This window comes from Lagopus muta, chromosome Z (assembly GCF_023343835.1).
Source record: "Lagopus muta isolate bLagMut1 chromosome Z, bLagMut1 primary, whole genome shotgun sequence".
NCBI classification, from domain to species: domain Eukaryota; kingdom Metazoa; phylum Chordata; class Aves; order Galliformes; family Phasianidae; genus Lagopus; species Lagopus muta.
The window spans coordinates 62,191,066-62,479,423 of NC_064472.1; the positions used below are offsets into that span (position 1 = coordinate 62,191,066).

Genomic DNA, 288,358 nt, shown 5'->3' on the forward strand with positions numbered 1-288,358 from the left:
GCAGAACAAACCATGGGTGCTGATACCTGCGTTGCATGTATCTGCTTGACAAGCCTTGTTCCTTTCAATTCAATTCAATGTCTGTGAAACTGATGTGAAGCGGGCTGAGCGGAGCAAACAGGAAGAGAATGTTTTTACTTTCATTACTTTATGCAAAATTTTTGCTGGTGTTTTTCTTGTTTTTTTGTTTTTTTGTTTTTTCTTTTCATTTTTGAGGCAGGAGTAGAGTGAATTCCATCTCAATTCTTATCGTAAGTGGTAAAGTTGAGGAAATCTTTAAATTGTTAAGCTTTGTTTCATTCTTTTACAACCAATTGCAAAATGGTATGGATAATTAAAAAGCTAGTTTAAAAATGGTCTAAATGGTCTTTAGAACACAAAGTAGCAATAGGCTTTTCACTGCCTTTGTGTTCACAGCCACCTCAGCACAGTTCTTGTTGGAGTGTGTCAGCCATCCAGCCACAACAAGAGCTGTGGCAGGAAAAGCTATGGTGACGCTGATTCTTAAGACTGAAGATAATGTGTGTGAAATGAGCATACTGGAAACCAGCTCCATCATATAAATTGGAGAAATCTCACGGCTGTGCGGACTGTGGACCACGACAGACCTCAGGTCAAGGAAGAGAAAAAACATGAGAGAGGGGATGCTGGCAACTGAGAATGAACACATACATTAGCCAGCTAACCAACTCAGGCAGGATCAGGAGAAAAGGAGGGAAATATGACATATCTGTTGAAAGAGAAGAGGACATGAAAACTCAAAGATAGTAGTGTAATAGTCAACCATTCATAAAGCAGTTTTAGGAGCTTTGAAGGAACCTTTTATAGAATCATAGAGTCACTGGGTTTGGAAAAGATCTCTAAGATCACCTAGTCCATCTGTCCTCCTACCACCAATTTTGTTTTGTTACCCACAAAAACACGTCCCCTAGTACAACTTCTAAACATTTCTCAAACACTTCCAACAACAGTGATTCAACACCTCCCTGGGTAGTCCATTCTATCACCTCGTCACTCTTCTGGAGAAGAGAGCAATGAGGTCTCTTCTGAGCCTTCTCTTCTTCAGACTGAAAAATTCCATTTCCTTCAGCTGTTCCCTGTAGGACTTGTGCTCAAGTCCCCAGCTTCACTGCCCTTCTCTGGACATGATCCAGGGCCTCGATATTTTTCTTGTAGTGAGGGGCTTTCAAGGACCCATTGAAATCCTAAGTCCAAACTTCTGATTTTCCGTGGAATTAGTGGGATCCTTAAGGCTCAGTCTGTAATTTTCACTTGTGTTATATATATCCTCACAGCTCTAGTTTACCAGTATATTTTTACATTGTTATTATTTTTCATGACTACTATTTATTTTTAGATGTTATTATTAGACTAGCCCAAGTTTCAAAAAGAAGAAAATACTGGAAGTATCTTTGTCTCTTAATTAGATCCTATTTTTTTACAGGATAAGTTACATCCTAATCCTAAATCCTTAATTCCTAAATTCAGAAGGCTTCCATCAGTCTCACAGTGCTTTGTGCTCTGAGGTGCTCGGTAAAAACGTTGGTCAAAAGGAAGGGTTATCTCTGCTTTCACTTCTATAAAACAAATCCTGAAAGCACTAAGAAAGAGAAATGCTGTCTTTCTGAAAAGCATGCTTTTCAGGGTCAGTCTAAGCACAGTAGAAGACAGCTCAAAGACACGGTTTATCTATAATCCTCATAATTTCTTAGTGGTAGAGCTGGTTTTTGTAGTGGTAGAATGCACATACACACAGAGTTTTATGAATATGGAAAAATGTATTTTGAACAAAGGAGAAGGAAACACTAACATGAGCATAGCTTCAGCTGCTTAAGAGCACAGCCAAGGCTGATGGAGAATGCACGAAAATGATCCATTTTAGGCTGTGATTCTCAACCTGGGGCACTGAGAGATGCATCTGCCCCTGACGATAGTGCTCATCTCAAGGCTGCTCCAATCAAAGCCACCTCCGAGCTGAGATGCTACCACCAAAATGCACTGGCACCACAGCTCCCATATAGCATAAAGGACCCTTAGTTCAGCCACGTATCATGTGTCTTCATAAGGAATAGATATTAGAAGCTTTCTGCTCACATTTGCCCATATATTAACATTTCTACTGCCATGCAGCAAGTCACACAAGAATGTTTTTCATATTCCTAACTTGAAAAAGTGCCCCCACAGACAGCAATTTCATTGCTGGGTCCCAGATAGCAAATGAAAGCTCTCACTGAAAGGGACCTACACAATGACCTTTTCAGCTTAAATGCTGTACAGCCAGCCCTTTCTTAGAGCAGCTGGTGCTCTGCTAGCAGCCAGACAAACTGAAAAGAGTGTATATTTTAATATTGCAGCCATTTCTAGTTTGGTGTGGGGCATCATCCTACAAACCTTACTGATCAACCCCAAAGCCTTCTTAATTACACATTCCTGAGCTGCACCCTTACTGGTTTGAACAGATGACCAACTTCTAGTAAATAAATGTTCAATCTCTTTGTATTCCACCAATGTACAGGAGTCAGCATGATATAAAATATACCTTGCCACCCTAACACAAAATGTAAAAACTGCAGTGTCCATGCTTGCATACCTGCAAGCTCTAGGGTTGAAGTTTCTTGTCCTCCTTGTGCCACGTTTTTGTAATTAGCTCCACTCTGCTTATGCTCAGAGGTTGTGTTCTTGATGCTCGTATAGAATACCAATGTGATAAATAACACTGAGAGTTTGATACATGGGGCTCACAGAAATATTGTGGCTGTCCTTTTAACTTGTATCATTTTTCATTGATTTGCCATGAAAATGTAAGGCAAATGCTTTTATTGTATAATGTGACAGCACTTTGAGTCACTAAAAAGACATTTTAAAGTTCAAAATGTCAGAAGCATGGGGACTTCAGAAATGAGCATTTCAGTGTTGTCTTTTCTAACCTAGTTGCAGAGAAAATAAGTTCAGCAATCATAAATTTTCACTTTCTTTTATCGTTGTTAGAAATGCCTCTACCAACAACCCAGTCAAAAGCAATTCAGCTGTAATTCATGGTTTTAAAGCCTGAATTGTGACAAAAGAAGTCATAAATTGCAGGAATTATTTTACTTTAAAGATGATGGAGTATCTACTCTGACCAGAAGGCTTTTAATCTATTATATTTCTTAAATAAATATGCCTAAGCAACTAATCACTTGCTATTAGCAGTCTCCTATGATCACTTCAACTAGCATAACACTGTATCACTTAAATAAACTGGCAGAGTCCACAGGAGAGATTTATGGGACTTAATTTCTCAGCTCACAGTTGCATTCACAGCAAATCCTAGAATGTAGCTGGCGGCCGATGTTTGTTGGAGTTGTTTATTTCCTATTTTGAAAGAAACTAAATTGCTTGCCAGCTGGTTTTTCCTTATATATTCTGTATGATAAATTAAAAACTATAATAAGTAACAAAAAAAAAAAAAAAAGAAAAAGAATGGGATGACACCAAATGCCTTATGATGACACGACGGCATTGGAAAATGCTTCTTTTTTTAATCATGACACCATGATTATCTCCATTATCTCCAATGGGATAGCAGTGGTTAGGGCCAGCAAATGCTTTGTCACTCTGCTTGGAGTTACAGAAGTCCAACTGATGTACAGAGTGACTGTCCCAGGAGGGTCTGGGCTGCCCCAACTGGCTTGCCATCTGCAAGGTGCCCAAGCAGGTCATGTCAGAGCTTGTGTGATGAACACAGGCCATCCGCCTGCTGTGCTGGCCAACACAAGTGATGTACAGGAATGTTTTTTAAAGTTGTTCCAAGTATGAAGACAACAAAAGAAAAGTTGAGCTGACAGGGAAAGACGCAACTCTTAATGCAACCCTTTGCTGAAGGGTTCTCATCCTTCACCCTCCTCAAAAGCATATAGAAGTCCTCAGGGGCAGGAGAGACAGAGCGACTGGGGGACATAGGAAAAGGCCAAAGCATCCACCTTGCTTCATTCACAGAAGTCCTGGCAGCCCTACCGGTACCTCTTTCCTATTACCACCAGAGCTGAGGATGGAACAGACATTTTTTAAACACTAGTTGAAAACAAACTAAATAAAGGACAACAAGGGAGATCTTTATTTTGAGCTGATCCAATGTTAATTGCTTTCAGTCCACTGAAAAACTTATTTGGGATTAAGTGCATTTTCTCAGCCTTAAGAAATAATTTTTCTTTGATTTAGAATTTTAATTTAAAGAGATCAAGAACAAAAATCCAATCTAAATGGAAATCTGCCAGACAGGACTTCTATGTCTTTGCTGCTTCCAGCCTTTTTTGTGGGAAGCTATTGGGGGAGCTTTAAAAAACAAACAACTTGGCAAAAATTAAATCTGGTTTTGTACAGTCTTATGATATCACCACATCTGTATTTTTCATAGAAAATTTTGCAGCCAGATCTAACAAACAAAGCTAGTAGTCAGAAGAGGCATATGGCAACCACAGTAAACACAGCTCAGAAAAGTGATTATTTCCCATTATTAAACAGTACATCAGCTGGAAGTGAAAATATAAATAATTTCTATTTGTAGGACTTCAGTTTCTCCAAGCAGCATTTCTTTCTTCTTTAATCACTGCATCCAAGTTCTTTGCAGTGACAGAGATGCGATAAGGCACCACAAAGACACAAAGAGGCAGATGGAAAGCAAATGCAGCCTTTTCATGCCTTGAAGCAAGAGGATGCAAATGCTAGGGTGCCAGTGGCTGTCCCAGAAGCAGCTCAGACACCCAAATCCTTGGACAACGGGTCTTGCAACCCTGATGTGGTTGCAGAGACCAGAAGAGAGGCTCCCCACATGACCTAGGCTGAGAGAAGGATGGTGGTGGAGCCCAACAGTGATGGGGCCTGTGAGGGTCTGCATGGCATGGTGAAGCCCTGTATGCTGTGAACTCCAGCTGTTCGCTCATCACATCCTCTGGGAGCTTGCATGCCTTTATAGATGGCTGAAGGACAGCTTCCACGGTGGTTACTCACCATTCATATTCTTCAGAAGTGTCTTTAAAAAAACATGGCCTAGTGTGTCCAACCTCTTCTACTACGTCAGGCTCAGTGACTTGTATGTGGTTTCTGCAAGCGTTTTCTACTGGTCCATAAACTTCCATTAGCTTCCTTGGTGCTTGCAGGGAAACCACTTATTTGTGAGAGCTTGTGATATTCCCCACTCTAGATTTTCTTTAGGATCTTTAGCTCTTCACCTTGAATGAGTCAATCTGACCTTGGTAAGAAAGGTAGTTTGCAGTGATTGAGTAGTAGTCAAGCACAATGGCATCCATGCAAGAGTAAAATTTCTTGTAAGAATCAAGAGTGCTTTTGTGTGGTAGTATTTTAAAAGATGGATGGCCCAACATTAAAGGTTTTTGGTCTTGTTTCTGCTGTTGTTTTAGTAGGCCCAGACTTTCAGTCTTCATGTAAGCGCAGGTGATACCTGAAGAAATATTATGTAGAAGGCCAACGTTTCGTACTAAGACTTAAGTAAAAGGATGGCAAAAGGAATCTTAAGATAAGTGCCATTTCTTAACCTCTTATCCCAGCTAAGAATAGTGTTGGGTTTAGATTTAGGTAGCTTCTGTGGAGGAGACAGAGGATAATGGAGCATCAGTATTTATCTGCTGGCAAGTTACAGATCAGTTCCAAGTTCTTCTATTTTATCAGTGACTTAACTTTGCATATGCTGACTGCAGCTATTGCTAATTTATTTTGAACACTGCAAGTGAAGAAGAAGAAGAGAATTGACAAAGATAGCACACTTGTGTATCCTTATCCCTGTCCATCCACTCTGGGCTATTTCCAGTGCTATGGCCCTGACCCACATTCATTTTCATTTTTAAATATGGTTGAAGTGCTCCCACTCTGCATAGTTCTGGTCTTGATTCACTATGTCAGTATGAGATATTATCCTCCTCGATCCTTGTGCTCAGGCAGTAGTAAGCCAGGGCACCTTCTTTGGTCCCATTTGAGAGATACAAAAATGTAATATTGAAATGCACGGTAATTTAACCTGTAGGGACATGCCTTCTCCCTGCTCACATATTCTGTTCACATCACCCTTCAAAATTAATTGGCTAGGTTCTGTAGGAAGTAGTTTTCCAGAATCTAAATACTCCCTTTTATTTAGTTTGTGCTTGTTTTATGGAAAGCAACATGTTTTCAGGTCAGTGGTCAATGGAATTCTTTTTACAGCTGCCTCCTCCTGTTTATCTTTATCTGTCAGTAAAGTAAACTCTCTTCTAGTTGTTTAGAAATGAATGTATTCTGCACCACTGTATCTGGGCACAGCTCTGTTGAAGCAGAGCACGAGCCATCATTAATATTACAGGCAGTGTCAGAAAGCACTGCCCAACAAGAGGCACAAGCCTGCAGCAAGATAGGTATGGCACAAGGGCTCCTGCATCACTGGCTTTGCTTCTGAGTATCCAAAAACAACCTAGAGCCCCCACTTAAAGCCTCAGCCAGGGCTGGAACAGTCGTTCACTGAAAAGCATCACTGAAACACTGCGTGCCTCAAAGTGATAACCTTGTGTTTAGGAAGGAAAACAAACAGCCGACAACATGCCTATGCTCCACCCGGTTTGTACCTTTCCCTTTCCATGAGAAAGCATATCCAAGAGGCTGCATTTCTTCTTTTATTTGTCCACATGCTCTCATTGTAGTTATGTTCTTTTCATAACAACTCTATGCTAACCATACATTATTAGCCCCTGGAGACAGAAACTTCATTTTAACATTTTTCTGTAAGCACTGTGCAAACCGAGGGTATAACATTAATGTCTCTTTTTTTTTTCTCTCTTTTTCTCTTATATTTTTTAAATATAACTAAAAGGGAAGTCAGTTTTAAGAAAGAAATAAAAAACAATCAAAGGTGGAGCATCCAAATCTGAATTATATTCTGATAGCAAAGAGCATGCAGGTGGTAAAACATCTGTTCTCTCTCTGGGCTTTAGGTATCCAGAATGGGCTCATGCTTAGCAAGTCTTTCCTCTTCCATATGTGCTTCTTACAGAAAGTTTAACATTTACTTGCTGGAATCTCTGCAGCATTTTAAAATTCAATTTAGTCCTAGAAAAATGATGTAGGTGTTAAATCAGAACAACATTATTTTCCATAGTTTCTGCAATGAAGATTCCCCTCTAAGTTACAATAGCAAGCATTTTGCCCTGTGCAAAGTTTGGGAACTCTCCTAATAGAGATACCAGTGTCGACGCACTGGTCGCAGTGCTGTAATATCCTTAAGAAAAAAACCAAACATTTTCAGCCCTTGTTTCTGTGCTTTAGGGCAAGAAAGTTTGCACCAAGAGATCTCAGAAGATCCTGCAATGTCTTGAAAGTCACAAGATGAGGTCTGTCAGGATATAATTAACAGATGTAGACAGCCGCTATCTCAGCATGACTAAGCTAGTTTTATGCTGGATAAACCCAAATTGTATTTATTTTCATTTCACAACACATTCATAATTTTAATGAGCCAGTGTGGGATACAAACAGGAAAGCAAGGCACTGTGACCAATCCTCCACCCTGAACTGCTGGGCTTGGTATGTTAATGGACAAAACCAACACAGAAATTTCAATGAAACACAAATTGTCCTAAAAGATTGAGCAACGCAGCTGGTGGGGAGCCAGCCTCTATCATTACCCACTTCTGATCGGATCAAGCAGTTGCAGTAACAAGATCTTAAGAGTATGGTACTTCACTCCAAAGCACTCTGTGACAGATGCCAACTGCAGTAATTAGTCAGCAAAATGCATTTGTTGGGCTGAAATAGAAGAGGTCTCTTTTCATTGAGAGCAAAACTACACAAATATGTAGTAAAATACATGGAGACCAAGACATGCACATGGGAAATGGAGGAAAACACATAGGTGGACAAAGGGCTCCAAAGCAAGCTTGACCTGAACCATTTGCAGCCTTACAGTTTCTGCTCCTGAAGCTGAAAATGAATTTTCTCTACTGCTAGCCACTGTTGGGGAGCTCAAAGGTACTCCGTAGTTGCACTTGTCCACCAGAACTGTTTACTGACCCAGATAAGGCTTTTTTTTTTTTTTTTTTTTTTTTTCAGCAGTCACCAACTTACACATCTTATTTAAAAAATAATTGTGTGGTATCATCAGAACATCTCACTGAAAAATCTTGATACAAAATCTCACAACACTGGCTGAAGTCCAGCACACTTTTTGGCACCAAAACCGTGGCCACACCAAAACAACTACTTCACCTCTGAAGACTGAAGAAATGGTGGTTTAGTGCTGGACCACTCATGTCTGAGTTTGGATGGAAGGAGACAGTGATTGCATTTGTGTTGTGGAGTAGGAAGACCCACCTAACCTGTAGGAGAGGAGAGGGCAGTATGGAGCACTGAGAAGTTAATGATTGGCATTCCACAGAAATCTGCTCAGTGCTTGCAAACTAAGATTTCTTAGGTTGCTGTTCACCAGTTTATGTAGGGATTTCCCATTTGATCTTGCAACTGCTTTACAGATAGGCATACAACAGCCTGCTAATATGCTACACCCAAGGGAGCTGTCACAGCTGGCTTAAGCTACAGTTCTACTCTCTTCAGCACTTGTCTCCAGCACTGCTGAGTTGCATAGTGACAGGTAGGAATGAGGAAATAGGGTGGTGATGCCCCCAGCATTTGTGCAGGCTGCAGTTGCTGCCATCTCAGGGGACTTCCAGAGCCAGTGTATAGTGACCCTTTTCCATACTTCCCTTCCCATTCCTCTGGGAGCTGTGTTAGCCTTCAACATCCACAGTATCTTTCAGCAGGGAGCTCCAAAGGTCTACATCGCGTTACATGAAGAACCACTTCCTTTTATTTATTTTTGCTTGTTCTGTTTTTTGTTGGCTCTAGTTCAGCTACCTTTGAAGCTCCATTACTCATTCCCTCAGATATTCTCTGCAGCTTCTTGCTACTTTCCAAACCCTTTTTGCTCATATTGCAGTTGTGCATCCTCATACATATCCTCAGCACATGGCAGAAGCCAGAGGATACTGGAAGTTGACCCAGGATTTCTACTCAGGATTTTGAAAGGCCACAAACTGATCCATCGAAGATCTTACAGCGTGAGTGCATGGGCTTTTGGGTTTGTGTCAGTTCTAAATTCAATTGCTACACTCAATTACACTCACAAGTGTGAGAGTTTATATTCTGAAATTATACAAAACCTCAATCCTGTTTTATGGTGCAGCTGGACAGCTGAGAGCATCCCTCAACGGAGAGAGCAAGCAGAGAGAGATGACCTCTCAAGCTGCGCCCCTCACCAAAATGTACTGAAGACAAATGCAGGACCAGGACCACCAATGGTAACTCAATCTGCAGTCTAGACTCTTCCCTCTTGTGGGTCAAAAGTCAAGCTCACACTTTCCAAAATCTGGGCCAGAAACAACTCCACTCCTTCAAAGCACAGCTGGGGACGCCCCTTTCTGTGCGTTACCCAGATCATCTGCGCCCATCTGTGCACCATGTGATCTGCTGTCTATTCCATCTTCTCTGCTGTGCACTGCCCTACTGAAATGTGGCCATCTTTGTGGACCCTAAGGAGCATCCAGACCACATCCTTGCTATCCCAAAGTCTGCGTAACATTTGGGTTTCAGTGAGGTGAGGACTTGATTCATGGACACTCTTACCAAACTTGTCAAGTCATTACGTGCTACAAATTGAAAGCCATTCATTATAAAAGGGCCAAAATAAAAATCTAGCCAGACAAATGCAGAAAAAGCAGCAGTGCCACTAGAATTTATGGAGATAATTTTGAGGTTCTCAGTAGGATTTTCTTTCATGACAATTTTCTATTCAAATTATAATCACAGGACTGGGTGTGGAGTTAATTCTCCTTGGCAAGAGGCTCCTGGACTGAGGGAGTTTGGGCATGCTGCAGGGACAGCGAGAGGGACTGAGGCATGGGCATCCCCTGCAGCAGTGCTCTCTGGGTGTTACACATTAGAAGTTGCCTCCACTTTAGCCTGATTTTCACACTTCTCTCAAAATCACCAATATGCTGAGGAGAGGAGGAAAGGATATGAGAAACTTATTGTGAAACCTGCATATATCTTTTGTGAAATCAGAGACCATGTATTTCATTTTTGGCTGCTGTATCATTTTGTGTTAGTGAAGTTTCATTTCTCACTTTCTGGACTTAAGCCAAAATAATGAAACCAGCCGGGGTCATCTCCCACAGAGAAGTGCTAGTGGTTTTCATGCATAAAACTTTGGTTTCAGCTGTTTAATTTGGGGATTTTAACTTCAGAGATGTCTTCTAAGGAGGATTCTGAAGGTTCCACAGTTTCCAGACCCCTAGGAGGAACCTGACACATCACTTTTCCCTGAGCATTCTTGACAGACTTTGGGTGCCCACGTGTCACAGTAGCAATGCTGTGACAGCAAATGTTGCTGAGCTGGAGGACAGTACTAGGATTCCATCAGCTAACCACTGCAATGAAAGTCAGACCCCTCCAGAGCTGCCTGCATCTTTCTTTGGACTGTTCCCAGTCCATTTTCTGTGAACACCAATCCCCAACATATGCACTCATACTTCACATTCTAGGTAAAATTTAACAAAGTAAATGCATCCATTAAAATAAAATATGTGAAAAGATGACCTAAGTGGAGGTGGGCCATCAACTGAAATCTTTGATAGCATCAGGAGAGGTCCCCAGATCAGTTCTAGCTGGAGAAAGCTAGAGGCTGCAAAAACAGAAAATTGTGAGCTTTTTCTTTCACACGTGAAACTGAAAGAAAAATCACAATTTAAAAAAAAAAAAAAAAAAAAAAAAAGCAAAACAACAGCTTATTCTGGGCTTACTGCAGCTTATAACTGAGCAGTTGCAATAAATCACCACCCAACTTGGCTGCTCAGCTCGGCTCTTTTCTAGCAGCACAAAGTCGAGGGGGAAGATGTAGCATTCCTGGGATTTGTCATGAGGAGGTTTGTCACATCTTCCCAAAGCTTGCGTAAGGAGACAGGCTGCAGAAGGCCAAGTGTTAGGCAGAAATTATTTCACTTCCTCTGTGCTCTTGCAGCATGAAATATTTCTTGCCATAAATCAGCTCTGATTAGTTTATTGTGGATGTTTAGGTTAAACGTCTCAATTGCTCTTTTGTTCTTGGGAATCCAATCTTATTTTTATAGATATTTATTAGTACAGCTTCTAGACAGCTGATTTCATTTCCCATCTCATTCCCATATTTCTGGCTGCACTGTGGGAAGGACTGTGTCATAAAGCTGAAATTCCTGCAGACAGAAGCAGCAGGACACAGGCTGTCTCCATCGGCCATGCAGACGCAGGGCTGCGCGGTTAGCCAGGCTGTGTGGGCAGAACGTGAGGCCATGCAGAAACAACTCTCCTCTCCTCCTCTCTCCCACAGCCTTTGGGGGAAATGTGGTTAGCCAAGCACGGCTGCTGGGCAACTTCTAAGTTGCCCCGGGACAGGCAAGAATGCTGAAAAATCAGTGTGTAGAAATGTTTCTCTAATCCCTATGTAAGAAAGGTGCAGAGCATGGTACAATTTAGTCTCTGCATTTCCCCCGGTTTAAAATCACTGTGCCATAACCTCCTGGGAGATGAGTTGGGATGGTCTGATCTGAGAAGGCTGGTGCTCCAGGCCACTGAACCTCCTTTGCTTCCACACGAATGGCTCGGTGAGCCATGCTGCAGGACTGCTCATTACATAGCAACAGCTGTGGAGAGTAATTAAACAGCAGAGAGGCCATTGCAGAAGTACAGACATGCCAGATGTTGCTTGTTTCAGTTTTGAATCTTGCTTGCTCGATATCAGAGCCCTGCAACCCATGCTATGCACCTGAGTGCTCAGCTTCACAGCTCCTCTCCTGCAGATCGGTCGCACTGCTATGCTTGCTATGTCCACACCTCATATAACACTCACACTTGGCTTCCACTGCAGCTGCTGAAAAGAGGGTGGAGTGAACTTGACTTCAACATGTCTGGTAAAAGTTCCCTGCAGACAACGTCTAACAAGGTTTTGATTTTCCAAAGTAAACTTACAGCAGCTTGCATGAATGCAGAGCCCCTTCTGCTCCCATAGCATCCCTTGATGGAGTAGCTTGCACTGCCCATGGGCCAGCCCAGGAAGGAGAAAGTGGTATTTATATCAAAGTGCAATCCCAGTTGCCAAAAGCCTTTCCAGCAGGTTACAGGAAAGGATAAAGATTAGCTTCTTCCCTCTGCATGAAGGAAAAAGTAATCACGTGCTCCATGTGTGGAAATGGTACCAGAAAGTGTTACTAGCACTTCCTCTCCAAGAAGTCAGAAGTAGAAGTCACTTGGATGATGTGGGAAACTCATAAAATGTGCAGCTCACACTTCTCTCTGCATTACTCATCAAGAATCCCAAACCAAGTAATCTGTATCATAGATATGTTCATGCTTGACCATATTATTTCATAATTTGATATTACTTTTTTGACTGTTTAGCATACATATTCCTTTGATTTGTCTTCATTTCATGGTGTAAAAGCTCCTCTAGCATCTCTGTAAATAAAAATTTAAAGGTGGCCTCCTCTTCGAGCTAATTTTTTTTGTTATTGACTCATAAGGAGCAAACAGCATGATCATAGAAGCAGAACATGTTTTTCCCTGAGTGCTGCATGACACGACTTGGTCCAGGTATCAGTGCTAAGGAGAAACATCAGGGATGGCATTCAGACTGCTTGCAGATTAATGCTATGCCGTGACTTCTTTTGCCTTGAATGTGTCTGATAACTCTGGATGTCAAATTCCCTGAGTCACCTCTTTGCTCACAGGACCATGAAAGCCATACCAACGGTGCCTGCCTACTCCTTGGTGGTTATCCATCCAGATTCAAGCGGACACAAGCTTCAGTGTTTGCCATCCATGCTGCTTCCTTACTTATGCAGAAAGCAAGGGCTAGTACCGGAACTTAGCCATACTATCCTAAAATAGATACATTGAAGATCGCCATCCTTTTCTTGGTGTTGAAAGAATCTGGGTGACAATTTTAGGCTGAACATCTCAAGTCACATGTTTTAATCCAGGCCAGAGTTTTCTCCTTAGCTACATCCTTTTTGCACAGCAGCTGGTCACCACTAAAACCATTAACGTTGAACAAGACCTGTAACATCACCTAGTCCAATTGACCACCTACTACCAGTATTGCCCACTAAACTATGTGCCCACTAAACTATGCCCCTCAGTAAAACATATAAACATTTCTTGAACACCTCCGGGTTGGTGACTCCACCACCTTCCTGGGCAGCTGTCTGGGCACCTGTCCTGGGCAACTGTTCCAGCAGCTGTCTACTCTTTCAGAGAAGGAATTTTTCCTAACGTCCAACCTGAACATTTGGCACAACTTCAGGCATTCCCTCTTGTCCTATCACTAGTTATACAGGAGAAGAAGTCTTCCCTGAGCCTCCTCTTCTCCAGATTGAGCAATCCCAGCTCCCTCAGCCACTCTCCATCAGACTTGTGCTCCAGACCCCTCACAGCTTCATTGTCCTTCTCTGGACACGCTCCAGGGTCTCTTTCTTGCAGTGAGGGGATGCAGTGGCCAGGAAGCTCCAGCAGGCCCTACTTTCTCTTTCTTCCCAAACTCTATCCACAATTCACCTCTCAGACCTCTGTTGCAAGTCTTCTTGTTTTCACCACAGGTTTGGCACAAAATGGATGAGGTGGCTTGAAAGACAGGCCTTCCAAATGAGATTTAATGTGGTAGGTTAAAAAAGGACAGTGTGGTATCATTTAATTCACCCGGAGAATAATCGGTACTCAAAGCTGTTGCAATAGCTATGTGCTGAAGAGTGGATAACTACCTCTAAATTCACCTATCAGATATTCTTCTGTTATGTTTTCAAAAAAAGACAGCTCTGTGTATGATGATGTAGTTTTCAGCATAAAAACTAGAAGGACTCTACATAATTTTCTTGTAAAGGCTGTTCTAGCTAAAACTCATTCGTTTCAGTCTCAGCAGAGGTATAAAGCTAAGATCTAGAGGAAATTCTTTACAGCACTTAAGGTGCCTGTAAGAACTTTCATTGAAGACAGGGAGACACTGGAGTTAATCTTGTGACCGCAGAAAACTTTGAAATATCTCAGTAGAATGAATGGATGTCATTCAGAACTACTATTAAAGCATTTTGGAAGGTGCAGACAAAATGTATTCTCTGTTTATTATCCAACAATTGATGGGGCATAGTCTGAGAAACTCAGTTTGTTCAACCCTTCTCTGAGCACTGGACCAGGCAGTTTTCTCCTTCACTCTTTCTCTTTTCAGCTGTCCTGTGACTCCGTGGTATTGTAATTATGATGGTAAAATCTTCTTCAGACAAATATTTCTGCATGAGACAAATACAGCCATAAAACAAGTAAACAAACAAACAAACAAAAACAACAAAAAAGCAGAGCTATTCTTCCTTCTCAGGAAATACCCTGACAACAGTATGTTCATCCTTTTTCTCCAGGGCATTAACGAACAACTAATTCAGGAGGCTGTTATACCAGCTTGACAAGACCTGAGAATTCTGTCAAAAAAAGGCAATTTCTGGTGAGTGTTCATCCTTCCAACCATTTGCATGAGCAGGTAATGCAAGATCTGACAATGCTGCAATCCTGTTTCCCAAAGAGAATGAATTAAATAGGGTCAACTGTCTCTGCTCATTTCTCATTTCTCAGCCATAGTGGGACAAAAGTGCTTCCACTTTCACTTTTTTGTCATCTCTCACATGGTCACTGTTTCTTCCTTAGACTAATCCAGAGCTTTTCCCAAGCATGCCTTTATTTTTTCATGACTTTTTTTACTGCACTCTTTGTCATCTTTGTCTAAGCAAACAAATTGCCATGACACAACACCTACCAGGAACTACTAATCTTGCAATACCTTTTCATGCAACGCTGTTGGCTGTTATCACTTCAAAAACCAAGCAGGTATTTCTCATAAAGCTTCCCAGCAACAGATTTCATTGAATTGCTTTCTTTCTGTGTCAATGCCATTAAAGAAAATGATGAATGCGATTGGGATCAAGACTTGTATTTAGGTCCTCCACAAGTAATCTTCCTTCATCTTGGTATCTTCCTTTGCAGTTGTATCAGTTTTAAAAATAGACTTAGTTTCATTTTCCTTACACAAGCAGATTAACACCAATACACTTGATGAATTAAATTGACTTTGGAAAGGAATTATAATAGCTGGGAAATAATTTAATGATTGCAGAGAAGGATGAAAACTCATGTTGTCCAACATTATATGGAAAAGAAATGACAATGAGGATGGCAGATCACTAAAGGGAAATTTCAGAGAAAGATTTGATGAAAACTCAGACTTTGTGAAGGGAATTGGAATAAAATTAAGAGCAGAAAAATTGTTAGCAGAAAAGAGGAAATAACCTTTATGAGAGGTTTCGTGCACTACTGGAGACAAGTGGAAAAAGAAGAGTGTTTCCAGAAAATGAGGAGACTGTACTTGCTGCTCCTCCTTGAGTATGATAACTATCTCCTGGCAGGTTTTTCACAGTTCTACTCAGAAAATGTTCAAACACATTACCTTCGGTCTCCAGGCAGTCAGGACATGCATTTATTAACTTGTTTTCTTACCATTCTTACTTCACAGTTTCAACATTCTATTTTTCCCACAAAGAAAAACACACACACATGTATATGAGCATCTACCTTTGAGATGACAATTGAAAAAATGATTTGAATTGCCAAAATATTATCTCAAAATCAAAATGATATTTTCATCCCTACAGTACTTCCTCAAGAAAGCAGGCAGTTTATTTATTTATTTATTTTGATTTGTTTTGCTTTTTCTCTCTTTTGGAAAACAAAAATGTTGTAAACCTTTTTGAACTAAATGATTTACTGGATAAACCCAGACCTCAAATCACAGATTTTTATGTTTTTCACTATTTAAGTAATTACACTGAAAGTATAAAAGTCTGGATGAGTCTAAATCTTTAAAGAAAGGTGGCACGTTTTCCGTCCTGTAAAACAATTATGTATTTTATCTTTCCCTTAAGTAAGGTTTAAAATGCAGAAAACATTCACCTAGAAAATCATTTTCAGAGTAATATCAAAGTGAAGTACTAATTAGGGACAGCCTTTGAAGTCTGATCTGGATTTCTTAACTGTAGTTAATTTCCTGTCTTGAAAAACCATTTGTGGGCATGTTTCTCTATTCTGTCTTCCATCATCGATAAAATATTTTGTAAATAGGAGAAGAAATTGACATCTCATGTCAGACTGTCCCATGTGCATCCCTGGAAAAAAATTGGTCTTTCAAAAAGTGAATTAGAAAACCATGCTCACAAAGTAATTCTCAATTCAGTAACTACAGAAAAAAATGAATGGTATGGGGCTTAATATCATAAATCATAGAACCATAGAATGGTTTGGGTTGGAAGGGACCTTTAAGATCCAGTGATTCCAACCCTCCTGAATCATAGAATCATAGAATCTCAAGGTTGGACCTGCAAGATCATCTAGTTGAACTGTCCTCCCGTTACCATTGCTCCTACAAGCACTAAACCATATATCATAGCTCCTCATCCAGATGCCTCTTGAACATTGCCGGGGACAGTGACCACCACCTCTCTGGGCAGCCATTCCAGCACCTCACCATTCACTGAGAGAAAAGGTTTTTCTTATGTCTAATCTAAACCTCCGCTGGAACTTGTGGCCATTTCCTCAGGTCCTGTCTGTTGCCTGGGAGAAGAGGCCAAACTCCTCTTTACCACAGCCTCCCTTCAGGAAGTTGTAGAGTGCAGTGAGGTCTCCCCTGAGCCTCCTCTTCTCCACACTGAACAATCCCAGCTCTCTCAGCCGCTCCTCATAAGACTTGTGCTCCAGACCCCTCACCAGTTTCGTTGCCCTTCTCTGGACACGCTCCAGGTCCTCAATGTCTTTCTTGTAGTGAGGGGCCCAAAACTGAACACAGCACTCGAGGTGTGGCCTCACCAGTGCTGAGTGCAGGGGGATGATCACCTCCCTGCTCCTCTGGCCACGTTATTTCTAATGCAGGATGTCGTTGGCCCTCTTGGCCACGTGGGCACACTGCTAGCTCATGTTCAGCCGAGCCCTCAGGTCAACCAACACCCCCAGGTCCCTTTTCTCTTCACAGTCTTCCAGCCGCTTGTCCCAAGCCTATAACGCTGCATGGGGTTGTTGTGCCCAAAGTGCAGGACCCGACACTTGGCCTTGTTGAACCTCATCCCATTCACCTCAGCCCAGTGGTCCAGCTTATCCAGATCCCTCTGAAAGGCCTCCCTACCCTCAGGCAGATCGACACCACCTCCCAACTTGGTGTCATCTGCAAACTTAGTGAGGACCATATCAAAGGCTTTGCTGAAGTCTAGGCAGACTACGTCAACAGCCCTGCTATAGGCAGGGACTCTTCCCACTAGACCAGGTTGCTCATAGTCCCATCCAGCCCGGCTTTGAATGCCTCCAAGGAGGGGCATCCACAACCTCACTGGGCAACCTCTTCCAGTGTCTCGTCACCTCACAATAAAGAATTTCTTCCTGATATCTAGCCTAAATTAACTCTCTTCCAGTTTTAAGCCATTTTTGCTCATCCTATTGCTACATCCCTATATAAAAAGTCCCTCCCCAGCTTTCCGGTGAGCCCATTTGGGTACTGGAAGGCCATTATATGTTCACCACAGAGCTTACTCTTCTCCAGGCTGAAGAGCCCCAACTGTCTCAGCCTGTCACTGTGCGGGAGGTGCTCCAGTCCTCTGATCATGAAGATTCATGGCCATCCTCTGAACCCACTCCAACAGCTCAATGTCTTTCTTGTGTTGGGTGCCCCAGAATCGGATGCAGCACTCCAGACGGGATTTCATAAGAGCTGAGTCGAGGGGCACAATCACCTTCCTCGACCTGCTGGTCACACCTCTCTTGATGCAAACCAGGATACCACTGGCCTTCTGGGCTGGAGGAGGACATTGCCAGCTCAGGTTGAATCTTTAATTGACACTCCCAAACTCTTCGTCATAAATATTCAGTGTTTTCAGTAATGGTGTGCATATTAGCAATAGGGAGCTTACGACATGTCATTGGCTTACAGGCTGGTTCTGCCTAGTTCTATGACTAGGGGGGTGGAGGATTTTGCAAATCTGCACCTCTGGAAAAGGGAAACATGGGACCCAAAAATAATTAAAACAGCAGCAACAATCTGAAGAGAAACAAACTAATTTACTAAATACGGTATCAGAATGCAAGATAACATATATACATATACATATATATATATATATGTATATATATACATATATACAATATAGTATTGTAGAACCTGACAAAGAAGAGAGGTCACATGATCTATAAAGGCCTTATATCTGTTCCCCTTGAGCAGATAACAAAACAGCGAACAGTCTTCTGGGGAATGTAGTTCTTCTTCTCTTCTGGGACAGGTACCCAGAACTGGAGCATTAACACTTTAACTTCCAGTGCACTACATGATGTTATGATGTGGAATACCAATAACCAAAAATCACGACACTTCATTTGCTATGAGCAACCTGGCACCGAAGTACCAAAAAGTAACAAACTGAGAAAGAATAAGCATTCAAAATCATCTTGACAAACTAGAGAAATCAGCTCCAAAAATAAGGTGCAAGGCGGTAAGGTGAAATGTCATTTATAAAACACACTGGGAAATTGTCAACTACACAACCACAGAAAGGAAAAGCAATGACTATCTCATATCTCTGTACATAAGACCCTAAAAATTATGCTAGTTTGCAAGAGCATGTCATTGTGAAGAAGGTGAACATTATATTTGATTTAGAAAGAATAGTACCGTATATTGACTCACAGCGGAACCCTTCTGCTCTGTAAGCTTTGGAAATATCCCACAAGAGCTCCATGAGCATGGAGGAATTGCAGAGATTCCAGCTTTACACTGAGACTTCACCAAGAACGGCAGCATACCATAATACCTAGCAAAGAAGGCCACTGGGCCCATTTCAGTGCATTGGGATGAATGAGTTTGTGGATAAAGTGGATATCTCCACCACTTGCAGATAAATATGCATTGTAAAGAAGTTTCATTCTTCTTCTGTAGTTTTTGTAATACCACCTCTGTTCTCACAATTAATATGTGCTCATTTTGGCATTATAGTAAGAGGGTCTTTCCTAAAGACAACTGGAAAATGCTACATTCAGTTGGCAGATTTAATAATTCTGTCAGATTGTTTATTTGCCACCAGTACCCTGGGGAACATCAACTACTGAGTCCAGGTCTGGGGACCCAGCACAAGAAATACATGGAACTATTGGAGTGGGTCCAGAGGAGGGCCAAGAAGACAATCAGAGCACCTCTTCCATGAAGAAAATTTTGGGGAAAGTGGTATTGTTTAGCTCTGGGGAGAAGGCTCTGGGGAAGCCTCACTGTGGCCTTCCAGTACTTAAAGAAAACCTAAGAGAGAGATCGACTTTTTACATAGGTAGATAGAGATTGAACAAGGGGGAATGCCTTTAAACTAAAAGAGGGGAAATTTAGATCAGACATTTGGAGGAAATTATTTGCTCCAAGAGTGCTGAGGCACTGGCACAGCTGCCCTGAGAGTCATGGGTGCGCCATCCCCTGAGGCATCCAAGGTCAGACTGGATGGGGCCCCGGGCAGCCTGGTCTAGTGGGTGGCAACGTGCCCACAGCAGGAGGTTGGAAATGGGTGGACTTTGAGTTCCCTCCCAGCCATAGATATTCTAAGATTCTGTGGAACTTCACTGGCAAAAACGCTGCAGCTTCTTGCACAAATTCTTCAAAAAGGGGCGTTTCACTAACACAGTCTCACACAGTTGTGGAGACTGACAGGTTGCAAATGGTTTTTGATGGAGAGAAGGTGTTCTAGTGTATACAAACTGACTTAGCTGATGGGAAACTGGCTCTATATCATGGCTACTCTAACTAGATGGCATGTCTGTTTTCAGTCCAAGGTACGTCCACCATCATAATGTTTTCTACAGAATTACTGCTTTGATTCATGGCTCAGAGAAAAGATAAAGTAATAAGTATTCTAACAGGATTATTACACTGCTGATTGTAATATTTGCTATTTTTTAATTAACTCTTTACGATTAGAAAGCAACAGTTTCTTGAAAAGAAAATTTTGCAGGATGTTCAACTCTATTCACCTTCATTTTCCACTGCAGGCAAAATTAAACCCAGCTCTTCTATTTCAGGTTAAGTCATGGAAAATTTTCACCTTAAAATTGCAACTATATACAAGTTTTTGTTGAAAGCATTGTCAGATCAGCACTGGAAGATTTTAAATCAGGCAATACCTCTGAATGAGTGTATGAATAGGCCTTTTGTGGTCCTGTCATTTCTCAGGCACAAAGTCCATGTAGAAAGCAAAATATTTTGGCCATTCAAGTTTTCACTGTGTGATTTATAACATTCTCCCAAAGACGTCTGTGAATTTAAAATGCTATGACCATGCCTTTCAGAAAAGAATACTTAATTTTAATATTCCCAAATCCTCATTTAGGTTTTTAAATGAGTCCCTGATTCTGCAAATACTGACATGGGTGCTTTTTAGTTAAGTATAGGATTGAATTTTGACAGGATCAGGGCCTAAATAAACTGGTATTTTAAAAATATGAAGGGGTTTCAGGGTTCATTGCAAGCCATAGAACACAGAAGTGGAACTATATTGCACAGTCTTGGTGATTTCAATGGAATTATTCAAGTTTAAAACTCCTGTTTCTTTGACAGAAGAATAATAATTAATAAAAATTGATTCTAGCTTTTAAAATTGCAAGGCAGAAACCTGATGTACAAGCTTAGTTCTACACACTTGTTGTCAACCACTGAAAGTAAATACACATTACTAACTTCTTAAATCTAAATGAATGCATCAACACTAGTCAGGAAGAGGTTATGCATTACTTCATTTTGGTAAGTGGTGTGCCTTTCTCATAGATTGCCTAAGCAAATAAAACCAAAACCAAGGCCTTTTTAGAAAGCATTTTATTGTTTTAGAAAAATAATTAGGAAAAATCATGAAATATGAAAACATCAATTTTAAAGGCTACGAGTTTCTACAGAAGCTTAAAATAGATTCAGTCTTAAACTTTATTCCCAAATGCAAGAATGTACCTTGTAATGTACAATACTACAAAGAATCTTCAAATAAAATAAAAATGTAGCTTCTCTGGATACTTCATTTTTGAAAGATATATATCTCATTTAAAGTCAAGGATGAATTAGCTAGACCATGTCTAAGCTGAGCTCCTCAGGAAAGGGGTAGTATATAAGGTAAGTACAGTGGTATCCTTAAGTCTTCCTTTTGTCTGAATCACTGGGGACATCTGAAAAACAGTTGATCCTGGATACAGTCAGCAGCCAAAGACTGTCATGATGTAAAAATGTTGTGAGCGTGCTCTCTTTTCCCACATAAATGTGATAAAAGCTCTGCATAGAGGCTGAACTGATTTCAAGGCTGGCACAAACAAAGCCTTAGGAAACCAAGAGATCTGCAGCCGCATAGTGAAGGATGGGAATAAGGGCAGTGCAAGAGGATTAGAGCAATATGTCATCACATACCATAAAGATTTCAGCTGAGTGTATAACAAAGCCTTTTAGTTTTATAGCTCAACATGATGTGCAGCACCAGTCTCTCAGTTTCTCAGCCAACACATAGCTAGATGTCATCAAAGAGGTCCTCTGGCTCACAAGTGTTTTCCAGTGTTTCAAGAGACATCACATCCGGGGAGTGCTTTCCTGCTGTCTTATGTGAGGAGAGATCAGGTCTGGAAATATAAAGCAAAGAAACAGATCTGAAATAAATACAGATACAGATACAAACAAATCCAATGTACTCACTGTCAGGGTGCCCGTTTAACAGTGTGTTTTGAGATTTTTTGTTAGTGTTATGTGTAAGAGACCTAGATATGTGCTGAAATGGCAATGGCAAAACAAACAGATGAAATTCAGTTTATAAATATCAAGCTTTCCGTTATTTTCTTACAACTTTCAACACCCCGAGAATGATCATTTCAGCCACCAGATCAACACAGTGAGCAGGGGAGAACAAAACAAATGCAGAAAAAATCTTGAGGAACCTGTTCTGCTGTTTCTATACCAGATGTTGCTCAGCTAACTGCTTTTTATTTTTTACCCTGGCATTAAGCATGTGTCTGCTGTCCATCAGATTGGTAGAGGCATAGAAGATTCATACTGAGGTGTCTCAAAGCTCCATTGTGGTTGCAAGCCTGACACCAGACTGCAGAGCAGAAGAAAACAAAGGTGAGAAACCATACTGGCAAACACAGAAGATTATATCTGTGACAACTTCCAATCCCTACAAGAATTAATATGTGTAGACTGGATCCACAAAAAAATCTTTGAATCCTGCACAGACAAACTTGTTTTGCAGCTTTAAGAGGAGAATTACTAATTACTGGATTTCTCACTGATGTGACATTCCAGGGTGGTATCACTAGCAGCTTTGAAAATTGGAGCTAATCTCTTAAACCTTTTCACAGTAGACTGTAGGGAATTGGTATAGGAAGCAGGGAACAGACTTGACGTGCTTACACTTCAAGGTTTTATGCTGGTTGGAAATTCATGAGGATTGGTGGCATTGTGCCCAGGTATATTCCACTGGTGTAATTCTGACAGAAGTAAAAAAATCTTATATTACCAAGGCTAACACATGATCCACCAGGATGGGAAGAACTAGACATGATGGAAAGTGTTACACTGAAATGCTGCCATATGAGGGCTTAGTGCAATGAAGCATTCAAAAGCTATCTTAATTTCTAGACTAATTCAAACCTTCAACTACTCCACAGCTGCCAATATAGCTAAGTAAAATCAGGACTTTTGATTGCTGCTTTGTAATCTGGCTTTATAGAGATTCAGAACCAAGTTTTCCCAAATTCCCATTCTTACAGGAAAGCTCCAGGGAACAGAAAACTTAAAAAACACTGCAGTCTTCCAAATGTATTAATTTTCCCAAGACCTCAGCCACTACCTGATTCATAGCTTCTTACCTTTCAAGAGGTTTACTCCTTTACTGGAGGTTTATAGCTCTCACTACGTTTCCCACTGTGGACTTGGAGAATTATTTCCTTTTGGAGGTGAACCCTCTGTAGTCCTTGGGAATCAGTAAAAACTCACTAAACGCTGAGTCTGGGATGTCTTTCCTTCCTGCAAGCTCTCTAGTTCTTAGAAGAGTTTCCTCACCACTCTATCTGTCATTCTAGTTCTGCAAACTGTTTTAAGTTCAACATACCATTTTTTTAGGTTATGATCATTACTTTCTCTAGAAATCTAACTTGGTTCTTCCATGAACTCTTCAAAACTCCTTTGTTCATATCTGAATACATAGTTTAAAAGTATGCAGTGACATCAAGGGCGTGATATCAAAAGTCACTTATACTAAACACAAATAAATCCTGCCAGATTCAGACAATTTAGCCAGCAACCACTGGTCAGCATGATCAGATCGTTCTGTATTGTTCTCACTGCCATTGAGCAACTCATTTGTATCTTATTTTTTAAGTATAGATAGTATAACTCATGATCTGATGTTTGATTTAGCTAATGAAAGTGTGCATTTCTTTCACCTCTCTGGGTTGGTTTAAAGTGACACGCCTTCAGTGAGAACAAAGGCGAACTACATAGAGTGCAGCAGCACTCCTATCAATTAATTCAGAGTGATCTCACCAGCAAACAATTTAGGCCACGAAAGATCTCTATACCACCACAAATTTCAGATACTGGAGGTCATATTTAGAGTAGCTTAGAAATTTTTCACTGTCCATATGCCATAGCATTATGGTAAGAGTTCTGAAACCCCAGATTTGTTAACTTTCAGGTTTTGCCTATTGCAGAATTTTCTGACTGTGAAAAGTGGGCCTGAAAGTGTATAAGAACAATAATGTCAGTAACAATTCCATCCTCATTGGGGAAATTAACTGTTTTCAACACCAGACTTGAAAGCCCATCTGTAAGCCAAGTCGCTAGTGGGTTTTAACATTGCACAGCTAGAACTATTAAGCTTCTGTGTTCTTGTAACAACATGGTCCTCATTTGATTTCCAGAAGTTGTAATACCATGCTTATGAATAAACCTAACTGCACTTGCAAAGTGGAAGCATTAGACTCCTTGTATGAAGTTCATAAGCTACTTAATTTTGGCTTTAAGACTGGATGATTCATATTTGCATGGCAATTATTCACAACATGCCAACAGCTTGCTTTGTGCTGTGAAATTATTTTCAGCCATCCTCAGTTCTCATTGGAGCTTTATTTCCATACCCTGATGCGTAACATAGTTAATTTCTTTAAATTGCAGTGAATTGTATAGCCCTGTGTTGCCAAAAAGCCTGTAAGTAAGGCATTCTTCTTGAAAGTTTATTCTTCTGTTGGATCACTTTTTGAAGCCTTGCCTTCTGGTAAACTTAAACTCCATTAACACATCTGGAGAACTGCTGACTCTAAGAGATCATTTCATATTTCCTGACATTTAGTTCAAGCCCTTCATAAACTGAGACAGTAGACCAGATCCACAGCTGGTGTGAATCACTATAGCACTAATAATGTCAGTGGAGCTCTGCTGACTTACACCAGCTGAGATTCTGGCCCAAGATTTGGAAGAAAGTGGTTACATTACTTGATATTTCTTTCCACAGCTGAGTAAGAGCCATAAGAAACAGAAGACATGCAACACAGCACTTAACTAAGCAGTATAGTAACAGCATGATGGTTTTGCAAAGCTTGGGAGAAAAAGCAACACCTTTTTTTGCAGTTGGACGGATGGACCAATCCCATGTGTTACACGTGATGAATTGCTCCCGAGTCCACAAAGACCCCAGAGAAAATCAGCACATCAGTTCTGCTGCAATACACAGCCAATTCCACGTGGTAATGTTTTTGCAGGAGTTTGAAGGAGAAAATAATCTCTAATGTGACTGCTACAAATGACATGGTTAAAAAGAACTTCCTAGTAGTAAAAGGATCAAACAAGTTGTAGCTGCTCTGAAGCAAAACCAGGTCAGAGGCTGCAACATAGCAAAGTCGCTCATCTTGAGGTAATTCTTGCCGGAAGGATGAAAGGTTCTTGCTCAGAGATATGTTTGCCAATGTGCATACCTTGCTTGCCCTCAGTGCATCACACTGTGGTCATGCTTATGAAGATTTTGTTCTCAAGCAACAATCATGGGATTGGAAAAGAGCAACACTTTGATAAATTAACATAGGTACTTCGAAAGTTTCCTAAAAAAAAATTAAGCAATGTAAGAGCCATACTTGTATCCTTAACCCCCAACATTATCTTCCCCATATTTCTTGGTAATTCAAAGAACCCCTTCCAGTCAAAAGCTGACATTTTACTAAAATGAGATTTCAGCTCTCCCAGCTGTGCAGTTTTTTGTTGTTGTTTTAAGGAAAAGGCTGAAAGACTTGGTGTGTGTATGTCTCTCCTTTGTTAGGTTTAATGGTTCATTCCTGTCATTAATCTGAAAAAACACAAAGGCTTCTTGAGTGCATATTAACATGGGATATAATCTGATGTATACTTTCTTCAGTATCATAAAAATAGATGGCAGCAGTAGCACATAAACAGAAAATTGATAGTCATTATAGCACAAACTGTGAAACAAAGGTGATGCACATTAAATGCTAGTGAGCAGCAGCACTGGTTGACAGGACAAAAGCTGAGAACAACATTCTTGCTCTGGAGATGATTCGCCTAGCCCACCCCGAGAAAGGCTTGGATTTTTTGATTTATCAGCAGTCTGCTGTCTGGGTGAAGACAGCTCCGTCTACACAGAAAGTCTACAGAAGAAAGGTACTCATCAGCAGTCATTAATAAAGAAGGATTATAAAAGGAGCTTTGTGTATAGACCTGGGTGAAACCTCAAAGACCTTGTGGCCCTATGTAAAACCTTGGTCTTGAAAAACTGTTTTCCCAGGGGGTCATCACATGGGCTGCCTACAGCTATTGGTGGAAAAGAGGAAAATTGAGACATGAAAAGTAGAAGAAATGGTGTGAAGTGGAGGTGGAGAAAATGCCTCTTATATTTATAGATGCATCAAGAAAACTATGTGCAAACAAATCTTTTTAAACATGAATTTGAAAATATACTTTTTTCTGCTACTTTCAATCATCTGAAGAGATCAGGGGCCTCAGGCATCACCACAGCCCAAGCGGAAGCTGGCCCCAAAACAAATTAAGAGAGGACAGAGAAGCATGTTAAACAAAGAACATAGATCGAAAAAAATAAAGATTTCTTGCTTAAGGAATATAATCTCCATCCCTCTTAGAGAATTTTCCATGTGTGGCATTTTCACACATTCAGCATATTAAACAAAATGTCTAGACACAGTTGAAGTCAGCAGACAAACAATAATAACAGTAAGATTGTTCAATTATACTGTAAACGAAGAATATTTCCAATGCAGCTACTAGGAATTTAACTTTCAGCCAGGGAATCAATGTTCTTTAATAAGTTTCCTCTGGCTGCAAGCCAAGCTGCAGCTGCACCTGTGCTCATCATAACCATGCCGACTGAGCTACGTCTGTAATTCTTGCAAAGCACAACATATAAAGCATAACATTTGAAAGAAGGACAACTGCTAAACCCTATATTAAGCTCTTGTGAGTGCCCTTCTTTGTTCTCTAGAACTACAGACTAGAAAAAAGAGGACAATTTTGTTTTAAGTTACACGAGTTCTTTTCTTCAGGTGTCACTCTGGAGTCTTTCAAAAGGAGAAAAGCCAAATGAGAATCTCTAAACTATGGTAGAAACAGACACATTTACTGCAGCAAGAACAAGCTTGCAAACAGATCTGCTATGCTAAGAAAACCATCTCTCTCTTTTTGACATATTGATGACCAGCATGGATGAGTTCTCAAAATCATTTTCATTTTCTGCTCTATCATCCATTTAGTCCTGAAAATAAAAAATAATAATAATTCTAAAGATCGCAGAAAACCCCACGCAATGTCTAAAATGGCTGTGCAGACAACACATCATGTAAATGAACAACTCTGACAGCACTATTTTAGGAACTTCCGTTCTGTTTCAAAGTTCTAATTAACTTCAGTTGGCGTAGGTACAGCCCCTTCTTTGAAAAGAACATTCGAGTTTAGGAAGATAAATATAGCCCTGGATCTTTTTGTCTAATCAAACACACTTGCAGATGCTTACTAACAAAGATCTACTTAAAAATGCAATAATAGATGTCACTTGAAAGGAAAAGCCTAAACTATATTTGTTTTAGACAAGTGGCACACATTTCTGTGGCTCATTTCCACTTAAACTCCCTCTTGCTTAAATAAACTAGGCCGCATTCAGCTTGAGCAGCACGCTAGCACCACAGCCTTCACTGGCAAAAAATACAAATCTCTTAATCATAACTACAAGTTCATGCAGTAAAGGAAAACTTGGTTTGTTTAGGAATTTTGTCAAGGCCTTTCATAAATCCAGTACTTTGTGATTTTTTCTGGCAAATGTGAGAAGCCATTTCTCATAGTCATTAAGCACTATTTATCACATATACATTTATATAACACCAGCAATGGCTAAACTGTGTCATCACCCTTTTCCAGACTGTGAAGTCTCCGACACTGCCTTCTCTCTTTGCTCTTACTTATTGCCCTACGGTGATCATGAACAGTAATGAAAGGCCAAAGGGGGCAAATAAGAATCCCTGAATGAGCTTCTCACAAAGAAACACATGTCCTTGTTCTCCTCCACCTGCTGTTCCAAGCCTGCCTCCATTTCTGGGACCTATCCTTCCAGTCAAAGCATGGGCTGGCTCTTTGCTCTGGTTGTAATAATACCATGCTGATGATTTCCACTGTCATGACAGCCTGCAAAACTGTGTTGAATCTAATCACAAAAATAAGGCATTCAACCAAAGGAAACTCAGAAACAATGAAACCTAAATTGCACTTGAAATCTTTCATGTCCTCTCCGCTCCTTTCCGATATTAGGTTCTAAGTGGCTGTCTAAATCCCACTGACTTCATCAGCTTCTAAACACTTGCTTAAAGTTAAGCATGTGCTTAGAAACTCTCTTGAACCATGGTCTCAGCTTACAATTCCCCAGGGCCTACTCTTTACATTGACCACCACATAAGGAACCTTAACAATATCATAAACCAGTAGAATTCAATATGGTCATTCTTGCAGAGAAATGGGTTAGTCCAGCGTTCATACAATGAAAGGTCTTCTCTTCAACCTCAGACTTGGATAGTCTAATATCTTTATAAAATAGCTAGGTACAGCTAAAATGATCCAGCTATCTGAAGGGTGTAAGAGTACACAGATGTCATCTTAAAAACTGTATTTTAAACACTCCCATGTCTAAATTAAGTACCTTTTTTCTTCCCGCTAAACAATTCGTGCATATATACTTGGGTACTGGCAGAAGGAATTATTGCCTGGATTACCTATTATCTGCAGATCTGCACAGCAGGCTTTGAATCATTTATTTCAAGCGGTTTACTGTGGAAAACCAGTTTGAGCTAGATACAACCTATGACAAAATTAGCTCCTAGAAAGACAGAGCTGTAGTGAGTTCTCATTAAATATATGAGCAATGAATTAAACTAGGAGCAGGTTCCAATTTACGAGTTATAGCAGAGCAGACAAAGTATCAGGCTTTCCCCCTCCTCCAAAGGTTTCTAATAGGTCTCTACTGAACGTAAAATTATTTTCATAATGAGAATTGTCTTTTCCTTTCTCAGAACTCCCACTCAATCTGTCCTGTGTTCCTCCTGCTCTCTATCAGCCACAGATCTGGATTCATTCACAATTCTCTTAAAGAAGTTCAAACTTTTTATATTTAAGATCAAATCTCTGCCTATAGTGATGTCTTGTAACCTTTCCAGCTATACTGCACATCTATGAAAATGCCTATCTATTTGGTGGAGTAAAGAAGCCACTGTCAAAATATATCATCTATTACTATAAAAAAGCAGGAATCATCTGCAGCCCATGATGTGGTTGCTGTAAGACAGAGACAACAAACATGAACTCCGGTCTCTTCAAAAGTCAATTTTTCTCCTCTAAAACCCCAAATGGTCTCCATCCACTCTAACTCTTGGGGTCTGCCTTGGTGGTGATATCTGCACTAAGTACTTTACCAGGAACACTTAACAATGGAGCAAAAAGCCAAGTCATTACTTGATGGATAAATGCTGTGAAAGAGTCTAGACTACAAGATTTTAAAGAAGGGTTGTACCACCTCCAAAAACAACAAAATCCCACCTAACCAAGAGGACTTGCCTGGCCCTGTGTGCTTCCTTCACAAAAATTCTTATGTTAACTGGGTTTTTTCTTTATAACAAACCTCTTTACTTTCTTTTTCTTTTTTTCTTTTTCTCTTTCCTTTTCTTTTTCTTTTTCTTTTTCTTTTTCTTTTTCTTTTTCTTTTTCTTTTTCTTTTTCTTTTTCTTTTTCTTTTTCTTTTTCTTTTTCTTTTTCTTTTTCTTTCTTTTTCTTTTTTCTTTTTTTTCTTTTCCTTTTCCTCTTTTTTTTTTCTTTCTCTTTTCATTTTTCTTTTTCTTTCTCTTTCTCTTTCTCTTTTTTTTTTTTTTTTAACTGTTCAAAGTCACAAAAACCTTTTTTAGCCCTAATATTTCAAAGACTTCCTTTTCTGGAAGAACAATTTTCATGCATGTTGTAACAGAATTAAGGGACACTCACATTTCACTCATGCATGTCTGTGCATCCCTTATTGTTGCAGTGATAGAGCTGGAGACCTAACTGCTTCTAACTCCAAAGCACATCCTAATTGGCCATGACTGTGCTGGGCTTGCTAAGATCTGTCTACAGAGGTCAAATGGAGGGGATGCAAAATGGTGAACAGTCAAGATATGCTTCTGCTTTAGCAGGCCACCTATCCCAGTTATGAGAAAAGAACTGAGACAACCAGCAGAAGGCATGGATTAATGAGCACAGTGGACTGAAAGACAGTAGCCAGCCCTACATTTTGAGTGGAATTTTTCAGTTACTACTTTTCCATGAATATAGGTGCAGTTTCAGAGAGCCCATATTCCATCAGTCCATCTGCCAGATTTTTCTTCTCCAGCTCGAGGCGTTTAGAGATACTTAGTCAACCAGGAATTAGGAGCAGGGTCTCAGAAGGGCTGTAGGTTGCCTGAGACTCTCAGGCTCTTCAATACTACCAAACAAATACACAAATGCAATCCTGAGAGTATGCAGTGCTAGTGTCAGACAGCCAAGCCCCCATTGCCCAACACTGTGACTTGGGAGACCACCTTATATTTCCTACTCCAAGCCTGCCCAGCACCTGCCTAACTTGGCACTCAGTTTGGACACCTGCAATTTCTATTTCACACACATCATAGCAAAAAACATTCTGACATTTTGGTCACTGTGGCCTGAACTGGACTGAAATAAGTGCCTTCCTGGAATGAAGAAATAGGCCATGTCAGCCAATATGAAACAGATAATGAAAAAGATAATTTGCCAGACTGTTAGAAGGTAGGAACAGCTGCCCTAGGTCAATCCAAATTAGCCCAGAACCTTGTCTCCAACAATGGCTAAAAACAGACACTCTTTGAAGCATGCAAAGTGCTTTTTCAGTTGCCAACTGATTGTATCTCGGAGATTTCCTGAGTTATGGTGTGTTTCTATGGATTTGACAACATTCAGCATATGTCTCTGTCACAAACTGGCCCCACAGCTCACACGCATCTCTGACAGCAAAAACCTTCAAGGATTTCCACATGTAATACACAGAAATGTGAAAAACATGGCAGAAAACACAGAACGTGATAAACAGAGGAATGAAACGTGACAAAATAGATCTGAAACTAATATATTAGTCTAATTGTATTAGATTGATATTCTCCACAAAGTTGTTTCAGGTCAACAGCCTAAATCAGATTTTAACTTATCTCGTGATACATTACTGTACACCTGAAATAGCTCCAGCAACATTTTCTTGTATTGGTCTGGTTCAAACCAGCATTCAGACAACTTTATAAAGCTTTATAAGCTTTATAGAACTGTAGTCTGTAAAGGGCACTGATAATTGTGCTGATGCTGTGCTGCTGACAAATTTAGGTGGCTTGCCTTTTTGTCCTTTAAAGGACTTTTTATCTTACAAAGAAAAAAGGGAGCACTGAATGGGTGGGCAGCTGGGATTTTATTAGGAGAACGTGGATGCCAATCAAAAAGTAGATTAATCATGTTGTATGTGTGAAACAGATGCTGCTTGTGTAAATAAGCCAGTGTGCTACACAGATGAATCTCTGAAAATGCAATTCTAACTGTATCTTTTGTCATTGGTAATACACTTATTTGAAACCCATCTGGTATCGTCCACATTACAGTATCAGGAAACAAGAAATGAGTAATGCCCATTTTTCAGGTACGCTTTCTCACCTAACACCTCCATCCTTCTTTCCTGAAAAAAAAATACAGAATCTATAGCAGGTTTGTATTCCAGCATCATATGGAAATCACTGTCCTCTGCTAATTAAGATCTTGACAGTTTTTACATTTGGAAACTTGTTTTTTGCCTGAATTACACTGTCTTTATGAGAGAGAGAGAGAAAGGGGAGAAAAGAGAGTTCCCATCTAAAATACAGTGCATTACTTCCTCAGCCCTTACATAAATTCTCGTGATCAGAATGAACACTACAGATAATACAAATGGATGCAATTTAGAGGACCATACGATTTAAAAAGCTGTGTTTTTTTTTTTCCCCTAATTTTTTTTTTTAATAAATAAAAATGCCTGTTTGAAAAGCTTCCCAATAAATCTAGCAGGCAGAAAGCATTTCTGGTATCATTAAAACAAAAGAATTTTTCAGAAACTTGAATTTTCAGCTCAAAAATAACTTAGCTCTTCTTTTAATAAAATCTGCTTCGCACAGAGCAGAGCTGGGCTAACTAATTGGCATTTTTTAAAGGTTTGCACACTGAATTACCAATGCTCTGCTGCTCTGAGGACACATCAAAGGGCGACAATTTCCTCTCTGTTGTTGCTCCAGCAGCAGTGGAAGGTGTGCTGCTGCTCCCTCTGTGACACTGCTGGCACAAGGCCTTCCTAATCACCAGCAATTCCTCACAAGAGTTTTATCATCAGCAGTATGCAGCAGAGCAATTGACTGTATTGCATATACTCCTGCGTGCTAACAATTATAGATCTGGTCATAAAAGATGTGGTAATGATATAATAACTAAAACCCAATGGAATCTATGGGAGTTTCCCCATTGACTTTATTTTTCTTTGGACAACTTCTCTGTACACAACAAACCTGTATGAGTTCCAAAACAGCATGGGCTGGTAGACTGTTTTCATAGTCTGCATCCAAAATTTGCTTCTGCTTTGTTCTGTCAGGTACTGTCAGCATCCATTCAAATGTCTCTCTGAATGTAAAGTGTACAGGAGAATCAACAGAGGAATTAACAGATACTGAAAAATAGATTTTATTCACATTTTTGAATTGTGATAGCATATAAAAATTAATGAAATTATAAAATATTTGACAAAGATCCCTACAGAAGTCATGATGTAAAGTAGATACTTAGTACAAAGCAAACTGGAAAGCTTGTTTATTAGTGAGGTTGCTTAATCATCAACATGAACTTCAAAATGATTTATCAACCAGCTTTCTACCATCTGCTATATAAAGAGGAATCCCTTCTACCTTTTCATATTCAGTATTGGTAAATGCAGTGAGCTATTCAGGCAATGGTAATAAGAGCTCATTCTAAACTTGGTGAGAACTGATGAAAGTGATTATGGTGAAGGCCTGGTACTGTCAAACTGTCAAGTTTCGTACTTTATGTAATTCTTCAGAGTTTACGCCTTTCCTACTCATGAAGAAAAGGACTGCAAGCCAATTTCCATTGAGAATGCAATGAGACCAAGGAAACAGATAAACAGCAGAATGCTGAAAAAGTATACAACGAACCAATAAATTTTATCTTATTTCACAGAAATTTTTCAAGGAGGGAACCATCTTGCACTTCTGGATATTACTAGTGAAAAAAAAAAAAAAAATACAACAACCTTGAGATCCTTGCAAGAGATTGCTAGAAATTTCAAAGGTCTATTAAGAGCATTCATCTAAATTTTATCAACCATTTCTGTTTTCCTAGGCTGGAGAAATATTCCTTTGTGGAGGATACAATGAAATAATAATAATAAAAAAACAACAACAATGGGGAGTCATGAGGTTTATTCTGAATACTGCCCTTTCATTAGCAGAAAATATTCAGACTAGCCTGCAACACTAGCACTGATGCTAATACTCTATACACACACACTTACAAGTCACACAAGCTTTGTGATTATGAAAAACATCAAAGGAGATGCAGTCTATATCCTGTTCGTACGAACAATTCAAGTGTGATGCAGGTAGTGACACTGACAGCACAACTCTTCATGTGTGCTTCATCTAAACCCCGGAAGAGTTAGCTCCACAGAGCCAAGAGGCCTTTCATGAACAGCAAAGAGCGACTGGTCTGTACATCAGCTTTGCTTGGCTTATCAGCTAAAGTTCCTAGTGATGGTGAAAAACAGCTAATGATGACTGGATGCACGAGGAGGCTGAGTATTACATGTGATTGCTTCAAATATTCCATGAAATAACAGCGCACCTGATCTGCAGATGAACTTTTTGCGGAGCTTACAATAAGTAGACAGCAATCATAATGACCCATGAAGTTGGTGACACTGGAGGAAATATTCCACTGTTTTAATTCTATGCTGAGGGAATGAGATTTTGTTTTTTACAGTGGTGCCTGGTACATTAATTTTATACATACATTAATTTTTATATTTTATTATAATAATATTATATATTATATATATTATAATTTATTATAATAATATATAATTTTATTAATTTTTATAGGACAGCATGGGACAACAAATGGGATTGACCCAATGTGAAGGGGTCTGGTAGAGATACCAAACCTTGGCAGGCACAACTGTTTCACCCAGTTCCCACTCTGTGAGTGTCAAGGTGCCATCTATGCCTTTTATGTTGTTATCTGCTTTCCTCTGGCAAAGAGGAGGTGTAGCCAAACTATAAATAATGGTATATAAGTTTTCTTCATATACCATTATGTATAGTTTGGCCACACCTCCTGAAATCTTTATAGAACTAGTATTAATAACTAGTATTGGGTAGTGAAGGTCGCTACATTTTTTTTCTTTAAAACTTTCCTATAACAACAAGATAACAATAATAATGATAGCAACAAAAAAAAAAAAAAACCAAGAAAAGCAATGTGTTAAGTTTTCAGCCTAGGGAACTGTTTAGGGAATAAATTAAAACACGTATGTCCCTGGACATAAGGGGCAGAACACAGCAAATATAAAGCCACTGCTGGGCACAATATAATTTGCTGATCAAGGATGCTTAGAGCTACAGAAATGGATTCTGTTCCAGACTTAAAACACTTGTATTCTTTCCTGTACAAAAGCTTTACTAATACATTTAATTGATTCCTACCTCATGGAAGGAAGTGAACTAACAGACAGAAGAAAGATTTGGTAGACAAGACACAAAGAATAAAATACTTATTTGATTAATACAGCTGTTGCAAAAGCATGGAAGAAAAAAAATATTCATGCTTCCAGATACAATTTGTATTCTAAGATGTTATTTTGCTTGCTGCAGACATATTTCAGTGGTTGCTAGTATTATCAAAATGAGAAGATTCAGAAGACTTGGACTTGGATTGAAGGCTTATCAAAACTACCCGGACCTAAGGCCACAAGATCCAGTAGAAAGTAATATAAGAATATACTTCTAGTGAGATTTCTGTATTACTGCTTTCAGAAATATGAGAGGGGGAAAAAAGCAACACCCTTGCTACAGACTGGGATGAAAAATGGAATAACGTGAACTCTCAGGACAATTCTTTTGAAGTTTGAATCAAACTTGGATTGGGAGGTGTCATGGTTCTATGTTTCTTGTTTGTTTGTTTGTTTGAGGACAGAAAGTTTCTACTTGCACACACTGAGTCATTTATTTTCAGCATTTCTGTGTGTTTACAAAGTGTCAGTAATCACAAATTAGACAACAAAAGTGTGATAAAACTAGCCATTCCTTAAAACCACTCACAGAATATGCTTAACTCAAAGGTGCTGTTTTAAAATTTTAATTGCTGGCTGAAAATACAGAAACTCTATAGAAAATGTCTCTGTTGAATAGTTCAGATCAATGCAAGGAAAAGAGTTAGAATTTAATCAATAAGGGGGATAATGAAGTCAAAGACTATTTTCTTTAAAGAGAAAACCCTAAGTGATTCAAATTCCCTCAGAGATACTGCCCTGCCTGACTGACCTCCACAAAGTGTGAAACTGATGAACCACTGTGCTGATAGAATATGTTAAGGAAAAAGAAAAAGAAAATGATTTTGTCCAGTATTCCCTCACTATGGGAATGGCCTTTAGGGCTCTCCACTCTGTCCACCCCATGATCTGAAACCCTACTTCAATTCTAATACGGATGAAAGGTGAAAATTGATGTGTTACAAATCCAGGTGAGGGAAAGAAATGCATTTGTCTCCTGAGGATCACTTGGAGTAATGAGAGTTTGGACAAAAATTGCATTGGTGCCTGAAGGTGGCTGCTGGAGAGAGGAGAACAGACATCATTCTATGTAATAAAAGCAAGTTGTTATTGGCACAAGTTTAGAATAGCCACATTGCATATGTGCGTCTAAGCTGCAGTGCCTTATGCAGCTTGTCCCAAACAAGTGCCAAAAACACCTATTTTCCCACCAGACCTCTCCATGCCTTTCATTTATTGCTTCCACCCTCGTCTTCCAGCAGTCCAAATAGCAAAATCCAAGCACTGCCTCTGATGGCCTCTGATGGGAGCAGTAGCTGGCTGGCATAAACCCAGTGAGGGTCCAAATCAGAAGCTGGATTGCGGCCAGCTAGAGAATAGGCAGCTTTTGGTGACAGGAATAGGTTTTAAAGGTTATGTACACCACATTCTAGCAGAACATCCAATAGATGATGTATTGCTACCCTGTCCAAATGTGAACTCCCTTAATAAAGAAGCAAGTTCCAGAATCACTAGTTTGCTGAGGTAATGCACTAATATTACTTCTTTGAGTTATGGGAAAGAGAATCTTAAAAAACAAAACAAAAACAACACCACCACCAACACAAATCCCAAACCGAAACCAAACCGACAACCAGACAAATGTACAAAAAAAAACATCCAACCCTGAGAATGAAGAATGATTATGACAACCCTAACCTGAACATTTGTTGAGATTTCTACTGAGAAGAAAAACTGGGAAAAATCATACAGACAAGTGTTGGAAAGACTTTTATTACAAAAAAACAATCAAACAAATAAACAAAAACAAAAAAACAATAATAAGCAATGCATACTGCAGTAATGAATATTTTGCAAGGCCAAATTCCAACTTGATAATTCAAGAGAAAAATAATACAACCTTAAACATGAGATTGGGAAAGACTCTTCCAACACATCTTGAAGCCAGTTTGGTAAGAAACTGCCCAGTTATCCATACAGACTCTGGCCTCCAGCAGTCATCACATCTTGCAACATCCCATCTCTTAGAAGAACTCCAAGGAAAAAGCCACAATTCACAGACCTCCTGAACTTGACCCCTCTGGGACAGCTGTCCTTTGCAGCACAAGGGGAGTACCTCTAATTCTGAGCTACCTGAAATTGGAGGCTACTGAGTAAATTTCATAAGGAAATATTCTTGCTGATATTTCCTAGGAATAATCTACGTGTTTGAAGACAGTTACATCTGTTAACAGTTGGGAGATCTCTGGATGTTTTTCAACCAAATGCAAGATACATATTAGATACAGAACCAAAGAAATTTTAAGGAAAATTGGGAAACTAAGGCTTTGGGTTCTAATTATACTTGTCCACATACATCATTTTTCCTATTGGTGACACATGAAATGGCTAGCATGCTTTACAGTCCTTCCTGAAATTTGTTGTGCAATGTTCCTCTCATAAGAGGTACTCTGTTCTTCCTCATAAAGGACTGGTTTAGAGACTAAACCACATACATTGTCAAAAAAGTTGTCAGGCCTCCCGCAAATTTAAATACCTAATTTCTGAGAAGAGATATTAAAACAGGCTTACAAAATAAAATGGTATGTTACACTGTTCAGCACAAATCTTACATCCAGTATTGATGAATATCATAACATACTGCACCTCATCCTGATCTGCAGGAAACAGACAAGAAAACACATCTCATTGGATTATTTTATCAATTCTATGCATTTTGCTTGATGCAGCACTGAAGTTGCTACCATTACCTAGTATCAGTCTGTCAACCTCGTGTCATGCATGAGGTGAGGGTTACTGGAATGACTAAGAATTTCATCTGGAAAAATGCAACAGCAACGAGCCATTTCCAGTAACATAGAATCATAGAATCACAGAATGGTTTGGGTTGGAAGAGACCTTTAAGATCATGTAAGGTCATTCCAACCCCCCTGCTATAAACAGGGCCACCTTGCACTAGACTAGGTTGCTCAAAGCCCCATCCAGCCTTGAATGCTTTCAGGAGGGGCATCCACTGCACTGCTGGGCAATCTGTTCCAGTGTCTCACCACCCTCACAGTAAAGAATTTCTTATCTAGCCCAAATTTACTTTCTTCCAGTTTAAAGCCATTTTCCTTCATCCTGTCGCATGTTTACAGATGTTTACAAAAAGTGAAATGCAGATAATACCCTCCTTTGCATCTGAGCTTTTTAAAATGTTCTGCTTTTTATTCAAAGCCATTGCTGTTTCCCTTTAACATCACTGTACAGTGGAAGCTGTCTAATGTGTGAAGGCAAGAAACTCATTGATTTTATACGTTTGCTAGACAACAAATAGAAATGGTAAGTTAAATTTGTTTTTGAGTCCTCTTGTCACAGAAGTGAACAGATGAGTCATTCTACTTGTGATGGGACAGTCTTTATTTTCAGACTCTTCAGCTTCTCTCAAACATGCTGAACGTGCATTCCAGTGTTGGTAGAACACTAAAGAGAGTCTAGATGTAAACAATAAACTGATAATTATTTCCAATTTAGGAAATAGCCATTTCCAAAACAAGCTTTTACTTTCAGCCAGTCATTTCAGTACATTAGTCACCTGAACTTCTGCACTAATGAGAATAATGAGAATAATAATGCACACTATAGAAATAAAAAATCCAACATACCTTTCCTTATATACTCATATGTTAAAGTAGTATTTAAGAAATAGTAATTGGAACCAATACTCCAGCCTGGACAAACATAGCTTTAAAGTAAATGAAAATCTCCAACAGGACTATAGTTATTTCAACAAAAAATGTGTTGAAAATCTTTGCATGTGTTCATCCTACCAATTCATTCCCACATAATATTTTTCATCTCACGTGGTTCATTTTAGAACAGAAAGAACTGTACTTTGGTTTTAATCAAGATGAACACTGACAACACAGTGCACAAAAAATAATCCAAAATGAAAAAAAAGATTTTGGAAAATGACATTCGCTTGCTGAGCCAATGATGAGTTGTACTAGGTTGGGGTTTACTAGACTTGAACCACAAACTATTCCTTAACTTACAGCTCTATGCAATAATACTTCAATGTGACTGTGGCAGATTTCCCATACTAAAAATGTAATTATTTTCTTGGTCTAGTAAATAGTAGCTTGTTTTAATGATGACATTGTGAGAAATTCAGGCTCTTAATTAAGCATAGAGTAATGAAGACAGATCACCTTTTAAATTCAGTTGGATTAGTTGGCATTAATTGTCCATAAAAATATCACATTGGTTGCATTTCCTATGACTTGATTTTTTAGAGATGCATTTCACAGACTTATTAGGATCTCTGATTCAGACAGTACCACTGTTCTCCCTGTATACATTTTCCTTATGGCACTTGCAAGATTACAGACATCTCAGGCAGTAAATTGTAGAGACTCAAGTTCCATCATAATATGTTCAAGAACGAGGAATTTTGCCTCCTTCCTATCTGTGCTCTCCACACACAGCTGAAATTCATAGCCATCAGTCTGCACAAGCACTAATTTTTAGTATCTAGCATGAAACAATTGACCAAATTATTTTATAAGGATTCTGAGGAATGCACTGATTTCCTTCCCTATTTCTTCTAGTTTTGATCAAATACCTCTATTTGTGCTCTATGCTACAGTCAGTTACTGTTGATGCACAAACAGCTGAGCCAGGATTACAAACTCTGGCTTTGGGCTCTGCCAAGACTGTAAAAGCTCAGTATGAAGAAGCAGTTCAGTGATATGAAGTTCCTGTTGCCTAATCGGTCCTTTCACCCTTGCCAGGAGGCAGACATGCTTTTGCTGTGGTTTTGCAAAAAACATGAATTATACAGCAGTACAATGAACTATCAATTACTGACCCAATTTGCAATGCTGGGAATCAAATCCCAAAGAATTTAAATGATCAAAGAAGAACTGAAGGTTGCAAATTTTATTGCTATATTTTTACTGGAACACAGTTTACTCCTCTTAAAGTCATCCATATTAACACAATACTTGCATGGTCTGGAGCTGTTTAAACAAACCCTCTTTCTATAGCTCAAAGTTTCAAGGAAATTAGCCAAGTAATAAGACTAAACATTTTCTTAGGAGTATTAGGAAACATAGAAAAAGTTTTGAAAGTTTAACTTTTGACCCTGAAGACTTGAATTGGAATAATTTGGAAGTCAACCACACAGCATATCTTTTCCAGATAATGAATGGTATTTGCAATGGATTTTACAATTAGATGAATGAAAATTGCTATAGAGTCTGTTAGAAATTATCAAACAAGTGTAAAGAATTCACTACTACATAAAATCATTTATTTTCTTGTTAACATTTTAAACTGGGGAAAAAAAGCACACTAAGAAGATAAGGACTTAATTTAATGCAGAGAGCAAAATATGAAGGTAATAAATTAGTTTAGGGAATGCATGTAGCATATGCATATGCAGCAGTGCAAACAACTCTTTGTTTTCATTGTTCTCATCCGCTCTACATCCTGTTGCTGGGAAATCTGAATATGCATTGTTAAAATTACTGGAAGCAGACAAAACACAGACTTGCAGTCATGTTAGCATGAGCGAGACTTAAACGGACGAATGTGCTGAACTTCTTGATGCCACCATCCATGCTTTCATGGAAGGAGCTTTAGGAGATAAAGAATTTCTGGTAGCTTTCCAGTGAAGTTGAGTATCCAGGAGAAATTTAGGCAATATCAGACTGTAATCGCAAAAGAACATCCCTTGTGAATTCTAATAAGCTTCTTCCTCTGGTTATCTCACCAAGCAATGCCCTTACCCTCTGACAGGGGACAGAGTGTGAAAAAAGAACTCTTTTGGAGGAGACCAGAACAGTGTATCTCTGAGAGAACTTATTTCAAGCTGCCCCAGGGGCTTCATGCTCTTTTTCTATAATTCTGCATACTAGAATCTTGCATTTGAGAAAGAAAGAAGGAACTTTGGATGGAGCCTCATTCTGCTAGCCTTAGTCTGGCTACCATAATCCCACTGAAAACAGTGCTTCTGAAACCAAGATTCTGAGAAGACATTCTAAGAGACGAAACTCTCCTGAACATGCAGAAAACACACTTCTTTTCAGTTGAGGTAAATAGGGAGTATAATGGATTTAACTAATGATTTGAGAATATAAAAGGAATTGGAAAAAAAAAAGAAAAAAAAAAAAAGAAATTGAGTGAACAGATGCATGCATCAAGGTAGAGTAGTTGTGTAGGATCTCATAGGAGCACCAAGCAGGAAGTTCTACTGTATGTCAGGCATGTAGAGCAGATCAGTGGCTTAAGATAATTACACAGGAATCTGAACATAAGGACTAAGACACAGCTCCCATCTTTGGCCAGCTACCAGCACAAGACAGACTCACAAATACATACCTTTTCAGTCTGGAACCTCAGATGCTCTCAAATTGAACAGTATAAGCATATGTTCATAATATACTGTAAGAAAGCTGTACTGATCTTACAAAACATGCACACATGATATGAAATTCTTTCCTAAAAAACATTTAAAACTGAAAAGATTCCATAGCTCTTTTGTGTGCCACTGCCAAGAGAGACGGGATGATTCTCTTTACCGTAGTTCAAACAGTTGCAGAGCCCACCTGCATAGACTGGAAAGAGAAGCACCACAAAAGTCATGTTCTTTCCTTCTGCACATCTCAAGTAGGTTTACAGAGCAGTTCTGCATACAGGATCACCCTCCATGCACTTTCTGACTATGTTTCCAGGCTCACTAAAAGTAGCAGTGCTTTAGTTCCTGAGTCTCATTTTTCTAGTGTTTTCAGTGCCTCAGAAAACTGTATCCTTTGCTTACAAGAGAATGGTATTCTTTGCATACAATAAATCTGACACATGACGATTACTTGAGAATTTCAGGCTCAGACAGTAGAGGAGGCACATATTCTTATGCACTGAATATATGGTAAAGTTCTTTTTACAGCATCTGAAGATGATTTTTGAAATCAAATGAACTCATATCAGCAGAAACTACTCCTTAAAACAGATGTGGCCACCACACATCTAAATGAGCATCATTTGAACTGGTTGTCCTGCTAGCCTTAATGAAATCACAACTTACGATCCCATTCAGCTTAATAAACCCCAAAACAATGAGGGGTAATTGGAAGAATGACAGACAAAGAAAATGAGGTGACAATAATGGAGAGAACACTTTTTATCCATATAAGCTATTTCTAAGAAAACAAGATGCATGACAAGGAAGGAGGCAGGATGCCCTGGCAATTTAAAAATAATTCTGCCAGAGACCTCAGTGTCTGCATCGATCACCTCACACAGTGCTAGTCCTTCTACTGTTCCTCTTGCATGCTCACACTAATTCATTTCTCTAACTACATTGGTTTTCTGGAACACAGTACTAGAACAGTAGTGTTTATTTACCCATAATTCCTTACAAATAAACTCTGTGAAGTTAGCACTTGAGACAAATGCTTCTATTTTCTGCTACAGAAGAACTCTTCCTCATTACTTGTGTTCTTGCTCCACAGCTCTAAACGAAGTAAGAGATGCAGATTCTTTTTTCTTTGGAAATGTTATTTTGCAAGCTAATAGATATAACCGACAAATTCTTAATATATTGTTCAAAAGCTTTTTTACATTTCAACTCATCTTTCTTAATCCCTTTTCTCATATTAAATTCTCTGCTTCATTTTGATACCCTACAGATATTATCAAAAGTTTCTTTTATTGTCCACTAGCCAGTCTGTATGTACTTAGCACAAAATCATTCTTTAGAAGTCTTGACTCCAAATACCTTTCCCAAGTTCTTCTCTCCATCTCTCCAGATGTCAATATCTTACTGCTAACAAGACCTCTATATCATTCAGAATAGAATCAAATTGATCTTTATTGCTGTCAAATCAGCATGCTAAATTCAGGTGTAATTTGCTGTCAGCTATTACATTTAAGTTTCGTTTGACACAACTTTCTTCCAAGGTTTCTCTCATTCATAGGATCTATCTCTCAGGTCAATTTTTCCCTTAATAGTCCTGCACTAATTAACACATCTAAATTGATATTAAAATTGAAAGTATTGTATAAATATTAACTGTTCTTATCTATAATGAGGAACATGGTCCATTACTGAAACTTTGTATCAATACACTTTATACATATTTCTTGGTTATGGACACAACACTTTCCTAAAAAGCATTACCAACAGAACACATTAATGGGAAATACATGTAGGCTATGAATGCATAAAAGCTGGGGCAAATGTATGTGCTATGCACACAAAATATAACTCAAACAACTCTATCTGTTGTTTATGTATATATATATATTTCATATAAACAGAAATTTCGTCCAGTTTGCAATTTTGCATATGCATTTTACACTGATTTTTACTGTATAAACACTGTCCTACTGAATTATTGACTGCCTAACAGTGTTGTTGCAGGGAATTGTTCAGCACTGAATGAAATGACATTTGGTATGTTTAGGCATCTTAGGTACTAATTATGTTAAAAAAAAAAAAAAAAAAAAGCAAAGTCAAAACCTTTAAAAAAATCTGTACTTGTGCTTCTTTGCATTTCACAGATTTGAATGGAGTGTGTACAGTTTCAGAAAGAAATACAAAATATACGTCTGCACTTCAGCAGCCTTAAACCACAGGCAATTAGGAAGACTGCAAGCCTTGTTATTACAGATGATACGGTGTGGCACCTATTCTCAGCAAGGAGCCAGTGTCACACGGTGCCCCTGGGGACTCACAGTTCATGGCTTATGGGGACATCACAAAAACACATGTCTGAGGGGCCAATGAGCACAGGAGAGGCAAAGGAAGGAAACTGACCCAGATAATTTGTTAAAGTAGGCATTAAATAGATTAGCGAGGTTGCTCTTACTAAACGCTGCATACTTGGTCCTGCTCCAGTAACTCACTTACCATAGCAGTCAACTGAAGTATTCAGAGATGTGAAGGTTAAATGTGTGTTTACATATTCTTTTTGGTCAGGATCTGCACAGTCGGCATAGTTCAGGACTGCCCCACCATTTAGCAAGGTTGTTTTCTTTTTTGACCCTACGAGCTTGTGACTCAGAAAGGATCGTGACAGATTTTCTGCAAGTCTCACACTGACTGACCGGTGGATGGAATAGTTTCACTTATGTATTGTTTTCCAATAAATCTACTTAATTGAACATTTTTTGAGGCATTTTAACATATTTCGCCTTTTTCTGGAATAATGTCCATCTCCAAAACTCAGACCACAGAACAAAACCAGCACTTAATCTTTTGAAAGACTGCAAGAAAACCATTCAATTCAGCAGCCTATTGCCTTTGTATGATAGCTTATATTTGCTGAAGCACACCTTGTGATGACAACTTACTGTGTGATACCTGCGTGGTTGTGTGTAATGGCCACTATTCCTTTCCACAGGTGGTGGCTGATACACCTGTTTCATATTTGCTAAACCATAGATTCAGATAAAATGCCAGCAGATTGCTTATTTTGGAGATTTTTTAGCACACAGCCAACGTACCCGTCATGCCACCACCAGATCAAAAAAGCTGTGTTTGCCTCCCTTATAAAACACAGAAGGAGGCCCTAAACTCATATAAAATGTCTAGACTTTGGATAAACAGTCCCCAAAGCCAGAACTGCAGCTAGTTACTTAACTGCCATGAAGACAAAGCCGTACATCAGTTGTATCTCATTCAACATCAAGGATGAGAAGCAGATTTAAGATCATCTTTGTCCTCTACCTAAGTGTGGTTGATGAGAGGGCCTCCCTGCGACAGCAGTAGGTCTGGGCAATCAAAATCCATGATGTTCAAGCAGCTGAAGAAGCAGGTGGTCCTCAGCCCTGTCTGCTCATTGATTGAAGCACCTCTCATCTCCTGAGGCTCAGCAGGAGTACGAGAAGACATTCACGTGCTGTATCTCTTTTGCTATTTATAATTTTAAGCACTAGTCTCTTCTGTAACACAATAAAACAGCTAACTAGGTTTGCAAAGGACTCCCCTTCCTGCTAGATATACTCATAAAAATCATGTAGAATTATTATGAATTCAGGGTAATCTGCACAAGCACAAGGGAAATCTAAGGTGAATCAACAAAACATAAAGACAAAGGACATACTTCACTAGACACAAATAGTTTCTTTCAGTAGTATGGAGTACTTTGTTCTACATCAATCTTGTTAACTTAATCATGCAAGTTCAACCTGCTTTAGTATATACACACCTACACGGCACTTTAAGTTGAATATTTCTCTCCATGCATTTTGGTGTGTTAAAATTGCTTCATATTTTGCTTCTTGGAAGGAAATATTTAAACTATGACAAGGCAGCTTTGGAAAAAATTCCTGTATTCTCATGGTTACATAAACAAAAAACATCAAATTTTTATTTGTACTATTATTCATACTTAGAATTATATTCTCAGAAGATAACTACATAGAATTGTTCACAGAAGATAACTACTAAAATGATCATCATAAAAGGCTTGCATGGGATTTTTATAAAACATATAGTTGAGATGATTACAGCATCCACAGTAGAACTGTTGAAAAATTCAGACAGTTTAAGAAAGTGATAATGCTACATAAAACAAACATACATATCAGTAATGATTTTGTTTTACAAAAGCAGGAAATACAATCTACATGAGAAGTTAATGTTTGCCTTTGCCTTCAAATAACAAGTAAAGAATGCAAAAATTAAAAACCCTGCATGTGCTTCCAATTAGATATAAAACATCATCCATTTTCAACAGCTTAGCTTGCTCAGGAAAGAAGACAAGAACAGAGCTCAGCACAGAAGAGACAGAACACCTCCAGACAACAACCTTGCTTCCGTACCTGTAGAATCATAGAATCATGGAATCACAAGGTTGGAAATGACCTATAAGATCATCTAGTCCAACCGTCTCCTCATCACCATTGCTACCACAAGCACCAAACTCAGACCCCACTAGAAACGGTGTGCTTTTCTGAATTTCAGCTCTTGTGAGAAAAGGAGGCACAAATCTGGTAATTTTGAGAATTGATCCGAGAACAACTGTTCTGATTCTGACTTTATTGCAAATGCTCCTTCCTTAGCCTCCTTAGCAGAGACTGCAGGAGCTGCAGCAAGTTGGCTGTCTGCATCAGTGTGTTCCCTTCCTGTGTAATCTACTCCATATTGTTTGTCCTGCAAAGTACAAAAACCAACCCGATGGTGAGAAAAGCACCTGTTGCCGTCTCCACAAGCAGCAGTTTTAAAAGATCTAGAAATGGAGACAGACTGGAAAGAATTTTACAAGTTTTTATCCAGGAAGGCCTGTACTTCAGCAGGGAACCAGCTGGGCTCTGTGCTTCAAAATGTTTTTGCACTTCTTAATTGAATAGCCTGATGACAGTGGGAATATTTGGAAGACTGTAAGAAGTATATCTTATATATACTAAGAAATATAAGATATTTCTCATCCTTATCTGTAAGGATAAGAAAATCAGATCCATTTACATCAGTGACCTTGCAGCACCTTGAAACTGGATTTAGATATCAAAAGTGAACAAGTCCATTATTTTCTTCTGCTCATACTTCAAGCTACAGAAGCATAAACCGATAAATGTGGAACAAATGGAACAAAATTAGTTTTTTTTTATTGCATATTAAGCTCTTATGAGTAACCAATCTCTCCCACCACTCTGTTCTTCAAGAATAATTAGTTCATAGTCAATAGGCCTGTATGCCTAGTTTCACCTCAAAATAAACTTTTTTACAGCAAAGTTATAAATTTTTAAAAAGTGGGTTCTATGTACTGACATACACTTCACTATTACAAGGGCAGCAGGTGTCACTGTAACAAATGATGTAAAGTCTAGGTTAGACATCAGACCTATGGAAATACTTTGGAAATCGCCAAAGGTCACTAACATTTTATAGGAAAGAAAAAAAAAGAAAAAAAAACCCCAAACTTCCCTCCCTAACATTTCATTCTTTTTCCCCTACAAAGCAAAGAAAACGCAGAGCTGGATTCTTTGTAATTAACAGGATTGTGGTTTTAACCTAAACAAAGGACAAGAAATGAAAAGTTAACAAATCATCAGACATCATACACTGCACTGGAAGAGAACTCCAGCGATCTGCAAAATAGCTCAGGATACGCGAGCATGAGGTCAACTGTTTTCTGTAGATAACTGTGGGTATAAGCATCTTTACCTCATGGATAAGGCATGCAACATAACACAGGAATATTCTGGCATTTTCAAAACAACTATATTTGCTTTGCATGTTATTCTGACAAATACAGAAAATAAGGTCACTAATCAAAATTAAGATGTAAATATTACAGTTTTTTCTTTCTTCTCCATTCCACCTGTTTTTTCAGCATGCTATCACAGTTTCCATAGCTACACTGTTTACACCACAATGGCCTTGTCCCTCTCTTTGCTAAGACTTCTTGGTGTTCAAATGCACTTTAACACCTAGTTAGCTTTGAAACTAGGGGATTCCTATGAAAGCCGTGGTACTCTGAGGAGGTGCTTCACTCAGTGCAGGAACAAAAAGAGAATATACCATGTGACCTGAAGGAAAGGAGAAATGCAGCTGTCTGTTCACTCTGACAAAATCCTCCTTTTCCAAATGCCCCTCTGTTAAAGTGCTCAGCTTCCAACAGGTTTCACATGGTGATTCCAACTTCCCTTGAGCCAGTATCTGTTTAAGGTTGCACCTGCTAGCCTCCTCGTGCTAACAACGTTGTGGACTGATCAACACTTACTCTACACATTGCTGCCATCAACATTTTGGCTGAGTAACTTACAGCAAGTGCAATCTTTGCATTTAACCAAAGGCACCCTCTAAAGTTCTTAGAGACAGCATCAAGCAATGGATGTGAAAGCCTCTGACAGCTCCACAGCATGGCCCAAACCACACAGCTCTCCTCCATAATGGATACTGGACCAGTGCTGCAGAGCAATGTACATTAGAAATCTACCAGATGGAGGAGCTGTGCATCCTCATCTTCCCAAAGAGTTGTGGTCTGTGAGTGGACACGTTCATAACTGCCAATGTAATCTGTCAGACATCAAATTGTAACCTTCAAGTAATGTACACAAAGAGGGACAATACCTGACAACTTGTGTCCAAAGCCAACACAGCTGCAGGTAACAGAATACACTGTGAGCTGAGGGCAGCAAAGAAGAAGTCTTGGTGTCATCATGTGGACATCAGGTAGGTGTTGAGATGCCTTGGAAACGTGACACCATTCTTGATTCCCTCCAAGTCACTGTGAATGTGCCAACACACAGCAGTCAACAGTTCACTGGGTTTACCCTAAACTGAACATAATAGCATGTGTGTTCTTGAGTGTCCTCAATCTCAATTTATAAATTTGATCTCAAGCCACTTCAACTGTCATGTAACATGCATTATGGTTGTACAATGTCACACCTTTCCTCCATCAATAATCACCTCATATGGACCACCTGGCCTGTATTTGTTCCTGGCTACAAAGAATTTCTCCCCTTGAAAATTTGGCCATCTTCACTAACTGATTTTCTCAAGCCACCTACAGAGCTCTTTCCCAGTTCTGCTAAGTACCCTTTGCTCCATGCATCAGGAAACAATTACTTCATTGTCCCCAGCAGCTTCCTCCTCTACAGTTGTCATGGCTGCTTCTTGTGGCTTGTCCTCTCATTCACAGAACTACAGAGAATCACTTGGCCAAGCTGCAGATGCTGCTGAAATCATCAGCTCCATCAGTTTCTCCTAGGAAAAGCAAGCAGGCTGCAGGTTCCAACAGCCACGTACTCAGCAGCTGCCTGCTTCACCTGTGCCTGAAGCTAGCTGATATTTAAGCTCTTCCTCTTCTTGAAGTGAACATTTTAATCCAAGAAATATGAATATTATCTGTTAGACAGTTTCTGCAGCTTTTTGCTTTGTCATAACAACTCTGGCTGTGATTCAACAATGCACTTAAGCAGATGCTTAATTTTAAGTAGGTGAATAGGCCTGTTGAAAATATGCTACATTTAAGTATAAAATTGATAACGTACTTTGTTGTTTTGGATTAGGCATTAGTTGCAGAAAAAGTTTAAAGCCATATTGTATAACACTTAAACACTGACCCACAGGCAAGTTTATGCTTCCCTTAAAGCAGAAAGTTACTAGTGCTCCCTCCAAGAAGCAAAACATAGTTTTGAAGATCTTCAAGATGAAATTAATATTACCTAGAATTGTGAAAGATGGACTAGGAAAAAAAAAAAAAAAAAAAAAAGGATAAGTGATTTTTCAGCTAATCTTTCTTGTCATAGACAAAGGTCTTTTTTTCATCAATCTCTGTAAATTTTATTGTTTTGAAATATCAGCACAGTTAGGGTCTTTTTTTTTTTTTTGCTGACTTGCTCTGCATTCAAGTCCCAAATGTAGTAGTTCACATCATTCACAATTCCAGACCACACTTATGTCAGCACTTCTTACACAATTAACTGGGAAAATATAATGCTCTGTATCCCTATCTTCCTTATCCTACTTTTAATACAGAACAGCATGATAGCTTTATTGTGAAACATCCCAAACAAACTCTCTAAATGACAAATAAATAGCATAAGCAAGAACACTGAATATGTATTCTTTTTCTGCTTCCTTACTAAAAATGTTTCTTCTGTATACACTTAGGAAAAAAAAAAAAGAAAAACAAAAAAAAAGGAAAAAAAAAAAAAAGAGATTTGTTCCAGTCTGAGAAGTATCATCCTGTTTAATTTTAATGTTTAGGATGGTGAACTTCATTAATCATGGTGAAACGACAGTTGAAAGTCTTACAGAATTCTTAAGCCAAATCTAGAAATTGGAAGCACTTCAGCACATCAGTGATTTCTCAAGTAATGAGATGCGCAGAATTAAGATGCTTTTATGAGAAAAACTTTCTAGATATGATTATAACCTAAAATGTGGATTGGGGATAAAGATAGATTCAAATGACGAAGGATGAACTTCGGTTGTAAATGAACAAACAAATCAGTCATGAAGCACAAAGCATGTGACTGAAAACCAAGAACCAGAGGACTGTGAAGTTCCTAAATTAAGGAAAATGCTGGGTCTAATAGGAAAATGCAGCCCAGCCTTCAGCCTCTTCAAGTCTTCTTCAGTCACTTCTTTCTTAGCATAGATTACAATTGTACCTCTCATTTCTGATGAGGTCCTGAGCAAGGCATGGGATGACACATCAGCTGCACAAGTTACAGGAAAACATTTATGGAGTAGTTGATAGGAAAAGCACACAGCAAGAGGAAAGGATTAAAGAAGACCAGACGACATCTCTCCCTACAGTTGTCAGTAGGAGGCTGCACAGTGAAAAAAAAAACTCCAAGAAGTTTTAGCAGCACTTTATTCTCAAGAGGCACAGACACAATGATACCTATTCAGTAGTCTGAGCCTCAGAAAAACAGAGAATTATACTTCACTCTTTCTCTGTTCACATACACTGTCAAACAGCAAACAAGACAGAGTTTTTGTAATAAAAAAGAATTGTGTATTTTTGTACTCCCAACATATTAGAAATGCCAAACTTTTATTCACAGCATCTACGTGATAAGGCCTCTAAAAGATAAAGAAAAATATTTTACCAGCCTGAATCAATACTGACCTTTGTCATCAAACTGCAGTACTTAATTCCTACAGGGTTGTCTGAGATCTACTGTTTGAAACCACTGCTATCACATAACTCAGTTTTTGGTTTTTTTTTTTTAATAACAAAAATTCTCCTTGCAGTTTCAGTGGTAACAGTGTCCACATATTGATCTTTTAAAGTATTTCCAGTGCAGTCATGTATCTCTCCTCTGCTTCTACCTCTGCAAATTAAGTCCCTGCAAGTTATAAGAAAACACTGCTGCTGGTAGGCTGGGCCTCTAAACTATCTGACTTATCTCTCCTTCATTACAAAATACTTTTTAGTGATCTTTCAATGTGTGACATAAGCACTATTTTTTTTTTTTTTAATCAGTCTATTAGATGCTTCCAAACCAAGCAGGGCAGTACAAACACTTGTCAGGGCAGCATCTGGTAATCAGTGCTAAGGTATACTTAAAACACATGTCAAATAAAAAGTACTCGTATTAAGACTGCAAAATAACTCCATTCATTGATTATTTTAAAATTCAAAAATTTTCCTTTAAAAATCCAGGGAGATAAAAACAACCAGATTACTGGGACTAAAGATATTACAATATCTTTGGATATTTAGGTATCATTAGAAAAAAAAATCTCTATAGAATATTTCAAAACATTTTTACTTAACGATTTGTTTCTTTTTGGAACTGAACATGCTTTACATTAGATGTGACTGAACCAGTATCTTCTTTAGATTATGTCAAAATGACATAAGGACGTTGCAGAGAAGAAGGCACCCTGTTATTCTCAGTCCTGACGAGCAACAGAAAGTAGCATAGGTTTTGATATGTGTACATGGTTGGTTGACTTAGATTGAACCATGATCATATAAAAGAGTATCTCTGGCATGGCATAAGGTGCCACAGCACAACCCAGTCATTATAGAATGAGATCACTGTGATTGGATCTTTTTGCTTGACAGAGTATAAAATCAGAAAGTGGGATAAAGGGAAGCACAACAAATTAGAGTGGCACCATTACTCACAGTTTTGTATTTCATTAATGTGAAGGCTTGCACGCCTGAGTAATTTTCATGCATACAGGAAGGACTAGCATCCTAATATTCTTCTGAATTAAGTCATTATTGATTTATCTTGTATTTTTGTTTCTCCTCCATTCTCTTCAAACCAGAAGGGAGCTTGTAGAGGGGAAATCTAGCTTCAATAATACTTGGACGACAGGGTGCTGAACATTGTTTTCTCTGATTTAGGTTGATCAAAGTAACAGTATCAGGGAGTATAATTCTCTTAAGAGAAGACTTAGTCTGCTGTGTGACTTAACTGTCATTACTTAGAAGACATTTAAAATTTCTCCTCATCACTCTATGTCCAATGGTACTGACATGGGAGAGTAATCGCTGGCAATGGATGAGAATTTTGAAAATGTTACTTTAATGATTAAATCATTATCAACAAATTGTTTTCATCTTTGCAAAAAAAAAAAAAAAACTCTTAAATTGTACTAATGATATGAATTCTATGCAAAAATAGGTTTTTAATTTTTAGATGTGATAGTGATTTCAAAATTTCAAAGCAATATGGCTTTTGGGTGCTGAAGCAACTTGTATCTCTCTTCAACAGCTTTTTTCTAGATAAGCTAAATAATACAATAAATAAATAAATAAATAAATCAGCGATTTTATTTATTTATTTATTTATTTATTTATTTATTTATTTTGCTACACAGCTCAAGTAAGCATTCAGAATAGTCTAATTCACTTTTTCCTTTGGCAATATCTGAAACAAGTCAGTGCTACAGATTCGATAGATTAATGCCTTAAATTCACAGCTTTTTTATGAAGCTACAATTCAGTGGTATACAGTAATGAGTTTATTATATTGCAGTGCTAATAAATTGCACTGAATACACAAAGGTTACTGACAACCTTCTCTTAGGTGGACTCTTCTTTTGTTTTACCTAATTTGCCATGGACTTAAAAATTGCATGAGCTCCACTGTGTGTCCAGTCAAAATCTCTTTACAGTATTGCCATTTTTATCTGGTTGATTTACAAACTAAAAGTGGATTACATCAAATCAGATTAAAAAATTATTTTTTACTTGGCAACAATATTGTGCTGCCATTCTCATCTTGATGTCCACAGACATAAAGTTAGAATTACAGAATTGTTTGATTTAGAGGGAACCTTTTAAAGGTCATCTCGTCCAACTCCCCTGCAATGAACAGGGACACCTACAGCTTGATCATGTTGGTCAGAACCCCATCCAGCCTGACCTTGAATGTCTTCAGAGACAGGGTAACAATCACCTCTCTTGGCAACCTGTGCTCTCAGCTCTCTCAGCCTGTCCTTGTAGGAGAGGCATTCCACCCCATGGGTCATTTCGGTGGCCCTCCTCTGGATGTGCTCCAAAAGGTCCATGTCTCTCCTGTACTGAGAACTGGACACAGTACTCCAGCTGAGGTCTCGTCAGCACAGAACAGAGAAGCAAGATCACCTTTGTCTATCTGGCCACGCTACCTTTGATGCAGCACAGCATACAGTTGGCTTTCCAGGCTGCAGTGGCACACTGCTCAAGCTACAAAGGGCAATGAAACTGTTGAAGTGTCTGAAGCACTTTTTATGAGAAGCATGTAAGGAAACTGCAATTGTTTGGTTTGAAGAAGAGGAGGTTCAGGAAACACCTTATTTTTCACAACAACTCCCTGAAAGGAGATTGTAGTAGGGTGGGGGTCAGCCTCTTATCTCTTAGGCAACAGCGGTAGAAGGAAAGGTAATGGCCCCAAGCTGCACCAGGGGAGGTTCAGTTTGGAAATTAGGAAAAGTTATTCTCCAGAAGACTGGTAAAGCATTGGAAGGGTCTGTCTGGGGAAATAAAGTCTTTCTGGAGGTGTTCAAAAAACGTGTAGATGTGGCACTGAGAGATGTGGTTTACTGGACACTGCAGGGATGGGTTGGTGATTGGACTGGATGATCTTAGAGATCTTTTCTGACCTTTATGATTTCCAAGATTCTATGAGTATGTGGTGTTAAACAAGTTCACACTCTCTACACTATAATGTCTTCACATACAAATTTATTACAGTGGTATCTTAATGTACAACAAAATAGACAAAAAAAAAAAAAAAACCAAAAAAACCTGTGATTTTCTTACTAGCATGAAGAAAATGCAAATTTTCCTATTTTTTGATTCAATGAGTAGAAAAAACAGTAGGAAGATACTTCTAAATTTGTTTTATAATATTGTAAAAGTAATAATAAGGTAACAGATTTATTTTTTTTTTATTTTTTTTATTTTTTTATTTTTTTATTTTTTTTTCCCCAAGAACGTGAATAACTATGAAATTTACATGGACTTAATGTGATGTCTTTCTGTAATGTGACCTGGCAGTATGGGTCTTAAAATACAGTGTAATTCCAAAAGGCATTGTTCTGTCTGTGACATTAAATAACAAAACAGCAAACTCTCTTATTAATGTTTACTGGCCAATGGTTTACAGGCCAGTTTGGTCCAGTTCCGTGACTAATGGGTTGGGGAGACTCAAAGACCCACACCCCAGAAAAGGTGAAAGGGAAAAAGGCAAAGGTGAGGACATGGGCCTGAATACAAAACAGTGGCAACGAGTTAATGATAGCAGACTGTGGGATAACACAATATAATACAATATAGGTGGAATTTAAGATAATAAATTAAATAAAATGATAGAGTGAGCATCCAAAACCGAAGGCCTTAGTCTAATGCTGAAGGTGAGCTGGCTAGGGAACACACATCATGGAGATGAGAAGAAAAAGAAGGGACAGAAGAACTGTATCTCACTCTCATCTGTGTCTCCTGTGTTGCAGTTTGTATCTATTTGTATGCATCTTAATCCAAGACCAACCTTTTGCAAATGTTTATTTGCAGGTGCAATTACTACCAACCCAAGGAGTCCCATTGAAGCCTGGGAAAACAATAGAAGAACGCATCCCAGGAGACCAGTTTAGTCTGAAGAATGTTGACAGGGTGTTTGGAGAGTACTGCACAGTGAATACTAGAACAGTCTGATATTTACATAACTTTTGTAGTCTTTTTTAGCGGAAGAGACTCTTCAAACAAAGTAGTAAAATGAAAGTTAGTTCAGGGTATGTCATCCTGCTTCAGAAATCTCAGCTCTGAGCAAAATACAAATGACTTGCTGTTCCCACACTTAGGAACACACTCATATGTACAGATTTGCAAAAAAGAAAACATCATTAGACTTTTCTTTCAAATAAATGTTAGGCTTTTGAAGCCTCTATTTTTACTAATACAAAATAAAGGTGAATATTTGCAGAGAATTAAACTACAAAGACTGTGAGCAACCAGTTTTGAGCTATCTTGCAGAATACACTTCAGATGGTTAGGTGAGAGAACATGTTTCTTGTCAGATGCCTACCCTCTCTATGAACCCACTTTAAAAACAACAGCAAAAAAAAATAACAACAGAAATTCTCTCAGCACTCATCAATACACTCAGGTGGGGCAAGTGGGCTTTCAGAAGATCTCTGTCATGGTTCTCTGCCATGCGAGTTGCTTCTTTTGACATCAAGTGTGAGACAAACCACGAAATACACGTTTGGTTGCATATGCTGAAATTTTAACACAGCTAGCTATGGTTCTTTACTGCAGAGATTTATATCAGCAGCATGTTTTCCATTACATTTGGCATTCTGTGATACTTGAGAAACTAACGGCAGAATGGAAACACATTTTAAATGGAGATGAGACTGAAACAAAGAACCACCTCATAGGCTGGCTGGAAGTGACATGATGGTGGAGGAATACCACCAAATTGGTAGTCGACACAGCAGTGGTATGGTGGGTGCAAATAGGCAGCCAAGAGCTTCCCATACAAACACTGTCTTTCTTCCACTTCATAAACCAACATTGTGCCTCCTGGAGTGAAAGAACAGCCTACACAAGGTCCAAACACGTGTTACACCCACACCAAATGAGTGAGTGGAGTGAAGTACTCACATTGTATAAAATACATTTAACCAAGTGACCAAGGATAAGTAGGTGAACAAAGTTTCTCTTTACTTAATATCTTGTAGGAAAAACAAGCAAATGAGTCACAAAAGGAAAAAAAGAAGTTCTAGAATTCAGATGGGGAACAATTATTTGCTTCAAAATAATGAGAAAAGAACCTTCCGCTAGGAAGGGTGGTTTTCGTGGTTTTGTTTTTTGATTTTTTCCTTTTTTTTTTTTTTTCTTGTTGCTTGTTTGTTTCCCCTGGAAATAGACTATGGCTGATATCCCTTCTACCTTTTGCATTAGTTATTTTAAGAGCTAAAGATGATTCTGCTGCAAAACAAAAAGAAAATCATGAGTATCCTACACAGTGCATCAGAAAAGACAGCTTGAAAATGTAGTCTTTGTATCCTACAAATATTACTCAAATCAAGCAATTCATGTTTTTTTAGCCTTCTAAACAGGTTTCCAACACCTCCAAATTTTATGAGCTGTCACTCATTTCAGTCCCAAAGGTACCACAATAAACATGAACTTAATGATCCTGGAAAGTATGACTGAAAATTCCTACTGTACGAAAAAGTAAATTTAAAACACATCAATAATAGAAAATAAAGAAAACAAGAATGAACAAACAGAAAAACCCTAACAATTTCTATGAAATAATATTTTTATGCCTTTGGATGCCAGCATATAGTGAAAAATCACAATTTGGTCTTTGCAGGATGAAAAGGATTCTCAAAGACAGTAAGTGACACTACCTTAAGCCAATAAAGATAACAGAATAGCTGGGTTGTTTTATTTCCACTTTAGTCCTTTACAATATATCATCTTTCCATTTCACTGTATTCAAATTTTTATGACAAACAAGGAAAAATTCTGTTAGCAATCAAGCTTTACACAGTGGCCTATACAGGACTTCTAAAAACCCATCCTAACGCAGACTTAGCATTTAAGCACTTTACATTAAAGATTGGGATAATCCACACAATCTGTGCACTTGAAATTCAATGCGCTTCATTGAGAGAAAGCCAGCACTAAGAAGTCAAGTAAAATCACAGACATCGTCTCTTTCTCAGGTATTTTTTTTCCCATTTTTTTTCAAGGGGCTCACAAAGTGGAGAAATTAAATATTAATAATGCTTTCTAGGGCAGTGATCAAAGGAATCTAACACTTCAGCAGAGAAAGAGAGAGAACAAATAGCTACATCTACTGTGTTAGTATGCCTGCCTGCCTGCATAAAACCGACTGAGTACTTTATATGTAATACTATGAAGAACTTATGTCTCCATTTGCTTATATGCTATCATGAGAAGAAGTGGAACTGTTAGAAATAAGTTAAAATCTGCTGGAAAATGTGTTGTCAATTTTCCTTGCCTCTTTGTTCTTGCCGTTTTCTAAAGAACATTTGGGAGATTTCAGGTCAAAGAATTCAGCTGATACGAATTAACACACTTCTCAGCATCACTGTAAGCCACTGATTTACAGAAGCCTAGAGTATCAGATCAAACCAGAAAGCATAAATAAAACAAGGAGATTTACCCTATATTTATCAAAATGTTCTGTGTTACCAAGATGACAACTTTAAAAATCAAATCAACTACTCAGTCTGACCCAAATGTTGTAACAGTTGTATTTCTGTTTCTCAGGTACTCAAGACTACTTTTAATTTGATGAATAAATACAAAAATGAATAGTCAGTGTCATAGTACTGCTCTTTGCTTTATAGGATAAAACCAAGGTATTTTAAATTCACTTAAGCTTGTTAAAAATCAATTTATTATTACAAAATTGAGAAGTAATATGCTTTTGCATAAGTTTCAACAAATAAAACCTATTAGGCAAAATGAGAAGAAGGTTGCCACCACTGATGACAAAACTAGTAACCCAGCAGCTGACGTGATCGCTAATGTTGATGCACATAATATTAAACCTGATAAGTGGAAGTGCTAGAACTACAAAGAGTTCCTGCTTAGCATAAAAAGAATAAAACATTTCATATGAAAACTTTTTAGTAATAGAAAGTACTGGCAAAGGACCTTATTTTCACCAAAAAATCAACATTCAGATTTTTGATAGCAACCTCAAATTCTTCCTAGCTGAATGGGAGTAAAAGATGCTTTGTGGTCGTCTTCTACAGATCTGACAGCCCTAGATCCAGACAAATGTGGTGGGTATGGACAACGTGGTCACTACTGCAACTGGTGCTTCACATGTTCTTTGACAGGTTCAGCAGAGTACAGTGTAGAACTGAATGAGTAGGACAAGATATAAACAAGACAGCCTTGTGTCCACTTCTGCTCAACAGAAACTATGATCTCAACCTTCAGATCTACCAGTTGGTATCTCCATGAGTGCTTGTTCATTTTCTCTGAGGAAAACTGCCTTTAAACGGTAGGATGAGTTATGTTTGCCTTTCAACAAAAACCAGTAAGTGCCTATCTGATCAGACATACTGTCACTATACAAACTGGCTAGCTGTTTGTACAGTAGCTAGAAGAACAGGGAAACAGTTGATAATATCATATCCTTGCTTATGCCAGTGTATAGAAAGTGTCCTTAATTTCTAGAAAATTATGTAACAACAAAATTAATGAGCAAAGAGCCTAGCCTCCAATACCACCACCAAATTACTATAAGAGTAATTGCTTTTTTTTATGTTCTTGGGTTGGTTTCACTAAATCCTATTCATTTTCAGAAGTGTTAATTTTATCCTTTACTGTTTGGCTCTTCTTATATCATTCTTTCTCTCCAACCTAAAATAGAGTTCTGTAAAGCTTGGGAAGAATGTGAAATATGGCATAAAATAATAATGGTCATAAAAAAGAGTGGCTCAGATTTTGTGTGCTGCTTTTGCAACCTTACTGTGGACTTTCAGACAACATGAATCGAATGGGTACAGGCTTCACCCACAGTGACGGCACTTGCTGTGACTTCTCAGCCTTCTTATCTTGATTCAAAAAGAAAGCAAAAATATCTAGGTTCTATTTTATTCTTTTAATGTTTTTGTAAGTGTTGAATATGGAGCACAGCTCCAAGGACTGACCAGCTAATATTTAAAATAAAAGTACTTACAATCTACGGAGAAATTCTGTGGAGATCACACTAATATCGCCACAAAGAAGAACAACACCTGTGAGTAAGCACATGGCTTGTCACTGCCTGTTTGCAACAAAATGTTGCTTCTCAAATTCTAAATTTGTCTAAACGTATCACTAAATTCTCAGACAGATAAACACAAAAATTGTCCTTTTCTTGAAAGCACTCAACCTGTAACAGAACAATATCAAAACCGCACCAAGTTTTTCTAAAATCAGAAAACGTATTTAAATAGGACCTCCAAGACCATCGATTACATCAAAACGCTCCAGTCTCCTTGCCAACGTTTTGAGTTTTGAAAATCTGCAGTTGATTAATTCTAAAGCAGTGATCTCTGCAAGCTGAAGCTGCAGTGTGAAAAACAAACAGATGTGAGGGAAGTGGATGGACAGGGTGCAGTATTTCAACCGCTCATACTCTCAAAATCAGGTTAATATTTGTGCCAACAGTGGAAAATAAAGCATGCCAGCTTTCATTCCATCAGAAGCTTAAGGACGGTGATGTGATCCGTGATATCCAATTTGGCCTTCTTTTCCATGCAACTTGCTTCCAGACCATCTATGTCATAAATATTGACTTTAAATAAAAACACCACCACCAAACCAACAATTTTCCTCCCCAAAATTGAAACCTAAGGACTGTTCTGTATAATACGCAAGGACAGTGAAACAAATGCTATTTATAACATCCAGTAGTAACCCAATATCATCAGGTATTCAAATGCATGCCTTCAGCTGCAACATTTCCCTAAAGCATTCAATCTTTTTAAAGACTCAGGTTTTTTTTTGCAGCAGAAGTTAAAAAAACGTTTCTTTTACCTGATTAAGAGAGCTATTTAACTCCCTAAAGGTATTAGATGCTACATGTCAGGAATAAAGAATTGAGCCTTGTTTCACAGAAGAAATATTAAAAACACTAGACAAAATCAGTGTCACTGCAATACGTTGATGAAATACAGTGTTTGGGAAAGAGCTTTGGTTAAAAGCTGCTGGCTAGGACCTAATCCAGGAAACAGCAAAACCAACACATACACATACAAAAAAGAAAAAAAAAAAAGAAGAAAAAAATCAGCAAGCTGCTTGGAAAAGCTTTTAAAACTTGATAAAGGCTATCAGCAAAGGTTTGTGCTCTCATAGTGAGAGAAGCAGGCAGACTGGAAGTCAGTATGTCTAACCTCTCTACACAGAAAGCTTCAGTGTTAAGTGTCAACACAAAGCGAGGGTGGTAGCAGGAGGGACCTTCTGTACAGACTGAGGGAAGAAACAAATCTGCTTACAAATATTAGTTTTATGAGACAAGTAATTTTACGCCTGATAAATAATTTAAAAAAATAGAAGAAACAAAAGATGAATTCTGTCTCTCGTGTGCTGTAGGTCTGGGGTTGCTGAGGGGGTGCAGGATGAGTCAGACCGTGACTCAAAGAGCACAGCATGGCAGGGACGGAGAGCCACCTTCTGTATTACTCTCAAAGTGGGTGATCTGGGCTCAGCAGTGCTGTACTATTAGTCATTTGACTGTATTAAATTTGTGAGACTTTAGAGACTATTCACCATAAACAAGAAAGGCCATAGAAGTAGAGAAAGGATAAAAGAGCAAAGAGGGAGTAACCATGTGGATGCTCTTTTATAACACAGACCTTTTCAAATTCTGGGTGGCTGCAGACTCAAAAAAGCGTGGATAGGAATCACCTCGAAAGCAACTCACAGCCTTTAAACCATACAGGGATTAAAATTCAGTCTGGGTTAGGGTACAATATAGTTCTATGTGAGTTTTATACCTTGCATGTGTTATATGTGAATTACATAACCTCACACGCAATGAGCAGTCTACAGTTCTCTTAATGAGCATGGATCTTTATACTGGTTTCAGTAGAACACGTCAGGTGTTGGGTGTAATTCTTATAATTCCAGCATCGGCCTTCATTAACTTCAAAAACAAAATTTCTTCTGTGACTTAATGTTTCCAAGTAAGGTAAGAGTTGCTGAAGGGTGAGGAAACTATATTCCTCCTGCTCAAATGAAGGAAGTTCAGAGACTTTAAAAGTATGGTCAGAAACTCAGACATTCATAAGAACAAGACTAGAGAAATGGAACACTATTACCAAATGCCCTGTTCCAGCCTGAGGGCTTGTCTGCTGTGAACAATTCCTGAATTTTGGCAGGAATATATGCTAGCTTAATTTGCTTCTGCAAAACACTGTTTACTTGCAGTTCTTTCTTACTAATCCACAAGCTGTTCTGAGCTACCACTCCCACCATTATTAAAACATATGCACAAACCTGAAAAGCATTTAGCTCATGGCTGCTTCGTGGTTTTCTTCCTGAGGGCATATACAAACCAGAGGATTCACAGATTTTAATACATTCAATATGATTGAGAGCTGTCTGTCTTAAAAATGACCAGGATAACAATGAAATTAATTAGAAGCTTTGAATTTTATTTGAGGCAAATAACCCTCATGTTAGGATTAAATCAATCTAAGTTGCATGGAATTAAATTTTTGCTGGTGACAAAGACTTCAGCAGAACAGTGTCTGAATTGTCAGAAATTATGGAATAATCTCTTAAAATTAAAAAAAAAACAAAGTCTGGAATTGATATTTAAATGTGGCAGTCTGATAGGATTGTAAACAAACATACAGAGAGCTACCGAACAAATTTAATTATTCATCATTGCAAAAGATGGGTTTTGTTGGTTTTAGGAATAAAAAATCATCGGTAAAGGAAAAGAAAAAAAAATTAAACTTCCCAGAACATTTTTTGCGTAGAGAAAAACAACCAGTTGTAACTTCCTTTTCTTCATCCTTTGCTTGTCTATGAATTAATGTGGTAAGATACACAGGGACATTCTAATATTTTCTAGCTAGGTAAAAAACATTCCATAATAGAACAAAATGAAATAACTTAATTTTCCATCCAGGATGTGGAAGATGTAAAAGGGACTGTGAGACAAGCACTCTAATTTACTCCTTTTTAAAAAGGTAGCCTTTGTCTCCTTAAGGCACAAAACCTCAAAAAATTAATCACCTGGAAAAAAAAAAGACTAAGTATTTCTGCTGCCCACAGTATGAGATGAAACTCTACTGAGGGTGCTTAACTAGCAGAAGGAAAGGAAGGGCAATGCAAGAACCGGACAAAAAGGAAATAGTGTGTTATCAAAGGGCTATTAATTGCTCCCAAAGTAAGTGCAAGTGATGATCTTCTTCCTTTATTTACTTGGACATTCGGTTGTTGAATCAAAGAAATGTTGTCTTGGTTGTGCTGAAAGAAAACTGTACCTTTTGTTTCAGTTATTGCCCACTAGACCTTAAGGGCTTTCATTTGATTGCTTTTATAGCTCACTACTGCACTTTAGAGAAAACGAAGAACAGCAGAGGCTCCCAACATCAGCTTATATGGTCAGTAAACAGGAAAAGAATTACAGAGCAGCAGTTAGTGATGTTTTGTGGCTTTCATTACTCAGTTGGTCGTTCCTCTAAAGCTGACATTTGAAGTTTTAGTGACTTTACTACATTTGGAAATCTGACTTTCTAATTATAATTGGTTTTAATATTCAAGCCAATGGATCAAAAAAATTAAAAACAAATCCCTTTCTCTTTCCACAGGGAAGGTTTAGATCAGTGACACAGAGTTGTTTTGGCTACCTGCATTTTTGGCAAGTATTACAGTGCTTGCAGATAGCCTCTGACAGAGGAAACTTACAGAAAATGGTTTCTTACTGCTCCACAAACCTCGGTGTATCAGATTCTTTACTTCAACTCTAAGAGCAGAAAGAAGAAAATATGGAAATGCCCCTATTCCTTTTGTCTTCCACTCTCTCCATTCCCCTGATAACATCCACTCACCAAAGAGGACCAAAGGCCTGAAAGTATTAAAGCACTGCAGATATTATAGAACTAATACTATTTTTTTTTAGATACTGACTGCGTACGGTAAACTTTTGCTGGGAATTTGAAAACCAAAGCACACACAAAAATAGTAAACTTCTATCTGCATCCATAGGAACACAGACATCATTAGAACAGCCAATCTTCAGGATATGATTAAGCTCTTGTTTTACCCAGGCCTAGACACAAGCTTGACATCTTGGTGAAGCAAATGCACAAAAAGGCAGTCTCAGAAAAATCTTGCAACAGAACAGCAGAACAGCATCAGCTACAGGTCAAACCCTTACTTTTTCCTTCCTGCCCCTCTTCCCGCTTTGCCCCGTCTGAAGAAATGAGCAATGAGATGAAAGAGGAGTAATCAAGTGCACTAAAAGTGCTTAACTAGCGGAGATGGGGAAGGAACATTTGCTGAAGCTATAGCAGGAAGCAACAACACAAGGTCATTGTGTCCCAAACCTGCCCAGACAAAGGCAAGTCTGTCACTCTATTTACTTTCCCAGTTTGTCTTGCTTTGTGCCTTTAATAAACTGTCAGAATTAGTTCCTCTAAGGACTGTATTCCCCAAAAAACATTCTCTGCCGGCCTCACATATGGTACAGCTTCTTGCACTTCAGAAGCCACTTATGAGAGTTCTCACAAGAACACTTCATGTTTTCCACAATAATTTTTCATACTTTTTGCATTATTTCCCCAGCTGTGCTGTGCATGGACTGAGCAATACTACAAATCTTTCCCTATAACATTGCTTACTCATAGCTAGTGCTGCAGTCTTATGTGCCAAGTAACAGGCATATAAAAGAAACAAAGATTAGCTAGCAGAGTGAAAATATAGTGTCAGTGTATGCAAAAATATTATCCAGGCACTGAAAATAGTAATTCAGATCAGTTCACTTGGCTGTAAAGAAGCTGAATGCTCAGCTTTCTCAGCTCCAGAGACATTTTTCAAAAGCTGATTGAGCAGAACTACCTCTGAGAAACTCAAGCTCATAAAACATCTATTTGATAACAATTTTTGAAGATCTTAAAAGAGCCAAAGCTTTTCTATTTCTGAAATATGCTGGAAGAGCAATTGCAGATCAATTTCTCATATGGAGCTTCTGGAGCAATGTGCCTGCCTTGTTGGTGCCAAGCTTTGTATCCCTCAGAGCTGGAGAAAGCTGAAGTACAAGAAGTGACAGCTGTGGAGTAGGAGTGTCATTCAGAGACTTGCGCAATATCACTGCTCTTTAAATTCACTTATTAAATTAATAGCTTGTTTAGCAATAATTTATCTACGTAATCAGCTTATAGCAAGGCCCAAAATACAAGAACTGTTAATACCAGGATGACTAAGCTGTCCAGTTGCAAAAGCCAAGGAGAGAAACAGGATAAAATGCATGTTTGAAATGTTCCACAAGGAGAGTACAGAGTGGCCTTTTTCTGAAGAGTGGTGTGTGCTCAGCAGCTGTCACCAACCTCATTACACTCTGCTGAAATTAAACTTCCTTTTCTGATGCTTTCCTAGCAGCATAGAGGAAGAGGATTTTCAACTTGCAAGTCATGGTTGCTTAAACATCTTCCTTCCGCTGGTAGTCACAAGGACTCAGATACTGAAACAGCACTTGGTGCTCTGCAAAACACTATGCCTAGGAAAGCAGCTTTCTGGTAAGCAGTTTTCACTTCCAATAATTTCACCTGCCCGTTTTCACTCACCACCCCCTCTGGGTTTCAACAACTACAGTTCAGAACGAGAGATCACCTCTGGCAAACCTGAAACAGATTAGTGATAAATTGCTTCTCCACCTGCTAAGCTGTTTTTCAGCACATTATTCTGGTCAATTCACTGGGTGATCCTTCTGGCTGTGAAAGCACAGATACTTGACTGAATGAGGATGAAAGCTTTTTTCCCACAGATAACCATGGTACATTTTTGATTCATTAAAGGACCTCATCTAACTTATTAAACAAAAAGTAGACTGTATACACTGCTCTTTAAATGACAACTGTAGTTGATTATCAGCAAATACAAATTCAAACATCATCTATATTTGAGAACTTGCCCATGGCTGCATGTAAGTATTGCTTGCCTGTCATCAGAATTTTTGAGCATTTTTTGTTGTATCCGTAAGCTTTCATTAACCTAAATTAGCAGTGTAAATATCTGTGTCATGTACAGTTCAAACTGATGGCTTCAGTGGGACAACATGCACCAACCTGAAATATCATCTTCCCATACCCTGCTCTTGATGTCACTGAAACTGTTGCAAGTTAGGCACCAAAAGCATAGCCTACATTTTAATACTTGGCTGTAAAACACTTTCTTCATAAAGGAGCTGCCATCCCAGTCAGCAGTGGCTTCTTGAGAATCTGGGAGTTCTCAGAAGTTCAGTCTCTGGAGACACTCTGCAGGACAACTATACACCTTAGCATTCTCATTTCACACTGTCACTAGACTCCTGCAGTCTTTCAGGGAGAAACAAGATACAGTGGCTTTCTATTTTCCCTTGTTGACATCATCCTGAATAGAGGTCGTGGGTTGATGTTATGCTTTTGTAGACCGCATCTTTATAACTTTGTCGTCTGACAAAAGTTTTAGTGGGAATGTGAAGAAAGGGAACAGTGATTACATTTTCCTTTATTACTCTTTCACTTTGGAGAATAAATTCCTTTCCATTTCCCAGTCAAAAAACTTCATGCCATATTAAAGAAACACAGATGAAATTTGGCCTAAATCTGAAAAAGAGGAATCCAGCTGTTCAGCAAAGTCCTGCAGACTATCTAAAATGATAAAGCTTACAGTTTGGTTCTATCTTTTCTGAGACAGCAAGATCATCAATCATCTATTTAAACAATTTCTGGAGAACACAAAATAGGAAATTGAAACTGCAGTGCACATAAATAAAAAACTGTTTATTCCAGCTCCCTGTGATTGTGGCATTGTCCAAACAAGAACCACATCCTGAAATAATAAGAGAATTCCAGCCATGAATTAATATTTTTCTGCTTGTCTTCATTCTGAATAAAAATCTCAGTGTGACTACAAAAACAAGAAACCAGAGGACTGATGAAAGCATTCCATAGAGTAAGCTCAGTATGTAATGATAGAGGTGCATGCAAATGTACCATTCAAAGGCTAAAAGCAGGCCAACTTCCCAGTGATTTTCATAACTGATGAGACTAGGAGAACAGGCTGAATCCATAATAGAAATGATATTTATTTCAGATTTGGTAACTCATCCATTTAATTATACTGTATTGATCACGTGTTTGCTACAGAATTGATTTTTCCCTAATCTCAGTGAACTGCTTTCTATAGGCTCACTCTCTTATGCTTACTACTGTTAACTACATATATTTTTCAAACTTTGAATGGACAAATGCTAGAAGAAAAAATGGATGCATATGAAAATCTTCAGGCACTGTATAGTTAGGTCTGCAATGTATCTTCTGTGCAGCAGTTTTGCAGCCTAACAAAAACATCACAATAACCTGAATAATTGCGTACTGTACAAGAATACAAAGTTACAATAAAATTAGTCTTATTTACCTTTGTTGTATTCAAAGAGAAAATATTATTCACTCTCAATATTTTCCAAATGTGAAGAAATAACTGTAAATTGCAAACAGTAAACATTCTGTGTTGAATAACTCTAGGGACCACTTGTCATGTATGCAAAATTTATTACTTTGTTCTTTTTTTCAGAGGCAGGTGAGCAAAATACAAGAAACACTACAGCAGTCATCAGATAAGGTTTGGGTGATTATCTTAAAGATGACTGTTTGGATAGAAAAAGGAATATAAATAAAAAGCACACAATAGATTTCATTGATACATACTCTGAGTATGTAACTCATCAAGGTGTTTAAGAACATTTAGATGTGTTGTTTGAATAGCAATCCATGTCTGTCAGTGCTTTGAATTTTAAATTCTTGCATTAGCTTCAGGGAATAGCAGTGGGTGTACTCAGTTGTATGAGGAAGAAAAGATAAGGAACATCAATATATAAAAAGCAAGAAAAATTGTCTTTTTCAAAGTGTTAATTATTAGGTTATGAACCAAAAAGGAAATGAGGTTACATGATTGAGACATCAAGAAGAGACTTCTAGGTCTGACACAGTCAGAAAACTACAATCTATCTTCTACTCATTCAAGTTGGTTTACAGGAGGCTTTAGAAAGGAAACTACAAAATGTTAAAAGAGTAAACTTTACATCTCTTGGAAGGATGCTGAAAAGATCAAGAATGCAAGTAGTGTTCGTTGTCCTCCCATTTGGAAGCTGGCAGCCAGGAAGAAAAAGGAGAGATGAATCAGGTGAATGAATCAGTTGAAAGATTGGCTTTGTGGATGGTGCCATGCACAGGGCTTTGAGTTCTATAATCTTGGACAGGCCTTTGAGATATCAGACATTTGACATCATGTGGGATGCAACTGACCAGGAGGGGCAAGAATGTTTTGGACAGCAAACTGATTAGCAGAACTTTAAACTAGATTTGATAAAGGAAGGGGATGGACTTCTGGGTGACAGAGAAAAGCCAGGGAATGCCGTCACTAGAAATTAGCAGGAATAAACTCGGATTTATCCCCAAAGAACTGAGAATGGCTTCTCAAGGGGGGTAACACTGCTGATAGCCACTTTCTATCACATTTGAAAAGTCACGGCTGTCAGGCAGAAACCACAGTGACTGGAAAAAGGGAAACATCACTCCCATTTTTAAGAAAGGGACAAAGGACAACGCAAGGAACTACAGGCTGGTGAGCCTCTGTGTCTGCTAAGATCCTTCAGGAAGCTAAGTCAAAGCATATGTGAGATGAGGAGGTGAGCCAAGACAGCCATTGAAGTTCAACCAAGGGTGGATTGAGCCTGATTAGTGTGATGATGTTTTACAATGTAGTGACAGCATTGGTGGACAAAGGAAGGGCAACAAATGGCAACAGATGTTACCTACCTGGCCTTCTGTAAGGCCTTTGGCACAGTCCAACACCACATCCTTATCTCTAGAGAGGAGAGAGAGATTTTCAGATATTTATAAGTACTGATATAATCCCTCTCAGTCTTCTCTTCTCCAGGCTGAACAGTCCCAGAACTCTCAGCCTTTCTTCATAAAGGAGATTCTCCAGATCCCTCATCATCTTTGTGACCTTTGCCAGACAGTCTCTCGAAATTCCTTCTCTCTCTTGAATTGAGGAGCCCAGAACTGGACATAGTACTCCTGACATGTTCTCACCAGTGCAGAGTAGAGAGGGAGAAAATCCTCCGTGCTGGCCACACTCTTTTTTAGAGCATCCCAAGACTCTAAACAGATGAATATTTTCTTTTTTGTCTCCCAATTATATCTGTGCATTGCTTATGCCTAATTATGTTTTCCTCGTAAGTGCTTTCCAATAAAATTGAAGCCTTCTGCTTAAGCTCTTGTCACACATCTGTGTCATACTTGTGATGTCAGTTCAGTTATAATTAATCACCAGAGAGCTTTATGATCTGTCAGTCAACACTTATCTAGCGGATTTTCCTATTTATCCAATTGAATAGGTATGCACTATTAAACACTGCATGTATTATTTTCTTATTTGTATATTTGCCTGGTATTGAAGCACTGTACAACTTAAATTAGTATGTATATACTAAAAACAGGAGAAAAGTACTTCTGAAATCAGGTAGTATTATATATATTATAAAAAAAGGATCTTCCAGCTGGTCCTATCAATGTATTTTCATGTAAGCTCCATACATAAATGAAGTATCGAATTGTTATTACAAATTTTAATGTGGATTGTGCCTCGAGTTCCTTTTTGAGTTAGTATAAATTTTACTATAATTTCCCCGCAAGCCTGGCAGGAAAACTCATTTTGATGAAAGATGAAGAGCAAGGAGATAAAAGTTGCGCCATATTGGAAAGAATGCAGTGTAAACAATGACCGTGTAACAGTTTGAACGTAAATCTTCCTCTCCCTGAGGAAAAGAAAAAAAAAAAGACAAAAACCCTGGGACACGTCTGGCTTAAACATTCACAGTAAAATTTGGATTTGCTGATTATATCCCAGCAATATCTTGTCTTGCACAAATTTCTGTCCAACTAAGAATTAATTTTAGATACTCTACAATAGGCTTCTAAAATTAAAAACAATAATAAACAACAAGAACCTTAGAGAAGACTTACAAATTCTTCTCTGCCAGCAGATCCTGAGAATGCAGGTGTAGAAACTGGTATGTCAATAACACCTGTAAGAGCTTACAAAAGATGAAGGACGTTGATTATGTCCTGTCACTCTGATGATTTTCTTTAATTTATTTTACATCACAGAGTCCAAGTATGAAGAATTTCCAAGAATACAGATATTGTCATCAAAGTTTATTAATCCTCTTGAATACATGTGTATTTCAGAAGTTTTCAGTTAAAATGTGACTTCACACTACCAACATGATTCAGTATATTTGGTTACATATAAGTTAATACTGGAAATTTTTTAAATCTCTGAATGATATTGCTCCACCAAGAAGAAATGAAATCATTCACTTAACAATTGAAATGGCTATTTGGTATAAATATTTTCGAGTAATGTCCAACTTCACAAGCATCTGAAATCATTAAGCATGCGCAATGTGGCCTTGCATAGAGCTCTCATATAATCTAGAATTAGCAGCTAAGCTCCATGTCTCTATCCAGAGAAATTTCTAGAAAAGAGGCTCAGAAACTCTGATGAAGCTCAAATCAAGATAGTTATAAGCTCAACATAAGTCACGTAGTGAAGAAACCATTTTCTTACAAATGTAGATGAAAAGACTTGCCTATTGGATGTTCAGGATGTTAAATTATACACAACCTGAGAGGGTGTACTATGACTTTTTTCCAAATTGATCAGATTTCAAATATTCATGTGGAACTGAGGAACTATGTGGCGTCTCATGCTGAATCTTTACTAGATGAATCAGATTGTTCATTGCATTTCTTCAAAGCTACCTACTTTTGTTGATCAATCTCACAGAAATTTAAGCAGGCATGTTAATCAAACAGGGCTTACCTTCCCTAGGACCAAATTTAAACTCAGGTGAAATAGTTGGTCAATTTGACAGCATTTATGGGGCAGAGTGGACTTCAAAAGCTAGTCTAAGATGCTAATTACATGGTTAGCTACTGCATCCAAAAAAAAAAAAAAAAAAGCAGCTGTGGATATTCTGGATATTCTGTTTGTGTTTTTACCTTGTTCATCTAAATATTTAATTGAAATTACTCAGAAAGACAATCTGTCTCCTCTTACTTCCCAGCTCTTTTGTACATTTTATGGATGTCACATTTTTTTCTGGCAGACAACAGAAATCTTGTTACAGGAGGCAACATAGTTTTGTAAGAACATACCATTGAATAATAATATTTGGAGAAGTTAGGTGACTGCAAGTTAGCCTACACACAAGTGCACGTTTATGTAGACAGTGGTAGGCTCCATATCTCCAGACGATTTTCTCAATTCCACATCAAATTGACGAGGTCTAACAACTGTGGAGTTTTTAATATGAAAAGCACTTGTCAACGTGACTCAGTCAAGGAACATATTTAAAAACACAGAACTCAATTACACTTAGGATGTTGGTGTCTTGCTAAGGGCAGCAATTTCAGGTGTGGCAGAAAATTGAATGCTAATGATTTAGAAGTCCTAACTAAGACTCAGCTTTTTAATGAGAGGAAACAGCATTCAAATAAGTACCGCTGAATGTTTTAAAACTAAATGCCGTGCTTAATCATTGATCAGGACAGGAATGTCTAGCAAAGATGTGAAGATGTGAAATAAAAAAGTGAAGAGCTAGCTTAGATTCAGAAGGATTCAAGTCATTTGAAAGGCTTGCATTGAATATTCAAACTTAAACAGACAATAAAATTTAGGCCTGCTTATTCTCCACAAAAAAAAAAACCCAGATACTTAACGTTACTAACACATGTATCCCTTAAATCTGCACTTCCTTTCGCTCACATATTTCTATACTGAATAAAGATATGTCTTTAGGTTGGTATGTTGTGAAGCTTAAAAGGGTTTTGGTAAATTCTTCCCAAGAACTCATTGTGGCTCAACTTCATTCTTAAGGGAGATTTATCACTGATTTCTTCTAGGCTTGCTTCCAAAGTGTTTGAAAAGTATTTTCAGTGTTCTCATTTTGAAGTCTCTTATTGTAATGTTAGCTGTAAAAACTCCAACAAGTCAAATGCTAGCACAGGAAGATTCACATGCTGATACAACAAATATTATTGTATTCATTACAAACTGTCTATAAATTAGTAGGTTTTCCAGAGAGATCTCAGCAATAGAAAGGTTAGAATTATTGAAGAAATAAAATTAGGTGTTTTTTTTTTTTTTTTTTTTTTTTTTTTTTAAATCTTGGCAAAAGGAGAATATGAAGGGCACAGGACTCATTGCAGAACTGGGAGTGGTGCTCAAGAAACCATGAAAAAGTGCCTGGCTAACATCATCTCAGACGAAACATTGACTTTCTTCTAAGTGTAGTCTAAGAAAGGTTACAACAGCATCAGAAAAATCTCAGCTTCACAGATCATGTCGTTAGAGACATTGTGAACTTAGGATTGTGGTCTCTGGCAACATCCCACATCAAGTCACACTGAATACACAGTCTAACACACATTCCCACTTCTTCCTTGAGGGTGATGTCTGACTTGGTATTACAGCACAAATAGTGCAGATGCATATCAAACATGCACATACACACCTCTGAAGTGCTGTGCCGAACAGGAGAGAGCATGAATACAAATAGAAGACTGAGAGGTCTGACACAGAAGAATGAATAAAGTGTTACAAGGCTGTTAGGCATTGCTGAACTTTACTCCATTACTCCATCACTCCATTATCATGATAATCCTCTTTACAATTTTTCTCAGTACCTTGAGATCTCCTTCAGTTTTCCAAGACATCAGCTAGCATTCAATTAAACGTACTGAGTCTAAGAGCTGGACAACATAATGTTGTGTGAACATAGGTGTGTCATCAGAGCCACGGGTGAACTGTGTGTTTCACTAATCATTCAGCGACTGTTCGTCAAGGGATAAATAGGACACTATTCCTCTGTGGCTTGTTGGCCCAATTAACCAGCACCATTCCCAGCTTTGGGAAGTACAATGTGTATAAATTTATAAATAAATATTATTTAGATATTTGCCAAAATTACTTATACATATCAAAAGGGAGATGGGAGGTGGATGAGGCTAGGCTGTTTTCAGTGGTGCGCAGCAAAAGGACAAGGAGTAATGGCCTACAACTTGAACATAGGTATATCTGTACTAATATGAGGAAGAACTTCTTCATGCTAAGGGTCTTGGAGCACTGGAACAGGTTGCCCAGACAGGTTGTGGAGGTATTCAAGTCCAGGCTGAATGCCTACCTGTGTAACCTATTGTAGGGTACCTGCTTTAGCAGGGGAGTTGGACTCAACGATCTCTTGAGGTCTCCTCCAGCGCCTGCAATTCTGTGATCCTGCATAATGATAGTAAGTAGTGCAAAATGGATATATACTGTAGCATGGATGTTTTGCTTCTTTCTGCTCCTCCCTTGCTTCTCTCCCACACCATTAGCACTGGTTATAGAGATACTGGTTTGAAAATTATCCTTATACTAGTCCTTACATTTCTCTGACTTGCATCAATAAAAGCTTGGTGCTTTTGGTAGTTTTTGTAACATTGAATCTGGGGCTCATAATGTACTTTGAATTCTTTTAAGGTGTCAGAAGGGAACTCATGTTGATATTTTATTTACATTTGGAGATCTTCAGGCATTACTGTAGCTAAAGAGATGCATAAATAATGGGTACTCTTTGTATAATAACAGAACCTTCTCTAATCTGAAGCTTGAGTACATCTTGCCAATGACAGAATCTGAGCAGAAAAATAATTCTACATACTCATGACTGCCAGGAAATTAAATAAGTATATTCCTTGCAGAAAAAAAAAAAAAAAAATTTAGTGGTATACTTTATCCTAAAGACTTGAGAAGTTTATTTACATAAATACATATTTTTTAGCACATATTATAATTAAAGTAGAATATGTCCAGGTAGGCTAATAGTTATCCAGGCAGCAAGCCGAGAGAGACAAAAACACAGTCTGGCTGTTTCACAACACTACAAGAAAATTATTGACATGATTTATCATCACTTTATCTCAGTTTTACACTTCTGGAACTTCAAGGCTCAGGGAGCTGCAGTGGAACATTGAAGTGATAAATCAAGTACCATATTCCACTCAGTGTGAAAAATAATCACTATGAAAATATTCTGAAGTGTTCCATAGGAATCTGAGGAGCAGACGGGGGAGCAATTTGAGTGGGGACATTTTAATGTAAATCAAGCGTTGATAAATGCTTTCTTCCTGTAGACAAATAATAATCCAGAAGCAAAATGATCACAAACTTTAACAAAAAAGTTACCAACATTTTCAACAACTTTCCCACAAATAATTTTCCTAGGTAAAGCATCTTTACTCTGCGTTATCTAGAAAAACTCAAAATAATAGGTATCATTTTAAAATGTAAAAGAAAGATCGGTCACCTTCAAGTGAAATTCACATATTAGAACTCTCATCTATTTCTATAATGGAATTATCCTCAATAAAAAAATAGCATTTACATACACGTTTGAACTTTTTTCTGTTTTAACTGTTATTACTGTAATTATGCTAAACATACAGAATGAAATATTTGTTTCAATGGCTAGACTATTGTTGGATTTTAATTCATCCTAGTATTTGATGTCTTTTGAATTATTATTTTAGCGAACTTCTGCTATTTAATATGCATTATAATGTTGACTATTTTGGCTCATCTTTTATGAACACTGAACATTTTCCCTCAGTTTGATTCCAAATCAGTATTCACACTTACAATAGTTGCTAATTAATAATAGCTAGTCAATAATTGCTCATTAATAGTTGCTAGTTAATGATATGAACAAAGTATAAGCATGTAATTAATTCCATAAATGTATTTTTATTTTCAAAACACTGTACAAGCTGGAATGATGTAATAGCTACATGAAAATTATTATGAATAGTTTGACAGCTGAATAAAGTAAGGGATTTATTTAAGTGCTATTAGTTAAGAAAGTCTTCTAGTGGTATCTTTGTAAACAAGGATATTATTAATCCAATGCTGTACATCCTGCAGCTTTTAAAAAGGTCTTGTTTTTTGGTTATCTTTAAGGTAATTGAAACGGCGGTAAATTTTTTTATACAGCTATGAGGTTAATTTGACCAATGCTTTCTCTTTTTAGATGTGCTACATACCTTCTCATAGATGGCAGAACTTATCAAAAAGATACCGGTTAATGTCGTGCTGAATCCTGATGCAAGTTGACAGAAACAGATGAGCTCTGTCAATGGACCATGAAAGTGCATTTGCTCATACCATATGTATTAGTCACAGTGTATAAATTCACGAGTATTTATCCGTAAAGACCAGATTTGGAAATGTTCTAAACATTATTGAAAATCCCCTGCCATGGATTTTAGATATTAATGTACTGCTTTGCAGAAATACATATACATGTGTAATAAAAAAGTAAATGCACAGTGTCCCCCACCATGCTCCCTCTCGTCTACCTGCTCATTCCTAGTGTCATTGCTCAATCTTTTCTACACTACTCTACAGACTTTTTCTTGCTCCTTCTCCAAGTCATTTTGAAAGACCAACCTCTTCCGTGAGGCAGAGGATACAGGATTAAAACAAAACTCATCATAAGTCCTTTTATTCAGTCCTTTTCCCTTTGGCTTTTCAATATTTTTGCGCTATATTTCAAGCATTTTGGAAAATAAAATCATTTGATGTCTGTATCTTATTCAATTTCAATAGCATATTTGGCAAATATGAAACAGTAAATCTTATGAACCTCACATAAAAGGAGGTGGACAGAAAGCCATAATTACTGAGTCTTCTTGATATTATACACTATATACTGAAGATCCAGCAGATTACTTAGTCTCTGTAATATTTCTTACTGGCTGGATTTAGTTGTTTATCATTAAGAGTAATCTGTGAAATTGAATAGATAAAAACAAGTAGGCCATTTACACATGGCCTTCATAGTTTGAGAAGCAAAGTCGCTATTTGACAGGTAAACTGCATGGATTTAATCCTGCGGTTTTCATACATAGGAGCAAGCACTTATTTTAACATAAAGAAACAGAAAACTGTTGCTACTCTAACTGGTAGCCTTGCAGTTTTGCATTACTAAGATGGGACTCTTTGGAGGATGAAAGCAAGGAAGAAAATATAATTCTTTATTAAAAAGCTACATACAGAGAAAGGACATCAAAAAGATGAATAGCTTCATGCTCTGAATCCCACTTCTGAAAAGTCAGCACAAACTGAGCAGAAGCTGAGCAATTGCCTCAATGGAACGGGAGAATTTGCAAGTATTTATGAAATCATTTCCCAAATCCTACTTTTTAAAGTACTTTTCTGTATAAGATTTTCTCCAGAATGTTTTCTGCAATCCATAATGAGTTAAAACAATATTTATCTTCACAGACAGTTATTCTTTTGCTTCTCACATTAGAAAACAGACAGGAATTATTTAATAACATTAAAAAAGGAGATATTTAAAAGAAATAATCTATGGTGCTAAGATATATAAAAAAACCAGCATACCTAAAAGAGATTTCAAATATAAAATGTAATGCAAACATCATTATGTTGTAAAAACAATAATAGAAAGGCAAGAGAACAAACACTGTAGGTTTACCAGGTTTACCAGAAAGGTAGTAGGAGAGCATACCATTTCCATTCTTCAAGTCATCCTCTTATAATCTCACAGCTACCAGTTTCATTAAAATACATTGTAGATTAATCGTTTGAGACATATATGTCACCAGATTTGGCACAGCAGTAAAATGCTGCTCTAAAGAACGTGCCCTGGGAAAACACAGGGTACGATCCTGTCAGCTGCACAGAGTAATAACTTATCCATCAACAGTCAATTATTAGACTATTACTAGAGAGAAAATTTGGTGAGATGTGCTACAAACTACAGAGATGAGTGGCTTTGCTCAGGAGAAATTGCAACCTCAAAGGTCAGCAGATAATGCTTGTTTTTCTCTGCCTCAGGCTTTCAGCCTTCATATTTTCCTATCTTTCCCTTGGGAACAGGGTGAAACGACAACGTGGATATCAATTCCTTGCACTTTTGATGGAAATAAATCACCCCTTCCCACATGGATTGTGGAAGAGTTTCTAATTATCTACCATTCGATTAAAACAAAGACAGAAATAACGGGGAGGGAAAACAAAAACTGAATACAGTGTCACCTAGGAGAAAGCAAAGGTAACAGTTCTATGGTGCATTTATTTCTGCCTTGTTCATTCCAGACAGGTATAGAATTACGTTAGATGTTTTGCTAATGCTTCTTTTTTTCTTTTTTCACAGACATTGCTATGTGTTTTAATCAATGATTCCATTCTTTTGCCTCTGACTACACCCCATTTTTGTACTGCCACAAGACATACAACACAGGTAATGAACACAGCCCTTCTCTTCACTCAAATGTTATGCAAGATTAAATATTTACAGAAAACTGTTCAGAAGATTAGTATCACTTCTCAGAGCTCCCATGGGGCCACACAAAGTTACAGTACAATCTTTAATATTCATGTGGGGTAGTCAAAACAGTCTATATGGTAGGACTGGTGATCTACTGCTCCTTCCAGTGGCAAGGCAAAAAAAGGAAGGAAAGAAAACACCCAAAACTTAGTGAAATCAACTCCCTTTTCCCTCAGGAAAGGCTGAGAGATCTGGGTCAGTTCAGCCTTAAGAAAAGAAGGCTGAGGGATCAGAGTGTATAAATATCCGAAGAGTGAGTGTCAACAGGATGGGGGCCAGGTTCCTTTAGAGTTGATTAGCAACAGAACAAGGGGCAACAGGCACAAACTGGAACAAGGGAAGTCCTGTCTGAACCTGCAGAAAAACTGCACTGTAAGGGTGGCACGGCACTGGCACAGGTTGCCCGGAGTGGTTGTGGAATCTCCTTCTCTGGAGATGTTCAAGACCTGCCCAGTCACTTTCCTGCGTCATTTACTGTAGTGAACCTGCTTGAGCAAGATAGTTGGAATAGATAAACTCCAGAGGTCCTTTCTAATCCCTACAATTCTGTGATTCTCCACAGAAATTATTCCTGTTCTTCTATAAGGAAATACTAAACATGAGTGAAACCCATAAAGGACTTAATTCAGCTACTTGAAATATTTCTCATTTAATTGACACATTTGATTCTTAAATGAACTTGACTGTTGTCTTCTGAAATATCTCTTAACCTCTTTATATTGCAACCTAAACGATTTAATTATCAAAAGCTTTCTAAACACTGCATTTCATAAATTTATGATGATAGCAAAGAGCTCATCACTCCAGAGGCACTACAGTAATGCACGTGTGCTTACACTGGTGATTACAGTCCTCTGTCTCACCATGCAAAGCTCTGCCAGTTCTTTCCAATTGTATCAAATAAATACACTTACTGTATGAAAAAGTGGCAGGTCAACATGTACTATCAGAAAGGTCTTTCTTTACCCTTGGCAACTCTGGTGTTAACTTTATACTCCCCTTGGACCATGGGAGGTTATGGTATCGCTTTCGGTGGGAACTAAATTTCACTTGGTTAAACCTTTACTGGAAAGAATTACTTCACATGTGAGACAGTAATACTGATGTCTATCTGTAACCCTCTGGGAAACCCAAATTCCACGACAAATCTATGTTTTTGCTACCTGAATCATAGGTGGTGGCAAACCACATTTTAAATAAACTGTATGTTAGAGCTTAAAAATGTGACCCTCAAACAATAACTCACACAAACGCAGACAGGATCTCATGGGGATTCCTGGCAAACCACAGGCTCTGAGTGCTTTTAGAGGGGAAGGGGGTTATCAAAAGAAAGACAAATCTAACTTCTTTCAGTGCTATAATATAAAGCTGAAAGTTTTGTTGGTGGTGTTTTTGCTTTTTTTTTTTCCAAATAAATTATAGAATGGAGACTACAAAATCTTTCAAAAATGCAGAAAGAGACAGGAGCATGAAAAGAAAAAAAAAAAACTTGTTTATCATTAACAGGTAAAAACTATGCAGCTGATCCTACACACAATTACATGCGTGACTAACTTTAATAGACCCTGAAGTCAAGCACAAACCCTGAACGTGAAGACCATAACAATCTTATTTAAAAACTCAAAGTAAAAATGTCATTCTCACTTTGGCCTCCCCCAGTGTAGCAGCTGATGGCAATTCAGGTGGCACAAAATATCCTCAGCAGCTCAAGGCACTTCCAAGCACCCCGCCAGCATTCTGTCCTGCATCTGAAGTTATCTTTACTTTCTTGACTCACTTTGTGGTGAAGGTACATAATTCCTTCTGTTACCCACTTGCAAAATCTGATTATGATGTTTTCTTTCACAAAGATCTTTCTGAGAACTTATAAATATATGGTGATCACTTCAAGCTCTCTGAAAATACTTAATTTAATACTTAAAATATTTACATACAAATACTTCTGTATTTGTATGTAAAAGAAGAAAGACTTGCAGTACTGGTGACAACAGCCTTCTCAAATTCAGTGGGTTAATGGCTACAACAAAATATTTCAGAAAAATCAAAAAAACTGAAGGTAAGGGAATGTGCCTCTTTTCTTTGATGTAAATGTAGGCCTGACTGCAGTAGTTATTCAGTGTTGTCAACCAAAGCAAGAAGAACTATACCAGCAGCAATCAAATTTAAATACATTTGGAAGAACACAATAAAAAAATAAGAAATTTTCTGTCTCATCCAGTAAAAGTTTCCCTCTAGGACAAACCTATGTATGAATGAGGACTATATATCTTAGATCCTTCAGTAGTAAAAAATAACATGAAAAAGTTTTCCTTATTTCTGATTTATTTTTGTTTCATACTACAGACTCAGGCACTGAGTCTGAGTGCCTGAGTTCCACTGCACTCTATTAGCTCAGATAAGACAAATTTTAAAAAGCATTCTCTATCTAATGACTAAGCTTAATTTATAAAATGTCATAACTTTTTTTTTGTCATCATCTTCAGTAGGTATTACGTTTTCACAAATAGGCTTCAACATTTCTGAGCAAAATTATTTTAGGAGTAATCAGCTATAGACAGGATTCAAGCTGTATACTTAAGCCTTTATATTACATGGATATTCTGGAGAGCTAGTTGTGTTATTCATATGCAGTCCCCTGAGAGATTTGGGTAATGCATCAATAAGCGTAACTTCTAAATGTGAATTGGGATTGCTTTTATTAATTTTTCTCCTCCAAGTATAAAATGCAAATCATGAAAAGTAGAATTTGCATCTTAACTTGCCTTACATATTATCTCTGCTTAGCACCTTAGGAAATTGCCAGATATTAAGTGACAGTCAAAGCTTCACAAATACCATCACAATTAACTGGAATAAGCATAATTTCATTTTACTTCCTGACTCAATCACACTATGAACTGTAAGACTCATCCTTTGTTGCATTTTAAAAATGCATAAATTGTGAGCTATAGTTTGACTTCTATCAACTATAAGTAATGTCTGTCTGCCTAAAGATGCATTTGCTTTCATAATATCTCAGATTGGAAAGCAACCCACTATAAAGACAGATAAATCGGCATCTCAGAGGTTCAGTGGCCGACTATTTATGCTGCATTTATACTTCAACCTGAAGACATAATTATCTCAGCAAATAATTTAACAGTTAATTTAGCAAATCTTGTGGCACAAATCCTAGCTCAGTTGTCTGCTGATCTCGTGGCTACACTACTTTCACTAATCTTCATATTATCCAAGTTTTCTTAAACATTTTATTTAAGCCTTGAATAAACTGTCAAAGTAATAATAGATGTCTATATAGACAAACACAATTCAACTCCTCTTTCTGCCACTGTACCCACACACAAAGCGTGAGAGAGACAGTGCTCCTTTTGCCCTAATTCCTGCGTTAAACAATTTTTATTTGCATTCTTTTCAGAGTTCTTGGTCATATCTAAGTATATATTTTCATTCCATAAGACTAAATAATTGCCACGTACCTAGCCTCAGAATCCATATATCTAAAATATTTGTGGAAACAGAATCCCTTCATTTGTCATGACTTTGTGTTTACTTAAGATGCTTTTAACTTTAAGCATAAATGGTACTTTCTTAGCAGACTTAACAATCCTAGAAGGAATAAATAAAATTTAAGTTATAATTCCTGTTATGCGATTCCATGATGACTGTGTTGAAAAACACCACAATTAAAAAAATAAATAAATAAATAAATTCAAGAAATAGTGAACCCTCAGGTCCTCATATTCAGTTTGGAAAGACAAAAAGAATATAAGACAATCTAGTTCTGCAAAGAGGTATTTTTTTCTTTTCATTTAGGGTCTTGTATCAACTGAGTTATGCTCTAATAATATAAGGGCAACATTATGCACTTAACATTTGCTTTGTAATTGCTCTTTCATTGCCTAGCAAATATGAAGCAAGCACTGGTGATGTCAGAAAAACTTGCACAGAAATCACAACTAAATAAGCTTTAGTTTGTTAAAGTTTGAACTGTGGGATATGACTTTATCAGATAGCACCTTAAAGTATTTACATCACAGGTAAAGAATCAAATCCTTCTGCAGGTCTGTGCAGGAGAGTTCAGAAACATGGACTCAGTCGTGCATTTGTGAAGGTGATTACAATCTGTCATTTGATCCTTCTGCCAAACAGAATTGCATGTCGTGCTTCCAAGATTTGTGCATCTTTCATGTTTGTGATGGAACATTTCCAAAGGTGAAGGAGTTAACTTTTCCCCTTCAAAACAGACTGAAGTGGTCTGCTTAGATTCATAATTTTTCGCTAAGTGACACAATACTAGAAAACATTTAGGGCAAGACCTCAATGTACCACAGCTTGAGATAAAACCTTTCATGTCATGAAAGATTTAGCCATCTGTGAGTAAAAATTACGGAAGAAGCTTCATAAAAGTAGACATCTGTACTTACAAACTGGATTACAACACTAATTCTACATTTCCCTACTACTGACAGGCTGAAGAGAAGTAAGAGGAGTTATTAGACAAATAAATTGGTTGAATGCTTGATTAGCAGCCAACAAGAGACATAAGATGAAGTTCAAAAACCAAGAACTGAACATAGAGAAAAATAATCAGCTTACTTTTGTCCTGGTAAACAAAGGAGATCCAATAATTTCTACCTCTGTATTTTTAATTAAATGAAAGATTCAAAAATGTATTTTAGTACTGAGTGATATAACATTTGATTTCCAAGTTTCTGAGGGATCAGACAGAAGCATATGGATTTTTATCATTGGAAAAACCTTTGTAAAAGGTATGTCACAAGCCAAAACTGAAACCTGGAGTGTAAAGCGGTTATTTACAATATGTGTGAAATGTAAAGCAGGGACAGAGACCTGGTAGAACGAATGTCTTTTTTTACTAAACCCTACAAGATGACTAATTGTGTGGTAGCCAGGAAGAACCACTCTTCAGATTCAGCTTTGACTTGATTTTCTTGATTTTGCAACCATATTAGAAATGCTCTACACAGAATAAAAAAATCTAATGCTGCTCTATTTCTCTAAAATTTGCCTAACTTAAAGGAATTAAAACAAAAACATATCATGTCAGTCCTTCCCCAGGGCACAGGACTCAGAAGATTGCTCAGCCCAAGGCATTTTTGTTCTCCTTTGTGATCATTTGCCTCTGTATGTTTTCCCTTCACAATCGATACTAAAAAGAGTGAAATTGTATTTCAGGCAAAGACAGCCAGAGTCTCAAAATCAAACTGTCTGACTGCATGCAATTGGCAAAGAGTGTAGCTCCTTGAAATATTCAAGATTCTAACAGTATAGAAGTCTAGAATTTGATATTTTTCTAAACCATTCTAAAAACTAATATTCTTTTACTAATAAAACAGAACTGTAACTTTAAATATTCATTGCCAGCATCAAGTTACATTCTTTTAAGTCAAAATAAGATAATTCTCTTGCTGATTTAAACAGAAATCTTTGCTAATCATGGGAAATGTGTTTACAGTCTATCTGTGTCTATGTCTGTTTAAAGAGTTCATTACACATTGCATGTTATAGATAAAAGGGTTAAATAATAATTTTCAAAACTAATTTACCATAGATTTTAAAAATTATCCATTTTTGAGGAAAATACCACCAATCAAAGAGTGGCTCTGAGGTAATTCTATGCATAAACCCCACTCAGGTCATGTAAAAGTATCTCCACATGTTAAAAGTGACACAGAAACAAAAATATTTTTATCAAGTGTATAAAATCTGACCCACTGTGTTGAAGAGTGATTTTTTTTTTTAATCCCAAATGATGTTACTTTTGAAAGAAGTCTATATGGATCTTTAGAGATAGTACTGTGAATTTATTTCCTCAGAAATTATAGACAATATTACAGGATCACTGAGGTTGGATGGGATCTCTGAGGATTCTTCAACCCAATCTCATTTCTCAGGGCAACCTCAACCAGAACCGGTTGCCCAGTATGATATCTGGCTGGGTTTGGATTCCTTCCACAGACAGAGACTTCAGAACCACTCTGAGAAACCTATTCCTCTGTTTGATCATCTTCAATGTGAAGCAAGACAATCCTAATTCCCACAAGACAACTTAGCTCAAGATCCCCAGCCTAGTCTGATGCACTAAGTGAATTTTTCTGTGACTGTAGGGTTACGTGGTAATCCACAAAATATCACTTTAGTAGGCACCAATCTATTTGCTTAAAATTATATAAGTCACTTAAATGTATCTTATAATCATCACTTCAGAGACGTTCTAAATGGAATAACTCCTTGGGCCTGACTACATTTAATCATTCACACCTATTCAAAGCTGAATAGATGGATTTGTGTAAATAACTACAAAAAAAAATGCCACGAAACAATAATTAGGTACCCTGAATATTGTGAAACTGCACAAGAAAACACAAAAAGAACAAGTATTTATAGATGTAGTAGCACCTCAGTTTGTTTTGAAAATGACTTACTTTTCCTTTGCCAGCTTTTCTGTCTCATAAGTTGCTATCTTAGCTTCTGTCCCAGCAGGATTTATTGTTCTTTGTCTTCTCTTTCGTCTTGGAGCAGTACTGATGACATCGGGACTACCCAGTAGGGAATCTCTTCGTTCTGGTGCTGCTAAAAAGAAAAAGGACAAAGTTGACCAAAGTCCTGAAGATAAAATACTAAAGGAGAATTCTTAAGCTATTTTTTTAGAATTACTAAAATCACTATATTGCTAAAATGGACTCCAATTGGATAGCAGTTGCTGTCAAAACAAAGTGATTATATCAATGAAAATTCATAAAGACCAAATTCAAATTAGAAAGATGAGCTTCCTTTGATACCTTTGTGTAATCAACGTAAGATGAGCAAGTTCGGACTACAAGCATACTGCTAGTCTCCTGATGCCTCCTTTTAGATTCTCAGGTGTCCCACAGAGATATTGTATAGATCTCAGTTTCACCAACTTGAAGTTAGTCTTTGCAATCTACAAATTAATTGAGTACATGCATATAGAATGGGAAGAAAGGAGACTGGATGTTTTACTTACTGTATGGTTTTGTTCAGAATCCCAGATCTGGACAGTGCACAATCAGAATGGAAGAGCATCACAGAATTGTTGATATCCATTAGATTAAGTCCTTGAAAGAAGCTTACCTTTGTAGTCAACTACTGTGTTTTGCTATATAATAGCCATTCAGCTACCACAGACCACAAACCCATAAATCTTTAGGGGTTCTGCTTTTCCATCCTGTAGACAGAGTGGACAGCCTGCTGTATGTACACAGAGGCAAGAAATCACCCAGCTGGAGCAAACCACTACATAAAAGTACTGGTAAATAATTTTTATTCCAGTCAACACTTGCTAAAGTGCTTTTATTTGGTATGCTTGCTTTAAAAATAAAATCTTTAGTTACTTTGAAATTTAAAGATAATGACATCCAGAGAAGCACGCATTTCAACTGAAATATATCACACAATAATGTAGTGACTGAGACTGATGCTATTATGGTAACTTTTATGATTATTACTTTCTGTGTGTTTTGGGAAGATTTAATCTTCACATGGGTGAAAGTCACCATAATTTGAGATTCTGTATTGAAGTCTTTTACCGAAAGTAAATAGTAGTTTCTAATTTTCATTCCTTTAACATTTGTTGTTCAGCAATACTGAAACTAAAAGAGGCAGAAAATATTCAATAAATATTTTTTGCATTTCTCAAAAAATGGTGCTTCTACGAATATTGCTAAATGGAACATGCAGAAGCTCCCTAGAGCCAATGAAAGTATTGCTTACTGCTAAGCATATGCTTAGGCATCTGAAACTCCTTGCTTTTGCCAGTAGGAACTATATTTATGCTATACAGACTTACAGATCGTTGTAGAGTGACAACAAGCATAAGGTGACATATTTCCAAAGTACAAGATAATTAATGAGTTTCAAAGTCCAATACATACAAGGCATGCTGCCTATAATAAATGTTGAAAAATGTTAAATTACAACCTAATCCTTTCCACTAATCTTTTACTAGCTATGCATACTTTTCCAGTGCTAACTGTTAAAAACATGTTCATGGCTGTTAGTTACTATGTAGTTGCTAGTTATTTACAGCATGCTCAGGGTTGTATACCAAATACTTATACTAATACTATCACATATATTGCAATTTCAGTTCCTAAAGTCAGCCTCTTCTTAATTAAGATACATAAAATAGTTTACAGGAAAGAATCGTGCATATATCAACAAATTCAATTAGTTATCACAGCTCATATCCTTGCTTGTTGCTGTTCTCCTCTCAGTCTCTGTTTTGTTAAAAAGTAGATAAAAAAATTAACTGCATATGCAAAACTAACACAATACTGATGCTAAATAACGCCTTTGTACTTCTAATTGTGTAATAGATAATGGTGCTTTGTAGACAGGTACTCATGCTCAGGATTGCCTAATGTTTTCTTCAACTGTCCCACTGATGTTCATGTAAAGAAGATGAAAGAAAAATGTCAGTCTTTGCTGTAAAATGCATTTATTTCCCAACTTCATGTTGGGAATGCAATCTCACGAATAGAAGAAGACTGGCTCATGCATAAGCATTCACCACCACAGTCTTTTTTGTCTTTTTGCTGTATTTTGTTTTTTTTTAAGCCAAGCTACCTCTATGGTCAGAACCACTAATAGAAAGATGACATGCACTTGAAGCTTAAAGTATCACACATTATCATAAGACTTTAAAAACATACCCACTAGCACAGCCTGGAAGTGAATGCCATTAAGGGATTCATTTATACTACTTGACTAAAGGCCAAAGAAAGCTTCAGGAAAATGTTATTTACTACTTGACACAAAAGCATTTGGAATAAAGAGATACATCTTGAATATAAACCTAGTTTTTCATTCTGAAATCTTCTTTCTGTCTAAATTTCAACACCATTTTAAAGAAGTAAATATCCTTTTCTTCTCACTAAATTAGATTTCTTATTTCGAAATTATACAGTTGAGTATGAATTATTATTATACTCTTGAGAAAACCTGTATCAATTTCTACATAGGAACAAGTGCTGTATGATGAAAGTCAGTTAATAAATGCTATAAAACAACAAATGTTGACCAAGAAAAGGAAATGTTCCAAATATAGCATACCTCTTGAAGGTGAATAGTCGAAAGAAGACAGATTGACATGATAGTACTAGGGAAATACTGCTTAAGCATTAAAAGAATATCTATGCAAAGGTTTAAGATTTCAAATAAAAAAGTTTTCTATATTCTTTGACAGACTGAGGGAATTTTTAAAAAAAGCCAAAAAACTGAAAACAGAAAACACATCTTCTGCGATGCAGGAAAAATGCCAGTACTCGCTCCAAAGGGTCAAGAGGCTTGGTTCTCAGAATTGTGCACCCATACACAACTGTTCCGGCCAGCCCACACTCCATGCTGTAAACGTGGCTCTACGTGCAAAACTGCTTGCCTCAGCCAGCACAGAGCAAAATCCTTGCAGCAGTGAACCTGCTAGCAACTAGATGGGGCAGACAACTCTGTTAGCTGCCAGGACAGAGGGCATGTCTGAAAACCTACAGAGAGGAACAACTTTCTACATTTTCCCACTAGTTAAAATAACTAGAAGTAAGCTTCATGTACTATTTTCACATTATTGGGAAACTATCAGAAAAGGATAAGCATCTCATATCAGAATTAGATCTCTATAGATACAATATAATTATTACTATATACTATATAATTAGATCACTATAAATACTACAAATAGTTTTGGACTGCTGTCATCTCTGGTTCAATAAGGGAGACCAAGCTTGCATTTTTTTCCTGTAAAAGAGATGTTTAAAATAGCTGAGAGAAGCTCAGTCCAGGTCTGTAATGTCATAACAAAAACCTCACAGAAAAACAAAAATGGTAACTTTATCTAGACACATACTTTGGAGGAAAAGTAAATGAGTTGCCAACGACTCTTGAAAACCAAAGGCATTTAGACATGAAAATGTGTAGTTCAGTTAAAGGTACACAGTCCAGTTGTATTTTAAGATATTTATTATCTCTCAGGCTCTTGCATTTCTTTATATTGCTATGCAAAAGTGATCTGTCAAAACAAAAACAAAAAAACTTCCAATCTATTACATTTACCTATTAACTCAGAAAAAAAGCACCAACTCACCTTCATTCTTTGTACATCATCACCTGTAATGAAAATTCTACAGCTCAGATATGTCTACTTGCTCACAACAGTACTGAATGGACGTAAGAAAGTAGAATTCAGCCCTTCTTTGATTACGAGTTCTAATCTAATTAAAGGACTAAAAATAATACTGAAAGCTTGGTATACATGGGAAAAGGTAGAGCAGAATTGAGCAGAATTTCAGCAGAAACATTTTACATTTGAGTAATCTGTTTGCCTATAATGATTTAGCTTCACATATGCAGAAAATACATTCTCAACACCTGAGTTGCTCCAAGAAAGTAAAAAGTTGTTGTTTATAAGAATTTACACATAAGAAACACAGCCATGGACATAACTTTCGTGCACATAACTTCCTATCAGTTCATTCTGTTAGATTATATTTAAGATGTAAGAATGGATCCCCAAACTTTAAGATTTCATTTAATTCATTCATGTTACCCAAAATGTGTTTGCACTGCTATGCATGCTTAGCTGAACTCCTCGTAGCTTCAGATTAATACCATTCTAATTGAACTTGAAAATCATCTATTGCTGACTTTTAATGCAACACAGGTGAAAGCAGAATCTGGATCTTTCTATTTACTGTTGAAGATGACATCAGTGTTCTCATTTAGTATTTCACCTCTTTTATTGTCTTTTTGCTTCAAAAACGCTATGGTTTTGACGATCTTAAATACTGTTTTTTTTTTTCACTTGGTAAAATTGTTTTTTCTCTTAATGTTTGTACCCCCCAGCCTGCTGAATTACATTAGAATGGGAAATGTCTTTTGCAAACAGAGCCCTACAGTCATAAAACCTCACAGAATTAGTTCCCAGGCTTATAGAACTGGACTGATTTTAAGTTAACCAGTCACTCCAGAAACAGGGAACACTGAATAGTAAAATGTACAGCCTACTGCCATCAGCTTTATGTTATTGAATTATCAGGACAGATGACCATAATTCCAAAACCAATTAACAGTGTCAAATGAGTTCAAAGAAAATATGCATTTCTGGCACAGCCCACTAAATAAAACTTATTTAGTACACTAACTTGCTTTGCTAACAATAATTGATGTGAAGTTAGAAAAAAACTTTTCTATCTGGATTGGAATGGACAGGAAGAATTAGCAAAGGATATGGACACTTCATCTTCAAGAAAAGAATGATCTTTTATTTAAATCATACAGATGTTATACACAGCAATACAAATGTTATACAAAGCAATACAAAAGTCTGCCAGTTTTAAATTCTCTTACGAATGAAAATTTACCCAATTCATTTTCCTTCAGAATAATAAAGACTCATTCCTTCAGGGTACTAAGGACTTACAAGCAGTTATTAAAATTTCTTCACATTACCAGACATTAATGCTATAGGTCTCTAAGTTCTTCTCAGAGTCCTCCTGTTAATAGAACAGAATTTCCTGCTTGAATTCCACCTAAATGCAGGTAGCTGATCAACCAGATCAGCTGATGTGCTGATCAACTGGACTTTCAAACCCTGCTGTCTCTCTTCAACACAGCAGATGAAATTACTCAAAACCAGTCCCTTGATCGAGGATCCTGGTATTTTCTTTATGGCATTTTTTTTTTAGAAAGCCACCTACAACAATTAATGCTTCTTCTCCTTCTGCCCTAGCACATTATTGGCAGCAGATAAACTGGCCTGAAAGCAGAATTCTCACAAAACAGCCACTGAAAGTATGCTAGGTCTGTGTGTGACAGCTGCTACCCAAGCCACCAAATTAAAAAAAAAAAAAAAAAAAAGGCAGAAGGGGAGCAAAACTCATCACTTTAATCCTTGACTACAGTGTAATTATGTGGTTTCTCAATCTCAGCTTAATTCCCAAAGGATCACCATAGCTGATAATAATTAGCATCTCTTTGACATTCTCAGCAGAGAGTCTCCTAAATGAATGGGTATTGAAATGAATGTGTCTGACTGATGTAGGCAATTCCTATAAAGTAGGATTAAGTCATTTCTGACAGACAATTTAGGAAATACTACTTCTACCTATGCTAAAATTATCCTTTATGACACATACATTTTGGACATAATTTTCACAAGGAATAGATCATACAGGTTACACAAAGATCCCAAATTACAGACTGATATTTATGGTTTGTACATATGCTTCAGTGAAAGTAACAGGAACATGTCACTATTTCAATTTTATGAAAGTAGAAAGAATCATTCTCCAGCCTTTTTTTTGCTCTACTTTATATTTCATTCTTTGTATAAATTGGCTATACTGCACCGTAATCCTCTGGGGCCTAAAGGCTGTTAAGCCTGCAGTTCTATAAATTCTCTGTCAGTCAGTTATTAACATTTATTTTTACAAAGAATATCTCCATGGGAAGTGTTTATGAAGACACATTTTAAAACAACTTCAGCAAAAAGTTTAGATCCAGCTATACAAAATTTATAAATTGTATCCAACTCAGTACGGAAGTTTACATTTCACCCTGCTAGACTGTATTACCAGTGACAACATATACCACGTCCTCTGCAAAGCATGTACTCTTGCTCATGTCACCGTCTCTCAAAATCTTTTTTTCTCTTACAGTTTAAATGTCTGTTTAATTAAAAAATATTATTTCAAGCCTTTAGGGAAACTTCTCATGTTTTAATAAAAATCTGGTTGAATATGGTTTACTTCTTATTATTTATCCGAGACTGCTCAACCATTACTAGCTCACATTGTCTTGAAACTAGATGGCAAAAAAATCAGGCTAAATTTTACAAGCAAATAAAAATTTTGGCCAGGATGAGAGAGTCTTTTTCATATATCAGAACATGAGAGGGCAAAATAGGAATGAGCTTTCACCAATACCGAAGAATCTGAAATAGCTCATTAACTTTAATAATCAAAATCACGATCCCTAATAGAAAGTTTTCTTTTAAGAACACTTTGATACGGGATACTTTAATGGATCACACGTGCTTTAATAGAAGAGAGATTCATTTTCAATTATCCTGAAAAATATATGTTGCTACAAATACTGTAGTAAAGTCAAAATTCTAAGAAAGTCACTTGTTTTCAACACTGTCAAAAGTTATGATCTATCAGTGATGTAGAGTTCTTGAAAGTCCTTATACATAGCCTATGAAGATGTCTCCAGCTCCTACATAGCAGTACTTCATTTACAATGTAACGGTGAAAGCTTTATAATATCTTTAAAAATCCTCTGAAATGAGTCACAGGTAGATGCTTAATTAAGAAGTTGTGAAAGCTAAGAGATTGCTCTTGCAATATCTGAAGCCTACTAACGATTAAGTTGCTTTCCCTGCTTTATTTTTTCTGGGTGCTTGAGAAAATCAATGGCACTGCTGGTGACTCAGATGCTGTTGTGGTTTCTGACTGGCCAAAGGCAGTTTGGTAAAGAGTAAGGCTGCTCAGCAACAGCATGCTCCAGCCTTTCAGTATTCCTCTGGCACTCCAGATTTATTATGTGCAGTTTTAGAAATGTTTTTCCATCTCTTGCCCTCAAATCATTTTGAAAACTGTACTGATGCTGCCTGGTGAAGCTCATTTCTGTTCACCATGCTTGGATATACAGTCATCTAGCATGCCAGCGCATCCCAGCTCAGGCAAGAGCATTAAAAAAGTCTTCATGTGTAAAGGCTTTGATGAGCTCACTGTCCCGGGTGTGTCTATTCACTGCAGTCATTCTCTGGAGTCCCTGGATGTCCTATTTGGATCATCTGTACCACCCAGGGTGGAGGTAGGAGGCTTCTGAATAGCATTCCCAGGAGATATTAAAAAACAAGCAGGTCAACTAAATGAAACAACAAGTCAGATAGATGGAAGAATTAAAAACAAGAAGCTAAGAAAAGCTTTGGAAAAAATGTCTGAGCTGTGATTCTTCAGTTCAATGTGATGTAATTGGAGCCCAGTGTAATTTCTCACTATGCACGTAAAACATACACCTCTTGACTGAAATTCCACCCAACACTGGCATCACTGCTGCTCTACTGAATGTTTCTGTTGTCTACAGCTAATATTGCCAACTTCACCCAGATGAACCTAGCCCTGGTTGACAGCGTTGAGCTTCCAAACATCACCTCTGAGGTTATCCCGTAAGTCAGATAGTATGTCTTACTGTGCCAAACCCCTAGCTGTATGCAGTCCGACATTTGAAAGCTGGTCCAACAGAAGAGTTTGAATTACAGGTCGTTCTATTTCTTGTTTACCAACTTTAGATCAGTAACAGATTTCTTTGTTAAGAGATCACCCTACTAACCGTTCTGCGGAATGGTAAATTGTAATGCTATTTAGGATACATGTATAAAATACAGCTGGCTTAGAAGATCATCATCTTTACACACTGTTCTTTATTCACAGAGGAATGTGAATAATAATGCTAGGGATATCTATCTACTGGGTACTGAAGACAGTCTTGGAAAAACAGAAGTGCAAACTAAGGTCATAACCTCTATAATGACCTGAAGTGGTACCACAGTGCTTTGAAATAGTTGGAGCTTAGAATTCCATGCCATGGGAATGCTTTCTTTTGCCATTAAACAATTTTTGAGGAAATCAATACTTCTCAAGGGAAGCTACAAGCTGTAATAACTCCAGAAAATTTATGTTTTCATGGTGCTGGCATTTTGCATTGAATAAATTACTAACCTCTACCAATAACTGTATTGTGTAGTATCTTCTAGTCTACCCTCAGATTTTTTTCAATTATATTATAAATTCCATAATTGGACAGTACAGGTATTTTTGCTTCAGGTTCACTAATAGTGGAAAAATCTAAAATAAGAATCTGTATTTAAACATGAAATTTAACTCCACATAGCTTACTACAGGTTAGTAGTGAAGTACAGTAAAATCTACACAAAGACTATATTCAGTTCAGAAGCTATTTTGCCACTTATGGTATACAGAGCATTACCTAGCAACATAAATAATGCGTGGTTCTATCTGTTCTTTTTGAGAGACGAGATGGATTTCAACCTTCAAAGGCATTTACTCTAAGAGTTTATACCAAAAGTGACACAAGCACTATGTCACTTCATAAAGATATGCATTTAATCTTGGGACCCCAAAACAGCGACAGCAGAAGTGTTCCTACATGCAAACATACATAATTAATGATTGGAGAAAGCAAAATGATTCAAAATTTCATCTTCAGAGGAATGACACTGAGAAAGCATTAGAGGAATAAAAAGGAAACAAAGCATCTCCTGCAGTTTACACAGTGGTTCTGTATCACTAGGTACTGGAAGTAGCCAAAGATGTTTATATGCTTGATGGCACTTGAGGGCGGGAACGCTGGAAGCTGAGTCCTTTGTGGAAGAACTGGTGAGTTCTGGAGCAGGAAGGCATGACAATCTGGCCAGTTTGGTGAAAACGCATTCAGTCATGAATAAACTTTGGATCTAATGGCCTGGTGAGCTGCTCCAATGGCCATAAAGATTCTCCAGCATGAAAAAATGTTGTAATAATCTACCTATCAATGACAACAGAAAGGAGTTGAAAGAATAAAGTCTAACTAACATAAATCAAACAGTACTGCTGACAGGATTAAAGGTCATGCCAGTACTACAAACAGTGAAATTGAAAGAAGAAAAAAAAAAAACAACTTCATGAAGATGAAACTGTCTGAAGTACTCAGTGTCTTGAATAATGAACTGAAATGTTGGGAATGCTTTGCTTTAGCATACTCTTCAGTGATGACTACTGAAAATTTTCAGTGAAGCCTGTAAGATTTGGTATTGCTTTCTTTTCTATCTTTTCACCTTTCCTTTTTCTCACTTCAGTACATTCTGAGAGACAGAAAGAGTATACTGAGGTGAATGACAAAAGGTCCCAAGCCCAGAAAGTGACTACACAAGGCTCCTGGCAGAATTACAGCAAGACTCCAGATCCCTGTCTTCTGAAAGATTGTTTCACGAGAAGTCGGTGCTTTTTCTAAAAATCTTATTGCAAAAGTGATTTCTAGAATATTTATAGCATGCAATTTTGTATAAATATACCTTTTGTCTAAATTTAGTAAACTTATTTTTATTGTATATATATTTTCTTGTTGTACAATCAGCAGATACACCTCCAAGCTCTGGCACAAATTTTTTAATGTTTGCTATGAAACAAGAAACTGACCTGAGATGCCAAATGTCATTCACCAAGAAAAAAGTTCTATTTACAACACTCTTCCTCGAAACATTTATTTCTATTGGAATAAACAGAAAACCCCCACTAAATCAAAGAAATACCAAGAATATTACCTAGAAATTGCTGTTAGTTAGCAGCTTTTTTCATACACTGTTCCTAAAAGGCTTTTCATGCTGTGAATTCAAAGACGGCATTTAAGATGTCATTATGGCATGTCTTTATATACAGCTGCCATTAAGGTTTTATAATGGATTCAGAAATGATGAACATAGAAGGTGCATGTGTCTCAGTCAGACATGACATTAACATTTTTATGCAGATGCACTGGTACAATTTCAATCAACATCACAAGATAATTTTGCCATGGAAAATGCTACCGATAATTTTGGCTACTCTAAGAGGTTCTGAGAATATATTTAAACAAATTTAAAGATCTCAATCAGTACCTTGAGTGCAGTAATACGTTAATATCTATTATAACACTGAGCAGTGCTTTTGGAATCTGATAAATATGTTTAAAAACATTAATATATAGCTAACAAACATTAATCAATTAACATGTTTTAATCAGAATCAAATAGGCTGGTTTAACTCATCACAACTTCTATTTTTATTTAGAAGCTTTCAAACACTTAAAACACAGTCTCTAAGACACACACATGGCACAACTTTAAATTTGATTCATCATTTATTTTTCACTATGAACGGACTATAATACTTATTATTGGACTCAGGACTGGCATTTACGTTCTGACCCAGGATGTTTTTTTTTTATCTATTCTTTGGACACTGGCAAAGATTTACTGATTTGGCTGAGCTGCGCATGAATGCAAAGGTCACCATAACGGATCCACAGCTGAAGACGTAGTCAAAAAAGAGCGCATCTTCACACTTCATGAAATTGTTGATCAAATGCATTCTTCTTGGCAAGAGGAAAGATATTCATGGAAACTGTAAAGGGCAATGATGGTGGAAGACGATGGCAAATAGCTTGGCCCCACGTTGGTCAGACAATTCAGATACATGGTCAGGATGCAAGGCAAAGTAATTGTGTGATAATAATTGTGTAAATCACAGCCAGACTCACTATAGCAAACTGGCTTTTGCTCCCTGTTATTGACTAACTCCAAGATGGTCTTTAAATATGGCAAAAACTCCATGCTAAAGTAAGAAATAGGATCCTGCCCTGAGCTCTGTTAGAGTTACATGTATCCTTCCCTAGTAGTCAGCAGGGCTAAGAGTGAATATGCAAATTCTTTATTAAAATGGGAATGGTAGATTGTTGATTACCTTGTACACTAAACCCAGTTGATAATACAAAACTGCGTTCAAGTCTAGGATACAAGCAATTTTCTCCTGATGAAGAATCCTTCTGCTAAATCTATCTGATACTCGCACCAGCCTTTTGCAGCCTGCAGCAACAAGAGAAATTATTCAATCACAGCTTGCACTGGCAAAGCTCAAGTCAATTCCCTTACTATTCCCACAGTAAGCAGTGATTCTACAAAAAATAGAGTATCTATATATAGGGAAAACATATCATTGCTTAGTATTTTAGGAAAGCTCAAAAAGCCTGCAGAGAAAAAGATTCTTCTATATTAAATACATTTTGAAATTGAATTATACTGAGAAATTCTTGTGCTTCCTTGCCACCAAAAATTAATTTAAATTTTTAAAATCCTGTGTAGATTTGAACACTTCCTGACATTGCTCCTAGCAGCCACTCTAATGATAAGGAGGTTTCATTATGAAAAGTAATACAGTCTCTCTGTAACTAAAGAGAGCTTGGAGAAAACATGATTTACATAAGTGATCCTTTCCCCACTGAAATACTGAGATTATCAGAAGAGCAAAACAGACGATCAGTGAAGGATAGGAACCAAATAAATCTCCATTATATAAAGAAAAAAATGGATGCATGTAAATCTTTCAGACTAAATGCAAAAACAACAACAACAACAACAACAAACAAACAAAAAAAAAAGGAGATTTTTTCCTTTAAGAGGAAAATTACCTTTGATCACCTGTGAAACAAAAGAGGAGAGGAAAGGGCAGTATGGCAGAATCTACCTTATGAGATAGCTGAAAAGGCATCCAAAAATTAATTCAGAAGTAGCAATGCAGATAACCATAGGTTCTAAAATCTCCTTCTGAAGACACAGGAATAAATAACACACATAAACCATCAGATTAAGGAAAAAAAATAATCAGAATGCTAGAAATAGTGGACAATTTACACTGACAAACCGATCTAGGCTAAGGAGTTTTTTTCCCTTTGACAACCTGCTACATAGAGAACAAAGAGGCAAATCACCATGTTATAAGCTAGATATATATAACCTATAGCAATTAAATACCACAAGAGTTGCTGTTTTCAAATAAGGAATGCTGGTGGGTAATTTCTAGCAAAATTTACTTACAGTATTAGAAACCATACATGAATTTATAATGACATTTTCTGAAGTAAAAAGAAAAAAAGAAAAACATGTTTTGGGCTACAAAGATTTATAAAATTAGGTTCGCGAACACTTGTATCAGAATGAGGTCACTATTTTAAGTGGCTGATATGTAGGATGACAGGAAGCCATAGAAAGATTCTTTAAGCAGAAAATTACTATTCTAATTTCTTCCCAAAGGAAAAAAAAAAAAAGGAAACAAAAAAAAAAAAAAAGAAGGAAACTTAAAACAGAGAAGAATCATGGAAATCATATTTTCTCACATTACAGACTATAGCTTGTGATTATTACAGCCATCGTGAGAACTATATCATCTGACAGTATGATTCTTGGAAATGATAGCATTGATATTATTTAATGTTAGATTTCTTGCCTTTAATTAATGTTATTTTCAACCATCTTAATACTTGTCTAAGTGTTGTTTAAGAACCTAGATTTTCTTTGAATGCAATAGATTAATCATTATTTGATTGGTACACTTCACTTGAAGAAAGAAATCACCAATTCCAAATCAGACATTTAGAAGTGTTTTCTTTCCCCGTGTGCTCACATTTAACCAATTAAGTCTTCACAGTACTGCCTTCAGTCCAACACTCACTGATTCTGGCTGTTATTTTGGCAGCAATCTTCCCAGATAACCAGCTCTGATTAGACTCATGGAGCAGAATACTATGCATAAGAGCAAATACATCAGAATAAAGTCCAAAAGCACAGGAAGATTCATATAATCCCTGCCCATGCATACCCTGTTCTGAACAAGACTCTCTTTGTTGATCAAGAAAAAACACATTAAAACATCCAGGACTGAGTATAAAATACTAATGTGAATAACAGCTGTTAAGATGACTAACACTTTTATTACATATTCAGAATTGAACATTCTGGCCAGAAACTAAGCCAGAAGAAACCAGAATAGCCCCTCTGGAAGTTAATGGATCTATAATGAATTACACCAATTGAGAATTCAGTGTATTATTCCAAGATGGTTTGCTGGGGAAATACACAAAACAAATAAATAAAACAAGGCTAATTGTCTGTGCCATGCATGAGCATAGGATTTTAAATTTTATATCCTGAAAAGACAGATGAATAACAATTATCTACAGTAGTCATTTTAAAAGAAAAAGGTATACTAAAAGGTTTACAGTAAATTCCTCTTTTTCCCCCAAAATATCCAAATTAATAAGGAAAAAATCCTATACCATCAGACACCGAGTTTTAACTTATTAGCACAGCACACCTACCCCAGACCTGAAGTTCACTTTCTCATGGTAAGGCTTCCTGTTGCAGTACGCGCCCGTTCCGATTCCCCAGGAGACCTTGTACAAGTCAAAATGAGCTGTATGGCCATACCCACCCACACAGGACATTCCCAGTGGCTGCTGAGGTCTCAGCTCATGCAGTGAGCCACTCTCCTGCATGGTTGTGTCTCAAGGCAGCCATTTCATGAAAACCGTATTATTACATATATTACACAGAATCACAGAATCACAGAATCACCCGGGTTGGAAGGGACCCCAAGGATCATGTAGTTCCAACCCCCCTGCCTAGCAGGGCCACCAAACATACACATTCAGATCAGGTTGCCCAGGACCCCGTCCAACCTGGCCTTAAACACGTCCAAGGACAGGGCATCCACAACCTCCCTGGGCAGCCCGTTCCAGGGCCTAACCACTCTCCTAGTAAAGAACTTCCCCCTAACATCCAACCTAAATCTTCCCTCCTTCAACTTAAAACCATTTCCCCTAGTCCTGCTGTTGTCAGCCCTTTTGAAGAGTTTACTCCCCTCCTGGGTGTAGGTTCCCTTCAGGTATTGATAGGCTGCAATGAGGTCACCCCGCAGCCTTCTCTTCTCCAGGCTGAACAAGCCCAACTCCCTCAGCCTGTCCTCATAGGGGAGGTGCTCCAGCCCCCTGATCATCTTAGTCGCCCTCCTCTGGACCCTTTCCAAAATCTCAATGTCTTTCTTGTACTGAGGGCTCCACACCTGGACACAGTACTCCAGATGGGCCTCACAAGAGCCGAGTAGAGAGGGACAATCACCTCCCTGTCCCTGCTGGCCACCCCTCTCCTGATGGAGCCCAGGATCCCATTTGCCTTTCGAGCTGCCAGAGCGCACTGCTGGCTCATGTTCAGTCTCTTGTCCATCAGGACCCCCAGGTCCTTCTCTGCCGAGCTGCTCTCAAGGACCACTCCTCCCAGCCTGTACAGGTGCCTGGGGTTCCTCCGGCCCAAATGCAAAACCTTGCACTTTGCACTTATATTGTTGATCTACTCCCAGTAGCCTTTACTGGGAAAGTGGGACCAAAAAAAAAATTGGTATTTTCTCTAGAACTATTTTTTTACAAATAATAAAAACTGCTGATCTCATTATCCACGGATATCTACAGAAAATATAGCTGTTCTGCCTTTACCAGAAACTGTACTCAGGCTGTTCCTTACCACAGATCACCACATGAGCTCAGCAGTTCAATATGCTGCTTTTTCAGTCAGGAATTTTAAAGTTTGTTGGGTTTGAGCGCAACAAGGGCATGACTTCCTCTGAAACAGTGCCACAGATTTAAGTAGCTGTAAGCTGCCATTTCTGAATGGCGGGGCAACAAAACCAAGTCAGCCTGACAGCAACACACCCCACCACCAGCATGAAGGGCCTGTGTTTTGTTTTGCCTTCTGGTTTCCTATCGCAGACATTGGGTACAGCTATATGACACAGGTCAGGCTTAAAACATTCTCACAGAGAAACAGTGTCAAGAATGACTGAAACACTGGCTACTATCAGTAAACGAGATTGCACTTTTCTTCAGCTCTACAGAATTATGGCACGTCACACTAAAGAAATGGGATGAAGCAGGAAATAGCTTATAGGGGTGCCACTTTTTACCATCTGACACTGCACTTTGTAAAGAAAAAAAAAACAACAAAAAACAAAAACCAAAACACCTATATGGAAACAAAATATCACCTGTTCTGCCTCAGAGCTTTGCTATATAAAGACAGCAGCACGGAGTTAAGCAGATGGGCTGACCTCCACCAGGCTGGGAAAAGCTGCAGAAGAGCATCCTCAGCCTGCACCATGAGCTTCTTGTCTTGGCACTAGCTAGGTGGAGATGAGGATCATGGGTTCACCCATCATATCCCAGTGCGGTGCTGCTTGCCCCATGCCAGCTCCTTTGCTTCCAGCTGAGCACAGCCTTGATGGCAGACAAGTTCCTGTCCACAGGAATTGACAGGCTTGTTATTTTAAGGCAGGTTCTGTGTTGCTCATGCAGAGAAAATCCCCTTTGTTAGGCCAAAGATAGAGCCCTACTATGGTATTAGCTTTAGAAAACTATTTAAATAATACACTTCAACCATAAAATATAAACATCTCCTGAAAGTGCCTGCTTATCTGGATGCTCAGCATAGCTCTTTAATATCTGTCACTTCAAAGTACACAGGAACACTCAGAGTAGGCCTTTCTTTGTACATAAAAGTACCTTTAATTTCCCTAAACATCAGTCAAGGCTCACAAGCAAGGCACACACTGAGGGATGACACACTACCCACTGTGGGATTACTGCATCTCTTCCGTCATTACTAATGTTGTCTTAGGGTATGAGCAGGGAAACAGTAAACCAGCTCCTCTTCTCCACAGCTTTATTGCTACCTCCCTGAAGACCAAGCGAGCATAAGGTAGGCAAAGCCCTTCTCCGCTCAAGAGGCAATGGGAAGATGCTTCTTCTTGAAGTAAGGTGCAATTTTCAATTCTTACTTTCCTAGATTATTGTAATATAATTATGGCACAAAGCTAGTCAGGAAGTACTCAGATATTTAAACATCTTCTTGATGTTAATGTGCCTAGAAAGAGGTCTCTTTCACAAGGCACTTCCTAATGCAAATGCTATAGCCAAGTACAGAATAAAACATCACTGAGCAACCCAGCAGCCTAAAATCTAATATAATTCATTCACAGAACCACTAATGAGAGGTCATTTACAATTTTGACCTTGTGGATGCTTTTTGAAAGCAACAGACATCAAATCTCACCATTTAATTTGAGGGAAATTGAAAGAACTGATAGCACTAAAAAAACTCTCGTTGAGAATCTTGTCATTCCTGCCACATTTCACAGACAACAGACACTGTGACATGATTCATAACTGTGACTTCACCCTTGGTCTGGTTTAGTCATGCCATCAGAAAGCAACAGCTTGGGTCAGGTTCTCAGTGTAATTGCTATGCAGCAACAACACCTTTCATTTCATTCTCAAAAAAATTAGTTTTGATGTAGGCAAGTGGGAAATGGAAGGTCATACGTCCATCATTTACAACTCACTTCCATCTGAGTCCACAGAGAACACACAGATTTATTCATGTCACTATTACCAGAAGTTTTTATAAACACCTTTAACATCTGCTTAGAAGCTGAAAGCATCAAGTAGTTCTTGAAAATATAAACTAGAAATTCCAGGAGGAAAACAGCTCTCTATTCTCCACTTCGATGAAAAGATAAATTATTCCCATACAAAGAGCTTCATCTGCAAAAGCTAAGTGCAAAATAGGAGCTTATCTCTCTTGGGCAACTGAAGGTGATGTGTACTTAATTTTCTTCTCCATCCCTGGGGCAACTTGACCTTGTTTAGTGATTTGTTAATATTTTCACTCCTGACAAACACTTGGCAGAACAAGTTTCTGAAGTTCTAGTTTAATAATATTTTTAAGCATGGAGAGGGGGTAAGAGGGGGGGCAGAACAGGCATTAACAAAAGTACAAGGAAAATAAGGCATTTCATGAGAGAACAAATGACAGAAGCACACTGTAGCAGTTGAAAATGCACTCAATCTAAAAGCCCATCCACACTTTACATCTAGTCCTTTAATCTGTTGGAGTGCCACCAGAGGATGACCACAAAAACATTACAAAGGATGGAATACCTCTCCTGCACGGACAGGTTGAGAGCCAAGACTGTTCAGCCTGGAGAAGAGAAGGCTTTGGGGAGACCTGAGAATAGCCTTTCAGTGAAGGGTGGCTATAAGAAAGAAGGGGACAGACTCATTAGCAGGGCCTGTTGTGATAGGACAAGGGGAAACGGTTTCAAACTCAAGGAGGGGAGGCTTAGATTGGATAGAAAAAAAGGCATTTCAACTCCAATGGCGGCATACTACCGCATACAGACTGCACTGAACAAAATGATCATTTCAGTAACATTTCTGAAAACCTGCCACTTGTTTTTTCCACACAACCCTAACACTCTGAAGACAAGAGTCTTGCCAGCGGAAATCAGTGATAAATCACCATTCATTTACCTCAGTGCATGGGTGATAACCATTCAGCCAGGGTTCTTGGCTTAAACTGGGTGCTGTATCCACATGATAACTCACCTGTTAGTAGCATAAATTTATTTTAAACAATTGGGCTAAGGTATACCAGTCAGAATTTTCTTTTTAAAATCAAGTTAGCTGGCAACATTTGAGTTGGTCATTTTTGCTGAACAAAACTGGATTCAATTCAGAAACAACTTACCAGAAGCTTCAGTTGGAGGATAAATATCATGTTTTTAACCCCCCGCATAAAGAATCACTTCTCTCCAAACTACTGCACAAACACATACTCCTGTTATGTAGGGATGTTTATTAAGCACACCTTGCTACACAGTTGGAAACAAGTGAGCACTAGGTACTGTGACTCATATTTGCTGTTAAATAAGGAAATCAGGGAATTGTGTTCTCAGGCAGCCTACAATCTGCCTCAGTTAAAGCAAACTGTGAATAAGTGACAGACCTTTGCCAAGGATTGAGATGAATAGAATGCTTTAAATGCTAATTTGAAGGAAGGAGCAGTGTTTGAATAAGCTGTGGATAAGGATTCATCTTTGAATGGAGATGAAAGCTGATGCCAAGCAACTAATACACAAGATGATCTAAGGCAGGTGATTTTGTCAAATGAAAGCTCTTTTTGCCAAGCTTTGTTTAACACTGTGGCTACAGGCAAAGTGACCTGTTGTGCTGTGTTGCACTTCTACCCCAACAAAAGCAGTCAGGTAATAACCATAGACATTGCAGACTTACAAATAGTTATATTCTAGCCATCTCAAGGTTTATTTTTAAAATAAATGGGCAAACATATCCTGCATCCAGCACCAAGTATCCTATTGGTAACACCGATTTTGTTTTATATGTCAACATTTCTTTTTTTTCCAAAAATACCTAGAAAAAAATCTGCAGAGCTTTCTAAAAAAAGACATCTAAAAATCCAAAATCATGGAAGACCAAGACAAACATTCTACACAAAAAAGTATATCCAATGACTCATAAAAGGTAACTGATGTTGAGAATCAGGAATTCAGTAAGCTATTCAGGAAGGTTCACCCCTTTAAGCTCTTCTTCTTAGCGCACATACTCCTGCAATTAGATTCCCTAGCATAAAATTTATTCGAATATACTTCAATATATGAAATCATATTGGCTATCTGCTTCATTTACAATTCTTTTGGCATACATTGATTTAGGATACAAGAAGCCAGCAACTCACTTCTCAGAGAGCTGTCCCAAATTTTTGCTATGACACATACTCCTTCCATGTCTCCTCAGCTGTGGGAAGTGACTAAGTGGCTCTATAATCTACGTTGTTTCTTCACATCTTAAAGAAAGAATATAATAGCAAAAAACCCCTCATTTCTATCAAAATTCATGAAGACTTGTTTAAATGAAATGACCGCAAAAAATATGTGTTTTGACTTCAAGCAGGAGTGATGAGCTACTAGAGACGCATTTAGTTATCAATACTGTTTCTAAGAAAGACCAGGTTTTCTGTGTAACTACAGAAATTAATATTTGCTGAGATGTAATGAAGTAAACTGCCTTCAAGGACAGAAAATGCTTCACTTTGAATGCAAATTTTCATATATTTTGTTTTAAATTATTCTAAAATCTTCATCAAATAAGGTGCATTCACGTAACATGAAAATGCTTAATGCTATTTTAATTTTGTTTCATCAACTGAGAGTGCTAGAATTCCATACCACTCTTATGCAAGGACTACAGGAGGTTACAAATTAGATTAACAACTCTGCTTTACATGGTGCAACTTGAAGCTCATACTCCAATGGCTTTCAAATCACCTGCCACACATTTCCCAGGAAGGGTCTTAAGGAAATTGTTGGCAATCAGATATTCATGACCTGACCCTTCTCTCTTAGGAACCTAAGTAATGTGAATTTGACTCATGGCCATAGATTAAAAGAGTCATTTTTTTCTGACTGAGACAGTAGCTCATAGAGCCCAAACAAGCCATGCTTTTCCCTTACTGACTTGGAGATAGCTGTAACATACAGAATCAGTGCATGGAAGTCTAGAGAATAACATGTACAAGCAGAATCAATAGTTTAGTGAAACAAACAAACATGGCAGATCAAAAGTCTCCATTACTGGAACAGAGTTGTGTGTAGAAGCACACTCCCATAGCTCCGGACTACCTTCCTTCTTGAAATAAGTAGATTCCTTACAGATATGTGGTTAAGAGGAGAAGAAATAGCCAGCAGCTTAAAATATTGATTATACTCTCCATACACTCCATAATGCTAGTTATAATTAATATTCCTTAAAAGAAAAAAGACCCCACAAACACACATTTAAAAATAGGTACCTGTTTTAATTTATATTTAGCTATCCAAATATGTCCATAAATTCATAGAAGAATGGCTACAGAAGTATTGAGCAGCTCACTAACCAACCCAACATTCTTTGGATGAAGAGAGTAGTAGTGTGTTTCTTTTTCACACTTGGTAATGAATATAAGTTATAAATGAATTGTTTTAAGAAGGTCTTAAGATAGATGATCTATAAGATAATTTTATGAAGTACAAAGGAAGAAAAGGTTAGCATCTTGCCTCTGGAGATAGCTTATTGGGAAAAATTTAAATGAGTGAGGAATACAAAAGAAGACCCAGTGATTTCAGTATGATAATTAGTCTTAGGCAGTCATGATCACACCCACTAACTGCTATCTCACATTAGTTAAGCCTTGTCACTAGTTAAGAGATGTGAACTGGGGATAAAAAGTTTCAGAAGATCATTTCTCTAATATTGTGTTTATTTAAATCTATCCTTTATTAAGAAAAGTTAGGTCTTCAGTTTCTAAGACAGAAGAGTTATATCCAGATTGAACGAACTTAATCATCATTTTATATGAATAATTAGGCATCAGGGATTTAATCTATTTAGAGTAAAAACAATCATGTATTAAAATACATACTGTAAAATATTAGAGGGCTCTTTTTACACCTTTCTTCTTGTATGTGAAGCTCTGACTCCTGTGAATTAACTGTTGGCTATTCATAGAAGGTGTGAGGATCTGTCACATTATTTATGTCTTATGAGAATTAAATAAATAAAACATAAATATGTGAGTAAAGGGAGGGATTTCTAAACGTGAGAATGTACATTCTCTCTCTCTGTTCTCCATCAAATTAATACAAAAATAGAAGACAGAGTTTATCAGTTTATCATATTCTCAATTAGGCATCATTCCCATTAATTTATACAGTAAGTCAAAACTACTAAGATGCTGCTGGCAGCTTTAGATTTGAAAACATCTCTTTCCTCCATCAGGTCACACTTGAATAAAGCTGTCTCTCAGAGTATGTAACATAATATTTGATCTTCTCTAAGACAAGCTTTTTAAATAATATCTTCTTTATGAGTTAATTTTGCCTGTTGGCAAAAAGGAGTATAAATCAACAAGCTTGGGTTAAACTTTGAAAACAAGCAGACTATACAAATATTAATAACTATAAAAACGACGCAGTAATAATTAGACTTCATTTATCTACTGTCTCTGAATTATTTTAAAGCCATTTTTTCATTTCCCACTAAGATTTTACAAATGTACAATATTTTACATGAAACTTGTATGGCAATGCATGTAGGGTTATGCATACTGAAGAAAGCTGTCCTGAAAGAGAGCCTTTCATCATTACAATGAAAAGGAGTTTCTCAGTTTTCCAGTGTAATGCCCGACAAAACTGCCATCCAAGAAATCTAACATTGTATAAAACTTTTTCTGTGGATTTGCAAATAGAGCTTTTATCAACTAAAGCACCTTGTCCTAAAACAATTTTCGTCCCTATATCATTTCACTCTCAACAGTTTTTAAACTGAAATATGTGCTACTTTTAAAATAAAACCTAAAGGATAAAAAGGAAATGATTTGTGACTGAATCTGTCACTTGAGATGTACATAAACAGTAACAATGCCCAGTAAAACAATAAAGATAAAGGAGAAAAGAAGGAGGAAAGAAGGAAAAAATAAAACTCCCACACAGCAATCTATGTATTACATTTGCAAGCTTTAGCCTACAGAGCAAAAGGATTTTCTCCTTCCTAATCAAAGTCTTTTTAAAGGACAAAAAGGAAAAAAAAGTCATTTTCTATTCTTATTTTACATAGTAGGAATGTTTTGCATGTTTCTGTAGGTCTGAATTAAGTTTCTAGTCAAGTACTTATGGGATATCAGGATACAAATATTGGGTACAAGAAGCATAACCAATTGGAGAAGCTAACTCTTCAGTCTAGCAAATACGTACCAGAACCAGAGCATAAAGTCAGGTTGAGAAAAAGTCAAGTTAAATCAAGTAAAATGAAGTAAAGATGCATAATTTCACCTGTACCAGAAATAAATCAAGGAAATTGCCATATGTTATAGTACAATCTTCAGTATCCCAGCTGTTAATCAAGATACACTGCTTGCAGTGTCAAATAAGACATTGTAATACAGATAGGAAGTAATTTAAGAGAATGTTAGACAGGTAGCCTGAGTAAATGCCTTTCTGGTATTTTTCTAGGGAACAGAAACATTTTAACTTCAGAACTGGAAGCTTGTTATTGTACCTAAAATTAACGTAAGTAAAAAGCAGTGGAAAATTTTGATTGCTTGTGTTACCACCAGTCATGACGAAACACATGTGAAGCACAATGTATATCATCTATACATATTAAAATGGGAAGAGATGTTTCAAGTTATGCACATAGCCAGAAGTTTCAAGTTAAGCCAGGAAACTTAGCTTGAATGTGCTCCTTGGTGAACGCAGAATTCCCAGGTCTGCAAGAGTCAGCAGCATCCGGGCTTTGTTTGTTGCCACTGATAGGCAAACTATTCAATAGGTAAAGATAAGAGCTTTTATCCAAACATTCAGCGTTATAGAAACTCACTATCAGTACTCCTGCAGGAGCTATTTTTCTCAAGAACCAATGCTTCTCTTTGATGAAAGAACATTTCTCCACGAGTTGATACTGCTAAAACCAAGACAAATCCTTCTAAAGTATGTCCATATTTCCAAGTGAGAAAAGAACACAAATGTATTGTGTTATTATCATGTGAATTGTTTTATTTGATTTCTACATAATATGAAAAAACATTTGATGTCTTGCCTTCCTCTCTGAATTATCTACATTTTAAAACCATTCAGCCATAAAAGCAAATACCTGTCATTGTAAACATGCAAGAAAACTACCATAAATAAATGATGTGAACTGAAAATAAAATGAAAAATATTAAATTAGGCACTATAAGAATGTATGCTAAAGACAGACCGTATCACAATAAAAAACATCAGAAATAAAATAAAAAGTCTCTATTTGTTTTACTTTTCCAGAATGACACTCAAGAGGGAAAATGAACCTCTGCCTGTACCTCCATGTAAACCAATTTATGACCTGCAACTCTAAGAATTTTTTAAACCAGGTCCATGGTATGAGTGCACAATGAATCAGGTGCAGCATATGTAAAAATAAAATGTTGTTACTGTATGTTGCATTCTACTGTTTCTATCTTCTGTAGTACATGTACTGAAGTATATTTTGGTAAAAGAATAATAATTATCACTAATTTTTAAATACAACAGATCCCCAGAAGACCATTATGCTGGATACTAAGCAAATGCATAAAGAGTCAGTACTCTAAGAGCACAAGAACAAACAAAATTATTAGAATGGGGAATAACACATGAAGGTTGCTGATCACTAGCAAAAGTTTCCTATTTACTTGATAAACAGTTGCTTTTTAACTATTTACTGAAGGAAGATAAAACAGTGAAGGGGTATTAGTAGCACTATTCTAGCACCACTAATGCTCTGGTTTCACAACTGATGAATTACATTCTCTTCCAATGTGAGTTGAAATAGGTCTTCTGTAGTTCACGAAGGATAGAAAACAAAAAAAGGGTCATATTGAAATAATGCTGCCTGGCAGATGGTCAAGTTACAGGATTTTGCAAAGGAAATCAGTATCAGAATGTGCATGTCCAGTGAAAATGTACATCCAGTCACAGAATTTATGTCAAGCTGTTCTCTAATTGCAGCCTGTTTGGTACATGTCAGATCGTTGTGAAATACAAGCAAGAACAGAAGGAGGCTCGACCTTGCCTTTACCTGTCCCATAGGAACTCATCAGTACTCACAAAGATACAATGAGCATTTATATCACTGACTCTTTTTTTTTTTCTTCTAATGCAGTTTAGTAGTTTAGGCTCTCAAGTCACAGCTAAGTAAAACACAGTTTCAAGATAACCAGAAGGAACATTAGAACTCTAGCAAGCTGGGTACAAAAATAAAGCTGGCTTACTTCCTTTGGTGTAAAGCCTATTTATTCATGGAAGAACTTAAAACTAATAAAAATACAGCTTCATTAATTGAGGTATTTTTTAAATCATTGGAACTTCAAGTTATTTGTTAATGTGTGCAGGGATATATAAAACCCAAAGTAAAAACGTACAGTAATTCCACCCAGCTCCAAATTTATAATATTGCACTATGTAAACCATCTTTGTTATTATGTGGGGAGACAAAATACAGCAATACGCATAGAAGTGCACTATACGTGGACTTTAAATCTGTAATGATTCTAAAATTCACCTTACAATTAAACTTGAATCTGACACTTAAAGTGGCAATGATTCGAACAGAACCTTAATTACACATTAAAAAAATACAGCCCACCAAAGAAGCAGAGTTCCTTTATACTTAACATTAAGTAGTGTGTTGCCAATGCACAAGTCAAAAAAAAAAAACAAACGTTTTTATTCTTGATACTAGATAATGCCATTGCTTCTAACCTACAGTGTGGTGACTCGTTTGATCAGTAATGAAAAAGTAATCCACAGTAGTCCTGTCAAGGCATAAATCTATTAATATTATATCATTGTGATTCTGTACCCTCCCCTGAATATATTGATTCATTGAAAGGCAACCACATTTAGCTACGTTACTTCATGTACTGACACATGTATACTAAGAAGTACAGCTGTACACTTTTGATAATTTTCAGAATGATATTTTAAAGTAAAACCTTAATAATGCCTCTCAGTATAATATTTGTAACAGATTTTTTAAAGAGACACAGAACACTGCCATTTTTCCTTTGACAGTATTTTGACCAGGATATCTGGTATAACATGGATGGGAAGCCGCTGGGCAAGCATAGACATCTTACATGCATAAAAACATCAGGTTATGGAAAAAAAGTGGATCTGTAGCAATGTTTCAGATAAACAGCTTTAAGGGAAAGGGAAATGAGATTATTCTTTCAGACTAGCCATTTCCAATTATAGCTTGACAAAAAAAAAAAGAAATTAAAATAATAATTTAAGCCCAGAGTCAATTAAAATGTCCAAGTTCTAAAACTACTTAAAATAGGCTTTGAAGAGGAAGCTTTGACAGATGGAACTTCAACCACACAGCACAGTTGGGTGCTGCTATAATAGGCATTTTTTAAAATAACTTTGATCAAAGCTTATTAACCAGAAGCATCAAGCTATTGGTGGCTTGGACTACACAAGAGAACTAATTAAACTTAAATGGCCATAGCCTCTTGAAGGCACAACATTTAATCCTTAAGCAAGACCGTAAATGAAGAAGAAGAGAATATGTGCATATTAAAAAGTGAAAAATGGCAAGGTGCTCACTCTTATTTATTTTAGGCATTACTGAGAGCTTATTAGAACTAATTTGGTCCCCATAAGGAAACATTCAGAAATGTCTGAGTATTGTGAGTTCTAGAATTCACATGATATAGAACATTTTCATGTGGATGGCAGCAAGCACATAACATAAAAATTCCATGCAAGGACCGTGAGGTCCTTCTGAATCCTAAAGAGCAATCACTTCCATCAATTTTAATATGAAGTATCACTAAGGATTTCATGGGCAAGAGAAAATTAAGCAGAGAGAGAAAGCAAGCTGACTACAGATTGGTGCCCAGTAGCCTCTTTTAGACAGCCACAGTTAATAGCATTATAACTGAAAATAAGAGCAATCAATTACAAATTTTTTTTTCTATTGCTTATCTTCTCCTGATACACTGTCATTCACATCTATATAGAGTATAGTATATAATATCTACACCACAATTCCATCACATTCCTAGATAAAGGAATAACCATCCTTTCTCAGGTAATCTTCCAAACCCTGCAAAAAGGAAAACTTTTAGCCCTTGTCTACGTTTCAGTTTCCTTGGAAGTAAGGAGAGAGGGTACTCAATACTTGTTTCTGTTTTAAAATCTTCCTGCCATACGGAGCACTGAAATATTTTTCACAGTTAACAAAAGGACTTCATTCATCTAACATAGACATGATTGCTAGTCATGACTTCAAATGTTGTTTTCTTAGTCTGATAGTCTTACTGTCTTTTTAAGCCTTCTAGGAGAAAATACTCAGAGCTAGACCAAATAAGAGTAAAAATTATAATTGAAAAAGAAATCGATGTGATGAACTGAGACCACAGCTGGTATGTTCTCTGGGCTGTCCTTAATTACAGTAAGTGTTTCTGCGTCACTCAGCAACAGAAGCTTCCTGCCTCGGTGTGTGGCTTCATGCTAACTGAGTCACCACATCAGTCTTGTGGGCTAACAGAAATACAGGGGTCAAAAAGACTGGCAATTTTCAGATTTTTTTTTTTTTAATTTTTTTTTTTTTAATTTTTAGTTTTAAACAGATCGTGTTAACAAAGGAATATGAAAAGAACTGAAGATCTTTCAAAGTCTTACCCCAATCAATATCTTTCTGTAATCTTTTCAAGCCTGCTCCAGATGCTTCTCATCTCTGTGTATATAATTCTTTCTGCCGTCATAGGACCCAAACAAGAATGATGAACCTTAAAACACCAGACACTTATCAAGCTAAACAAAATATCAGACCTTTGATTAAGGAGCAACCCTGGAAGGTATAAGCCTGGAAGCAGCATGTGAAGGAGGAGCTAAAGAAAAGAGATGGTGCTAAAGAGCACATCAGAAGTACCAAATGAGAGGAACCTATGAAGTTAGTGGAACTTTGATGAACTATCAATAGTTAAAGCAACAACCGTATCTCAGTTTTCTATGGCCCAGTTCTTATCTTACCAAACTTTAAAAAACAAAATGAAAACAACCTCTACCCAGCCCCAGGAAACATCCAAACGTCCCTATTTCTGAAGAACTCTCCAATAGCAGGAGGATTTCCTTCCTGTCCTTCTAGAGGGGAAACTCTCTCCAACAGAAGTTCATAGCCATTTATAAGGCCCTGGCACACCATTTCTAGCTGCTGCTTAAGAATTCACTAAAATGCTGTGAACATATGAGCTGATTGTGTTTTTCAGTCTTGTAATCACAATACTAACCAATGCACCAAAGAAATGTACCTCATGCACACAGACCGGAGAGCAAAGTTGTACAGAAAAATACGTAGCATTACTTATAAACCTTGTACTTCTTATAAATATCTTATGTTTTCCTGAGTGTTCTATTTACTAATAACTTGCAATCCAATTTAAATTTGTTCATCATTAATAGCATCAGTATGTGGACTTGAGACAATAATTAGCATATTTCAGTTGATTTTGGATCTAAGTCATGAAGTAGACTGCCATCGAAAAGCAAACCATAAATCATACCTTCTAATGTTACTACAAGTGCCAAACCTCTAAATTTTTAAGAAAACTTTTAGTTACAGATTAATCATTATTGTAGGAAAAATGTCCTTACACAACGTTTCTGCAAAGCTAAGCAGATAAATGCAACCAGCTGCTGCGCAGAAGTTGAAAACTTATCTGACAGCCTGGATGAAAGTTCAAGCATGAGTAAATGTCTTTATGTAGATGAGAAAAGGAGGCTTTCTTCTGCAATTCGACTGTTCATTGTATCACAGAATCACAAAATCATAGGGACTGGAAGGGATCTCTGGAGATCAAGTCCAATCTGCCTGCTAAAGTAGGTTACAAGAAAGCGCCTAGACAGGTCTTGAGTATTTTCAGAGGTGTCAAGTTGCAGTTAGTCAAGTTAATTAATAACAGCTGGATGGAAAGACCATCCATCACAGAGTCATCAAGGTTGGAAAAGACATACAAGATCATCCAGTCCAACCACCCACCTATCACCAATAGTTCTCACTAAACCATAGCCCTTAAGACAACGTCCAAACATTCCCTGAACACCTCCAGCATCGGTGACTCCACCACCTCCCTGGGCAGCCCATTCCACTGCCCGATCACTCTTTCAGAGAAGTAGTATTTCCTGATGTCCAGCCTGAATCTCCCCTGGTGCAGCTTGAAGCCATTCCCTCTAGATCTATCATCAATTACACGAGAACTAATTACACTAGAATTAATCTTCTATCATAATGTCTCACTTGCAGTTTCTTTTAGAACATGACTACAATGGCTGTCAAAAATTTGTCTCAGTATTTCATGTAAATCATTTGCCAGTCCCTTCAATGTCATCACTATGTTACTGTCCCCTTCTTTCAGGTCTGGATGCTCAAATTTGATGCATTCCTGTGTCAAGGGGCAAAGTCATATTTTTATTCAAAAATCACACAGTTCACTTGTATTCCACTTTTTTAAATCACTCATTGCTCATTCTTTATTCCCCAAAGTAGCCCCTACCAGCAGGTAGAACTGGGAAGACACAAACTTATAGCAGGTCAGGCAGAGACAATATGAAATGTGGCCAAGTTTTAAGCTGCAAGGTCAGGCACGGCACTGCTGCAGTCCCATAATGGGTGTGATATGAAGCAGGATGCAAAAGTTGTCCAACAAGCTCTTGGACTTGCTCTATGAGTCTGCAAGGGGAAGGCAAAGAGACAATACTCAGGGGTACCCATCTTTATGTAGTAAAAGGGACAGGACCAAGCAAAGCTTGAGAAATTGCTAGTCCTCTCAAGCAAAGAGTAGTAGCTATCAAAGCATTGGAAATCTTTGCATTACACTGTGTTAAGAGTACATGCAGTAGGATTACAGCCAGTGCTTCACAAATGCAAATTGGTTTATATAAATTATCTTCAACTTCATAATGTATAAATAAGAATGATAATTTTCCATTTGTATTATCAGATAGACATATTACCTTGTTTGAGAATCTATATACCATCTACTAGGTTAATTTCCACATTCCAGTTTCTTGAACAAAATGTGGCACAGAATGATATCTTACAGAAGTCAAAATCCATTATTTTCTCTTTTTATCTTCTTCACCCTGTTGGAAATCTCATTACAGAACACACAAGTATCTAGATTGCATTCACCAGTTTCTGCACCTGCACAAGGATGGGAATTAACCATTTTTATTCTTTTTCTTGATATTTTTCTTCATTAAGACGTGCTCTGACATTCGCCTCAGACCAACATCTGAGTCATACACCCATAATTGAATATATCATTTAATTTACTTTTTCTTTCGGTCAATATTGGCAGCTTCTTTTCCAAATCACCAGGAATCCCTTAAGTGCTCCAAACATTCCAGAAAAAATGTACTAGAAACTAAGAAATAGTTCTTGCAATTGAAAGAACTCTTTAGTCACTATCAAAGAACTATATCTCTCAAAGGCAACAGAAAGCACTTTTTTTTTTACAAGTTTTTAAATATCTGATATTTTAATCTGCCCGTCTACCTGATCATTCTAGGTGTATTAGGCATAACCATGGGGACTCCATGTTGACTTGTGTCAGCTTGCATCTCTCTAAGACAGGGCAGAAATAAATATAATTTTTCTCAGATAGTACAGGGAAACATGAGTTTTTTCTCTGTTTTCTTTCTTCCTAGGGATAGTATAGCTACAATATGGATGGCAACAGAGAAAGATGACCATGATGGCAGCACTGAGGAGGAAAGTGAAAACTTTTTTTTTTTTAATTTAACCCTCAATTTTAAGTTGAAACTTTAGTGAAAATAAAAATGCACTTGCTTTTTTTTCCAGCAATACTGATCAGTTCAGACCCTCATTATAGCTTGAGCGGTAGAGTTTCGTTTCTGTTCTTTGAAAGCATTTGTCTGTCCCAAACAGCTCCTCGAGCTAGTTAACTCCTATGGAACCTTTCAAAAGAATCAGTATTTTTTTACTTCCCCTGTGTTTTCACTAAGCAAGAAGTATTACTCTCAATGTTATCTGAGCTTACCAAAAATTACTTAAAATAAATGTTTTCTGAACTAAAGATCACATGCCAATACAAAACCATTTATTTTCATAGCTGTAGAATCTCTGCTTATTTTCTGCATTTGTCTGAAGCTCTGTCTGCTTTATATTAGATTAGAAAGTCCTCAACAAACAAACTTACGACTTACAAATTCTAATACCACTTCTGTCAGGGCCTTGGACATTTCTACTTCCCAATTGCATGCTAAACAGTTGTTTATTGTTCTTGATTACCTTCATCTATAGTAGAAATAGAAAGCACCAGTCGAAGAGCCTATTAGATCTGAGCAGAAGTTTATCATAACTATATGGCAAGTGCTATTGAAGTTTTAGAACTCTGATAGCATTCATCTTGCAGATTCTTACTACTTTGCAGAAAATTTCTTATGATTCACATATAAATACCTTATACTGTAGAGCGGGCTATTGTTGCCCACATACTTTACCAGTATGAGAAAACTCAGTCAAACTGAATTTTGTGAGCACCGTCACAAGGACAAAGGTTCATATGCAAGTTAAAATTAATTCTGCTATAAATACATTTTTATTCCATTTTATGATGCAAAATGAGTGCACAGCTTTTATTTAATTAATTAATTAATTAATTGCAGTTAAACCTCTTCTCTTTCCGCTTTTTAAACATTGCTGAAACTTGATTTTACATTTTAGCAGTTACCGGATATGCATCAAGATTCCTGGAATTTAAAATTAAACTGTTGATAGTTCAGGTACCATTAGACTGCAATTAGTTCTGCAAAGCATGCAATTTGTCATTTTGGAAGAAAAGACAGCACTTTCACTCATGCAATATGCATTTAAACTACCTCTCTTTAATTTGAATATGCCAGTATTATTCTCTTCTCAAAGAGAGATATTTTTAAGGCTTACAGGTTGGCTTGTCATTGAGTAGCTTGTCAGGTAGTATTTTGTCTTCATTAGGGCTTATTTTTATGAAGTGATTGTTCTCCCCATTATATTCCCCAAAGACAGTACATTCTGCCTTACCTGATGGTAATGAGGACTGAATTAAATTTTCATTTTCTTCCTCAGTGCTGCCATCATAGTCATCTTCTTTCTCTGTTGCCAACTGTGTTGTAGCTATACTATCCCTAGGAAGAAAGGGAACAGAAAAAAAGTTCATATTCCCTCTACTATCTCTGACAAATGATCTTTTCTGAACTGTGTTAGAGACAATGCAAGTTGATACAAGTCAACATGGAGTCCCCAGAGTTATGCTTAATACACCTAGATTAATCAGGTTGAAGGACAGATTAGAAAAGCAGATATAAAACAAGGCTACATAAAAATGGTAAACAGAAGCATGTTGTAGCATAAGAAAAATTCTTAGTCTACTTTTAAAATTAAAAGCACATAAAAACATGGAAATTTAGATGTTTTTGTTTCCCAAAGAAGAAGAAGGATCAAAGAATTGGAGAAGAAAGCACACAAAAATACCACCTCTAGGAATGGCACAATGTTTGGAAAAATCAACTGCACCCTAATAGATTATTGTAGAGGAGAGATTCAATTAATATTTATTTATGTGCTATAGAGCCCAAAACAATATGTTGCTATTTGCAATAACTCTCCAAAGAATCCTATGCTCTCATGAGTAACGGCACTGTTTGGATAACCAAGAACTTTGCCAGAAAGAACTATCATCCAATGCTATGACTAAAGAAACAGAACCAAAACATGTGCCAGATGTGACACCAAGTGTCTCAGGGAAATCAGGAGATACCTTGTGCATTGGGTATCCAGTGCAGATTCTTTAGCTTCATTCAACAATTTCTGCAAGTTTCTTATCTTCGTCTTCTTTTCATTCAGCACCAAAACAAACCGATTATAAAGATCTGCCTCCAGTTCTTCTTTAGCTTCTACACATTTTTCCAGCCTACAAGATAAAACGAACTGTTGCTTACCTTATGCATCACATCATTTCTTTTTAAAAATTTGTGTGTTTTTTGGAAGAAAATTCAGTTTTGAGGACAGCCTTCCTAATAAACTCCCATAATATACATTGCGTAACTAGTTCAGCATCTTTCAACTGAAACAGGCCAGAAGCAGCTTCTTTCATAGAAATGTGCAATGAACTTCACTACCAGAAGAACAGCATTTTCATGGGGAAATTTTCTCTTTATATATATATATATATTTAATAGATTCTTACACGTCTCTCAGGCAACTCAAAGTTAAGTAGGCACAACTGCTCTTTCGTTTCAGTGCTGAATTCATGGAGTGGGCATTGCTTAGCAGGATACACATAATGAGATTACAAATAGATACAATTAAGCTTGACAGGCACCAAATCTGTCCTACATACTCTGACTTGAAACACACTTGAGAAGGAGAAAAAAAAAATTTCCCCCAAAACAAAAAAATAAGAAACAGAACTCAGAGTCAGGCCAAGGCACCCAACATACACTCCAGGCCACTCATGCAGATACACCCATACAGATGTGGCTGATACAGATGTTGATTCACTTGTTTTTCATCAGCAACGGAGCGTGCCTTGCTCTGTTGAACAGCCGCGTGCAGAAACTCAGCAGGGCACTGGAGCAACACTTAATAGCATCAGTAATCCTTTTTTTCATTCAAAGGCAAAAAACCTAAAAACTCTAGTATGGGGGTCTCTATTTCCAAGAGATACGAAGCTGAAATCTTATGGGCAGTGGAAGCCATATTCCTGAACCAGTCAGAATTACTTGTTGGGATTAAATTTTTTACAAAATTATAAGAAAATGGTTTTAAAGATGTCAAGAATTTTCAGAGCAAAAAAAAAATCTTTGTGTTTTTAAAAGTTTAATGTGCATCTGTAGGTAAGTGAATTTCAACAGAATGAAGGACAGTCGTTTTTTAAAATTAGGAATGTGTATGTATACTGAGATATAGGAAAGGCAAAACTGGGATATAAATAAATACAAGAACACTGAAGAAAGTGACTTTCAATTAATGTTCATTATATATTAATGCTCATTTAGTTATTCCAGTATTTTATAACTTTTTTAATCCTTGGGTTGAACCCAAATATTTCAATAGCGGATGATAACAAGTAAACATCTTGATGATCTCTCTGATTAACATAACTACTTCTATTACTTCAAATAGTAATAACTTATAAACAGCATCCTTTTCACCAGCCTGTGCAAATATAGTGAAAAAAATTTAGAAGGGTTTTTTTGGAATTAAACACATATGCATAACAGATTTTAAAAATATTAATTTACAAGATAAAAAATTTCAACATACTTGCTATATAAATTCTGATTATTTCATTTGTAGATCAAAACCATATATGATGTAGGAAGAAAAACAACAGAAAATAATCTCATGAAGTATTAAGCCTACAGTGCAATGCTTTAGGGACACACTTGATAAATAATTCATCTAATTTAAATGCAAATAACAGAACATCATTACCATATAGATCGGTTCAATAATTCCTAAATGAAAGATCATATGTACTAATCAAGTATCAGGAGGCTTTCCACCTATTAAAGGAAAGTTAACTGTTTAGTGGTGAACAAACAGACAAAATATCAAAGCACAAAGGACCATAAAACCTAATACAGGGCCCAGGCATGCCTTGACTAACTCGCAGAAGAAGAAAGGTAAGGACAGGGATTGCCTCACACTTATCAAAGAAAAAAAGATTAAAAAAAATAAAATGCAATAATTGGGCAAATTGTCATTTACATGCTTGAAATTAATTACTTCCATACACTTAAAAATGGAAAATATATTTTTGTTCAGTATGGTGATCCTGGATGTATCAAGTGCTTCAGAAAACTCCCATCTCCCCTGCACAAACATTTTAAGTGAAGGAAGTGTTTACTGCTGTTCCTTTACTTTCCCCGTGAACTGGGCAACGGCAGAGCAGCTGAGGTTGATTTAAACTGCTACATTAAGACATTTTCATTGCTTGGCCAAAACGGTGCCAAGTAAGGTAACTCCAATGAAGTCCTTTGAATCCTGCAAAGTTATCTTCTGATGAAAATCCATGTAACAACCTCAATGGAGTACATTTGATACTGCCTGGACATAAAGAAGCATAGAACCTATTGCAAGATTAGCTGGCTCCTTGATGCTCCAGAACAAAATAAGAGCATCTTAAAATACACACTCCCTGTATGCATGCAAGAAAATATTAAGTGTTCTTGTTGGAAGGACATAGCAGGTAAAATCAGGTAAAATCAACTTGTAGGATGCCACTGCTTAATTATACATGAATATTTTCATTCATGTTGACATACTTTTTCCCTTTTTTAAAAAAAAAATTGTTTAAAGGAATTCATGCATATATATATTCCTCACATACAGACATTTAACTGGCATAGCTTTCAACAAAATGGCAAATGTAATATAGTTTCACAGTAATGATACACTTGCAAGTCATTTGGCTTTAAGTAATAATATTATGGGGCACACAATACCTAAAAATGTAGCGAACTGCTGCTTGAGAACAGGGATGCACTGATTGCAATACAAATGTGTGTGTTCAAGGGGGTGGCTCTGGCTGCAGCTTGGTACAGCCTTTAGGATTCACTCAGGCATGCATTACCTGAATTATGTACCACTAAGCAAAGCTGGCTGGGTTTCATTGCAATACCTCATCAGTTACAAATACAACCTTTCATTGCAATTTGTCACATGCTCGTGCCTGTGCGTGATTTGTCTCACCAAAATACAATCTCCCTAGATCAAACAAAGGAGCTACTTATCTCAAAGACAACTTTCAAGTATAATGAAAATAAACAGCAGTTAATGGCTAGAATGGGGTGACTCTTATTTGCACGTGCTTTATGTTTTCTACTTTTAAGATCTGTCTTTTATACAAGTGCAGTGCTTTTGGTGAGCCAGTCATACAAGTCAATATCCATCTAAAAAATTGCATGTGCTACACAAAACAGCTAGTATTAAGAATGGTTATCATGAGTAATTCAGAAAATAATGCACCTGTTCAGTCCTTCTGTACTGCCTAAATGCAGAGATCATATATGCTTAATAAAAATTAGCATGAACTATGTAACTGGTTGACATTTATGCATTTTACACACTCAAATACTCGAAATATGCTACCTATGTATCCTTGTCATTCATGCTCTAAAATAATTGCTGCTCTCATGGCACCTTCTTACTACACTTCAGATTCACACCTCCCTTCCCCCAGCACTGGTGTTGGTATGGAATTTCAATGAGCTCTTGCTGAAGAGTCAATTTCAAGTGCCAAGCTACCTAAGCTGCATTTTTATGAGTTGTTTGTGGTTTAAACATAACGTCACTATAGCTGACCACAACATCAATTTGTAGGTATTTTGATTTTGGTTTGTCTACCCTAATTTTAGATGCTTGATAAGAAACAAATATCACACACAAGTATTTAACTTATGCTTTATTCACCAACAAATTATTTTGTTAAAGGTTGTTACTGTTTTACATTTATTACCTTAATTATCTACATGAAATAAAAGCTACAGCTATCCTGCTTTGATACTTTAATTCATCCACCTCTGAGGTGTTCATACACACACACCCACAAACAAACATACTGTTCTGCAACATAGTCAGAAGAATCCTTTTGAAAATTTCTATAGCTTTTTTATTTACAGCTTACCAGGTCCTGTCTTAGAAGTATTTATTTTATGTTTACAGATCAAAAGCAGCACAGTTCAGCTATCCAGAAACTTTAATACTGATGTTATCTACATACAGTCATTTCCTAAAAATAGGAAAAGCTTCTGCCAGGTAAAATCCTGCCCTTCAGTCACCAGAAGGACAAAGACAATGAAAATTAAAGATGGTATATCTTCTGTCAGGAACGCTCAAAACATCAGACACCACACAGCTCTGAGTAGATAACCTAAGTAATTTAGCAATTTGAGGATGCAGACGATTTCTTTTCAAAAGGATTTTTAGTGTTATCCTGACTTTTTCCTTTATATGGACCTAAATCCCAAGGGAAGTGGCAGAAGCCATTCCTGGAGATGTCAGCAAACTGCTGACAATAGCAAGCCGTACACAGATGAGTGGATTATCTCCTATACATGGGTCACTCTGAAAATAATGCTTCCTATTTATTTCTATGGAAATAACATAAGATACAAAGAGTGCAATAACACCACTCAAATTCTCAGCTACAAAACACTATTTGTCAGCATAGTCACCACCATTAGCTGTACATTTTCAGTAGCCATGCACAAGAGCCTGCATGCTATGATTGTAACAACTGGCACCAGTGAAGGTGACACACTTTTGTAACCACTGATGAAATGCACCACCCATCACCTCACTGTGCTCACATCCATTCTGTGGTCTCCATCAACATTCAGCAAGCATCAGTGAATGTTGATGGGTGCCATTCTTTTCCACATGGAAGAATGCAATGACACATTTTTGCTTCAACCACACTTCCATGTCAGACACCACTTTGTCAGACTTCCCCTCTGCTGCCATCTGTCATATGGAAGCAAAATATAGAAAATATAGTTAAATATTGGTAGGAAGGTTCAGTCTCTACTGCCATAGCACCAAAATCTGCCTCTGATGTCACAGGCGAACCTCATAAAGGAGACATTACTTTTGGAGCAGCTTGTACATTCAGGCAATTGCCAACAGCAGACCAGGGTTTGCATTTAGTCTACGAACTGCTCACGAGGCAGATTGAACTTCTTGAATGAAACTTGTTAATCATTTTACTGAGGCTATGGAAAGAGCTTTCAGGAGAACCAGGAACACTAAAGGATTAGGATTTTTCGAAGCTGCTGAGCTGAGCTCATTAAACTTTTATGGCTGTCAGAAAATTAGAGTGGGAAAGTGGAAAAGAGGTGACCGAATTATTCCATCTAGTTCTCCATTCTTATTATTCTACCCAAATTGAACAAAAAAGACCTTGCAAGTCTGCACTCTGTTTTGATTCTAATAATGTCCTGAAGTGAGCAACTTTAAGCAAAGTGAATTTGAGCTGATTTGCCTTGGTTTCAAGCAAGAGAGGGAGAGCTATTCTCCTACCATATGCTTCATACTTGTTTTTTTTTTTAATTCTCAACCACAAAATGCAATACAGAATGTGAAACTTGAAATATTCTTGTGAGCAACCACAGGCAAAGATTTTGTGCAGATCCACTAAATTTTCAGCAACTTGGGCACAGCAACTGAGGCTAAAACAGAAATGAGGCAGCATAGTAAACTGGGCTGAGGCAAGAAAAAAAGAAGAGAAAAATCTAATGTTTGGACAAAAATTATTTTTATACTCTATTGAGGGGGCATGGTCAAAGTTTGATGATGGCACAACCTTCAGGATTTATTTTGAAAAATCATGTTTTTACTATCAAGATATAAACACACTAGAGAAAAAACAACATTTTTCAAAGCCTTGAATACATTGCATTACAGAGCAAAGGTTGTCAGGCAACTGCGAATTTTTCTTTGGGGTTACTCTTTAAAAGTGGTACACCACCATGGAAATTGATATAAGCACTAATGCCTATTACACATTAGTGTGTAACACAGTGCTGCATACTGGTTATACAATACACCATTGTTTGATACACTGTTAGGCTGCAAAACACTATTTAGGAAGGCCATATGCTTGTCAGGGAGATTGTCAGGAAAAAACTGTTACTCACTTTAATGAGAGAGAAACAAAGCTAACTCTTTCCAAAAGCTAGCTCTCCTTTTCAAGATAAATTAACACCAATTACCTACATGCTTTCATCAATCTTCCTAAACATGGTTCTTCAGATAAAGCTACACAAAGCCAAGATAAATCTCTGACTTTTACATGCTAACCACTTTATACTAGCTAAAGTAGGCATAGATGACTTCACTGCAGTGTGCAGTACCAGGCAATTCAGATCATAAATGAAATGGTAATTAATGAAATAACCCGCATGGTTCTTTTTCCTATAACAGCATCCTCATTTTCTATTCTGGTTGCTTCCACAGACCAGATTAAAGCAATGGCAACTTCCTAAGCAGTCAAAACTGTCAATGATTTGAAGTGCTAGCCATAAGCATTACAGAAGGGGAAGAAAAACACCGCCTTGCTGAGAAGAGTGGAAAGGATTCTGCAGAAAAGGGGACTTTGTTTTTCACAACATAAAGTTAAAAACAACTTTAATGCAAGATCTGGGATATCAGTCTTATCTTTGACATAGGAAGAAGACCACATACGCTGCATTTAGGTGCAGAACTCTCCTAGATCAAAAAAATATCATGTGCATTTTTCATTATATGACTCAAAATGTATCCATCAGCAAAGCCCACACTGAATGGCTAGGTTGGAGTGGACCTCAAGGATCATTTAGTTCCAATTTTCCTGCCAGGAGCAGGTTGCCCCCCACCAGATGATGCTGCCTAGGGCCCCACTCAACCCGACCCTGACCGCCTTCAGGGCTGAGTCATTCTCGGCTTCTCTAGGCAGTCCATGCCAGGGTCTCATCACCCTCTGAGTACTACAAATGTGTGTGATTTTCTCAAGAATGACTTGCGAACAGCCTTTCAAACTTACCTTTTCTCAACATCACTCAAATCACAGAAAAGCCTCTCATTTTCTTTTTGCAGGTGCTCATTTTTCACCTGGAGTCCTCCTAAGCAGTCCAGACAATAGCCAATCAGCTCTTTAACCACATCAGCTGGACGTGAAACTTTCTGTAGCTTCAGAGATCCAAGTCTAAACTAGGACAAAAGAAGAGACTGAGTTATTTCTTCTGTGAAGATCACAAAGCACCCCTCCAGAAAATTCACAAGTTTTGTAAGCATAGATAATAGAAATACTTCACAGTCCTCATGTTCAAAAGGATATATTTGTAACAAGAAGCAGCATGTGGAAGAATATACTTGCCATTATTTAAGCAGCTAACAATGTCTTACTGGACAACTGTCATTCAATTTGCACAGGAAGTAAACACTGACATGCCTTATAAAGGCAGGAAAAGCTGTACAATACAGGAAGTGTAACATGACATAGCAAAAATTTGCTCCAGGACAGAACTCAGGTGGTCAGCAATATAAAGGTATAATCACAAGTTTTACAGAAGAGGCATGAGAGTGACAGGAGCTGAAAAACCTTACTGTGATGCTAGCATCGTTCTTGCTGTTTGACCAATGAAATACATAATTTGCTGCCTGTTTTGGCAATTCCTGTATTAAAACAACCACAAAAATTAAAGATAAAACAAACGAACAGAAATTAGTTTTGATTTAAAGTGGGTCTACAAATGCTCACCTATGATCCTTGCCTGTCCCTGATATACAGAAACTAGCCCCAAAGTTTTCCTATTTTGGGCTCAGTTGTAAAGCTCTTAGTAATAAGAAGTGACCTTCAATTAAATTGTTAGCCTCAATAATTCATTGAGATAAAAAGATGGGATCTATAACAAACAATTACATTTCTTCTGCAGTGAGGATGATATATAGGATGTACAAGAGGTCTGAACAGCTTTGTTCTGCCTGGTCTGGCAGGCAGAAGGTTGTTGTTTCTAACGTTGCTAAAGGAGGAATATCTCAGCCATATGCACAAAGCTCTATGAACCAAGCTACAAATACACACAGCTGGATGAAGATATAAATATGTACAACATGACTGGGGCAACTGACAGAAGTATACAGAGGCTGTGTGAATGTGGTTACACACATAATCAAATCAGGAATGAAAGACCTGACTGATGCTCTTCTATAGGTATATGAAGGGGCTTCTGAAGTGCCTTCAGCTGCACTTCTTTTGCTGCTCAAGTACGCAGAAGCCATAGGAGGCACCACCATCTTTGCCTGACGTGAGAACAAGATAGCAAAAGAGCAAAACTATAGAAAAGCAGACTGGGCTGGATAGCATAAATCAGACTTTGGCCAGCAAAAACTACAGCAAAAACAGATCTTTTGGAAATGGAGGCACCAAAATGCCTAGACTTTGATTGGAAATGCCTGCAGAAAGGTTGAGTACATGGAAGAAGGGGTCTTTTTGCACGTCCTGGAATCTTTAAAAAGATTCACAGCTCCTGTGGCCACTCCCTACAAATAGAACTATTGCACCTCCTTTCAATTTTAACTTGTCATTAACTTTTGAAAGATGTAAGTGGTAAGTGCTAGGGAATATTTCAGTCTGTGTTGTGGCACCTCATCTATTAAAAACAGAATTACCTTTTCACACATTTTCTTCATTTTACTCAGAAAGGTAAAGCAAACATCTGAGAAAAAGTCATCCATGAAAAAAGAAGAGTAGCATTTATTAACACTTTTTTTTTTTTTTTTTTTAATAAGCTTTTCTTAATGCTGCTTTTAAAAATTAAGTTAACTACTACTATATATAATGGTCTGCTGAAAAAGGCTATGTAGGAATTGCTCACCAGGGGAATGTTTGAAGTAAATATCAGTCCTTCAGCTTAGATAAGATACTTAATCTGTGAAAGTCTCTGCAACAAATCATGATGCTTCTTCAATGAGTCTAATTAATCAGAAAAGATTTTGTTCCAAATTCTCGTCTGATTTTTCCTTTAAATTCACATGTATAGGGTCTGACTTAACTGTTTCCCTTTAGCTTACGTACATCTGATGGCTACAGATACAAAGATTCATTTCATTTATTTTTGGAAAACAGATTACATTATCAGTAACCCACAAAGTGACCTGTATTCCCTGGATATCACACTTGCTGTCTGACAGCATTAACGAAGATGGATATTTGCATAAAGGAAACTGCTTTTCATCACTTGCAAGCCACCATCACACTATACGGATAAAGAATTCACGCCACACTTTAGACCTAGCCACAGAGACAGAGAAGCATAGCAGCACGGATAAATAGAAACATGATCTTCTACTGACACAGTGGAGGAAGCAGCAAGGAGAGTATTCAGTTTTGTCTCATACTTTAATATAATCAGTTGAGATAGGGTAAATGTAAGTATGTTTAATCAGGACAAATACACATTGTCTGACTTGCTGTTTACTCAGCATAGGACAATAAAATATGAATATTCCTAAAAGAGGTTAGTGGGAATGAATTTCAGCTGAAAGCTGGGTTCTGTTCACAATCAAAATCACAGCAAATACATGGCAGACATTTCACAAGTACACAATTATAAGCAAACTGTAGTTCAGCTTCTTAAGTGCATTATATAAGCTGATACTGCTTATGTCATATGGGGCTTTCTAACTGCAAACTATATCCTCAGCTTCACAGACCACTGCCACAAAATGACTTTTGAAGATCTGTAAGGAAAAACAGCATTCTTTCTACTACAAAAGCTGAATCACAGAATACCGTGCGTTGGGAGGGGACCATAACAGTCATTGAATCCAACTCCTGGCTCCACACAGACCACCCAAACCCAAACCTTGTCTCTGAGAGTGCTGCTCTCTGAGCCACGGCAGCTCGGGGCCGTGCCCACTGCCCTGGGGAGCTGTGCCATGCCCAAAGCCCTCTGGTGCAGACCCTTTTCCTCACCCCCAGATACTCCCCCCAACACAGCTCCATGCCGTTCCCTCTGGCCTGTTGCTGCCACAGAGCAGAGCTCAGCACTGCCCTCCGCTCCCTGTGAGGAGCTGCAGCCGCCATCAGGCCTCCCCTCAGCTGCTGTTCTCTGGGCTGGGCAAACCCAGGGGCTGCAGACACTCCTCACATCTCCTGCCCTCCAGGCCCTTCACTGTTTTTATAGAATTTTAGAACCTAGAGATACCAAAGCCAGCCTTTGGTCAAGCTACCATTTTGATGAACGCTGAAAAAGAAGAGGAGGAAGGTCAGGCTGCAGACAGCAGAGCACATGGTGCTGCTGCTAACCCCTGACCAGAAGGTGTGGGTGGGACATGAAGAATAAATGAGACATCATTTTGAGTGTTCATTTTAGAGTCTGATTGTCTTCTCAGAATAGTGCAATTGAAGGCAACACCTTATGCCTCCATACTGACACCATACCATATCACATTTTCTGCACATCAGTGCAGAAAAGCTCTGGATATTTAATATGGCCATTATTAAGCCAAAGGTAATGTGATGTTGGAGACGTGGTTTTACTTTGCCACCTTCGTACAGTCTTACACATCCTGTACAGACAAGCCTTCGCAACTTGTTTCTTCAGCATGAAATTATTTGTTACAGCTAGCTACTACACTGACAACTTAACAAACAGAAATGTTAGCACTAACAATAGAAACATTGTTATCTGAGCAAATTACAACTGATTGGCACTCAATGTGGTACAGAGCCTAGTGTTAAGAGGCTGATAAACCGTAAAAGGCAGCCAGATCAGCTTTGCTCCCAAAGCATGAAGGTAAACCATGAGCCATTTCTAAAACAGTACAAAGAAAACCAGGTCTCGGGGCAGTTTTGCTCTAAGGTCCTGCTGCAATTCCAAACTGGAAAGCAAAGTGGTAAAGGAGCAAATGCACAAAATAAAAAAAATTTAGAGCTGAGCATTTTGAATTCAGGACAGGCATATTCTGCAGTACTAAGACAGAATTCTTTTAAATTTGAATGCTTGGAGAAAAAAAGTCACAGAGAAATGAAAAAAAAAAAAAAAAAAAAAAAAAAAAGAGGAAAGTTTGTTTTTTCTACATATTATTATTTTTTTCATAAGCACTTAAGAAATCATTCGTTTGTCCAAAAATACACTTGTGAAATTGGATAGAATCTTAGAATGATTCAGAAGTGGCTTAAGATTAGGATACCATAAAAACCAGTTAACTGTTTAGCATCTGTGGAGACAGGAGTTGCACTTCATGACCCTTATGGGTCCTATCCAACTTGGTTTATTTTACGATTCTCAAGACCCTTGCAGAATACGGAAAGATATTCCTTACTGTGTTGAGTGAAATGTCAACATTAACACTTCATTAAACTAATTTTACATACAACATATCTGATTTAGACTACATTCTCAAGGCGAATCTCATTTTGTAAATTCCTGGACACTGCTGCTGCTCTGTAGATGTGTTCGTACTTCTTGCTGTTCTTGCAGCTGCTGCAGCTCTCTCTAACTTTGCATCATCTGCCTCTCACTTCTGCTTTCAGATAATTCAAGAAAACAATATGTAAAACAGTGAAGCACTGAACACTTAATTCACACTGAGAATGACCAGATCTAGAAGTCCCAGGAGACAGCAAACTGACTGTAACTGATATACTGCTCCTCTTCGATATTTCCTTTATTGTTGGCTATTTTTGGTGTTGTTTGTTGGTGATTTTTTTTGTTGTTGCTGTTTTGTTAGTTTCTAAAGATGCATTAATATGAATAGATAATAATTTAAAAAGTTGTGTCTTCTTCGTCAGAAATTACAGCCAGCATTTATTGATTACATTTTAGAAATAAGGTCAACTATTAGATATTTGTAATAAAACCATCATTTTCCCATCACCTCTCACTCTGTCCAGACACTGTTCATCTTTTCAGAGGAATGAAGAAGTGTTTTCAACTACAAAGCAAAAACCATTCTGGCAGTAAACTGAAAAACTTCTCAATTTTTTCTTTCTATATTTTTAAAGCACTGGTACTTAAATGAAGGGGCCATGCTCAGAAAATATAGTGACATTAAAACATCTTCCAAGAATCTTTTCCATGGAAAAGTTTGGAACTACATGAAAATTACTTGACTATAGAGACAGTAGACCTAGATTTCATTTTCCATTAAGAATACATACATGCTAAATGACATCTGCATCACTGCGTACCACCAGAACGGGAGGTATCATACCTGAGGCAGTAAGTACTGAAGGTCATGCACTGAAAGAAAACATCCATGCAGAAGTGTCTGAGAACTCTTTTCCAAAGTACAATTTAAAACTAGAAACTAACATGGAAATAATTTTCAGTAGCAAGAATTTTTCATTATGACATACTGGTCTATGAGGAAAAAAACAAATAAATGGAAATTGTTACTGAATCTGCATTGCTTGCCACACCGTTAGTATCAGCAAATATACTTTCTAACAACATTTTTAATCCAAAATATATTTTGGAAATTCCATACTTCTAGAAGCTACAAAAAAAAAAACAAACCTAGATTTTGTTCCTTCTTATTCTGGCAGGCTGTAGGATGCTATATGGGCTGCCTCTCCTATTCGTTTTATATTCTTCATTCCTAACCCCAAAATTTTTGCTTTTGTTCTTTGCTTTGAAGATGATACTACAAAAACATGTATAAATAAAGTAGTTAGTATCTATCTAAATATCATGTTAGTATCTAGCTTTTCCATTGTTCTCACAATGGAAATATTTCGATTTAAAAATCATACCTATCTATGAATATCTTACTTGTACATACTTTTTGTAGTATCATTTTCAAAGCAAAGAAAAAAAGCAAAAATATCTCCATTGTGAGAACTAATTAATGGAGTTTTAACTGTGTGAGTTGGCATACAGCCTGTCACAAAATCACAATCTCATTCACCTTCCCTTTCCCTACACCTTTGGGGTAGGACTCAGAGAACGCTGCGCTCTCCTTCAAACTGTGCTAACATTCATCTAGTTTACTCAGCTAATAACTTTTACATCCTTGCAGACAGGTGCTGCCTCCTGCAAGGTAATGTCTAAGCACACGTCCTTTCACCAGGGAAATATTAATGAAGAACGTGTGTGAAAAAAATATGTCTGCATCAGCCCACCAGCATGGAGCAGCTGTGTAGTCTCTCCCAGCCTTTATCGTAAGCTGCAGCCCATCACAGCAGATGTGACCCCTGAGCTGAAGCAGGAAAGCCCTGTAGACCCATGGAACAACAGATCCTTTTGTCATTGCCCTATCCTGAGTGTCTCTCGACACCTTTCTCAGGCTAGAATGGAGCAATGCTGGGAAGTATATTTCTAGATACTGCTTCTTGCTGCAGTTTAGTCTTTCCATGCCATTTCAGCTGGGTCTTTGGGAATTAAGTGAGCTGGGGAAACAGAGTGTTTTTATTAATATATCTTCCATAGTCTGAAACTGTATGTTTTCAATGTTCAAAAAGCCTCCCAGATTAATCCCAATAACCAAACCAAAACAAAATATTTATTTATTAATTTTCCAGCTCCTGCACAAATTTATACCTGGAAAATTTTGCTTGGATAAATTGCTAAAAGCTATCATCCTTACACCATCAGCTGATCACCTTGCCTATGGATGACACTGAAAGGAAATTCCTTACCACACAGATAGAGATTAGCCATAACATACTATACAACATTTAATGTTATATTAATTAAAGGTACCCTTGCACCCTTAAATTACATTATCCAGTGTAAGAGACTGATTTTCTCCTCTTGGTTAGAGCTGGAACTCCTGAACACAGACAGAGTGTGATTTCTAGAGTCGTCCTGATGTTAATACCAGCTGAACATCAACGACCTTATCTACTCCACATAAAACCAAAATTTTGATTAAAATAAAAAAAAAAAAAAAAAAGAAAATTCATAGGCATTTTTAAAAAGGAAAATGGTAATGAAATTTCATGTACAGGGTTAAAGAACATGACCTACAAATGAATTAATGCTGACACTTAGTTGCCTGTACAAAGGAAGTATTGTTACAAGCTTGTATCTGGAAAGCATTATACCATTTTTATTTCTTAAGTCAATCAGTGAGTGGTCTTGATTTTTTAAAGTTTTGCCACTATTACCTCCAGGGAAATCATTCAACAGTAACCATGACATCCCTGGGTGTGGTTAAAAAAAAAAAAGAGAAAAAAGAAGAAAAAAAAAAGAATATACTGGACTTGCATAATACAGTGATGATAATATGTGAAAGCAGAAGTTGCTTTTGTAATAGCAAACTCTAGGAAGCTAAAAAAATTACTGAGTATCATGGAAGCCAAGAAACACTTGCCAGTTACATCAGTCAGTATAAAAATATGAATACCAGTTAAAAAATCAAGGTTAAGACAAAAATTCTGCCTTTCTACACTCTTCCCTTTCCCTCCTGAATGTTATTTATGAGAAAAACATTACTTCATCACCTTCCCCCCCCCCAAAAAAAAAGTTTATTTTCCTTCATGATGAAGGCATTACATTTATTCTGAAGCAGAACAGCTGACACAAGTGATTGCTATTTTTCTCAGGTTTTTACTACACACTGCAGAAATCTTCCACATAAACTGCCATTGTATTTGCTGCACATCAACTAATGAAATTCCATCTGGATCTATTACTTTTCATGGCAGGGATTCCCAAATATTTTGGAGTGCTTTGCTGTTTTTCACACCCTCAAACTTACATATTCATGGCACCATGGATCCCTTGCGACTACAGTGCAAGGAGTCTATATCTGTACAATAAACCATGCAGAAATTGGGAACATTGCCAGGTACTAGAATATACAAGCATTCTATACACTGACAGCTCGAGATGGGCCCCAGCTTGTCCTTGGCCCATGTCAACTACCACTTTACAAAAGAGCATGCAGGCTCATCTGAGGGATTAGGACACAGCAGATACTGTTCCCAAGAGGTACTCTGCGTGCAACCATCCTGCCCTGGAACCTGAAAAAGACTGAATATGGACCCACACCATTTCCCACCATTCAGCTGCTGTACTCGGGAACATTCTCAGAAAATTTTAATTTACTTGTCTAGATGCAACCACATAGTCCTTGGAATAGTGCTCTGTCAGGTTTCTGGCAGAAGTTATCATATTTTACTTGATTATGAAGGACCAGGGCACAGTGCAGAAATAGCTTTCAAAATTCCCTTTTGAGACCTGGATTGTGGGGAAGGATGCAGAAGTAAAGCTGAAAAAGGCTTTATCACCTAAAAGCTTTTTCCATTCACCCCATTCCAAGCTGTACACTGCACAGAGTAGACTGAAAACAAATTCTTATCCTGAAAACTCCTATCGCTAACTAATGGATTTAGAAAGACCTCCGGAGGTCTCAAGTTCAATCTCCTGTCAAAGCAGAGCCAGCTCAGAGATCAGACTGTTATTGCTCTGGATTTTATCCCACTGGGTCTTGGAAAGCTCCAATCACTGAGACTGTACAACCTCTCTGGACAACCTGTCCCAGTACTTGACTGGTCTAATAAAGAAAACCTTATCCACTGTATCATACAATGTCTAGGGTTGGAAGGGACCTTAAAATCTATCCAGTTCCAATCACCACAGGCAGGGCTGCTGCCCACTAGACAAGGCTGCCCAGAGCCACAACCTGCTACAACCTGGCTTTGAATATCACCATGGAGGCTTCCAGCTAGAAACTCCGGCTGCTGTTATGTCTGCTGGCCCTCCCCTCCTGACACACTCAGCCCCGTCCTCTCAACAACTTCAGTAACTGAGGCTATGCTATTAGTGCCCTTCCCAGAAAGACTGAGGACTAACTTTCATTTCTCTTTTTCCCCCATTACATTGACCCTGCAAGAATTATTAGGATATGTGGATTATCAGGACTCTAGAATACCAGGTTTTTCTGATAGTTCTGGAGTAAAAACAGCATAAAAATACTGAATACATCAGATATTGTTTAAATACTCATACTTTTTTTTTTTTATTTTTTTATTTTTTTTTTTATTTTTAATGTGAGTTGTATTGATAGATAAAAGTAGTGGTGTTAGTGCCTGTGAGACACATATCAAGCAACAGGTGGATATATCGCCTTCAATGAACAGCATTAAATCTATATCTCTTCCTTCAAACTGTTTGAAAATGTCCTTTATTTCATGTTTATACTCCTTAGAAACATCCTGTTTCGTGTATCTATACAATCAGCTACTTCTGTGAAGCTTAATCCTGCCAGTGCTGAAATAGTCTTTAGCTACTGAATTTTGACAGCTGTGACATGGTCTGGTCAGGATCTAGCCAGGCTATGATTCACTAGCATTAAGTGCTCCATAATCATTTTTCCAAACTTTTTCTAAAAGCTGTCGCTCATGACTTTTTTCCCCATTAACAGTGACATAAATTGATGAAATGCTACACACTATAATTCAATCTGAAAATACTTCAGTTAACATTGCATCCAGCAAATTGATACATTTTAAGAAAGGAATTAACTGAGTAAAGTTACAGGACGTTTGCACCAAATCAATATTCATCTCCCAAGGTGCTAAGCTACAGAAAGTCAGTATTGCTTTTTTTTCATCACCACTACATCACTGAATTATTTAAAACTAAAAACGCTCTGAATACTACAATGTGCCACAGCAACAGCACTCAGTACTTGCAATATTAAGCATTTCTTTGAATTCCTTTTGAATGGTAACCAGACACAAAGTTCTACTTCCCAGCCACAATAAATAAATAAAGAAATAAATACAAGCCCTCAGATGAAAAGCCTACAGGCAGAGCTCCCAAAAGATCAGGTGCATTACTTATTCATTAGGATAATAAATAAGGAATGGACAACTATACATTATATTTCCACAGATAATGATCATACTCATGATTACATAAAGAAACAATTCAGTTACTTGAATTTGTGATGATTTACAGCTTCACCACAGAAGAACTTGTGGTTTTGTATTTTATTCATTCATCCAAGTGCTTTATCTTCTTTTATAATTCCCTTTTATCACCTCCTTCTCTACTTCAGGCACCACTATCCATTCAACTCTTCACTACCATACTGCCTCTGAAGTTTACAAAGACTGAAGCAGGTCATCCTTAAAAGATCTTTTTCCATCTTCTTCCTCATTAATTCAACGTATCTAGGAATAATCAAATACTGTACTATCTCTCTGAGTAATAAGCAGGTCTGTGAGCAATGGAACCATTGAAGCCTGGTTTCGTATAGATATGACTCTTCTGTTGGATTCCCTAATGTCTAAGAAGGTGAGAAATCCAGTCAAAGCTTTTCCCTTATTTGGGAGCATTCATATTTTCTCTTTCCCATGAGGATTTTCTAGTGTCTAATAATACAGTTGATCTCATTCCACAGTTGTTTTTTTTTTTTTCCAAAGCAGACATGAATAGGGTCTCTCTTCTCCATCCAGCCACCTACTTCCATGAAACTACTAGGAACCTGATATCTGAGACCTTTACTCCTGTCAAATCTATTTGAAATTGGCCAGTAGTTTCAAAAGTTAGGGGGGGAGGAAGGGAGGAGGTAAGAGACTGGCAGTCAGCAGAGGCACACAGCATGATCACATAAGCGTTGTTTCTTTAGGAAGCAGAGTAAAAACCCTTGCACATTTTATTACTTTAAAAACTGCCCCAAATGTGTTACAGAATGAGCTTTATTTGAAAATCAAAACCTATTTTCTTCCTTGTTTAACACGTAACTTACATAGGGCTTAAATACACAAATGGTTCACAACTCCATTAACTTAGCTTTCAGAGGGAAACCCTAATAAGATAATCAAAGTCAGAGTGTATTTGCTGTGGGCTAAGGACAAAACATGAACCACTGCCACAGGTCAAATGACACACAAACGTATCACACAGCAACACATTTGTGTTTGAGGCTTGAGTGTCCAAAGTATGAAAAGATTCTTGCTAAGGATTTTTCATTTAATACACTGGCACTGGGCTTTTTTTGTCAAATATTTAAGTTCAGGTATTCAACAAAAAATTATTCTAGAACCAAGTTTATTTAAAAACCTTTCAAGCAGGAGTGTGAAACTTCTGCATTATGTATTCTCTACATTCTCCATATAAATATACAGTGACTGAAAAATTAATGTGACCTTTTTGATAACCTCCAGAAAGGTTACTACAAATGCTATGAAATATGGATCCAGATGAATGCACCGTTAGCACAGATCTCCAAAATAAAAGCAAGGCCTGCAGGAGTGCCTGTGATATTACTGTCAGCAAAAGTTCCAAGGTAACAAAATATGAATGATTAATATTTTCAAGAGTAAAAAGAAAAAAACAAAAACAAAACAAAAAACCAAAACACCACTACATTATGTGTTAGATGCTGCATAACAGAAGTATTTTGGAACTACTTGTCAATTGATCATATTCTTACATATGAAACCCAGACTGCAGTTCTCTTTAAAAACTTTAATAAAATGTAACTGAAATGTCTGAAGTAGTAAGTGTCAGATATGAGGACAACATGTCATGGGAGCTACTTCCCCTCAAACATTTACCTCAGGGTGGAGGGGGAGCAATGGAAACTATAAAATACATCTTGAATACACCCTTGGAACTAGCATGTCAAGATCTGCAGTAATATAAGTCTGACTCCTTGAATATGTTGTACTCTGAGAGTTAACAGCTCAATATTTCTTTGCTTGGAAAGTAAATGTATAACCACGTGAATAAGCATGAGATAATGCCTAGACCAAGACAAAATACAAAAGTTTTCCCAGCTAAGTACTACAAACAATTTTCCAGTGTGAGTAATAACACAGGATTCATTGAGAACACCCATAGACTGTTTTCTGGGTGTTATTTTTCTCTTTTGTTTACAACCCTCTTTTAGAACACTGATAACTACTTACTAAAGCCTTTAAGATCCAGACATCTAACTACTTAATAAAAGCTTCATCCAATTGAGTTATTTTATTCCTCTCAAGAAAACAAGAGATTGAAGATTTTTCTCATTAGTACTGAAGTCACCTAACTGAGCAGTGGTGCACATCTGTGTGTGCTCTGCTCTACACACATGGAACCTCTCAGTATGTAGTGAATATGACAAATTCCCAGTAAATTCAGAGCTCCATATAGTGTTAACTGCGCAGAAGAATTTAAACAGTTCTGTAAAACAAGATGTGAACAGCATACTTCTTTCCACTTGAAAGCTGAAAACAAACAAAAACAGACTTTAATTTCCCTGTAGAAAGCTCAGCGCAGAATGCGGAATGCTGTGCATGTGAAATAGACTGTCCTGAGTTGTATGCGTCTACTCATCACGACCCTTTTCTTACTGTTCCATTTGACCATTAGCAAGAGACTTTCTTCCTTCTTCGGGATTTAAATTGCTCCATAAACATGTACTGTGCAAGACCCTACACACAGGAGCAAACTCTTGTAGATCTCCTTGATGAACACATCTTTTGTCTTCAAGGAAAAAATCATATAATTGCAATTGCCTTCAAGACATTCTTCTATTATTATTTAAATAAATAAGTAAATAAAAATCAAGAAGTATTCTCTAGTGTCTCCATGTAAAACACTGTCAGAGATGTGTACATCTGACCACCTTTCTGCAAACTGCAGACATAAAATGCACTAATAGTGTGTAAATTTTTACAGTTAATGGAGATCCTCACCATTACTGTTTTGTAAACAAGTAAATAAGTGTATAAACTAACTTGCTTTTTTGATACAAAAATACTTCAAAAAAATTTAAATTGTAGCTCAAGAAAGATCATTCAGGCATTAAATTTAGAGCGACCTACGTATTTTGTCATGCAATAATAACGAAAATGATATTTTTCTTTCTGCAGGTAAAGGTCATTGTACAGCATTACATTCTTCAACATTAATGGGAAACCTATTTGGTTTTAACATTTCAGTACCATTTCTAAGAAAAAACCTTAAAGGCAGGGGAAAACAAATATATCACAGCGGGCCATCGGACCTTAAAATCACTCTGAAATGTTGAGGTTACAGTTCTGGAAGTTAAGCTTTAGTTTCATGGTAAGATACTACTTCTACAGTGCATGTTTCTTTGAAGTGTGAAATCAGCAAGCACCAGACAAGCAGCTAAATATGCAATAATTAGCCTGCTTTCACTGAAATTTAGGTAAGGAACACAGATCAATTTATTCTAAGAATTTTCAACTTAAGGATTTCATGTTAAAAACATTTTAGCATCCAACTACAAAGACTTTCATGTTAAGAAGTTTCTTTCAATGCCTTATGTTGCTTATTTTGCCTTTACACATACAGTTTAGAAAAAAAAAAAAAAAGAAGTTTATTTTCATTATCTGATTTAATTTTGTTTAGATTGAAGCCAGTTTTCCATTGTCAAAGGGATGATGCTTGCTGAGACAATGGAATGCCATTAAATTAAATCAGATCCTGAATTAAATAGGATCTGAAACACTCGTGTAGATTCTGTTTTTTTACTAGGATAAAGCACATATCTACAAGGTCTGAACTCTCTTTGGATCAGTTAGTTATCTTCAGGCTGCCAGATATAACTTCACTGTGGACCTCAGCAGTCTGGATCAGGAAAGATCAGAGCAAACTTATTCATCTCAAATAAAATCTAAGTGTATTTCTAATTGAGGAAAACAGCAAAGATTCACCACTGTTGCTGAAACTATCAACTGGATTGCTAAACTTGCTTCCCATTAGAAGAACACAAGGTTGCTCTTAAGCATATACATCTAAGGCCCATGAAACTGCTACTTGAAAAAAAAATCCAGCCTTACATACACAGAACACACAGACATGTGTGAACAAACTTTTGAAAAGAAGCCATATCACACTCTTGGACAGTTAGTTTAAACATATAAGAGGCAATTATTTATTCTGAGCTGTAAGCCTAAGGAAGCAGTGCTTTCAAACTCTTCATAGCTGAAATGAAATTACTAGTAGCCTGAAATAGACCAGATCATGAAGTAAGTAGTGTAAAATGACTACATCAGCCCACACAAACACATGAAATAAATAGATCAAGCAAAGCAGCAACACTGCCAAATGCAAAAGAACAAGAACTCATTAAATGAAAAAAAAAAATGGAAAGGAGTAGAGTGGGATTGTCAACATGCTCCTGATTTGTAAAGCGAGGAAAAATATTTCAGATTTTGCAAGACTAGCACTCTGTAGTCAGTAGCAAACATCACTCAGTCCGGCCTCAGAGCTTCTGAGATTTTTTTGGCTGACCAAGACTCAAACAATCACTAAAATAAATAAAACTTAAGTAAGGATGTTCAGGTTCTTTATACAAACATCCTTCCCTTACTTTAAGCCAGCTGAAAGTGATGGTAATAATTACAGCCAAGGCTATGTGTGATAAGAATATCAATGAACAACAACAAAAAAGGTAAATGCTACTCACGTATCTGCTAGAACACTGAGTTGGGTCTTTTCTTTGTATATATATGCTTTTTTACTTTAAGTGTAATCACTTGAATGTTAGAAATCAAAGTGATAATAACTGAAAGTATAGATAACATAGATAATCATGAAGAGCTTTCTAGTGATGAAACGCATCTATGAAGTACTCATCCATAGTAAATGAAGCAATCATCATTAACACAGTTTTGAAGATAAACTCAAAATATTTAGTCTTCACAAGTAAATCTGAGAGAGTATAAGAGACAAACAAATGCTTTCAAGAGAGGAATCACAGAACCAAATGAATAAGATCAGTCTCTGTTAAGATCACAGATTACTATGGCTAGCACAGAATCACATAATTGTAGGGGCTGGAAGGGACCTCTAGAGATAATTTAGTCCAACCCCCCTGCCAAAGCAGTCTCCCTGCAACAGGCTGCCCAGGTAGGCATCCAGATAGGCATCCACATAAGTCCTGAATATCTCCAGAGAAGGAGACTTCACAACCTCCAAGGGCAGCCTGTTACAACGCTCCATCACTCTCACTGTGAAGAAGCTCTTTCAAACACTGATGCAGAACTTTCAGTTTATGGCCATTTCCCCTTGTCTTGTCCCCACCAACCACTGAAAAGAGGTTGTCCGTATCCCTTTGTCTTCCACACTTAAGATATTTATAAACATTAATAAGATCCCCTCTCAATCTTTTCTCAAGGCTGAAAGACCTGCTTCAAGTAAGTAAGTAAGCTAAGTAAAGTGGCTGAGGGAACAGGAGTTGTCTCTTCTGGAAAAAGTGGAAACTTCATCACTCTCTACAACTACCTGAAAGGAGATCTCAGCGAGGAGGGTGTCAGACTCTTTTCTCAGAAGACAAGTGATAGGATGTGAGGTAATAGTCACATATTGCACTAGAGCAGATTTAGATTGCATATGCAGAATTTCTTATGGAAAAGGTGGTCAGGCATTGGAATGGGCTGCTCAGTGAGGTGGTAGAGTCATCATCCCTGGAGGTATTTGAGACTTATGGGTAAGGACACCAGTCAGTGGTGGAATTGGCAGTGTTAAGGATGGTTGGACTTGCTGGGTCTTTTCCAACCTAATTCATTCTATTCTATGATTCACAGACTTACTAGGTAGCATTCTCTGAAAGCGACAGAAATGCACTTAAAGTTGTGCAATTGTGAAACTGTTTTTAGGAACATTATTCTCTTTTCTCTGCATTCTGAAGCAGCACTCATCAAAAGAGAACAAAACATTTTTGTCAAGTACATCCCAGGAGAAAAGACAGCTCTTTGCAGAAGAACTGGAGGATAATTCACGTCAGTATGAGAAGAAATCATAGCTACTATGAAAACAAATACTGTATTTCAAAACTCAATGGGAGGATCCTGTTGTGCAAGAGATTAGAATGGTTACTGCTTGCCTACTAAAGCTTGTGAATTGCACCTAAGGATCAATTTATTTATAAAAATGACAAAAGTCCTCTATCACACCATGATTATTTCCTTTTTTTTTTTTTAATCAACTAGTAATATGAGTTTGGATTCAGATAGGCTATTAATAAAACTTCCAGAAACAAAGAAAGAAGTGTTGTTTTAAAAGACTTAGGATAAAGTTTTATAAACAAATTCACTCTTTCCAGAAGAATAACCTCCAAAATAACTCCACTTAATAAAGGCTCAGCATTTGTAGCTATCATAATCTCACACAGCTACACAGGTGCATGTGTTTATAGACATATATTGCTGCTAAACTAACCAATTTTCACTGACCATCTCATTTTGTGATGCTTGCAGGTAAGTTGCAAGATAGCATTACTCAGAAGGAATAAGCTGTTTATTTTTGGAAGTTAACACTTCCAACTAGAAGCTCCTTGCCTCTTGCTTTTCTTCACACTGGAGAAGAGATAGTCTTCTCTGCAGTTCACTGCAGTTTTCAGTACTTTAAGCACAAACAAGTTGACAAGAAACACAACACTTCCCTTGACTGTAAAGCAGATGTCACCTAATGGAAGAGAGCAGCTGCTGTGCCAAATTGTCTTGGTTTGATGATTTCTACTTGTAGTTAAAGATGAAGGACAACTTTTTTGGCAAGCCTGAACTCTGGATTCTTAGTTGTACTCTCTGTCTCACAGTTAATAACATAAAGTACTTACTTCAGGAGGTTTAAAGGAGAGAAGAATTTGGTTTGACATATCCTAAAATCCTTAAGTACTATAGTCCTATTTCATCTGAAGAAGAAAAACAAACCAAAATTACACATTTTTGTGAATTACAACTTTGACTCAAACATTAAGAACCGCACTGCTGTCAGAAACCTGCTGAAGAAATACATTATGAACAGATGTAGTGCATGCAGACAATGACAGTGTAAGACTCCTGAAACATTATTTGACATCACCGAAAGTTCTGTGCACGCCCTCACTTTTCTGTCTGAGAATATACAGAAGTTGTCGTTTTACTTTAGATCAGTAAACACGATTATGGTTTATATTGTGTATATGTTATACCAGGAATTAGAGAAAGAGCAGTTGTTGATTCCACTGGGAAAGATTCCAAAGAAAAGATATTTTGCATCTTATCTAGATGCAGTAACGTAGAAGTGTTTTGGAGTTAGATTTTAATTTCTGTATAATTAATTTCTGAATATAATATAGAAAGCTTAATAAGCCTATTTTGACATTACTTCATTTCTCATCTACCTTTAGGACGATATAAGACAAAATTCAAGTATTCCGGTAATTAAATGTTTAAGTTTGAATTCTATTTCAACAAAATTAAACCAATTAATCACACCAAATTACAAATTCTCTTATCCTTAGGAAAAAATAATGCAATGCAACTTCCACAGTCAAATACTGAAAAATGATGGTGCATAAAGCTAGGGGTACACTTCCATATATTGTCAAGCACTGTAACCTGTATTTTTTTGTACAACTTAATTCACAGTTGTTCTGAAGTTATTCCTTCTCTTCCCAGAAGCTTCCTTTACCTTACTGTGGACTAACACAGTTCACTGATCTTATCATAATAAGGCATTTAAATTATAGTAAAATCAGGAACCACACAGATGAACAACACACAACTTTCTGGAAGCCTTGATCCAGAACTAGATTGTTCTGCCTTGAGCTAGATTTATGACCGCTAACCTTTCTGCCAGCTGTATTACTATTTTTAAGGAAGACTTGAAGAAATAGCAGTCATTAAAAATTCATGACAAAAGCTCAATCACTGTTTCCATAGATAAAGTGGAAAAATAATTTGATTATTGCAGAATATGTAGATTGAAGGCATCTGCAGAGTTTAGCATATCTGAATTCTAATGTCCATTCACATCTTATCACCAGTAATATTTTTTTGTGTGGAGTACACAGTAATTCCCAAAATAGTTTCTATTCAAACACTAAATTTACTAATGCTTTTTAACCTTACTTACCTTGTAAAAATATAAGAGGATTATAAATTTGTAGCATTAATATTTAAGTCATGGTATCACTATGATTACAGTAAAGGCATCTTCTCGATGTTTACATTTTTCAACAAGCTTCTTATTTATCTTGTAGAATGTTCAATCCATAGGCAAAAAAACAACAGCAACAATAAAATCAACAAAAAACATCCACAGCAGAAGAACACCAACCAACAAAACCAAATCAAACCTATATGACCAAAACATTAATGCAAGTTTAATATTAATAGTATTTCCAAGCATATGGGCTAGAATTCTGTTTTCCATAACATCAACCAGTTCATAGTTGTAATAGCCGTCCTATTTCAGAACAAAGCCATGTTTACAATGACTTATAATAATATGTCAGTCATGGAAGAGTTTTTGATGTCAAGGACTCCATTATATGTTTGGGTGCAAGTTCAACAACAGCTGCTCCAGATTTAAAGGAGGCAGTACTCAAGGGACAGACATTTCCTGAATTTATTTGTAGGGGCTTACAGAAAATGTTCAATACGTACCAAAATATACATTGTTCAAAGACTTTCACGCTTGAGAGTGAAACTCTCAATGTTTGATTCATAATGGCTATTTCACAAGCGCTTACAGGAAGTAAAACTGTTTGTTTTAATTGCATGCAGCAAAATGTTGGAAAAGAAAGATTTATATTCTCCAATGACAGTGAATGTTTGGGGCTAATTTTTCATGGTAACCATGGACAGAACATAAAGGAATATTATTTCAAGCACTACTCAAATTCTCAGACAACTTCAAGTCTAGCATCAGCAAATATGCATACTACTCTGTGCAGACTGCAACTTATTTTTTTGTGTATTACTATAATATCTTTAAATATAGGATATAATACCCATATAATTATGTTATTTTACCTTTATTATAATTCTCCATTGATAGGAAACATGAACAAGCAGTCAAGATGTTTGTTTCTTCATTGGACTCAAAATAAACCAATAAATCCAAAGTGATTCTAGATCAGGGTATGTTTAGTATGTTTATATGCACTCTATGATAATTGGAAAATAATGCATGCACTCATTTCTTTTAATGCAGTACCAACTCCAGTTACGAAATTATTTTCTGTTTCTGCCTTTCCTTTGTTGAGTACCCATGCAACACAATGAACACACAAATTACTTATGAATATATATGTTTTTGATAGTTGAGTTGAACAATTGTAGCAGCGGTTATAGAATACTTAAGATATCTCACGGTGTCAATACAGTTTTTTGCTACAGCTTAGACTGGCTCTTTCAAAACAAAAATTGGAAAATTAATGTGTCATCATTTTCCTATTGCATATGATGCAACTAAAACTATGATCTTATCTGAAGAAACATGAAAAACTTTCATCTTTCAAACAAACATTGCTATCTGCATTTTTGTAAAAGATCACAGAAATAAGTTACACAAAGAAATTATTGAAGAAGATAAACACTGGAAATTTGAGGACAGCACATCCCAGGCAAACAGAAGTAAAAAAAAAAACAAAAAAAACCCAAACATTTAAGATACAACATTCCAAATTTTGTTTTCTTTTAAGATTCAAATATCTTTCAATATCTGTATCAGCCAATGCTTCAAAAAGCAGCATCATCTTCCCCACCCAGAGGGTGTGGTTCATATCTAGTCTAGGGGAATTTTAGATTCTCATTATTTTGAAATATCTTCTTGGAATTTAGGGTCGTAAGGGTATCTGATCAAGTACTGCTGGTTGTTATTGCGTTTTGTAACATGCTGTTTCAGCTACTAAGGTGTTAACCGGAAGAATGATTGAGGAGAAATAAATGTCAAAGTATTACAAATGCATTTTATCTGGCTGTTGAAATTGTTCAGCTTCAGCATCACAGGCCCAATTCCAGAATGTTTTTCTTCCATATTCTAAGATGCCAACTTCTGTCTAAGCAAAAATAAAACATAAAATACCCTTCTCACAAGCTTTCATCACAGCAAAGGACAAATCTCAACACAATTCCAATGAAGTCCTGTGTCAGTTAAAACTCCAAGAAAACTATGATCTTCCAGCTGTGTCTTAGACCTCTCAAAGCACTAGGAAACACAGATATCTGTCCACAAGCATGGCCCTTATTTGCAGAAAAAAATGCTTTCAGTATCAACTACAAGAGATACAAAAACTAAAAGTTCGCCTTTCATTTCTTTTCTAGTCCATTCCTTCTGCTATTAAACTAATTTTCTCCCATCCTACACAACTTGATTGAAGCATTGTTTTTTGTCATAAACTATTTAACTGTAACCCCCACTTTTTAATTTTATTTTTAATTTATTTTCTAGAACAGTATTTCTAAATCGAAGGTTTGGTTTTTTACATGGTTTTGGTTTTTGCTTTTTACATTTGTTGTTATTTCACTTTTTTTATATAATAATAAACTTTAAAAATATAATTGAGCACAAAAAAAAGAATTGGATTTTCCTTTTTCTTTTGTTTTCATTAAGAAGTTATCATATATGTGTTATTTCATGTCAATCTGAAACTGAACAGAATTTTTGCAGTTTGCAATTGACTAACAAACCAGTTATTTACACCACTTATATTTCTAGAGTTCTAGAAACCATGACTACCTTAAATTTACCTGAACAAAGTGACGATTCAAGATTTAGATTTAGTATTCAAATGTTCCTCCTAAACCCCAAATTACTACCAGAGATTCTCAGATAACATCGAGAAAGTAAATTTAGCATACTTCTCATGCACAGAATCTGTTTCCTCTTGTCTTCAGCAGTGTTGGCAAGCTCTTCTCCAGATTTTCCTCAAATTCTTTTCAATACAGACTCAAACTTGTCTTCCACCGTCCATCCCACTTTCACCTTTCTTTGCCTTTTATCATTTAACCATTTCAAACTACAGCAACTCAGTAAGAGAAGTAAAGGAAGTATTCAGCAACGTCAGAGTGCAAAAATTGTATTTACTTTGTCACGCTGCATTTCAGCATTCATAATCTATTTAAAAGTGCTAGGTCAGATTTTTTGTGACTCAGAAACTGTAATATTTTAAAATGAAAGTTTTCTAAATTATTTTTTCTTCAAATTTTTGAGCTTCTAAAATTCACATTTTTAAGGCTTTTCTGTACGGGGACTCTCAGAAATAAAGTGAAAATTAAAATTCTTACTTTGGCAGATAACTTCAAGAGCTAAGCTCTGAATAAACAAACAAAGCAATCAGCAATAGCACACGTTTCTCCTCATATTCTGTGTATTACTGTTTAGATTAGACATTTCTCAACCAAGAGCTCTTTTTCTTTAAGACACAAGCTTAAAAAAAAAAAAAAAAAACATCTAGATACCACAGTAGCGCACACAAGCTCTGCAGAAAGAAATTGAAGCATAGTTTAAAAAAAAAAACAAGAAACCTTGTATTCTTGGATTAACCGATACAGAAACTGCACTGTAAAATCAAGTAAGCTAAGACTGACAATGATTATTTCTCACAGGTTTGATTCTTCTCTTACCAGCAGACAATTCTGTAAGAATTACATTTAGAACTGGAATAGTTGTGTTGGCAGGAACCTATAGAGATAATCTAGTCCAACTGCCTGATAACTTCAGGGCTAACCAAAAGTTAACATACATTATTGAGGGTACTGCCCAAATGCCCCGTGACGCTGACACCATCCACCTCTAGGAAGCCTATCCCAGTCTGACCACCATCATGGTAGAGAAATTTTTCATCAAGTCCAGCCCAACCCTTGTCTGGTACAGTTCTGGGATGTTCATACATGTCCTGCATCAGTTCCCAGGAAGAAGAGATCAACAGTTCTGTAACAATTTATAATGCTTATAACCCTATGTAATTACAATCCAGTTATGAACAATAGAACATTAGCCTTATGTCTTTTAATTGAGTTTATATTTCCATTTTCTGGGAAGCATCACAAGAAAAGAAGAAGACAAAGTCTTTAACCAAAGTTGTAAACGATATCAATTAAAAAAAAAAAAAAGTAAATTATTTCTCTATGATGTTACTGATCAGCAGCTTCTATTATTATTTAATTTCAATAGGGCTGGAAAATAAAAAGTGAGTTGTTCTCTTTGGTGTCCATTAACTAATTTATATCCTTTTATGGAGCTGGCTCACATCACTGTGTGTTACACCACCCAGCACAGTGACTCAGGGCATTAGGTAGTACTAGTGAATCACTGAATTTCTAGTGCAACTTTTATGAAGCTCTGAGGACATTTTCCTCAGGTTTTTCTGCCACTCCCAGAAGGTCATTCCTCCCTGATGAGGCAGAAACACTCTTCTCAGAAACCATCTCTATTGGTGGCAGAAACGTTTTTTTTTTAGATCCAGATTCCTAATTAATCAGCATGCAATCGTAATTCTGCTCTGCAATGTCCATTCTTCCATTTGCTTATCGCTACTGAGATTGTTCTCACTGTAAGGTTGAGTCATAAAACAATTGCTGACCTCATGTTCTGTGTATATTTTAAAAAAAAAATCCTCAATGCATCAGATTTCCTTTAAAGTGCAACTGTCCTCCTGTCCAAGGGTATATGTCAAAGAATGAATGAGGATGGCCAACATGCTAATAAGATCATTTTCCACAAAGAGGTTTTCTGATCACTCAAGGTCCAATAATCCATCAAAGCCTTCTCCCTACCCCATCACATATCTCAAGGTGACAGAAAACTTCAAGACTAGCTGAATGGTAATTCATATTGTTTTCAGTGACACAACTCATGCGGCACAAAGAACCACGAGACTGCTCCTCAAAGAAATCCTGCTGCACAGATATAAAGAATAGTGCAGCTGAAGTGCTTTGCACAGCCTACGCTATGCAATGAATGAATGTTCATTCATTGAGCTGAGTGAACATCAGAGCAGTAGTAAAAGTGTAGATAAACTTACAATTGGTATTAATTAGAAATCCTTATGAATGACACTCTTAATAGCCATAAATAAGCATAAATTAAGTAAGTTCAAAGGAGATAAATCTTCTGTGACAAACTATAGACAACAATCACTGTGCTGTTGCTCTTTACACAGATCTTGCCTTTAATATAGAGGGTGTTTATAAATACACAAATATATATGTATACAAGAGCTGTTTTGAAAACAATGCCTCCTATTTTATCACGTTGGCCCAGAACATCAGATGTGGATGTTGGTTGGTAGTATGGGAACAGAGGTTCAACCTTCCCACCAATATTTCATTACATTTTGTTGCTGTGTGACTGATGGCAGTAGAGGGGCAGTCTGACAGAATGGTGTCTGACATGGAAGCAAAGGTGTATCACTGAATTTCTCCATGTAGAAAAAATAGCTCTCAGTAACATTCACTAATGCTTGCTGAATGTTGAAGGAGATTAATCAATGAGTGTGAGCACAGTGAAGGCTAGATGGTATGTTTCAACAGTGGTGACAACACATCACCTACTCTGGAGCAGATTGTTAGAAGTGTGCCATGCAGTACATTTCAATCCCACTGAAATACAGAGCACACAATTCTCCCTATGGTTCTTCAGTCAAGCAATGAAAGAAGTTTATTGGAGCTTCGGTGACAAACTTGAAAGAAGCATGATTCAACAATGTAGCGTTTGGAACTTGTACTCAGTAAGACCATTAGACTTCAGAGAGACGTAGACAGAAAGTCCTTAAAGCAACTACTATGTGGATCAACATTTTAAAACTGCTAATAACAGAAAATCCTAAGATACTAACAAAACAGAAAATAGTTGTTTTCCAAAAAAGATTATCAAGAGATCAAAAGATTATGTACCTTCTACTGTCATCCAACTCAAGAGACAGAAAATAGCCTAGGGACGGGAGTCAAGGTAATTATTGTTAAGTGTTGAGACACTCCTAAATTTATGGTGAGGGGCTCAAAACAAGGCATCCTTTACCTGTAGCTACCATTTTAGTAAAAAATACTGGCATTTGACCACCTAAAACAGATGACTTTCTTAAGTGCTGCTGTATTTTTTCTAAATAATATAGCTGCTATACATGATGATACGAACAGCATACAAAGTTGTCCTCTCTATTAATGAGGGTAGCAGGAACTTCATCTATTCAATTTAACTGTGGTCTGGATATACTCAATAAAATCTTCCATGAAAAGATAGATGAATGCAGTAACTGGAATGCGTAAGGATGTGCTAGGAAAGTTACAAATACTAAGGAAATGCTTCTCCAAGAGATTAATAGAGCGCTTCCAAAGAAAGAAATCCATATCAGAATGTTACAACTTTTTTAATATGCTAATGGGAGTTTTAGAAGACATTTAAAAAACAAATTAAATGATACAGAATAAAAGCATGGAAGGAGCAGCCACTCACTGTGAGAGGACCTGTAACTACAGCTAAACAGAAGTTTATAATTTCAGTCATAATTTAGAAACTTGGTGAGGAGAGCACTGCTGCAAGCTTTTCCACTGCTATTGTCCAGCATGTGAGTAACCCACAGGAACCACCCTGTCTTGGACCAGGAGTGCTTCTCCCTCCTGCCAGCTCAGGCTTCCTGACAGTTGTAATAAGCATTTTTAAAGTATACACGCATAGCTAAAAATTCTGGCTTAGCTGTAGTTTGTTTGTAAAACTGACATGTAAATGAATTAAAAACAAAACGAAACAAAAACAAAAAAAAACACAAAAAACACACTGAAATAACCTTTTCGTTAGGTTACTGGAAGCAGAGTAATAATATTTTTTCTTTTTTCTTCAGCAATACAATCATCTCAAATCTTCACATAATTCTTCTCATGCGTATTAAAATATAAGTTCATATGAATGAAAGATAAAAGGAGGAATAATAGATCTTCAATATTTAGCAGTGCTACAAAACAGTGATGGGACTCTGCAGAAGACAATGTTATGAAATGAACTAACTGCTCACACACCGAGTTTAAGAGATTATATTTTTTCCACTTGTTTACTGTCTGGTTACCACAGCAATACACAGTCTGTTTGCTTTAAACATTACGTGGACAGTAGATTTGCTAAAGGCACTTTTTTCTCAGCTTTGTACTGTACACTCACTGATGATTTCGGGCCAAAGAGGACGCAAGACCATGAATGCACAAAACCCCACAGAATCCAAAATGAACTTCAGCCAATCTCAGATTTAGAGCACCAAAATGTCAAACTACAGCTGCTCTGCCTTAATTAAGAGATGTTCTGCCCAGTTTAACCCAATCCCTTTCTTCCATAGAGGAGCATTAATGACCAAAACAGTTTGAGTAGTGTATACACCTCAGTGAGAAATACCCTGCTTCACATTCCCCTTTTTGCAGTTTGCATCTCTGTATTAGACAGAAATATAATGACAATTCACTTCAGAAAAAAGCCTTCCATACAATTTATAAAGATTTAAAATATATGTATTTAATGAGTCACTACGTAACTCTCACAGTCTATAAGTCCTTAAAAAAAGCAAACTGTAATTTCTTGAATAGATTTAGCATATTTTTTTTTCTTTTTTTCTTTTTTAAGAAAAAGATGTCACTGGGCAATAAAAAATATTCCATAAATTTAAAAGATAATTTCAAAACAGAATGGATGAAAACCCCACTCATTCTTTTTCTGCTTTTCAGGTTACTGCAGCATGCAATTTCCCACATAAACTACTTTAAAACCAAGCAAACTGCAACCATCAGCAGCCACTGCAGTTTTCACAAATCTTAGATACATCTAGCACTGCTGGAATAAGTGCTAGAGAACTTAATGGTTGTTCTTTTTAAACTATTGTCTTTCAGGATTTACAGCAGTATATATATGTATATATTTATTATTTATTATTGTATAATATTATTGTATTATTGTATATTATTACTCTATAATATTATTGTATATTTAATATTTGCTTTCCCAAATGTAACAGCACTATGTTCTCCTCTAATTCAAGAATAAGAAGCAGTCTCTGTTCACCACACTCAATCTAACTCAAAGGTTTCACAACCACATTCCCACTGCCAAAACATTTCCTCATGAGCAGGCCCTGATTACTACATTAAACAATTTTATTTCTTTTCTTTAAAAAAAATAAAAAATAAAAAATTGATCTCAGAATTTTCACCAAATCTCTTAAACTGTTTAGGAGATTGAATTATAAATATGTTTTTCAAATGTATTTCTTCCAGCTCTAGCATACAGCAGAAGGTATCTGCACATATTCATTTAGAATTCAGATCAGTAATTTCAAAAAATTCACTGCCATTCTAATAAAGCAACAATTAGCTCAGATTTTGTTATGGACAATAACATACATCATAAAGTTTGCATCTGTACAAGTTTTAGATGGCAATGTCTGCTAACAGCCCTAGAAATGAAACAAAACAACGAAGAGAATTTGACAGTGCAGTAACTGTAACATGAAATTTTGTGCATACCTGCATACCTGAATGCTACATGGCTCCTAACTATGCAGAGTTTACACAGCATAAGATTATTTTTCCCTGAGCTTATAGCTACAATTACACTATTTTAAATGCACATATTCATTAATAGATCTACTACCAGCAAAACTGTACTGGGAGAAAGCAATTTAACTTCTTGCTTTTCCAGTTGTCAAAAAGCATCCACAAAACATAAGCACTGCGACAAAGTATTTGAATTCCAGTTCCAATGTCCAAGTTTTATCCATACCTCAAATCACTATAATATGATCCCAAGCACAGGAAAACTGACAAGAAGTACAACTCCATCCTTCATTTAATCCTCTTCAGCAAGGCCCCTCTTAAGAACCTTTAAAATATCCATCTATACTGAGCATATTTTCCAGCTGAATTCTAAATCTGTTCAACTGAGTTTGATTTTTTTGGTTGGTTGTTTTTTTCTTTTTTTTCTTAACGAGATGATAACATTCAACTTGCTTTCACGACAATAAAAAAAAAAAAAAAATTGCCTACTTGCCTCATGATAACCTACTGCCATTTCCACCACTCAAGGAATGCACTTACACTTATTTGTTCTTCATGTCAGCCTCAGTGATACTGCATTTCTTCACTATGTAGACGATAAGCATTAAAACAGATATACGAAGAGGCAGATCACTTGCAAGCACATTTTAAAATGTTTGGTTTCTGATAGAGTTTTAAGTTCTTGATTTTGCCTTATCTGATTTATCTAGAGGCTGCAGTCTCTAGGTGCTCAAAAATTAAAAATAAATAAATAAATAAAAGGAAAGGGAAAAAAAAAAAGAGTAAGAAGTCTACTACCATTTTAAAGAGTGTAGCCTGTGGGAAAAAAAAATTGTACTTCACTCTAGCTTTCACAGATCTTCAGCTTAAGCTGTTGTAAATTTCTTAAAAGAAAAACACAATAAAATCTGAGACTGAAATGTAGAACTTGCAGGTCAGTTAAATACTTAAATTTCAAAGCATGGTAGAGAAAAAGACAAAGATTAATACAAGTTCTCTCTAAATATTGTGAGAATTCAACAGCTTTTTATTCTCTGAAGACATATTAAAATACCATATTATCACAAATAGCAAACAGTAGCTATGTCCTCAAATGATTTCAACAGAAAACAAGATTTCAAGGAAGGAACAAAAGACAGATAACTAATCAAATGCTAGACTGTGAATGGTCAGTAACTAGTTTTGATCAGAAGTATTTTTCAGAAGCATCTCCTCATGAAGGGTCTATGTTAGCACTACACAGAGAATGATCGACATGTTTCCTTTCAGTTCACTTCAGCTAAATTATCTAAATTCAACTTCTAGCCTTGTTCTTTCCTATGAAAGAAACTTACTACAGTTGATAGAAAAGGCCTTAATGACTGTTTGTCATGCATTTGGTACCTTTAGACTTCTGTTGAAAAATCTTGAGGAGACATAACAGGATGTATTACACTAGTATAAGTCTCAGAGCAACAGAATAATAAAATGTCTCAATCACTACTCTTCTACTGTTGAATTTTTATCATAGAATCACACTAGCAGCTCATCCTAAGCTGTCTGCTCCCTGAGGTCTCCAAACCCATTTCAGAGTTGTTAGTCATACCATAACCTCATGTTCCCTCTTGCCGCATCCTTTATTTAGCTTTGATTTATATTGCGTGTATTGTGTGCAAATGGACCTACTTTACCAAACAAAGTGAATGACTGTTTGTACCTCTAGTTAACTACTCCTTTATCAGCTTTTGTACCATATATGTAATTTGGAAGAATAACTTTGGAACAGTGTCAAGCGTTTCCTACGATTTTCCTGAGCTTCCTTATTCAGTGTCTGTTTACTAATGATTAACAACTGCTTAGCAAAAGAACTTGTCTGCTGAAGACATCCACAGCCTTTTTCAGTGCTCATACAAGGGGACTTTATATTTTCAGTAGCCTCTTTAGAAATAAAATACACACAGTACAATTATTGTCTTAGAGTCACTGCACAGTATAAAAATAAGAATCATAGCTACTACTTATTTTACTGAGGCTTAAATCCTTAGATATTTCTTAGGAAATATTTAAAAGCAATTTTCCTGTAAAATATGGAAAAATGATAAGTTACCTCAAAAACAATCTACAGTAATATCCCTTACACACAGAACTCCTTAACTCATTTCTTCACTTTTACATGAGTCTCTGCAATTTTATTTCCCAAGTAAACTAACAACTACAGCTATTTCAAACCTGGTCCTTTTCTAGGGCACTCCAAGATGTCTGTTGCTGTTTAAGAAATAAAATGGGATAAACGCTCACCACCAATCACATTTTCATTCTGTAATCCCTTAGTATGTTAGCAGACTTGTCTTTTGTTTGAGACTGACTACAGTTTGGACGGCTTCAGACTTCAAAAAGGACAAGTACATATCCACTATACACTGACAGAACCGTAGCAAGTTTTCAAGACTTCCCTAACATCCTAAGTATTTAATGTTAATAATTTACTTGAACGAGCTAGAAATCAGTTCAAACAATTATTCTTGCTCTCTTGAACACTTTTAAATTATCATTCTCCCCAAGAAACTTGTGTCCATCTATGTAATATCTTCCTTAGTAACTAATGGATTGTCTTTGTGACATACAAATATTTTTGCTTTTCAGATTCAGAAGAAAAACACTAATGGAACATTATGGCCTTTTCTGAAGTAATGGGAACAATTTTTTCATCATTTGGTACTAGAAATACATTAAGTGTCACAAGGCTACATTTAGAAAAAAGAAAAAAAAAATGCTTCCCTGCTCTAATTCCTACCAGTTGCATATTTATCCCTTTCATTACTCTTCTTCTGATTTATTTTTATAACTTCAACTTTTTTCACTTATTCTTTCGTATTTTCAAACTCCCATTTAAGCAAGAAAAGTGTTACTTCTGTTTTCTTAACTATAAAGCAGACTTTTAACCATATAGATGCTCCAGAACACAGTCATATAGATAGATGCATTTAACTCAGAGAACTGTATTGTCATTACTACCTCTTCTGGAAGCAACATGAGGAACAAAGCGAATGAAACAGCCTCTGTATCTACATTTTAAAAGTCCACTGTTATCTGCACTTACCAAATGTATAGCTAAAAAAAAAATATGTTCAAAGCTACTTTTTCGGTTATCAAAAATACCTTTTGTCCTGTTGTGTAGCATCATGAATTCAGTCTCCTAACTGCTGAAACATTTTAGTAGCTCACTTCATAGCTGCCATGTGAAGAAGCACACAAATTTCTTAACTTCTGGAGTAATAGGAGGACAGATATGAGGATACCTCTAAACTCAAACTCCCAGACAGCAGACAAGCATACTGCCAAAAGGCCACAGATGTATCCCACATGTGGTGCTGAAATGGTGGTACTGAAAAACATGGAAATTCTTTGTTTATAATACACTTGTGTGATTTACAGCTGTAATACGCATCAGCTCAGCATTTCAGTTTTATATTTTAAAGCTATAATAATTTTAAAGCTATATTAACAAATAGATATCTTTTTAAGAAAGGAATAAAAAAAAAAAAAATCAAGATAAAGAAAACTGGAAAGTAAAGCTTTCGAAGAGGAGATGAGAATTATTTTTTTCCACTTATGTTTATTTGGAGCTGAATAGAAATTACTGCAAAAATGTAATCACATTTTTCTATTCCAAATTCAGACACTAATTTTACCACTTTTCTTCTTTTTTTTTTTTTTTTTTTAAGTGAAAGAAATAGAGACTTTCTATTCTGCTCAGAATAAAGTCTCCATGTAAGAAGCTGTATGTGAATGAAGTACTGTTGCACCTTTATCACTAAAACTATCTACAGACAGCGCCAAGAAATAATACTGTCAAATTGAACATCACTAGTCTGGGGGAGTGGAGAGGAAAAGGAGATGGAAATCTGCCTGGGCTGACTCACTGTCAAGACACAGTAAAGAATTATTGCTGTACAAACCCCACGTTATTGAGACACATATTGGCTGACCTAACAGCTAGTTTTTAAAGCATAGAACAAATACGAGAACCAAGCTCTCCCTTCATACCCTGCACTTCCCTTTCCAAAAAAAGGACAACTAAACTTCTGAATTGCATTAGTTTTCAACTGATGAAGACTTCAAACACTGGAAGTGATGGGAATTTTGAAGTTTAATCTGAAAAGCTGCGCTTCAGAAGAGTTTGTTTCAGTAGGATCCAACTATCACCCAAGCAATGGGTACTATTTCCGAAACCTAAACTCAAGTGAATTTTGACAAGCAACTAAATTAAAAGTTCCAAGGACAATTTCTTGACCGCTCTACTACTGACTCACCTCACCACGCTTTCCCATTTATGTGAGGTTTCTCATGTAAAGTTTGGAATAAGCTTGTAAGTAGAAAAACACACAGATTTATTAAATATGTTTACAAAGCTTTCATAAAGATTAGAAGACAAATGCAGCTATTTTGGTTTTAAAAATCACTATGTAGGGAATTAGGAGATACTGACTTCAGCAAAAAATTCACCATTCTTCTAGTGTTATCACAGCAGAACTTTCAGCAAAAAGATTGCATTCACAGATGAAAATATCCAAACCAATATGGCTACAAAGTAATAGCACTACTTTTACACTAACATGTATTAAGTATTCATTTCTTTGCCAGTAAACGTTGCCGTCTGTAGTAACGGTAACACTGAAATAAACTAAGTGAATAGCACCAGGTGACTTCAAGTGCTATGAAATAATGAGTTTAACTGTTTATCTACCAAACGTTCTAAAGTTACTTTCCATGCCCATGGGAAAGAACTGATGGAAACTCAAGATGTTGCCTATCTTCTATAGGTGTCAAGTTGATAAGGAATGGAAAATTTAGGACCTGTAAAACAGCTGTGCATCCACTCTGACCAAAAGATAATCCTTGAAAACAAACACTAAGGAAACTAGATCCTATCTCTTAAACAACTATCCTTAGGCTATGGCTATGAATACTTTTCTTCACTGAAGAGAGCAGCTGGGATCTGTAACAGAACCATCTCCTAACCTAAATGCTTGAACTGAGTGGAAACCAAGAGCTCATTTATTACAGACAGCACTTGGGAAAGTCTTAATTTTTTTAAAGAAAGCGGTATGGACTTGCCAACATCTTAGTTACAACTGCAGATTTAACCAGTGTAATCATATAGCAAAATTTCTGGCTTTTTAAGATGAGGCTTATGAGGAGGAGGGGAGGAGAAGAATGGCCACCATATTAACACTTCAATGACATGGAGAGGACTACTTGGAAGGAATTCTTTCTATATTTTGAGGAAAGTCTGTGTTGAAGGAAAATCGTGTGGAGAATTCTCTTAAGCTATAACCTCTATCCGAAGTATGTGATCAGCCATGAACATAGCTGGTATCTCTACTGATGAAACAGTTTTGTTTAGGCACTGGTTTTGTCTGATATGCAAAACAGATACTAAAATTTTAATGTTCACAGATGAATTATTCCTCTTGGCAGGGGTATTCTTACAGCAAGAAGAAAGAGAATAATTTGGAACATACAGTGCATCTTGGAATACTATCACAGAATGGTTTAGGCTAGGAAGATATTCTGGAGATCATCTTGATTAACTTCATCGGCTCAAGCAGCATGACCTTCAGCCAGTTGCCCTCAATCATGTTCAGATGGCTTTGGAATGTCTCTAAGGAGAGTAACTCCATAATCTCTCAAGGCAACTCTATTATTATCAAGTGCTTAATCTTTCTTCATTTATACACTCTTCCACCAGTATTTGAAGCTGCTCAGTTACACAGTGGGGTTATAAATTAAATAAAAGATTTTATAATCCCAGGTAACTCTATAAAACATACATTCCCTTAGCTACATCTGCTTTAGGGATAGTTTCACAAGGTTTTGTTTATGTTTAAGTCAAAGAAAAGGTGAAGTAATGTAATTTGGTTATAACACTGCTTGTTAAAGCTAGCAGTCACTCAGGAGATAGATGAAATCATTTACATTTTTAAAATCAATGCATATTACTATCATTCTTGAATATGTCTAGGCAGAGCTCAATAAAGCCTGGTGTATTTCGGCTTTCCAGCACATATAAATGGCTCTCTAAATGAAAGATAAAGAAGACAACTTTCTCTTACTATACATTTTCTCATTAAAGATATTGAAAACAATATCATCAGAGCAATGAAATGTTAACACTTCTATGCCTTAATGCCTTACTTATGGAGAAACCCACACAAATACTTATTTAACATATATTAATAAATTCTTTACCATATGAAAATACATTTCATTCTGAAGTCATGGTACAGATTAAACTTGTAGCTCTATGGAAAAGGCTGAATATTATGAAACTAGTGTTATTGTCCAAAACTGCACGGACCAGAAATCTGTAAGTTTCCTGATTTTTTCTTTCATTTTTTTTATTGTTGTTTTGTTTGTTTTTGTTTTTGTTTTTTTTTTTTTTTAAATCAAAAGTAGTTGAACCAAATCATTTTTTCAGGATGAAATGCATGAACTAATGCATGAACTACATACTTTTAAATTTCTGGTAATTTCTTCCATATTGTTAGGTTAGCAACCTTCATTTTAGGAAGGAATACTCTAATCAAAAGAGCAGTTACTCTTACCAGTCTTACACATTAACATATGGGCTATGCTCCTTCCTGTTATAGCTTTGAAAAGACTCCAGTGGAAAAAAAAACAAACAAACATGACCCAGGAGAAATCCAATGCATCTCAAAAAAAATATTGAGAATTTAACTGTGGATTCAAGCCTCAGCTTATTCTGAAGAAATGCAGATCTTTGAAATCTTTAGAGCGTAGGACTGACATGTGGTATCACAAAAATTCTGGTAGATGATTAAACTTGCCCTTGCCTTCTTGTACAAGGTACCACTATGGGAATGGGGAAATTCAATTTCTTAAAGGAAAAAAAAAGAATGAAAAAAAAAATACAGCATAGAGACCAGGACTAAGACTGGTTATGCACACTGCCAAATTGTCACTGAACCTTGCATGCATAGTTATCAACTTGAGACACTTACATGCCATGAAATGCAAGCCTTTTTTTTTTTTTTTTTTTTTTTTTTTTTTTTAAAAAAAAAAACAGTAACAGAGTTGAACAATAACTAAATAATAAAACCATAGAATGGCCCGGGTTGAAAAGGACCACAATGATCATCTACTTTCAACCCCTCTACTATATGCAGGGTCACCAACCACCAGACCAGGCTGCCCAGAGCCACATCCCTATCTTGAATGCCTCCAGGGATGGGGCACCCACAGCCTCCTTGGGCAACCTGTTCCAGTGCTTCGCCACCCTTGAGTGAAAAACTTCCTCTTAATATCTAACCTACACCTCCCCTGTCTCCTTTTAAAGCCATTTCCCATTGTTCTATCACTATCTACCCTAATATATAATTTAAATATACACTATATATATACACCATAAAAATACCTAAAGATCCCTTATCAACAAGTAACTGATAACTATTTCATTGCATTTGCATTTTCACCAAATTCTGAGCTCAAAAACTAGTAATGCTCTCTGCATGTCCTTTTAGTATCAACTACATAATGTTAGAAAAGCATTAACACAAGAAATGGCCAAAAAACATGTGTATATGAAGAAAATAGTACAACAAATATGAAATGATTTTGTAGATATCTTTCTTTAGACAGACATGGAAAAAAATGTATTGCCTAACAAATAAAAGATACCAGGCAATTCCTATAGGCTATTATATATATTATTCTCAGGTGTTATTCTTCATCCGTTTCTATTTCTCTGAAGCTCTTTAAGGATTTGGACACTAACTGATACATGAAAATGTAAAAGAAAACATGGTCCAGAGACACAGGACCCTGAGTGAAACATGATACGGTTATGCCATCTGAAAAATGCATGTGTAATTCTGATTTTGGCATCCTACTGATTATGTATACTGCTCTTTCTAGTCCTTTCTTGATTAAAGACCTTTGTTCAGAAAGGGAAGCACATGCATTTCCAGATGGCATAAATATGCTGCAATGACTGAACATTTCACGAACATACGCAGAACTGACAGCACACCAGAAAGAAAACACTGCATTCGTATAATATAAGTAGACTAACCATGCAGCTCAATTAAGATGGTCTAAACCTGAAGATACACCAACTTCTAACTTAACAACAGTTAATAAAAAAGATAGAAAATAAACTGCAGTAGTAGATAGATTTTAAGATATCAGCTTATTCAACAAAGGTCAAACAAAACCAAGGTGTTTTTTTCCCTATTTCTGATCAAATGTTTTAAACCATTAGTTCACACAAGGTTAGCTTTAAAATATTTGCTTTATGTTCAGCTTGATATCTTACTTTTCCTGCATATCTTAAATCTTGTTGATATTATTTACACTCAAATTCAGCTCCTCTCTCAAAGTTGATGACTCTCAGTTCTATTTATATTTCAAGACCTTTTACCTCCTTCAGTCCATTGCCTTAAAGCCCCGTCGTCTGCTCAGCTTGGCTAAATCCTACACTTACTTACTCTTCCCCTTTCAGATGTTGATTTTTATTGTTTAGGGTTACAGATATCAGAATCATATTTGCTACTAAGGTCAGTAAAGCATGCAATGGTTTCAGCTCAAATCTCTCCCTTGACCTCAGTCTGATGTTCTTGCCATTAACAGTGACATCTTGCTAAGTATTTTCCTCCTCCAAAATGACATCTTTTTCCCTCCTAAAAAATTTAGAGCAAGCATAAATTTTTATCATTTTTCCTCTTGTGTCTGAATTTTCAGTGGAGGTAGACTCCACTTTTCCATGCGCCACAGTAGCTATAGGAATCCAGCGCCATGACCAAAAAATGTAATGGTGGGAAAAATAAGAGTGTTTACCCCAATCTTTCACAAATCAAACATATTTCATTACTGCTAGTGGCTTTAGTCTTACCTTGTGGAAAATATGATGCAATTTATCTTCTGACATTCTAGTCACTAAGAGAAAGGATTTCAATCATTTCAAGAACTCCTGAGGACTACAGTCAAGAAGGAAAAGTAAATTAGCATTATGAATCAAATGTACTTGCCATATACACAGTGAAGACTTGACTAGGATTTCACTTGCAACAGCATAAGGGCCTTGTTGACACTGTAGAGCCCAAACATTCTCACTGTTAAAATCATTATTATCCATTTCCAATGCCCCTGCACCAGTTCTGACTTGAAAAACAGCATTATTTAGCTGCTCTAATAGAGAGCTAACAAACAAACTCTGTCTATGTCACCTCTGCACACAATCTGTAAGAACTGTTTTTTAATTACAAATTTAAAAGGACTTTAGCTTGAATAATTTGTACTCTTTAGTGCCCTCAATCATTAAATCGCTAGAGCACTGTCTTGTTAAATATACCTTTCTCTGCTTTGAGGTATTTGAGATGAACATGAAGGACACTGATTTTCTAACCACAAATTATAAAGTGTGAGAGTTCAGGAGAAGCTCTTTAAATTCATGAAAACTGCTGAAGCTATTACAAGAAACACTGAATGCTTGTATAGAAAAAGCAGAGAGACAAACTTCATTTCTGATCAAGTAGTTTTGGAAGTGATTATGGAACAAGTTTAGTTTGAACATTTTGTTAATTCTCTCTCAAGACAAAGGACAGGTATATAAGCTTAATTTTTCAGAGAAAGGATTTTCTTTCCGCAACTATGTTGGTTTTATCTTTAGACTATGTCACTGTAAAAAGAATTTTAAAATGCAACTATGTCAGGCAGGTAATATGCAAAACTTACCATGATCAACTGACTAGAACAAATACTTCTAGCTACCCTATGTCTAAATAACTTACTAAAATACATTTTTTTACAAATACCTTGAAAAATAATTTCTTTCACAACCTCCAAGGACTCCTGGCAGCAGAACATCTTAATTAGTAACTTTACAGGTGTTTCAAACTAACACACAAATTTACCACCAGGCTGATTATTCCATGGACCTGTTAAATGAGAGAATTCATTTTGGACTTTACAGCAAATAAAAATATATTTTTGCCTCCCATAACAAAGAACAAAACCGCCAGCATAAATTCTTAGAAGTATAATTGGTTTGCTATATATTTCACTGCTGTAAAATGTATATTTTTGCAGTGCACAAAAATTAGAATAAATACTTCATATTTTAATGAGTTTCAAATAAAAAATGGACATGTGATGAGCACACTTCTGAAGTGCACAAATTTTTCCAGACAATCAGCAAATTTGCTTAAGTAGTAATTTGTCTTACTGATTTGCAATGAGAGCCATTTCTGGCAATACAGCAGTGGCTGTGCAGGTATCTCTACAATCTAGGCCAACTAGGGAAGAGAGTGACCAGAGAGAAAGACTATTTATTTCCTCACAGTTGTCAGCTTGTAGACTACTGTCATTACTAATACATGGTATTATCAACTCCATTCCTATATTGTTTGTGTGGAGAGGGTTCTTTGGAGAATAACAGATTAGCAAGAAGATTGACTTTGCAGAAATCGTCATGGTGTAAAAGACAACATTAATCAGGACATCATTTCACTGGGCTCAGTGATTTACATAGACTCTATTGACATAAACTGCATATGACAATTTTTCAGTTTTGATTCTTATTATACATGTGCATTTATTTGAAATATCCCTTTAAAAATCTTTCAGTTTTCTATTCACTGTTAAGTACACTCCTGGTCACAATACCAATTCTGAGCTATGTTACAAACAACATTTAGTTACTGCTGAGAATGACTTAAAATTGTGTTATTTGATGTATGTCAGCATAAAATATAAATAGCATGGACAAAAAAAAAAAATCAAGGTGGTGAATGGCTGATTTACAACACCAGTTTCTCAAAGTAGGTAGCAAGATTATACTTGCAGTTCCTTTTTAGATCAGGAAACACAAAATGATAGGAACTTCTATTTTTCAATTCGTAGCCAAGAAATTTAAATATACATACATACATATATATATATATATAAAATATTATAATATATATATTATATATTATATATATATATATATATTATATCTCTATATAAATATATCTATATATAAAATATAGATAGATATTTAATGTATCAGTTGCCTCTCTAGTCTACTTTAAAGGCCAAGATAAGCTCACAACTTTTCTCCAGCTTTCTTTCAGATTTCCAAGTCTACTTCTTTTGTTTTTTACTGATAGTGATTTTGTTCAGGGAAGAGGAAAGTAGAGGCTTATGCTACAGTGAAAGAATACAGTCAGCACTGTTCCAACTAAACAGTAAAATCAATATATATACTGTTTCTTGGATGGACTAGCTGAATACAGGCTAACAATTTTTTTTGTTTGTTTTAATTAGACTTGGACAGGTTCTAAACAAAGCTGCAAAGTAATATGAGTTCAGTTTGAAGTCATTAAAATATATTTTCTATTGTTGCTGTACAGCTCACAGGACAAAGCGCAAAGAGAACTTGCATGGAACTTTACAAGAAGTTGTAAATTTCAGGATATTATTTAGACTTCTGCATTAAACCAACCTACTTAAGTTAAAACTTTATCCCTATCTAAACTGCAAATGTTACACATCACCCAAAAATAATGACCATACTTCATTCACTATTGCTTAGTAATTAAATAAAATAGATTTAGAATAATCAAACAATAATTAACAATTTACATATAAATACACTATATGTACAGACAAACCCCTCTTGTACCAGATTATACAAGATAACTTGTATCTGATTACGAAAACCATTGATAAAAAGCTTATATCAAATATATAGACCGCAGGTATGCAAAGCTAAAATGACAACTTTTTACAGCTCTGATTACAGTGTCATGGATGTTATTTGAAGTAAATTCCACAACACCAATTCCTAGGTTGGAAATACAGGTTACTATTGGAGGGCAGAGGACAGATGTTTGTAACTTTTCTTCTCGTACTGATATCTTACTACATTTTTTTTCCCCACCAGATTTTTGTTTTCCTCCAAATGTTTATGTCTTGCTAAAAGATTCAGAACAGTAAAGCACTGCAATAATTCAGACGGAATGAGCAATAACAATCAGCTGATTGTTTCCAAACTCCTTTCCAGTAGCAAGGACCCGCCACAAGTTAGCATGTGTTCCAAATGTGGTCCCAAAATAAATTCCTTCTTACAATTCTGAGAATTTAGAAGCATCTAATAAATGCAATTATATGTTAAAGAAGATATCAAACCAGCACATCACTATGTCAAACCAGAATATCACAGAGAATGTGTGGAAAGCTCAGTAATACATTCAAAGAAACATCAATTTCCATGAGTGGATTATAAGACTTGACAGCAGTACAGAAAATCACCACTAACAACAACAAACACCATCAAGTACCACAACTCTGCTTCAAAACACAACCTTACTACAGCATCTAAAAACACCATCCTAACTTTGGCAAGAGGAGCTATTTCTCTAAAAAAATTAGGTAATTATTTATTCCTGCTCCGCTGCTCCCACTTGTGAAGACAATCCACAATGAAGTGCGATATCAGTCTTCTTCAAGCTGAACAAACCATCCACTCATCACAGCTCTTTCCCCCTAGACAGTTACCATCTTTGTAGCCCTCCTTGGGATGCTCTCTAACAGTTTTATGCCCTTTTTGTCCTGCAAAACTGCACACCGTACTCAAGGTGACGCTGCACCACTGCAGTGTAGAACTTAACAATCATTTCCCTTGACTAGCAGGCAGTACCACGCTTGATGCACCCCAAGATATGATTGGCCTCACAGGCTGCCTAGGCACTCTGTTGACTAGTGTTCAACTTGCTGCCAAGCAAGACCGTTCGATCTCTTTCAGCTAGGTTGCTCTTCAGCAGAAATGCAGTGCTGGGAAGTGGGAGGAAATTATCAGCTTGGGTTTTAGTTCTGCACCCCAATAGAGATTTAGTGAGACCCCAACAGATTTCTAGTCTACCACCTTAACCACTTGGCCACAGCTACACCAATGTACAACCTACAAATATCAATTATGCCCTGGGAAAATGCGTATGCTTTGTATGATCAAAAACAAAAAGCATGGAGCTCAAAAGCAGTAAAGAAACGTTTCATATTACTAATGATATAATACCTGCAGAATAACAAGGATTTGTGTGCTGTAAACACAAAAAAGGAAACTAGCATCAGTTATGTTTTATATTAAGCAAAGCAATTCAAAATGAATCTTAGATGAAATATCAAATGCTATTTGCAGGAACCCTGAGATTTAAAAACCAACAAAACACAATGAGACAAATGCTCTTTTACGGAACAGTTTCTCACACAATGATACCAACCCAGAATTCAAAGACCTAGAAATGTGTTCTTGAAATTGCAAAAATGTGTCTGGGAAACATGTTTCTGTCACAGAGCCACATTCAAAATTTGACAAACAATCTATCTTCCAAAGCACTGCTGAGTTATCTTATAGAACACTTCTAAATGAAAATCTGATTCACCTAAAATTTAACATATATATGAAATTTGGCTTAAAATTTCAAATCGCGAATTTAAAAAACATAGAATTTATCCTCACTGACAGAAAATTAAAAATAAAAAAAATTAAGTTATGTCACATGCTATCTAGTAGTAGTTAGCATTCCCCAGAATTCTAAGTTCAGTTTACAGCATGTAAAGTAAGGCAGCAAAATTAGATTAGTGCTATTCTATCAGGAAGCAGCTGATCTTGATTTGTTTATTGGGCAATTAAATTAGGAACTTGTTTTCAGAGGTCAGAGCAATTTTTCTTTTTTGGGGGGGGGGGGTCAGAATTACTAATATACAGAGTCCCCATGACACAAATGAACAAGCAAAGATGCGTAAGTACGTGCACTAATGGGGAGGGAGAAAATTCTGTTTGTTTGTTTTCTTTGTATTCTTTTTTAACGGCAAGGTAATGTATTTCAAATGTATCTTACAATACCTGAAGAGTTCTTAAAGTTACACTTCAGGTGAGATGGGGATAATCTTGTAGCTTTCAAGCCTGAGATTATGTAATAGCTACACCCATGTTTTGTTATGTACACATATAAACATACTAGTCCTAAACTGAGCTTCTGAGAAACTAATTCAAGTGTATGCTCTTAAACCCTCAAGTATATAGATATAAGTGATAGAGAAGAACCATTGCCCTTACACTGAGCTACTTTTAAATCATTCTGCCTCTCCCAATGGCTTTCCTCTCTCCTTTTTAATAGAGCAGTTAGCCGAATTGCTTGGGAAACAAATCTGAACTCTCGGTGACCTTTGTTATCCAAACAACATATCATTGATGGTTCGGAGCAAAGTAACTATTTAAACCTTCAATCAGGACAGTTTGGACAGCATGAGGAGCTTTGCCATTCTACTTTCCTCATTCAGTATACGTTAAATTTTGGTTATTCTGCACTTCTCTGAGTATTTTCAAGTTGTAGCAGACTCGTAATGAACTCACGGAACTGACCATAGAAAAGTAGACACGGGAAACTGAAGAGACGAATAACTGCATCTTTTCCATCAGCCAATTACTAACAGCATTGTAGCTAAGATGGAGCTAACATCCTCCCTGTTTTCAAGTTTACTTAAAAGGCAAGAAAATAAAAACAACTGAGCCTGTTGCATTACTGTAAGAAAGACGACTGCTAGCACTCAAATTATTGTTTATCAAAGGACATTTAATCAATTTAAATGCCAGTACAAAAAAATCTTGCCGGATTTCCATTATTTATTATATGTGGAGTGACTCGCTAAGGCACTTGGAAAGATTTACTTCCAAGTGGTCACCTACTTAGATCAAGCTCTAAATCACTGACTCTGTGATGGTGTTTGTTTAGGTGGCAGCAGTTTAGCTGGCTGAGCCTCAATGGCCCCTTACTGAGATCTCTGTGTGTGTGGCCCTTTTCGCGCTGCAGCTGGCTCGACACACAAGCCCCACTGTATACAGAATCCATTGTTATTTTAATGTGACTCTTAACAGTCTGCTTTGCCCTCACCATCCTAAAAACAGTTCCTAAGGACAGTTCCTAAGAATGCCCTCCGGCAAAGCCACCTGTCATAAGGAAGATAAATCAGAGAACAGAACAAATTAGAAGTTTTAAATTAGCAACATTTTAGGCTCAGTTACACCAGGCTGAGATGCAGCTAGAAGCAGTATTCCTACAACTCTTTTACCACTCAAAAAAGCTAAGCATGAACATGCTAACATCCCTATGGATTTTATTTATGTTAAATTGTGATTCTTAATCTGTATAAAATAAAATAACGTGGTACAATAATACTACAAAATATACTATACAGATCTTTCCTCTCAATCAGATATAAATTCTTTATGACCTCTGGAAGTTTACATCCATTCAAAACAAAAAAATCATGACCTAAGTAGATCCACTTGTGATACAAATCTTCACAATGCTTAATATATAAAAACGCAAAATATATAACACCTTTATGAGGATTTGATAATGTAGTTTTGGTTTCACTCAACCAGAAAGGTAGTGGAATGATTGAAATCATGTGCTTTCAAGCATCTAATTTTGATGATGAAAAATCAGTTCATGGGAGGAACCTACCTGTTTATTAACAAAACAACAGGTGAACTGGATCATAAGCAGCAGAATGACACTGCAGATGCTGTCTATGAGTCCCCAGATACTTATGCTGACTGGAAGAGTAAAAAAAAATGGTCACAAGAATTTTACATCTGGATACAGGTTGCTTTCTTATACCCTAAATTGCTGCATGTCTCCTCGGCCTTCAAAACAGGGGTTTGGAAAATAAGGGTAATTCCATCCTTGTGGATCCAGCATTACAGAAGGAGAAGTAATTTGTAGACAACTCTGAACTTATTTATTTCCATAAACAAATAAAGAATAATTATTTTTCTCTATCAGCTGGGAAAGGAAAGCCATAACAATCCCTATGGGCTTATTTGTAAGTTTTCCTCAGTGAAACATTTAAACTTTTACAACCTTTATTGTTATAGTGGAGAATCAGTCATACCACTGTCAAACTTTCCATCCAGACAACAGAAGGCACAACAAGCTTTGAACAAACAAACTGTGGCACTTGAAGGAGGATGATAAACCTCTCTTCACTAGGCAACTTGCAGAAACTATGTTCTCTACCCTCTTGGTCTTCAGCATTCACGCACATGCGCATGTGATGGCATGGACATGATGTAAATATTACTTCTACAGTAAAGAAGTTCATCACATCACAGGCTGGCAGAGTTCATGCATATAATAGCCTGGGCAAGCAAGCAGAGACTCACAGGTTTTAGGGGTGGAAAATACCTATTATGTCATCTAATACATTATACTGCCAATATAGCATAATTTCTTACAGTGCATTTTTCCATTTCTTTGACCAATCCAGCCTTAAGCACCTGATGCAATGGGGCTGCTACCACTTCCTCAGGCCAATGCTTCAACAGTTAAACAAATTTTAACATTAGAAAGTATTTCCTAATAATATGCCTACATTTTTCCTTCGCTTAACGTCACTTCATTATTCTTTTTTGCACTCCTGTAGACCACCCAATGTAGCTTTGGCACTCTCATTTGAGTGAGGTAGATCCTTCACAAACTGCTACCAAAAGTGTTAAAAGTAATTTCAGAGTGGTAGTTTACTGCACTTATGGGAAGTAAATTTCAGTAGCTAGCACATTTTATCAAGTGACTGTTACCAGTCACTAGGCACAAGTCATCAACAGATAGCATTATCAGAAGATTGGAAAAAAGATTCGCAAACACAAGTAAGAACAAACAAAACAACAACAGAAGAACAGAGTAGTGTTCTATTAAAGTCCTGTTTTGCTGGACACTATTAAAGTGCTGAGAATAGCTGTGTGTGCTTGCATGTATGCATACGCACACACACACACACCATATGTTTAAATATAACTACCAAACTGAAAAAGGAAATCATCAGGATAAAAAACAAGGAATATTGTTGGCATAGCTAACTTTATATCAACCAATCATTAAATTTCTGTTCCACAACACTTTTGAAAAGCTTTTTTAGCCTTTATGTTTTAAACACTAAGTTCCAAATTGAACTAATAAACTACAGAAGATTTACCACCTGCCATATGAAAACTTTTGTTTTTATAACAGATTTTGAGTGTTTATAGTACTACACACAGTAAGCTAATTGTATACAAAATATATTCCACATACGCAGATACCCACAAAAAGAAAATAGGGAACAATAAATACACAAAGATGGTATACAAAGCTGTAGCAATATGCCTTTACCACATGGTTATCGTATGTAAAAAGACAGTTCTATTTTATTGCTATTTTCTGCTTTCTCAGACACTTTTTGCCAATTGAAGTAACAAAAAACAGCAAACACCATGTTATTTTTAGCTACTGTGAACAATAAATGCATTAAAATATTTATTTCAATTATTTCTTAATCTAAATATGAGTTTTCTTAACAAGGGAACAGAAAAAGATGTGAGTTGTCTTGCAAACTGCAAGTTTACCACCATACAACTTGCCTTTATAAACTTCCTAAACTGTTGCTTGTCTCCTTGGCCTTCACCATAAATTATTTAAGCTGCTTTTAACATGCCCATTCCAATTGGATTATACATGTTACAGATTCAGCCAGCTATTATTTGTACAATGAGGGATATATACAAGGGATGCTCTGAAAGTAATGCTTCCTGTTTTATTATGTTGGCTCACTACATCAGAGGCAGATGTTGGTATGAAAGTAGAGACTAAACATTCCCAACAGTATTCTGTTACATGTTGTTGCCATGTGACAGATGGCAGCAGAGGGGCAATATAACAGAATGCTGTCTGACACAGAAGTGCAGATGACATAAAGGTATGTCCCTGAATTTCTCTATGAGGAAAAAAAAACCAACAAAACCACATCTACTGACATTCATCAACACTTGCTGAACATTTATGGAGACCAGAGAATGGATGTGAGTACAGTGGCACAGTGAGGCAGTGGGTGGTGCGTTTCAGCAGTGGTGACTAGTAGGTCACCTCCACTATTGCAGATTTTTTACGAGTGGCATACGAGCTCTTGTTCATTGCTAGCAAAAATGCATAGCTAATGGTGGTGACTATGTCAAAAAATAACGTTTTGTTCTAGCCTAGAATTTCCTCTAATAGTTTTATTGTGCTCTTTCTATCTGTTGCAGTTACCACAAATATACCGTTCCTATGTAAGGCACCAGGCCATAACTCAACTGAACCTAAGGTATATTCAGAATGGAAAAGATAAATGATTTTTAATAAATGATTTTTATTTTTTTTCCCCAAAGGAAATCCATATTTAATTTTTGATAGGTATTAGAGGCTTATCCACATGGAGCACTGTGGCAAAGCACTTCATAGGAAACTACTGGCAAAGGTGGGCATAGGTTACTGTGCCTAATCAATATCATGCTGTTGGTAAGTTTCATGAAAAATAACTAAGATAAATTTTGTGTATGAAGTATTCATGTGCATCTAACAAAAGGCACGTGGATTTTCCTGGTATACAAAAATAAGCATCTGTATATTCAGTAGGTAAAAAATAATAGCAATATTAGCTGCATGAGCTGATATCCCTTTTCTAGTTCACAAATTGTATCAATACTTTTCAGGTTTGTTTGTTTGTTTTAACTAAAAAGTGTTAAATATATTCATTAAGACTAAAAAAAAAAAAGTTCAGTATTTCAAGATCCAATCAACTATGTCTTCATGCATACTTTCCCAGAATTTCTCCCTTTGCTATAACTATACTGACTTAAGAATACTGATCTTCTAATTATTTCTGATAATTCAATAGACCATTCTCATAATGGAGGTTGGTAATATGAGGTAAGAAAGAAGCAGAGAACTTAATGTATGATGTGCACTGTCAAAATTGGAAATAACTGCTTCCTCTTCCCTCATGATCAAGTTTTTATGTAAGAATACAGAGACTAACAAATCCTTCTGCTTGACTGAAAAAGTACTGCATTTCTTTTGTTAGTTGTGCACTTCAATCAACACCTACACCATCCCCCACCAAAGAAGAAAATTGCTCTTCTGAACACTAGGAAGGTTTTAGTTTGTACGTATAAACACATTTGCTGAAATAGGAAAAAGAATATACTCCTACTGACTAAACAAGTTACAGATACGCATTTCTTTAGAAAAATAACTGCTGGTAAGAAACAAACATGACTAAAATTCTGTGTTTAAGTTGCAGGAAGTCTCTATAGGTTTTCTTAGTAGCAAAAAAAACATTTAAGTGAATTTCAGCCCTCAGGATGTACAGAGCTCAAGATGATTATTTCCTTATCTGATGCCAAAAGATATACACCATGAATACTTTCCCAGAAACTTCAGAAAATGTTTGAAACATATTCTATTGTATACATGAAAATTATTTATATTTCTGACAAAGGCTCTGGCAATTTAATTGGTCGCATTAGTATAATATATAGGGAAAAAAAGGTGCGTTTTCACCCAAGAAACACAAACTACTGTTTTGATGCCCAAGCTCAAAAGCACGTATAGCAATCAGGACACTTTATTTTCAATTACTTCGGCCAGATTATTTTCCCAAACTGACATAAAGATGCTTTCATGTGAATTAAGTTTCTCATAAGCCTTAATTGATGGAAACATATTAGGTGGCCCATATATATGAAGATATTTTCCCTTAATAAAATATAGTATGTATTTCATCTGTCTGGTATTCAGAATATATTATGTGTGACACAGACAAGAAAAACAAGATTGCTAAAATTACTGGTCTTATTTTCTAAGTAAAATTTTGGTCCTAGCCTTGTAATACTGCTGCAATACAGTATGTAGTATACATACTTAAGCCTAGAGCTTTTGTGAACAGCAATAAGACTGGAGTGTGTACAAGAAGTGTCAAGAAAGCAATACAGAGCCCATAAGGTCTTGGGTAAGTACCCAGAAGAAGTGATAATACACCCTGAAAGACCTAATCACCTAATTTTTGGGCACCTTAATCAAGAGCTTGAAATTTCCTAAACAGTATGAGGAAAACGTCTAGCCTATAACAAAGCACTTTTAAGAGGCCTAACTTCATGCCACTGAATCTCTCCTTCTCCACCTACTAAAATACAGTTAAGAATCTGAGCTTGGGTTCCAAAGCACTTAAGGGAGTTGCTACAGGTTAGTGAATGGCCCTTACTTTATAACAAACTTATCCTCATCTCACCTAAAAGACACAACATACATGAAGTATATATGTATTCTCATTTCAGGTTTGTAACTGAACTCCATGATGCATTCTTAATTTCTTTCCAATTTAGAGAACAGAATACTCCCATCTTCAACAGAAGTATTCCAGATAAGGTAGCTCCTTCAGGGTTGGTTTCTTTGTTATATGTTAATTTCTTAAAAGTTTATACATGACAAAATTAGTCAAAGGAAGAGCAAGGTATGCCTCAATAGTCTGAAGCAGAAAACTTTTTTATTAAAAAAAAAAAAAAAAAAAAGCCACAGATGGGAAAATCCTTAGATAATTTCCTTTTGGGAATAACTCTATTACGGATTTTTTTTCTGCAGGAATGAAAGATCTGCCCAAAGATACTGCTTTATCTGCAATCTTGTTTCTATTCTTTGCCCATAATTTTCTTCCCCATAATAGCACCAATAAACTGATTGAAGAACTGTGACCTGAATGTGATTACACCCACAGTCCAGTCTGAAGAGCTACTTGTCCTAACAGTCAAATGATTTCACTGATGTGGCTGAGAAGTCAGTAATCTCAACAATTAACACAGCACTGATGACACAGTTACAAAACTTGGCAACTACATTGCATTTAATTTCAGAGAAAAAAGGGCAGGAGCAAGGAGGATTTCCTTAGATTAGCTCCCCAAGAAAAGTTTCAACACCAAATCATAATGTGAAACAACCAATGGTATGTGCAGATACAGACAATACTACTTTGTTCCTTGCTTTAAGAATCCTTTCCTTTGCAGCCAAAAAACGAAGTCACAATTTAATGTGGTTCTAAGCAGGAAACCACTTTATTGTTAGTTTTCAAAATGTTTAAAGTAATAGAAAAATGTATTTTAAAAATACATTTTCTCATTTGAAGGCAAATTTAGGATGTTTTTTTTCTTTTCTTTTTTTGATAAAGTATAAAGGAAAAGGGAAAAAAGAAACAAGAAGTAGAAAAGCACTAGAGGCCTGAATTTTAAGATATAAGGAAGCTAGGAGTAAAAACAAAACTGCAATGTATGGAGCACACACAATAAATTTAAATTAGAGAAGTAATATTCTTATTTTTACATTTAAGATAGATATATCAAAGAAATAGCTCTAGTTGATAGGTTTAGACAGGAAACTACAAGTTTTTTTCTAATTTAAACCAAAATGGAGCTCAACATATTTATTCAATCCAAATAAGTATAATAATTGTATTTCATTTCAAATAAATTAAAATATAGAAACATACCTATGTTTTATTTACCAATTACCAATCTCATAATTAACAGTCAAATTTAAACATTTAATCATACTTACAGAGCCATCTTTCAAATTTCTTTCATAGGAGAAATGACACTGTGCATTTTCTTCATTCACTGAAACAGTGAAGTTGTATTTACCAGCTGATTCTTCTCCAAGTATCAATGCTCTCTTCAGTTCTTCAACATATTTTTCTCTGTTCATTTCCATGTCAGCAGCCTCCCTAGAAATTTCAGCTTCAGAAACTATCACCAAAAAAAAAAAAAAGATAAATTAATATTCATGTGAACTAATACGTATACTTATATATCCCTAAAGACACTCACATGTTCTATTAGTTTTTTCTGAATGTGTTAACCCCAGGCAGTAGACAGACAACTGTCACCTCACATATTTTTATTTTATTTCTTCCAAACTCATTACTTGTAATCTTACAACAAAGTAAACTCTCAATTTACAAATGAATATGAAGGTGAATCCATGCTGTACTGTTTAAATACATGACCCACTAAATGGGAGATGTATCCCCACTTTGTATTAGATCAACTGTACCATGAAAATTTTACTCCTCTCCTTTGAAGATAAAGAAGAGTTGAATTCAGAGCAAAACAAGCCAATAAAGATGTGCAATCCCTAAGAACCATGATGGGCCTTTCCCATCTGCTAACATATATATTTCTTTTTATATCTTCTTTCTTCTTTTATATTTTCTTTTATATCTATCTATCCTCAAACTGAAAAGCAGCTCACCAATTCTTGCCTTCTCTAACCCAGAAAAAAAAGAATGTCATTAATTTTACCACGAGCCCTCCTCTCTTTATAATTTTTTCCTTCCTTTATACGTTTTTCCTTCCTTTATAATTCATTCTTAAACCTGCATCCACAATACTTTTAGAGATCATATGTTAATTAGAAAAATGAACTCAATGAGTGCACTTTCTTTAGCAGATGTAAGCAAAGATTCTAAGTTATGGCAGTATTTCTATAACGTAGTGTGTGCTTTAATGGATAGTCCATTATAGAGAATTTTCAATTCTTTACTTGATTCATGCAGCATTCCCTACACTTCCAACCAATGTCATTTATCTTAACTTATTCTTAGACTTCTCTAGCATTTGTCCCATTTTTTTGAGAGAAAAATATGAAAAAGGAGATTAGTTTGTGACAGCCTGAAAAAAAAAAAAAAAAAAAAAAAACAAAGCAAAAACACATCCTTAACACATCTACAAGTGACTTTAAAAATTGGCCTGTAGCAATATTTCTTCTTTATACAAATGCATCTGAATATAATTTCATTTTAAGACATAAACCTGCACATACATTGAAGTTCTACTGATGGAAATAGAGCAGCATTTCAAGCCAAAATGAGCTTGTTTAAATTGCCTCATTTTTCTTCTATTTTCATCTAGACACAGTAGTTAATCTCATATTGCAAAGAAGGCAGCACTTATCAAATCTATCCATCATCTAAAAATACAGCAGGGGGCTAAACGTATAACTATTTGCTGGGAAGCCACATCCCCACACATTTCAGTATTTCTGAGAGACTGTCTAGTTCAATCCCCCTGCTCAAAGAATGGTCAGTTACATAGGTTGCACAGGACTATGTCCAGCTGCATTCTAAATATCTCCAAGGACTAAATCTCTGAACAAGCTGTTCTGGTGTTTGGTCACTCCTATAATAATAATAATAATAATAATAATAATACATTGTATTTTAAACTGTGCACATTATTTCATGTTCTGTCAGTGGATACTACTGAGAAGAGCTTTACTCTGTCTTCTTTACTATTTCCCATCAGTGCTAACACATATTAATATGATCTCCCTAAGCCTTTTCTTCTCCAGGCTCTACAGTCCCAGCTCTCCCACCTTCTCCTGGTAAGGCAGAAGCTCCAGTCCTTCAATCATCTTCAGCAACTACTACTTGACTCCAGTATGTTCGTGAAGTTCATGTCTGCTGCTGGGAAGCCCGGAACTATACACAGTGCCACATCTGCCCAGTGAATGATGATAGCCCTTGATCTACTGGTATCACTCCTCTTAAAGCAGCCCAGTAGACTCTTGATATTATTTGCCACAAGGTTGGACCATAATCAACACTTCAACACAGAGTACCTACTACCAGCCAGATGACACAGTGCAGACATCAGTGCAGACTAAGGGCTTATTCCTCCACAGGTGTACAAGGCATTTCCTTCTGTTGAATTTCTTGAAGTTCTTGTCAGCTCAGTTCCCTGGCCCATCCAAGGCACTATGAGTGGAAACACGAATATTCTGGTACCTCAAACTCTCCTACTGTTTTTACATCATCTGAAAACTTGCTAAGGATGCAGCTTATCATCATCCAAGTGATTAATAAAGATGTTAACACCATGGGATTTTTTTTAATCAACTCCTGGGGTACAGAAGCCTCCAGTTAGACTCCATGCCCCTAACCACAGCCCTTCAAAAACTGTTTGAGCCGGCTGAGCTCAATCCATTTCTACATTAACCAGTTCACTTACTCAGTTTGCACTTCACCATGGGGAAGTTACAGGATACAGGACTAAATGCCTTGCCAGCTAAACTCAATATGAACAACATTCCCATCTTTCAATTCATTCAATAAGCTAACCATTACACCAGAGAAAGCTGTCAAGCGGATCAGGCATGATTTTCCATTTGTAAGTCCATGCTGACTACTTGTCTTCTCATCCTTAATATTTTTGGAAATGGATTCTTGGATTACTGTTCTAACACCCTCTGGATAGTTAGCTTCTAGTTATCCAGATCCAGCCTATCACAATTCCAGAGGCAGAAGAGATGTTTCTTTTAGACCTAACAAGTCTTCCTTCATCAACAGCATCTTGTGAAGATATCAAGACGGCCTCACAATGACATGGGCCAGATCCCTCAGCACATACTGTCTCTGCCCATCAGGTCCCAAAGATTTGTACAAGTCCAATTTCTTAAGATATTCTTTAATCCAATCCTCCTATAATGGTGAGTTGTTCACCAGTCTTTTCCATGCTTTTTGTCACCACTTTCCCTGTCCCATCCCAAAGCAGCCTTTCTCTCATTTTTCTTTTTCTGTGGATAAATCAGAAGAAGCCTTAGATGTCTTTCACATCCCTTGTCACACGCTACTCCAGGTGGATTCTGACTTCTAACCCTATCCCTGTATGCTTAGACACTGTCTTTATAGCTGTCCCTGGTCACCTGCCCCTACAGCCACATCCTGTGAATTTGCTTTTTATGTCAGGAAGGAGTTCCTTTCTCATGCATTCAGGGCTCCTGACATCTTCGCCTCATTTCATTTTCCATTGAAATAAATCATTGTTGAGCTTGGAAGAGGCGATCCCCCAAAACAACAAAAATCTCTCTCTTCTCCAAATTTGTCTTAAATGGAATTCCTTTTAAGAGATACTGGAACAGGTCAGAGTTTGCATTTCTGTAATCTAGGGTCATGAACCCTTTTTTTTTTTTTACTCTGTTCTCAGGATCCTGAGCTTCAAAGCCCAATGACCACTGCAAGCAAAAAACATTCTCAACTTTTACATATCCAGCCAGTTCTTTCTTTTCCATAGATAGTAGCTTTTGCTCCATGTACACATCTTAAAATATGGAAATTGAGCAACTTCCTAATTTTAGATATAACTTCTTATTTTTGGGAAGGGTTTTTTTGTTTTGTTTTGTTTTTTTAAATTGCTGTTTCAGGGGTGAAAGAAGGAATGGGAGGGTTGTATTGTGGGTTTTTCTTTGTTTTCTTTTGCCTTTAAGAAAGATCACAGTATGGTACAGGATTATTAGTTACAAAGGTTACCTATTCACAAATGCATCGATTACTTGTGCACTCAAAAAAACCTAGTTATTGTATGACTCTAAAATCTGATAAGGCAGGTCAGTAATTAAGGCACCTGTTTGTTACCTTGTAAGACAAAAAACAACAGCCAGGTGAAAAAAGGAGATGCAGATGGCAAAAGACAGCATGCTAATGTTACAACCACAAGCAAATGAATTGTTGACACAAGGACAAAGTATTCCCACCTGTGGAAAATCTGAGCCTGGAGATATACACATGATATCAGTATGACACAATGATACATTAGTGTCAGAATCAAATTAGCCATCCACTAGCACCAGGCATTTTTTCCTTAGGCAAATTCAAATCTGTAAAAGCAAGAAAGCAAAATGGATGCATAGGAACTGAGCTGCCTCAGTGCTTTTAAGTTTTTAAGAAAAAAGTAAATAAATAATTGTTTGGGACTCAACAAATATAATCAAGTCAGTCTTTGTCACACTCAGACATGAAAAGCCACACGTGTCAGTCTGAATTTTGTCATACACTTCCCTGAATAGTTTAACTGTTTGAGTATTCTCTCCCCACTTGGAAAGAGAAAACTGTAAAGCTGTCACATTCATATTAGCTTAACATAAAGACCTAAAGGTAGTGACTTTTTTTTTGTACAGGAGTGCTGCAGAATATGCTAGAGAAGACTAGAAATAAATCACTCATTATCAGAGTTTCTAGATGGGAGAAGATGCTTCTATCCCTACATTTCAAGTTGCACTATTTATATTAGAGAGAACGGGGTAAAAAAAAAAAAAAAAAAAAAAAAAAAAAAAAAAAAAAAAACTTTCAAAATGAGGAGAGTGGGGAAAAATTGGTCAGGAGACAGACAACTACAACATGCAAAACCCTACAGATTTGTAAACTCAAAATCTGTCCTTCCTGAAGTATTTTGCTATCTGTTACAGCAGATGTAATAGAAAATTATATATAACAATTTTGTATACAGCCTAATACTGATGAACTTCAGGGCACTGAAGTACTGAGACACAAAATAAGGTACAGGTTGAAATTATATTATCATTGTTTTAAAAACATTTTACTTACTTTACCATTATACTTTTCAAATTTGTTTCCACAATAAAATAATATAAATTCAAGCAGAATGAAGGGGGCTGTAAGCTCACGTTCCTCTAAGCTAGGGCTTAAATACTGTTATGCGAGGTAACAAGAAAGAAAGGCAGGAGGAAAAGGGGAAGACAGAAGGAAATAAACAGATTTTTTTTTTTTCCCCAACCATTGTAAGGATATCTCATCTTTATTTCTAATATGTCAAACCCTTCCTAATGCATCAGAAAAACCATGATAGAAGGCCATATATACTGCCAGCTGGTACTTGTCCTACAAACTGGACTTTGTGTCAAAAACCACACTATAGAAATGTTTAGTTGCAATGCTGCATAACAATCAGATACATCTGCAGGAGGCATACAGGTGACACGAACAAGTGAGAAAATAGCATGCAGCACCACAAACATGGAAAGACCTACAAACACGCCAATATGAAGTCAAAGTCAGTTGAGTATTAATCCTCACACATTAAGACTCACAGGCATGATTTTCAGTACAAGACTTTGTGCCATCATATACAGCACTGCAGCAAGGGCTGTAAACTCACACTAGCCACTATACACGCTACCCATTCTGCCCTACCTGATTCTTAGCCAAGTCAGTCATGCTCAAACTCAGGCACAATTCTCAAATCTCTATAGATGAAGCAGTAAAAGCATTTTGTAATATTAAATAAAATATTTTAAGCATAAACCAGATATCATTAGGAAGACTTCAGATTCTAATAACTGTCTGCTGCATTTTCTTTTTTAAATCTAAAAGCAGCACTTTTAATGTTGACGTAGAAAACAGAGTGGAATTACTGATAGGTACAAATAAATAAATGAGCCTACAAGCCAGTGAAGAATGGGGCCTACAACACTGATCAAGCAAGCTCAAAAAAAACCAGACATACTAATGTACTGTAAAGAGCACCAGGATTTCTTTTCCTATTGCTGTACACTTGCAGTGTATTCCTTTATCTTTTAAAACTATCAGATTAAAAACAAACAAACAAAAAAAAAAACACAATAATTTTTGGAGAAACATCAAATTTCTAAATGCTTCTCTCTGCAGTTCTTTAACTTAATACCAAGTGAACGTAACATAATCTGTATTAGTGTGCTCCTCCTCCCCTGGATATTTTACAATGTTTTGTTCTCTAAATAAGACTCTCAACTTTCATCATCATTCTGAATGTACAGGAACCACAAAAGACAATCCCATCAGCAACTCTCATTCACTTCCTGGTAGGTCTTCCAAACAAAATAATCCACAGCATGAAAAATTCAAAAGGGATTTCCCACAGCAAGAATTTTCTGACCATTGCTTTCTGTTCTCCCACATTCTGAACGTGGTAGTTAGGCAGTTTCAAGAATGATGTAATAACTAAGAAAAAGTGATCAAAAGCAACAGTGAGTGCATGAAGACAGATAGATGCAGCAGAAAAGCCTTGTGCACAAGAATTTCAATTCTCAATTAAATTACTAAAAGGACTATGAATCTCATCTGAATTCCTTAGAAATTGATCTGACGCTGAGAAAAAGGAATAAAGGCTTTCTCCATTGTATGACTACCCTGTGCTCATGGGGTCCTCTCTTTCGGGAAGTTTCACTGGTCCTCTCTTTTGGGAAGTTACCACCCAGCAGTTCTGCCAGATGCAGGAAGTTACTGAAACAAGAACTGTGTGCATGTATTTTTCTCTATACTCTCCCTGCTAAAGTAAGTCTAGGTTTCACTAAGAAAGTATAGACTTAAGAAGCAACTTTTTTTGTGTGTGTGACTCTTAAGCTGCTTATTTTAATGTTAACTGCTTTCCTTAGTGTAACAGCATAAAAAAAAACTTTTAAACAAAAGTACTGGAATCCTCATTTATCAATGCTAACACCTTTACTATTATTGTGAAAATACAGAATTTGAATATTCAACTGTAAAATTAATTTTAAGAAACCCTTTCTTACTAGACTACAGGGAGCCAATATCTGTATATATGCATTTGGCCTAAGTAGGAACCCTCCATCAATAGAATATTTAAAATGTTAAAAGAATTGTGAAGAAGAAAATATAGTGCACACATACACATATATTAAATTAGTCCTATTTCCTAATTTTCAAAAGAAAAAAAAAAAGATAAAAGTTACATTTAAGAGAAAGCTCAGGAATGACAAAGCTTCTTGTAATGCACAAGGTAATAGATTAAACACTATAAAACAACAGTTCTATTTGAAAGTTTGGGTTATGAAAGTACCAAGGACAAACAAGGTCCAGCACACAGAGAAAAAGAAGAAACAACTCAGATAAATGCTCTTGTAATTTAGAAAAAAAGAGTCAGGAAAATGTTTTTGTCCGTGTTTTGCTATGTAAAACACATCATTCTTTCCCTCCTCTGAAACTTTTGGACCAAGTATCCAACACATGTCTAAAGAAACACACAAATCCTTCCTTCTTTCACTAGACATGAGTGAAGGAAACATTCACATACTAAGAAATCCTCCTTTTGTTCACATTTCTGGGTGGGGAAAAATGCGTCGGCAGTTTTTTTTTTGTTTTTTCTTGTAATTTACCACCGGGAATAAAATTCTTGTATTTTAACATTCTCAAAAATGCAGTTGAGTACCAAGCACAGTTACCTTTAACTGTTAATATCTTAACAAACCCATCAAGAAAATACTTGCAAATAAATGCTTCATAAACTACAGCTTGCAAACGTTAACTGTATTACACATTTTTTCAAGAATCTGAAGGCACACACATCATGATGTAATATCACTGCAAGAAATTGTATTAGTAGGCATGAACAAAACATAGCATACTTACATGCTAATAGATTAGTATCAGTTTTGACATATACATTTTCCAGATATCAAAGATATCTGAGCATGTCCCAGAAGACCATAAATCCAATCTCCTCCCTCAGTGAGATGATAATTGCAAAATCTTTTTAATGCAAGTTGTGGATCACAGACTAGAAGGTATTTAACAGTAGTAAAAGAGAACAATATAATTTTAAACAGTTTTCTTTTCATGATTACCTGTCCCAGTCCATGCACAATCACCATCGGTAAGTATTATACCAAAGCCACTGCTTATATCTTTTTCCCATGATACTTGTAGAAAATATACTGCTTCTGGATCAGAAACTGGATGAATTCTGATCAAAGTTTTCTCCATTTTCCAGATACCTGTTATGGACACAACAGAAACTTATTACAATCAATGGCATATTTTCTGAGATATACTTGGCAACATTTTGTAGCCAGATTGGGTGGGAAGGGAGGAAAGGTACATTTACAAGCACACTTAGCTTTCCTCCACAAATACAGTTTTTCAGAAAACTGATGTTTTCAAACAGAAAACTGGATTAAAACAATTAAGGTTTAAGTAAAAGCGTTAACAATCAAATACATTTGAATAGTCTCTAAATAAGAAACTGTCAGGAAGCTGGGCAAAATTGGTATGCTAACTTTGCATTCCTCTGCTTCCTGACATTTAGTTTCTTACTTAAGGACTATTTGATCATTAACTTCATTGTTCACTATCATCCAACATACAACACATGGAATATGATTCGAAATAATTAATACTCAGTTGGAAGAATGTTGCTTGAGAGAATGCTATAAGGCTCCACTGCAACACATTTATTGCATTGATTGCCACTGCCAATCAAAGAAATTAATTTTTAAAAAATGAATACTAAAGAGAACTAAGCTTACGATTCTACAGTGATTTGTGGGTTTCTTTTTCCCCTCTCACAACAACAGACAACTTACAAATCTGGAGCTGACAAAAAATCTTATGAATAACACCATATATTTTTATAAGTGAACTAGCCTGACAGTAATGACTGTCTCTGCATTCAAAACCTTTACAATAACTTTTTATAATTTGCACCACAGAATAATGAAGAAACAGTCAATTCTGAAGTTAATTTTTCATTGATAAAACCTCATGCTGTCTAGTACTTGAACATTGGAACAGTTTCTTTTGTGGTGCTCCATTGTTTGGGACCTTTTTTATTTTAAGGAAGAAAGCAGTGAATGAGAAAATGGACTACGTGCACTGAATACAAAAATGCTTGGGTAGGTGGCAACTAGAAACAGTTTCTATCTAGTTTTCCACTGGTAATGTAGCACTAGGTAACAGAAAGAAACAGACCTGGGAGGGTAAGTTGATGCTCAGCTGAACGTGAGCCGGTAGTGTGCTCAGGTGGGCAAGAAGGCCAATGGCATCCTGGCTTGCATCAGGAATAGTGTTGCCAGCAGAAGCAGGGAGGCAATAGTCCCAAACCTCGAGTACTGAGCTCAGTTTTGGGCCCCTCGCTACATGAAAGACACTGAGGCCCTGGAGCACGACCAGAGAAGGGCAACAAAACTGGTGAGGGGCCTGGAGCACAGGCTTTGTGGGGAGTGGTTGAGCGAGTTGGGGCTGTTCAGACTGGAGAAGAGGAGGCGCAGGGGAGACCTTATCATTCTCAACAAGTATCTGAAAGGAGGCTGTGAGAGATGGGTTCAGCCTCTACTCCCACATAATTAGTAAAAAGACTAGAGGGAATGGCCTCAAGTTGCATCAAAGAAGACATGTTGGACATTAGGAAAAACTTCTCTGAAAGAGTAGCCAGAGACTGCAATGGCCGCTCAGGGAGGTGATGGAGACACCATCCCTGGAGGTGCTCAAGAAACACATAGATTTTGCATTGAAGAACACAGTTTAGTGGGAAATATTTGTGACAGGTGGACACTTGAACTGGATGATCTTTGGATGTCTTTTCCAACCTCAGCAATACCATGATTCCATGATCAGCACCAGTTCAGGTTCTGAAGGAACCCTGTTCCTCAAGCAGTAGCAGTAATGAGCTCTTTGCTTATGTGTATTGAGAGATATTACCGGCTTCCCAAGAAGTGAATTCAGGAGAAGTTTTAACTACTGTTGCCCACACTGTCTGATCTTTACACAGCTATGCTTAAAAAATGCCTTTCCCTTGAATTCCAGGCACGGTCTGGACAAAAGCAGCAAAATACATGAATATAAGACTTGTTTTTCAAGCACAAGGCTGTATTGACAGCTAAACAAGAACTGCATTGTCAATAACATAAATTAACTACTTCGGATGGCCAATTAAACCACAATACTGATCAACTTAGACTAACAAATTGCATTTCTAAACAATAAAAGGAACATCACATAAAGTGTCTGCTGTGAGCGCCAGACTGAACTATGGCTGGAACAAGTCACTTGGTACTTTTAGCATTCCTGATCATATATAACATTTTCCATCACAAATTAGCAAAGAGCTAACTTTATTTCAGATTAAAACTTAAGGTTAACACTGCTTAGGATGTTTTTGGAAAGAGTTCAGGATTCAAAAACCATGGTAGGAGGAGGAGATAAATCATCAACATATAACAAGACATAAACTCTACTTAACAACAGTATAAGAGACAACTATTATTTATATCCATAGACTACCGCTGTTTATACTTCAACAGATGCCATAATCTGAGTTTCTATTCACTGAAGGAGTGCCAGAGACTGAAGTGTAACTTAAAAATCATATTGAAAAATTAGCTTAAGTCCTCCACAAGAATATTTTATTTCTATCACCAATTAACTGGTCATTTCTACAAGTCTACAGCATGCCTATGCAACTGTAAACAATAATAGCAAATGAAATATTCAGAGGCCTGGAATAAGGCCTTGTAAATTACCATTTATGGAACTGAAGTCATTTTAAAGATTTGTAGTGCACCAATGGCCGGACTATGGGTCAGTAAAAGTACATGACAGGAAGCACAAATAATGTTTGTAGTATGTTTAAGCATATAGATATACATTTTCCTTTGCCTGCTGGACTACCTTTCTCTTTCAGTTTGTTCTGGAACATTACAGAGTCCTTTACAAAATATGTTGATAAAAGTCATTCTCCAAAATACTAGTAAAAATACTTTAATTATTCCTTTTTAATTAAAGACTGTAAAACAGTTGCACACAACCCAGAGAGACAGCTCAGGACTCAATAATGCATACATATATAGTTTAACATGGAATTTTTGTTTGTTGTGATTTTCATCACAAAGCAGAGCTGCATTCACTGAAAACAACCTCCACAAGAGGTTTTCTTTTTAAATGTAGGCTGTTTATAACAGAAAGTAAAGAGCTGGTCTTCTATTTGTGTGATGATAAAGAGGATGAAGCATCAGTCCTCACTGATAAAAAGCAATGCAAAGAGTTGCAAACTAAAAATAATTTATAGTGTTTTGCAAGATACACTAACAAGATCCCCAAAGCCTGAGATGAAAATTGCATGAACTCATAATACAGTACATTCTGTACATCCATCTTTACATGCTAGTATTAAGAATAAGCAATGCACAACAGCAAAAAAATAAAAATTTCTGCATCATTCTTAAGAGATCTGTTTCCAGAGTAAGTGAACTCAGCAGAACTCAGAAAGCTTTCACATGATTTGTCTACCTGTGGTAAAACAGTACCTAAATAAAAACAAACATGCTGAAGAGATCTGGCAAAAAGAATGTTCAGTATTTTTAACAAAATGAAAGATAGGGTTGACAAGCTTTTCCACATTTTGCTGTGCATCTTAGAACAACTTTACATGTCAGCCTGGGGGATTGGACCCTGTGATCTCTTAAGGTCCCTTCCAAACCTGCAATTCTGTGTGTGACACAAAACAAAAAACAGTACCCTTTCCTCTCAGCTTTTATCTCCCCCATTGTGCCCACTGACCTTCTGAGATGAGTATTATCTATATTACAGAGTTATAAAATTGAGTTGGAAGGGACCTTTAAAGGCCATCTAGTTCATCTCATCTGAAATGAACAGGGACACCCACCACTACACTAGGAGCTGAGACCTGTCCAATCTGGCTTTTAATGACTCCAGGACAGAGGCATCCACCACCTCTCTCAGCATCCTCTGCCAGTGCCTCCCTACTCTTATCATAAAGAGAACTATTTTCTTATACTCAATTTAAATGTTTAGAAGCTGTGTTGTGAAGTAGAATCTTGCATGTGATCTCTAGTGTGCCCTTAGTTTTGCTTATGATCTCTAGTCACTTGACTGTCAAAAGCAAAAGCTGAAGGATCTCTTGGCTGTACCTTATGTATCTTGGCTACTACATAATCCTCTCCAAAAGAAGCAAGCTTTTCCAATCCTTACCAATGCTGTATATAGAAACACCATTGCAAACAAAAATATTTTACCTCACTTTAACAATATCCCAACACAACTCCTGCACAGTTTTTTCTGCAGTTGAGTAAATTGATAAACAACAAACAGGAGGAAAAAAAAAAAAAAAAAAAAAAAAAAAAAAAAAAAGCAAAGGATTTATCTACTCCTCCAGCAACAAAGAATTCCCACTAGTGGGGAGAAAAAAAAAGAAAAACAGGAAATCAAAGCTTTTTCTTATTCATTCACTGTAAGGTAAGAGCATGCATCTCTTCCACTCTAATGGCAAAACTCAGTAACAAGCTTGCAGCACTGTGTTATTGAAATAAATATTTCAGCAGGAAGAAGTGAGAAATCCTACTTGAATCTCTGAAGTTAGCTGCACGTTTATAGGATTCACAAGTCACTTTGTTCAACGCTTTGAAATATGGAGTGATACATCTCTTTTAAAGAATGTTAATAAATTAAAACACCACTTTTATAAGGAATACATTTCAATTCACCTGTTTCTTCCCTCTCTATTCTCTCACCACCCCGCCAGCCTTCAATAATGTCAAGAATAGGTGACTCTTCACAGATCAAGCATTTCTGCCTCAGGGCATCCTTAGGTGGAGGAACACTGTGTGTAGTCTATCTGAGGAATACATGAAGAGCAGACTTGCTGCAGCAGATTATCCTGCTGCCTATCCACAAATCCACACACACATACACAACACACACACAAAAAAACACCTACAAAGAAAAACCTACCTTGTAAATATTTGAGGTTTGCTGCCAATGAATGCTATTTCTCAAGGAATGAAGAAGCTCTGTAAATCTACACTTTTTCTATCATTTTCACAGATGTCACATGCATACAAACAGTTGTAGGATCAAAGCTAAAACAAATGAAGTTTCCCATTACTACTAACGTTATTATCACCCAAACCCTAAATTATTTCTACATTTAAAACTGTAATATTTTCAAGCTATTACCTAGATATGCTTCAGAAGACCATTAATCATTATGATAATTCATAGTCATAACCACCACACATGCAACATCCCACCTGTCTTTGTCTAAGAATTTACCTTTATACATTCAAAAGCAATACCACTAGAAAAACAGCTAGAGATATTTTTTTTAAAGGAATGCTGAAGTATTCCTCTGTTTTAACTACTGTCTCAACAGATCTGTCAGTGCTACACCAACAAGTAAAGAATAAACACACAACAAAACAAATCACAGCTCTTTTGAGTTCACTGGGCCACGCAACTGGTCATAACACAGTGAGAGGATGAATTGACAAAGGAGTCTGAGAAATACATGCCGGTGCGGGACTCGAGTTTCCAGAGAACTAGGCACATAGGCTTGGATACGATGCCACTGTTTTTCAGATTTTACAAACACCTCTAATGAGCATGTGTGAAAGACAGTCAGAAATAGAAGGAAGAATGAGGGAGCAACAAAACTCTAAGAACTAATTCTACTTCAGCATCTCTTAAAGGACAGTTAGCAACACAGGCAGGAATCACATTAGTGATCAAAATAGTTAAAGTGGTCACCTGAATTTTTGTACTATTCCTGTTTAGCAGGAAGCCAGTAGCTACTGGGCTTTCTAAAAAAATCACTGAAAAAAAAAACCAGACTATTTCTATAGCTATCCATCAATTTAAATTACTGAATTCAGACCTTCATTGTACAAGTCTAAAAAGCATCTAGCAGTCAATTAGAATGAAGAAGTAAGTACCTCAGAGGGCCTTTGAAGTAACTTAGGTGCCTTCCATTCACTGTCTTGATAAAATGAGACCAATCAATACCTCTTTCCTCCCTTGATTGCTTATAAAGAAAAGCTGCAGAGAAACTGATTGATTAGGACCATAAGAAAGCCAGTATTTTTCTCCTTAAGGGCACGGAAGGTCATATGCTACATATCAACACCTCACCAAGTCAGAGCCAAGGATCTGAGACCAACTTGCAGGTGGGAACAGTGGAGCTGCACCCTAAATTAGTAAATCAGAGGTTTTATTGAGGCTGTTGAACAGTTGAGGATTGAGCTGTTTATCTTTAGGACTTTGTCCCTTTAGTTTTTGGCTTCTAATGATCTATATTAGGCAATGTTCCTTTCTAAGGAGAAATCAGCTGTTGGCTGGTTTGCAATTGACTGGAGCCTACTCCCTGAACAAATAGTGTTCACAGTTGCTTCTGAATAAACAAGACACTTTTAAAATTGGTTTACAAAGAATTTTATATGTTGTTTTGGATAGCACGGGGCATAGACTAAAAGCCAAATCTTTTAGACAGCTCCAACACAGCATCATTGATGATGTTTTGAACTTCAGCACTATTTTTCGTCCATGAAGACTAATGGCTTTTATCCAAATTGCTTTAGCTGCAGGTGTTTCAAACTTTAGCAGTTATACATGGAAGTCTACTTACAGATCAGAAAGAGCTACTATAGCTTGCCAGTGGAGCAATTAGCTTAAGTGCTTTCTTGTTGAGAAAAATAGGATACTATCTACAGTGACTTCAGAATGGAAAACTAGTACAAACACCAAACTGTCAGTAAAGTCTATAATTCGATCCCTTCTGCCATCAGCTGGACCACAAAAAATTTGAATTGAAAATAAAATTAGAAGAACATGCATGGTCAACCTAGTAAGAGAACAGGTACTATTCATGTGACAACAGATGTATTTATAAACTGATTGAGATTTAAGACAGTAAAAAATATCTCAATGTATTTTAAAGATTAAAACCAGCTGTTAACACATTGCCAAGCAGAATAAAATTTGAGAGTGCTTATATTTATGAATATTTCTGAGATTCATTGCATACAAGTTTGTTTTCTCTCATGTTAATTTAAAATTCTATCAACTCCATCCAATCTTCAAGAGAAAAGGCATTAAATTATCTGACCTAAACTTCAAAGATGACTCAGTTAATATTAGGTGGACAGTAGATCAGATAAGGACTCACTCTTTTCAGAAAATGCCTGGCTAAAAAAGTTTGAAGATAAGAACACAGATTCCTTCCTGCCTATTACCTCCTGCAATAAGCCTCCCATTCTCTGGGCCGCAATATTTGTTTGACGACGAAGAAAAGTTTAATAATAAATCTTCAGCTGAATGTCAAACATACATTTGAAGGCCAAAGAAAACAGAAATTTTTGAAGAGCTCTTATTCTAATGAACCAAGAACTAACACATAACCTAAAATGTATCTAGTTGTTCCCTGGTTGACATCTTGTTCCCTTGTTACACAAGGCTCACACAATTCTGTTCTCTCTCTTGAAGACAAAAAATAAAAAAAAAAAATGGTACTGGATAAAAAGAAGCAACTGAATGACTTTATAACTTCTTGCAGACAGGTGAAAGGCCCATCTTAAAAATTCAGCGCTGCACAATAAGGTTTGATTAAGAGACTAACTTCAAGAAAGTTGCAATCAGTAGTTGGTCCTCAAGGACCCAGCTAAAGAAGTAAGGCTCACATGGCTAGCATTTGTACACCTTCTTTCCCACTGCTCTGTGCCAGCCACAAAAGTATTGGAAACACTCACACATTTTTTGTGTAATTAGTCAAAAAAAAAAAAAAAAAGGCAGTGCTTTTGTTTGTCAGACTCCATGGGCCAATAGGATACGCAGGATTTGCCACAAAAGATCTGGAATCCACGATAAGGAACAACACTTGTCAGACTTATTTACTACAGTCACCAGCTGAAAATGAAGAGAAACAGAAGGAAGCAGATAGTCAACGACCTTTATAGTAGGAATCTTACTAACAAGCTTTGATCTCAACTGTAGCCTGGAGACAAAGCCCACCCTGGTGTCTTTCATCCCCTTGAAGTGTGGAGCATAACACACCACCAACTCCAGGCTGCCAGACTTGCCAATCTTACTTGTAAGCACCTATATTAGGAGACAGTTTAAGCCACAAGGTTAAAAAACAGGAAAAAAAAAAAAAGTCCTTAGTATTTTTAAATAAATATTCAAGAGGGAAATTATACCAGAATATACTAGCAAATAATAGAATAATTTGATAGATTCTGAAAAAGGACAAACTTTTCTTATTCCCACCTCTCTGGGAGTTCTTCCCAGCCTTAACAGTTCAATGTGTTCACCATCAAATTTCAACCTTCCCAAATCCGTATTTGAAAAACATTCTGAGGTTTCTTTGATACAGCAGCATACACTGACTGGATATTACCAAGACATAGGAAAATAAAATGCTATCTCACAATTGAGATCTTTTTTCACTGAGTACCAAGTACTTTGTTACAAAATTGCTAAACAGCACATACAGAACTGAGCAAGGATCAAAGAATAAGACCAGACCAGAAGGGATAGAGAGCAAGCAGGCATGCTTGAGAGATTCAGACCAGGTTCTCTACTTCTGTTGCCTTTGGGAGATGAAACTTCAACAAATATTTCGTGACTTCTATATGGCAGCATGTCTGCCTGGCTTTCAATGGTCCTACTATAGCCAGGGGTGGTGTGCAGCCATACCTATTTTGCCATCCTTATTTTGCAGATTTCAGTAACTTTTAGTATTATCCATTCAAGAAAAGTGAAGCTGAAGGAAGAAAAAAAAAAAAAAAAAAAAAAAAAAGCTTCTTTTAATTGCTGTTTGCCTATCCAAAAGTACTCAGATACACGTGTCTTTTTGATGTATGTTTGGATAACATGGTAGACTGGTTGAAATATTATCTGTTTTCCACAACGCTGTCTTCTCTGGGATTAAGAATTATCAAGATATTCAACACAGAAAACAAATATCTCCTACAGACTTCCTTTGTTTTCTGTTCCTTTCTATACTTCTGTTGTAATCTCACTCAGTCTGACATGTTTCTGTAAATGCTTGACTTAGTACCACTGAGCAATGGACTTCACTGGATGGTTTTACTTATTACTTTAAGCAAAACAAATTCAGTGCTATTGAATCTAAATCTGATCTACTGGCAAGAGTAACAAATCTGAATATAGGACAAACGAAAAAAAAAAAAAAAAAGAAAAAAAAAAAGAAGTAGCAACATCTAGGTAAGGACACCTACACTTCTGTATTTGAGAGAGATTTCTGAAGAGTTTTCAAAAATTTAGCCAGTAACCTGGAAACACAAGTTGCACCAAATGTAACCACTTGAGTGGGGTACAAAAAGTAGGTATAAACTAGAAGGTTACTCTCCTCCCACTTCTACACTCCAGACTTTTCAAAGAGATGGATTATTTTAATTTCACGTTCCTGTCAAATTAGTACTAAAAAATTGTCCTGGACTCTAAATTGCTTTATCTTGCTAAACACTTCCCTAAGGCATTCTCTTTGAAGAAAATTCTTCCTTTACTCTGTATTCACCTAACAGAAGTTTTATTATGTTTTTCTTCCCATTTTCTATTTTTCAGCTGGAATAAGAAACATTGATCTCCATGAAAACAGAAAGCTCACTCTACTTCAATTTATTAATTTAAACATTATAATTCATTTTGCTTTGTATGGCTCCCACATAAAAATAATTCAGAAGACATTTTCAGTGAACTTTCAGTGCACTTAAAACTTCAATTTTGCAGCTCTTTATTCAGCCACAGTAATCACTTTGCCTTGAAAACAAATGTCTTTTGATTCAGATTAGGTTGAGCAATCAGAGGTGAAGCTGAAGCAAAGAGGCATCAATCCATACTGAACATTGATTTCAACATTTTCCACAGATCAAGCACAAGTTCAGCTTTGGTTCTGTAATATGGCTTGAATACCAAGACATTAGATTCAACACAGTAATGTGACATTGTGCCCTACAATATAGCACCTTCAAAAGAGGTTAAACAAACAAAAAAATAAAGCTCATCACCAGCTTAGGTTACCTTAGGTTTATGTGATAACACACACTGGACAAACCAAAAAAAAAAAAAAAAAAGAGGGAAATGCCAGTATTTTATTATGGGAGGGGTCCTGTGCACAGGTCCTAAAACCACAAATTTAAGAGCAAATGAGAGAAGCTTTTTTTCTTAAAAAAAAAAAAAAAAAAGAGAGAGAGAGAGAGAGAAAAAAAAAAGAAAAGAAAAAGAAAAGATGCTTTGACACTTCCACTAAGATGAACAGATTTGGCAGCTATTGATTTTACATTCTGAAATAAATAAATAAATAAATAAAAATCTCAACTAGCAAGTGTTCACAATATCTAAAAATAGAATTTAGAAAGGAACAAGGAGATAAACAGCTTCAAAACAGTGATACTTTTGTTAGGTCCTCTGAATAACAACATGAAGCTTTTTATTAGTGTCATGCTTTTATGATTTTTGTTACTGATATTCCACATCATAGCATCAAGCAGTGCTCTGGGAGTTAAAGAGTTAATGCCCCAGTTCCGTGAATATTTCTGGATACCTGGTTCTCAGAAGAGAAGATCTACATCTCCCAGAAGACTTTCACTGTTCCATTTCTGTTTTCCATTTGGAGAAAAATAAAACTGCTGGCAACGCACAAGTTAGTCCCCCTTCTTTTACTGCTCATCTCTGTGGTCTGTGCTCCCTAGCTGTCTCACCTTCAACATTACAGTAAGGCCTGTTGTTTTGGACTCTTTGTCTCTCTCATATTATTTGATTATTATCTTCAATGCAATATAATAAAATGTAATTGGAATCACCGTGCATTCCATTATCTTTTTTAGCAAATTAGTTTTCTTCCTTAGCACACTGCCACTGTATTGTTTTTAGGCCCATCTCCCTACCTTGTACCTTTTTCTCCTTCTTCCCCCTCTCCCAGGGAGTGGGCCAGGGGGTCCCCCCACCCCATTAATCACAGAAGCGGGCCAAACCAGCCCAGCAAGGTTTTGGGTTTTTTTTTTCCTCACCATGGGTCAGGCAAAATAAAAAAGAAACAACAATCAAAAAATTAAACCTTACCTAAGGCATTCAGTGTCAGGCAGGGAGTCAACCTGAGGAAGCATGCTTTTCAATGTTAGTTTCCCTCACAGCTACTAAGGAATGCTAGCTTGAGCTATAGTGAAACGTGCAGTCCAATATGATGACACAGCAGGGCATACCACTAGAAAAATGCTACTGAGACTTGAGGACAGTTAGGTACGCAATAAGAAAATATAGCGCAGAAGAACTTCGGTATTTCACCTGTTAAACACAGCTTTGAAATTTTAAGAGTGTAAAATACTACACAAAAACTATTTGGAGCATAAGCATGTAAGCTTCAGAAGTGTTGCTTTACAGCAATTGCATTCCTACATAAATTACATCATTTTTATGGAATTATGACAAAAAATTATCAGAGAAGAAAACAAAACAAAACGAAAATTTTAAAAATAACTTTAAAAATACACTTCCCTGCATGTTGGGTCACATTTCACCTTCAAAGGTGAGGGGGTGGCCAGAGGGGTGGCCAGCAGGGACAGGGAGGTGATTGTCCCCCTCTACTCTGCTCTTGTGAGGCTCTATCTGAAGTACTGGGTCCTGGTCTGGAGCCCCCAGTACAAGAAAGACAGGGAGCTGTTGGAGAGGGTCCAGAGGAGAGCCACAAAGATGATCAGGGCACTGGAGCACCTCCCCTATGAAGACAGGCTGAGGGAGCTGGGCTTGTTCAGCCTGCAGAAAAGAAGGCTGCAGGGTGACCTCATTGCAGCATTCCAATACCTAAAGGGAGCCTACAAACAGGAGGGGATTCAGCTCTTTGAAAGGGTTGATAACAGCAGGACAAGGGGAAATGGTTTTAAGTTGAGGATTAGGGTTAGGTTGGATATCCGGGGGAAGCTCTTTACAGAGAGAGTGGTGAGGTGCTGGAACAGGCTGCCCACAGAGGTTGTGGATGTCCCATCCCTGGAGGTGTTCAAGGCCAGGCTGGATGGGGCCCTGGGCAGCCTGGTCTGGTATCAAATGTGGAGGTTGGTGTCCCTGCCTGTGACAGGGGGGTTGCAGATTCATGATCCTTGAGGTCCCTTCCAAACCTGGCCATTCTGTGATCCTGTGATTCGTGTAGTTGGGCTTTCCGTTTCTCAGCCACGAAAGTTAGCTAAAACAACTAGGACACATCAGCACCCTAACTCACAGGTGTCCAGACTTTCGGCTTGCCTGGGCCACAATGAAATAAGAGGATTTGTCTTGAGCTGCATATACAGAAGTTACTTTGAAAGTAATGTCCCCTTTTTGTCTGACAGGATATTGGTGGGAAGGCTCAGTCTCTACTGTCATATCACAACATCTGCCTCTAATGTCTTGGACCAACATCATAGAATAGGAAGCATCATTTTCAGAGCAGCCCACATAAAATATGCAATATCATTAACATATAACAAAATAATCCTGATTTTTAATGTTTTTATTAAAACATAAAAGAAAAAAAAAAAGGAGAACAACAAAACTATAAGACTGGTTGGAAATTTGACCTGGTCTTTGTGAAAAAAAATGCATTATCCTTGTTCAGTGGCAGTGCTTGCAATCCTTAGTGAGATCTCAAGGTCTTCATCAGATTTTTTAATGATATTTTACTATTCACGTGTTTCATCCTTGAAAACAGTTGTTCACATAGTGCCAAAAAGCTAAAACATAATTAAGGTGTAGTTGTGAGGGAAGAATTTTTCTCTCTCCTAAGAAAGGTCTTGCGCAAAAATTTTGGATTCTTTGATCATGGGGCGATCTACTCGGCACCTGGCCTAACGTCTGCCGATGGGAATTGCCTGTCTCCAAAAGGGAGACAGATACTTGCCCAGGAGCTGGCGGGACTTGTAGAGAGAGCTTTAAACTAGATAGGAAGGGGGAAGGGGATAAAGCCAGGTCTACTAGAGAGCAGCCTGGGGAAGTGGTATTGGGATTAGGTGAGAGGCGAGGGGCTCAGCTGAGGTGCGTCTACACTAATGCACGCAGCATGGGCAACAAACAAGAAGAGTTGGAAGCCATTGTGCAGCAGGCAAACTATGGCCTAGTTGCCATAACTGAAACGTGGTGGGATTGCTCCCACGATTGGAGCACTGCAATGGATGGCTACAAACTCTTCAGGAAAGATAGGCAAGGAAGGCGGGGTGGAGGTGTGGCTCTCTACGTTAGGGAATGCTTCTATGCTACTGAGATTATGAGTGGGGATGATAACGTTGAATCCATATGGGTAAAGATCAGAGGAAGGGCTGACAAGACAGGCACCCTGGTGGGCATCTGTTATAGACCCCCAAATCAGGATGAAGAGACAGACAAGGTATTCTATAAGCAGCTGGCACGAGCTGCACAGTCGCCTGCCCTTGTCCTCACAGCAGACTTTAACTTTCCTGACATATGCTGGGAGTACAACACAGCACAGAGGAAGCAGTCTAGGAGGTTTCTGGAATGTATAGAGGACAACTTCCTGATGCAGCTGGTCAGAGAGCCCACGAGAGGAACTGCCCCACTAGACCTGCTGTTCACAAACAGGGAAGGTTTGGTGGGAGATGTGGAGGTTGGAGGCTGTCTTGGACAGAGTGACCATGAAATGACAGACTTCGTGATTCATGGTGGAACCTGGAGGGGGAGTAGTAAAATTGCTGCCTTGGACTTCAGGAGGGCGGACTTTGAATTGTTCAAGGGACTAATAGGGGGAGTCCCCTGGCATTCAGTCTTAGTGAGTAAAGGGGTCCAAGAGAGCTGGTTGCTCTTCAAGAAGAAAGTCTTAAGGGCGCAGGAGCAGGCAGTCCCCCTGAGCTGCAAAATGAGCCGGCGGGGAAGAAAACCGGCGTGGATGAATAGGGAGCTATTCCTGAGGCTCCAGGAGAAAAAGAGAATCTACTGCCTGTGGAAAGAGGGACAGGCCACTCAGAATGAATACAAGGAAGTTGTTAGGATGTGTAGAGGTGAAATCAGAAAGGCAAAAGCCCAGCTTGAATTTAACCTAGCCGCTGGGGTGAAAAGGAATAAGAAACTCTTTTATAAATACATTAACAGTAAGAGGAGGACAAAGGAGAATATCCACTCTTTGCTGGATGAGGCTGGGAATGTGACCACTGAGGATAAGGAAAAGGCAGAGGTTCTGAATGCCTTCTTTACGTCTGTCTTTAAAAGTCAGACCAGTTATCCTCAGGATACTCCTCTCTCTGACCTGGTAATCTCGGCTGGGGACCACACTAACCCCCCTGTGATTCTGAAAGAAACAGTCAGAGACCTACTGCTCCAACTGGACTGCCACAAGTCGATGGGGCCAGATGAGATCCACCCAAGAGTGCTGAGGGAACTGGCGGAGGTGATAGCCAAGCCGCTTTCCATCATCTGTCAGTGCTCCTTGTTGACTGGTGAGGTCCCAGAAGACTGGAGGCTTGCCAACGTGACTCCCATTTTCAAGAAAGGTCGTAAGGAGGATCCAGGGAACTACAGGCCTGTTAGCCTGACCTCAGTGCCAGGGAAGGTTATGGAGCAGATTGTCTTGAGGGAGATCATGCGGCATGTGCGGGATGACCGGGAGATCAGGCCTAGTCAGCATGGGTTCGTGAAGGGCAGGTCCTGTTTGACCAACCTGATCTCCTTCTATGATCTAGTGACCCATCTGGTGGATGAAGGAAAGGCTGTTGATGTGGTCTACCTAGACTTCAGCAAAGCCTTTGACACTGTCTCCCACAGCATTCTCCTGCAGAAGCTGGCAGCCCGAGGCTTGGATGGGTACACTCTTGGCTGGGTAAGGAGCTGGCTGGAGGGCCGGGCACAGAGAGTGGTGGTGAATGGAGTCAAATCCAGCTGGTGACCAGTCGTGAGTGGTGTTCCCCAGGGGTCGGTGCTGGGGCCTGTCCTCTTCAATATCTTTATTGATGACCTCGATGAGGGCATCGAGTGCACCCTCAGTAAATTCACAGATGACACCAAATTGGCTGGAAGCATGGATCTGCCTGGGGGTAGCGAGGCCCTACAGAGGGACCTGGACAGGCTGGAGAGCTGGGCTGGAGCCAATGGGATGAGTTTCAACAAGGCCAAATGCCGGGTCCTGCACTTCGGCTACAACAACCCCAGGCGACGCTACAGGCTTGGGGCGGTGTGGCTGGAGGACTGCGTAGAGGAAATGGACCTGGGGGTATTGATTGATGCTCGGCTGAACAGGAGCCCACAGTGTGCCCAGGTGGCCAAGAAGGCCAAGGGCATCCTGGCTTGCACCAGAAACAGTGTTGCAAGCAGGAGCAGAGAGGTGATTGTTCCCCTATATTCAGCACTCGTGAGGCTGCACCTCGAGTACTGTGTCCAGTTTTGGGCCCCTCACTGCAAGAAAGATATTGAGGCCCTGGAACGTGTTCAAAGGAGGGCAACAAAGCTGGTGAGGGGTCTGGAACACAGGGCTTATGAGGAGCGGCTGAAGGAGCTGGGAATGTTCAGCCTGGAGAAGAGGAGCTCAGGGGAGACCTTATTGCTCTCTATAACTTCCTGAAGGGAGGTTGTAGTGAGCTGGGGGTCGGCCTCTTCTCTCGTGTCATTAGTGATAGGACCAGAGGGAATGGTTTCAAGCTACGCCAGGGGAGATTCAGGCTGGACATCAGGAAGTATTACTTTTCAGAAAGGGTGGTCAGGCACTGGAATGGACTGCCCAGGGAGGTGGTGGAGTCACCGAGCCTGGGGGTGTTCAAGGAAAGACTGGATGTTGTGTTGAGGGACATGGTTTAGTAGGAGCTATTGGTGATAGGTGAACAGCTGGACTGGATGATCTTTTAGGTCTTTTCCAACCTTGGTGATTCTATGATTCTATGACTCATAGAAGTGCAGAAAAGAGGCACAATCAGATTTTTGAGTTAAATATCTGATTGCTACTCTATACACTCCCCTTGAGAACTTGCAGGTCAGACAAGTAGTAACTAAAAATGGTGTTGTAAACATTAATTAATTTTTTTTGAGACCCATGCTCTGGTTTCAGTCAACACAACAACAGCACACCGATGTTTGGTTGTTGTGAGCTCTGGGGATGCTGCAGGGAAGAGCCGCTGCCTTTATAGTGCAGAGCCATGGCCTGCAACTGTACCAACCTGGCCAAGGGTTGGAATGGCTGCCCTAAATGAAACAGTGAACAAACACAATGAGTCTAAACTAACTTAGGTACACAAGCATAGAAAAACTCAGCCCTCTGTGCAGCAGAGCTAAATCTTGACAGCTGCAACAGTTTCGGAAGAGCTTTAGATATAGTACACCCACTGTTTTTTCTCTCCCTTAAAAGTTGCTTATTTTGCATTGTCAACCATGAAAATCGCAATATGAATAAATACAAATTTAGAGCACACCCCAAAAGGTTTCTCCAAGAAGAGAAATAAGTATTTATTTATAGTATAGTCAAGATTAATAAAACAAATTTCCTGAGACATGACAAGATCCAAGAAAAAACATAAACTGCAACACATCATTTTCATTTATGTACTTCTCTGATCAGGACAGGAAAACAAACAAGCAAAAAACTGCCTAATAATGCCTGCAGGAAGCTAAGGCAGGTAAGCAATGTGGTATCTGCTACACACAAAAGAACACCAGTCCCTTGTATCTCATTTTCAAAAATAATTATCCTCTATGATCTTGAAGCCTACCTTTCACAGAAATTAACGTCTGTCCAGTTTACGTGATGCCTACAGACACTGTCTGCTGTGCTCTTAACATCATGTTCCAGAGCTGGTGAAATTTTATATAAGCCCACACAACACAGTTTGCTGCCTCCAACCTCTATCTCAGCTTCTGTCACTAGCTCAGTCTGCACAAACCTCCCTGAAGTTTTTGTGAAGTTTCTACCATAAGCTTGACACAGCTGACTGCATTTGGAAAGCCCCAGGGTCCCTCTTTCCTTTCCAGCTACTGTGCTGAGAAGGGTAGCCTCTAAGATCCTTTTGTAGACCTGTAAACAAACAATCCCTTTCACAATCATTTGACTCATCTTTAAAAACAATTACAGACTGTGATAGGATATACAGCCTCACTCCTCCTCTAATTGCATTAATTTTTCCATCCCAAGATAGCAAGTAATTTGGCTGGTGTCTAGACCAAGAACACAAAAGTTCTCAGTTTTTACACTCTTAAAATCACATAGGATCAGTATTCTTTTTCACTTATTCTACAGTTTCTGCCCTATTTGTCTGCTCTGTTAGAGCACAAGCCCTTCCTACAAGGCCAGCCTCAAAACTCACCTAGATGTCTGCAACTCACGTGTAGAATTGTTTTTGTTACTCCAATGATTTTCCAAATTCTGTAAGTCTGGTGGTACTTAATGAAATAATATTTCATGTGATTACTAGTGTGTCTCAGAAGAATAACACCAGAGGCTCCTAGACACACACATAATAAAAATATTTTTTCAACTTCAATTTCCTATAAGATTTGCCAGTTACATTTATCAGTTTTGTCTGGGTAGATTAGCAAACAACAGTAATTTGTTTAGTGGTTCTCTTCTCAATCTTACCTTAGCTTGTGCCAACATTATATCATATATCCTTCAGTAAGTCTTTTATGTCTTGGCTTCACAGGAGACCAGTCTTTCTACCTAACACCAAGCTTCTATACTAGTAATCTTCTCACTCAGAGGGGCCTTCCACCACCTTTTCTTTCTTTCTTTCTTTTTTTCTTTTATATATATATATAGATAGATAGATAGATATAAAATACATATATATTATAAGATATATTATATATATCTTATATATATAAGATTATAATATACATATATATTATAAGATATATAAGATTATAAGACATACTTATATATATTTATAGCAACAGAAAGAGTAGCATGGACTAGCATCCAACAAAGACACCCTGAAGACAATTTGCAGGAGCTGAATGACACTATTTTTGAATTTAGGAACAGGATACAGCTCAAGTTAGAAGATGGACCAAAGTGGAACAAAGCAAAATATACTTTTTGTTGCAAAAAGGTTCATGTTCTGGATAATTTGGCTAAGAAACAGTATTCTACAGTAACTTTCTAGATGTCAAAAAACTTCATTTTTCAGTGAAACTAGTCCATTTCAAGATTAAAATGTGTACACACATTATTTTACATTTTCCCTGTAATAAGGGCAAGCGCTACAAATTCTTCTGCCAAATAAAACAGTGAAGAAATCACAGCTGTATCCTATTAACATTAATGACAAATTACTGTTTGATATATTGAAAACTTCGCCCTAAATTCCTCACAATTCCTCCTTCACCTCAAGGGCGCATGGCACTTCAGTACCCCTCTATGTAGCATACCATTATCCCAAAGAACATTGCCAGGCTTCACATGCTATCTTTCAAATAACAGCAAAGTCCCACAGGGTGAGAACGACTATCAAATAGCATTTTTCCCCACAAGAGCAAAATATACTGCTGAAAGCTTTCTACAACAGTACATTATCAGTGAAAATTCTATTCCAAATAGAAGTGATGGAATCTTCATTCAAAAATAGAATAGCCCAGGTAAACGAAAAGTGTTTTTAAAAGAGATCTGAAATGGAGTTCATAACCAAGCTTACTATAAATTATCACAGTAGATAGCATTATATTAAAAAACAAAACAAAACAAACAAACAAAAACCAAAAAAACAACATACTATAAAGAGCACACCCACAAACAGAATTACAGAGCTAGAGAAAGTTAGATGACCACATGGAAGCAGGCCTGACTATACCATAAGTAAAAACTAAGCATTGCAGTTTCCTCTATAGGGCAGAAGCAATGTTTCCATTTCAGTAACTAACTCACATTGAGGAACCAGAAGTACAACAAAACAGGAAAACCAAACCTGTTTTCTTTTTCCAGCACAGAGACACAGGAGTTCAAAAGTATTACTGTTCCTAAAATTTAGAGTCTTGGTAGTCAGTAGAGGTTTTACTGCTCATTGCTTAAACCTGTAACTACTTCTGAATTCTACTTCTAACTAAAATAAATGTGAAAAATCAAACACACTAACATCAAGTTACACTAGATAGTCAGGCCGCTTTTAGAACTTCCTGCATGTTAATAGGTTGCCAAAAGTGCTGGTGAAAAACTTATCCGTGGAGACTCAAGACCAGGCTGAGCCATCTCTGAACACCCTGATCTAGCGGTAAAGTCACTGCTCAGTGCAGGGCAGTTGGAAGGGTCTTTTAAAGATCATCTCGCCCAACTCCAAAGACTCTATAATTCTACAATTCAAAATAGTAGTTATCTAAGCTGCTACTCAAGTCAACTTGTTCTTCCACTTCCTATGTTTCTTTCATGGTTTTAAGCATTTTAATGGAATAACACCTTGATTCCATTACAAAAGCATACTCTGTACAAATGACCCCGTTACCTTGCAGCATCCCACAGCAACTTCATGAAATCATAGGCATTGGGTGGGACCTTTGGAGATCATCCAGTCTAACCCTCCTGCTAAAGCTTAGAATAGACCAGATTGCTCATAAACATTCAGAAATCGGCTGTGACAGCAACACCTCAGCATGTTACTGCACACACAGAACAGCCACAGCAAGTTTCTTCCACACAACCTATCACAATACTTGCAGCCCTGGCTTTACTGAAGCCCCTGACAGGCCCAAATGTAAACCCTCAAAGAAAATTAAAATAAAAATGAAGGAACAAAGCAACCATAACCAAACATCGAGGTGCAGGAAAGAAAAATTCCAGGCTTGATTTAGACTGAAAATGCTGCATGATTTTCACAGTGAGCCAAAACAAGGCTGCCCCTTCTGAATGGTGTGATGGCAGGGCCTGAGCTTCCAAAGTCAGCTACCAAATATGTAAAATCACTACATATTTTTACCAGCTCCCCTTACAGAAAATAAAATGACAACAGCAATACAAAGTACCAGGCTCTTTTAATCAACTGGGCTCTTTAGTTATAGAAAACATGGTGTAGTGATGACAAGAGAACGTACTGCCTTTATCCAAGCACTGTCAGTACGGCTCTGTGACCCCAGCACCACGCAGGTGGTCTTCACCAAGACAGAAGAAAGGAAAAGAGCAAATGCAGAGAGGCAATGCCCACCTCGTGCTGCTCAAAGCACCCGGGGCACAAACCGCATTGCCCTGACGCTCAAAGCAGGGGAACGCCAGTTCGACAAGTACTACAAGCAGCAACAGCCACCCCCCTCCCCACAGCGCCACTTCCGAAACGACGAATCCGGACTGAGGACCGGACCCCGACACCGGCCAGCCGTGGGGGCGGAGCGCCCGCACTCACCTCCTTCCGCGCTGCCGCGCCTCCGCCGCGAGCCGCTTCCGCCCGCACGACATGGCCGCCTCGCCGCCGCGCGGCAGCCAATCAGCGGAGTGCGTCGCCCCTTCGCCCCGTCCCCTCTGGGCATTCTCCACCAATGAGAGCGATGCGCCCCTCCTCGCCCCGTCCCTGAAGGGTGCCGGCGCTTCTCCCCCTACCCGCCGGAAGTGTGATGTGGCCGTGAGTGCGTCGCCATGGTAAGCGCGGGGCGGCGGGCGGGACGTGCCGGGCCTGTGGAGTCTGTCCGGCCCTGAGCCCTTTCTGTCTGTTCCGAGTTCCTTTTTGAGGAGCTGGTGCTCTCACTTGTCTTCAAAGTGCCCGAGCCCGTGAGTTCAGCCGCTCGAAGGGACTGAGGGGCCTCTCTCTGCTCCGTGGACCGTAGGCCTGTAGCTGTCGGGGCTACCGGGCCCGGCCTCCGCGCCCCGCAGGGCAGCACGGGGCTGTGCTGCGCCTGTGGCGCGTTGCAGCGGGGCAGTGCTTTTGCCTTCTCACCCTGCCCTGTCAGGGGCACGCTGCTAGTGCAGCTGAAGCATGTTTTGAAGTTGGAGCAGTGGGCCGGCTTCTGACACGGGCTCCTGTTGTTTTTCATGAGTAGCGTTGGACACCCAGTAACGTTGGGTGGCTGTGTCCATTTGCTTAGTGAGAAACACACATGGACTTGACCTAGAAGCTTGTTAGTGCTGCTGTTCACATTTTTTGTGGTGTCTCTTGTGGTGTCTCTTGTCCTTTTTTTTTTTCTCCCTGTACGTTCTGAAAATATAAGCAAAGGATTTGTGTTTGGATTAGGCTTTAAATCTTTATCAACTAAGATACCAAACTTTAAAAGAGTGGCACGAGTACAAGATTTGAATGTTAAAAAGAAGAACAAAGAAATAGCTCAGAAAAGAAAATCTTAAGCTGTACAGTTAAAGGTTTGTTCATAATTTTTATTTCAAACCAGAATTCAGTTTAAGATTAGCATTTTCAGAATATTTTGGGTTGGTTACTCCTAAACAGTGGTGTATATACTGTGCAACTTTAACTGAATCTTTCAGTAATCCCTACATATTTATTCAAAGTTTAGTAACTCTTGAACTTCATGTCATGGTTCAAGAAAAATTCCTATATTCTAGATCTTGTCACCAAAAGGAAAGTGTAGGAAGTGGTTTGCCTCAGCATTCCTTAGCAGATCTTTCAGATGAACCTAAACATGTGCCGGGAAAGGTTGTGGAGCTGATCATCTTAAGTGAGATCACATGGCATGCACAGGGGGCATCAGGCCCTGTCAGCATGGGTTCATAAAAGGCAGATCCTGCTTGATCAACTTCCTTTTCTTATCCTCCTGATGGATGACGAAAAGGCTGTTGACATGGTCTTCTTAGACTTCAGTAAAGCCTTTGACACTATTTCCCAAAGTATTTTCTTGGAGGAGCTGACAGCCCATGCCTTGGACAGGTATACTCTTCGCTTGGTAAAAAATCTGGCTGGATGGCAGGAACCAGAGGGAGGTGATGAATGGACTTAAATCCAGCTGGCAACTGGTCATGGATGGTGTTCCCCAGGGGTCAGTACTGGATCCTGTCCTGTTTCGTATCTTTATTGATGATCTGGATGAGGGGATTGAGTGCACCCTCAGTAAATTTACGGGTGACACCAAGCTGGGAGGAAGTGTTGATCTGCATGGGGTAGAAAGGGTCTATAGAGGGATCTGGACAGCCTGTATTGCTGTGCCGAGGCCAACAGGGTGTAGTTCAATAAGCCAAGTGCTGGGTTCTGTACTTTGGTTACAACTATCCCAGGCAACACTACAGGTTTGAGGCAGAGTGGCTGTAAGAAGTGGACCCGGTGGTGTTGGTTGTCATCTAGCTGAATATAAGCCAGCAGTGTGCCCAGGTGGCCAAGAAGGTCAATGATATCCTGGCTTTTATCAGAAATGATATAGCCAGCAGGACCAGGGAGGTGAGTCTGCACCTTTGGGCTTCTCAATACAAGAAAGATGTGGAGTTGCTGGAGCATATCCAGAGAAGGGCTTCAAAGCTGATGAGGGGTCTGGAGCACAAGTCTTATGAGGAGCAACTGAGGGAATTGGGATTATTTAGTCTGGAGAAGATGGGCTCAGGGGAGACTTTATCACTCTCTACAACTACCTGAAAGGAGGTTGTGGTGAGGTGGAGGTCGGCCTCTTTCCCAACTAGCAATAACTAGCAATAGACTAGAGGGAACAATCTCAGGTTGTCTGAGGGGGAAAAAATTTTTCTCCGAAAGAGTGGCTAGACACTGGAACAGGCTGCCCAGGGAAGTGGTTGAATCACCATCCGTGGTGGTGTTGCACTGACATGTTGTACTAAGGGACATGATTTAGTGGGAAATATTAGTGATAGATGGACAGTTGGACTGGATGATTTTGAGGTCTTTTGTAACCTTGGTGATTCTTTGATTCTAAACCGCATCTCCAAGCAGTGGCCAAAGGGCTCTCATGATAAGAAGCAAGAAAATGTGGCGGGTGAGAATGAAGAGACAATTGAAGTCATCACCTTTAATCAGTGCCTTTAAAAGGCAGATGTTACAGAAGTACATCACCACCTTGCTGTTGCCATAGCACTTCAAAAGAGACTGCAGCAAAAAAGCGGGAGAACCTGGATGATCAGTGAGGTACTTTCTGGTTGGTCAGTTTAGCACTTATATGTAGTATTAGTGCTTACATCTAGCACAAAGGTGATGGCATGCATATGGATTCTTGTGAACTTTCTTTCTCACTGTCCATATTACTTTCGAGAGACTGGGCTGCATTTTTAAATCAAGTTAAAGTAAGCTAGAATTTCTTAATGAGGTTGTTTTCATGAATTTATGGAGGTGAAAATAAATTTCCTCAATCTTTCGGAATTTATTTCCTCAGTGAAACAATAATCGCTGTGGTATATCTAGAACTTTGGATTGTTTGTGATGCTGCTTCTGGTTCCATCACTCTGCTGAGAACATTTACCTTGTGGGATTAACAGTCATGAACTGTTGTTTATTACATTTTATTTTGCATGCATAATTGACTGTGGGACAGGAAACAACTGTGTCTAAGTATCATCAAAGGGAAGAGAGTGTAGTTGCATGTCTAGTTTGTTCTCAAAAAAAAAAAAAAGAGCTACACCTGTGACGAACTGATAGCTTTGTAAATAGAGTAGTTTTTAAAGGAGATAAAGTCTACTGGAAATTATGCTTTAAGTTCCATCTCACTGTCCCCCAGGCTTTCTAATCACATAATTAGTTTGTAAGTCCAGATGTATGCTTAGTGAGAGGCCAGCTACTGCCGAACAGTACGTATGGAAGCTGACTTGTACCTCTCTTTTCCTTTATCTGAAAGCACAGATTTTTCTATTTGTCTCTGTTCCCTGCCTGTGAATAGTACAGTTTTAGCTTCAACTAACTTTGATAAGGGGATGGATGCTGCCTAATGAATCAAACAATAATTGAGGGGAAGGAATATAAAGACACAGCTTCTCAGTTTATGTAGAAGCAGAAAGTCTACTTTTCTCATGCTTTCACTAATCATTATGTCAGTTTGTGCTGTTGACTTTTGAAAAGCTGTATTTCAGAAAACTCAGCAGAAGTTCTGCTGTTGAAACTGGAAAATGTACCACACACATGGTGGGAAGAGGGTAGAAGAGTGAAGTAACTCTGTATTAAAGATGATGAGCCTTTCACTTTCTGAATGGAGGTCTTCAGTTTCTTTTGTAGTAAAAATATGCAACTGCAGCCAAACAACATGAATATGCATGAAAACTTCATAGTAGTTTGTAATTGCACTTCAGCGGTGAAGAAGGAATGCGTTGTAGTAGACTTTGTGAAGACGGCTTCTTCCCCTTCCCTCTCTGGTTATGACTGACCTCAATTTCCACATTGTTGCAGAAATTTTAATTGGAACTTTCCATTAGAACAAACCTTTCTGTCACAACCTCTCTTGCTGTCTTAGAATGGCTTTTATAGAAGGAAGTAAAATTGCTCATAAAAGCTATTCTAAAAACATTACGTAGTAAATATTGATCCAAGATGAGCTTTCTAATACGAACAGTACTGTATAAGAAAAAAAATGCTTTCAGAAGTCTTTTGTGTCTGATACACTGAAAGTTAAAAGGAAGAATTAATCCTGATTCAAATTTTCAACAGCTTTTTCTTTGTAATGGGATAAAGAAAGACAAGATTTATTAAGTTGTCCTAGTTCATCTTAGGCATATACATGTCTTTGTATTGTGAGTTTATTTGGAGCAGTGATATGCAGCTTTTTGCATGTCTTTTTCATAATACCATCAAGCATGAAATGTCTTAAATAAGAGGCGAATAGTTTTTCTGGGAGTTTCAGCTATAGTAACAAAATTTTCATGTGATAAAACCTCTGCTGCCCAGCTAATGTGTTTTTTGTTGGTAGTCTGAGGTAGTCTGAAATTGTACTGCATTAAGATGTTAGGACATCGTTTGCACCCATGCCACAACTGACTTCCATCCCTGCACTCAGCATATGTTGACCTCATGCCAGCTCTTACATGCTCCTAAGTATAGGAATAAATGCAGCTTGAGGAAAGTTGAGGAAAAGGTAAGAATAATCTGTGGTCTGAGAAGTGAAAAGGAGAGAGGGGAAAGGAGAAATATTAGTGTAGCTAAGCAGAGACAAAGAAGGAAGCTCTTTGCTTCTCCAGTGTTGTTGCCTACTACATACCTTCAGTATACCTTCAGTAAGTGTGTGTGCTGCTGTGGGGTCAGAAGTCTCTAATTGATGACAGCTTCTACGGCCCATGTAGATGCTTCTGTGTCAGTATACAGGATGTGAAAATATGTTATTTTTCTTCTGTGATTGCGGAACAGAGGAAACCATTTATTCTGCCATTGTAAGATGCGTGTTTAATACCTCTCTTAATCTGGTTTTGAAACCCTAGGATGTGTTGGATCTACTTTAACAAAATTTACCGCAGACCTCAACAGTGAAGGAATGACAACATTTGAAAGAAACCATTTCCTTGCAGAGTGCCAAACACTTCTTACTCAATGTTTTTGGCAATGTGTCTATTTTTAAACAAATTGATGCGGTAAAAACATGAAAAGTGTTGAGAAGGTTACTTTTTTTTTTTTTTTTTTTTTTTGTGCAGCCTATTTGTAATTAGCAATGGGCTGGTTATCCAAATCCTGATTTAAAAAAAAAAAAAGTCACAAAGTAGTAAATGTGGCAGTGTAAATTTTTTAAAAATTAACTTCAGCATTTAGCACTGTGCACATCCACTGCAGTGGCTGCAGTGCTAATGCACAGAGCTTGGGGATCAATCCCAGTGAAGATTTTCAGTTTCAACTTTGTAACCGAGGTTTTGAGGTGAAACCACCTGGTGCTTGTCTTAAAGATGTTAAAAATCAAGCTGCTCCTGAACTGTGCCAAACAAGGGATGTAGGTGCAGTAGATCTGCACAGCAGTGATGGACATAAAGTCTTAGCAGAATTTTTGTGTTTCTTGACTAAGTATGTTTGTTCATGAAAGAGACGTCGTTATTTTTCATGTTACAGAGATGATTTTAGGTTAAGGAACAATAATGGTATACATAACAGTTTGAAAACGTGTACGCCATTTTAAGTAAATTGTAGGGTACGCTTTTATTTAGCCTTTGGAACAACAAGTAGCTACTATCCCATATTTGAATGCAACTTAGGCTTTTTGTAAGCATGCTCAGCAGTATAATTCAGCTTTGAATTGCTCAGAGTTTCTATGGAGGTGAGATGCATTCAGACAAATAAGAGGCATATGTTTTTCTTCCTGTTCTGCAGTGGAGCATATACATGGTTAATGTTTGATTCTTGCTAGTAAGTTTGATGTGATAGTAGAACTTTAGTAATCAGACATTTGTAGAAAAAAAAAATAGCTAATCCTTGATGTTAAAATACTGTACTCAACAAAGCAAAAAAGACTTTGGTGTCTTCAATTTTGAGAACTTTGAGTTTCTTTTATGTCCATCTTCATGTTCCTGTTTCAGCTTGTACTGCAAATCAACTTTTCCCCTGACATCATTTGAATGCTGGTTTTATTAGGGTAGTGATATCATCCATGTTAAAATTACTCTTACCTCTTCCATTCACGCTCTTATTATTTCTTAAGATTTTTTTGTAAATATGAGGAAAACTAAGCAATATGCTGTGCAATTTCAGAAAGGAGAGTTATCCAGCTTGACAAACTGCAGCTTTCTTATCAAAAAGACAAAGAGAGTACAAGTATAATTAACCATGCAGTTTCACTGAACAGCAAAAGTAGCCAGAACTGACTGTGGGAGAGAGTCTTTTTTCTTTTGTGTAGATAATTTTTTTTTTCCTTTTGTTCAGGTACTCTCTAGAAATCTCTTAGGTACAGATTTTTAGGGCACGAGTGGCGAAAGTGATAAAAGACAATATTTATTTCCACTAAAAGAACTCTTCTGATTATTACCTACTCTAGTTATAGTTCCAGAAATTTCCATTATTTCCCTGTTACTCTGAAGAACTTACTTAATTTCAGCATCCATGAATTGGGATGATAGAAATCAGTCCTTATCAAATGAGGGGAAAGGATGGAAAAAATGGTAAACTCCAAACTACAGTCTTCTGAGAAAAGTGAAAGGAAATGACATCTCGAGCTTTTACTGACACATTAAACATAAAAGCTGTGTTTGTTGAATAAATATATAGACAATGCATCTTCCATGTATTACAAAAACCCCAGTAAGAGAAGCTTAGTATTGTAAATTTCAGTTTGTATTTTAAGATTTTGGGGAAAATGCTGCATTTGCTAGCTGCTTTGCACCAAAAATTCAATGTTGAGACTACTTGCTAGATATCAGCTATGAGCTGATATGAGCTATATCATCAGATATGTGTCGTAGCATATTTTTGGATAGTTGTGAGGCTACATGTTTTAGATGGAACTGCAAATATTTTAAGCAGAAATGTGAATTAACATTAAGTATTTTTTGGAAACCACATGCTGGATGAATGTGAAGTAAATCTTAAACACCCTTAATCATGTTCAAGCAACCAGTAACTGCCAGCAAAACAGTATCTAGATTCTTATTAAGTTCAACTGCATTTTGTCTAAATACCTCTTGTTTGGTTGTTCAGTGTAGTTTTGCCAGTAATAACATCAAATTTAACAGATTTGCAAGTTTTGTATTTTTCTTACAATTCTAATTAAACATTTGCAGAAGAGACATGCTATTTTCTATTCATTTTTATAAGATTATGTTTAGCAGGAGTAGAAAAACAAATTGTTTCAGAATAGGTTGGAAAACAAGTTATGTGCATGTTTTAATTTTTAGCAATTTGCTTTTGCCTTCAGCTGGAGTAGTCTTGCTTTTTTTATATCCTATTATTTTTTCCAGTTTCATACTCCAAAAAATTGAATTTAAGATAGGAGAATGGCACTACTTAATGGAAACGTTACATAGTAAGCATTTTCAACTCTTTAAGGGCCTCTTCTTTTAAATTTTATTTAGATTGATGTCAGTTTTCTGTTGAATGGCAGTTGAATGGTACCTCTGAGTTAATACTATTTTAATGTAGGATTTCAATCTTATAAGTCTTGTGTAAGCACAGTTTAACTACAGTATGAGCTCTTGCTCACGTTTTAATATGAGAGACAGCTAAATGATCAGATACTAACATCTGTTTCTTTGTTTCCAGAGACTGTAATCATCTGTCAAGGTTTTATTATTGTATATGGAAAAGACAACACAAGAAAACTTCAGGAATATTCATACTTTATTTCTCCATATTATATGACATTATTTTTACTAAGATATGGTATCATCAGGGAAGTAATATTGAGGTGTTTAAGTTTGAGTTTTGGTAAGGATTTGAAAGAGCCTTTGGGCATGTAGCTCTTAGCATTAAATCCATGATCTTAAAGTTCTGAAGACCTGCAGTCAAACTTGCTCTTGCAAGTCCTGCTGAATACAATACCTTCTTAGTGCTTCAAGTGATCCATTTGTACTGCATAACTACCTGGAGAGAGCACACAGGAGAGGGAATTTAAAAAATAATTAAAAAAAAAAAAAAGTAGTACTTAAGCAACAAAATGTAGCAGCTACTAAGGTGCTTTCAGCATGTCAGAAATAGTCGAAGTGCAGATATAGAAAGTCCAAGCATATATAGCTAAAGCCACAACTGATGTAACTAAAATCAACGTAAAATACCAGTGGTGATTCTTTTCTGCATTTGCAGTCTGAGTTTTGAGAAGATATCTTTTCACCAACATGTGAATCTAAAAGGCAGCATCAACTTTTCTGTATTGAGAAATTTATCTATAGCAGTGAGTGTCACAAAATCACAGAATGGCCAGGGTTGGAAGGGACCTCAAGGATCATGAATCTGCAACCCCCCTGTCACACGCAGGGACACCAACCTCCACATTTGATACCAGACCAGGCTGCCCAGGGCCCCATCCAGCCTGGCCTTGAACACCTCCAGGGACGGGGCATCCACAACCTCTCTGGGCAGCCTGTTCCAGCACCTCACCACTCTCTCTGTAAAGAGCTTCCCCCGGATATCCAACCTAACCCTCAACTTAAAACCATTTCCCCTTGTCCTGCTGTTATCAACCCTTTCAAAGAGCTGAATCCCCTCCTGTTTGTAGGCTCCCTTTAGGTATTGGAATGCTGCAATGAGGTCACCCTGCAGCCTTCTTTTCTCCAGGCTGAACAAGCCCAGCTCCCTCAGCCTGTCTTTGTAGGGGAGGTGCTCCAGTCCCCTGATCATCTTTGTGGCTCTCCTCTGGACCCTCTCTAACAGTTCCCTGTCTTTCTTGTACTGGGGGCTCCAGACCAGGACCCAATACTCCAGATGGGGCCTCACAAGGGCAGAGTAGAGGGAGACAATCACCTCCCTGTCCCTGCTGGCCACCCCTCTTCTGATGGAGCCCAGGATACCATTTGCCTTCTGAGCCACAAGGGCACACTGCTGGCTCATGTTAAGCTTTTCATCCATCAAGACCCCCAGGTCCTTCTCTGCTGGGCTGCTCTCAAGGACAAGTAGGATCTACATGAGGCCAACCAGCACTGTTTGAAAAATGCTAACCTGGATTAACAGAGTGAATTTCAACCCATCTATATTACAGCATTTTGCAAATTAACTTGATACGTTAACACTGTCTTTTAGAAATATTCCAAGTAATGTACAGTTCTTACGGGTTTTAATTACTGGTTCAAGCAGTTGAATGCAAATTGCTCTTTTCTGTAAATTCAATTGAAGTGTAAGAATTACTTTGAACGTAAAGTGGGAAGCTATCAATTTCAGAAGTAAATTATCATTTTTAGTTTAAAAATGCAGACAAATTTTGAAATGTGCCTCTTTCCTTTAAAGTGACCTGTAAATATTTGTGTAATTCAGAGCGTGTTTCCATAGGAAGTCACACATAGTTATAATGATGTCCTATGCTGCATATCTGGGGAAGCACATGAGCAGTCCAACAAAGAACAATTATGCACTGCATAACTGTTAATAACACATTAATAACACATTTCATGAGTATACATTTACATTCCCTGCTTGGTATGAAGCAAATGGGACAATCTGCCCTTCTGCCATGTTGTGCATCTGAGTGCCCAATAGCACCATGCTGCTGGGAGCAGCTGCAGTGGGAAACCTGCAGGAGTTCAGGGGAACCGGGCACTGGAAGCACTGCGCCATGCAATGCAGAGAGCAGCTGTCTGTCCCAGAGGACCGGTCGAATTCGTCACTGACAGGGAATATCACACGGCTGGGAGGCAGCCGCTCCTAGATCAGCCCCGCAAGAGCCAGGAGAAAGCCTAATGTAGGCGACTGAGGACTTCCTAGTGTCTGAATGTGACAAGTGCTTGTTACTAGTCAGAAGTCAAGGGTATGCTGACAGTAGTAAGCAGCATTTTCTCCAACGTACATAATCTGTCCATTACTTTAGATGCTGTGGATAAGTGATTCAGCTAGCTAAGCTAAAATACTAAACCACATCTGATGATTTGGCTAATACCTTGGCTAGGGAGAACAGCAGGTAGATGCACCTTGAGGACCACAAGGCTGTCCTTAGGTACTGTCTCGCATCCTAGTAATCATCATGTTTACTATTTTTTTTTTTTTTTTTGGTCCCCCAGGCTGTTATAGAACATGAGAACTGAGGGCACTGGCTTGGGAGTTTATTCCTGTACAAGGGCAGCTGATGCAAGATATATCCTACTTAAGACAGAAGTAAATGGGAGAGTTGCACACCCTTTTATGAACCAGCCAACCTTGCCCCTGTTACAAGTTGTACCACGATGCTGAAATTGGTCCTCCAGGCTGCAGAGATAAGAGTTGTTCAGCTGCTCCTTGACCTCTGTATGCAGCTTTCCAATCAAGAGTTGTGTGCTGTTAGCTGAAACATTCTCTTTGCTTTGTATATCTAGCCCTGTCTAGGGCATGTATTCAGAGTAGCAGCTCTGTGTTCCGGAGTTGTATCATGTGATTCACAGTCTTCTCCATAGCTAAAGATATATATGATTAATTTATGTATGTAATCAGTTATATTTCAAATCTCAGTATCAGAAGAGCAGTAGATGTTCTCTCTAAAATGTGGTTTAGTACAGGAGTACGGTGGTGAGCTGAAATACTGTGAATTTTGCTTAATTATATAGAGAAATGTGATTCTCAGAGCTTCAAAACATTAGAAAGTTGTGATGCAATAAGAAAGTGCACATCAATCAACAGAGTTATGCTTCAGGCTGTGGAAGTGGGACCCTTCTTCTCTTAACAAATCCCACCCAGTTCTCTGCCTGAAGGAGATTGCAGTGTAATATCCCTTCACAAGTGCTAAGTATTTGCACTAAATTAAATACTACTACTTAGCATTCTGGGTTAAGCAGTAGGGGAAAAAAAAAAAAAAAAAGAAAAAAGGTATTTGACATAAATTTGTCCATAACACAAAAAATTCCAGAATGAAGAATATATTCCATTTGCTTTTCCTTTTATTTATTTATGTGCAGTTCTGAATAAACAGAACCTGAAAATGACAGTGGAGCAAAGCAAAAATAAGGCGCTTTGCAATACACTGTTGTCTGTTGTTCTACCTGATGCTATTAAGTTGACAAAAATGCTTTTTGAGGTATGTGTTATCTTCAAGATAATTTTTTTTTGTTTGTTTGGTGCAGGTTCCTACATCTGGATTATTTTAATACTGTAAGGAGAATCTAAGTCTCAGATTTGGGACTAGTTATAAGAAGCTATAAATTACAAGGACAAGTTGCCAGATATTGCTTCCAACATTTCCAGGGAACATACTGCAAAATAATAATAATGTTGCTAGTGTATTCTTCATTGGAATGGTGATGTAGTGCTTGCTGGAAATGAACATCAGCAAGCTTTCTTTCATATTTTGTACTTGATTTGGATATGCAGAAGTCCTTACGTGAGCACTTATTTTTCCCCTGTATGTGTCACTTATTGATAATTGCTGATAATGTGATGACTAAAAAGCATTTTGATCTTGCAAGGTTCAAGCATACTTCGATTTAAAAAAAAAAAAAATACTGATGAGGTTAATTTTACTATTTAATATTTTACTGATATTTAAACTTCAGTAAATGACCAGATATTGTAGAAGTTTCTCAAGAACTGCTTTTTACTACCAATAGGCAGATTGATTTCACTATCAGACAACAGATCCTTAGTCCTTAAGTCAGTTCCTTTGTTTGTCCAGCATTTTCCTTATGATTAGAACAGCCATAAATGTGATTATAGTAAAGGTATTTTTTAAATTTAAAGTGAAAAAATGATTTCAAAGTAAAATTAGTCAGTTGTCTTTTTGTAGTTTGGATGGGTCTAGTTGTATGTATTTCTACAAATACGTTGAATTTTGGATGCCATTTTCATGTGGAAGTATGGTAACAATTGCCTTTCATATTTATTATTTTACTCTGTCTTGGCTGCTACTGGTTTAGTTAATTACACTTCACATCCACCTTCACCACCACCATCAACAGTACTCTATTGATGCAAACTACAGTTGCATTTATTCTTGGCCAAGTGGGAATGTCTGTTTTCTGTAAATCTTAGCCTGCTGCTAATAGGTTTCAAGAAATTGGTTTGAAACAAGTGCCTGGGAGCAAATCTGTAAGATTACCCTTTTGCGTGCTCTTTACCTTTTTTGAGAGGAACGAGGAAGGGAAAACTTCACTCCTTCACCATTGTGCACAGAATGATATCTATTAGAAGTGGGTTTTTTGTTCACTGACAACATAGATCTTGATTATTTCCTTTTTTTCAGTGAGTGTTGTATAGGGGATTGTTTATTTTCTCCAGTTCACAAATTGATACAAGTTTTGTGCTGTGAAGGTGTAATTTTTCTTTTCTAACTTTCTTCCTTAGTCTGCCATCTTCAACTTCCAGAGTCTTCTGACTGTAATCTTGCTGCTCATATGTACCTGTGCCTATATCAGATCCTTGGCTCCCAGCTTACTGGACAAGAATAAAACTGGGTATGTAGTCTAACCATTTTAAAAATTCACAAACTCTCTGGTTTTCACTACGGTGCTTTTTTCTTAGTAACTGGTAATGGTGGTTAATAATGCAAATACTATTTTGCAAAATGTTTTTCTTCTTTAAAGATAAAAAACTTCAGGTTATCTTCAATAAAGATCTTCATTGTTTAAGTTCTTACTATAGAATATTGAAATTAGTTGAAATTTTGAATTACAAATTTATTATTCTATAAAGCCAACTAGTATTGCTTTTTTAGTTATTTTTTAGACTTGCATCGTTTTCTTCAGATGACACAGAAACAAGAGACAGAAAGAAAATGTTTTCCTACTTTCAGTTGTTGTACAGATTTACTTGTTTTTTATTATTATGGATAGAGAATTAAGTCTTATCAGCAGAAGCTGCCTTGCTATTTTTTTCCCCCTTGTGTCGTTTGGCTGTTGTAATTGTATCTCTCACTTTTATTCTTGAAGCACATTTTCTGGATGACCACCCTTTTTCTGTTTTGTGTTCGCAGTTCTCCTGGAATGTACTTGATGTGCTGCTGTGAAATAGTTCTGTGCCCTGCTCAGTAGCATGATTTTTGTGTTTGGTAGGAAATGAGAGACAAATCTGTGCCTCCCTTATGCTTTTAAAGCACATTCATGTTTTAGCTTAGCAGTTTGCTTTGTAGTACAAAGGATATCGTGGAGTGTTGGATGCAATGAGCAGTATGCAGAGCTGTGATTTAAATGCTGTGTTTTTGAAGTAATGATTGCACAATTTTGAGCTAGAATTTTGACTGAAGCTGCCTTAATTCTTTAGTCATGCTGTCACTGGGGATTATTACAAAGGAGATAATACTTGTAAAAATCAGAGGTAATTCTAGCTGGGCAGGGAAAAAATACAAGGTTTTGGTCTTTGGATGTTTGACTTCCACTTCTTCCATTAGGTTGCTTGCTATTAAAAAGATACGAGTTTTTTTTTCCTGCATATTTGGACAATTCTTCTGCATTTAGTTTTCAGAAAAAGTGTTAAGTTTATAATAGAACCATACTGTCAGTAAATATCTTCCTTTTTGTCTTTTGAAAACCCTCGTTGTGATTAACTTCTGGAATTGCCATTTGAGCACACAAGTTTTCTTTTAGTAATGCGAACTACCTAGAGTACAATAGCGTTTTTTTCGGTTGGGAGTTCTGGCATGAGAATGTTTGTGTCTTTTCTGATGAGATCATGCAGTTACCACTGACATGAGAAATTTATTTCAATAATAGTAAAGATGGAAATAAAGGATGACTACATAGAGGACTGTTCTTTTGTTGTTGTGGGGTTAGTTTTGTTTGTTTGTTTGTTTTGAGCCTCTACTCATGGAAGATAACAGAATAGTCAATGAGATATACGTAGTAAAAAGTAAGAATATTTATTTTACTGATTAAGATTTTAGTGCTCTTCTTGGCATGGGTTATTTCCTTTAATCTGGAGATACTCTGCTTAGTACAGTAGAAGCCTCTTCATAAAGTGTTTTCAAAGTGTGATGACTGTGAAGGAGTTAAGTGTTTGATCTGTAAGCTTGTATTTATATAGATGTTGGACATACAATTTTATTACATATATATATATATATACATATGTAGACTGCTTTGTACAGAAGAATAAAATGTTGGCCTGGAAGCAATGAAATTTGTGTCTTGAATGGTAGATGTTTACATGGAGCTCATGTGCTGTTAAACCTCTGTCCCTCTTCACTAACATATTCCATGCTCAAATGGAAATGTCTAGACATACTGGATAAAATAAATTCTATTGATACTTCAGTTTACCACAGAGATGATCTTACCTCATTATTCCTGCTCCAAATTAGTAGCATAATAAAAGTAGCAATAAAATATTAATGCAACAGAGAGGAAAAATGTTCGTAGTTACTAGCTGTATTTCTGAGTGATAAACTTACTGAAGATGGAAATCTGTCGTGATAATAATTAAAGGTAGTAAAGAAGCATGTTTCTGTTAGTTGAGAGACTACACTGCAGTGATGTCGCCCTTTCTCATAACATTGTATTTCATCAGAATGATTTCTGCCAAAATGTGTATTTTTCTACCAAGTCAAACAATTTTAAACCTTCATATTCCCTGAAGTATCATGACTGTTTCCATGTGCTTTGTCAGGAGCAATAACTTTTAAGATTGGGAAGGCAAGTGGAGATTTACTGTTACATACTAAGTGGAAAAGAATGTGTACCACAACATAATTCTCTCTATTAACCAGAAAGATGTGTTAGCTTATGTGCAGTGGAGATTGCCTTTGACTTGGCATAAGCACTGCATTGAGTAGATCTCAGATTCCTTCCTGAAGTTGCAGGGGGACTGTCCTGGCAAACACAAGGCAGGAGCATTTTACAGGATTCTCAGTTTAGCAGCCAAGCACTGAAGCCCCCTATATCTTTCCTGTCTTGCTTGCTTCCATTTTTTTGAATTTTTTTTGGTGATTTTTTTCTTTAGATAGCCAACACCTACAAGTGACATCAAGCAACATGCAGCAACTCATGCATATACTTGATGTGTTACTTCTAGAAAATTACAGGCTTGCAAGCCAGACTGACACCTGCATTAAAACAAGGATGAGGATGAACATAAAGGCAAGAATTAGGAGAAATGCAATTACTTTGAATAATTGCTTAAGGAGGAATTTTTTTGGAGCACATTCATTTAGGGAATCATAATTTCTGTAATAATCAAACAGGCTGTGACTTGAGGTACTTGCTGTGCACCTTGAGGTGAGCAGTAAGGTATGAATATAGGAGAGCAGTGGCTTTTCTGCCACAGTGAGCTCTCCAGTATATCCAGAGATTATCTTTTTCCTGTGAGAGTGGTGAGGTGCTGGAACAGGCTGCCCAGAGAGGCTGTGGATGCCCCGTCCCTGGAGGTGTTCAAGACTGGATGGGGTCCTGGGCAGCCTGGTCTGGTATTAAATGTGGAGGTTGGTGGCCCTGCATGTGGAAGGAACACTGGAACTTCATGATCCTTGAGGTCCCTTCCAACCCTGGCCATTCTGTGATTCTGTGATTCTGATTATGGATGTTTTGAAGCTTCACATCTCAATTTGCTACTGCTCAGCAGTAAAGTATGTGGACAAACTAATCTACTGAGTGGTTCTGATAGGAGAAAAGCATCTCCAAAAGATGCTATTCTTACATGTTAGAAGGCTTGTCAGACTTCATGTCAGTGATAAATTTAAATTCATGAAGTGTTAACTGCATTGAGGGCATCTGATGAAACCTTTATTCTGCTTTCTACCACCCACACTAGAAGGAAAAATTCTTATCTCCACCAACAAGGAATTTTTGTAAAGCTAGGAACAATGCACAATACTTTGTGTAAAATTTTGAACTATACTTTGTTTCTCATGATCAAAAAACCCAGAGGAGGTAAAGAAAATCTGCTGAGACTTACAAAGTACAGATTTGTAGACTGCCTGATAGTGAGAACAATCTTTTTCCCAGGTAAAATTCTGTAAGTGTACATAAGAAGAGAACAGTAGTGTTTTGTTTCATCAAATTCCTGGGCATGCTTGTGAGAGGTGGGAACTTGCGGTACTGGGCTTGGAAGATTTTGCAATGGTTTTTCTGCATGTAGTCTGCAAGTCTGTTTACAGATAATAACAATTTTAATAGTTTTGAGTGCCATTCACACGGGACTCTGTGACTATATATCTTGCTCTGTAAAATTTACACACGAATGCCTTTTTACTTCTAAAACTGTATGGATGTCTTCAGGTTATTTTTCTGAGTGACCTCTTAACCTAAAAAGGTGTGATGGTCTACATGCAGAAATTATCACTTCTCTTTGTGGAATTAAACAGAAAGCTTTGCTATAGATAATTACTTATGGCTCGAAGAAGAAAAGATGTAAAAAAAAGTTTAAAAAAAAAAAAAAGACCTTTTTTTAAAAAAAGCAAATGTATTTAATGTTGTTGGTAAGAAACTGGTCAACAAGAGTTGGAATGGTCAAAAAGCGTTTCACTTTCCCTTCAAAATTATCAATCATTTCCAGCCTTTTGCAGCTCTTGCTTCTGACTTACTGAACACCAAACAGAAAGGAAGGGCTGCTGAATGGATAGAGACGCCAAAGTGAACAAAGATGGTAAAAGAGTTCTAGATAGAAATATGAAGTAACAGAAATTCTCTTTAAAAAAAAAAGTGAAATATGCTGACTGTGCAGTATGCATGAACAAGACAAGTGGTCCAAACCTACCTGTCTGCATTTATACATGGAAAAAATACACAGTTACCAAAGCCCTGGAACAGCAGATAACCAGACCAGGGTGGGGACAGGTTCAAAGTGTTGTGGGGAAGCACCTGGAGAAATGCCATCACAGCAGGTAGTAGATGAAGACACACAAATAATCTAGACCAAAGTTTTTGTTAATAAACATGTCATGGGAAGGAAGAGAAAAACCTCAAGGGTTTTTTTAGTTCATAAATATGTGTGTAGTCAATGTAGTCAAATCCAGATGTTTTTACTGTATTGCAGCCAGTTATACTATGAAGCAAACCTAAAACCTAAAGTTTTCAACAAAGTTCTGCCTGATATTTAAATGACTGAGAGTTAGCTGCCCTTCTAATTCAAGATGCTTTAGCATTTCTAATCCTCTCCTACAAATTTTAAAAGCATACCCAACTGTTTTCTTGTTTCTCTTGAGCAATTAATATGAAGTCACTTTAATTATGTGGAGAAATTACAAAGATGTGGCCTACTTAGACTTTGTTTTTTATTTAGTCTGTATAGTTGATACCTGTTTTCCTCCTTTGATTAATTCCACTTGTGATCATTAATATTCTCAGTGGGAAAGATTAGAGAGACTTTACCTCAGTAAACCTGTGTAAAACGCTAAAAACAAACCTGAATAATTGTTTTGTTGTTAATTTCAATGCAGTATTCTGTAGTACCAGATTATACCTACAAGTATGCTCTGATGGAAAGCACATTTTCACGTACTATTGCTAAGAGAAATATAAGAAAGGTGGTACAGCATTACATTTAAAATGCTGTGATGCATAATTTCTTAGAACTGCAGAAAAAACATAAATTTTAAAAAATCCACATATCACAGAATCACTGAATTGTAGGGGTTGGAAAGGACCTCCAGAGATCATCGAGTCCAACCCCAAATGTTGACACAGAGGTCTTTTGGCATCTTATACTTTGTGTTTCTATTTCTGTTTTGGTTTTTTTCAGTGAGGTTTTTTTTTTTTTTTAACAAGATTTTCTGTCAGGGCTGCTTTAGTGTAGAATGTAGTGTAGAATTATGTAAATTAAATTTGAAGTATGGACTGTAAATGCACCTTTTCTTGCATGTAAAACCCTGCTAAGCTTGGAACATTGCTGTTTGTTTAATTCCTAGCTTGGACCTCATGCAGGTATCTGTTTTTTCCTGAAGTTGAGAATTAAGTTAAAAATGTGTTTATTTGAACTGGTGTAGTATGGAAGGACAAAGATCAATTAATTGAGATTTTTCTTAAATGATTTTATGAACTCCAGAGCCTAATGAATTTCTTTTATCTTTGCAGACTATTGGGAATATTCTGGAAATGCGCCAGGATTGGTAACTTTTTTCTTTGAAATATCTTTTATAAAATGCTTTTCCTATTGTGTGTTATTTGTTAGCATAGTGTTTCCAGGTAGCAATGGAAACCACTCTTAATGCATTATCTTTAAAAACATAAGCTTTACCTCCATTAAATACCGTGAAGATTGGCTGTGGAAGCTATGACTATTTTACTTAGCACAGTGGAACCCTGAATTTTTCTAATGCTAATTCACGTCTAAGTTGTTTAGTTTCAAAAACCTTCTGCACATTTTACTGCATGAAGTCACTCAAAACAGACTTGTTATAACTTAAAAAGAAATCACTGATTCCTCAGAAACCAGCGCCTGTTTGAAAACCTAATGCAGTGCTGACAAAAACCAGATATTTACCTTAGAATAATAAAACAATATGGAATTCATAATGTGTTAAAATTCTGCTTAATCACAGATGTTTTCTTCCCTTTTTGTTGTTTTCTCTGTACTTCCAAATTACTCAAAGCTGTTGGTGTCTAGTGGAATTTATGGGAAGGCTGATCAGCTGTATCTGATTTTAGGCATTCTCCCAACATTTATGGTTGTATAGTTTTTTTTATTGTAATTCCGAACTTATTTTTGAATTGAAAAGGGAATGTGCAACAGAATTCCACATTAAGTCTTGAATATATGTCAGTGCTCCAAAAAACTAAAAGTCCATCATTAAAAACTGTTCTGCAAATTGCACTGTTAATGCAGAGCAAAAGTGTTGGGCATGTAATTCTAGGTGTCTCTGCATGTCATTGAACTTAGGGGAAAATGTATGGTTCCCTTTTCTTCATTCTCAGCCTTTTAAAGGGACATGACATGCGTTTTTCAGCATGTCAAAATGCACTGATGCAAAAAACATTCTTTTGTGAAGACCTGCCATTAGAATGATTGCAGGTATTCTCCTGTTTAGTTAATAGCCATAGCTGAACCAGTTTTAATATTGCAGTGGAAAGATACTGGCAATTTGGCAGCTGTATATTGAGCTGCATTAGCAAAAACATATCTAAATTTCAGCTGCATTAAGGTTTGTTCAAGGTTGAAGAGCACACTTCGCTTTAGCGTCTTCTTTCTATTTAATTAAGCACAAGCATTTTTTTTTTCTGTTAGCTGTGCACAGCAAATAATTTTAAAAGCCATTTAAAAGAGTATGCAAGAGCTTGAGTATGCAAGTCAACCTGATGGAGTTAAGAACCGCTGTTGATCTGGTACAGTCTTCCTCTCTCACAATGTAGCAACTACATTTTCTGCATGCAAGACAGTGCATGCATTCTTGTACCCAGTACTGAGCTTCGTTCTTTTCTTTCCTTCATGTAAAAAAACCAGTTTCTTTTCAGTCTACATCTGGAATGATCTAGTCTGACTTTCTTTCAAACTGGGAAATGAGGTAACATCTTAACATTCCTCCTCTGTGTTTCCTTACATAACACTGTCATGCCCTCAGTAATGGGAAATGGCTTTTGAAGGGGATTGCCACCATTTTATTTGGGTTAGTCGCTAAAAGAGAAATGGAGAAGAGCGTAGGCTTTTAAAAATGAAAATACCCACTAGCTCCTTTTACATATAAGTTGCCCAGAATGTTTCAACAAGCTTTGCAGAATGTGCATAGGATTTTAATAATCAGCAAGTGGTAACATATTTACAAAGTTGTGCAAAATTATGTTTAATCCTGCCACATAGTGTTTTATTTTTCAAGAAATTTAGGAGCAGGAAACTATAACCCTTATGAAAATAGTAATACTCTAAAATGTAAGAGTTGGACTTCCTCAACTTTATTTTAAACAGATGTGAAACAGCAGACATTAATTCATTCATTTATTTGAAACTTAATTAAATATATGCCAGATCATTACAACATCTTGTAATGGGAGGTGTCATTACAAGTATCTTATTTTTATTTCTTACGGAAATACTCCTGTTTTTGAGGGTCTTGCCAGTGAAGGAGCCTCTTTTCCTGAGGATTATACCTTAATGCTTGACTTGTGCTTTTCCATTATTATTTCTCTGAAAACAGTATCTTAGAAAATATTGTTTATAGTAAGATATTAAGATAAAATGCAGTATGAAGAAATAGAACTTTGTTTAAGCAAACAGCTATAACTCCATCTGTATGTTTCTGAATGCATTGAATCTGGAATTTTCTCATGTTAGAGCCATGGCATTGTTAACACTTCTTACAGCCTTATAGGCTGGAAGAGGCATCCAGTGTAGGAGGCCCTCTTTGTTCTCCAGAGGAAAATCAGTGAATTCCTACAGAATGTGCTTAAGCAGGAGGGCAAAAATGATTTCCTCTGTATGGAGGAAGTGTCCATATAAATCATTAGCAGTCTAGTGAATACCTTCCCATGACAGTGTTATAGTTCCTTAAGATTTTTTTTTAATACGACTTGTTTGGTGAGCAAGAGATACTTCAACATTTCATTCTGAGTAAAAATTGGTGAAAATAGATCTTGATTGTCTTTGCTACTGAACATAAATCTTTTAATGGAGTACAATTAGCTTTTGTCCATTGTCTGCCATAGGAAGCTACAACAGTAATTTGAAGGTGCCAGAAATAGAGGTCTCAGTGCAACTTGTTAATCTGTTGATCACTTTTCTTTCTATGAAAGAGGGTTTGTAGGAACATAGAGGTCCTTGCACTGAACTTTACTTAAGGAAAACAATTCCAATTCTCTCTATATACAGCAGCATGTACTGTCCTGAATCCTAGCTTTCCTCCTCCTGTTCACATTCTTCTCTGGTACTCAGCTGTGGCAGTAACAGCATTTCTCCAACCAAAAGTATGGAATGTTACTTTGCACATGCAATGTGATAATTGTCATGTTAGGCTAAGAGCAGCCCAGATCAATGTAGTTATGTCTGAGTTGTATTTTTTTTTTAATCCCTCTAATCCCAGGTGAACGAAAGAGCCCCTACGTAGCTGTGTGCTGTGTGGTGATGGCCTTCAGCATTCTGTTTGTACAGTAGCAACTGGAGGTTGTCCCTTATACCGTGCTACCAAACAGCAAAGCATGGAAGAAATTACAGCAGGAAAAAATTCAGAAGCATCATCAGCTCTCCTCCCACATGCTGGATAGCCAGTCTCTTGGTGATCATAATGTAACTAAATCCAGAATCATACGTAGATAATAATGTCACATCAGTACTGAAACTGCTGATGTAACTGTTAAAAAGATGTCTGTTGTGTTTTTGAGTTCCACAAGAATATATTTTGTAACATGCAATTGAAAAGGTTTTTAATGTTTTTGTTTGATAGGCCTGTTTAATTAAATTTAACAATTATATATCTGGCAATAGAACCACTCTTGTAAGAATGAAGAACATTACAGAATATGTTTACTGAGTATTTTCAGCTCTTAATATCTGAACAGTTCCTGTGATATTGCGATAGGTATGATCACATGTTTAAAATAGATCTCTTAAATGTCTAAGTCACATTCAGCTTTCATTTTCTAATCTTGTAGTTTCTTAATCTATCAATATTTCTGTTGTTAAGATAAAATATAAATAAGGATGGGGATCATAAATGTAGTGAAGTCTGACTTATCTGCTGAGGATACACAAATGTAGGATTTGAAAGCCAGGACTATTCTGTGTGTGTGTATGTGTACCTTTACAGATCAAGCTCACAAGTGAATCATTCCCTGATATTTTTTCTTTTCAAAAAGATTCTAGTGGCTCTACTACTGTTCCTAAGGCATTTAATACAAGGCTGTTAAGTCAGCTGAGGGAATAGTTAGCTTCTCAGTAGTCCAGAGATAGGAAAGTTGTATGTCCTAATTTTCTAAAGGTTTAAGAGAAAAGAAAAAAAAAAAAAAAAAAAAAAGAAAAAAAAATTTACACTCACTATTAGTAAAAATGAAATAAACCTCATTATTATTTGCCTTTAGTTTTTATTCTAGTTTTTTAAACTTCTAGAAATTTAGTAACTTATTTCAGTAGTGCCTAAGAAATGTATTTATACCACCCAGCTATATGACTTCATATTGACTGCATTTGAGAGAGTTATTGTCAGCAGTATTTTGGGTTGTTCTGAAAAGGTATGTGATCAGAATGAGCTTAGCTGGCAATAAAACTATCTGAATGATATGTACGTGTTGTCATTCTTATTGGAACTCTTCTTTCCTAGATCCAAATCACCCTGTACTTAGAAAGGAAGTGGTTGTTAGTGATAAGCTTTGTATTATCCCATGTATATCTGCATATCTAAGTCATTATCACACATACTTAGTTGTCCAAAGCTGTTTTCTAATCAGCAGACAGGAAAAATAGCTTTTTCCAATTTAAGTACAATAAAAAGCATTGGCTGTAAAACCTGCAGGCTCAGAGGAGTACAGAACCGCATGATGTTGATAAACCATGGTGTGCACATGTACAAGCCTTGAAACAGGCAGGAAGTCTGAGGAACAGCCAAGTCCATTTCTTTAAATATGGGTACTTCTCCAAATGTAGCATCAGAGCATCTGAGGAACCCATTTCTGTGTATCAAAAGTGCCATTCCTAGACTGGGGATGAGGGAAGCTCATAAGGACACTTGAGATTTGACTCATGTTATGTATGTGTTCAAAATATAATAGGATCATTTAGAAACTTTTATAATTAGTGAGTGTATTCTAGTTCTTAATATTTATTGGACTTTATGATAAATGATGGTGTTTGTAGATTTCACATATCCCATGTATCTGTCTAAAACTGTCCTAGTTGTCACGTTAATTCTTAATAACATCTGTGTTTACCTGTAGTTAGAAATACTACTGAAACAACCCTGGTAATGTTTTTAAGCCTTGAGAATCCAAAAAGCGTTGACAGGGCACTGTATTGCTGAAGATATTCTTGTTCATAGCGTTTTTTTGTTGAAAAAGTTCACATGGACAGGCCTCCTCATGTTTGTCACTTTTAGTTCGGTCTTTAGAATTATTTACTTACAGCAGTTTTTCATTTCGTCTTAAGTATAGATAGCTAATGGGTAAATCTTTGAATATTCTTTTCTCTATTCCTTTTATGACGTTTACAGGATATTCTTGGCTTACTAACTGCATACTTGCTCAGCAGTGCTACTTTAGCAACAAAGAAGAGGACAGATTTCTCAGCAGCTGCTAGCAATGCCTGAGTTCAAAAGTAGCTTGTATGCAAGCTTTAGAAAAGATCGTAAGCAGAGATAAGTGTTGTCTATGGTGGGGCTATTCAAAGTGTGCCTCCGGTAAAAAGCATTTGAGAACAGGATCTTTAAACTCTGACAAATGTCAGTTGTTTTGAAATGACTGCTTTGGGCAGGTATTCACCTCAGGAAGAATTCTTTGTACTTCAAAGCTTTGGATTTGGAGAGATTGATGCCTCTTCTGTCTTCCTGTTTAAGATATGAAGAAAATACTGTTTTTCCCATATTAGAATCTTAAAGCTATTTCATGTTCTCTGCTCTTTTTCTCATGCAAATTGCTGTCACTTGAGGAAGGTTTAACTGTTATGAGAAGGAAGAAGAAAGCATAACACTGTGAGCACGCTTGATAAAATTTTACAAGTTACCCTTAAACACTGAGTCTGGACTATGTCATTTTCAAAGAACAGTAAGTTCCAATGGAGCTCTGTCACTAGAGGTGTCAAGGAAAATAGTTTTCCTGAACTTTGCTCTGATTCCTAAACCAAGTGGACAAGGAAGTACTTATTGCCATATTTCTCAGGTGCTAAAGCTTTAATGGTGAATAGGCACACTGTAGTATAGCTTAAGTTGAAACAGCTGACAGTGGCTATCAAGGTAATTGAGAAGAAAGTAGCAGAAATTCCTGGCTGACATACAGGACTTTACAACCCCATCAGGTCTGGGGAGATCTTATCCTCTTTAGAGTTGCTGGAACTTAGAGAGGAAATAGTTATTTAAATGTGATTTAAGCGTGTAGTTGTGTCTACTACTGTATAAGAGTACTCATTGTTTTACCTACACATGGATCAGCTAGCGAGCTTCCCTATCTCTCCTTGTTGCACACATTTTGTGAAAGGTGAGGGTAGTGTAAGCTGTTTTACATGCAGTTTAGGGGAATGTCCCATATGTTTTCCTGGAGCAATTAGCAAAGTATAAGATAAACAGTTTGCAAGTTGGAGTATTCTTCTTGAGAACTGGGTAATGAAGATGTAGATGGGGAAAAGGAGGTGAGAATGGCTTCAGCAGAAGGTGCATGCACAGTCTGGAGAAGTAGGTAGGACCCAAACTGAGTAAGATTATTAGAGATAGATTGCTTTCAGAAACCACTAAGTTGTGCATTCATCTGGATAATAAGGGTAAGATGCTGCGTATTTTTCTTCCAGTGGCTGAAGTTTTTAAACTAGGATGGTGCTGCCCCTGCGTTTAACCCTACCAAGCGGAATACAGGAATGTAAAAGGGCACTTCCCATAGCAGAAGTATTTTGGTGGTCAACATGATGCAACTTGAATAATACCAACTGTTCTTCCTTCAAAGCATGGGTTCTGTACCTTATCTTTGTCATATGACAGAGGCTTTTAGAACACACCATTTTGTGTTTGTGATTGAAGCTCATATCGACGTACCTGAACCATCCTGTGCTTATACAGAATTGCAGGCAAAAATAGGAATCCATCTGCAAACTCTTCTGTTCTCAGGCACCTCTGAACTGAGCTGCCTACTGCCAGGGCTGTACTGCTCTTGCTTCACTTAAAGTATACAAAGCTAAAATTTACTAGAACAGAACAGATTTGCAATCTTTGAACAAAATGTGGCAATCAATTTGCTGCACGCGTCCAGATTTACTGTTTAATTATGCAAGTAGTGGTTTATACAGTAATATCTGAAACGTGATGTAGTGTTCTTTGAATGGATAGATAATTTCATATCTTGCATGTACTTGCTTTGGATTAATGGCATTCTAACTTCTGTCCATGTCTTCACTCTAAGTGACCTCAAATTCAAAGCAGGGATTTAAGAAGTATAAATAGAACAGTAGTAATTGCTGTGATGGGAAATGAGTAAAGCAAGAGTAAGAGGTGGGATCCCTGTAAGGATCTCTGGAGAGACTGATAAGCAAATGGGCAGGCATAGGTAGTGGAGGAAGAAAGAAAAAGTGAAGTCCAAGGAATGACTCAAGCATTTTTTTGAGCTTGGAATAAGGTCGTTGCTCTGTAAATGCCCTTTCTATCTTGTTAACCACAGCCTTAGAAACATAATGTCCCCCGAAGGTGAAGTTGCTGTGCTGTAGAGGAAACAATTACTCTATCAGTGCTCTGAAGCTTTTATTCATTCAGAGTGTTCACCTGCAGGAACAATTCAAGTTGCCTGTAAAGACAATGTATCAATCACAGATAAAACAGCCTGTGGTTTTCGCTATGGCATTGGTGGCTAACCTTCTGGATTCCCTGCACTGCCCTGAGTGGAAAGGAACTGTCTTGGTCCACTCCGAAAGTAATACCTCCTGTTTATTTCCATGGAAACTACAACAGATACAATGAACTCAATAATACTATCAGATAGAAAAGTTTCTTAGCTCCAAAATACTATTTTTCAACACTGTCATCACCATTAGCTGTGCATTTTTGTCTGTGGTTAACAGAAAGCGTGCTCATAAAAATTTGCAGTACAAGAGGTGACCACTTGTCACCATTGTTGAAACACGCCAACCACTGCCTTGCTTTACTTCCATCCATTGGTTTTTCACCATCAGTGTACAGCAAGTGTTGACAAAATTCATTGGATGCCATTTTGTCCATGTGGATGAATTCAGTAACACACCTTTGCTTCATCCACACTTCCATGCCAGATGCCATTCTTTTGGACTGCCCCTCTGCTGTTATCTGTCACACAGTAGCACTATGTAATGGAATATTGGTGGGAAGCTTCAGCCTCTAATGCCGTATCACCAATATCTTCTGCTGTCCTGGGCCAACATCATAGAATGGAAGGCATTACTTTTGAAGTAATATAATCAATAAGTAACAAAACAATTTTTAAAGTGAGGTAGTTAAGCTTGGATTTGTGAAACAAATATATCGTATTCTGTGATTCTGTGATCCTTGAAAAGATTTGGGTACAAATGTACATACTGTCAAAAGTGGTGACGTGAATAAGACATGATTGTGAAGGGAGGAGAATTGCTCTCTGATAGCAGAGGTCTTAGAGAAGCCCAGTAAAGAAACGTGATCAGATTTTTGAGTACAATATATGATTCTAATCTATATATTCCATTTTAAATTTGCAGGTCATGTATTTATATTGACAGCAAATGGAGTCACAAACATAAACTGATGATTTTTCCAGCACTCCTTAAACCTATTCTAAACTCCTTTGCCACAGTAGAAAGCATCACTATATTCTTTGCTGTTCACAGGACTATGTTCAGCCAATGTATCAAAATGCACATGGTTCTGTGCCATCACTGAGTTAGCACTGCACTGCACCCTGTACCCTGGTTCCAGCCCATACAGTGCCAATATGTCCTCTTAGCAGTTTAAAAAAATAATCTTTGGAAAAAAAAAAATAAAAACAAATAACAACAAACAAATTAAAAACAAACAAACAAACTGGCAGAAACCAGGGAAGTGTGATTTAAATCTGCTTTTCATTCTCCAGCTTGCACAGAATCACAGAATGGGCAGGGTTGGAAGGGACCTCAAGGATCATGAATCTGCAACCCCCCTGCCACAGGCAGGGCCACCAACCTCCACATTTGATACCAGAGCAAGCTGCCCAGGGCCCCATCCAACCTGGCCTTGAACACCTCCAGGGACGGGGCATCCACAACCTCTGTGGGCAGCCTCTCTCTGTAAAGAATTTCCCCCTGACATCCAACCTAACCCTAACCCTCAACTTAAAACCATTTCCCCTTGTCCTGCTGTTATCAGTCCTTTCAAAGAGCTGAATCCCCTCCTGTTTGTAGGCTCCCTTTAGGTACTGAAAGGCTGCAATGAGGTCACCCTGCAGCCTTCTTTTCTCCAGGCTGAACAAGCCCAGCTCCCTCAGCCTGTCTTCGTAGTGGAGGTGCTCCAGTGCCCTGATCATCTTTGTGGCTCTCCTCTGGACCCTCTCCAACAGTTCCCTGTCTTTCTTGTACTGGGGGCTCCAGCCCTGGACACAGTATTCCTGCTGGGGCCTCACAGGAGCAGAGTAGAGGGAGACAATCACCTCCCTGTCCCTGCTGGCCACCCCTCTTCTGATGGAGCCCAGGATACTATTTGCCTTCTGAGCCACAAGGGCACACTGCTGGCTCATGTTAAGCTTTTCATCCATCAAGACCCCCAGGTCCTTCTCTGCGGGGCTGAACTTTAAATTATGTCATTATAACGTTCCTATCTAAATGTTTTTCAGCCTGTTTTTTTTTTCTTCTGTATTTTGTCACATTATTTGAACATAAGTATTAGCCATTCCAGTCAGAGTCAGTGAGTGTTTTCAACACACAGTATAATATCTGTAGAGGTTCCACATCCATTTGATGGCACTTGTCTAGCTGAAAAGTAGTATTCCTTCATCTTCTGTAATGGAGTGTAATCAACATGATGGATATTGAAGATATACTTAAGTACCGTAAAAAGGATTGAAAATGTGCCCTAATTGTTGGTTGCTTGACTACTGTTCTTATATTTTATAAATAACACTTTTTTTTCCACTGTACTCCCAAGTTTATTTGCAAAGCAAAATGTGTGGAGAAATATCATTCTGCAGGACCAGCTGGCAGCTGGGAAAAAAAAAAACAAACAAATACAGAAACCCTTAGGCAGGGAAAACTTCTTCAGGTCTAAAATGACAAATCTCACACGAAGAGATAATCTATCCTCCTCTTTCAGTTCACTGCTACTATTTCCAATACAAAGAGCTTGTGTACCCAAGGGCATATACATTTATTTCCAGTGTATCAGACAAAACATGACTGCAGAAAACTTCTGTATAAATTTCATAACCTGTTCTTTTGCTCATTGGTCACAACTAGTTCTTAGTAACCTCCTGCTTTGAGCGTGCCATTCTGTTTGAATATTTGGAAGTCTGAAGCTGTGCTCTCCTAATGAAACTTAGATCGCATTGAATCTTCACTCAAGCTCCAAATAAAAGTGTTGACACTACAGCTCAACCATTGCTTCCCACTTAACAAAAATCACCTTAGGAAGATCTGCAGGTGTTTCTTTAGCCTAATTAGAAGTACCTTCAGAAATGGGTACACTTCTAACTCACATAATTCCCACACCGACACCTCCTCAATGCTCTGACTATAAATATTTCCATTGACATAGCTATTTCTATAATATATATATTTTATTATATATATATATTATAATATATATAATTTATTAATGGGTTCTTCTATCCAAGGTAAAACTCTGTGAGAGTCTCATCACATCATTTCCATTACTTGAAAGGGATCCACCAGGAAAGAAGAGTTTTTTCTTTCCAAATCAGCTGTGTAGGAGACAGCCAGTATATATCTCCAATACAGTTGTGTGTCATGTGATAGTCATTTCATTAAATTGCCCTAATTGTGTATACTGGTCCATTTGCAGGATCTATCCTTCTGTTGGCCTAATTCAAACTCCATTGTATGCTTCAATCTCTTTCCACACAATGTATAAATCAAACACCCTGTACCACACTCCTTGACATCTTCTGCATCCTCCATACTTATGTCATACATAAACTGCTCAGGATAGCCTGTCATCTGCTAGATGATGCCATCACACCAAATGAGAGCATTTACATTTGATAATTTCAATGTCTGTGATTAGTATGTACTATATTTTTCCCTATAAAAAGACACAGAAATTCAAAAAGGTCAAAATTATATATGATTTCACTTATTCCACAAGAAACACCCTTGTTTTAAAACACAAAAGACTTGTTTTAAAGCAAAATAAGTCAGGTCAAAATATGAAAGTACCCCTTTTAGTTCTAAATCTTCACAGCTGGTCATTCCCACATGCAAAAACTTAAATAACCTTTCAGAGCTGTCATAGGCTTAAAGAAAAGTCCAAAAGAATGATAGATGTTTTTGGACATAAATGTCACACCCAGTGGAATTCAAAGGAAATAAATAGTAATTTAGCAGCATTGGCAAGCTGCTCTTTTGACTATGTAGCACCACCAGCATATTTTACATGTGTATCACGGTCATGAATAAGCTAACTCAGACACACACATTTACAAACTAGTTTTGATTTCCTATTAAGCTAAATGTTTTTTTTTCCTTCCCCCACCCTTTTCAAATAATAAAGGAGGCCAAGGGACACACTGATCTTTGTCTCTTTGGAACAAATGTTAACTCCAAATTCTCATGATTGATTCTCACAGACTGGTAAAACTAAAGAAGAGGGAAAAAAATCCATCCCTAGTAATCATATTTTATTTTTGAATTGTTTGTTATTTAGTAGAAACATAAAGTCCTAATACCAAAGATGGCATTTTAATTTATCACCATTACAAGCGTTGTGCCCAGGGTTAGGGGCTTCAGCTGATTTCCCCATTTAAAGAAAGTTTGTGAGCATGCAGTATATCACTTCCTTGCACAGAACATGAATCTGTCTGCCAAGGAACAAGTTTTAGCAACATTTTTGCTGTTTAATTCAGAGGCTGGCAGCATGAAAAATATTTTGGTCTCTGGGTGCATGATGACTTCTGGAAATAGGAATGGACCTACCTGGACTTCTGCAAAGCACAATTCTTCTCTGCAGCATTTTGCTCTAAAATGGAGAGGTATGCATCTGGCAGGTGGAACACTCAATGGACAAGGAATTGGCTGCATGGTCTCACTCAAACAGCTCTGGTAAATAGGCTCAGAGTCCAAGAGAAGGCCAATGATGAGTGGTGTTCCTCTGAGGTGAGTATTGGAATTGATGTTATTTAACATCTGTGTCAGTGACATGGACTGTAAGACCCTCAGCAAATTTGAGAACAATATCAAGCTGTTTGGGGAGGTCGACACTCTGGAAGGAAGGGAGGCCATGCAGAGAGGCCTGGACAAGCTTGAGAGGTGGCATTCTGGACCCCTCGTGAAATTCAACAAGGCCAAGTACAAGGTTCAACACCTGGGTCAGGGCATTCCCAAACATGAATATAGGCTGGGTGATGAGTGAGTTGGGAGCAGGCTTACAGAGGTACAGGTGGACAAATGCTGAATATGAGCTGGCAGTGTGTGCTTGCAGCCCAGAAGGCCAACTATATCCTGAGCTGCATCAACAATGAGGTGGCCAGCAGGGAGAGGGAGGTGGTTCTGCCCTTGGGAGGACCCATCTGGAATACTGCATTCAGGTCTGGGGCCAAGAAAGGTCTTGTGCTGGGGCACAAGAAAGAGGTGGAGCTGTTGGAGGGGATCCAGAGGAGGGCCACAAAGATGATCAGGGAGCTGGAGCACCTCTGGTGTGAAGAAGGGCAGGGGAAATTAAGCTTGTTCAGACTGCAGAAGGTTCCAGACAGACATTTTTGAAGTCTTCCAGTACCTAAGAGGATCAACAAGAGAGATGGAAGAGACCCTTCATCTGGGAACATACTGATAGGACAAGAGTAACATGTATTCAAAGAAAGGCGAGACCCTGGCGCAGGCTGCCCAGAGACACTGCAGATGCCCCATCCCTGGAGGCATGCAAGGCCAGGTTGGGTGGGGTCTTGGGCAGCTTGGACAGAAAGAAGGAAAAAAAAAAAAAAAAAAAAAAAAAAAAAAAAACCTGATTAATAAAGATGAAAAAAGAAGAATGTGTGACAGTATTGCAAGTGAATTGCATGCTCTGGGGAAATCTAATCTGAGAAAGATGATTAATCCAAATGTGAGCTGAGCAGCCTAGCTCTGCCATGGAGAAGTACCTACTCTCTAAGATTAAAAAGACAAAGTCCAGTAAAAAAGATAAGAAGACCTAACTGGTTGAAGTTCCTTGTTTCTTCCCACCTGCCCTGTATTTTTCACCTTCAATTTTATCTGCTTGATTTTAAGAACACCATGCTACTTCAGGTTTTTCCTAATGCAACACAGTGCAACAATGGAGAGCAAAGCATTTATTTCTTTTCCATCCTGTTCCTTTTTTGTGGTGGTGAGATGATGATCTTGCTGGCTTGCAGTCTTGATAAAATGATTCAATATGTGGTCATAAGAATCATAATAGTATAGACTATTCCCTGAACTCATTCGGACTACTCACCTCACATTTGGAAAATATGTTTTAGGGGAAAAACAGATCAGAAACCACAAAAGTTCTCCCTGTGATAAGTTTATTGCATTTACTCACTATGCCTTGGTGAAGGGCTCTGAATTGTGCATATAGAAACAGACCTCATCGCTCCTTGTCATAATGAAGTACAATATAATGCACGGACAGTTGTTCTTAGTGCTGTGACCTGAGGGCAGAAATGGAAGCCTGGTCCTCTTCAATTCCATTACCAAATAATTCACTATTCTTGGGAAGTCATTTATCAGCTCCTCGCTGAACCAGTAGATTGTATCCTGACGAGCCAACACCGCTACCTGCCCTTTTTGATCGCCGAGGTTTGCTGCTTCGGAGCTGCCCAAGCAGAGCTGAGGCAGCTGATGGCGGGGCGCACACGGCATTCGCTCCGTCTTCCTCATCCAGGGATTCCCGAGGCATCGGAGCAGCCCCGCACCTCTAGCGAGAGCGGCTCACGTGGCGGGGCGTTGCCAGGGTAGCGGCTCTTCAATCCCCCCCCCCCCCGGCCTAGTTGAAGAGGGCAGTGGCACGCAGACGAGGAGTATTGTCACTGTGAAGGGGGTGATATGTGCGGTTGCACCTGTCAGCGGCCTGATAAAAGGGTGAGGGCAGATCCAGCGCTATCAGTAACGGGGCAGAGCTGTTTAGTCACACCTTGGTAAGGCTGACTGTGCTAGTGGGTCTGCTGGATTGCCACAGCTGCGTCCCAGCGGAAGGCTGCTGCCAGGAGAAATGCGGAGACCCAGACAGAGGTCCCAAAACAGCACGCTTGCATACAGGTTGCTGGCTGCAACGAGTGCCAGAGTCTGGCCCTTGAAGTGCCAGGCAATGGAGGCAGCGCCTGTGTAAGGTGTGACCAGGTAAATGACCTTCTCCGTCTGGTAGCCTTCTGAGGGAGGAGGTAGAGAGGTTGAGGACCATCAAGGACTGTGAAAAGGAAACTGACTGGTGGTGCCAGGTCCTATTGGCCTCAAGGTCCCGGCATGCACCTGAGGCTCCCAATGGAGCACGTGGCCCCTGGTCGCCTTGCAAACAGGTGACAGAGAGGAATCAGCAGACAGGCTGTGCTCCTGATACAGTGAGCCCTCAGTCCTCTCCTACCCCTCGCAATACTGATGAAGAACTAGGGGGTGTGGGACTGGGTCAAAACCACTGTAACTCTCTCCCAAAAGGGCAAGGTGATATCCACTGCACAGTGGTGGAGCCTCTGCCCTGTTGTTGCCGTGCAGAGCAAAGCAGTTTGAGAGAGAAGGACAGGTGGAAACAGATACCGACTCGGCAATGTCGGTAAAAAACCCCCCGACCATGCTCGGCTACCCAGGTGCCTCTGTGAAATAGATTTGAAGCCATGGAACCCGAGGGAGAAGTGTGTGCAGGTGTGGAGAGAGGCCCACCCATGTGGGTACCTCAGGGGAAGCGGTCACCCCTGTGCCTCAAGACTTCCTCTACCCAGAAGGACAGAAGGGTGGCTGTCATAGGTGACTCTCTGCTGCAAGGAACTGAACGCCCTATATGCCGGCCCGACCCTACCCACAGAGAGGTGTGCTGCCTCCCTGAGGCACAAGTCAGGGACATTGCTAGGAGACTTCCCAGACTGATCTGCCCTTCTGATTACTATCCACTATTGATAGTACAGGCTGGCAGTGAAGAAGTTAGTGAGAAAAGCCTGAAGGCTATCAGAGATGACTTCAGGGGGCTGGGGCAGGTAGTTGAAAGAACAGGTGTGCAGGTGGTTATTACATCTGTACCTTCAGTGGCAGGGAAGGATACTGGGATGAGCCTAAAAGCCTATCTCTTGAACAAATGGCTTAGGAGTTGGTGGAAACACAGGAGTGTTGGTTTTTTTGATCATGGGGGAATTTACTCAGCACCTGGCATGATGGCTGCAAATGGAAGCAGCCTGTCTCCACGGGGAAAGAAGGTTCTAGCCAAGGAACTGGTGGGACTTATTGACAGGTGTTTAAACTAGGTATGAAGGGGGAAGGGGACAAAATGAGGACCGCTGGGACTGAAGGGGCAGTTCGAGGCTCAAAACAGAACTTGATGTGTAGAGACGATGGAGTTCAAAGGCTTGGAGAGGGGTGGGGAGATGCTGCTTCTCTTAAGTGCCTGTATACTAATGCATGTAGCATGGGAAATAAACAGGAAGAGCTGGAGTTCTGCATGCGGTTGTGAGGTCATGATCTCATTGTGATCACGGAGACGTGGTGGGACAGCTCATATGACTGGAATGTTGTCATGGAGGGCTATGTGCTTTTTAGGAAAGATCGGCCGGCAAGGCGGGGTGGTGGAGTTGCTCTTTATGTAAGAGAGCAGCTTGAATGTATTGAACTCCACCTGGGGGAGAGCGATGTAGCAGTGGAGAGTTTGTGGGTGAGAATCAAGGGGCGGGCTGGTAAGGGTGACACTGTTGTGGGTGTGTGCTACAGGCCCCCTGATCAGGAGGAGAGGGTTGATGAGGCCTTCCATAAGCAACTGCATGTAGCGTCACGATCCCAGGTGCTGGTGCTTATGGGGGACTTCAGTTATCCAGATATTTGCTGGACGACCAACATGCACGGTCCAGACGGATCTTGCAGTGCATTGAAGACAACCTTCTGATGCAGGTGGTGGAGGAACTGACACAGGGAGGGGTGTTACTGGACCTTATTCTCACCAACAAGGAAGGACTTGTTAAGGAAGTAAAGGTTGGGGGCAGCTTGGGTTGTAGTGATCATGAGATGGCGGAGTTCAAGATCCTGAGTGGAAGAAGCAAAGCAAAAAGTAGGATTGCTACCCTGGACTTTAGGAGAGCCAAATTCAATCTCTTCCGGGACCTACTTGGAGCTATTCCGTGGGATTGGGTGTTAGAAGGTAAGGGGGCCTCTGAGAGATGGTCAGCATTTAAACAGCTCTTCTTCCAAGCTCAGAATCAGTGCATCCCTGTGAGCAAGAAATTGGGAAAAGGAGGCAGGAGACCTGTGTGGATGAGCAAGGAGCTCATGCGCAAGCTCGAAGGAAAGAAGAAGGTCCTTAAAATGTGGAAAAAGGGTCTGAGCACTTGGGAAGAATATAGGAATGTAGTCAGGGCCTGCAGGGATGCAATGAGGAAGGCTAAAGCCCACCTGGAATTAAATCTGGATAAAGTGATAAAGGATAATAAAAAAGACTTCTTTGTTAACAGCAAAAGGAAAACTAGAGAGAATGTGGGCCCCTTACTAAGTGGGGGGGGGGGGGGGGGGTTCTGGTAACAGGGGATGCTGAGAAGGCAGAGATACTGAATGCCTTCTTCCGTCTTCAGTGAAAAGGCTCTCCCTCAGGTTTCCCACAGCCTGGAGATTAGTGAAAGGGTCTGGGGAATGGGAGATTTCCCTTTAGTCAGGAAAGAGGTGGTGCATGAGCACATAGGCAGTACTAAGGTCCACAAGTCCATGGGACCTGATGGGGTGCATCCACGTGTGCTGAGGGAGCTGGCGGAGGTCATTTCTGAACTGCTCTCCATCAGTTTTGAGAGGTCTTGGATAACAGGGGAGGTCCCTGAAGACTGGAAGATAGCCAATGTCACTCTGGTCAGCTTGTGCTGGATGCCACCTCCAGACAACTGGGAGAAAAGGAGGTTATCAGTAGTCAGCATGGGGTCACCAAGGGGAGGTCATGCTCGACCAACCTGGTGGCCTTCTATGATGTTGTCACGTGCTGGGTGCAGGGGGGAAGAGCGGTAGATGTAGTCTACCTTGATTTTAGAAAGGTATTTGATACTGTCTCCCACAACATCCTTATAACAAAGCTGAGGAAGTGTGGGATAGATGAATGGACAGTGAGGTGGGTTGAGAACTGGCTAATTGGCAGAGCGCAGAGGGTTGTTGTTGGTGGTGCAGAGTCTGGCTGGAGACCTGTAACCAGTGGTGTCCCCCAGGGGTCTGTGCTGGGTCTGGTCTTGTTCAACATCTTCATCAATGACCTTGATGAGGGGAGAGTGGCCACCCTCAGCAAGTTTGCTGATGATATGAAGTTGGGAGGATTGGCTGACACGCCTGAAGGCTGTGCTGCCATTCAGCGAGACCTGGACAGGCTGCAGTGCTGGGCAGAAAAAAAATGGATGAGGTTTAACAAAAGCAAGTGTAGAGTCTTACACCTAGGGAGGAATAATTGCATGCACCAGTACAGGCTGGGGGACGAGCTGCTGGAGAAGAGCTCTGCGGAGAGGGACCTGGGTGTCCTGGTGGACAACAGGTTGGCCATGAGCCAGCAGTGTGCCCTTGTGGCCAAAAAGGCCAATGGCATCCTGGGGTGCATTAAAAAGAGCGTGGCCAGCAGGTCGAGGGAGGTGATCCTCCCCCTCTACTCTGCCCTGGTGAGGCCTCATCTGCAGTACTGCGTCCAGTTCTGGGCTCCCCAGTACAAAAAAGACAGGGATCTCTTGGAAAGAGTCCAGCGGAGGGCCACGAAGATGGTGAAGGGCCTGGAGCATCTCTCCTATGAGGAAAGGCTGAGTGAACTGGGTCTATTTAGCCTTGAGAAAAGATGACTGAGAGGGCATCTAATCCAGGTTTATAAGTATCTGAGGTGTGGGGGCCATAGTGGTGAGGCCAATCTCTTCCAGTGGTACATGGAGGCAGGACAAGGGGAAACGGACACAAGCTACAGCATAGGAAGTTCTGCACAAATGTGCGCAAGAACTTCTTTACGGTGAGGTGACGGAGCACTGGAACAGGCTGCCCAGGGAGGTGGTGGAGTCTCCTTCTCTGGAGATGTTCAAGACCTGCCTGGATGCCTTTCTGTGCGACCTGCGGTAGGGAACCTGCTTTGGCAGGGGGTTGGACTCGATGATCTCTGGAGCTCCCTTCCAACCCCTACAGTTCTGTGATTCTGTGATTTGTCATCTCAGGGTTCATATTCCAGATGGAGAAGTGGGAAAACAAAGAGCCTATTAAAGATAATTTTTTTGTACCACCTTAAGCAATATGTGACTGTAGAGAGCACATGTCTACAACAGTCCATGTCCTACAAACACTGACCTAAATATTTGTGTGGTTAGGCTCCAGACCTCCCTAATGTTAGGATTTTCCCCTGTAACTCTTCCCCAGGCAGATAGTCTGTACTCAATTAGAAACTGACAAACTTATTTCAAAACCATCCCATTCATTCAAGATGAACAGTGTGAAACACACGTAGCATTCACAGAACACAGAGAAGGGACAGGGATGGGAAAAAAATCACCAGCAAAAATCAACATAAAGAACAGATCTAAGAGCAAGAAGGAAAAAACAAACAGCATGGACTAGATTACCATTATACGATATTTCGGTCATGCAACGTATTTCATCATCTGCCTACAAACTACCCAGCTTCATGGTGAGCACCATAAGGTTTCTTGTCTCTGACTCTGATAGAGCACCCACCAGGGAGGCTGTGAGCTGCTTTGCACAGAGGCAGATGAGGAACCTGTTTTCTCTTGTCTAGGTAAACAGAAACAGATAACTCCAGATTACTCAGAGAGATTTTGTGTGAGTAGTGTGCACCAGTTTTGACTAGCCAGTTTCTGTGACCTTGGAGAGAATATTTGAGAATACTTCCATCATTTTGCAAGGTAGGCACAACCACTGATAACAGCTTTACCTGTAGTCAACTAAATTTTTTTTTCAAAATCTGTGCTTAAAAGTAGCTTTAGTGAACATGTGAGGAAAAAAGATATTGAACAGTCTAACATCATCCAGCACGGAAAGAAAATTTGGTTTTGCATTTTTATTACAGCCATCTTCTCTTAACCCATAACTCATTAATTGTATGACTTCCAGTTTACTTATCAAATGCAGCAGTGTCCTGTTCCTATTTAATCCAAATTCACTCCTAGAACAGTTTCACCACCAATGCTGAAGGTGCTCAGGACCTCTTAGAAAATACCTGTGTCAACACCACTTTTCTGAGCCAAGTAGCAGTGCAGTGCTTGTCTGCCAGCACTGGAGAAGCCACCCAAGGCCCAGGATTTGGCCAAGGCTAAGTGGGCTTTGATCAGATAGTACTGAACTGGCAAAGGCATACAAAAGCAAGCTCTGGAGCTTAGCAGCAGCAGTATTTGCACTTTCCTTTTATCCCTCTAAATCCAGCTCTGGAAACTGCATTACAACATTTGATCCTCAGGAATAACTGAATGGTTTCTATTGACATTTGTTCTAATATCATAATATAAATAGAGTCAGATTAAAAAACAAAGAAAAAAAACCCGAAAACTTTCAATTCCAAGAATTCTGCAAATAGAATAATTGAATCTTAAAATACTCCTTGTTTTGGATACCATTCTGCTGACTAGAAACTGAAACAATTAAGAACCTTGCCAAAGTAAATTGATGGAATTTTCAACTGATACCTGTACTTCTATCTGATTCCACTTCCTAGGTAGGAATGTTGAGGCATTTCATAAGAAGCTTCTAAGACTTTCAAAATAACCACCAGAAATCAAAACCAGAACTCATCAAGTTATATATGATCTTAAGTCAGTTTGGGAGATTGTCTGTGGTCACATCCTGAGTTCTTTTCTAGTGCTCTCTTTATTGCTGGCTTAAACAGAAGATCCTGTTGACTCTTCTGTCACAAGTGTACTATCAGTTTCTCTACATTTGGTCCATCTTCTTTCCATTGTTATGGTGACACAAAGGAGGCAGAATGGTGCAAAAAAGGAAAAAAAGTGCACCATGTCTCTGTATGGCAAGCTCTATGTTATCCACTTGTCCATAGCAGCTCAAAATAGGAAAGGAATACAACCTCAAGAATATGTTTTATAACATCATCATGGATTGTACATATAATTATCATGGAAGGTGCTGCATTTCGGCTGGGGAAATCCCAGGTATTTATGCAGACTTGGCGAAGAACACCTTGAGAGCAGCCTTGCGGAGAAGGACTCGGCGGTCCTGGTGGATGAGAAGCTGGTCATGAGCCAGCAGTGTGCGCTTGTATCCCGGAAGGCCAACTCTATGCTGGGCTGCACTGGAAGAGGGGTGGCCAGCAGGGAGAGGGAGGTGGTTGTCCCCATCTACTCGGCTCTTGTGAGGCCCCATCTGGAGGAGTACTGCTTCCAGGCCTGGGGCCCCCAGCGCAAGAAAGACTCCGAGCTCTCAGAGGAGTCCAGAGGAGGGCCACTGAGATGATCAGAGGGCTGCAGCACCTCTCCTATGAAGAAAGGTTGAGGGAACCGGTCTTGTTTAGCTTAGAGAAGAGAAGGCTCCGAGGAGACCTCACTGGGGCCTTCCAGTACTTGAAGGGAGCATACAAACAGGAGGGGTAATGGCTGTTTCCAAGGGTGGATAGTGACAGGACAAGGGGAAATGGCTTTAAACTGAGACAGGGGAGGTGTAGGTTAGATATTAGGAGGAAGCTTTTCACTCGGAGGGTGGCGAAGCACTGGAACAGGTTGCCCAAGGAGGCTGTGGGTGCCCCATCCCTGGAGGCATTCAAGGCCGGGGATGTGGCTCTGGGCAGCCTGGTCTGGTGGTTGGTGACCCTGCACACAGCAGAGGGATTGAAAGTAGATGATTGCTGTGTTCCTTTTCAACCCGGGCCATTCCATGATTCTACGATTCTGGGATTCTCTTGCTTTATCCAGGGACGCTGTAACTCCATCCCAGTGGGGCTACAGCCATGGGAGAAGCAAGCCATGAAATCTGGCTCGCCACGCCCTGCTTCCCTGCTAAGAACCCTCCCAGTTGTGATGTCAGTGATGTCACAAAGCCTTCGAGGTCACCCAGGCACTGGTGCTGCTGCTGCCACTCAGTTGCTGTGCAGACGCTGGTGCTGCTGGTGGCTTGATTGAGCTCAGGTCAGAGTGACGGCCAGAGAGCAAGTTGAAGGAAGGTGCAATGCTCAGCCCGAGGTTTTCCATACTCCTCGTCTTCTGCTTGCCCTTCCTGTTCTCCGGCAGCCTTGCCCATGCCGGACGCCCTTCCTGGGCCACGGTCATGGGGGATGTGGATCCCCAGGCCATGGAGAAGCCGGGCATTGGCAAGGCAAGCTGGAACTACTACCTACCCTACTACTACCGCCTGAACCAGCTTTGCTCTTTCTTTGAGCACCTGGATCCCCTGGGATTCGTGGAAGCGCTCTACGAGAAGAGCACAGAGCTGGGCCTTTTCCTCATGGTGATTTGCCTGTGGAGAACAGTCAGGAGGGGCCGCAGAGAGGTGAGTCATGGAGGTCAGGCAAGCCAGACCGTGCCCGAGTTTCTCAGGAAGAGGCACGGCCCAGATGCAGAGATCTCAGGCCCCCGAGGCCCCTGCCCTTTTCATCACGCCCCCTGCTCTGTCATTTCCAGGAGAAGAGCCAGGAGAAGATACTCTCAGCTGCCCCAGAGACATACTGCCAGAACCGCTCCTGCAAACGCTGCAAGCTGCTCTGCCAACTGAAGGCAAACCCTGCCTTGATGAAGATGTACCTGAAACATACCAAACACCGCTACCTGCAGGAGTATCTTCCCAGGAGCCGAGAGACGGCAAAATCCTGAGAAGATGGGGATGAAAACAGAGACTTTTCTCTGCATACCAGCACGTCCCAAGTAGCTCCAGAGCAGCTGTAAACTGAGGGGGATCCGGCCAAGGCACCAAGACACCTGTGCCATGACTGCGCACAGGGATGGCATGGCTACAGCACGGGAAACGAGCAGGAAGCCATCCCGAACTCCACAAAAAACAAGGCCGGAAGGAAACAGAATCCAGAAAGCCAGAAAAGACCTACAAGATCATTCAGTTCCACCATCCCACTATCACCAACAGGTCTCATTAAACAATATCCCCCAACACAATATTATTACGACTGCTCAGTATCATTATTTCTAGAATGAATATGTTTGCTTTTATTAGAACAAAAGCGTCCGCTGGCTTTCTCTCGTTCTCTTGCAGCATGAGAGAGGGTGATTCTAAAGTAATGACTTCTTTCCACCTCATTTTCTGGTAAGGAGTTCTTTTCTGAACACCGTGGTGCCTGAAATAGTGAACTGTAGCCCAAAGGAAAGACATTGTCAGTAGTACTCCAAAACTGTCTGGTCTGAACGCATCAAGCATATTTTCAACACAAAGAAAGCTGAACACTAAAGAGTGCTGCTGACTGCTGGTAAGCCCTACTGCCCATGGACACAGCACTGAGGGCAAGCATAGGTCAGCAACATCCCTGTGCTGGCACAGATACTCCTTACTGAGCATTTTGGATCACAGCCTCCTGAGCCCCAGCGGACAGGCAGATCACGGAATCACAGGATGGTTTGGGTTGGAAGGGACCTTCATGACCACCTGGTTCCAACCCTCCTGCTATAGGCAGAGACACCTCCCTCTAGACCAGGTTGCTCAGAGCTCCATCCAGCCTGGCCTAGAATGCCTCCAGAGAAGGGGCATCCACAGCCTCTCTGGGCAACCTGTTCCAATGTCTCACCTTCCTCGCGGCAAAGAATTTCTTATCATGGAATCATCAGAGATTCCTCAGGGTTGCAAGGGACTTTTAAAGGTCACCTATTCCAAGTCCCCTGCAACAAACAGGGACATGCACAGCATCATCAGGCTGCCCAGGATCTGATCCAGCCAAGCGCAGGACCTTGCTCATGGCTTTGCTGAACTTCATGAGGTTGGCCTGGACTCGTCCCTCGGGCCTGCCCAGTCCCCTCTGGATGGCATCCCTTCCCTCTGGCGTGTCAACTGCACCACTCAGCTTGGTGTCGTCTGCAAACTTGCTGAGGGCGTGCTCAATCCCACTGTCCGTGTCACCTACAAAGATGTTAACGGGCACCAGACCCAGCAGCGGTCTCTGAGGAACACCCCTTGTCACCTGTCTCCTCTTGGGCACTGAGCCATTGACCGCAACTCTGAGTGTGACCATCCAGCCAGTTCCTTATCCAGCAAGTGGTCCATCCATCAAATCCAACCTGGTGACCAGGATGTTGTGTGGGACAGTGTCAAACGCTTTGAACAAATCCGGGTGGATGAACATCAGTTGCTCTTTGGTTGCTGAGCCGCTCCCCATCAGATCTGAGAACTCGTGGCTGACGGGTGAAGTGCCCGGTGACTGGAAAAAGGGAACCATTGCTCCCATTTTTCAGAAAGGAAGAAAGGATGACCCGGGGAACAGCAGACCGGCAAGCCTCCCCTGTGTGCCTGGGAAGATCATGGAGCAGATTCTCCGAGAAGCTATGTTAAGGCTCATACAAGATAAAGAGGTGATCCGAGACAGCCAGCATGGCCTCACCAAGGGCAGATCTTGCCTGACCAATCTGGTGGCCTTCTGTGATGGAGTGATGGCATCGGTTGTCGTGGGAAGGGCAACGGATGTCATCTACCTGGACTTCTGCAAAGCCTTTGACATGGCCCCTCACCACATCCTTCTGTCCAAATTGGAGAGGCATGGGTGTGAAGGATGGACAGTTTGGTGGATAAGAATTTGTTGGCTGGTCGCAGCCAAAGGGTTGCGATCAGTGGCTCTGTGTCAGGGTGGCGGGTCACAAGCGGCGTCCCTCAGGCGTTGTTGCTTTTCAACGTGTTTATCAGCGACACAGACGATGGCACTGAGCGCACCCTCAGCACTGATGACACCAAGCTGAGCGGTGCAGTCTGTACGCTGGAGGAAAGGGAAGCCATCCAGAGGGATGCGGACAGGCTGGAGAAGTGGGCCCACGTGAAAGGTGTTGCACTTGGGCTGGGGCAATCCCAGGTGTTTACAGAGACTGGGCGAAGAACCTCTTGAGAGCAGCTGTGTGGGGAAGGACTTGGGGGTCCTGGTAGACAAGAAGCTGGTCATGAGCCAGCAGTGTGCGCTTGTATCCTGGAAGGCCAACTCTATGCTGGGCTGCACTGGAAGAGGGGTGGCCAGCAGGGAGAGGGAGGTGGTTGTCCCCATCTACTCGGCTCTTGTGAGGCCCCATCTGGAGGAGTACTGCTTCCAGGCCTGGGGCCCCCAGCACAAGAAAGACTCCGAGCTCTCAGAGGAGTCCAGAGGAGGGCCACTGAGATGATCAGAGGGCTGCAGCACCTCTCCTATGAAGAAAGGTTGAGGGAACCGGTCTTGTTTAGCTTAGAGAAGAGAAGGCTCCGAGGAGACCTCACTGAGGCCTTCCAGTACTTGAAGGGAGCATACAAACAGGAGGGGTAATGGCTGTTTCCAAGGGTGGATAGTGACAGGACAAGGGGAAATGGCTTTAAACTGAGACAGGGGAGGTGTAGGTTAGATATTAGGAGGAAGCTTTTCACTCGGAGGGTGGCGAAGCACTGGAACAGGTTGCCCAAGGAGGCTGTGGGTGCCCCATCCCTGGAGGCATTCAAGGCCGGGGATGTGGCTCTGGGCAGCCTGGTCTGGTGGTTGGTGACCCTGCACACAGCAGAGGGATTGAAAGTAGATGATTGCTGCGTTCCTTTTCAACCCGGGCCATTCCATGATTCTACGATTCTGTGATTCTCTTGCTTTATCCAGTGACGCTGTAACTCCATCCCAGTGGGGCTACAGCCATGGGAGAAGCAAGCCATGAAATCTGGCTCGCCACGCCCTGCTTCCCTGCTAAGAACCCTCCCAGTTGTGATGTCAGTGATGTCACAAAGCCTTCGAGGTCACCCAGGCACTGGTGCTGCTGCTGCCACTCAGTTGCTGTGCAGACGCTGGTGCTGCTGGTGGCTTGATTGAGCTCAGGTCAGAGTGACGGCCAGAGAGCAAGTTGAAGGAAGGTGCAATGCTCAGCCCGAGGTTTTCCATACTCCTCGTCTTCTGCTTGCCCTTCCTGTTCTCCGGCAGCCTTGCCCATGCCGGACGCCCTTCCTGGGCCACGGTCATGGGGGATGTGGATCCCCAGGACGTGGAGAAGCCGGGCATTGGCAAGGCAAGCTGGAACTACTACCTACCCTACTACTACCGCCTGAACCAGCTTTGCTCTTTCTTTGAGCACCTGGATCCCCTGGGATTCGTGGAAGCGCTCTACGAGAAGAGCACAGAGCTGGGCCTTTTCCTCATGGTGATTTGCCTGTGGAGAACAGTCAGGAGGGGCCGCAGAGAGGTGAGTCATGGAGGTCAGGCAAGCCAGACCGTGCCCGAGTTTCTCAGGAAGAGGCACGGCCCAGATGCAGAGATCTCAGGCCCCCGAGGCCCCTGCCCTTTTCATCACGCCCCCTGCTCTGTCATTTCCAGGAGAAGAGCCAGGAGAAGATACTCTCAGCTGCCCCAGAGACATACTGCCAGAACCGCTCCTGCAAACGCTGCAAGCTGCTCTGCCAACTGAAGGCAAACCCTGCCTTGATGAAGATGTACCTGAAACATACCAAACACCGCTACCTGCAGGAGTATCTTCCCAGGAGCCGAGAGACGGCAAAATCCTGAGAAGATGGGGATGAAAACAGAGACTTTTCTCTGCATACCAGCACGTCCCAAGTAGCTCCAGAGCAGCTGTAAACTGAGGGGGATCCGGCCAAGGCACCAAGACACCTGTGCCATGACTGCGCACAGGGATGGCATGGCTACAGCACGGGAAACGAGCAGGAAGCCATCCCGAACTCCACAAAAAACAAGGCCGGAAGGAAACAGAATCCAGAAAGCCAGAAAAGACCTACAAGATCATTCAGTTCCACCATCCCACTATCACCAACAGGTCTCATTAAACAATATCCCCCAACACAATATTATTACGACTGCTCAGTATCATTATTTCTAGAATGAATATGTTTGCTTTTATTAGAACAAAAGCGTCCGCTGGCTTTCTCTCGTTCTCTTGCAGCATGAGAGAGGGTGATTCTAAAGTAATGACTTCTTTCCACCTCATTTTCTGGTAAGGAGTTCTTTTCTGAACACCGTGGTGCCTGAAATAGTGAACTGTAGCCCAAAGGAAAGACATTGTCAGTAGTACTCCAAAACTGTCTGGTCTGAACGCATCAAGCATATTTTCAACACAAAGAAAGCTGAACACTAAAGAGTGCTGCTGACTGCTGGTAAGCCCTACTGCCCATGGACACAGCACTGAGGGCAAGCATAGGTCAGCAACATCCCTGTGCTGGCACAGATACTCCTTACTGAGCATTTTGGATCACAGCCTCCTGAGCCCCAGCGGACAGGCAGATCACGGAATCACAGGATGGTTTGGGTTGGAAGGGACCTTCATGACCACCTGGTTCCAACCCTCCTGCTATAGGCAGAGACACCTCCCTCTAGACCAGGTTGCTCAGAGCTCCATCCAGCCTGGCCTAGAATGCCTCCAGAGAAGGGGCATCCACAGCCTCTCTGGGCAACCTGTTCCAATGTCTCACCTTCCTCGCGGCAAAGAATTTCTTATCATGGAATCATCAGAGATTCCTCAGGGTTGCAAGGGACTTTTAAAGGTCACCTATTCCAAGTCCCCTGCAACAAACAGGGACATGCACAGCATCATCAGGCTGCCCAGGATCTGATCCAGCCAAGCGCAGGACCTTGCTCATGGCTTTGCTGAACTTCATGAGGTTGGCCTGGACTCGTCCCTCGGGCCTGCCCAGTCCCCTCTGGATGGCATCCCTTCCCTCTGGCGTGTCAACTGCACCACTCAGCTTGGTGTCGTCTGCAAACTTGCTGAGGGCGTGCTCAATCCCACTGTCCGTGTCACCTACAAAGATGTTAACGGGCACCAGACCCAGCAGCGGTCTCTGAGGAACACCCCTTGTCACCTGTCTCCTCTTGGGCACTGAGCCATTGACCGCAACTCTGAGTGTGACCATCCAGCCAGTTCCTTATCCAGCAAGTGGTCCATCCATCAAATCCAACCTGGTGACCAGGATGTTGTGTGGGACAGTGTCAAACGCTTTGAACAAATCCGGGTGGATGAACATCAGTTGCTCTTTGGTTGCCGAGCCGCTCCCCATCAGATCTGAGAACTCGTGGCTGACGGGTGAAGTGCCCGGTGACTGGAAAAAGGGAACCATTGCTCCCATTTTTCAGAAAGGAAGAAAGGATGACCCGGGGAACAGCAGACCGGCAAGCCTCCCCTGTGTGCCTGGGAAGATCATGGAGCAGATTCTCCGAGAAGCTATGTTAAGGCTCATACAAGATAAAGAGGTGATCCGAGACAGCCAGCATGGCCTCACCAAGGGCAGATCTTGCCTGACCAATCTGGTGGCCTTCTGTGATGGAGTGATGGCATCGGTTGTCGTGGGAAGGGCAACGGATGTCATCTACCTGGACTTCTGCAAAGCCTTTGACATGGCCCCTCACCACATCCTTCTGTCCAAATTGGAGAGGCATGGGTGTGAAGGATGGACAGTTTGGTGGATAAGAATTTGTTGGCTGGTCGCAGCCAAAGGGTTGCGATCAGTGGCTCTGTGTCAGGGTGGCGGGTCACAAGCGGCGTCCCTCAGGCGTTGTTGCTTTTCAACGTGTTTATCAGCGACACAGACGATGGCACTGAGCGCACCCTCAGCACTGATGACACCAAGCTGAGCGGTGCAGTCTGTACGCTGGAGGAAAGGGAAGCCATCCAGAGGGATGCGGACAGGCTGGAGAAGTGGGCCCACGTGAAAGGTGTTGCACTTGGGCTGGGGCAATCCCAGGTGTTTACAGAGACTGGGCGAAGAACCTCTTGAGAGCAGCTGTGTGGGGAAGGACTTGGGGGTCCTGGTAGACAAGAAGCTGGTCATGAGCCAGCAGTGTGCGCTTGTATCCTGGAAGGCCAACTCTATGCTGGGCTGCACTGGAAGAGGGGTGGCCAGCAGGGAGAGGGAGGTGGTTGTCCCCATCTACTCGGCTCTTGTGAGGCCCCATCTGGAGGAGTACTGCTTCCAGGCCTGGGGCCCCCAGCACAAGAAAGACTCCGAGCTCTCAGAGGAGTCCAGAGGAGGGCCACTGAGATGATCAGAGGGCTGCAGCACCTCTCCTATGAAGAAAGGTTGAGGGAACCGGTCTTGTTTAGCTTAGAGAAGAGAAGGCTCCGAGGAGACCTCACTGAGGCCTTCCAGTACTTGAAGGGAGCATACAAACAGGAGGGGTAATGGCTGTTTCCAAGGGTGGATAGTGACAGGACAAGGGGAAATGGCTTTAAACTGAGACAGGGGAGGTGTAGGTTAGATATTAGGAGGAAGCTTTTCACTCGGAGGGTGGCGAAGCACTGGAACAGGTTGCCCAAGGAGGCTGTGGGTGCCCCATCCCTGGAGGCATTCAAGGCCGGGGATGTGGCTCTGGGCAGCCTGGTCTGGTGGTTGGTGACCCTGCACACAGCAGAGGGATTGAAAGTAGATGATTGCTGCGTTCCTTTTCAACCCGGGCCATTCCATGATTCTACGATTCTGTGATTCTCTTGCTTTATCCAGTGACGCTGTAACTCCATCCCAGTGGGGCTACAGCCATGGGAGAAGCAAGCCATGAAATCTGGCTCGCCACGCCCTGCTTCCCTGCTAAGAACCCTCCCAGTTGTGATGTCAGTGATGTCACAAAGCCTTCGAGGTCACCCAGGCACTGGTGCTGCTGCTGCCACTCAGTTGCTGTGCAGACGCTGGTGCTGCTGGTGGCTTGATTGAGCTCAGGTCAGAGTGACGGCCAGAGAGCAAGTTGAAGGAAGGTGCAATGCTCAGCCCGAGGTTTTCCATACTCCTCGTCTTCTGCTTGCCCTTCCTGTTCTCCGGCAGCCTTGCCCATGCCGGACGCCCTTCCTGGGCCACGGTCATGGGGGATGTGGATCCCCAGGACGTGGAGAAGCCGGGCATTGGCAAGGCAAGCTGGAACTACTACCTACCCTACTACTACCGCCTGAACCAGCTTTGCTCTTTCTTTGAGCACCTGGATCCCCTGGGATTCGTGGAAGCGCTCTACGAGAAGAGCACAGAGCTGGGCCTTTTCCTCATGGTGATTTGCCTGTGGAGAACAGTCAGGAGGGGCCGCAGAGAGGTGAGTCATGGAGGTCAGGCAAGCCAGACCGTGCCCGAGTTTCTCAGGAAGAGGCACGGCCCAGATGCAGAGATCTCAGGCCCCCAAGGCCCCTGCCCTTTTCATCACGCCCCCTGCTCTGTCATTTCCAGGAGAAGAGCCAGGAGAAGATACTCTCAGCTGCCCCAGAGACATACTGCCAGAACCGCTCCTGCAAACGCTGCAAGCTGCTCTGCCAACTGAAGGCAAACCCTGCCTTGATGAAGATGTACCTGAAACATACCAAACACCGCTACCTGCAGGAGTATCTTCCCAGGAGCCGAGAGACGGCAAAATCCTGAGAAGATGGGGAAGAAAACAGAGACTTTTCTCTGCATACCAGCACGTCCCAAGTAGCTCCAGAGCAGCTGTAAACTGAGGGGGATCCGGCCAAGGCACCAAGACACCTGTGCCATGACTGCGCACAGGGATGGCATGGCTACAGCACGGGAAACGAGCAGGAAGCCATCCCGAACTCCACAAAAAACAAGGCCGGAAGGAAACAGAATCCAGAAAGCCAGAAAAGACCTACAAGATCATTCAGTTCCACCATCCCACTATCACCAACAGGTCTCATTAAACAACATCCCCCAACACAATATTATTACGACTGCTCAGTATCATTATTTCTAGAATGAATATGTTTGCTTTTATTAGAACAAAAGCGTCCGCTGGCTTTCTCTCGTTCTCTTGCAGCATGAGAGAGGGTGATTCTAAAGTAATGACTTCTTTCCACCTCATTTTCTGGTAAGGAGTTCTTTTCTGAACACTGTGGTGCCTGAAATAGTGAACTGTAGCCCAAAGGAAAGACATTGTCAGTAGTACTCCAAAACTGTCTGGTCTGAACGCATCAAGCATATTTTCAACACAAAGAAAGCTGAACACCAAAGAGTGCCGCTGACTGCTGGTAAGCCCTACTGCCCATGGACACAGCACTGAGGGCAAGCATAGGTCAGCAACATCCCTGTGCTGGCACAGATACTCCTTACTGAGCATTTTGGATCACAGCCTCCTGAGCCCCAGCAGACAGGCAGATCACGGAATCACAGGACGGTTTGGGTTGGAAGGGACCTTCATGACCACCTGGTTCCAACCCTCCTGCTATAGGCAGAGACACCTCCCTCTAGACCAGGTTGCTCAGAGCTCCATCCAGCCTGGCCTAGAACGCCTCCAGAGAAGGGGCATCCACAGCCTCTCTGGGCAACCTGTGGTTGGTGACCCTGCGTATAGCATGGCGTTCAAACTGATTATTCTGGTCCTTTTCAACCCGGGCCATTTTATGATTCTATGATTCTCTTCTGCTATGTTTTACTTCAAGGCTTGGCCATTTTCATGTTCCAAGCCATTATTCTGTATTGAACACCTACCTAAAACAATCTCACTTGCACTGTCGAAATCAGTTTTACTTCTAAATCTATTCCAACAGTTTGTTTTTTGTTTTTTGTTTTTCTTCTCTTGGAATAAATATGTAAGTTATTAGGTCTGCAACTAAAAATAAGACCGTCATTCACTTTTTTTCTCTGAAAATGCATTGTTGGTCTCTATTTGAAGATAAAATATATGGGAATATTTTTTTGGACCAAGTAGAAAATTTTTCCCTTCAAGACATAAAGAATATTGCTTCTCATCCAACATTCATGTCCACAAAATTTACAATTCACAAATGTATCAGATGTTACCAGATGATTGGGAATTACAATAAAAAATATGTTCAACTGGACATAGTCCTGCTTTCAAAAGTGCTAATTAGCTTTCCTTGTGATTTACAACAATACTAATGGAAACACAGTTCTGCAACATGCTCTGGTAGTCTAGCAATACATATGTGGACAAAGCGGAGGGAGGCACATCCTACACAGGGCAAAAAAGTGTGTATCTACTAAAATAGTGAGGAAGCATGTACATTCAAAACACAAACAAGTAGCATTAAAACACTCTGCTCCTTCGTTTCCCTTTGTATTTGCATGGCAAGAGTTTCTGGATATATGCCATTAAGTACATAAATTAGATTCAGTTGCACTGAGAATTAATATGATAACTGTTAATTCTTAAAATATATTGTCATATCTAGGGTCACTTCTTCAACTGATACAAAATCAGTCCAATATCATTCATGTCAAAGGCACAAATGCAGCTTCCTGGATACATTCCTGACCATCTCAACTATTTTGTGATTGCTGTGCTCTATTACAGTTATATTTGGAAGCCTCTCCTTTCTTCTAGTTTTATTTTCATATATAACATTTCTTTTTCCTCAGATGTTAGATTATCACCAGTATATTCCTACAGAGTAAGTTGAACAACTCTATTTCTGCTAACTATGATAGCCGTTCTATCTTGCCTGAAATTGGCATGCTTGCTAGGCTACTTGCCCAGTATTTTCCTCCCTTTCTAAGGGAAAACTAACAGCAACGGAGGCCTACAAGATAGATATTCTATATTGTTGCTTTGCTAACAGTAACACCAAAGAAATGGTTTTGTTTTCTGAGGACTTAGTTTTCTTTGACCATTGTTTCTTGCTCTTTTTTTTCTACTTGGTGGGCTCCTTTCCATAAACAGTCTGCAAGAGAGAGTCAAGGAAAACTGTATGGTCTCAAGGGAAATCAAATGGTGTAATTGCAAATGACACAAACACTAAATGAAAATCTTTCCTTCCTCAGGCCCTTTACATTTTGAAAGGCTCGGGTGACTGAAATGTTGGGATTAATTAAATACAACACCAGTGAATTCTGCAGAAGTGAAATAGGGCTCTCTTTTTTTCTGAACTGTTAGAAAACGAAAGGGACTGGAAATGGAAGAAGAATGATTCTCTTTCCTGTAGCAACTGGTTGAAAAAGGTTACATTTTTCTAGACAAGCATGAAAATGGAGATGAAAGGAAGTATTTCCACCTGTATTTGATTGTGATTAAGTAGAAGTTAGGGAATAAACCAAATTAGAAGTTGCTGCAAACCTATATAAATATGTCTAATTGTCTAATTGTCAGAATTTAATCAGGTAAAAGAATAATGCATGGCTGTTTTCTCTAGTCAGGTTCTGTCGTAGCTAGCAGATGAGAGAAGATCACACCATAATGCTTATCTGACCAAAACAAGCTCTTTCACTTTGAGTGAACCTATAGAACTGTAAAATCAAGGAATCCTTAGAGTTGGAAGGGACCTTAAAGATCATCTAGTCTAATTCCTCTGCGATGAACAGGGACATGCACAGCTAGATCCGATTGTCCAGAGCCTGATCCAGCCTTACCTTGAAAGCATCCTGGGATGGGACATCAATCAAGTCTCTGGGCAACCCGTTCCAGTGCCATATGAACCATGATCTACCATTGCACAAATGAAATACTCATGGATATATATTAGAAGTGAGCAAGTAAAGCAGAAGAACTTCAGAGGAAAGACCACTGTTCCAGCCAAAAATCTAATTTCTGCTGCTTTCTGCTTTTAAACATCATCTTGAGAAAGTGCATGAGTCTCTTTGATTCACCACCCTCAGGCTCTTTGCAAATAACAAGTTGGTTACCACAGTGTGCAGGACTGGGACAAAAAGGCAGATCTGCTCTTCATTCAGAAGTCATCTGGCCTTTGTTTACAAACGTCCTTTTGTTACTAGAAGCTTTCATCACTTGCACTGGAATAATGAAGGACATGCAAACTACAGTGTACCCTTACCAATCTATTCTCACAAAGAGCTCAAATATCAAGCCCCCAGCTGTCCCTCAGAGAAATGCATACAGAGAGGGATATGAATTATCGTTGTAGAGATGTTGTAGAGATGCTTAAGTTCTAACATTTTTAAATTAAAACATCTGTTAACAGTGTGGCAAAAGAACCAGATCTGCAGGCTGGTTCGTAATTACATGTGACCATGATAAGTCTATTTGAACAATGCACAGTCTGATGGTTAGGTTTTAATTTCATTAGGAACAGATGGTAGCTGTGCCAAATCACTGTTGCAAAATAAAATGAAAAAACTGTGTCAAGGAATCTCTTATGTTGTATCACATTTACTTATAAAGCAAGTGTGTCTGGAGATCTGGGTATTAAAACAGATGATTTCAGGAATGAGAGCAAATACAGATTTCCAAAGTGCACAGGCCTTCAACCATTGTGGCTTCGTTGCTCAAAGCCCTGTGCATACCACTCTTTGGATTAAACATTGTTGTAGAATCAGAACCAGATAACGCAGAACTCTTCTTCAAACTACTGCAACCCTGGTGGAAGAAGGATCCTGCCTTTCACTACAGTTCCTCAGCAGTTTGAAAATGCAGTGGCATTAACTCCTCTATAATTGATATCTTTACGAACTACTTTATTTCCCCCACCAGAAATGCCAGTGCATCCAATGAGCTTGAATAGTATTTCTTATCCAGATTAGTCATGTACATGATTCTCTAGGATACCAGAGAAATAGGAACTGATAAATGTTCACTTTTTTTCCTGGTGAGTATGGGTCAGCTGCAAAACGCTTACTATGGCTGGACAGATCCAGCACCGTAGTTTTACAAGAGCTATTGACTGCATGTGTTTCTTTGTAAGCAGTAGACTTTCCAATTTTTTACTCCTTACTTTACTCATGGAAAAGGTTACATTTCTGAAGTGGATTTTGTTTCAAAGTAAAACAATGCAGCAGACTGAGGAGGAAAAAAAAAAAAAAAAAAAAAAAAAAAAGAAGGAAAAAAAGAAAAAGAAATCCTCAACTATTTAGTAACAGAACAATCTGAAACGTTCTGAGCAGATGAAAAGACAAAGAAGGCCAAGGACCTGGAAGTCAGGGATGGAGAGTAAGCAAGCATGGAGAAGTTTCACAAAGTCAACATTACAAGCAGAGAAAGTGAATTTTAGTGGAAGAGTCACTTACATCTCTGTAAGTAAACAGCCAAAAAAAATAAACATATGCAGTTAAAACCTCAGTTTCACTTTGATTGATCAGAACAAAGTGCCTTGATGACAAGCACGTAATGAAAACTGAGTTCCAACTCATAAGCAGAAGGACAGCACAGCACCATGTGCTGAATATAAGTAAGCGATGGAGTCTAAAAGGAAAACATAAAGAACTCCGAGAAGCCTGTTACATATTTGAAACTCATTTTTCATAAATGTTAATGCCTAAAGTCTGGAGACTGCAGGAAAAATGAGGTCAGGATTTTCACCTGAGCTGAAATCTACAGACTTACTTTTCAGAAGGAAAACAACAGGAATGAAAATGGTAGCTGAAATGCCAGGTTTTCATGAACAGCAAATCCATATCTGAGCACACACAAAGCTGCACTGATTTATACTGCTGACTCTTACTCATAAATACTGCTGACATGAAAGACTCTTCATGTAGGAATGCCTAACAACTCCCCCTTTCTCTCTGCAACACAAAACTGGCAGGAAATTCCAGCTTCTCCAGAAGTCGAAGTCCTGAAATGAAAGCTTCCATTCAGAAGAAGTTTATGAGGAAACCAAGGTGAATTTCAGAAATTAAGCAATATCTGAACCCTAAAACCTTTCTGATATATCTTCAGGGAGATTTTGGCCTAGGTGAAAGGAAATGCACAACTGCATTTGTGATATATTACATTAATTCTAAACATATGAAAATGTTTGGTATGAAATCATGGTTTGATTCTTATTTCATACTGGACTCTGTTGTACCATAGCTATTTTTTATTCAGGGTGACACAGTAGGATCAGATTTACACTGTATTTGAAGAAAATTCCAGTATATTTCACACTTTTTCTTTCTTTAAAGCCTGATTTGCACAAGATAGGGTGAATATTGCAGTAACTTATGAACAGCCACACAGCAAAGTCTGGAAAGAAAGGTTGTGTAGCTTGGGTTACCCTGCAGGTAATTCTGAACCTTACAATTCCACTTTTTACAGACTGTTTAACTGCCAGTACTTCACAGGCTGTGTTGTATAGTAGTAAGCTATATATATCAACACTTTTCCTACATATTTCCTTTCATATTCCAAGTGATATTCAGAGAAAAAAAAAATATTGGGACAATAAATTCTTCAAGATGGGCCCATTAATGATCTATTGGTTGGGAGAAGACTTAGGAGATATTTTCAAGGGCCATGTAAGTTAAAGTAGAAAGCTTTGTGCTGCCACAATTGTGACTTAGGATCTGAGATAAGCAGTAACCTGAAATTTTGAGTTTTTATTCTGGATACGATCTTTTCAAAAAGAATTTAAGTTCATAACACTGATAATTCCACATGATGAAACAATCAGCCTCATAATAATGGCACCAAAAATGCATTCATGGTGTGGCTGAGCCTTTATTCTTGCGCTCCCCTTCACTTTTGTTCTTAATCATCAGGATAATTGCATACACTCACTCTTGTTTATTCATGATTTTTGTGTTTTCAGTCCCTTCAGTGTGGTTCATATATTCACTTTTTCCCATGTCCTTCCTAAATTACAACCTATCTCTGGTGTTTCTGTTTTTCCATATTATTAGAATACTCCCCACACTGCTTCAAAAATAAGGGGGTAAAAATATATGGAATAATGGATCAGTTGTTAACAAAGACAGAAATTCTTGGCTTTCTTATCAACGACACAGCTTTCTCAGTCACATCTTGAGCAGTTAGTATAAAGTTACTATAAGGTACCATTGGAAAAAAACTAGCACTGAACTCCTCATCATTTTTTTTCCAAGCAGCGGATAACATTATTTGATATCTTGCCACAGAAGGGAGTCTCAGCAATGTACATTATTGTGCCCACCTTGTAAAATGATGGCACAGTACTATTGTGAGAGAAGGCTGAGGAAAAACTATTGGAAGTCAGATTATGTGCATTCACACAATCACACACAGAATGGTTGGGGTTGGAAGGGACCTCTGGATTTCATCTGGTCTAAACCCCTGCTCAAGTGAAGTTCACCTATAGCACATGTAGGATGTGGTGTAGTATCAAAAGCAACTTCCATAGCTCTTCTCTCATCCACCCAGCCAGATAAGATATCACAGGAAGATATCAGACTGGTTAAGCATGATTTCTACTTAGTGAATCCATGCTGATTACTTCTGGTCATCTTCTTTTCCTCCAGTGTTCAGAGATGACATCCACAGAGAGTTGTTCTATTCCATCAGTTTTTTCAGGGACGGAAGTGAGGCTCACTGACACTGTTTCCTAGGTCCTTGCTCATCCATGCAGATCTCCTTGCACTCTTTATTTTATGTAAATCTGTCAAGGTTAAAAATTGTTCTGAGGATGATTTACTCCATTAATTTGGGCATCTATGAACTTATGCCAGTACAATTAATTGCATGTATTTTTTTCACTGCAAAACATGAATCAAAGTTAGGTTTCTTAAAACGACTAAATCAAAGTCTGTCATCAGTCACACTACTCGTATTAAAAAATTCAAATAGAGTTTTATACATAAGTCAAATGTGGCATACACATCATAATAGAAAGCCAAGATGAAAGGTGAAACTGCTTTTCCAGCTTTCAGGAAAAGAGTCCTGAAGAAGAGTTGGCTGAACTTTATCTGGATTTTTGAAAACTCTTTCACAGGATCTGTCATAAGAGGCTAATAAAAAGAAGTGTGTAAACACAAGGCACAGCAGAGACACAGCCCAGAACCTGCCTGCAAAGTGGAGAAACAAGAGCATCTGCACAAGTGATAAGAATAAGTTATTTGTGCTAGTAGTGTCAGGCGGAAGATTAAGAGATTCACCTTAGTTATGTCTGGTGATGTCTGAAAATGATTTTAGAATGCCCTCATTCATGTGCAGTAAAAGGTATGCTTGGAGGTATTCTCTGAACTACCCATAAACCTCACCAGTAAGTTTCAAGACAGAGGTCAGAGGTCAATTCTTTCCAGATCTTCCTTGCTCCATGGTGGAAACACCAAAACACTAGTCCTTATTTTACTCCTGAGCTCTTAAAAGGTACCAAATCCTAAACGTTAGTGAACATGAGTACTCATATCAAACACAGAAGAAGGTTATGTTGTGACAGTCATCTTCATGGTACATTTGGGCTATCCCACACAGGTCTGACTTGATTCTCATCCAGCGCTGTAAAGTATTTACATGTTGCTTTTGTCAGTCTAGATAAGTTGCTTAGTTGGGCGAGATATTTTGTGTGTTCTTGCAATTTCTCTTCTTAGTGAGCATTATAACGTTCAGCAAAAGAAATCCAGCTGACTGAACAAAGTCCTTATGTAAATTAAATGAGAAACTTGCACTATGCCAGTTCTTCATCTGAACAGCATATGCATTTAAGTATGGATAATGAAAGAGCCTATGAGTTCAAGATTTCATTTTTAGACACTTCTGACAAAAGAGATCACAAAATATTAGCAGATCTACATCTCTTTCATCTTAAAATCACCTAAGGCAGCATAAAACTAAACTAGGGAGACCTGAGTCATTTAGGAATATGTCGATCTTTTATATGTTTGTAAAGAAATAGGGTTAAAAACCAGCGTCTTTTCACCATGCTGTGCTGTACTTCATGCCACATTTCAGAAGTCAAACAGTCTTGTGCCTAGGAAGTTTCCTTCATTAAAATAAGTCCTACAAGTCACCTTTGGTAATCAAATATTTTGTTGATATAGAAGAACCAGAACAAAACAAACCTTTTTACCCGTTTAAACCAGATAAAGTTTTGCCCATATAAGTTCTGCCGCTTGAGCCAAAACATGCATAAAATATTTAATCTGGGAAGTCCTTATTATTTCATACAGTATATAAAACCCTAATTTGTAAATTTGTAAAAACTTGTCCCTGAAAAGAAATTTTATTTCATATTTTCTTCTCGTGCTAGATAAAATGTAACCAAAGCTTGTTGACCTTTTTTTGTTTGTTAGTTTTGTGGGGGTTTTTTGTTTTTTGGTGGATTTTTTTGTTGTTCTTATTCTTTCCTTTGTCTTTTCTCTTTTTCTCTTCTTTCTTCTCCTTTTACGTAACAATACTGGGCAATAAATATTGAGATAAGACTAAGTTTAAACTACTTCACTGTCTTGATCTTGTATCTGAAATACTGGTTTGGCCAGAAAAATCTTTTAAAATTAGATTTTAGAAAGTTAAAAATACACTGAGAAAAAGGTCAGAAGCTTAAATCCCACAGAAATTTCAAGGAAAGTAATCCCCATCATGTGTGTTGTGACTGTGAGAATTCCTAGCTTCCAATACTAAAATGAAATATGCTATTTCTTGTTACCATAATGCAGTAGAAAAATAAATAGATTAGCTATGAGGAATGCTCTTGCTGATTTCCAAGAAATCAACTTCATGCTGTCTCAGCAGACATTCTGCTTTTTAGTACCACAATCCAAAAACCTGAATCTGCCCTGTGACATCTGCAGTGGAAGGAGCCTTTATTTGTAGGTGGTGGGATTGGTCAGGATAAATAAATTAGGCTTCTCCTTTCTCATCCAAAGTTCATACTAACAACTTTCCCTAAGTCTGAGCAGAAACTCTTCTGCATATTCAAGCATTAATAGTCTAATTTCACCTGGTAGGAAGTACATATAATCACTTGAGAAATAAAGAATAAAATCCTGGACTGAAAGAAAGATAGGCACTTGGAAATAATGGAGTTTTTATCTAAAATGTGTCATATCTATCAGTCTTTCAGTTTTCCAATTTTATTACCTGGAATTTTCTATGGCATTTGGAGGTATTCCTTTCAGCTGCCCATGTACCTATCAAATATCTCACTGTCTTCAGTAGTAGATGAGTAGCAAATAGCTCCTGTGAGTTATTAATAAACAGTGAGGTAATACAAAAGGTATTTTGTTCTGATTCATTGAACATGCAGATGCTTTGTGGCACAAATATTTTGAGTGAGAAATTGAATCTTTTTTTCCATGAATTCTCTTTTTTTGGACTATGTAATACAAGAACGATTGATACAGCTGCATCACTGGAATAAAGTCACTTGAAATGTGGAAAAGTATGTTTCCACTACTGGGCTAGCTCTTCTACTCTAAGGAATACAATTTTCATGTTTATGTATGTGGATAGGCCGAATTTGGCTATGTAACAATCCGCTAATTGCCACCCATCTGGCATTATCTCTGTTGGTGACTGGCCACACACTGATATCTTTTACAGATTTATAGACAAGTGTGATAGAGTTAGCCAACTTATTTCAACAGAGAATATGATCCTTAATTTCTTACAGATCTAAATGGCCAATAAAACGGGAAACAATTCTTTCCAGATCTTCACATCTCTTTTGGACTCATCAGTACCAACGTATTTTCCAGTTCTGGGAACAACCAACACATTTATTTGTAGGACAAGAGTCTACAAGACTCTATCTTGGCAATATGCCTCTGTTTCCTAACATCATACCTCCCTTAGCACCATGATTCTGGGAAGAGATGTTAGTGGGAAAGGCTCACTATGCAAGAGAGGTTGTCAAGAGTGAAGCAGGAAGAACAGAGGAAAATTTGAGGCACATCAGCTAATCAGAAGGCAGAGACAGAGTATCTCCTAGGAAAACTGCTAGATCCTTTATTATAAGGAAAACCCTCTGGCTGAGATTCTGAAGTGAATCTTTATCAATGTCAGATGAGATATTGGCAGGAGTAAGCTCCAAGAACCTAAGAGTCACCAATTGTGATCAGTTAAGGTGATAGTTTTACATTTAATACACTTACAGACCAAGAATGGCAACATCTGCAAAAAACTTCCATAAAATTACTTGTCAGTCAGTTAGTGATGTGTCACTGTGTACTGTGTCAAAGTTTATTTCTTAAGGGAAAGCACATCACTGTAACACTGTAAGGGGATTTCCTATTTATCTGCTTCTTAAAATTATAACAGCAAAGATTGATCAGTATTTCTTTCTTACAGGGAATGTTGACTGGCAACATTCATACTCATTAGTGCATTTGTTCTCACAGGAAACTGTCTTACTAAGCAGAATACAGAAAATCAGTATGTGTCATCTTTCCCATTCTAAGATGTCAGTGTGGAAAGAGACACACGCTGGAGGAGAGTTAACTGTAAATGTTAAGTGTTAAGTGACATTCATAGCCATGTAATTTCTTCAAGCTATGGGAAATAATTATTTATTTTTACTACAGTTTTATGAAAAAGAAAAAAAATCATTCTTTCCTCAATTCACCCAGAGTAAGATACAGTCACCAGGAAAAGGCAGACATTTGCTAAGATTAAAAAAAAAAAAAAAAACAACAGAAAACCCACGGTTGTTTTTTTTTTTTTTTTTTAGAAATTAAAACAAGGAGTTTTTTTCTGGCAGTAGTGTAATGCGCAATAATGTGGTCACTGTAAAGCCATATCTGGTCCTAGTTCCCAACCAACACTGATGTTTTCAAGGCATGTTTCCTTGCAAGTCAACTTTGCCAGAGAATAATAATGCAGGGATTTCAGCTTCCACGTTTCAGCACCTCATCATGGTTGTTACAGAATGTTGAGAGGGATTTGAGAGCTGTAATACTGCCAAAGGCAGCTACAGTGGCCAAGGGGGGATTTGCAGGAGAGTTAAAGCCAGGGCTGGAAACTCAGCTCCCAGCAGGCCTGGGGCAGCTGTTGAAGCCACTGTGCCTGACCCAGGGTCGGGGGATCTCTTTCCCAGAGCATCACATACAGGCTCAGCAGGATCTGGCAGCTTTCCAGGCAGTGGTCTGCAACATCTAGCTGCTCTCACAAGGATCAAGTTGTGGCCTTCAGCCAAGCCCTACCAGGCTAAAGGTTCTGGCTCCCATTCCAGCCATGGCCCCTTCTCCTCTCCTTCAAGCCCCTGCAGAGATCTTTGAATCACAGAAAGTTTTGGATTGGAGGGGATCTTGAAGAACATTCTGTTCCAATCCTCCTGCAATGGGTATGTACACCTTCCACTGGATTAGGTTGTCCAGAGTCCTGGCTTCTTCCTGGGCACAGAGTCATTAGCGGCAACTTTCTGAACATGGTGGAGGCGGCCAAATGAATTTCAGTGCATTTAGGATGAGTGATGGTGACCTCATCTCTAATGGATGAGAGTGGCCTATGTCTCCCATCTGAGCGTTCACCACTTGCATACAGTACTGTTTGGTATGATCGCAGAGGCATGTAGGTGATGGGGCAGCTGCAGAGGTAACCTGGCAGCAATAGGTAAAGCTGTGACAGAAAATGCCTGTTAGACACGGACAGAATAAAATGGCTTCCCAGCTGAAAACTCAGCCTGGGTCTAGGCCATCAGCTTAAGAATACAGACAGGGAGCCAGGACCACTGAGGTATGGCGAACATCTCACAACAGGGCAGCCTGAAGATGCCTGTAATAAGAATGGAATAGGACACTGAATGACTTCTCACCTGAGAAAGTGGGAGTCGGCTTGAAAAATGAAGTTCCTGCTTGTAAAGAATAATGGAAAACAAGAAGCATCCTCTGTGGTCTGTCTTGAGACAAGGACAGGAGTTACCAGCACCACCCCTGTGGGGTGGTTTTCTGCGCCGTCTGACGTCCCAGTGATCTCCAAAGGACTGGATTTTCTAACACAAATGGAGGACTAAAACCAAACCCACATACTATGGACAGTGTGAGCAAGATAAAGTCCTAAGTCTGTTAGTCATGGAATGCTGAGTGACAAGCTGCTTGGGTTGTGCCTTGGGGTTGCTGGCAGCTGCGCTCTCACCTGCACTTACCCATCCCTGCCTGGCTCAGGCAGCAGGCCCCGCAGCATGCACCTGCAGAAGCAGAGGACACCCAAGTTCACTAGCAAGTGTCCTCTCCCTTGGCCTCTCTCCCTTTTGCTTCTTGTGACACCTTCAGTCCACTGCAGCACCAGTGCAGGGGGGCAGCTTCCCAACCTTGGCTCTCCTAGCCCATCACACAGCCCAGGGCCGTGGGCATGGCGTCAGATTGAAACTGCCCAGTCTGTGGGCACAGCTGGGATGATGCTGCCTGCGAGGCCCCATTACCACCAGTTTTGCTACAGCTGTGTGCTATGAAAAATCCTTAAAGCCTACCTGTTCCAACCCCCTGCCATAGACAGGGTTGCCAGATCCCCCACCTGATGACGCTACCCAGGGCCCTACCCAAACTGGCCTTGAGTGCCTCCAGGGAAAGGGCACCCACAGCTTCTCTGCACGCCTGTGCGAGGCTTCATTGCCCTCTGAGTGAAGATTGTTTTCCTTATATGTAATCTAAGTCTAACAATGGATTCTGTTACTTTAATATATTCCCCTTTGTCCTATCACTATTAGGTGTATATCATTTCAGCATGCCAGCTGCATCTTTGCCCATTCTGTTGTCATGATGGTGTCACCTCACTTCTTGTAGAAATAAACAAAGGTGCAGGGGGCTTTCCTACTGCATATACAGCCCCTTCAGCACATTGCTCATGTCAAGTCCCTCAAGGTAAACAGATAAGCAGAAATCTTCTGCTGCTTTTACATCACATGTATCTGTAGAGCACATCATGAATAGGACTGACCTTCCTGTGAGTATTTCCAGCTCATTCTCCGGGTAGGCACAGGCTCATTGTGCCTTCTCTCCAAAACAAAATAAGCTACGCTTACTTGCTAAATAGAAATTATAACTGTACTATGGATATGCACAGTTACACTAACTACACTCACAACCTTTTTCTGTACCAAGGCTGCTTCCTTGCTGTAAGACATAGCACTGATGTTATTGCTTCTCAAAAGCTTGTAGGTAGAGAAGCAACTGAGTGCTGCCTTAGAGCATGCTAGGCTCCTGCCAAAGGTCTTGCAGGTGCTAGAAAGAGATTAAGTGAGTGCTTAAATTTCTCACTCCTTTTTTTTTTTTTCCTTTTTTTTTTTTTTTTATTGTATTGCAGTAAAAAGTCATAATGTCCCAGCTGAGTCATGCTGCATTTATAAGCCAAATAAAAGCTGTAGGACTCACTCGTTGTAAAGCTTACAAAAAAACATTTTGAAGGACCAGAAAGGTATCACTTTGAAGAATTATTAATAAGAGCTAAATAGCATAAGGGTTCGTAAGCCCTTTCTGGCTGGCTCTAGATTTATCTGCTGAGTGCTACTGCTGTTCCACCATTTCTACTTTAATCATAACTTCAAAGCAGTGAAGCAGAGTGGTGCTTATTTCCCTCCACAACAAATGACAGTGCCTTACAGAGCTCTCCCTGGTGTCACATACAGCCTGCTCTCATACACAGTAGCAGATCTCTTCTTCCCCATTGGAACAGTGCTCTATCCAGTGACATGAACCCTTACTGAGGGGCTGTTTGAATACCTAGTGAGGCCCATCACAGCAGTTCTCTACACATTGTGTTGTGGATACACGACTTCTGCTTGGCTGCCAGTGCTGTGCTAGCTCTGCTGAGCCAGCCTGGCTTCCTCCTGCTCCCACTGCACATTGCTCCTCCAAGCAAGCACAACAAGGAGGGAAGTTTATTATCCTATGACAGCAGCAAATTATTAGGAAAAAAGTAAAAAATTCTTCACATCTTTATCCTCATCACAGTGATATTTGAGTGGTCCTGATTTAGATAATGAGAAATTTGACATCAGGTTTGGATCACGCTCGTACAGATGCAATAACAAGACAGTGACTGTGTGAATAGAGATATGTCAAACCTTTTTCAGAAACAGAAATTCCCACCAAATACTCCAACATATGAGATTTTAAACAATTTTTTTTTTATATATATATTTTTTAATATAAAATATCAGCAGTGTTGCTGACAGCTGATAGGTGAATGTTTTAGTGGATAGATTGTTTTTCCCTTCAGGGATATTTTTTGAAGAAGGAAGAGTGATAAAGGCCATCAAACTAAAACAATGTCATCATCAGCAGAAATAAAGAGAATCCCAGTGGGTCTACACAAGGTTGATGGGTATTGGTCCAGGAGCCCCAGCCTCCAGGTCTGGTCTGGCCTGGGCTAAGCTGATGCTGACCTGGGACACATCCATATGCAAGAACCTGTGCCACTCCATGTGACCAGCTGAGCACACAGACCACGGTTGACCACAGACTTGTTGAGCAGGATGGCTTTTCTTCCTTCTCTTCTGCTCCCCACCTGTCCTTCTTCCCCATTTCCCTCTCCTGTTCATGAACTGTGTGGAACAGCTCTGGTCTCATGCTAGAGGTCAAACCAGCACGCACAGCCCACAAGTCTCCTCACAGACATGGGATCAGACTTATTTCACTCAGCGCAGACGTCCAACAAATCAGAACACCATTGTGGACAGGTGAGCTGTCCCCAGCCCTCCCACCTCCAGTTCTGACAAGCTACAGTCATTCCCATGGTTTATTTTTTCCTAATCAACATGATGCAGTGAAGAACTCTGCTTGTCCTTGCAGGCCAGTAGGACAGACCCTGTCAGCAGGGTGCCAGAGAGGCTGGCGGGCACCAGGAGCTAATCCTCACGCAAGCTGGTGATAGGGCAGCTATTATTATCCCTGCTTTGCTGTGGAGTAGGGTGAATGGAAACTACTAGAGAATGAACACCTTTTTCTCCTGCCTGAAAGTTCTTAAGAAGGAGAGGACAATCCTTCCTCTCTGCAGTGGAAAAAAACTCTTTCAACCTGATAAGCTGGTGCTTACACACTACAGAACTGCAAGGATTTTGATACAAGAAGACCAAGGAGAGCATTCTCCAGGGAACTGGGTACAGAAGCAGACCTCTTCTCGTCAGGGATAAGGCCATTGGGTCTCAGCGGAATCATTTATTTTCCCTCAGCTCATGATGGTGATAACATTCACTGTCAGCAGAAAGCAGTGTTGGCGTAGAGGCCTCCTCTGGACAAATGTGCATGGCACAAAGCAGAGCTGTGCAGCCAGGATGTGCTTTGAGACATTCACCCAGTTCACAGCCTGTGCAGCACAGACACATCTGTTTCCCAGCTCAAATCACTCCAGCTAATATTGCATTGGATGAAAGCTCCAATCACAACTCAGAAGTGGCCAGAGCTGAGCAGAAATGTGAGAAAATGTAATTGTGTGAAAGATATGAATGGTCAATACTCAATTATTTATAGAAATCACATCACTCAGCCTCCTTTTACGGGCATCTTTGCACCTGTGAAATGGTCATTTGTCATGAATCATGCTATTTGCATGTGCTTGTAGCTGTTCAGAGTGTTGCTTTCCTGTGGCAGGATATTCAAGACAGAAATTTTGTTCTGCTTCAAAATGAAAATAAAATATCAACCCCCCTTTTTTTGTTGTTAATGCAAAATAAAAACTGTGTTTTATAGCCAGCCCTAAAAATGAGCTTTCAAACCTATTGCAAGTGTAACATGAAGGCAACTTAGTACAAATACATTTGAAAAAATAAGAAAACATGTTATGAAAGTCATGAAAGACTTTGGTAAGGACATTTCCTTTCTCCACCTGGATGGTTTGATGCAGTCCAAATGTTTACTGTATGGTCAGTGTGTACCTCCTGTCTCTGACCAAGGGACCAATCCAGACACCCTTGTTTTCCTTTCTTTTTACAGCTCAAGAGGATTTATACCTGTTTTATCCTGGTCTGTCTACTCGCAGTATCATTAGAGGTGGGCAAATCACAGACAGGCTGGCTTAGGAGTGAGAGGCTGGCTTAAATCAGTACTGAAAGTTTTGTTGCCCAGGCAAGCTCACCCAAAACATTAATCTATTCAGAGGTTTATAGCCCATGTCTTAACTCCTATTTTTTAAAATAAATACATAAAGTGTCTGGGAATGAAATGAAAAAATAAATCTGAATCAAATATTTGCCACTTCAGGAAATCTTCTATTTTGGCTTGAGATTTGGGATGCATCGCAATCCATCTCATCCATCTCATGTACCTAACTGCAACATGGATTTCCTTTGTGTTACGCCTGCAGCAACTTCCTTTACCTTGGGAACTGGCTGCCTCTGGAGAGATCCGTCCATTTTGTTTCCACTATAACACCAACTGTCAGAGCTGTCACATGCAACCTGTATTCTCTCAGTGCTCTCTCGCGGGATCTCAGTTGTCATTTCTTGTTCTGCTAATAGAAAGTACAGGTCACTCGGAAGCCTGTAGCTGCTTTTCATGTAGTGACATGTGTAGCACAGATAAGAAAAGTGCAGCAGACATTCCTCTGTTATACCTGGACATTTCTTGAAGGGTACACCTGGGAAAATGCACAAAGGAGGTCAGTCCTTTTTCAGGATGCCAGCTAAGGGCTAAATATGTCTTCCAGTCCCACACCAATCCAACTTTCACAGAAGAACAAGGTACTCTGTGTAAAGTATATATTTTGAGGTAAGAGTATTCCTAGAAGCAGCTAACAGCATTCATCAGATATGCTGCAAATTCCCACTTCAAGTCTCTCCAGGTTGCTACTATGTTCTCATCTCTTTAAAATACAAATGATTCCTTGAATGTATAGAAACATCTGCATTATACAGAATCAATTTCATGACTGTATAAACAGTATCTATTTGAAGATGGACAATGTTTGTGTCAAAATACTCACTCTCACTCTGTGCATTGAAAATAGTGGAATGATAATAAAAATATTTTTCATACTTTAAGATATTTAATTAAAAATAAAATTTTCAAATTCTATGAGCAATTCCCATAGCTAATCCCTATTACCCCTTCAGACAGATGGTAGCTTATCCTTTTTAATCAAAACCAAGGAAATACATAAATGCATAAAATAGCTTTAATTAAAATAGATTTTGGTTAGGTCAGTTATGCAGAACAAAGGTTGTATTTGATATGCACTTAGCCAACCCACAAGGACGTATAATGATAAAACTACCAAACCATTAGTAATAATCTTATTGTCACTGGTAATGCTGTCAGTTAACTCATTAAGAACATGCAGAAATCTGTGCAAAAGCAGACGACTGCCAAGGTGCTTTTTTATAATTAAGAAATCATTCATGTAGGAAAGAGGAAGAACAAAATAATGAGTAAATTATTTAGTTGGCATTTCATATAGTCAGTAGAATGCCAGTGTGATTGCACTGTCATACATATAAGGAAGATAAGAAAGTAAGACAGAGATGGATGTAAAAATTTATGCCAGGTGTCACTCAGTACTTTTTATAGTGGTCTGTTAAGGATAAATGTGTGCTTCTCTGACTATACTGTAGATCAGAAAGAACAACAGCTTCCCTTCTTCTCCAGTTTCTGTCTTTAAGATATTGCAAACAGATGAAGAATGATTTGTACTGTCTGGGGACTATGAGAAACTACTAAGTTGAAGCAGGAATGTACTCTTAGCAGTCAGCGTAACAATAGTGGGCATTTAAACAAACCTGGAAAATGAGAATGAAAAAGAAAAGAAAAAAGCTCGTTTAATTTGTACAAGTACATAGAACAGATGAAAAAGGAAAATTAAGAGTTTTATCCTCTGAAGTACTCAAACATTGCCTGATAATGAGAAATGGAAGCATACAGAGTCCTCTTCCCCATTTCCCTATTGTTAAGGCTGGTACGGGCAGTACAGGATCAAGCTGGCACTTAAGCAGTTATTTCCAGACTCCATCCTACGTCCTGCTAGAAGCCTCTACTTGTTACTCTGCTGGCTGTAACCCATCCCCAAGGAAGTACTTCCTCTTATCCCATACACATGTTCAAAGTGTGTGAGTGTGCGGAAGGGGGAAGCAAGAACCAGCATGATGCAGCTGGTTTTACTAATTTAAGGGGAAACCCCAGCCAGCTGTTACCATCAACTTATCACTGACAATGAAAAAAACAGATCAGGGGCCAGGATGTATTAAAGTGTTAACTGCAGGCTGTTATCTATGCTTTGTAATAATGAGTGCTATAGAAGCTTGTGTGCTTTTCTCTATCACATGGCTGCTCTCCCATGCCAACATATATATAGCAGATTTTTGTTTTTTTAATCTCAAGCATGTCATTACTTACTTGCTGTCTTGAAAGTCAGCTGTTGGGGTGGGAAACTTAGACAACCAGATGTTTTACTTTTCATGCTGAGGAAGTGAAATTAGAGATTGTCTTCCTAAGCTTTTTATGGAAGAAAGTTCAGAAAGACAAGGAAAGCTATGCTTTTAACCCTACAGAGTTTAAACACTGGAGCTAGTAGTTCATAATGACTAGAAAAAAACAAAAACAACAAAGAAGGAATAAGTGATATGGATGGAGGAAGGGGAGTGTTGAAGGAAGGAAATGCAGTAAAGGTCACCCATCATTTTCAGTTAAAAAATGTCTTGAAAACCTAGTATGTGCTTCACATAGGCTATCCTAGGTACGTCTCTATTAGTTGTACATTACTGATCTACAAGTCCCACAATGTATACATTTAAAACAACCATTTCTCCATCTGACCTTCAAAAGTTGATACTACAGGGAGCCACTGCTAAAGTGTCTGCATGTCTTTTTTTGCAAAGCGTACACATGTTGTAACTGGTATTTTAACTAGACACAAGTACAAAATCCTCGTAATTTTCTTGAATTTTCCTTTTTTTAAGGCATATCTTACAGTTTTCAAAAGCAGTAGTGCGATATCAAGGCAGAGCTAGAGCAGGGGTAGGAGGTTTTAGGCAAGCAGCCTAGAGCAGGAAGGTTTCATGCCTTGCCAGCACTTGGCAATAAGTGCTGTATGAAGTAACGTTCATAATGTGGCCATATTTAATTTCTCAGTGTTATCACAAATGGAGAATTAAACTTTTTTCTCACAATAGAATATATTTTCTGGCTTGCACCCATACCCTTTTAATTTAATTTGAAGTAGAAGCAAATCTGTTTCTCATTTAACTACAGCTTCTTTCTCATGTATATCTTACATTTTTGTGTAGTATTGTGAATGAGCTAATATTTATCTCTGAACACTATTTTCAACCATGACTTCAAATTCAAATGCTGTTCAACTCCAGGGCTGTTCAGATTTAAACTTCAGCCCAGATCTGCAGTGTTTCAGTTGAATTCTGCCTTTGAAATAACCCAAATTAAACCCTTAGAACTAAAGACCTCTGGCCTCTTGCAGGATTGAATATGGAGCCATATCAAATTCACAGCTTGAGCTCATTTCTGGTGAGATCCAGGCACAGTCAAAGGAAGCCCCATGCATGTTTTCTGTCTCACTTTTGCTAATGTCTTTCATGTTAATTCCCCCACAACCTTTTCTGACTCTGCCAAGCAGCGATTGCCAACTGTGCCAGTCTACCACGCCATTTGTCAGGGGAACAAACAGGGCTAAAAATAAGGGTAGCCAAATGCACTTTTAGTTGTTAACCACTCCAAGAACTGATGAACTTGGGTCACAGGAGATAATTGATATGCAATGCTTCAGCACATTCTGGGTTCAAACACTGTCCAATTCAGTGAAAGTAGACTTTTTCTCGTGAGAAGCAAACTGCAAGCAGTTTGAAAGCTCTGTTGGCAGGTAATTCCATTCAGATATGCATATTTGAGTCTTTCTCAGCCTCCCAGTTCAACTCCCCCCAGAGATGCTCCAAAAAGAAAATTCAAAAGTGACCACACATTCGAACATCAGCGTCAGCAGCCTTATTGTTTCTTGATGAAAGATGGGAACAGTGGCAGCCAGAAGAATCCAAAGAGCGCTTGTTTACTGCATCATTTTTCATGTGCTCCTGATGCTGAATGAAAAAGCAGTCCCTAGGAAGTAAAAATGTCCCAAACTCCCACTAGCAGTGAAGACGCAAAGTTGAGTGTGCGCACAACCATGCTGGAGTTACTGTTAGATCTTCTGAAGCAACCTGAGGAACCACATGGGAGAACTCCCAGACTACTTAAAGGGTAGTTTTCTTGCACAGCAGGGATGGCATCATATTTCATTGAACTGAAACCAGAACAGGGCAAAAAGTGGACAGATTTTCTAAGCTCCCAATTCACCCACCTAATTACAGAAATCTTAAATTTTTATTCTCCAAAGGAGAGAAACAATAAGTTTTAAAAATACAGTCATTAGGAAGATAACAATCTATGATTCCTTGGATTTGCTTTACTTTTAAAACTCTAAAAACTGCGTTTTAAAAAAAATGTAATCCCTTACAGTATGTTCCTACTGGAAAAGAAAAAAAAAAAAAAAAAGAAGAAGAAAGAAAGAATTACGAGGTTGATTTTTTTCCCCCTGCTGATGTAATTATGAAAAATCAGCCCAAGGAAAAATTGTCAAAGGGAATGACAGCAAGAAATACTCCTTGGAACCCAGGAAAAACACAGAAGTTTTAATGCCAAATGATGACATTATCTGGTTTCGTCATTAGAAAAAGTGTGTTTCCCCTTGCATTATAGACTTTTTTTCACTGAGTATATGCATCCACTGAATGAAAGGTCTGAACTGACTTCTGACCATCCGCAGCTTGCCATACTGACTTCAGATTTTCCTTATCTCTACCTGCACCTGAGTTGTAGAATTTTTCTCTTTGAATATGCTAAAATGATTGTAATTTGATGTTTTTATTCGAAAACAAATAAATAAAAGACAGTAAACATTTGTTTTCCAGTTCATATACGATTTTTGTGTGTGTGCGTGTGATTATGGGAAAAGTATTATTTTTTCTTTTCTTATTCAGTGCAAGAAGAACAAAATGGAATCTTCTCTCTCCGTGAGTAGAAAGAAAGGAAAATAGGTGGATATGTCCACCTACAATTTTTTAGCTAATGAAAATATGAATTGTATTTATTCTTTGGACAGCTCTCCTCTGCCACTTGTCTCAGTTTCAACATACAATGCCTTTTTTTTTGCAGAAATTTTCCAGTTTCTCTGCCTGCCAATCTGCTTTGTGTTGCCTTAAGTACCTACTGTTGAACAAGGAAGAGACTGTGGAGCCCAAAACCAACATGAGCGAGAATGTGGCTGGAACTGCCTGCCTGCTCTGCAAATTGACCAGTGGCTAAAAGCATCAGTTCTTCAGCTGAGTACACATGGTATAAGCTAAAATCCTATAAATTAATGACCAGGACCAACATAGACTGAGCAGAATCTTAAGCTTGTATCAACACATTTAGGTTAACATTTTCAGTCTGAAAGACTTCAAAGGCAGGTATGAACATCTGATGCACAAGAATTTCTCAGAAAGAAGTGGCTGATGAGTCACATATCTAAGTTGCAAGATGTAAAGGGCAGCTAGAGAATTCATCTGATATCAACTTTAAACTTTCTAGAAAAGCTAAAAAAACAAATTGACTTTTTTTGTTCTCTTCTAGTTTGGTCATAAAGTGCAATTGCAATTTGTCTGTGGTATTCACTGCCATAGGACATCATCATGGAGATCAAGAGTATGAGTGTTTTTTGAAGAGACTAGGCAGAGTGATGTAGATAAGACCATTTGTCTCTGTTCAGAATGGGTGCTGCACTGTAAATCCACACCTGCCCTGCAGCAGCCTTTTGTCAGCAGATGGGCCCTTAGGTGCAGATAGGAATGCTGACCTCCAGGCACCTCCTGCCAAGCAAGTGACCTGGGCAGGAACTCGATACTCTCAAGACAGAAGACATCACTACATGACACCACAGCACTCCATCACTTTTAGTGACACTGTCCTTTCTGCATTATCTGAAACAGTGGCAAAGTAAATAAGATTCTGTGTCCTAATCTCTCTTGGGAGAAATTATTAGGAGGCTTTTTTCACTGGAAGCAGACAGCAGAATGTTATGTAAATTAGCATCATGGCATTAGGGGCACAGTTTACTGATGCGACTCAGTAGATCAGGTTGGACTTCATAATCTTGAAGATCTTTTCCAACCGAGGTAGTTCTATGGATCAGTGTGCTCCAACAAGACCACTCTTGTTGAGCCCTTCTCCAGTTTTCTCAGTTACTTTGTTGGTCTCTAGTGGCATGGATATATACATACACAGTGTCTACCTGTAACCCAGCTGGAACAGGAAGCAGCTGAACTACATGATGTCAATTCCCAAGTAAACTAATCTGAAAAGAGGTCCTGATGTGTCACTAGACAAGTGGCTGCTGGTAAGGCAGCTCTTCCATTTTCACTACCTTGCACACTGTAAGCAAGTCTCTGAGAGGACTTCCTGGTTACACCACCTTTATCATCCCTCCACAATTCAGCTGATCTCCCATTCAGCACCAGAGAACAACCATTGACCCACAGACCTCAGGGTTAAGCAGATTTCATAGAAGATCCCAGAAACTTCCAGCAATCTCCTCATTTTTTACCGCAGTCTCCTGCTGCATATCCATCCACACGCCCAGCCATACCTCCACACACCCAACAACAGGACGATGACAGGCATCTGCTGTCACAGTGGTGAGGACCAGCTAACTTTGAATAACCAATTTAAATTATTAGCAACCCTCCTGCTGGTGACAGCAAGATAGCTGAGACTTGCCAGAGGATGTTCTAGCAGTGGAGCAACTTATTCTGCAGCTCTGAACTAATCAGAACAGCAATAATATTTCGTACCATTTTTCTTTCTGCATGCAGGGTGCAAAGGCAGCATTAAACTGTGTTACTTCCATACGTAAGACAAACTGTAAAAACATTTATGGAGAGGTACCCTCCAAGGTACAGGGCTCTGGCATGCTCTGTCTGCAATAAATCCCAATTGAAGCATTTCTGAATGGATTTTAGTACCATTTCCTAAACTAATTGCAATTACATGCACAATTTTGAGAAAGAGACAACACCCTCTTCTTTTCTTTTCTTTTTCTTTTCTTTTCTTTTCTTTTCTTTTCTTTTCTTTTCTTTTCTTTTCTTTTCTTTTCTTTTCTTTTCTTTTCTTTTCTTTTCTTTTCTTTTCTTTTCTTTTCTTTTCTTTTTTTCTTTTCTTTTCTTTTTTTCTTTTCTTTTCTTTTCTTTTCTTTTCTTTTCTTTTCTTTTCTTTTCTTTTCTTTTCTTTTCTTTTCTTTTCTTTTCTTTTCTTTTCTTTTCTTTTCTTTTCTTTTCTTTTCTTTTCTTTTCTTTTCTTTTCTTTTCTTTTCTTTTCTTTTCTCTTTTCTCTTTTCTTTTCTTCTCTTTTCTCTTTTCTTTTCTTTTCTTTTCTTTTCTTTTCTTTTCTTTTCTTTTCTTTTCTTTTCTTTTCTTTTCTTTTCTTTTCTTTTCTTTTCTTTTCTTTTCTTTTCTTTTCTTTTCTTTTCTTTTCTTTTCTTTTCTTTTCTTTTCTTTTCTTTTCTTTTCTTTTCTTTTCTTTTCTTTTCTTCTTCTCTTCTCTTCTCTTCTCTTCTCTTCTCTTCTCTTCTCTTCTCTTCTCTTCTCTTCTCTTCTCTTCTCTTCTCTTCTCTTCTCTTCTCTTCTCTTCTCTTCTCTTTCTCTTCTCTTCTCTTCTCTTCTCTTCTCTTCTTCTCTTCTCTTCTCTTCTCTTCTCTTCTTTCTTTTCTTTTCTTTTCTTTTCTTTTCTTTTCTTTTCTTTTCTTTTCTTTTCTTTTCTTTTCGCTTTGCCCTTCCCTTCCCTTCCCTTCCCTTCCCTTCCCTTCCCCTTCCCTTCCCTTCCCTTCCCTTCCCTTCCCTTCCCTTCCTTCCCTTCCCTTCCCTTCCCTTCCCTTCCCTTCCCTTCCCTTCCCTTCCCTTCCCTTCCCTTCCCTTCCCTTCCCTTCCCTTCCCTTCCCTTCCCTTCCCTTCCCTTCCCTTCCCTTCCCTTCCCTTCCCTTCCCCTTCCCCTTCTCCTTCCCCTTCCCCTTCCCCTTCCCCTTCCCCTTCCCCTTCCCCTTCCCCTTCCTCTTCCCCTTCCCCTTCCCCTTCCCCTTCCCTTAATATATGAATAAGTGTTCTGTCCTTTTCACACATTTTTAAATGTTTTTCAGGAACTACACTGTTGGGTCCATTAACACTGTGGCCTTACCAGTTGGAAAGCTGACTCGCATGTTCTCCTGTGATATATTCCTCTTAGCAAACTGAAAACAAGTTTTAACCAGAGGGGCAGGAGTCTTGAAAGTCTGACTGACCAATATAATGCAGCATAGTCATATGAGACATTGGGTAATTCTATTGATATCTGTGGAATAGGATGTTGCTTCACTCTTGCTTCACTCACATTGTCTTTCATCCCTTTGCAAATAGTCATCCTGAAGTCTCATGCAAAGAAAACATTTTGATACCAGGCACTTAGAAGAGTATGTTACCTTTAGGACCATGACAAAAATAATTCTACTATGAAATTCATCATTTACAACATTTAATGCAGAATAGGCATAATCTTCTATCATTGAAACAACCTGAGACATTATAAAATCTGTGAATAAATTTCTAATTTACTAAGTATGTTTCCTATTAATTGAAGTAAGGCATAATCATGACTAAAAGGACTCTAGAGAATACCTACACAAAATGAGTTATTCCTCTTAAATATGTGTCTATAAAATATCAGATACAAACAAGGGTTAGTGAAGGGACCGTTCCAACTTGGGACATCCTGTGATTCTGTGAACTGGTATAATGAGAAGTATAATGGAAATCAATAATTAGTTTGTAGAAGTATCTGGAAGTTAAAATCCTTCATAGTCAATAGAACTCCTCCGCAAAAGTATTTATCTAACAGAAGGACAAACTAATGTAAAAGGAAAAAAAATCAAATCCTGAAAGAGAAAATGGCACAAATAGGATCAAAACATAAGAGCAGCCTTATTGAGACTGATCAAGGACTGAAGGAACCCCCAAGACAACACATGAGAGTGTCTGGGGCCAGATGCTCACAGGACTCCAGAACAAGGGAGCACTGCCCATTCCTTTCCCCCAGCTCCTACCTGCTGGCACTTTTGACCTTCACAGAGCCTGAAACAATGCCAGGACCATCCCATGCAATAATAGTCACCCACAGACATATCCTTTGCAAATTTGTCTAATCCTTTTAAAACTAATTTTACTTTCAGCCTCTGTTGTGTCCTTTGACAATGGCTTCCACAATAGGTTTAGGCATGGCTCACTTCTGCTGGTTTAAGAAAGACGTGTATACACATAAAGAGAAATAATTGAATATGGATTCAAAAGCTCTTTAATTCTCCACACTCTAGTTATATGAATAAACACAGAACTGTTGGTTGTAAAACTTGCTGTTTTTGTTGTAAAAGTGCTGAGATTATGAAATGGCACAGACTAAATCGCACAAGCATCTATGAAAATGTCCAGCAGAATAAATCAGATCTAGTAAATTAATAAATCTACATTGATGATCCCATTTCTGTACCTAAAACATGGCACTATGAGTGACACAGCTGCTTCCCTTTTGACCCTGATACAAGGAGAATATTTCAGCTCTTCAAATTAAATACATGGAATAGGACCCAAGCTGTAAAATTCATTAACTACCAAAAAGAGCTCTGTCACAGATAAATACCACCCAGGCCTATATCCAAACTGTTCACAGTGTCAGAACAGGAAAACATAAAAGTTTACTGTAACTAACGTGGAAAGGAGTGAAAATAACTCATCACTGCAAGCAATTAAAGGAAAAATAAACTAAATAGTTCTAGGATTATAGTTTTGCTAGCAGCTCTGCCACTTGTTCCACCATGGCTCACAGCAATTTCCAAGTTATGAAATGCCTTGTTAGCTTTAGGTTACAAATATTCTTCTGTGCAGAAAATTATGAATACATGCAAAGTTTTTTCTTTAGGCAATACAAATTATCCTGAATAAAGTATCACATACCACTAGTTTCATATCCGTACTTTTTTGAAAAGTGTTTTGTATGTGTTCTTTTATTTACGGTGTCTTTCAAGAGAAAACAGGCTAGGCTTTCTTTTTTTTTTTTTTTTTTTTAATGTGTGTGTGATGCAAAGCTTCATCCAGCTACAACAATTGGTTTTATCGCAGAGGAAAGAAAATGAAGTTGTGCACATTTTAAGTGTTCATTTTTTACAGAAAATGTTTACAAGTTGTGCAGTGGATTCCTACCACTTTATGACTTAAATGATGAAGTAATTAGCTTGTCTAAAAAAAAAAAAAAAAAAAAAAAAAAATTAGAAAGGAATTCAAAAGAAACTACCCAGAGGCAATTATTGTATTAGCAGTAATATTCTCCTTTGAAAATTCAAAATCTGCTTTTAAATGTGTCCTGTGGGCTATGGATTTGCTTCTGATGTCAACGGAAGGAAAGCAAGTTTCCTTCTCACTCTGTGAAGAAACAGTTCATCACTGTCTTATCTGACAGATAGTCATTATGCTTTTTACTGAAGTAAATTCTTAGCTTCATGGGAGGTGTTCAGCATAGCTCTTGCTATGAAATAAAGGCACCTTCCCTAGAAAAGTAATGCTGAAAGACAAGTGGAATTTACTATTCCCTAAAGACATCTCATTCTGAAAATTACTTGGTAGAGCCAAACTTATGCTTGTGTAATTGAAGCCAAGTCCATTTGCACAACAAATGCTTACAGTTTCCCACTCAGGTTTTAACATCTAACTTTTGCCACCCACCATGCTTATTTTAAATAGTACATTTTCTACATTTCATGTAGAAAGAAAAGAAAAAAAGAAAGAAAATAGGACAATTGTTCAATCACTCAACAAAACACTTCTCAGATTAATTCATAATATGTTTTTTTTAATTTATTTATTTTCTCCCTAAATACGAAAAAATAGTCTTAGTAGGCTATTCAAATACAAATTTTCACAACTGCACATGTACAAGCAGAAAATAGCATATTGCCATGGAGATGAATCTAGTCCTGCCAATTTACCTACTCCTCCCCCTTTATATTTCTTAAGCTGATGACAGAGCTGCAGCAGTATCTCTGGGAAACTGACAGCACTTGTCTTGCCAAAACCATCCATATTTATCTGGACTAGATCCTCCACACTGTGTTCAGCAGACCAGTCTACAGGAAGCACAACTGCCATTCCTTCTCTACCCAAATACCAGAGGGAAGAAAGAGAGAAGGGGGAGAGAAAAAAAGATGTCTAAAGATGAACAACGGTGATAAAAAGATGAGTAAATCTTATCAGTCATGGAGAAAATGGTTTCCTTTAACCGTGTAAAGTCATTACAATTTGCTCGCAGTCTCCCACTGCAATGGCTTTTCTTTATGCTGTCTTCCACCTGACTCCTAGCCTTCTTGTTCCTTCAGAGCTGTCAACCATGTTGGCTCTTCAAAGCATGGACAAGAATTTGATAATCTCAGATGGCAGGATTTCTAATCTACATGAAAGAGGTTAAATCTAAGTGTTCCTAATGGCAAGAATTAATGTGATAAGCTCTTGCTCCTAAATGTAAAAAACCAATCACAAATGTCTGAGCCAGAGCATATAATAATTGTTCTATATAATATATACATTCCATATAATATGTGCTACCTAATAGATTATTAACCAGACATAAAATTTTAAGGCCATATAAAGATATTTTGAAATAGCCTTAAGGTAAGTCCTAGGCCAAGCAAGCATGTTTAATTTCAGAGAAAACTGCTAATGGAATGTGTGCTTATTTAATTTTTTGAATCAGCCCTAACTTTCCTTAGTTCAATGGTAATACCCCTGTTTGGTCACTCCCTGTTTTCAGGGGTCTCTCAGAGCACAACTCTGATTTTCTCACCAATTTTGGTCTTTGAATTTGAATGATTCCTGAGGGTCACTAACTATAAATCTGAGAGTCTACTACAATAAATCTTAAGAAAAGAAAACAAAGATGTATTGTTTAAACATGCACTGTCACTGTAGAAGTAAATAAGAGCGATTAATGTTTTGCTTTATAAACCATCTGGTTTCTGTATGCCAAAAAACCTGGATTACATCTATAGTTCAGATGAAATGTAATAATAGAAACTAGTTATAAAGGAAGTTGTTTATACAATCTCCTTTTCACCATTATTCCTTTCTTCTCTTCTTTGCTATTATTTATTTTAAATTTTAGTTTAAGTGAATTAGATTTCATCTATAACCAGTGTGTGACTGTGTGTTGCCATCCTGCCAGCTTCTACTGAGACCTCACAGAAATCAGCTGCTTCTCATCCTTCTGCTTGCTGTATTAGAGACTTTCCAAAGTTTTCCTTCCTCAAGGAATTAGAAAGTCTCCCTCGTACTATTACACAATTTTTTTGAGAGTTATTTCATACCCCGACCCTAAATAAAATCTTATCACCTGCATGTTGCACGAACGCACACAAACCTGCAGTAAAACTCAATCAGAGTGCAAGGTCACATGCGCAAGAATTAGAAAAGTTAGGATTTAAAGCAGAGTGTGCCAGTGACTAAAGACAGCACCATAATTAATAGCTGCGGGCCTCCTTAACTTCCAGTCTTCAAGATACACTTCTTGTACAGTTCCGATCTGGGAAAAAAAGCAAGCTTGAAGTATGACATCATACCTCCAAGTGGCATGAGTCACCACATCAAGATGCTTTGAACCACTTAACACCCAACTCACCACTTAAGGTAAGATCAGAACTGACAGAAGCAGGCAAACCACTGGTCTGCTGTCAGCAACTGAGCAGAAACAGGAGGTTTCACAAACATTTACCATTGGGAGATAGGAGATTCATCCAGAGAAATATTTCATGCAGCACATAATTTTCTACCCAATCTCCATCTCTTTAGCCACTTAACTCATCCTCTGCCTTCCTACTCTTACTGTCAGGGCAGTATATTTCATTATTTTCAGTATCTCTGTCCAGTTTTGAGATTCTTTTTTCAAATGAAGTTGTTCCTTCTATCCATTTTCTTGGTTACTCCCAGTGGCCAGGTGTTACTGCATTCTGCTGCTTGTTTTTCTCTTCCTGTCCTGCACTTATCACTAGTGGACCACTGTATTCTTCTAAATCTTTGTGCTCAGTGGTTTGACTTTTTACTTGGCTAAACCTCACTCTTCCCTCAGACATCTATCAACTATTTCTCTTCTTCCATATCACACTGGGTCCTAGTCAACTTGTCTTCCAGTTCAAGACTCTTTCTCTGTTCATCACCCTTCTCACTTGTTCACTTTCAATTTCTATATCCCTTTCACCAATTTCCTCTCTGACAATTTGCACTTCTCTCTCTGGACTTCTTCTCAGCACTGTTTCACTGCAATATCTATATCAGAATATCTCTGCCATACTGTTGAAGTGCATCAAGGAAGCACAGGAGACTCCTGTATCCTCTCCAGTGTTCAACCACATCTAACTACGCAGCAAATTACAAATGAAATTAACTTTTTTATTATTAAATTCTGCCAAATTCTGGTCTTTGATATGCTCAGCATGGACAAAATCTTTACCACTACCAGAGATGCAGAAATCATTTCTTTAAAATGCTTCTAATTAACAAAGATTTTCAAAAGCTTGTGCGTCATAAAAGGAGTTTTGCTGCTAGCAGTCAGGTTTCTGGAGCTTCTCAGAGAAAAGTTGCCAGAATTCTTCTAACAAGAACGAAATTATACGTTTTTGTTCATTCTTGTTTTCTGGGGAAAAAAAAACCTCACAGGTATTTTTCCGCATAATTACAGGTACCCTGCAGGCACACATCTCACCTGGGAAGCTGAAGTTCAAGTGATTAATGTTTAGCAGAGTTTAAATGAGAGGGGAACTGAAAACAGTGAAAATGCAGACACCCTTTGCAGATGCTGCTGCCAGTCTGACCTTCAACATTAACTGTGTACTTTGCTTTTTACTTTTAGAACAGGTTTCTGTATGTTGGAGATAAAACACAACTCTCAGAATCACCCAGGTGGAAACATACCATCTGAACCAATTGTTGCAGTCATGTAGAGATGCCATATGCTGTCTCTTGAATGTCCTCTATCTCAGTTTTCCAGAAAATATTTTGCACATCTGGAAATGGTCTTTTTCTTGGATAATGCCATCAGTTTAGTGTTCTCAGTGTCTTTTATGCTACATCCTCTGTTTTTTTACTGAATGGAAGTGGTCAGTGAATTCCCAAGTCCAGCAGTGCTTTATTTAGTTTAATGGAGGCTCTGGTGTTTTCTTTTAAGTATATAGTGTAAGGAATGGCATCATTTTTTAAAAACAGTACAAGAGGAAAAAATAGCCCCACTGCCCCAGACTCATTCCTTCTTATCTCTGACAACATGTGCAAGCGGACGCAACACAGTAGCAGGGAAATGGAATGGGATTATTGTATTAAGACTCTATTTATACCATGGAGAGCAGAAAAAGCTTTCATAATAGCTACTAATGGAAGAGATGTTATCATGTGTCCTTTGTATTACCAAGGTCTGTAGGCTCAACTCAAAACCCCTGCCATGAGCTCTGCCTGTTGGCAAGTTTAATACATCACAGATAATTGCTATGAAAGAGTCTTGTCAAGAAAAAGGCCTTTCCTGCTGCATTCCTATAACCTGTAATAAATATACCCCTTGTCAAAATCCAACTAAAATAAAGACTTTTAGCTAATAGAGCCAATGCAAAAAAATATATTTTCATCTTTCTCTCAGATTTCAGTATTCTGGTAGCATCTGACCCCATATCTTTAAAGGGATTTGATCCAAAGGGGCAATCAATACTTTGATCTCAATAAAGATCACTTTCCCATTAACTCCAAATTTATGCACCTGTTCAAGCACTATGTTAAAACACAGCTCTCAGTCTAAGGCAAAAATCAAAGTCCAAATGACAGTTTTCCCCTATGATTCTAAGTAATATCCCATGAACAATGTTAACAGCCTGGTTTTTGGAAAACCTCAAGCATACAGGTTCAAGGTGCCCTTGTAATGCAGAAAAAAGAGAAAGAGAAGGAAACCAAAACCACAGAATCAGACAACATGCAAACTTCACTCAACAAATAAGAAACTAGCCATTGCTTTTGAAATAGTGGCTTGCAGATCAATGGAGCTGTATTAGTGTCTGGAGTATTCCACAGATTTCCATCAGTTTCCTGGACTCACAAAAAAGAATTATTTCAGATTTACTACTTCAGCTGATTCCGCCTACCTTATTTTGTCTCAGTGACAAAAATAGTTACCTCCCGAATAGAAAGAAAATATTGAAGCATGTAGAATGCAAGTTAATGCTTTGTTATATCTGAGTTTTTTCTTTGCAGGTAGTATTAATCAAATATTAACTGGAATACAGAATTCCCATGCCCTTAAAGGTCTTGGATTTCTGAACACAGTAAAGCTAAACAAAATAATGTATGATTTCCCTTCAAATGATATGGCAATTGCAGACAATTAGAATCATAGACTCACAAGGTTGGAAAAGATGTACAAGAACATCCAGCCCAACCATCTACCTCTCACCAGTACTTCTCACTACACCATGTCCCTCAACACAACATCTAAACATTCCTTGAACCCCTCAGGGTCGGTGCAACCCATTCCAGTCAGGATTTGCTAGTTTTTTCACCAGTATAATATCATGAGCACCTTCCAATCAGCTTGGAATCTAACATACTATATCAGTAGAAATGTTATGGCTTGTGATGCTGTGGATATGGAACAAAATTCCCCGCATTTGTGAGAATAAACATTTCCATGTAGCACTCTTAAAACTAAGCAGATGGTGAGAAGATCTAGACAAAAGAAAGAAGTTAAGCTCAGAAACTACAGAGTGTATCTTTAGGACTAAGAAACAAAAACATCTAGAGCCATTCTAGAAATACTGTATTTGAATGTGTTTCTTTTCTCAGCTACAATAATTTTCACCCCTAGAAACTATGGTAACCACAAACATCCACGTATCTGCATATCTGCTAAAGCTCCCCAAGTTTAGAGAGAATTAATGGTATTTTCAATCGATTTTTTGCAAAAATTTTAGAAGATGGATTAGGCAAAACATGGCATCACTATGTTTTGGGGGTTTTTTTTTGTTGTTTTTTGGGTTTTTTTGTTTTTAATCTGAGGCTTTTTTTTTTTTTTCTTTTTTTTTTTTTAAACTAAACAGAGTTAGATAAAATGTCCAGGTGCAGTTTAAGTTCTTAGAGGATGGTGTTCTTGGGGTCAAGACAGGAGAATAAAGATCTTGCAACATGTTTACTTCTCTATTATGAGATATTGTATGAGGAAAATCAGAGTGATGTGAAAGTGTTGTGGATCATCTATGTAGTATAAAATCATACATCAGACCAAAATATACATTTGGTGTTCTTTTCTGATCTTTACACATATCAGAAGGCAAAGAAGGGTGAATTGTGTTATTTCTTGTGTAATATCAGAAGATTTCTTTGCCTGATGCTTTTACTGGACTTTGGTTCATGCCCTGGTCTCTATTCACTACTAGTTCACATACCAGTGCACTGTAATTAAAAAGTCTTTTAAATTTCTGTTTCACTAAGTGGTTGATTTGCTTACAGTACTTCTCTGTTTAATTAAATTGATCAACACAACTTTCAGCTTGCCAGGAATCAGACTGAGTTTCCAAGTGGTTCAAATAGGACTTTTGCCATCTTTTTTTTTTTCATCATCTATTAACTTGCATAATCATCAATACAGTTTGTAAACAAAAATTTATTATCATACTCACATCTTCGGAAAACATACTGCCCCTTGAAACAAGATCTTCTTGTGTAAAAATCTTCTAGGAGGAATTCTGGCAATTTTTTTTTAGGTCAAATTATTATCCTGATTCAATCTGAAGTATTCTCCCAGAATACATACTAGCTCCCTTTTTGTACTCAGCTATTCAATTCAAATGAAGGGTTTCTGGGATGGAGTGAACGACGGGGTACCAACATATTCACAATGAAATTCTAAAAGTCTAATTGTAAATATTATCTTATTTAATTTTTAAGTGACTCAGAATAGAATAAATTCCACTGCTCAGTATGTAATGTATGATTCCCATTGAAATAACGAATACGTGTTCATTACTTCAAGAGAGCATCAACAAAAAACAGTAGTGAAAGAATTTGTTCCTAGGACTTAAAATATTTGGTGAACTTCATCCTTCACCAGAGAAGAAGACACAAAATCACAAAAAAACAAGGATTTGAAGGAGCCTAAGACTTACCCAAAAGATTAGAACACTCATAAACCATACACAGTTTCATTTACTGGAAAAAAAACAAACCAGAAACTACGAACTGACTCTATCTGAGGGGAATTAGCCAATAAATGGCCAGTAAATAAGACTACAACAACTTTTGGACTGATGGCATTGTCCTTTATTCCTCAGCTTCTTAAATGGACCACTATTCATAAGGTTGAAAACCACATGAAAGGAGGTGGGAACATAGATCAGAAGTAAATCATGCTTTCAGGAATGTGCCAGTCATTAGACTGCAAAGCTGCATGCCCAGAGAGTATCAGATGAAACAACAATCTTGTGTTTCTTACTGCAAAGTAGTAACATACAGCATAGCTAAGAGATGTAGAAAAGAGGGAATCTCTCTGAGCAAACCACTGAACTTATAGATCTACTTCCTGGAAAAATTTTTAGAGATAAATATCCCAATGTAAAATTGTGATCTCTTTTAGAATAAATAAGCAAATGAATAAGCCAATACCTCAGAATCCCACAGCACATCACAAAACACAAAAACTCCAACAGGTAAACAGATTTCAGGAAAAAATGCCAGAATCCTACCAGCAGAGATACCTGATATGTCATAATCGATAGTAAGTACCTCTCTTGAGAAAAGTCACATTATGAATCTAAATTTATTCAGAAGAAAATCAAATATGTCTCCTCCTTGCCAGCCTGTTATCTTTGTTTCCTAAAACCATTCACACAAGTGGAAATATCTGAAGTATAAAATAAAGAGAAGAGTCTTGGAGACAATCGCACTAGTTTTGTGATGAATAGTCTCATGAATGTTCTAATCTCATGTCTTCAGACCTGAGCAGACAAGAAATCAGTAGGTGGTCTGAGATGGCAAAAACACTACAAACGGGTACAAAATGAGCTTTCAGGCCTCATTTTTTGTGATGAAATATGAACCAGATCACTACTGTCACATACCTGTTTACTAGAACACTATTAATGTACTGGGATTTTCCAGCATACAGGAGAATCCTAACTCTCTCTGAAAGACCTGTAGACTTAATTCATGTCTCAAACAGTAGCCTGGAAAAGTATGGTGACCTCAGAAGAGCAGATGGCTGGACAAGGCCAGGAGTGGAGGTATACCATTCACCTTCCAAACTTGTAAGCATAGGAAGAAGTAGTGAGAGTCTTTAATTATTTTACAGTTAGCAGGACTTTGAAAGATAATGGTCATAAACAACGTACTTCCCACTCAGTATTCTTGTGCTGGAAATTTGCTGTTACATGATAAGATAATCCTTATTAATCCCATTTGCTTTTGGCTACATCTTTGGAAAAAAACATCACTTCCAGGAAAGATAAAATAATAGAACCTTAATAGACCCTGTCAATACTGCCCCAGTGTTGCATCAGTAGATTATGGGATAGAATATTTTGTGCTTCCAATAAAATAAAAAAGGACCAAGATATTCCTTCTCTATATTTCTAACTTTAAAAGATAACAAACAAATGAATCATATCTTAAAACAGCTGTGCCTAAGTATATTGTTAATACACCAGCATATTAAAGGAAAAGTAAGGGAGTACAGAAACTGATGAATGCATTTAACTGAATATGTTCCACTGGCTTCTACAGTAACCTGCAACTGCAAAATACTGAAGCAAGGATCTACTATAGAAAAACAAACCACAAACAATGAATACAGAAGAGTCAATTTGGAAATGAGTATAAAGCAAAAAATGTTTCTTTAATAAGTAACGTGTAGAGTTCATCAGGTGATCTCTCATTGTAAAGCACCTAGTGGATAGTATACTTAAAATTTAAACTGGCATTTCATCTTTATGTCACGAGCCTGTGCCTCTATCTGTTGTTCATAACGAATTCAATGATGGGTCAAAACAGTTACGCCCTTCAACCCAGTTCTCAGTTACACCCCTGCAATAGCACTGATCTCATATTCTTGGCATGGAAGGGGTGTAACTGGGAAGACAGTATGACCCATTTTATGCTCTACCCAGTGATGGAATAGAGCTACTGCACCAAAAAGGTCAGAATACAGTTAAGGATTATGAAAATTAAAAAAGCAAAGGTGCATAAGCAACAAGGCATCTTTTTTATTAAATAAGTAAATAAATAAAATAATCTCAGTGTGAATAAACATCCACCTTTATTTTGTGAAGACTGGGTAAAACTTCTGAACTACTAAAGATTTATGCTCCTGTCTTTCTTTACAGAATTCATACTTATAAGTGAAAATGAAAACTGAGAAAATTTTCACCCAAGGTTCTAAGGAAGTTAAAACAAGAGGAAGGACTTTAAAAAATAATTAGGGATTTACTGATAATCCACTAAAATTTTCTGTGGGCTAATGCTTTATTTACAAGCTATAACTTTAATAAAACAAATATATATCAGACAAAGCTGAAAGTCTTTCTGGATAAGCTACGTGCTGAAGTCAATATTAAAGCATAAAATTTACATCTGCATTAATTTTCTAAGGACAACCTTTATATTTTAATGTGACAATGATTTTAATTTATAGTGACTGCAAATTTCTATAAAAGACATTTGTGGTATTACAGTTTGTGAACATACAGGGCAGTCCTTTAAATAAAAAAATAAAATGAGAAAGTTTCAAACCATTGAATAAGACTGGCTATTGAGGGAGGTAGTGTAGCAATACTGTAACTAATACAAACATCCATATTCCATTTGCCTATGAGAAAAATAGAAAGAAACTAAAGCAACAAAAACAAAACAAAGAAAAACACGTAAAGCAGAAACAAAAACAAAAAAAAACCTGAGAAGGTCAGTTGGAGGTCAATTTGCTTTGTAGAATACTTTTTATATTCAAAGGGAAGAACTCCATGTGTTACCAGTAATAAGGTCAGTTTTGTAGAACACCATTTAGTAGGACACTTGAAGCACAATGCAAGGCACTCGGAGCACAGTGTTACATTCCTCAAACTAACCTGATGTACCTTGGCAAACTGATGGAATACAAGCATTAGTTTGGAAACACTTTTTGACAAATAAAGTTCAACAGTGGTATTCTTCTATTCACAATGAGATCCTGACAAAATGGCTCAGGTGTCTAGAGCTTGGAGGTCTACATACCAGCTTTCCTTTAGTGTCTGAAGAATAGTTCTCCAACTTTGGAGTGGAAAGCAGCAATTAGGCTATAGCAAGTGGAATCCTTCCCATTAAATGATACACTGATGTTAGGGAAAAAAAAAGAGAAATTAAAATCATTCAGTTCAAATGGATCTACAAACTTCATCTAGTCCAACTGCCTACTTCAGGCCACTTCAGGGCTACCCAAAAGTGAGAGTATGTTATTGAGGGTATTATCCAAAAGCCTCTTGATACTGACAGGCATCAGGCCTCAGCTGCCTCACTAAGAGGCCTGTGCCAGTGTCTAACCAGCCTCAGTACAGAAATGTTTCCCAGTGTACAGTCCAATCTCCCCTGGTGAAGATCCTTGCTAATTCCATCCTTTCACTGATGCCCAAGAGCAGAACTGGCACTTCTCACTGCTTCCCTCTCAGGGAGCTGCAGAGAGAAGTGAGGTTGCCCTTCCACCTTCTGTTTTCTTTATCAATGACATCAGTGACGGAATTGAGTGCACCCTCAGCAAGTTTGCTGATGACACCAAGCTGAGTGGTGCAGTTGACATGGTGGAAGGAAGGGATGCCATTTAGAGGGACCTCAACAGATTTGAAAAGTAGGCTTGGGTGAATCTAATGAGATTCAACATGGCAAAGTGCAGAGTTTTGCACTTGGGCCAGAGGAATCCCAGGCACCCATACAGACTGGAAGGAGTGGTCCTTGAGAGCAGCCTTGCAGATGACCTGGGGGTCCTGATGGATGAAAAACTTAACATGAGCCAGCAGTGTGCCCTTGTGGCTCAGAAGGCAAATAGTATCCTGGGCTCCATCAGAAGAGGGGTGGCCAGCAGGGACAGGGAGGTGATTGTCTCCCTCTACTCTGTTCCTGTGAGGCCCCATACTGTGTCCAGGCCTGGAGCCCCCAGTACAAGAAAGACAGGGAGCTGTTGGAGAGGGTCCAGAGGAGAGCCACAAATATGATCAGGGGACTGGAGCACCTCCCCTACAAAGACAGGCTGAGGGAGCTGGGCTTGTTCAGCCTGGAGAAAAGAAGGCTGCAGGGTGACCTCATTGCAGCCTTTCAGTACCTAAAGGGAGCCTACAAACAGGAGGGGATTCAGCTCTTTGAAAGGGGAGATAACTGCAGGACAAGGGGAAATGGTTTCAAGTTGAGGGAGGGGAGATTTAGGCTGGATGTCAGGGGGAAGTTTTTTTTACAGAGAGGTGAGGTGCTGGAACACACTGCCCAGAGAGGTTGTAGATGCCTCATTCCTAGAGGTCTCAAGGTGTTCAAGCCCAGGCTGGTTGGGAGGTTGGTGATCCTGCCTGTGGTGGGGGGTAAGGTTGGAGATTCATGATCCTTGATGTCCCTTCCAACCCAAGCCATTTTGTGATGCTGTGTGTGTTTCTTTTCCAGATTTGTCAACATGTTTCCTCAGCCTCTCCTCACAGGATATGTCTTACAGCTCTTCTGCCTGTTCTGGTGCCTCCTCTGAGCACTTTCAAAGACATTAGGATCCTTTCTAGATTCTGAAGCCTAGACACATAAAAGACTCATGTTCCAGGACCAGACAAGCTGACAACAAGCATTCTGCAACAAACATACCTGCACCTTTTCTTTTCTTGCACTGCTACTTAACTATACTCAAGTATTGAGTTAAAGAGGAATGATGAAATTAAATGTGGACAGTACTTATTTGTTCAAAGTCACATTTGTGAACATCTAACAATATGAACTTCACAGTTATCAAGTCAGGAATGTTTAGATGCACATAGCTAAGAACAAAAATTATACCACCTGGCTTCTGACGACTGCTTCCAACTATTCACTGCTTTAGAGCCCAGTCTGCAGATCTACTGACAGTTCCACTGAGGATAGTGAATGGCTTGTCCAATTGTGATGACTTCCAGGAAAACCTCAGGAGTGAAATATTAAGTGATAAAAGACAAAAGAACATCAGTACAGATAAATGTGCTGCGCCTAAGGAAATCACCCTTAATATCACCTGTACAGTGATAAGTTGGATTGATTACTATTGTTCTGCAACAAGACCTTTGGGTTAGAAAGCTCTGAAAACATCAGTTAAATACCCAGTGATGATCAAATAGCAAAAAGAGTGATCAAAATTAGAGGGAGGGAATGCTGGACAAAAAATACAGCTTTACTCTGACAGTGTATACATCCATGGTAATTCCAGGCCTAAAACTCTGAGTACTTCTGATCCTCTGTCTTGGATAATAATAGAATAAAGAGAATTACAGAGAAGAACTATAAGGTCTGTCAAATATTTAAGTGATTGGCATGAGAAATAAATAAGCTTTACCTGTCCTGATGTTGGAAGAAGACATAAGGCAACAAGTTTGACAGGTTAAGTCAACTAATCTCCATTATTTCATGCCTTAAAATGAAGTAGTCATTGATGTTTTGAGTACCAGCATGAGAGGAAATCAAACAAAATGAATCAGGGTAGAAAACCAAAGTCTTTACTCACAATGCAGGTAAGCTATGGACTCCTTACTACAAGACCAAAGGCTTATATAGATTAAAAAAATAAAAAATAAAATGAAATATATTCTTATAATAGGATAAATATTAACAGTGGTACAAAATATTATTACACCTGCTTCAGGAAGTCTGAACTTCAGATTGTTAGAAGAGTATTCTGGACTAGCAACTGTACCATAAGTTTTCTAAGATTCTGTGACGGTGAGACTGCCAAATGCCACTGGCTACTGCCAAATACATGGTAGAACATGTAAACTCTATCCCCTTTCTTGAAATGTTCATGGACACCAAAGGATTTGTCTCTATTCTTGCTTACTATAAAAAAAAAAACCAAACTTCTCAGATCTTCCTCAATGTCAGATTTATCCCATGTTGATTAATTCCATTCTTTACTTATCAGATAGAGACATCAGGCTTACTGTGTTTTTAAAATACTGTTACATTAGATATCTTTCACTTCTCTGAATAGTTCTCCAACTCCACTGCCAGAGTTAATTTCTGAAAAAATTTCATTTTTGAGCTACTGAAAAAGAACAAAAACTCAATTAAACACCATTTCATCTATTCATGTTAAATCTTTTCTACAAGCATTGCATATTTGAGATATGTTGTTTAATTAATCCTCTCTAAAAAAGAGCTCTGGTATGATCTCTTTTGCATCTGAACATATAATTTCAAATAGACTTTATTCCTGACAGGAAAGCATTTCTTACAGAAAAATGCATGAATTTTTCACTGTAAACTTACTACTACTTACATGAGAGGATGCCTAATTTTTGTTCCAGGAATACATTTTACAAGAGATGATGGAACAGATGTGAACTGCTAACATAGATCAGCATACTTGCACAGCTGTGAATAAGAAAAGCCCAAGAAATTTAATACACACTCTTTTCTTCAAATCACTGACATAAGGTTTCAAAAAAACATTCTTGCCCATTCACATCCTTTGCTTTTTATTTTGCTTTCAGAAAGATAGGATTGCATTTCTCTGTTCACCATGAATTTCATTATAGGAAAAAAAAGCACAAAATTTATAGGGAAAGAAAGGTTCTTTTCTTTTTTCATTATTAGTAGGGTACATTTGAAAGAACACACTTTAATCTTGTGCAGAGAATATCCTTGTTTTCACAGGCTCCAGTCAAGAAATGTACACCTATTATCTTAGCCTTCCATCAGAAATTAACCTGAAAGCAGTAGGCAAAATGAAACAATTTGCTGCTACCTACTACCACCAGAATGCATCAAGGTATATGCAGCCATGGAAGAGGACTACGCTTGTCTCCACAGTCCATGCTTTGCCACGAATGGTCACAGACAGTAATGAAAACCTGTTTATCCGTTAACCTTACATAGCTGGTGAAGAACGAGACAAAGAGGCAAATGGGAAGAGCAGGTTTTCTCTAGGATCTCTTTTCTGAGAAGCAGAAAGAGAGCCTAACTCATCACTGCACTAATTAGTTATTCTGATGCAGAGTGAAAATCAATAGCATATTGATATTCTAACTCTAAACCCAAGCTACAATGAAGAAGCACTATAAGGCCAAGTTAGTACCCAACTGCAATCTACAGGGAATTTCAGGAAGCAGACAAAAGGTTCACTGTCCTCAAGGAGGCAAGATGTAAGTACTAACGTGGGGGGAAGGTTAAGCAGGGAACAGCTGAGTTCTACCAAGCCCGATTCTCTCTCCCCTCCCTACCACTAATTAACTCATTGCCAGGAGCTCTCAGAAAAGACACCTTGTGATATTCCCAGCAAGCTGAGTTTCTCACAGGCTTAAAAAGCCTCAGTAGATAATCCCTCCAGTCCCTTTCTGGCTTTATAATCTCCAAAGAATAACTGCAAACTATAAACTGAATATTGCAACACCGAGTTCAATAAGAAATCCACTTCTGATTTCAGTTACTGTCCCATGACTGCAGGCTATTATTACCATCTTCTAAAGAATTAGCTTAAAATGTTTTCAGTTGTTTTATTCAGGCTCTGCTGCAGACAGACAATTATTGACTTTACTGTCAGTTATGAAAGTGAACATTTTACCACTACCTACGAAAGTATTCACAGACCCTCAAGCAGGAACCAGACGACTGTTGTGAGTGCTTCTGCATGTATTATCATTCATATTACTTTAAATACATGTCTTTACATCCAGTTTTGGCCACCGGACATTTTTCTTGCTGTCTTGAATATTAGCAGTAACCTATGAAGTGTAAGTGAAAAGAGGAAGACATGTAGTAATGTCTGTACACATACATTCATTTTGTCTTAGTTTTGACCCTTCATTCATTATTTCTTCCATCACGGTGACTTCTTAGCTAACTTCTTGGACATGACACAGAGGTTTTGTCATATGACCCACAGGAGACAGTGGGTCATAGCCAAGATTTTAAGGAGAGAAATTCAAAACTTCTGGGATTAATTCTGGGTGTAAAAGAAAACTGGGGAGAATAAGATCCAACCAGCAAACAAATAAAATCACCAGCAACAACCAAACCTGAAGTATTAAAATAATAATAAGTGAAACTATAGCTCATCTGTTTTAATTTTTTCCCTTCAAATACTTTTCTGATTTGGTATTACAGTAAATCCAAGTTACACAAGAGAAAAGATTCATACCCACTGATAGGCAGGCTTGGGTAATACTCCTGAACAAAGAATTCCTTCCTAGTTTACTGTTACTGCTTTATGTTTTGTAAACACTGCAATCCACTATCAACCTGCAGACCCCAAAGGCATAAGATGTATGTGTACACCGTGACACCTCAGAGCAAATTCACACTCCATATCTTTTTCACTTTGTCTTTAACTCAGTAAGCATCATCTCTAGCAGATCTCTGAAAATGAGGTTGATTAATTAAAAATCATGCCTAGTAATCATAACTATCTTTTAGGGATTGCAGTACTCTCAAGCTATGCTTCGTCTAATAAATTTGGTAGATGCCAGAATAAAACTACACTTCAGCATGTTTTCCCATATTATTACTATGGAACATAGAATTTCAATCTAGTGTTCTTGCAATCATGACAGATTTACTATAGTTTTCACGTAATAAACTAGATTTGTATGATAACATCTGTATAGCTGCTAGAGTTATACTGCATTAGCTGTACTTTAACCATAGCTTTATGATTTAAAAAATATGGGTTTGGGCCAGTGTTTTATTGGGTTGCCATGCTCAAACGTGCTCTCCATGGCAAAGCAGTCATTTTCTTTCTCTTTCAGCTCCTGGAACTGTAACATGAACAGGAAATACTACATTCATTTGCTGCCATAGAGGGCAAGGTGCCAGAAATTTGTCTGTTCTCTCTCTCTAGAGTACAGTAAACCAAAAGGTGAATCTGCTTATCTTACATATGTTCCAGACAGCCACAGTTGCCGGCAAAATCCAGTGATGCTTAACGGGTGAACTGTGCTTCCAAGAATCAGACAAAAACTGAGAGTCTGGAACTGGCTAGTTTTGAGGTCTCTCACTGTGTTGCATCATTTTAAAGAAACCCTGCAGCAGAGCAGGGATTAGAGATTGTGCATGAGAGATCCTATCTGCCAAAACAATGAAAATATACAGACAGGGAGAAACATTTTAACTTATTAAAACCAGATGGTCCCATTCACCTTTTCTGTCTATTTATTGTTTCACCTGCATCTCAATGTGAAGAAAATAATTCTCCTCCCTTACTTTCATATATATGGATATCTGTTTTCCAGCTTGAAGATACTATTAAGTCTTACTCCTTAATGCTCCATATTAAGTTGTGGATTTACATGACTATCTGACTGGTAGTCTTGTCATGCATGATTTCACTACTGAATTTGCTGACAAGAATGAAGTGAGCTACTATTTGATGAGCAAGAGAAAAATGGAAATGAACATGTATGACTTCAAGTATTCCTTATTATTTGTATCCCAAATGCCACAGCATGCTGAGGGTGGTGATTTTTTTCTGGGCCAATTAAAATCCCACTTGGGATTCCTTTATCATTAGGCTACTTATAGGAATTAAAAGAAGTTGAAATCTTTTTATCCCTTCAGCAAGAGAGAGCCTGATGGTCTAAGAAATCATGAGCCTTCAAGAAATACATGTGCACTCAGGAGCAAGGAATCTGTTTCCAGTTTGGTGGTCCTGCTCTTAACACCAGGCTACCCTTAAACATGATGGAGAACTGTCCCATTCACTTTCCGACAGTCCTATGGATTTAACTTGTGGTCAAACCCTTATGTCAAAGGCATCGAAAGTCTTTGTGATCGAGGCAGGCTTTGTCCTTGCTCAGGACCAAAGAGAGTTAGCAGCCACAAGGTTTCTCTTCCCATAACCTCACTAATACTCTTTGAAAATCTTTCCTCTATCTCATTTGTCCTTGCAGCTGCTGTGGGAGGTGCCTTTCACTTGAGTATGGTGACCTATGGAATATCTATGTTTAGCCGATCTTTCTGGCTCTGCTACTACCAAAACACTGAATATAAATATAACTGAAGTAAGGGGAATAAGTGGACTGTGCTAGTTGCAGTGACAAAGCTGCTGTGTAGAAACGTAGTGTTGACATCCAGTTAAAGAAAACATCTCAATGGTGTCATGATTGCTGAGATATTCATGACTCTTGTTACTTACTGGAGATGTACATGGTGCTTGTTCCTCTTCAAATCCAAACAAAGCCACTTGCACAGTTTAGTGGGATTTATGACCAGAAGAAAATTCTACTCTAGACTTTACATACATAAGCAGCAAATACACTGAGTCATGCAATATGACCCAACAGGCGGGAAAGCTGTTTCTGTGGGTAACCCAAACCAACTCTGGAAATTTTAGGAAATGGTGGTAACAGCTAAGATAATGATGTTTTGAGAATGTGCTGTATTTGGTAATATATCCCTCTTCTGCAATATAAATTCATGAATAACAAAAGCAAATGCAAGTAACTTCTGTGTATTTGCCTGCAAATCAGAAATCCTGACTTGAAGTGTGACCTTTCCAGGTGATAAAATCAGATCCAATTTCTTGTGTTTTTCAATAGGTAATTCTATATGGTAAGTGTACTCAGTTCATATCATGGCTTTTCAAGGTATTTCTGCCATTTTCTGACTATCTACACAAGAATTTATTCATTTTCCCAATTCCAACAGAAATTTGAGGGAAAAAAGTGGACTATATATAAAGAAGATGAATTGTTTAACTTGGAATACCTTCAGGGAAATGATATTTTGCTGAATCTAGACCATAATGTTTTTTACTTGCCGTGTTTCTAACTAATATCAGGGGTGTTGGATAACGTTAAGGAAATGTGTAAAAAGTTGATTCTGACACCTTTTTTTTATGTCTGTTATTCTGAGGTGTCTGTCCCTAGACCTTTCTGAACATCTGAAGCAACAAACCCAACCACTGTTGCTTCAGTGCATTCTGAAAAGCCTTCATCATTCAAGAACCACAATTTCTAGTCTACGAGGTGTTCTCCTATCTTTTTCAAAATTATGTTGGGGTTAGATATATGAATCTGCAATCTGCCATTCATTGCATCACTAATTCAGTGAAAACAGAGCTCATAGTCGAAATTGACTAGGATTGATTGTAAATATCTAGATAGATTGTACAGATACTTCAAGGGATATTTTGTGTGCGGTCTAAGGGGGATCACACAAGACAAATCCTCTCCAGATAAGCTGTTCCCGAGGATCCAACAAAAGGAGAGCCCATGAGGATGACTGTTTTGCATTGGTGACATCAGGAACTGAACTGCAAAAATTTGTCCTAACACAGCAGACAGCAATTCCCAGGTTAAAGAGAAAGGTTGAAGAAATCATGAAACAGTGGTTAGATCAGCATACTAATGGCAGTCGATCTTGGATTTGCTCATGGGTACAGCAACTGTTTCAACGTGGTCCTAAGTCTTGGGGTTTCCCAGTGCTCTAGTAAACGTACTAATCAAGTTTTGCTACAAAGCCTCACCTAGCTTAAAGAAGATCTTCAATATCTTTTCATGAAATGCTGATTGCCAAGCTCCCCAGTTCAAAAAAGATGGGGACCTACTATAGGGAGTCCATCAGAGGGTCACAAAGCTGATTAAGGGCCTG

General features: G+C 38.4%; 2 protein-coding genes across 3 annotated transcripts; one reads left to right on the top strand and one right to left on the bottom strand.

Annotated features, from left to right (window-relative positions):
- Positions 1-20,958: 20,958 nt before the first annotated feature.
- Positions 20,959-196,189, bottom strand: XRCC4 (X-ray repair cross complementing 4). Of its 2 annotated transcripts, none has more exons than XM_048932255.1 (8): positions 195,963-196,189; positions 175,722-175,871; positions 167,865-168,052; positions 120,241-120,407; positions 113,473-113,625; positions 112,737-112,840; positions 82,061-82,205; positions 20,959-21,744 (listed from the first exon to the last, which is right to left on the bottom strand). In XM_048932255.1, the coding sequence occupies exons 1-8, from the start codon at positions 196,084-196,086 to the stop codon at positions 21,636-21,638; spliced, it is 1,140 nt and encodes a 379-aa protein (XP_048788212.1). In that variant the 5' UTR covers positions 196,087-196,189; the 3' UTR covers positions 20,959-21,635. The 2 variants fall into 2 exon arrangements, with proteins under 2 accessions (XP_048788212.1, XP_048788211.1); XM_048932254.1 differs by having other exon boundaries at positions 82,061-82,208.
- Positions 196,108-217,887, top strand: TMEM167A (transmembrane protein 167A). Its single transcript, XM_048932272.1, has 4 exons — positions 196,108-196,195; positions 208,347-208,456; positions 214,004-214,038; positions 216,940-217,887. The coding sequence occupies exons 1-4, from the start codon at positions 196,193-196,195 to the stop codon at positions 217,008-217,010; spliced, it is 219 nt and encodes a 72-aa protein (XP_048788229.1). The 5' UTR covers positions 196,108-196,192; the 3' UTR covers positions 217,011-217,887.
- The last annotated feature ends 70,471 nt before the right edge of the window (positions 217,888-288,358 follow it).

Coding starts and splice junctions, on each gene's coding strand:
- TMEM167A (XM_048932272.1), top strand. Junction 208,457..214,003: donor CTGGACAAGAATAAAACTGG/GTATGTAGTCTA, acceptor TTATCTTTGCAG/ACTATTGGGAATATTCTGGA. Junction 214,039..216,939: donor CTGGAAATGCGCCAGGATTG/GTAACTTTTTTC, acceptor CTCTAATCCCAG/GTGAACGAAAGAGCCCCTAC.
- XRCC4 (XM_048932254.1), bottom strand. CDS start 196,086: ATGCCCAGAGGGGACGGGGCGAAGGGGCGACGCACTCCGCTGATTGGC. Junction 175,872..195,962: donor GCGCGGCAGCGCGGAAGGAG/GTGAGTGCGGGC, acceptor TGTCCATAACAG/GTATCTGGAAAATGGAGAAA. Junction 120,408..167,864: donor GAAATTTGAAAGATGGCTCT/GTAAGTATGATT, acceptor CTTTTGTCCTAG/TTTAGACTTGGATCTCTGAA.